The 288,358-nt window shown below is 47.1% G+C and overlaps 5 protein-coding genes and 1 pseudogene across 8 annotated transcripts; 1 reads left to right on the forward strand and 5 right to left on the reverse strand.

Annotated features, from left to right (window-relative positions):
* Positions 1-25,980: 25,980 nt before the first annotated feature.
* LOC144151654 (uncharacterized) lies at positions 25,981-49,724 on the reverse strand. 2 transcript variants are annotated; one of them, XM_077682769.1, is made up of 6 exons: positions 49,513-49,724; positions 35,868-35,947; positions 34,221-34,304; positions 30,820-30,852; positions 28,335-28,379; positions 25,981-26,069 (listed from the first exon to the last, which is right to left on the reverse strand). In XM_077682769.1, the coding sequence occupies exons 1-6, from the start codon at positions 49,652-49,654 to the stop codon at positions 26,040-26,042; spliced, it is 414 nt and encodes a 137-aa protein (XP_077538895.1). In that variant the 5' UTR covers positions 49,655-49,724; the 3' UTR covers positions 25,981-26,039. The 2 variants fall into 2 exon arrangements, with proteins under 2 accessions (XP_077538895.1, XP_077538893.1); XM_077682767.1 differs by lacking the exon at positions 49,513-49,724 and adding an exon at positions 41,508-41,736.
* A 4,831-nt stretch (positions 49,725-54,555) lies between these two features.
* LOC144151859 (uncharacterized) lies at positions 54,556-60,604 on the reverse strand. The gene is made up of 6 exons (XM_077683016.1): positions 60,133-60,604; positions 58,919-58,998; positions 57,472-57,555; positions 56,431-56,463; positions 56,317-56,355; positions 54,556-54,718 (listed from the first exon to the last, which is right to left on the reverse strand). Exons 1-6 carry the CDS (start codon positions 60,272-60,274, stop codon positions 54,692-54,694), a joined length of 405 nt encoding a protein of 134 aa, XP_077539142.1. The 5' UTR covers positions 60,275-60,604; the 3' UTR covers positions 54,556-54,691.
* A 4,423-nt stretch (positions 60,605-65,027) lies between these two features.
* LOC144153941 (uncharacterized) lies at positions 65,028-79,238 on the reverse strand. Its single transcript, XM_077685715.1, has 6 exons — positions 79,031-79,238; positions 75,518-75,597; positions 73,108-73,191; positions 66,137-66,169; positions 65,883-65,921; positions 65,028-65,119 (listed from the first exon to the last, which is right to left on the reverse strand). Exons 1-6 carry the CDS (start codon positions 79,200-79,202, stop codon positions 65,090-65,092), a joined length of 438 nt encoding a protein of 145 aa, XP_077541841.1. The 5' UTR covers positions 79,203-79,238; the 3' UTR covers positions 65,028-65,089.
* A 9,009-nt stretch (positions 79,239-88,247) lies between these two features.
* On the reverse strand, positions 88,248-102,407 carry LOC144152204 (uncharacterized). 2 transcript variants are annotated; one of them, XM_077683437.1, is made up of 6 exons: positions 102,020-102,370; positions 101,439-101,518; positions 99,353-99,436; positions 91,752-91,784; positions 90,745-90,789; positions 88,248-88,324 (listed from the first exon to the last, which is right to left on the reverse strand). In XM_077683437.1, exons 1-6 carry the CDS (start codon positions 102,156-102,158, stop codon positions 88,295-88,297), a joined length of 411 nt encoding a protein of 136 aa, XP_077539563.1. In that variant the 5' UTR covers positions 102,159-102,370; the 3' UTR covers positions 88,248-88,294. The 2 variants fall into 2 exon arrangements, with proteins under 2 accessions (XP_077539563.1, XP_077539561.1); XM_077683435.1 differs by lacking the exon at positions 88,248-88,324 and having other exon boundaries at positions 90,712-90,789; positions 102,020-102,407.
* Positions 102,408-106,150: 3,743 nt separating this feature from the next.
* LOC144152279 (aminopeptidase N-like) lies at positions 106,151-147,991 on the forward strand (annotated as a pseudogene). The gene is made up of 23 exons (XR_013319129.1): positions 106,151-106,557; positions 107,982-108,258; positions 112,175-112,330; positions 113,254-113,356; positions 113,473-113,593; positions 117,194-117,345; positions 120,436-120,549; positions 120,643-120,777; positions 120,897-120,962; positions 121,556-121,621; positions 122,089-122,229; positions 124,160-124,167; positions 125,324-125,418; positions 126,928-127,058; positions 128,197-128,252; positions 130,037-130,184; positions 131,413-131,492; positions 132,374-132,487; positions 135,175-135,351; positions 138,580-138,717; positions 144,614-144,696; positions 147,564-147,576; positions 147,755-147,991. The product of XR_013319129.1 is annotated as an aminopeptidase N-like (transcript).
* Positions 147,992-157,538: 9,547 nt separating this feature from the next.
* Positions 157,539-228,323, reverse strand: LOC144153160 (aminopeptidase N-like). The gene is made up of 21 exons (XM_077684811.1): positions 228,124-228,323; positions 223,159-223,531; positions 214,737-214,933; positions 213,110-213,265; positions 202,173-202,275; positions 200,334-200,454; positions 198,673-198,827; positions 196,314-196,427; positions 194,899-194,964; positions 189,795-189,860; positions 188,849-189,000; positions 186,933-187,027; positions 182,053-182,183; positions 174,003-174,058; positions 166,575-166,722; positions 164,683-164,762; positions 164,485-164,598; positions 163,511-163,687; positions 162,505-162,657; positions 159,275-159,353; positions 157,539-157,733 (listed from the first exon to the last, which is right to left on the reverse strand). Exons 1-21 carry the CDS (start codon positions 228,321-228,323, stop codon positions 157,545-157,547), a joined length of 2,925 nt encoding a protein of 974 aa, XP_077540937.1. The 3' UTR covers positions 157,539-157,544.
* Positions 228,324-288,358: the final 60,035 nt, after the last annotated feature.

Consider the following 288,358-nt stretch of genomic DNA (forward strand, 5'->3'; position numbering starts at 1 on the left):
ATGGTACTACAGTTAAGGTCCCTAAGTAATTTTAGGGACCTTAACTACAGTGTGCGCCGCTCTCGATAGATGGCTTATAACGCTGTGCGCTCGGAAAACTCCAGACAATGGCACGGACATCGCGAGGTCCTTCAGGGCTTCTCCCTTAAAAGACATACTGGTGCAATACGCCGGTGGTACGAGTAAAACGTTGCTAACTATATGATGTATTCAAGATGATACCGTGCCCGTTCCTATCTCGCAAGACTGCTAAGAATTTGAAACGGATGGGTAAGAGGAGCAGCACTTGTTTGCAAAAAAAAAAAAAAAAGGAAAGGCAGAGCTTTAAAACATGGAGCCTCAGACTACAGTTGTCGGCCGATGGCAGTCGCCAGCAGTTTACCTGAAGGGTCCCTGCAAGCCGTTTTTTAACTTTTTTTGAAATCTTAAATACCTGCCGAACGTCGCCACCCAACACACCCAGAACTTAGATTAGGGGGTCGCGAAGTATTTCAGTCAGAAATTACTGCTCTATGTTCATCAGATAACTTGAAAACTCGCTCAAAAGATTTTTCTCTCTTTCCCGGTCTTAACGTTCTTCGACGGCCCGAATTGCTTCACTGAGGCCATGTAGCGGCTGTTGGCCGGTTTTTCTTCAGTTGCAGCAATGAACGCTTTTCGATAGCAACTATAAAAATAAAGCCACAGAAACAAAGCAGAAACGGAAGGCGTATCTGGTGGGACCAGCAAATCACGCAGTGCCGCCCTCGTGCTGGCGATAACTGTAGCTTTCGCAGTGCTTCCAGTCGCGAACGAAAGAGTGAAAGCGTTTACCGAAAGTGTTTCAGGGTTCCTTTAAGGGCAGATCTTGAAACTGTGCTACCCTATAACACTGAGTTCAATCGAGCAAGAAGACCGAAGGCTAGGTTCTGGCAGTATGAAAATGATGAGAGAGGACACTCGCCCCGCCGTCGCAACCGGTCATGGCATTGCAAGGCGTCCCGACATAGGCTTAACTTCGTAAAATGAATATGTGGGGAAACAGGCATTAAACGATCACAGAAATCGCTGCTAAACGTGCGCTTACGAAAGCGGGAGCTTAAAGTCGAGGCATCTTGACGCAAACAGCCACTAACACCGCTTCTCTCAGTTTTTGGATATTGAGAAACCCTTGGGCTGAAATACTCTACGCAACTTGCTTCTGGTTGACATTATGCTATTTCACCCGCCGCGGTGGCTCAGTGGCTAAGGCATTGTGCTGCTGAGCACGAGGTCGCGGGTTCGATTCCCGGCCGCAGCGGCCGCTTTTCTGATGGAGGCGAAAATAAAATAAAAAAAAACGTCCGTGTGTACGAGATTTTAGTGCACGTTAAAGATCCCCAGGTGGTCTAAATTAATCCGGAGCCCTCCACTACGGCGCGCCTCATCGCCTGCGTTGCGTCGGCGCGTGAAACCCTGCAATCAATCAATCAACATTATGCTACTTCGCTTCTCGCCGCCAGGGCGCATTCTAGGGGAGTGTCCGGCTCACGGAAAATATCACTGACGAGCTTTGTACTATTAAGAATGTTTAAATGAAAATTTCGCGCTTGTACGCTGCGAATCCGCTATGTGTGGATAACTTCATAGCCGAACCTGTGAGCGTGGCAGCGGAGCGGAGGCCGCCTAATGGTGGACAACATTAAGATACTGAACATGATTGATTGTAGGGTTTAACGCGCCGACGCAACGCAGGCGATTAGGCGCGCCGTAGTGGAGGGCTCTGGATTAATTTTGACCACCTGGGGATCTTTAACGTGCGCCGAAATCTCGTGCATACGGGTGTTTTTGCTTTTCGCCTCCATCAGAAAAGCGGCCGCCGCGGCCGGGAATCGAACCCAGGATACTGAACATACTCTATTTGTAAATGACCGGTAGGCGAATATAAGCCCATCCAAACGATTAGCCCCCGGGATGCCGCAAGGTCATGAAGGAGAGAAACAGAGGAACAGCCAGCCATTACGTTGTCTCAATACTTAAATTTCGCTTTCACTGAAGAATACATGCGTGCTGTCGACACAGTCTCTCCTAGCATGTTAAAGAGAAAAATGATCTCTGGGGCACCCTTTTGTTATGACTTCCAATGACCGTCCTTTCTCATGGATCCCCAAGCCAAACGTAGCATTGGGTGGTGAGCTACCGCGGTTTAACGCAGTTGTCACACTTAACGGAAGCAACTAAATAACATTCAAATGAAGCTTATGATATCATGAAAAATTATTCTCGGGTCCTGTATAGTTCGTTTGGTTGTCCCGGGGAACAGCCTAAAAAAAAGAAGCCAGGCAGACACTCCAGTCTTCTTGCATGCTTTGAAGGTGAAAGCTCGCGTACTATTGCGGCGGGTCCCTTTTATATACACCTAGACACGTTGGCACAGCAGCAATACGATTTTAGCTGCCTTAACACATCCTAATGCATCTTATTCCCTCTTAATTCCCTTAAATACACGTTAGTACGCCTCACCGTAATCCGCATTAATCCTGCCATAATCTATTGAATCCACCATACTTCTCCTGAATCTACCTTTGTCTCACCGTAATACACCTTACTTCCACCTTAAGTCACCTCAATTAATCATAATTTGCCTTAATTCAGCTTAATCACACCTTAATAATCATTAGTATCAATCACTAATCAATATAATTGCATTATAATCCATTTTATTTACCTTAATTTATCCTAAGTTACCTTAAGTCACGTTAATCCACCTTAATCCAACCTTACCAATTCTTACTATCAAACACTGATCAATCATTCACTTTTGAAAATCATTAATCATCTCTCATAAACGGATGGCATGCTTTGGTTCGCTTCTGGCCCTCCCGGATCCGCTCAGACTTTGGCACAATTCCGGTCGACGCCGGTGTCATTTGAGGTCATCCTTCCAGTGAGACATATAAGGCTGTTGTCTCAATAATCTTGCTCACGGCTCTCGAAGGCCCCACGACCCGCATGCAGAGATTTATGCCCCGCCGAACAGCCAGCCAAGCGTAGAGCACCGCAAGCTGACACCGGCGTTGCCAACCGCAGCCAAAACATTTTGGCGGCGGTTGGCCACGCCTTTGTCTGCCTATCAAATGGCCCCACACTCAAAATACGCTCGTGCCGGCACAACTCGTGGACTTTTCTGCAATTTGAGTGCGCAGCTGCATCAGGCGGCCTAAAACATTAACGCGGCCCTGAACGGTGCTAGAAGCGAAAGCTCTTGCCGGACAGCGTTATTCGATGTACCACTGTTATTTCATGTGTGGGTGTAATACAGTGTTCAACACTCACATCATTAACAGAGAGTCCTACTTTGGGTGGTCTCATTGAGAATTTGCTGAGCCACAGTTTCAACTAACGTTGGAGGTCCTTTTGAATCATTGTAAAATGCACAGCAAGATAAATTTCCGCTCAGGACGAAGTTTCGGATAAGAAAACTGCCTATTCAGCGTGCTCACATTGAGGAAAATCCGTGGTAAAGTCTCTGTCGTTCAATTATACACGTATATGTGACAACTATACAACTATACAAGTTTTGCACTGCGATTTCAAAGAAACTGAGACACACATTAATGCCTGTATTCCCGATGATCCACGCGGCCTGGCGCACATTTTAGTCAGAAAATTAAATACCACACGTTTGTTAGCAAAACGTTTATCTATTAGCTCTGAGGCTCCCGTTTACGTCAGAAAACTGGGGGCAAGTAATAGCGTACAGCTACGCTCTCTAAAGGCACCACAAAGACATACAATTTTGCGCTATTTGAAAGTTTCGAAGGGTTCATAGCTCACCAAAATTTAGTTCGACTTGAAAGAAAGAGAAAAGGGGTTAGAGGGAGGTATGAAAGAGAGAGAGAGAGAGAGAGAGAGAGAGAGAGAGAGAGAGAGAGAGAGAGAGAGAGAGAGAGAAATGCTTTTTTGGGAGGCTGTGCCCAAAGGACTGCATGGCTTCATGGTAGGGTTGCACGTACTTAAGTAATCCCGGCGTGATGTTAGTAATGGGGACCAATAGAGCTCTTCAAACCCCTTAGGGGGTGTGCTTTAACTACAGCGGTGCTTTTACTCAGGTGGGCAGATTTAACATTACCCGGTTTCTAAATAAAATTTGACGCACCAAAAGTTATTTATTCTGTACCTGAGAGACCAGAAGTTGATCTGACTTTTGATCCACTAGAAGTCGATCTGCAGCCTACCCAGCAATTGACGCAGTCCTTTAAGATCGAATTGAAATCTGGCTGTCGCCGTTTAGCCAAGCAATACGTGTAGTAGAGCGTCCCAGCGCGTGTACAAGGTTGCAGGACCCGAAACTATGGGAAGGGACTGTACTATAGTGGTTACCTTGGCAAGGTTGCAACTAAAAGCCGCCTCCATTTGTTATTGAGCATAACGTCAGTGGGGTACTTGCGCGCGAACGCGAAACACCTATTTTCAAGAAAGTTCCGGTCGGCGCAACCAAAATAACCAAGTTTATTTTAAACAAATCCGTGTGCCGAGACTTCGGTGCACGTTAAAGGCACCCTGCAACACTTTCGATAAGCGCTTTCACTCTTTCCTTCGCGTCTGGAACCACTGATTTTCTCGTCGCACCAGATACGTCTTCCATTTATGCTTTGTTTTTGTGGCTTCATTTTTAAGTTGATATCGAAAAGCGTTTAGTTCTGCAACTGAAGGAAAACCGGCCAACAGCCGCTACATGACCTTAGTGACGTAATTCGAGCCGTCGAAGTACGTCAAGACGGGGAAAGAGAGAAAAATGTTTTGAGCGAGTTTACAAGTTCTCGGAAGGGCATAGATCAGTTCTTTGGAAAAATGCAGACTTTTATTTGAGCAGATTAGAATTATAGACCAGTAATTTTTGGCTGAGGTACTTTGCGACCCCCTAATCTAAGTACTGGGTGTGTTTGGTGACTACGTTCTGCAAGCATTTCAGATTTCAAAATGAAGTTGAAGAAAGTACTGCAGGGCACCTTTAAAGATACCCAAATGGTCAAAATTAATACGAAACTTTCCACTACGGCGCGCCTCACAGTCCAGATGTAGCTTCGGCGATGTAAACTCACAGATATTTAACGCTGCAGAAAGTAAACAGAAGTAAACCACGGATGGTTGCAGGTTAATTTAAATCCCTCGGGTGCTTTACCACCGGCCGACGCGTCGCACACGTGTTAGAAGGACGACAAGTGTATCTGGTTTGGGTGAATATTTTGGTAGACGTAGCGCGACAGAACGTGTATGCGAGAAAAAGTCAGATGACACAGCCTCGGCATTACCAAGCAAGACTTTAAAAGCATGCTCAAATGGACGCGGACAGCTGGGTGCGTGAAGCAATTTTTTTGTTTCTTCCGGCATTGTTCATAAGCATTAAGCTACTTTCCCTGTCTTGTTATTTCCTACTCGTGAGGCCAATAAGGAAATCAGAGATGCACTTATATAAATGGCAGTAGTATTTCATGAAAAAATGGCATTGTAGTGACAGCGGCTGCAGGGGGAATGCCTCAAGTGTCTCATCTTTCGATGGACGCGATGTCAGTAGCGAAATCCTTCTGCGGTTGTCGGTCGCGCCTCCGATGCCGGCTGTTCCATTGACAACAACCCGGGGAGGCGGGAATTATGGCAACAGCCTGACGTTACCATCTCGAACGACGGCTGTTTTATCGAATCTGTGTGGTGTGGAGTAGCCAGCAGTCTTCATGGTTCTAACTTCTTTTTCCGTTTGTTACTCTCTTTTGCTTTCTCGTATGACTCTACAACAGCCAATCGCGTGTTTTTGTCGCTGCTTGATTTCAATATATCGGCGCTGTTTTGTTTAAACTCGGCTACCGAAACGCTTGTCTTTGGCTTCTGTACAAAACCACCCAAGGTCTGGCGTTGAACCAATTCGCGTGAGCACTCCCACGCGTACGACGACAAAATATTTTCCGTGCCCTGTGCGCCATTGTAGATAATGTTACCTAACTTCTACGCAAAAAGCCAGGCGACGCCCTGATCTCCAACGTTACGGTGCTCACCGCCTCACAAACAGCCTGCCAACGGTTTGCAACGGGGAATATCACATGCCTTGCAGCGGTTATTCTCTATCAACGAGCAGAACTTCGACAGACCCGCATTGTATGGATCCCAGCCCTTCCATCCCTAACTGGGAATGATGTGGCGCATGCCACTGCCCGCGCCCTTACCCACCGGGCATTCCCGAAAGGGTAAGAAGACGAACCACTTAGCGGACCTCCGGTCCTGCACCCACTCTCCCAAAACAACTCCGACATCCTTAATCATTACCGGGCTTTCTGTAGGGCCCTACTGTCCCCACATCCATCCCTAGGTTTGGCCGACGCACACATTTGGTGACGACGCCAGACCCAGACTCACCACAACCACACCTTCCTCCAGTGGATTTCCCCTACCGTATACCCCCCCCCCCCCCCCAACATTTCATGCTGCCCCGGCACCCCAAATACAACAACTTGTTTAGTTTGGATGTGACGTGCCAAAGCCCCACACCGACAACACACGCCCTTGAGCAGTGGGTGAGCTTGCTGCGCAGTGGCCAGCTCGCGGATCAGGAGTTTCTTGTGACGCGCGCCCGGGCCGCCGCAGCAAAGCGTGGACTACCGGACTAGGATGTCCACCCACCACCTACGGTAGCACTCAAGGCGATAACAATAATAAAAAAACGTTTTCCATTCCATTCCATTCCATCCCGTGTTCCCGCTAACCGTACGTGGATAAGATATCGGGTCATTCCTTTTAGGCGTGAGTGTGATGTCCCCACCATGAAGCTCGGCGATAAAAGCCACGGTGGCAGGCAACGTCGTTCTGTCGGAGTGTTAAAACGAATCAGGATCACAGAGGGAAAGAATGCCGCGCGAGCAAGAAAACGCGTTGCTAGGCGACACCAAAGATAGCTGGTGTGTGCCGCTCCAGGCGGGAGCGCTCGCAGCACGTCGTCTACTGCCGTGCGTAACCATGCGGCGCTCATCCCGCTCGAGCGCTTCCGCTCGCATCAGACTTACTGAAACAACTTGGACTTCCACGCGTGAGTGTACTCGCCCTAACCTTAGACATTACCGTAGTGCGTGCACAAACAATTAAATAAACGATATTCAAATAACTAGATAAACACATACGACCGAAATGGGAGAAAGTGCGTTCACGCAAGAAACGGGTTCACTTCGTCGAACGTTCTCCTAATTCTTGTTTGCGGTAGCTGCAGAATACAGTTGCTTCTATGTTATATTCTCATTTGATAAATAGTAAGAGGCGCCACTTTTAAGGGTGAGCAGTTTTCTTTAAAAAAAAAAAAGATCCCGCACGTTTTGTTTGACCAAGTTTTATTTGGTTACTTGAATGAAGATATGGTGCCGTCCTTTGCGCCAGCTTATTCCATGCCGTCAAGGAGACATTGCTGCAGTGAATAAGGATGCACCATTATTTAGTTCCGGCTCAGTGGGAAGATGGCTGAAGTCGCAGTTTATATAAATAAAAAGGGGGAAATGGTGAGGAAGATAGCGTCAAAGTGCGTGTCATATTTAGTTGACTCCGAATCTCGAAGAGCATCTTTACGCGAAGAAGGACAATGGGTCATAAAACAAACGAGCATATGTTTTAGCAACTCTGCGTGTCAGGAGACAAATTTGCAAAAACGGAGAACTGCACCGGGCATTATCATCATCATATGCCTGTCTACGCCCACGGCAGGGCAAAGGCCTCTCCCACAGATCTCCAGTTATCCCGGTGCTGTGCTAGATGCGACCAATTTATCCCCGCAAACTTCTTGATCTCATCTGCCCACCTAATTTTCTGGCGCCCCCTGCTACGCTTGCCTTCAATGGGGATCCACTCTCTTACCCTTAATGACCAACGGTTATCTCGCCTTTACATTACATGCCCTGCCCACACCCATTTCTTCTTAATTTCTACTAATATGTTACTCGCGGAGTCATCCTCAATTGAACTTGGAGTGAGCCTCCAAGTTTCTGCCCTGTAGGTGAGTACCGGTAAGATGCAGCTGCCATACACTTTCTTCTTCAGGGTCAATGGTAGGCTGCCATTCATTATCTGAGAATGCCTGCCGAATGCACTCCACCCCATTCTTATCCTTCTAGTTATCTCTGCCTCACGGTTGGGATCCGGGGTCATTACTTGACCTAAGTAGATATATTTGCTTACCACTATTACTGCCTCGCCCACTATCTCATACCGCTGTGCTCTCCCGAGGCCTGTCTACGCCTCGGGAGAGCATTGCTTTAGTTTTCTGCATTTCAGTGCTCGGGAAAGCATTGCTTTAGCTTTTTGCTCCGGACAATTTGTAATTAAGTTATTGCAAGTGAGCTAGAATCACGTGGACATTTTTCTTACTATATTTATCAAGATACCAATTATTCAGCTGGACGTGTTCCCGCGTGAAAGTTATGTAGTAGTCCAATGTACCCCGTATTTCCCAGTTGCAATGAGGCTTGTTTCAGAACTTAGCCTTTCGACAACAGTTTTTTACAATTTGCCTGGGATTCGATTGACGAAACACGTGTGCACATTAGGTTTCTTGGTTATCCAAACACCCAAAAAACTTCACTTCCAAAAGAGTGTAAAGTTTCAGCTTCGTTCCATAAAATGTGCGAGCTATTGTGTAACAGGATAATTTTTTTTTACTTTAGATATGTCTGTTGACATGTTAAAGGTCGTGTTCTCTTTTTAACTATTCTTGACATTTGTTATAGTCGTACAGACGCTTTTGATGGCCGAACTGAAATATTTGCATTCACTTGACTCAATATTTTGAATGCACAAAAATAATAACATAATTTGTAATCGGTTTTCCGGATAATGATATTCTTTTTATGCGTGGCACTTCCGCCGTGACAGTTTCTGGACCCTAGATAATTTCTTCTGTTGTAAGAGCTGCGCTTCCTCATAATCATTAAAATGTTTCCTGGGCAAAAACGGACACAATAAAGTTTATCTCTCTGTCTCCCTCTTACTACGTTATAAAAGCCACAATCATAACATCGATCCGCCAAGAAACATTTCAAAGCTAGTGTATGACTATAATACATTAGCTTACAATGAAAGCAAAATCTGGCACACTTACGGTTGCTGTTTTAACTTGTTTCGATCCTGTCCCAAACAGGTTCTGTCGTCGCAACAGGCAGAATACCATATCGCACGGAACCAACATGCAAATAAAAAAGAAAGACAAAACGAAGAATCAGACTTATTTTTCTGTCAAGTAGCAACAGCTTCAGGAAAAGAGCCCGTTTGCTGGCCAAAGGGATGAACCAGGTCAGCTTATCGACTGCATCACTGCAGCGCGAATTCATCGCGAAAAAGTGCAATTCCCTTACCGCAACCGAATCCGAGGTTATGCAGGTTATTACCTGAAACATAGAAACAATGTGTAGTGAGACGAAACCCAACCCCTGTAATTCCAGCGACATGCTTTTACGGCTCTGTGTACCACGACGGTTGAAGGAAGCCTTAAGATAATACGAGGGGATCTTAAGTTCTAACGAATAACGTGAGCATTGTAGGGGCATTGAGAAGGGTGCCTATTGTGTATTCTTGATGTTGGATTTTTTTATTCCAGCTTGCAATCCAGCCAGTTTGTCTAAAGTGTGGACTTAATTGCATCGTGTTTTCATTATAGAGAGCCTCTTATCCGAGGGTCTTTAGAAATTAAAGTGCCAGGTGAACAGTTTGGGAGTTAAAAAGATGCAGTAAGCCGATCGGATGATGCTCTTCTAGACTTATATAGCGCTGTTTCTTTTTTAAGGCGAATGGCTGATATGTTCCATCACAAGAAACGGAGGCGGTGTTGTTGGACCGAAAGATAGCCATAAAATTCCGTCATAAAACATTTGTGGGTGTAAGAAAAGATGGAGCAATCTGCAGATTCGGCATAGGTACATAAGGACGGATTCATTTTTTGCGGTTCTGTTGAGGCTGCTCTATTTGCTGATGATGCCGCCTAATGTTATAATCATTCTAATTCGTTTGCTTTATATTTTTTTTTTGGGGGGGGGGGGGGGGGTAAGCTCCATTTGCTTGGTGCGCTTATTTCGAAACAGCTCCAAAGCATCATGCCACGCGTGCCACGTGGCATCATCCTTTTGCGCACGGCGTGCGTACGCTCCAAGGCTCGAGCACCGCCTTTGCGTCTGCATTGCGCCTCTGACGTCACGCTCACTTACTGCGCAAGCGTCATTACGGCAAACGGATCCGGCGGGTTCGAGCCTCCGAGTACATAGGCACTAAGAGTACGTTGATTGGGGGTAGTCTCACCTCCTGCATATTTCCTCCTTTTTGGCAATTCCACGGCCAGTTAGGGAAACCTTCATCATATACCTTCTTCACGCAGGGAACATTCTAAGGAACGAGAAAATTTGGCACGTTACCAAATTTTCACACTGTTTGCCGCAGCAACCAAGTTCAAAACATCAGAAGCTTCAAACTCTTTCAATTGCTCGGCTCGCCAAGCGTCGGTGACGCCGTCTGAAACAGCTCCTACCTCAAACTCGTCCCATCTTTTCTTCAGTGCGCTGAAAATTGGGGAGAGTGCGAACATCTGTCCAAAGCACTTGCTGGCAACTGCAAGAATGTTTCAAGAATTATTTCTGCAAAAAAAACAGAAAAACTGCGCAACGAAATCATGAAGCAGATGAAAAGAACAGTGCAGCAAAATTTCTTCGACATTTTTCATATAGTATTTCCATGCAGCCGGAAATGAAGACACGGCCTATGAGATAAAGCAGTTTTTTTGAATACCCATTAAAGAGAGTTCCCAGATTCATTAAATTTCCAGGTGGCAGAGCTTCCCGCCGTGACGGGAAGCTTCGAGAAGCATACTGTCATGGCGGACGGGGGTAGAGGGAACTGGGCGATTTTTCACATTTTCGTGGGGAAATATGCCACGTAACTTCTAATCCTTTCGCACTGCTCTTTCGTAAGGTTCTAGATCACCTTTGTACAAAATTTGAACTTTCTAGTACCAATAGGTTTACAGATATAAACGCTTTGTTTTTTCGGTGTCGGGGCGGCCGCCTTGAGTCCCACCTGGTGTCAAAGCAAGTAAAAAAAATGGCAGCATCTCCACTCCGTGGATGATGGTGAGGGTGCGGAGTACGGGGACTCGAAATGCCATCCAAGTTGCGCCCCAAGTGGCTACCGTCAGTCGATTTGAGCCGTTAGTTGCACATTGAACCACTGCTCCTCACGAAAATGAAACTGCAACTCACGGCTCAAATCGAATTTCGCTTGATTTTCGCTTGATGGTGGTGTGCGCACGGATGGACGCGGACGGACATTGGGAGGTCCTAAGGTACTCCGCACCGTTACAGGCGAGGGAGTAAGCCGTTTGACTCTCGGGTACTAACTCATGGTCGTAGACCAATGGGTGAGACGACTGACACTAACTCTGTCTGGTCTACCAGACACAGGCTCGAATTTTGCCGGTGCCTGTGTGATTTTGTGCGCGTGTAACTCCTATGCGAACGGACGCGGACGGACATTGTGCGGTCCTAAGGGGTTCCGCACCTAAAAACCTAGCTAACTCCCGCGGCAGGGTGGCCCCTCAAAGGCCATACTCGCGTTATCGAGGGATTGTTCCGATAGTTTGACAAGTTTTATCAGCTCGATAGGCGCATGTTTGTTAAAGTTACACCCAAAATACCAAATGCAAACAAAGCAATCACCGTAGCGCTATTCGGTGAAGCCGCCTGTGCAAAATCGCATAATAAGAAAGTAATTCACCCGGCCGGGCCTTTAGACAGTTGAAATAGGTTTTAAAAAACCCTTCGGTTACACAAGCACTTGGAAACCAGGAAAGGCGGTATAAAAACAGCGCTCGTCGAAGCGCCATATAAACAACCCGCACTAATCACAACCGTAACCGGCCCAGCTAGCGGGGTTGAATTTGAAAACAGGAAATTATTCGCTAGGCAGGCGTCAAAGATTGTTGGCAAAGCTAAAGAAGACCATCCGCAGCACCGGACACTAAGTTGCGACGGGGAAAACACTCCAAATAACTTCAACGCTACTTCAGAAACGCCGCGCCCATACTGGGCTAGAAATAGGACGACGGTTCAGAGTGACAGAGGTAATATCGCTAAAATTTGAATAACTCGACGACTCCTGGGCGCACAGAACCGTACAATCACTTGCCGTCACCACCCGAGCAAGGGCTAACTAGATATGTAAATGGTTTTTATATAGAAAATACGGAAATACGGTCTTTGCACCCCTGTCGTGGCCCCAATATTTCCGGACTTGAGAGAGCACAGGGTTACTTAACTTTTGCGCATCCCAGCCAAAAGGTCACCGCTGGGACGTAGTGCACGACAAACAATTTTTCGGCTTAGAATGATATTAAAAAGGCGAGGGAGGACTCCAATACAACTTCAGCGACCTTTTTGGCCAGCTGAGTTTCAAACTAATTTTTTTTCGTAGCTATGAGCCTGGCAGCCTGGCATTGGCTTACCTTTCCAACGGCAAGATGTCAGTGGATCTCACCATCAGCCAGTGTTTCAGCTCATTCCTTCCGAACCACGCGTATAAAAGCAAAACCGACAAACGCTGGCTGAATATCACTGCATGCGTGCACGGCAGCGTCGTTCGCGGGAAAACTCTCTCGCTCTGTCGCTGTTTTAAAGACGATAGTCTTTCTTGGGCTACTTAATCTCAGAAATTTTGGTCTGTCTGTATGTCTGTCTGTCTGTCCGTCTGTCTGTCTGTGACTCGATTCCGCCACCCGGCCAAAGTAAAATTGATATTGCGGAATAGTCTTATATACTCACAGCCACATGTAAACGTCTAAACCCGGTTTATATGTTCATACTTGTCAACTTTGTTGAACAAGAACAAGACATTACGCAAATATAGGACAGGAAATTAGTACACAAGGGATATTTACAGTGTTCCTTAATTAAAATTTCATGGATGCTTGGTTTTTCGATAGCAAATGATATTCTACATCTACTGCAGAAAACCGCCGCCTCCTGGCGGCATATGAAAAATCACCCGGCAACAGCAACGAAAGGTTCCTCTATCTTGGTTCCACGTTCAGCTTGGAACACACGTGGAGCACGGCCACGCGGCTCTGTAAAACTTCTAGTCGGCCGCCTCCATTCACGCGCGTCTCCGCGTACTGCAGCGCTGGCATCGAGGAACCCGGCCTGTAGCAGTGGAACACGGTAAATTCAAACCGACTTCCGCAAACCTTTAGTGTGTTTACCTTGGAATGAGCGCGACGGTACAGGAACAGCATGAGAGGTGAGCGGGAAAGCAAAGGAGGGCATTTCCTTGGCAAATGTCTACAAAGACTATCGTCTTTTGACGACATTTGCAATAAAAGGAGCAGACACGCGGCCAATTTTTTCGTCTGGCTCTCTGTACCCTACCCATGCAGGTATAGAGCGCTGCCTGCTTCGGAAGTAACCATCATCCCAGATAACTAAGGGGCTGCCCTACAAAGGTTGCGCCATGCTTGGAAAGCTCTTAGGGACACAAACAGAAGGGTCTGGCCACCCTGGTGTAGTAGTTGGCCACCACCTCCAATGGCTGACCAACTCAAGTCCCAGCCCCCAGATCCCAGCAGCTGTATAGAACGTGCCCACGGTGGCGGTCAAAACAGTGATACAGCCTTTGGAACTTGACCCTGGAAACGTGCAACGCACGTACCCTTTCTAGTGAGGGAAGCTTAGCTGTGCTTCCAGAGGAGCTCTCGGATATTAAGTCGGATATGACAGGGTTAAGCGAAGTTAGGACAGGACGCCTCGTTAGTTAGGACGCCTCGCATACGTAACTCCCTACACGATCCTCCAAGCAGCAGACAAACAAAAGCTCAACACCCTTATTAGCAAAGCTTATAAACAAGCCTTGGCCCTCCCACCGACAACGTTCACCGAACGTCTTGCAGCATTAGGGATACACAATACCATAGAAGAAATCGTGGAAGCCCATCTCACGGCGCAGCAACTCCGGCTCGGCCTCACGAGCACCGGTCGATCAGTTCTGACCTCTTTAAAGTTCAACGCTCTCAGGGAGACGGAAGATGCGGGCATAGTCCCTCTAGAAATCAGGACAAGACTGAAACTTCACCCCTTGCCGAGGAATATGCATCCCGAACACCATCAAGCACGAAGAGCGGCTAGGGCAAAGCTCTTCAACGGCAATACGGAGAATCCGAGGAGGTGGTATACACTGACGCCGCGGACTATGCCCGGTATAAAGTATAAGCTGCGGTAACCGCCACACCCCACTCCCTCCTCAGTAGCTTAACATTACGGAAGGCAACAACGCTGCAAGCAGAAGAGACGGCAATCACCCTCGCAATCGCCCAAACCCGAGCATCCACCATCATCACGGACTGCCAAGCCGCATACAGAAATTATGCGGCAGGAAGAATTTCCACAGTCGCTCTCGGCATCATCCTTCAACACCCACCTCGGAGAAACATAAGAATAATCTGGACCCCAGCCCACTCTCCTCTCTGCGGAAACCAGGCGGCGCACGCCTTCGCTCGAGATTTGGTCAGCCGAGCACCGCTAGAAGAAGAGGAAAGGACAATATACCCCCTTCTCACGTACAAGAACATCACACAGCATAACCGGCTTGGCCGAATGCGATACCCTCAGTTTCTGAGCAACTAACCAGGCCCCAACAGACTGCTCTTTGTCAACTCCAGACGAACACGTACCCACACCCTACGAGGCTGCACGCTATACACCCCACCCTCTATGATCCCCTGTGCAGACACTGCGGCGTCCCTGCCATGCGTTATCACATGGTATGGGAATGCCAAGTTAACCCCCACATTGACCCCATCCCAAACCCCTCCCGAGAGCAGTGGGAGAGAGAACTCGCTAGCTCTTGCCCCAGCAGACAGCTGCAGCTGATCGAACGGGCGAAGACGGCGGGTTGCTCCAATGGTGCCCTGGACTGAGGGCTCCACCCACCAGAAGGCTTTTCGAAGCAATAAAAGTTGTACTCCTCCTTCTCCTCCTCCTCCTCCTCCTCCTCCTCCTCCTCCTCACACTATGTGTACCTTTCATGTTTTTCTTCATTGCAAAAAAAGTACTGTTTTATGTATCATGCCAATGTAGTGGGCCTACGGCCCTTTCAAGGTGACTTTTTGCAGCTTTTCCGGAAGGTCTCCGTTATCATGCAAATGATGTGAAATAAAGTTGTATTCTGTTTTATTCTATTCTATTCTATTGCAGGTTCTGCGTAGCCCCATGCGCGTTGCCTCCAACTCTACGTATACTAAGGCTGCGCTAGATAAGCCGATCTATCGAGCCGTAAATTTGAATGTCTTTTTCGAGTTCGGGATGAAAGTGTACACGCACACCTTCATAGTGAAAGCACCCAAATGCACACGTACTGCCATTCAGGCATTAGTATACTTGACTACCTAGCCGCTGTTTTTACTGTAGGAATTGGATGGTGTTACAAGTGGATCCAATAGAGGGCGCCACGTAGTCAAGCCAAGTCAGGAGCTGCACAGAGATACGGCCACCGCGGGGTGAGGGGGAAACGACTCTGGCGGAGGCTTTGGGATTTGGGGCGAGGGGGAACCTCAACTTCAAGGCCATAGAGGTGACGAAGAGGCGACTGGAGGGGTGGTGGAGGAAAAGTAGGTAAGGGATGGGTACGCAGGCGGAGTAATCATACGGATGAGAATTTAGAACAGCGAGGGGAGAAAAAAGGGGGGTGGGGGCGATGAGTTTAAAACAGAAAAGAGGGAGAGATGGCAGGGAGGAAGCAAATCTATAGGTTAGCTGGGAGTAGGGCAAGTAAACGTAATAAAACAGGCAAGTCGATTGCTGACAACCGACGCCCCTATTCAAAGGGAAAGCCACTAATCATCATCATCATCATCATCAAGTGCATAGACAGCAGACCAACGCACGCGTAAAAGTGGCTGCGCTGTCCATGTGTTGAAGGAACATTAAAAGGCCACGCGCACATTGACATTGTTTAAAAACTATCGCACGTCCAGTGCGGCACCTAGTTTGCCGCACGCAGAGCGGCAGCTACGGATGTGTAGGGTGGGAAGTTTTTTTGTCGTATGCTCCGAGAGGCATAGAGTTTCATACTATATACTAGAGGGAAATCTGTGGCTGCAGTCGCGGGCCGCCGTGCGCGGCGCCATTGCCGCGAGCGACGTTCCTCGCATACTGGGCTTAGCTAGCCATATGGCTTTTTTTTTTTGTCTTGGAGCGAAAATCAACAAAAAAGGGCAAACTTTTTATCTTGTTTATCGCGCATGAAGCTTCTAAATAATCACTGACAAGTTAGTCTTTTTAGAGCTTCGATTTTATAATAAAACAAACTTGATGAATCTTCTACAGTAATATTGTTGCTTTTTTGCAGCCAGAGCCAACTTTTCAGTCTGTTCTTGAACCATGCTAAGGACAAGTGGAATGTGCCTTCCCGGTACGTGACGGAATGCTCGGCGAAGTGCGGCTCCCCTAGACCGTGGCGCCAGATTTCACTCTAGTACATATTAGTATGAAACTCTTGCCGAGAGGGCGACCAGTGGCTCCTGTGGCCGCGATGGTTCACTTAGGAATTTTTTGTTTTCCTGCTATGCCACACCGCTGTCTCACTCACTTGCGGTCACCATTTGCGTCACGCGAAACGTCATCAAATGGCGGGAAAGAAGAAATGCGTTTTTCAAATGGTCATTTCTTAGCAACTAAAGCGTATTTCACTGCCGAATAAACGTTGAGAAGGCTACGGGGCAGTTGAACTTTCGTCTGAACCAATCTTGCTAGTTGCTTTCAGTGTTCCTTCAAAATAACACGTTTAACTTCTCGCGGACGTTAAATTGCGGTTCGTGCTCAATAGTGCGGTGACCCTGATCTACCGTATGCGAAAAACAATAATATACGCACGGATAGGTAATGCATACTTTGTATTCATCAAATCATAAAAACTATAAGTACGGAGCTACGGAACATTGAAAAAACTGAAGCAAGCCCAAGTATGCTGTTTTGGATGAACGCTATTTAACTCGGGTTCTCAAATGCGGAATAAAGAGCTACGTCACCTTCCGTGCGCCGCTGATGCCGCAAATTATTAGCAATAAGCTGCGCCACATTATAATCGATAACAGGACAACCCACCTTTCTTGCACTGCTCCGAAAGTGCTAGCCCTTTCCGGACAGCGAAGATCTCCGTTTGGAAATTTTCGTAACTCTTCGCATCTCCCTCGTCCATAAAGAGAGCGCAAACCACGAGGATTGCAAATGCAGCTAATCCCTTCATATTTTCGCGCCGAAAAGGACGTCGAAGGGCAACCAAATTTGACTGGCGGAGTCGTTAGGGACCGCCGCAGCTTATATGGGGCAAAATGTCGTTTCTTCTTGTGCGTGTTAAAACGGGGGAAGGAGGAGGGGGCTAGACTCGGCACATCACAGAGGTTGATTTTGAATCACGCGAAACATTTTTGTAGTTCGTTTGTGGGGTGTTAAGTTTATTGCTTCTGTTGACACTATACTGGGCCTTTCGATTGAGGTGAAGTAGTCTGGAATGAGGGAACAGCGGCAAAAACAGTAAAATGAAGGTGGAACACAGAAGTCGCTCCTGAATAATATGACAAACCGTGCGAGTTTTGTTTGCTTTTGTTTTTTGCGCTGAAGAAAAAAAAAATTACGGCCAGGAATCCAGAGCTTGACACCTCAATACGCCAGGTCGAAGGCGAATTTTCGCTGAAACTCCGCGTTTGAATAACAAATAAGCATCCAACTTTACAAGCACGACGCTCTAAGTTTAGCCCAATAAAACGGCACACGTTGCAGAGGCGTCCATTCGGTGGATACAGTTAAAGTAGAGATGAAAATAGAAGTCGCCTCCTCCTGACGTCAGCGAACGAACTTCTGGAGGTTTTTTCGTACGGAGTTGTCGTTTGCAGCAGAGATTGACGGATACGAAAAGCTGCGAATATTGGGCTCATTGTTTTGACCCTTCGCCCCTTGCATGAACGCACCGTGGTTTGTAGGCGTAAGAAAACAATAACAGTGAACTCCTTTCTTCAGTCCGCAGATAATAAAATTGCACAGGACTGGGTAAAAGCATATTGCAGTGTGTACGTGTTTGTTCAAATGCAAAGACAATAATTTTCATTTTCACGACATCAGCTGTCAGGGCCCTTTTTCCGACAGTAGGCTGTCGTTCGTGTGCGGCAGTGAATTACCACCGTTGGCTCTAAAATGACACGTGGCCTTTCTGGGGATGGGCTGGGTGGAAAGGAATGGTTAGTTATGATGAGGATTAACCTTCCAATTACACTATCCATATTGACAATGGGGAGTCGTGAACCCTGCCACAGAATATTCCTTGTACTCGTGATGGTATCAGCATAATTGAAAAATATCATTTTCGTCACCCCTAAGAATTGACATAGAGTAAAGTGGATTAGGTAGGAGTGCCACATAATAAAATGGAAGCGAAAAGGCGATCCGTAAAATAAGCAATAAATAGGACATCGTGAAAACTACGTCGTGTACCTAACTTTTCATTTAACAGTCTGACAGTATTTTGGTTGCTTTTTTATTTATTTATTTATTTACAGTACCCTCAGGGCCATAAGGCATTGGAGAGGGGAGGGGTTAAATACAAAAAAGGAATGTCAAAAGCAGTAAAAAGAAGTAAAAAGGTTATAAAAATGGCTTCTAAACATCCAATTGTAGCTAATGCATGATAAGATAAAAACGAATATATCAGGTTGGCTTCTTAGTATACAATTTCAGCTAAGGCGTAAGGCGTGACAAAACAAAACACAAATGAACATATCATTATACAACGTTAGCTAAGGCTATTTTGAATGATTCGTGATCGATAATGGCAGCGGTTGATGCAGGAAGATGGTTCCATTCGACTGAAGTTCTGGGTATGAAAGTCTGAAAAAATGCATTTGTCCTTGACGATGGTATTCCAATTTTATTAGCGTGGTCCAAACGAGACGATATGAAATGCGGAGGCAAAATAAGCTGATGACGTAGATGTGGGTGATAGAATATCTTATGGAACAGACAGAGACGCAAATTTTTACGGCGATAAGATAGCGTTGGTAGTTGAAGGCTACATTTAATTGAAGTTATGCTAGCAGTGCGATTATAGTTAGAAAAAATGAAGTGAACAGAGTTATTTTGTACCATTTCGAGTGATTGTATTAGCGTATCATAACTTGGATCCCACACTGATGCGGCGTACTCCAGTTTAGAACGAACGAGTGTTTTGTACATTAGTAATTTGAGTGATGAAGGGGCTCTTGAAAAATTGCGTCGGAGGTATCCTAGCGTGCGGTTAGCATTGGCAATTACATACTCGGTGTGAGGGGTCCATGTTAGATCAGCTGAAATGTGAACACCAAGATATTTATAACATGATACATGATTTAAACGGGAGTTATCAATAAAATAAGTGGGTAACTGGTGAGCTGTTCTTGTAACACGTAAATATTTACAAGTTTTTGTATCATAACAGTTTGGTTAACCTACCTTTATATAAAATGGCGAACACAATTATGTTGAAAGTTTTTGTTGTGTGTTTTTTATTTGTTTTTTGCGCACTGGTGCAAAGGTCACTGTTTTGTCTCTGGTCATGTAAACACACTTGGTTTATCAATTCGTATTAAAAACTAGAGAAACTGTACAACTCTTCTACCAACTAAATTGTAATATCTAGCAATTATCCGTCTCATTTCCGCGCCGAAATAGGGTATGCGGTAGAGTAAGTTTATGCCACCATTCACGTTTGCACTGCTGACTAGCTTGAACTATGATACAAATTGCTTGAACTATGATACAAATGCTTGAACTATGATAAAATGCTTGAATTATGATACAAATTGCTTGAAATTATGATACCAACTGCTTGAACTATGATACTTGCTCGAACTATAATACAAAAAGTGGCACCATTGCACCACTTTTGCAGCAGAGTTGTATACCTCTACCCCTCAACCATTTCATCGCCGTGGGCAAAAACGATCTCCGTGGGCAAACACGCCAACGCGCCAAGGCATAAGACGCCGAATGCGTCAGGCTAATCAGGCGTACAGCATAGAGCTCAGACTTAGTTTAAGGAAACCACAAAACAAGCATCGAAACCGCATTATGGATGAAAAAGCGCATGTGAACAATGGAACCCCCCGCATGTGTTCCTGGTAAAGAATATATGTCTGCATATTATCTTTGAAGGCTACGCAGGACTAGTGTCACTAACTAGAGTAGTTCTTTCCCAAGACACCGAGCGCATGCGTCAGGCTAGGCAGGACACAGCATTTGCCGTCACAGAAGCCAAGCGTAGTGTCTGTAGATAAGGTATTAGAACACCGCCACTTAGGCACGCAAGTCAGCAACGGCGGCCATTCTGTCTTTCATCAGTGTTGCGAGATTGCCGCCTCTACGCGTCCTCACCGTTAACTTCGACCACCGGGTCGGTTGTTAATAACCCTACCGAATATGCAGTAAAATGGGTGGTTTAGACACACTTCTGCTCCTGAAATGCTGTTACACGCGTTATCTTTGATTCGCATTCGGAACGACGTCAGTCCCGCGCAGCCGCAGAGCAGGGAGGAGAAGCTAAGCCTACCAGAGTTGACCGACTAACAACCATAAGCAACAAAATGGCGGCGCCCACGAGCCGTCGCAGTGTAAACGAATGTCACATAATGCGAACTGACAAATGATCATGGTGGCGGCACGGAACAATAGGAGAAAAGGGTGTCGATACTTTGCGCCCTTATCTAGTGACACGAGCCGAGCACAGCCGACAAGCCCGCCGAGACGACGAGAACCATTTCATACCCCCCGCCATCACGATTTGTAGTGGTGTACAACAGCTTTGCTGGACATTCACTTCCGCAGTGCGGGGTGGCAACCAATTTTTTTTTATCAGTGAGTCGCTCCGTTGTGTTGGCATTTATGTGGCTTCCCAGCACCCTTTCGTTTAATATGCCGTTGTTGTTATCATGGCCGTCGGTTCTATTCATTATGTTGTCCTTAATTAACCAATTTTAGTGCGAGCGCATTAGGTTCTCGATTTCGTAAAATCGTGTTTGGCTGTGTGAAGCCTTAGAGCAATGTAGGAGGGCGGACGAAGTCCGAAAGGTCGAGAACTAAGCGTTGCTACGCAACGCCCGTTCCAAGCGCGTACTCTGCTACTGGCTGATTGATTCCATGAGAGATCGAGCATGCGTGTGCACGCGCATATTTAAGTTCCTTCTCATATTTTTATCAGTTATGCGCAAGCCGGGGTGTATCCTAAAAGCGCAATCCATTTTTCTCTTGCGTGCGCACTTCGCGAAGGAAAAAATTGCAAAGGTGGAGTATGTGGAGGGCTCTGGTTTAATTTTGACCACCTGGGGATCTTTATCGTTCGCTGAAATCTAGCCCACACGGGAGTTTTTGCTTGTCGCCTCCATCAGAAAAGCGGCCGCCGCGGACGCGAATCGAACTCGCGGCCTTGTGCTCAGCAGCGCAGCGCGTTAGTCATGAAAACAGAAATTAAACCAACACAAAAACCAATTCAAAGCAAATTTCACGCTCTGCCACGAAGAAAAAATTTAAAAGAAATCGTAAAATTGGACCAGACGATAGATTGTCGCTCTATTTGAGGCCCCAAATCTCCCTATCTGCATTAATGAGCAACTTGTAAGTGATAGGACATATCGGCCAGATATTTTTAAGCATATCTTTAAAGTATCGCTTGTCTAGGAAAATATAAATATACTCAATAGAAGATTGACTGCTGTGCTGGTTCTCAAAATGCGCAACTTTAAAAATAAAAATAAAAAAAAAATTAACCTCGATTTTCTTCAAAATTGGTGAAACGAGACTCCTCAAAACGGCCAACAACACGGCTGAAAAACATGTAGCATTATTTTGTTTGTACCGAAGTTATAAGCGGCTGAAATCACGCGTTCGAGGCTCGTCTGCGTGCCGTGCCAGGGGATCTGCTACTGTCGCTGCTTTTCTGGCTTCGTGCGTCAATAGAAAAACGACAGTTCGCATTCTACGGCCACACTAAAGAATGTTGAGCCCTTTACGTCCTTCGAACGGAGAACCTATATTTTTTATCCTTTTTTATTTGCGATGTTTCACTGAATAGGCGCTAACGGAGCTACGCCTGTTACTAGGACGCGACAAAAAGTGCGCCTTTGCGGGCGTCACTTTTCTTTTAGTAAATACAAAAAGCAGGGTAACAAAACAAATATTTTTCTTGATGTGACGACTGCAATAACTGACCCCGTGCCGGGAGGGTGCATTGATCTCCCAATACAATAAACCTGGATGTAAAGAACCTATATGTAACGAATTCCTGGATGTAACGAAGTTTTTCAATTGTCGTTGCCACCCTTATAGAAGCCCACGTGTTTGTGACCTCTATTTAACGAACGCGTTGCGGCGGTTGACCTTGACGTAACGAACTCGCCCAGCTGATCAGTCACTGTTCTTTGCGCTTTTACTGAAAAATCGACCAGAGAAACGCACTAATTTACCGAGTACTAGTCCTACTTTGAGAAGCCAGCAGCTACGAAAACATTGAAAATCGTCAAAAACAGAAGTCGGCATGATGATGAGGATGAACAGAGCGGCTAGCGCCATCCCACAGCTAACGTAGCACCAACTTTAGCCTTCGGTTGTGTAGTGTGACACCTGGTGGCAAGAGTTACTACACTTCATATGTTTTTCGCCCACAGCGCAAACTCGAACTACCACGCGTACGCTTCCCTCTAAAGTGCGGTGTCGGCTCGAGACGTAAGTTTTGAGGCGCTGCTATCTGTGCTGTAGTTCGCCAGTGATGAGATCCGCTGCCGTAAAATAAAACTTTCACTCTTTTCGAGACAAGCTAGCATTTTTAAATGCCGTCACCGCCCGTTACAATATCCAAGTTAGCACCATCAACGATTTCGGATGCGAAAAAGTGCGTCGACCAGTTAGCGAAAAGGCGCACTTTCATCGTAAGTTTTGTTTATGAAACTCGTTCGGAACCGAAAGTTGTCGAAAGGCAAAAGCGATACTTAAGTTACATTTGTGAACACGGGGGTAAGTGACAAAGCTTCTTTGGCGCGCACTGAATTGCCTAAGCTCGTGCGAAAGCAGCAGGTGCTAATCGCGCAGTTTTCCCCTGTGAAATAAATCTTCTAAAGAATTTCTAATGATGACTAGCATTCTGGTTTTGTTTTCTGCTTCATTTACGCGACCCTGAAGTCGAAATCTGCATGTAAAGAAAACCTGGATGTAACGAAAAATTGCGGACATTTGTCAATTTCGTTATATCCAGGTTTACCTGTTCTAACTATAGTGAAAAGATCACTCCCTCTCCTCGAGAGGCACATTTCTGCTGGCGAGTCTTGTTGGGCGCGCTCAAACAAAGAAATGACATCTGTCTTCAGCGAGGGTACTGATATACCGAGCATTTAAATAACCAATAGCGCAGCGAGCTTCTGTGCATAGACAGCAAGATTCCAGCAGCGGCTCCGACGTTTCCTTCCTGGGAGATTCCGCGAGCGCGTGAACTTATTGTGAGGATAGCTAAAAAGTCGGTTACAATAAAGCACTTCACCGGTTGAGCTGGCTAAAATCTGTTTTTTAGTCTTTATAAAGCAGTCCTACTATCCTTGGGTTACCTGTCACTGCAGCAAAAGAAGACCTTTAATTTGCCTCTCACGACAAGTTTATTATGCTGTGCTTTAATGTGTGAACGTCCAAGTTGTAACAAAAATGTTGTGAGGAGTTCAATTTAATTTTATGGTTACCATCATGTGTTGTGAGACGCTCAAAAAGGAAAGAAATGCTTTTGAATCTCCGTCACGCCATCCAGAACATGACCAGGTGTTCGCGTTATTTCACTTTAATAACTGCCTTCATACCAAAAAACTCATGCCTATGACTTTATCTGTTTCAGTACTTTGCTCGTGCTGTTGCCGGAACTCCGTTGTAAGTAAACTGCAGAGCGGACTTCTGCGTGCTATAGGCGTGTCCTGGTGAATGGTACAATGGTAGAAGTACAACTGGTGATACCAATTGCACTTCTAAATTTTTTATAATTTAAAAAAGTGACCTATTTTGAAATACGCGCTCCCTTTATAACCGGTGGCCGGCACGAGGTCAGTTACGGTAATCGACACAGACAAATTTCTTTATTTTGTTACGCTCGTCTTTTTTTTTTTTTTTCTAAAAGAAAATTGACGCCTGCAATGCAGGCTTTTTGTCGGGGCTTCGCCACAAACGTAGCTGTGTTATCGGTTATTGAGCGGAACATCGCAAATAAAAGGATAAAAAGGCGCATTTCTCGTTTAAAAGGAAGCAAAAGGTTGAACATTCCTTGCTGTGGCCGCAGATTGCAAACAGTCACTTTTTTATTCACGCGAGAAGCCAGAAAACCAGCCGCGCACGCGGCACGGGAACGTGTCTCTAACGCGTGAGTTCAGCCGCTTATAACTTCGGTACAAGCAAAGTAATGCAACATGTCTTTCAGGGGTGTTGTTGGCGCTCTTGAAGAGTCTCGTTTACCCAATTTTGAAGAAAATTGAGACGGTTTTTTTATTTCGATTTTTCAAGTTCCGCATTTTTAGAAAAAGCACAGCAGTCAATCTTTTTTTTCGTTCATTTATATTTTTTCTAGACAAATGATATTTTACAGATGTGTTTAGAAATATCCGGCCGATATGTCCTATCAGTTTCAGGTTGCTCATTGATGCAGACACGAAGATAGGGGGCGTCAATGTGAGCAACAATCTATTGTCTGGTCCAAATTCACAATTTTTTTCTTTTTTTTTATTGGGGTAGAGCACAAGGTTTGCCTTGAACTGTTTTTCATTTTGTTGTAGTTTTTGTTTTGAAGCAAGTTTTAGTCAGAATGATTACACTTTGGCGTGCGCGAAGCCGCAAATTTGGAAATAACTACTGCCGCCTGAAACTGCGTGTCACCCGCGCCACTTTTACAATTTTTTTTCTGGCGAAGTACGCTCGCTAGAGGGAAACGAATTGCGCTTTTGGGCTATTCCTTGACTTGTGCATAACTGATAAAAATATGAGAAAAAACAAGAAATGCGCGTGTCCACGCATGTTCGTTCTCTCGTGCAATCAGCCTGATGTTAGACGATTTCCGTAGTTGATTTTCTCTCCAGCTCAGCGACCATGTTGGGACTAGAAGCGGCTAGACCCAATCACCATGTGGCACAGCGGCTGCGGTGTGTGGCAATGGAGAGTGCTCTAGCTCCACAGGTTGAAAAAGAAGACGGGGGAATGGGGTGGATATTACAGTATACATAGCACGGTTACGGCTTATGTGGTTTCATCTCCTGGAGTCTGGGCATCATATTGTCTCCTCTATCGCATTTATGGCCTCGCAGTTGTCTTAGAGAGCGGACAGGACAAATAATCCGACCGATATCGATGCTCAGAGTCGCGCTCGTAGAGCTGTTAACAGTGTGGACGACGTCAAGGTCAACGTGCCTATACGTAGGACCCGACGTAGCACTGACTGAACTAAAAAATGGGGAAAAAAAGAAGATAACCAAAAGTAACCAAGCGGCGGTCGCCGGCCCGAGCGTGTCACTCGCAATCACCTTAGTTTTACGTAGTGTGTTTCGTGGTTCAATTTAAAGCGCTGCTTAGGTACTATTCATCTATGCCCTGAACTAAGGCCTCTCGGCACTTTCTGGACAGACAGACAGACAGACAGACAGACAGACAGACAGACAGACAGACAGACAGACAGGCAGACAGACAGACAGGCAGACAGACAGACGGACGGACGGACAGACAGACAGACAGACGGACGGACAGACAGACAGACAGACAGACAGACAGACAGACAGACAGACAGACAGACAGACAGACAGACAGACAGACAGACAGACAGACAGAGTTGGGTATACCTTTATCGCCATCAAGTAAAAGAAATTCCCACCCCGTCAAGGATGCACCCACAACTGGACTACCGAATGTCAGGCAGGTACCTGACAAAGTGTTGCTATAAAACGCACTTTTATTTTTAACTCCAAGTTTGCATGAAGTGTACCCATTAGTTTATTCGACGGAATTGTCCAACAGGCATTTCTGAAAGGAAACAAAACACATATGTAGTGAGTTTTTCCGCTACCAAATTACAATAAACACACTTCAAGGACATTACAGCAATAATTGCTACACATTTCTGCAGAGGGCCACGTTAATCCTGTGATATCCGTTTTCTTTTTTTGTCATTGTATTTTGTGTGAATACTTCTAGGAAAGGAAGTGAGCAAATGCTCGCAAAGAACCCAGAACACTTGACACCACGTTAATTAATCGCTACTGTGACGCAGTTGCTAAGGCTTTCTCCGGCGCCTACGAGCTCACACGTTCTATTTCATTCCACGGTGACCGCTGGGATTTTTGATGCAGTTTATACGAAAGACTTGGACGATTGGCCGCCGAGGGTGGCTTAGAGGATGTTAGAGTGGCTCAGAGGCTCAGAAGAGGATGAGAAATCGTTAGTCTCGTTTGAAAGAGCCACTTTATATGATATCACTAGTGTGAGCGTATTTTCACACCATGGCATCCTTGGTCCAAGCAAGTATAGACGCATGGGCAAATAGAATAAAGTCAAAGCGGGTTGATGAAGCAGCTACCCTAAAGTGCCGAGCGACGAGAGATAACCACGAGCAGCGGCGGCGTAGGCCACTTTGAATCGGCTACATCACAAACGCTAGCTCATGAGGGGAGCGGCAGCATGCGGAAGTTTCGTTCATTTTTTTTTCTTTTTTTTCCATTTCCCGCACACGGAGACCATCACCAGAGCTGTCCTGTTTGTGGGGGAAGGAATAGCCCCATAATTTAAGAAGTCCTTGTAAGTCGTCTTGACCAGTGCCCTCCAGAATGACCAATCGAAGTGGTCGTTTGTGCAAATTAGGCGAATGACGAGGCCCAGAATAAGATTTGACTAAAAGAAAATGCACATGCGCAAAGGCGACACGCAATGCTTAAATGGCGTTTAGCATTGCGAGATGGACCAGCGCATATGCCTTTTTCAGTCAAATTGAACGTTGGGTGTCGTCAATCGCCGAATTGGCACGTCTGTTCCCTTCGATTGGTCATTCTAGAGCGCTCTGAGGAAGACGGCTTGCGGGGACTGGGCTCCACCAAAAGGACTCTTGAAATCTCAATAAAAGGTGTCCTCCTCCTTCTACTTCTCCTTAGTGTGAAGATTGTCTAAACCTAAATTTCTACAGATTAACGTTCATGTACTTGCAGGACACTAGTGACCTCTACCGTTTGAGTACTTAAAGATACAGCCCTTTATTTCTACACAAGGATTTGTGTGGCAACGCCTGTATGAGCTTCCACTCCCAGGGCACGTTCAGGGACACGTTGTCAGGGACACGTTGGAAGTGAAGGCCTTGCCGAGCGCCGTGCAGTTTCTGTCACGATTAACGTTAGCCCTGCGCCGACACCTATATTCCCGTACTCTCAAGAAATTCTCTATAACGTCAACTTGTTCAACGCTTGGGCACCATAGTTCAGCAGTGGCCGAAAGGGGACGCGGTGGTTTGTCCGTACTTTACTGCCTACACCGAGTGGAACGTAACTCGAAGCGGCACACACACCGTGCGCTTCGGCGTCTTCAACTGGCGTGCTTAAACTGATTCCCATATGCTACAGGAGACTATATGGGACTATATGCACATTAAAGATACCTATGCTGGAAATAAAACACGCAAAAACCTATTATTTTTTATGCTGAGACATGGAAGTAACGTAATAAGTATATTGTGATCAGTCCAGTCGATAAACGGTAGAGCTCAATGTACGACCGAATGAAGCGGTGGAAGGGGTTGCGGTATCAAAGCTTGCAAACCAAACGGAATCTGAACGTCACTGTCGAAGTGAGCGGAACGGTTTTCAACGACCGAATCTTTCTACAGCAAGAACATCTCGGCATGGCTTGCTTCTCTCGCTCGCTCGCTCGCTGGCTCGCTCGCTCGCACGCGCTCACGCACGCGCTCACGCACGCGCTCACGCACGCACGCACGAAGGTGGGCTGCAAGCTTAAAGGGGTGTCCTTATTGCCGAAATTCGCAAGGGTTAAGAGATATGGGCACAAGATTTATGCTGCTCAAATACCAGATCAACGGGACGCATCCGAAGCAACAGTTCTTTGTGGGTCCTCTTCCCGAAGACTGGCTTGGTTTCCATTTGTGTGGACTGTTGCTGACCTGGCTGACAGGTGCCAGTCGTTTTATATTGTAGACAGAGGCTTAGGCTGTTTCTCAGTAAGGTATAACGGAAGACCTCAAGTGTGATAATATACAAGCAGCATTGTAGAATATGAAATTGTGCTCACAAATACTTCTTCCACAAGCTTGTTGTCTTTGCGTCCTGCGGCCTCCTAAAATGTAATAAAAAGCGAAACGAAAAAAAAAAAACAACAGAGAATAATGTAATAGTAGCGCGCCATCTCTGAAACGTTGTGGAAACCGCATTTACAGAAACCAAATTTTATTGTTTGTTTTGTTAAGAATAACTTTTAATTCAATGATTGATTTAAACTTTTGCGGAACATTTGGATGGAGACGCAATTAATTCTCCGGTGCAAAACAAAGTTTAACAGAAGGAATTTCGCGCTTCCAAATAAACTTAACCTAGAACGGCACGCCAGAGGATCAGTAAAACAATTTGATGTGTGCAGGTGATAGTCCAGAAATATTCCGGTTAATGCAACGGAATACACCGAACAAATGTTTCGCTTTCAAACAAGGTAGCCGTGTTCGGCCTGGAACCCGAAACCACAGCATGAACAAAACCAACTGAAGATGCTTCGTGTCAACATTCTGCAGAAAAACCGAGCTTAAGCTCTAGGAGTGTTGCGGTAATTGCAGAAATCAAGCCCCGTATACGTTAAAAACACAGAACGAGAGTGCGTTTAATCAAGAAACTCTACAGAATGGCGATCATTCCGGTCACGCGTCACGTTTGCAGGTCAACAAGACGAAAAGAAAAAGACGCACCAGATTAAGCGGGATTTTCATGCCAGTCACGCTTTTGTTGGCTCCATTGCAGATACACTTGATAAAGCGGCATATTCTTTAACTGTTATAGAAGTACTTTCTTGTTTGCTTGCATGTTGCCAGACCCTCATCCTCAATATCTGTTGGCTCAAGATGCCTCTTATCACAAGTTGCACGCGCCTCCTAAGCTCGAGCGCCTTAGGCTTCGCTGGAAAAGAATTTTCTGCCAAACTCTTTTGGGTGAGTATAGTTGGCCTCTCTTTGCTTGGTGTCTCCCCCTCCCCCCCATTTAATAACTGTCTGCATTGGGCATAATGGAAATAAACTTCGCGCTACAAGGACGGGACGATAGAAGAGGACACACCACATAGCGCAGACTAACAAACTGTGCAGATTCCACGCACATATGTACTACTATCGCGTAGACATGTGGAACCAAGAAAAGTTTAATAAATAAATAAATAAATAAATAAATAAATAAATAAATAAATAAATAAATAAATAAATAAATAAATAAATAAATAAATAAAAAACCATACCTTCACCATGACACATGCCGTCTCAACCAGATTATACACCATGAAGAAACGGGATTTCCTTGCCCAACAGCGATATTGAAGCAACACTAATGCAACTATCCCCCGCGCGCACAATTTCCCGCGGCTCCATTATCTCCCGCGTGAGCGCGTCACGGCTCCTAGCGAGCACCTTTGTTTTTTCAAAAAATGGAACACACCTGCAGTCATGGTAATGAGTGCCAAGATGCCCGCTTATCGCGTTGCTAACATTATTTTTGTGCTCACGGAGCCTATCATCAATACATCGGCCAGTTTGGCCGAAATATACCTTTTTGCAGCGCAACGGAATCAGGTACACTCCCTCCATGCAGGCAACGAACTTTGGGGCTTCGTGCGGCACCCATTCTCTTCTTTTCGAGCGGCATTGACCTGTCGACAAGGCTTTGCAAGCTTGTCGGGCGCAGAAAAAACCACATTCGTCCCTGCACGTCGAGCGATACGCTTGAGGTTGTGGCTCAGCTGGTGGATGTACGGAATCACCGCAATCTTTCGTTTGTCCTCGGGATACTCGTCACCTGCTGGCCTCGTGTCTCGCTCTGCCATCTTAGCCTCTTTGAGCACCTTCTCGGCTACTGACACAACCAGGTGTGTGGGGTAGCCGGAACTCGATAGTCGCTCAGCTTGCTGAGCCAGGCTAGCCGTCATCATGTGCGGGCATGATTTGATAAGAGATCATCAGGGCAGACCTGATGACCTCCTCCTTGTGCCCCATCCAGCTAGGAAATGGAATCCCTGGAACATTTCTTCATTTTCTACCGCCAGTTGTCTAATCCCCGGAGAATACTGCCCTGCGACGCCCAGGACTGCCATTTACTCTTCTTGTGCGTTTGTCTTTCGGCGGAACGATGCTGGGCCATCGTTATAGGGCTGTGGGCACCACCGTCCACTTATTCAATTCCGAGACGCCTGTGGGCCATGCTAGAGCTATTTCGGTTAGGCTGATCCTCTTTTTATTTTTCTATTTCCTCTCCTCCCCTTGTTTTTCTTCACCAGTCTGATTCCGTCCATCCTTCTCCTATTTTGGTCTTATCCAGTTAGATTCTCTGACTAAACAAAATTATCATTGACCAATCACCCTGAGTGGGTATGCGCCATTTTCTATGAACCACTACCACTACCACCACCCCTACCACCACCACAAACACCACCCACCCAACTACCACGACCACCATCATCATCACCATCATCAGTTCGCACTTTGTTGGCGCCAGCTATAAAAACGCCAACGAGTGATGCAACTTACCATTGCCTCGGGACTTCTCATGCATTCAATACCCTGAATAAAAAAATAAAACGGGAGTGTCACATAGTGCATGTTTGTTGCAACGCGTAGCAAAGTTACCAGTAGCCTCGTATCTGTGCTTTCGAATGACAGAGTTTCGTTAACACTCTTTAAAATTCACTTGTAATGCAGAAAGAACTCATGATTAGGAGCATACAGAAAACAAGTGAACACTCAGAATATTAGTCGACTATAGCAGGGAATTTAATTACTTGAATCATGATATAGCTTCAAGTAAACTCGTTATTACGACGTAGGTGGGACAGCTTGCTCGTTTCCTGTATACTATCTTTCTTACTGAAAACGAGACGATATTGACGATAATGTTTAGTCGTACAAATCAGTTTTATACGGTATTATTTTGGGAGTGTGTTGAGGCCTCTCCTCTTTAACGTATATGTATATAACATTGCTGAAATTCCTAAACATTTATCGTTCATGATTTACCTCTATGATAATAGCCCGTTCACTTCCCACAAGCATTCTGAGGAAGTGTTTGCAAAAAGTGCAAGCGAAACTTTAAAGGCTTTATACTTGGTCCCAATATAACGGCCTAAAATTAATTCCAGTAAGTCTAAGGCAATCTTATTAAGGACAAAACAAAGATGCTAGAGATGGTAGACAGTTGTTATCGCTGTACAATCCTAATAACATTGTTGGCCAACATAACATTATTCTAGCCGCCATTTTTTTCGGCCGATATGACGTGGCTGTATCATGCCGAGTCATTGAGCAAATTATTATCGTGAGTGGCTGGGGCACAATAACGGGGTCGACCACTCCTTTCTGAAAGGCGAAGCTGCATGTCCGAGTCGCGCAGTAACTACTGTACACTTATCTGAGGCACAACTGCAGTGAGGTATGTGCACACACTGTTGGTTCTAGAAAAAAGAGCACTCCATTATATTGGGAGTGTGTCGCAAGCGTGCTCCATACAGCTGTTATTCCATCGCCGTAAAAAATAGGTGCCAAGCATGTGCAGTACATTCGTCTATTTTTATACAGCCAGGCTGTTTACCTGCTACGCAGACGCAATGGCACAATTGTGCCTGCAAGCCGATGAAACCTGCGAGCGAAAACTGCCCCACACCGCGCTTCGTATTCCTCAAAAGCGGCTGAACAGACCGCAATCCTGCCTCTGCGGGATCTCTTGTTCCGCTTCCTCACCACGCGACATAGCTCCCCGGACGCGATATTCCGTTCCGAGATGCGTACAAACCCGTCACTTCCGGTGCGATGCAGGGCGCTAATTAAACGTGCTATTAAATGGGCCTAAACTCGCCCAGAAGATACCAAGCGTCCATTATTTATGAATAGAATGCGTACATTTGAGCCAACAAAACAATTTACAGTAAAGAAATCACGTCTCCAGAAAAAATTCAGCATTACTGAGGCTCGAACCCAGGCGCTTGCACCATAACCAGCAATTTTACCCCTGAATTACTGAAGCCGAACAGCGGAGCTCCTATGTAGCTTTAGTTGCTAAAAAGAAGAGCAGGAGTGTCGGAAGTGAACCATTGGTGCTTGGTGCGTACAAGAACCGCCTGGCTTGTACCCATCTGATAACCGAATATCGCCCCCCGGACGAGGTTTCCCGTCCTCCTTCCCTTGCGATTTTTCTGAGGTTACTCCTAATGTTACGCTTTGAGGTTCGGCGACGTCCACAGGTACCCGCTGCTCGACGTAAATTGAGTTCGACGCTGCTTGGCCCGTTGTTAGGTACGACTGTGAGTTACCAACCGTTCAGCCTATCAAGGATCATCGCACATAACCACAGGGGTGTTTTGCTTCCCGTTCACCTCGGGGAGTTCTAGTCGTGCGAGTGCAAATACTCGCGAAATTGTGCCCCCCCCCCCCCCCCCCCCCGAGTGAACAGCACATATCCCGAGAGGCAGTATCGTAGCTAAAAATATTTTTCAAGGGTGTTATGGGTCACCGGCAAGAAAAAAAATAACATTTATTGTAATGCTTTAATAATGCCTATGGATTAGCTATTTCGGCGACTGTAATACCGGCATAAAAATACAGGTGCATACAGAACTCCGAAGAACCCTGTTTTTGAAAGAAATCATCACTATTTTTATTCTTGTTTTTACATTTGAACATTTCGATGCGGTGTGTAAATAGCGTGGGCAAAAAAACAAAAAAAAGAAGAAAGAAGTGGAAGGGGAAATCCAGCGCTCAGAAAACCTCGGGGGTGTTCTGACACCCAAACATCCCCCACCTTGGCTACGCCCCTGCCGTGAGGTGCATCTCCCGAGAATTACCCACAGGTTTTCATTTTTTTTTTCATTTCGTGCGAGTTTCAAGACGGGCAAAATGTGGCCACATAGCATTAAGCATATATACTCGCTGAGGCTGGAGTGAAGAGCCAATGGCACTGACTGTGCACATGATAATCTTCATAGTTTACATCGCCCCGGGAAAACCCGATACAGAGATCGCCACCTTCATGTATGAGCAAGGACGAGACGCACCAGTGGACACCGTCAGCAAATTTTGATGTTCCAGGCGGGGAATTTTCGACCGCAATTTTGGCCAAAAGGAAAAACAGGAATCTTTAATAGGTGTAGGGAATATTAGGAGTCGTAACGTAAAAAAGGAAAATTAATGTCAGTAAACCGGGACTCGCTCATTTATTACTTTGTATTCTTTTAAACAGTTCCCTTAACACTCCGTCGGATTTATGTTCAAATATCCGCAGTCGTGTACCCGCATGCCACAAGCATCCAAGACTGCTTCCAATCCAGTTCATGAAACGGGAGGGGCATACAGGAAAGGATACTCCTTGAGAAAGAGCTGGTAAAGCGACAAGCGGTGGCGGCTGAAGGGCTGGAGCCTGTTCGCATGTTTTCCCGCGCAATATACAAAAAAATTATTTCGGGTGCGCCTTAGTTAACTTTCTGTCAACAAGATACGGTTCCAACAGTTCCACCGCTGAGCTAAAATTAAATCAATTACTCAACAATGCCTTGTTGAGTAATTGCGAAGGGGGCCCACGACGGACCGGCTTTTGATATATGGGGCCTATGGGGAGTTTCGCAACTGGTGTATATTGAACTCTGGTTTGACTCCTAGGCGCCACGTTAGGCCTAGCGTTACGAAAATCCCGGCCAAACAGGGTGGTCGGTGTCGTCCGAGTGAATGTGTCACGTGATGAAGAGGCGAAACAGAAGGTCCGGTGACCAGAGGCGGAATTGCCTGCAGTTTAGTCACCCAGCCGGAACATTATTTTTCTCACTGGCGCAGGTTTGCTCGCTGTTTTTGTCGGCGTGCGAACACGATCGCGTCATTTCGGGGCGAAGGGGTGAAGAAAGGCAACTAAAAACAGCTGAAGTGGTAAAAAAATATTTCCAGCATACCTTCCCGTAGCGCCCAGACCTGCTGCATTCTTCCGAATAGTCAGGAATTGGGCCGTCCAGAAGCTTCGCTACGCATGGTACTTGCTGCAAACAAGGAAATAAAACAGGTACGAATGTTCTAGTTCACTTACAGTCAAACGTTTAAGTGTCCCCAAGTTACACATCAAAATACTTTTACAGTTTCACTAAAAAATGCAAGAACAAACATTTTTACGAATTCGCGAGGGTACCAGGGAGTATTTTTTATTCAGGTACCCTAAGGCCCTTGCTGGCATTGCATAGGCGAAAGGGGGGATAATAAAAAGATATTACAGGCATTCAAACGCAGTTGCAAAATACACTATTTAGAACATCCTAGTAAAGGTTACAAAGCCCTCAAAACAAACAAAACAAAACAAATTAATACAAAGAAGGAGAACTTAGCCAGTACAGGTGGTACAAAACGTGTAAATGCGCTTACAATGTGGTTCAGAGACACGTCATACCAAGCCACAAGTCATACCAAGGGGGATTGCTGACCGGCCAATTGCCCCCACTTGAAATTATTGCGTTCGCATTCACAACTCATTGGAAGTGTATAGGTGTCCTTAGAGTTTTTCTCAAGTGCTTGTCCGGGGTCGCTCAAGGGTGCGGCTGCAGTGCAAAAAGACGTGCATCCAGGTGAACTTGCGTCGTCCGTAACCCCTAATCACTGGTGTTAAAGCTGCGCTCAAGCGGGTCATCGAAGCGTATACCTTTTCACGATGTGGTGCGGAATTGGAGGGCCGCTTTCGAATGCGCATCCATGGTCCATCGCCAGGACCACGTACCGAAAGCCACGCTGTTTCTTTTCCGTTTTCAAATGTATCCTGACTGTACTAAAGCGGTAAATTGAAATACGAATAATGGAGCACGTGGCTTTCAGTACATGCCGCGCATGTACTGACGAACCTTGCATGGAAAGACCGTCGAATTTCCGTCGTCCGTTGAGCGCTCAGCTCGAAATGAAAAATAAAAGAATTTAGCTGCGTGCGCTGTTTTCACTCATCGGAGCAACAAACTTAGATAACGCTTAAGCGTAAGCGGGCGCCGAACGCGGTTGGAAGAAAAGCCAAAACGCTCACACGCCGAACGATGGTATTTCCATATCAACGTTGGAAACGAACTCTCGTAATTTGTTTGCACTGCGCATGCGCGGCCTGTCGCCAGGATGCGCGGATTGTACTGAAAGCCACGCGCTCTGTTCTTCGTATTTCAATTTATCACGATTGTACGTAACAAAAAACTGCGTGTCCATCCAACGTGATCAGCTTATTTATTATGTTACAATGGTGGCTTTATCCAAACACATGAATGTCTTTTACTAGTCCGTCAGAAACAAGGGAGCCTTAATTCCCGCTATTGCATATGGTTCACCAATAATTAAGGTAATGTGTCGCACCTATTCGTCAATTTCGCACAAAAAGTAAATCAATAAATTTGCTATTCTGCTGCCTTTGTAAGTAAAGAGCTACTAAGTTGCTACATGGTTTAAAGAGGCAGCCTCTCCGAGACAATGCGACATCAGCGTTTCTGTGAGTGCGCTATACATTAATTCAGTATGTTGTCCGGCGTGTAATACTAACTGAGACGCGCTGGTGTTTAGAGTTCCTCAAACGCAACACATACGATGAATTGGTCCCAATGGCGTTCCAGGTCTTCCAGGCTGCGGACCAGGCTCAGCATTTTGGGAGCGCAAGTCTTCATAACTGCGATGACATAAGCCAGAACGGTATTATAAAGTTAACACTTTATTGTGAAATGCAGAGACGGACGTAGCCATAGGAAGGGGGGGGGGGGGGGGGGGTTGGCGTCAGACCACCCCCCGAAATTTATGCATCAGAAAAATTGCATATATTTTCCAGCCCACCGGCGCAGTCTCTGTTTGTATTTATTTTAGGGGCGAAGCACCTCAGGGGATCGGGCTGTCGGCGTCTCCTGTCACCGTCTCATGTCGTCACGGCAAATCAAGTTGTCACACGATGGTCAAAAAACAAGTGTGTAATAGATAAAACCAGTTCAAAATAAACTAACATGATTTAAACTAATTTGAAACACAAGAATAACCAGGATTTAATTGCCATTATAAGCAAAAATTTGTTAAATTTCGTCTCGAAATTGGTTTCGAACGCCAGGTTTTCTCCCGTAAAGCATACTTCTTAGCATGCTCCGGCATGTGACACGAAGATAACTTACGGCCAGTCTGTCTCATTTTTTTGTTTAAATCCGGTTCAACGCAAAAGAGGGCGCCACAGTAAGCGAAAAAATGTCGCAGTGCAAGAAAAACGTGGCGCGTTCCAAACTGCACAGTAAGGCGCCGGCGGCACCGTCACGTGCGGGAGGAAAAGCAAGCACGGAATTGGCCGCGTATCTGCTCCTTTCGGTGCAAATGCCGTCAAAAGATGATAGTCTTTATCGGCTTTTGCGAAGTAAATGCCTCCCTTCGCTTTCCCGCTCACCTCTCATGTTGTTCGTCTTGCATCGCGCTCCTCCCTAGGTAAAGACGCCAAAGGTTTGCTTAAATCATTTTAAAGTTCCCGCGTTCCACTGCTCCAAACCGGGTGTCTCGATGCGAACGCTGCCGTACGGCGAAGACGCGCGTTAATCGAGGTGACCTACTTCAACGTTTATACAACCGCGTTTCCCTACTCCACGTGCGTTTGAAGCAGAACGTGGAACCTATCTAGTGGAACCTTGCGTAACTGTTGCCGCTTGATTTCTTAAAATGGCGCCAGAAGCTATAGTGGCGCGGGCGACAGCAGGCGCCGGCGAAGTGAATTCTTTTCCTGCAGTTGATGAAGTATTTAATTTAGCAAACGTCAAGCATGTTTGATTTTTTATAAAGGAACACTGCAAATATCACTTTTGTATTGATTTGTTGTCTCATATTTGCGTAATGTCTTGTTCTTCTTCAACAATGTTGACAAGTATGAAGATTACACCGGACATAGACGGGTAGATTTAGCTGTGACTATATAGGCCTCCTGCGCTGGAGTTTTGGCGACATGCAGCGCCCCTAGCGGCCGACGCCTCTGGGTAGTACAAAAGCAGACGACCCTCGCCGCCCTCCATGTGTTTTCAATTACAAGCCAGAGTGGAAGTTGGTTGTGGCGCTTTGTGGCGTGTTTAAATGACTGCATACTGTATGAAATAGCCCTTAAAGTAGCTGCAGAGGCTAAACAAAATAATATCTGCTAAAAGAAGCCGATTTGTCGGCTTTATTTTGAGCGAGCTGTCGCGGCGGTCGCGGCGTGGGACAGTATCGCCAGATCGGGTGGTTTAACTGTTTGACGACAGTTACACTTTTTTCTTCTTGCGTGCGGTCGACAAAGGAAAGTCCACGAGTAGCATAAACACGGAATGCTGCTCATCTTACATTCTGAGGTAACTGCAAAAGGTTGCTTCATCGGGAGCATGCAAGCGAAAGCAAGAATTGCGCAGCCGACTCAGCTGACACTGCTGGTCTGGCACCGCCTTTGAAACGAGTGGTCATCAATTTCCTGACTACCTGTGCTTTTGTGCCCGGTATTTTTATTCTACCTAATGTCTTATCTTTTCTTTATATGCCGCATGGCAAAAATGCGAATTAAAAAAAAATTTGTTTCGTATTTTCGCAAACTAAATGATTCTAGCGTAATGTTTTACGTCGCACGATTTACGAAAGGCAGGGTATATGTATACTAGCGAGTAGGTGGGGCATTAGCGCCAATTAAATAAACAAATTAAGCGCTATTAAAGGACGCAAAACACGCACCAAATCACACGCCCGCTGCCTGCAGAGATGTGTACTTCTATAACATCACATAACAAAGCATAACATAACGCAGCCGCATACACGGCGCGGGGCCCCGAATATTTATATACGATCATCACTGACTGTGTTGGTTCACTATTGCAGGGGTCGTCGAATCTGAACGCCGACACGACAGTTTTGACTTCAAATGGAGTTAGACAGCGAGACAAGAACAGAGAATTGGCGTCCTCCAGTTGAATTGCCCGCTCTCCCCACCCCCCCATCTTCACACTTCGCCAGATTATTGTCAAATATTATTAGAAATTCGCTGAATTTTTTCTCATTTGCATTCAAAGCCCCGCCTCCTCCCCCCTCGATTTGCCGTCCAGCCCTCCGCCGTGTCGGCTGCATGGAACTCGGCCGTTTCTGACCCTCATTCTAGGCTATTAAGTGCAAACTGGAAATGTATGCTGCAAGAGCATCATTAAGTAAAGTGAGAGCAAACAAGGAAAGCGAGCGGCCTCTTAGTTCGCCCGACCACTTTGTTTTACGGCCAGTAATTTCGGAATCGCAAAACAGATTTCACGTTTCTGACGGTCGCGGCGTTTTATCCCTGAGACACGCAACAAAACGGCAAGCTAACGCTGCACCATGTATTCGTAACGGCGACGCAAACGAGCACTGTTTAATGAAAGTGCACGCATAGTGTGCAGGTACGCAAAAGAGCGGCGCACCGCAGCAGGCGAGTCTGCGGTCCGCCGGACTCGCTGGCAAAAGCGCGATCATCGCCAATTGCGTCACTCTTCTTTTTTGATCGGCTGTTTTTGAGAAGTCTTGGTCACCTAGATATTAGTTTAAACTAGAAATTTTACTTAAAATTTCACTTCGTACGACCATCGATCGGTGAACCTGCGAGTAGCAGACGCCGTCACGGTCCCGGCACTTTCGTCGGCGCTGTAAACGTGTTTAGCGCTGCAAAGCTTTTTCCCCTAATGCCAAGTTGATCGCTGAAATAGATCGGACGCGTCGGGGATGAGCTGGTGACCACGTCGCAAAATAAACGAGAGCGTCGAGCTCATTTTGCTTCTGTCAACACGGGATCCTATGGGACCCACGCAGCTTTGTACTACCCGGAGGTACTGCCCGGAAGCCGCTTACGCAGCGCCCCCTGGGCAGCCCAGGAGGCCTATAAGACTATTGCGCAGGCATTGTTTTGCTTTGGCCGGGTGGCTGAATCGAGTCACAGACAGACAGACGGACAGACAGACAGAGATACAGACAGACCAAAATTTCTGGGTTTAAGTAGCCCAAGAAAGACTATCGTCTTTAAAAAGAACGCAACCCCTGCTGGCACAGTTTCAGGCAGACCGTGGGCAGGGGGCACGCGAGCACTGCGAAGGCGGGAAATTGGAATTGTATTAGGCAAACCTCCGTTCCGTTCATCAAGATAGGAGTGAGACAGGGCGGCGGAGAGCGTGATGGGTGGCAGCAGTGAGCTGATAACGGCTGTACAGCCCATTTTGGCGAATCAGTGCTCTGCACTTCCGACAGCTTTTGCATTGAGTGGAACGGCTTTAATTCTTTTTTCTTTCTATTTTGTTGTGCAGTTAAACCACAACCGGGGAGAGAGAGAGAGAGAGAGAGAGAGAGAGAGAGAGAGAGAGAGAGAGAGAGAGAGAGAGAGAGAGAGAGAGAGAGAGAGAGAGAGAGAGGGGGGGGGGGGGGGGGGGCAGATATGGCTAAACGACCGGATGTATGGCTGGTACCCATCGGGCCGGCAGTTTGAGACAGCATTTTAGTGAGTGAAGGGAAGTGCAGTGGAGTGAACTGACAATGTGCGACGGATAGACACCCTGCTCGTGCGACGTCATTTCGAGAAAGGTTCGTAATATTCTGGAAGGTCGAGCGTCGCGGTCGGTTGCTGCAGCCGCCAGCACGCAGGAAAAGGATGACGGTGTCATTAGAAATGACGCCGATTAAACTGGCTTGGCGCTGCAGTAGATACCGTATATGCGCTTCGCTCGTTGCTGTGGGCGCCGCCGTTGCTTCGTTGCTTGACGCACTGCATTCGGGGTGACTGGCGCGTATTTTGCTTGAATGAAACATCACTGAACTTGAGCAGGGGGTGGTAGGACGTCAGGGAGATACTGAACATTACCAACGGTTTATACACATGTGATGACGTTATTTGTCGTTGTTGCGTACGTCACATGTGTCCTAGAGAATTGCCTAGCGGTAATGCTCCCGAAGTTTGTGTAGTTAACTCGTTTTGCTTCGACACCGTTTTATAACCCAGAACCATTCGTTGTGATTAGTTTTGACAGAGTCAATACTTTGTTCCCCCTAGTGGGTACGAGCCCAACACTTCAAGGACATCATTATCATCATTATCGCCATCAGAGCACGTGGCTAAGTTGGATTTGCGCAAAGCCTTTTGGCGTATGCCACCATCCACGGTGCAAGTCAGCCATTAGAAGCTTCGCTTAAAAAACCATTGAAAGTGTATTTTTAACGAAAATAATGCCGCTAACCACGCTTACTGACTTACTTTTTGCCTTACTTTTTACTTTTACTTTTGCCAATGGTTTCGATCGCAATAAACAATGTTTACATTCGTATCAGTGATAGTAGTTGGGAAACTGCTTCGCCTATGTATGTATTTCATCTTTATAAACAATGTTGTGGCAGAAGTCTTTTTTTTTTTTTTTTTGGCTAGGGTATGTCCCCATGGGTTGAAAGAGTCTTCAAAAAACCGGTTTCACCAATAAATTACATAAAAAGAGAGGACAGCGCGTTCAGCGAAAGGGCTCCAAAACCAACGTGACTGCAACGCATTGTTTATCCCGTACTTAGCGGAGGAAACACCAAAGGAAAGAATCGCCCCATTAGGTAACGCCTGGGAACGCGCAGAGCTGGGCGGAGAGCGGAGACTGCCGTGATGGCCGCTCCTGCTGTTTGGCGTCCAGTGGGTGCGACACGTTATCATGCACTTCGCTGTCTTCTCTCAGTGGTGCAACAGTCCCCAGTGAACCAGACCACTCTGCGAAGCAGTAGCATTGAACGCAGTCGAAATAAGTTCCGTCTATAGCCAACGGGCTAATGCAAAAGCTTTAAAAATAACCCTCTGAAATTTATTCGCACAACTCGATAACATAGCACCGCCGAAAAACGCGAGGACATTACTCAAACGCGAAATTCGCAGAAGCACTCAGCGGCATTCAAATGGGCATTAATTCTTTTACACTCACAGCGTATAACAAATGCTTAGGTGTCATAGGATTTCTAAGCGAAGCATGTGCTATCCAACGCTTCGCTGTCACGTGGGTTTAGGAGCCGTTGTGCTGCTGTAGATGCCGCCGGTACCACTTTTTTTTTTTTTTTTGCTTAATGGGCGATTTGGGGCTTTCTCATTAAAATGAGTAACGCCGATTGGAAAAAAATTGCACCAATATAACTTCAGACGATCATTTCCTTACTCAAGGTCCAAGAGAGTACGCTGCGCAAAATAACTAGTTTTACAACCTTTGGAGACGTACCTTTCTGACATTGTGGAGTTAGTTTTGTTGGGTCAAGATTGAACGCTGCTTCGCGATACTCGGCGAACGTCTTGGCCGCATCACTCACGAGAAATTGCGTGCCAACGGCAGCCACGACAAGCAAGAATGGTCCAGTTATCATCTTTGGTGCTCACACCGAAAGTTCGAGTAGGGCTGCCTCCCTCCTGTGTGAGCAGTGCTCGCTATCTGTCACCGCTTTACAATCCCGGCGGCACGAATCGAGCAAAAAGCAGGCTGCTTTTCCCTGTTTGAACACCTTCTGCTTAAGCTGATGGCGTGAATAAATCTCATCCAGCGACTCATGCCATGCGTAAGGTTGGAAACTGCACCCTGCAACGCCATTTTCTGTGCCCGAAGGCCAAACCAGGCGCAGGATGCATTTGAAAGTCAGAGTTAGGCAAAGGTATGGCTAACGGTATAGACACGGTGGCAAACAACGTGAAAGATCACATCGAGGAAAAGCACTTGCGAAGTTAAAAATCACTATAGAGGCTGCAGCCTAATGGCTTGCGTATCGCAGTATACGTATTGTCAAACGCGATTGGGCTTTCTTTCCTTCTTTGCATTCCGCCTTTCTCAACGTACACATTACTGTCTTTCTTTAGCCTTAAAATGCTGATATTAGAATTCCTGATCATTAGAGAGGAGGGGGAGGAGCTAGACATCATAAGCGCTAACTCTAAAAAACCATTATTGCTAATACGTGCGTATAAATTCACGAATTGAAACCGTGCAGCGTGAATGGGAATGCCCAGACAACCACGCTGTTTTTTCCTGGGGGTGTTGCCTTTTTGTAGCAACCTTTTTATGGCGGATACTTTTACCCCCCCCCCCCCTATAACTCCCCTGGTGCGTATGAATGCATGTCACGTGAGAATGCATGTCACGTGACAAATTCTCCGCACCTGCCATGAGGCTCACTTTATTAGCTAAGCTGTGTTCCCTTTTTCAGAGAGGAATTCGGAAAGACACTGATTCAAGATGTTCCTAAACCATCTTTCCAGCCTTGGTTCCCTCTTCGATGGGCAGTATTTTTGCTATTACCAGTCATTCCGTATTTATAAAAGACGTTATTACTGCCACGCTCGTTACTCTCCGCCGCCTTCTGACCCAGACCATTCCACCAATTTTGTCCCGGACATTCTAAAAGCCTGTCCTTGTTTTACCAGGTGCAGCAAATGTGCTTCCGTCTGCGATAGAGGGAGGTTTTTAAGCGAAGCTTTCTAAGTCTCACTAATGGCGTTCGTGCCCACCACAAACGCACTGCAGGAAAGCCAATTTTTGCTTCTCGTGATGGTGATCGTGGGTGAAGTAAAGAAAAACGCTTCCCGGGGTCGGAATCGAACTTGGCTCCCTCGCGTTATGAAACCGACGTCTACCCGATTGCATCATCCCGACACGGTCGAAGCAGTTTGGATTTGGAGAGCCGGGGCAAAATTAGGCAGCAAAATCGTGCACCCCTGCGTCTAGACGAAGATGGTTCAACGCGAAGCTTTCTTCGTGCTAAATAAACTGGCGAAAGGTCAAAGCCAAACCCACTGTGATAAAAAGTTGAAACTGCGTGCGAGACAAAGTCCAAACGATGTGGGAGTCAAAATCCAAACTCAGACGGCAACCAAGGAATCCCTCACAAGAAAGCTTCACGTTCAACCATCGTCGTCATTATACTGAGGGTTGCAGGATTACATGCTTGTGATAGAGGGATTCTGGGGGTATGCTAGCGTAGACACTCGCTATCTGGGTTTCCGCAAGTCTTATTTTGTTCAGCTGAACCAGTATTCTTCTTTTTTGAAGGTGAGAAAATTATCGGAGAATTCGCACTCACTAACTATTTTCTTGGCCATGGAAAGTCCACGAATATTCAGAGTTAAAGCGAGCGTTGGCCGTTGATCACACACTATTCTTGCAGACAAGTAGGCTTTCTTGCGTACAGTATATTCAGCAAAGCTTCAGCCTGATAGCAGTACCTGAACTATTCTTGCAGACAAGGTGGCTCTCTCGTGTACAGTATATTCAGCAAAGCTTCAGCTTGATAGAAGTACCTGAAACAGGATGCCGCAGTAGCTGACATGTGGTTGGTCGGTTCTTGAGGAGTCATCACATGCGGCTATGATTTGTCCAGCAAATTGCGAAGAAATGTATTTACAGCGCTTTTTCTCACAAGTTTCAAATGCACGAAATGAAACAAAAGAAATGGTTGCCTGCCCTTTGTGTCAAGCCAGACGGGTCCTGTCAGCGTTAAACTTACATGAAGCGTATAAGTATACGTGGTATTATTCATAATGGGGCAACAAAGGAGCTACGGAGATCAGGTTTAAGCGTTCTGTTGCCAAAATTAGCCACGTGAAAGTATCAGCTTCGCACCAATTTAAATCACATTTAAGGAAGTTTAGAAAATCGCCAGCGAACTCAAAAACGTTCCCTTAAAAGCAGTTCCGCGAGACGTGCCAAAAACATCGATCTCCATAAAACGTGGTTGTACCAAGCAAAAACGTATACGTATTGCTTTTGAAGGTATGGCTAACCGCACTATTCTACGTAAAGTCAGCGACAGATTAATCACAACCACCAAGAGACTAACCTAAAAAGAAACAATCAAGATATTTTTTGCCCTTGACCCAAACTAGTAATTTGGTTCACGTAGGTTTAGGAAGGAATTAACGCCTTTCCTTATAGTTTTATTTATACATACTGCAACCCCTAAGGGCTATGGCAGGAGTGGGGAAGAGGCCGGTAGAAAACACACATGGTGTAGTTGTAGGCAAGCCGACGGATTAGGGGCTCCTAGAATAGAAAAACGGGGACATCTTCGTGTCTCCGTTTTTATTTCTTGGTTCGCATTTAATTTCTTGATGGCTGCACATCACATTAATTTGGAAGTATTAAAGTCCCAATGACGCAAATCGCTGAAGCAAGAAACAGCATCGTCCTGGAAAGCAACATACTTATTCTGTTTGATGCGTTCGTCAATGTACCTTAGGGTATTTTTATTACAGGGAGCATAATAAATATATTTACGACAATGGAAGATTCGCCAAATTTAGGTTATATCTGGAGACCGGAACTTTAGCCAAACACCTTTTTTTCCCTTCAGTCCGTATCAAGCCTATTTAACATATAAGCACGAACTAATGGAAAGGGATCATCTTAAGCAACAGCTTATTCTTCCTATAAGCGCCTATCTTAAGTATATCGGCTTTTTAGTGCCTATTTTGACTATGTGAGCTTTTTAGCGCCTAAAAATGCAGTTTGTGTGTTATAAATGCCTTTTATTTTATTTTTTGAGTCGTTGTTTTGCGAGGTCTGTTCTCCCTTCAGAAGCCCACAACTGAGCGTTTGTCGCCCGCGGTCTGCGTGAAAAATCCGCGCGTCGTGCCAAACACGCCGAGAAGTGCTAACCGTGCTCAAGCCGCCGTGACTTCGACCTTGCCACCTCGGCCGAGCCACCAAAGGCCCGTGCGCAGCGACATGGCAGCCAAGCTCACCGACGGCCCCCTTTGGCCGCCCGAGCTCTTTTGTTTTATGTACTTCTGACGCGCTGTGTCCACGAACCAACAACAAAAATTTCTGCCTACGTGCCTATCTATTGCTAGCGCAACAAAAAACTAGCAAACAATACAAAGCCGCGCACATGCTGCTCAAGGTTAGAGATGCCTTCTGGGGGAAATCCATGTGCAAATATGAGACACCAATGTTTCAGGGTCATGCCATCAACACGTACTCTGCCAGCCGCCGATCACGGGTAGACTGCCGGCTGGCAAGAGGCAGCACTTGTACCACGAAGAAGCAACGAGAACCTCAGCTTATAGTAACTTATAGGAGTGGGGATCTCAGCACTTTACAAGTAGTCTAGTCGTGACAGCTGTCGTCTGCCGCGCCGGGTAATCTTGAAGGCCATTTGGAAGCCTAGCATTAAGGGAATTAGTTCCTAAAAATCTTGCGTGCTATCTAATTTTGATAATAGATATATAGTGCATAGTTACTGAATGGCGTTATTCCAGCAACTTCGCTACTCATCTGCTTCTGCAAGACAAAATGGCTCAATACTTTGTACAGACTTATTACTGTTACTGTACTATCTACGGGATTTATGGGTGTTGTGAAGAGCTGGGAAGGTCGTTCTGCTCCGTTAATGAATAATAAGTGGCAGTCAGAATCTTTCTTCGAAGCGCAGTTGTGTATTCATTGGGCAGTTACCGATTGTGCCTTTTCCACCAGAGCCCGTTGTTACACTTTCAGAAACACGGCTGAGGGCAGAAAACTACACCGAAAATAGTCGGGTTCTATCAACAGCTTTGCAATCGACAAAAGCGTCGCCGCCCAAAGGATTTGCACAATGTTACACTTCAACGTGACGGGGCACATTCATGTGCTTATTTTGCTTTCTTAGCAGAATGCACTTCAGCAGCTGAGAGCTTGGGGGCCACTCTGACTAAAAATGCTGAGCTGATTTGGGAAGTCGAGGGCAGATCTGCCATCATCCCCGAATGTCTGGTAGCTTAAATCTATCTGACATAAAATGCCTGTATTCCCTGTGCTGAAGTAACTGCCGAAGGTTCTGAGCAGCAAACATCCTGATATTCCAGATGGAAGCAGAGATCATGGAGAGTCCCGAAGTGCGAGAACATTCCCCCAACTTCAGAGGACGTTGAGGAGGAGGAGGATGAATAAACATTTTTTCCAAGGGAAAGGGGAAAGGAAGGGAGAGTGGGTGGGAGCCTTAATCCAGGACGCCTTCAGGCCCACCATCCGCCCGCGCCCTGGAGACCTGGTACTCCTGATCCTCGAGCTGGAAGCTGGACAGCCTATTCTCCTACTGCTCCAATGTAGGAGATGTAATTGGGTTGGGATGTTTGACGCACTCATACGAGGGGATAGAGTTTTCTTTTTCGCACACACTCATTGACTAAAAGGAGGTAAAACTTCAAGCCGACAATCATTGAGATTGGTGTAGTTTGTCATTGCTTTCAGGCCTTTATTTTGATGCCGAATCACAGCAGCTATCCCGTAAATTGTAAAATAGGAACTCTTGTGCGCCTTATTTTCACGAAGACAAATGAACGAATGAATGGATTTTTTCAGAAGGGAAAGGCCGAACTCCTCGTGCCGGGAAGGGGGGAAGGGGAGGAGAAATAAACCAGCGGGCGGATGGGGTTCAATCACATCCCACAGCACACAAATTGCCTGCTGTTTTCACTGCACGTCAAAAATGTGTCAGCCTAAAATATGCTGCTGAAGTGGATATGAATTGAGCCTATATATGCTAACTGGAACATTTGGCGCCCATATATCCCTAATTGGCACTTTTCAATGCCTATTATAGGCGCCTAAAACATTGATTTTTCGTCCCTAAAGTTCCGCTCTCTAGATATATCTAATGAATTACAGATCAAATCATTGTAGCGTGTGTGAAAGCGTGCCATTCCTTCTTTTCCTGCGTAAGGTAGCTACAAGATCAGATAACTCTTGAGTGAGATTACAGATGCTGGAAAAAATAAGCCAAAATTTTCCCTCCCAAGGGCTATAAGTACTAACCTACTCCATACCTAGTTTTATTATAAACGCTTGCGACGACACAAACACCAACATTTGCCACGCATTTATTATTCCTGCTAAAGAATTAACCTTCCCTAAATTGTGAAGACGGGCCGCACATGTATTGTTAATAAGCTTTGTTGACCGGAAGATTTATAAGATCTTAGAATTTTAAAATGTTATCCGCTCTGATGTGTGCTCCGATCGACCTTGTATTTTTGCGGCTGTTTTGTGCTACCACTCCAATATTAGGTCTAGTAAACGCTGATTTTTCGCTTTCGAACTTATGTAAATCGAGCATTGCAAGTTTGCGCACCAAAGAATAGTTTGCGTTCAGACCTCACCCGGTCAGTCATCGTTATGCAGATCATAATTTAAGTTCAAAATTGCCCCGAGCATCTCCGCCCTCCCCGCCCCTAACGCATTTGTTTAAAAATTTCCTAGTTGAGGGACTGGCTCCATATTGTTCGAAAAGCGGGTATGCGATTCACCGTAGCACTAATTACAAGCTTTCCATTTACTCATGACTAAAAGGAATTAACATGGGCGAGGGTTATGAGTGTGTTTTTGTATAATACTCGTAAAAAGAGTGCTCACAAAGCAGCAGCAAAAATCCGTATTATTCCTATTACTCCCTCTTTCTGCTCTTCTTGTACGCATCAATAAAATTCCGCTTTACAGTCCTATAACTAAGCTAGCAAATTAGATACAATTTCCCCCCGCAACGTAATCGAGAGTCTTCACTGTCGTGTGTATCCTGGCAGGATACTCTTGGCTACTGTTTATGTTAGCGCCGGAAATATTTTAACACTAATAAATTGTAATTGGCGGTAGGTAACATATAAAATATTATTTAGTGAGTATGGTGATTGAAATATTGGAATGTTCCCAACGGATACTTAATATAAGTTCAAATTTCACAGCATGGAAGCAGCTGTGCTTGCTTACTTAAACGTAATCAGTAGCACATAGATAACATATATTATATCCGGCGTCAGTTTATAACAATCGTTTCGCCTGCAAAACTCTGAACACGTTCCTCGGAAAAGCACAAGTGATCTCAGTAGCCGCCGGTTATTTAGTCGACGAATCTTCAAGCGAGTCGGGAGAAATGAATTTTGTATTTCTTTCACCCCTGAGCATACACATCAGTTGCTACCGGTCATATGGCCATGCCCATAAACGGCGTCGTCACCCAAACCATGGCTCTGTTCATTCTGCTGTCGTCGATGGTGGTGAAGGAAATAAAGAGAAGGGATATTTGCACAATCCCCAGGCTGCTTTCTTTCTGTCGTCTGGAAAAACTTCCCGCAAGATTAATGTTGCTGAGGCTGCCATTTTTAAAGGCTGCAGTAAATCACTGGTGTCACAAGTAGCGGAATCTAAATTTTTCACGTTTTGATGCAGCGCTGAAATTTTTTTGCGGTAGCCAAATGCAAGGCGCCGTTTGCAAAATCTCCGAATGCCGGAGGCCTCGCAAGAACAAAAGCAAAGACTGGGCCTGTGCCTCCTGCGTCTACATGAAAGAGAGGATTTCTGTGCGTAAGGCACTCTTTTAGTTAAATGGAACGTGGCGAAGAACAGCATGATTAGCAACTAAGTATATATCGATCTTAAGACATCCATGTGCGAAATAGGTTTTATGGCAACGGGTAATTAAAAACCGAAAGTTGCTAGGCTACACTGGTGGGAAAAATTGCTCGATTATTATTCGGGAATTTTCCACCGAAGAGCATGAACGCCAGCCATATGGTAAAAAGATAGCGAACATGACTGGGAGCGTCGACGTTGGAAAGTGCTATCGTGTGAACAAACAGTGGTATTTACCAAGGACTTCGATAGGCCCTTCGACACTTTGGGACTGTCGAGGAAGTTTACAGCTCTTTAAACAGCCATTTCCTCGTCGGACAGCATTCAGTAAGCGATACGTTAAGGACAAACAGCCTAAATAAAACAAAGGATGCCCTGATATAATATTCCAACTGTCGTTAACCAAACTGTGATGAAATGCTATGATAAAGGGGTTACATATAAAAGGAAGGAAGGACCAGTACAGAAAAGTCAGGGAGGTTAACCAGGGCACCGTCTGGTTGGCTACCGTACACATGGGGATGGTTATGCGGGAATAAAATGGAAAGAAACGACAGCGGTACATATTTCAAAAGAGAAAAAGGTGAAGAAAAGAAAAAAAAAACACAAGGCGTGGCCATGGTAAGTGCAAAGACAGTACAAACACAACGTTTACATACCAGAGTACAATTCATTGTGCTCTGACACGTAAAAGTGTTTTCAACGTCAACATGCGTTCGCCTGAACAAAAAAATCGCTCTCAGTATTAAACGAATACTTAATAATCCCTATACCCTGGATGTTATTCCCCAGACGTTAAGGCAGAATAATTGATAATTATGCCCCCCGAAAATAAATCTTGCAGTAGTTTTCGACGTACCTATTTTGCACTGGGGTTTCAGTTTAGCAGGGTTGAGGGAAAACAGTGCCTTGCGATACTGGGCGAACGTGAGGATTGCCTCAGTGCCACATGAAAGTGCGCACACCGCAGCGGTGAAAAGGGCCAGAGTGGTAGCCCTCATTTTTCTGCAGAGTTTGAAGTGCCAGCTGCTCCTACTCCGGTGCACGCTGCAGGTGTGAGGTTTCCCTTGATCTGCCACCCCTTCATATTCCCTCTTTGGCGATGCTACGAGGAGGGCGCCCTATTCTCTATCTTTGTTTGCACACCCTGTCATCGAGATGATGCCGCCAAGAGGGTCATCACACAGGCAGCATTTTTTTTTTCTTGCTGGTGGTAAGCACGCGAACTTACATTGCAGCAAGAGCAAAAATAAAGAGTGGCGCTATAAAAAAATGGCAGAATTAGGCTTCAATGCGCTTTTGAAAGGTGCATATCTTATTTCGCCGATTGTGATATCCAGGAAATGCAGTCTAACTTGAATAAATGACTGCTGCCGTTCCTGCTTCCAGGTGAGAACAGCTGGCTTTCGGCAGTTTGCCCATCTTCGCAAACACGTTAGAGCTCGTTCTTCTTTTTTTCTCTGTCAGTTATTTTTTTTTTCTAGGCAGAATTTAATTTTCGGTAGTGTGCGCTGGAAGATTTTCGAACGATGTTCATGCAAGGTGATATGGCATAGCGGGAAGTCCCTCTCACCCTGTTGTCTCTCTGTTCCTCTTCTATATTTTGGAGCGTACAATTAAAAAATTTCCCCGCATTTCCCCGAGGGGAAGAATGTGAAAGTGCGAATGCACAAGTTGAATTTGCGCGGTTCGGTAATGTTCGCGAAAGAGAGATCACACACACACACACAACTACAAAGAAAGAAAGATGCATTTATTCACAGACACCTATTTGTGTTGTCGTTGTACTAGATTGCTAGAGCGGATCTCAGCTTTGAAATTTCGTGTCAGTACTCCTTTAAGCGGGTGCATGAGCCCTTCTCACGCCCGATTCCTGGCCAATCCCCCACGTGGGTATGTGCCATGCACAGACACCTATTTGTGTTGTCGTTGTACTTGATTGCTAGAGCGGATCTCAGCTTTGAAATTTCGTGTCAGTACTCCTTTAAGCGGGTGCATTATCCCTTCTCACGCCCGATTCCTGGCCAATCCCCCACGTGGGTATGTGCCATGTCAGCGGCCAGGCAGCGCGCGCCCATCTCCCCCCGTTGCCAAAGAAGACGAGGAGATTCCTGGCCAATCCCCCACGTGGGTAAGCATTCTATAGCGCAAAGCGTTGGAAAACCAGTGTTCCGGAATGTTCTTTCAGACGCGTTTTTGCCGCGGAGATGAAACGTTCTAGCGCGAGGCGTTGCAAAACCAGTGCCCCGGTGTGTTCTTTTACTACTCGTTACGTTCTAGTGCGACGCGTTGGAAATTGTGTGTGTGTGTGTGTGTGTGTGTGTGTGTGTGTGTGTGTGTGTGTGTGTGTGTGTGTGTGTGTGTGTGTGTGTGTGTGTGTGTGTGTGTGTGTGTGTGTGAGAGAGAGAGAGAGAGAGAGAGAGAGAGAGAGAGAGAGAGAGAGAGAGAGAGAGAGAGAGAGAGAGAGAGAGAGAGAGAGAGACTTTTATGACATCTATTGATTCCGCCATCCCGGCACGGTCGAAGCAGTTTAAACTTTTATTGTTGTCGGGTGTAGGAGAGGTGGGAGTCCCCTCCCCGCCCATTCCCACTCAGTCATCAGCCACGAGTCCTTGGTCCCTGGCGACGGCTTCGGCCATCCGGACTACTCGTAGTTGCATGTCCGCTTCTGAGCTGAACAAGGCTGTCTCCCACAACTCGGGTGTTTTTATGATGAGTGTTCTGCAATCAGTCTTGCCTAAATCAGCTCTCTGCTTGCAGTGTTTGGACTTGTCGTCTTCTATGGCTGGGTTGTAATAGCTACGTAAGACTAGGTTTGCGTACGTACCAAACACCGCCGTTTTGGTTATGATCAAGTATTTCTCTATAGGTTAGCATGCGATCACGGTCTGCTAGGAGAGTGAGTGGCTCGGTGGTTTCATTGGTGCCAGCCTGGTCTGCGGGTACTCGGGCTAGCTGGTGAGCGTTCTCATTTCCGGGTAGACCAGAGTGTGCTGGGGCCCGAACTTGTCTAATGTTTCTGATGTTGGTAGTGCCGTGGCGGTCGAGTATCTTTAGTGCCATGTCAGAAATGCCCCCTTTGGCGACATTACCTATCGCCGTCTTGTAGTCGCTAACTATGAACTTAGGCGGGGTTGAAGCAATGTCTAAGAATACGGCTTCTTCTTCTCCTATCTCTGTCGTGGTGGCAAGTATTGTTCCTATCATCAGGAGTTGGCCGCTTTGATTTACAACCACTACTGTCCTCGCTGCCTGATTACCGTTATCTGCAGCGTCTGCATAAAAGACCTCGTGAAGTTTTTGGAAGCGTTGATGGAGGGCTTTGGCTCTTTACATTCTTATGTCTTGATTGTGAGTTGGGTGCATGTTACGGGGTCGCAGAGGTACATTGATTTGTGTAGGGATTTCAGGTTAAATTTCTTTCTTGGCTGTGTGTTGGGAGTCGTATCAAATATTGAGTTTTTTTTTATTATGTGTCTTCCTGTATTGCTCTTGGTAAGTCGTTGAATCTGCGATGTTTGCGGGGCCTCTGCTGGGATCAGGTGCATCGAATTTATTATTGGGTCTCATTTTGGGGATACCCAATGCTTGTAAGCTTTACGAATCGCGATATGGATCGTAGTCTTTTCATCTGTCTTTAGTGATAAGCAAGGCGTGACAGATACTACTCTGGAGAGGATGAAGGTTTGTATCAGTCTGATTAAGTTTGATTCTTGGAGTCCCTGATGTCTGTACCGTGATATCAGTCTTGTTGTTTGCAGCACACTGTTTTCGAGAGTCTTGATGGCTTCCGTATTTTAGCCGTTATCCTGAATCTTGCGTCCGAGCGCCTTGATTGTGGAGACTGCTGGTATAGGCTTGAAGTGGGTTCTGAGCTCTATCTGCGGGGCCTTGTGAGCTTTCAGTCTACCCTTGTCTGGCATGTACTGTAATGGCTCGGATTGGTCTGGGGAACATCATAGTCCTCTAGGTTCTAGATGCGATTCTACCCCAATGATGGCTCTCTGTAAGGTTTCTTGGATATGCCCAGCACTGCCCCAAGGCACCCACAGTGTGAGTTCGTGCACATAGATCGTATGGTGTAGGCTTTCGATCTTCTTAAATACTTCCAGTAGTCCTCGTCCCGGTGTTTCAGTACCGTGGCTACATGAGACGCGGACAGCATGACCCCCTAAGGTGCTTCGGCCCTAAGACGTGAAAATGCTACACGCATTTAAAGCCGAAATCGGCTCTATCTGGTACATTACGAAGGTGCAAATGCACTGGTGGCATAAACACAATTCGTTGATTGAGTAAAACACTCGCGATCAAGGTGAGTGCGGCAAATTTCTAAAAATCTGTGCATGAATGCAGCAACTTGTCGCAATCCAAGCTACGGTAGGAGCTGTCCCTGCACCCATGGAAACCTACAGGAACATTCTCAATACTTTGAGTAGGCTAATTGGTTTTCCATAGCGTTTCCTTGTGTGGGTAACTAGTTGTATTTAACGTTGCGTTGACCTAGGCTTACCTATGTTTTAATTTGGGCATGCCTCTACCAAGCGTTGCATGTAAAGAGCTCCAGGATATATTCACATGCTTTCCTATCTTGACTTTTTTTGCTGTTTTTGTTGCTTTTGATCATCCTTGTTTCATAAGGAACTTTTTTTCTATTCATTTGCGTTCACAAGGTCCAACGAAACTCCCAAGGCTTCTTTTTTTTGTGTTACTAAACTTAACGACACACCACGCCCACTACCAAAAAGAGTTTTTCTTAGCTCAATCTGCATAAGTTAACAGCAGCCTTAACATCAATAACTTGGCTAGAGCTTACCGGACTGGTGGTCCGCATTGCCTCTTTATACCGTGCCCCGCAATTCATTACGATCGGGTGATTCGGATTCTTACCATCCCCAATTTTTTTAGTCATATGATTTGCCCGTGTTTCGTGCATTTATCATGTGGTCTTACTCGTCTAGTCCTATCGTGCTATGAAGGGACCCGGGAATTCCAGACAGGGACAGTATTGCCACGAACATCAGCGTGGTATATAACCGTGGTCCTCCTGTCTCGGATAGCACCACCGGGACATTACTACGGTGCTAAAGCTAGCGCTTTATCGATGCTCTTTATTCAGTCGACGCTTTCATGCGGTACATCTGGAACCATACTCGTACGCCCCTCCAGCGTCAAGAAAATGTATTAAACTGGTAGGATAAAAAACGTGCTTATCCGAAAGGACGACATGTGAGTACAGGTAACAAGGCGTACGCGTAAAGATATGAAGACGGGAGAAAGAAAGGACTGGAGCAAATTTTGCAACATTAAACTTCTCGGCGAAGCGCTTGCAATAACAAAGGTTTCGGTAAAAAGTGCGTCAATAAAACGACGCTCGATAAAACGGTCTTCAATAAACTCTCCGGGCCCCATTTTCAAATTACTTAATATCCACAACTCAATTAACGTCGCGAGTGCCACGTTCTGCGCTCCTTATAAGAGGGCCTACGTCATGATGCCGCAGTCAACTCCTTGTAAAGCACAACAGTGAGGCCCGGAATGTTTTCCCCTTTGTTCTGCATACTTCTACATATTACTGCTAGAATTTTTGCAAATGTCTCTGTTTACTTTTATTGGATATTATTTAATGTATCCTTATTGAATCTTTTGTTGCATTTTTAACGCAACAGAGAAGTGGCGTTTCTACGCATGCACAGATGAGAGCCTCCGGTTGGATGGCATGCATGTACTGCATTTCATTGACAGTAAAATAAGTTGGTAGTTCAGCGAGTACTTGTAGTTCTGTCTCCGTCACTGTCTTTTTTGTGCTGCTATCTTTGAAGTACGTACCAACACGCCCTACTTAGTTGAAGCAGTTAATACGGGAAAGAAAAGTGAGGCAACACTGATGTTTCCAAAAGTCCACTTTTTTATTCCACTACCCCCTTTCCGGTCACTTCCTGCTGCAGAGATTACTTCACGTGACAATCAGATGTCATTTCTTGACTTTGACACCCACGTGACGTTTGCACCATCTTGAATGTTTTCTCTAAGTGCTCATATTATTTTGCATTATCGAGCAGGCATTGCTTCGAACGTTTCAATGGGCATCATGAAAAGAAACACAACGCATTTTCAGTGGAGGGTAACCTCACTGCTTGGGGGAAACCTCGACATGGTAAAAAGCGCATGAGACGGGGAGAGAAGAAAAGACAGTGACACGGGACGAGCGCTAGACCAAAAACACTGTAGCTACTGAAGAATTGTGACACATGTAGTTTGGAAGAACAGGGCCCATTGTACTAGAAAGCAAACTATTCAACGCAGAAATTTGGGATAGTTGGTGATACGACTTCGACATGGTGAAAAGCGCACAAGACGGGGACAGAAGAGACAGTGGCACGGGACGAGCGCTAGACCAAAGACGCTGTAGTTACTGAAAGGTTGTGACACATATAGTTTAGAAGAACAGGGCCCAGTGTACTAGAAAGCAAACTATTCAACGCAGAAATTTGGGCTTGTTGGTGACACGATATCGACATGGCAAAAAGAGCACAACACGGGAACAGAAGAAGAGACACTGACACGGGACGAGCGCGAGACCAAAGACGCTGAAGTTACTGAAGAATTGTGACACATATGGTTTCGAAGAACAGGGCCCATTGTATTAGAAAGCAGACTATTAAACGCAGAAATTTGGGCTAGGTGGTGATACGACTTCGATATAATAAAAAGCGCACTAGACGGGGACATAAGAACAGGCAGTGACACGGGACGAGCGCTAGACCAAAGACGCTGAAGTTACTCAAGGGTAGTTCCACATATAGTCTGGAACAAAAGGGCCCATTGTACACTGTAAAATGTACACTATAACGCCACAGTGCCGTTGCAAAAATTGGAGAGGCATCGTTTTTAGCATCGTAAAAGTCTTGCACCTAATGTCAGCCCCGGAGTACGGAATTATTTCTTTATATGTTCGTTAATGCATTGGCCTCGCTAATTCTAGCGCCTCACTCTTATCAGAATGTGTTTATTGTTCAGAGCTTCAGTATACCACACATTTCAAATCACTTCATTGCCTTGCTTCGATGGAGACTAGAGAGGCTGAGAGCACGGAAGACAGTTTCTTGTTTTGTTTTTTTTTTCTCAATTTAAAATAGCTTCAAATAACGCAGGGATCAGCTGCAGGCCTTGCCCAGTATTATTCGTCAGTCCCTTATGCGACATTGCTGGGCGTACAGGTTGTATCTGTCGGATCAAAAAAAGGCGGTGTTGGGGAGTAAATAACAAACTCGCATCAGATAAACCTGTGTACGGCTGCAAATGTCAGCGTCAGCGATGTCCCATAACGGTTGACTGAGCAATGCAGCCGAGCAAGCCAGCAAGCGAGCCAAAGCTGGCTTGCATAGCAAAGGCGCGCGGTTTCACCGTCCTTGCCCGAGCACCCGACCTGGTACGTGCCGTCTGGGTGCGGGCACGGGGAGTAGCTATGACCGATGAGCTGGCAATAACAGCGCTACTAACCACAAGCACTGTGAAATCGTTTTATCACAAATGGGGGAACTCTTCCGGGCGGAAAGAGAAGTGAAACATTCAATTTTTGGAAGGCGTTTCTAGCGGGCAAACGACGTTACAAAACAACCATGCAAAACCGCGAAGGCATGACGTTTAAGAATCGTATTCTTACCAAAGCCGGCTTCATTTTATTTTTGTCCCCGTAGACCTCCTGCAAGACAAAGAACAACCTCGTTAGAATGAGAAGTAAAATGAGCCGACCCTTTAATTTGAATACAACACGTACCAGAACTTCATCAGTCAGCTGGCAAACCACTCCCTGAAATAGGCAATGAAGGATAATTTGAAGTAGAAATTTTGCGTAGCTTTCTGCGAAAGTTCTCGTCACAATAGAACGGGGATGCATTTACACCGAATACGGAAACAATCATTTAGCACGGGTTAATCAGCAGCGCTTATCCATCCAATTCGCTCTTTCTTGTCTCCTTTCCTTTTTTTTGTTCTAACGCTGTAAAACGTCGATAGTGAATATAACCATAAACTAAGACTGTACGCAGCACTCACATCTTGCAGAAAGCACGCGTTGGACTGAAAGTTAGATCAATTCTTTCTACCAATCCTTCTACCACATCCTTCTACCAATAGCCATCGTCTTGCGAGAATAAGCGCTATCGAACTTTTTCGCACATGTTATAGGATCTTTGTATTTAGAGATTGAGAAGAAAGAAGAATTAATTTCAAATAGCCCTCCGAGCACCAAGCTGACTATCTGAATTTCTTCTCGTAGAATTTTATGTAAAGGAAACTGATTAGTGAATACGGTCCTTCCAGTTGCTTTCAGTGGTAATTTCATGAGACCATAAGACACCTGATGTGGGAGTGACCATGCCGTGGTGAGGTGCGATCGTCGGGGCACCGTTTTTGCAAGCCAACGCCAGTCGGGATTCCGCAGCCGCGATGGAGTTTATCAGCACTGGGTGACCTCCTAAATTATTCATAATTTCATACCCTCTGTTTGGTCTCTAGCCGCAAAACCCCCAAGCTATTTCTGGTGGTGCTAAATCGAGAGGCATTATATTTATTGCAGCAAACACGCTTTCAAAGCCGGACATTAATAAAAAGTTTAAAGCAAAAAGGAATTGGGGAGTTGCCATTGTTTTATGTGGCTTCTGCTGAATCTGCGGGGTTGGTAGGGACATGGCTTGTATGGTGTACTGCGGTTTTTTCAAGTACACTGGGTGGGGCAACGCTTGGCTTCAGATTTATGTCATATCAGTCATAGTACGACAGCTCTCCCAAAGATGCATGTGATTGTATTAACTCTTACTTCCCCATACTTTCCCGTTTTTGTGCAGTCTTGAGTGTAGTCCGGAAAGCCTCCGGCGAGTGCTTTTTTAATGCACGGAATGGACTGAAAAGAAAGAATACAAAAAACCCTTGAAGGTGTGTGTATAAATAAAACAAGGACTACTATGCGAGAAATTATCCGCGATTGAAGCGATAGTGTTTCGGTGTTGAAAAATCGCCCGTACACAATCTTTCTTTAATACTCTTTGCGGGATTATCATCCTTGGGCTCTTTCACCTTCGTGGTTGTTTTACCGGTCGTTATTTCATGATTATGTACGCAGTAAAAGCTTCATGAAGGCACAGCTTGACCACTCACATGTTATTATGTGCACTCGCATGAACTCACAACAATCCGTAATTTCCCCATCAAAAACGCTTTTTGCCTTGTTGTTGTGTTTTTTTTTTGTTCAGTTATAACGAGATTTTCAACGAGGTTGGTCTTGCACTCTTGATTTACCATTACGATACGTTTTTTGTTCTACTATATGGATTAGCCCTGGCGTATTCCCATTCTGGTGGCCTATGTCTTTAGGTATACCTTTATGTGCAAATTTCAGCAGCTTTATTGAGCCTATATTATTATTTGCAATTATTTTCATTCCTGCAAAAAAAGATCCCAATTAATCAATTTTTTTCGTACAAAACCAAACTTTTTACAGCGATTTTGAGAAAGAAACTCCTCCGCACACAATAGCACCGCTTAAATATATGCTTTGTTTTCAGATATTCCCCAATGTAGTTTCCGAATACTTTTCTATTATTGATTCATATTTTTACAAAGAGACTTCCTACCCTTTACGGTGACTTTGTGGCTGAGGCACTATGGTTCTATATATAAGTTAAGCGGCCACGCCTGCCTTATGTTACCAAATCAAACTGCGCAAGTGCACATCTAAAAAGAAAAATCAAAGCCCTTTTCTTAACAGAAACATGGTTAAAACGCGACGCTTTCTCCACTGCAACCTGAGTCAAAGCCAGACTAGAAAATCCAAACTGGTTCGACCATGTCGGAACGGCGCCATCGAATAGCCGTCGGATTCATACCGCAAGGGACTGAGGCTCTATTACGGCCGCGGGAAGAGTTTTTTTTTTTTTTTTTTTTTGCTTGATGCGCTTGTGTGCATTCTCTTATTATGATCATCGTTTCGTGAAGCCAATTGCGTAAAGTTGGCTTTTCGACGCAATCAGTGAGTCATAGAAGGCTTCACTTTATCATGCTTCACAAACCATCGTTTTCATACCCTCACAAACAAAAATTCGGGCGTGGATTCGCGTGGTTTTCATGCACGCTCTATAACAGGATGGCTTACAATTGTTCAATGACCTGAAATTTACATGTTCTCGTAGTTATGCCGTAAGGCGAAAAGCACAAGCAGTGGTGAACAAGTATCTCTTGGTCATCACCATCGGCGCGGTTACACTCACCTGGTATTCCTCCCAACGTTTGCTCACATTGTCCAGGACGCTGATCATGCTCACGAGTTTTGCGGCACACTTCTGAAAAACTGTAAGAAGTGCTTGAGTTAAAGGTTTTTGAGAGTTAGGACACTAGATTCTGTGCCACTGGACCGAGGGCGTTAAGTTAAACCGAACATCAAAATCAGAAATACTGAATTTTTCATTACTAAATACGTAGTCATTAATAAAGCGGGCGAGGACTCTCACTCTATTTTTACCATTTTGGGTAATGAGGAAATTAGAAAACCTAAAATAAATAAATAACTAGGTTATGAGTGAACCCGCCCCAAAATTCCCACATGCAAAGTTTAGAGCACCAAGAAAAAAAAAAACGGAATGCCACAGTGTTCGTGAGAATATCAATCTGTACAAGATGATTTTTCAAAGTTTTTAGTCTGGACGAGAAGTTCCCAAGATCCGGCTGGATGGGCGCATAAATGAAGCCCGGTGTGGCAGTTATTATGAATGAGCATGCGGGGCCGCAATTTAGTCCCGCGAATATATCTTTTTCCATAACCGCGCCATAAAATTTCTCCCGTTCAAGAAATTATGCGGAATCATTGGCATGCGCGTAAATTCGCACCTTTTACAACTTTCCGACCGAAAAATATCGACTCAATTCACCAGTAAAGAAAAAAAATGTTCGTTATTCTTCTTTCACTCATTTTTCCAATTGACCGAAACCTAAAACTGATGCGAGATTGTGAACACTGCCCTGAGGCGGCAAAATTCAACATTCTTAAAACTGTGGTCCAAATTACGTGAAACAAATGCATAGAAATAACGAAGCCTGAGTGAATTCTGCGGTTCAGCTTTACCACGATACACATAACTGACCAATTCATGCAGCCAACAATGATATTTCTGCGAATGACGGTGTCGAGCTTAAGATTTGACTCGAAAGATCGGTCTGCGCTTTGGCGTCGTACAATACGAGCATGACGTTCTGCACTGGGCAATGCCACACCACAAACGACATTTTGAGTCAAATGAATGCGCTTTTTTGTCATTCTCTAAGTTTCCTCTGTTTGGGGCGGGGGTTGGTCACTCGAGTGCATCGTAACGAAGCTGACCCACATGGTGTTCTTGGAGTGTACGATTGGGCGCTAATAATATTTCCAAGCTTCCGGAAATCTGAAATCAGAGGCAATAGGCGGTCAGAATCCCTCGCACCTACTTACCTATTCTGCACTGTGGCGTTAAGGTGAGGGGATTGACAGAAAGGAGGGCCTTCCGATACTCGTTAAAGCTGGTGGCCTCCGCTGGGTCGAGCAGGAGGCCGAAGCAGGCGAGGCAGACAAGAAGTCGGAGCGTGGTATCCATTGTGGAAACGCTTCTTGAAGACTGATTTTAGCCGCACTTGTGGAAGTGCTTTTCTAGCAAGGCCCACAGGACGCTCCAAGTCCAAAACAGAAGAAAGCACGGAAATGCAGGAAGCGTCCTTGCTCATGACACGGGCATGCGACCTCCATCTGTCGTCTTTGAGATCGCGTGAAATATTAACCTTCTAATGAACAGGATTCGGAATTCATACGGTAACGTCCAAGCTTTAGATTTCATTCATTTCATTCTGGACACATTATTTTTATCTTCTTGCTCTTCGTTTTTCGCCGTAGCATAGCTGGGTATCCTTCCCACACAACCGCCTTTGAATCAATAATGTCAGTTCCCCAGCTGTAAAGGATCTCGCCGGTAGAAAAATGGCCTGCCGCTTTCGAAACCTCCATAACAAAATAAACGTGATAGCGCCTGTGGGCTTTGTAGAGTGACGGCAGTTAAGTGTATAGTTTTAGCGTGTATGCAGTACCGGAATGCGCTGTTACCGTTGGGACAATGCGCCATCCGCCGTCTGCTGCGCAGCAAGTAGCGTCACGTGAGCTTCTGACGGCCGTTGCCATCGTCCCTCGCACACCCACCGGAGTGGGTGTGCGAGGGACGATGGCAACGCCTATATTCAGCTTTAACGTGTGGTTAAACGTATACCTATACCTATGAGGAAGGGCGTCAGACAATGAGACACAATCTATGCAATGTTATTCACGGCATGTTTACAAGAAGTATTCAGAACATTGGATTGGGAACAGGTGGGAATAAGGGTTAATGGAGAATACCTCAGTAACATCAGATTTTGCTGATGACGTTGCCTTGCTAAGTAGCTCGGGGGACGAATTGCAAAGAATGCTTAGCGCCCTGGACAAACAGAGTAGAACCGCGGGCCTGAGAATTAATATACAGAAAACTAAAGTAATGATCAATAACCTCGGGACACCACAGTGATTTGAGATAGGTGGTGAGGCAGTGGAAGTGGTAAGCGAATATATTTACTTAGGCCAAGTTGTGAACCCGGACCCCAAACATGAGGCAGAGATAATTAGAAGGATAAGAATGGGGTGGAGTGCATTCGGCAGGCATTCTCAGATAATGAATGGCAGCCTACCACTGTCCCTGAAGAAGAAAGTGCATGACAACTGCATCTTTCCGGTACTCACCTACGAGACAGAAATTTGGAGGCTCACTAAGAGGGTTCAAATTAAATTGAGGACAACTCAGCGAGAAACGGAACGGAAGATGATAGGTGTAACGTTAAGGGACAAGAAGAGAGCAGAGTAGGTCAGGAAACAAACGCGTTTTAAGGACATCTTAGTAGAAATTAAGACGAAGAAATGGGTGTGGGCAGGGCATGCAATGTTAAGGCAAGATAACCGTTGATCATTAAGGGTAACAGAGTGGATCCCTAGAGAAGGCAAGCGTGGAATGGGGCGGCAGAAAGTTAGATGGGCAGATGAGATCAAGAGGTTTGGGAGGATAAATTGGTCGCAGTTAGCACAGGACCGGTATAATTGGAGATTAATGGGAGATGCCTTTTCCCTGCAGTGGGCGTAGATAGGCTGGTGATGATGATCATGATGATGATGATGACCTTAAGGTTGCCCGTTACGACGCTCCAAGCAAAATCAAACATTGTATACGTTGAGCTGCGTGTATACCGTTTCTCGACGTTTTCAGTGTCGAAGGTCCGCAACACAAAAGTCCAGCGTTTGTCAGCCGGGGCCACGAAGCCGATGTGGCGTCGATAATGCGTGTTCGATCGCATTTAGTTGGCCGTGGGCTTAATTTTAGTACAGTCTCGAGTTTTTCTAATTTCATTTTTAACGCACTTACTTTTATTTTCTTCTCTTTTAGCCGCCGGCCATTTCAAGACACCGAACGGTGGTTTTTCCTCTAAGTGGAATATTCAAAGCTTTCACAATTATAAAGACTACATGAGGGGTCAAAGGCAAGACGCTCGAAGGATATGTCCCGAGAACGTATTGTACAGCGGAGAGCAGACACCGTTTGCAAATTTGGTTCGATTTGCGGGCAAAACAGCATTTCTGGAGGCTCAAAGCCCAGCGATTTGGCCATTTGGTTGGTTAAAAAGCAGAGTAGGAAATGTATTAAGGATCTGTAACAACTGAAAAAGGTCGGCTTTACAGAAAGGGACATGGATTGCTTACTGCTCGTGCCAGGGCAAGACACTAGTGCAAGAGGATAGAATAACTGAACTTTGGACATGACAGTATAATGTACGTAATGACCGGATTGCAGTTGGGCTAACACAGCTCTGATCCCGTAGTCTCGCCCGTCCTTGGTACGGTCTTTAGACGGGGACGTTAAGTCCAAGCTTCCCAATACATCAATTGTTGGTCACCACCGCTACATTCTATCTTGCTGCGAAGTAGGTGCAGCATCTTTGTTTCTGTTGTAGGCACTTCTCGAGGCTCCTCTTCGTCGTCCTCATCGTCTGCATCGCCCACATCTCTCTTAGCGATGCAGGCGTCGGAAAGCATTCCGGTAACGGGAACCTCGGCCCCATAAAGCGTAAATTTGCCGTTCAGGACCGCGTTCGGCGTGTAGTGGGAGCTAAGCGTTTGAACGGAGACCTCATCATCTTTTTGTAGGGTACTTTGCCTTGTGTCCTCTCTGTGAACATTTCGTGATACCCGTGGTTCCCCGAAAAAAAAGCGCTTTGAAATAAAGGGCGGCAAATACATGACGCCTATGCGAGGCAAGTGCATGGACAAAAAAAGGTTTGACAACAGATATTTTGAGATTTCCGACTTCAAGTTAACGAGGAATTGTCGCGAAATGGCGCAACAAAAGAAAAGGGTTATCTCCTCCAAACGAGAGAGACCATCATTCACTCTAATGTGGGTTTGACATTACGTAAACCGAAAGGAATGGCCATGAATACGTAAAGCCATCCTCTCTTGGTTGAAGTCATCAAGAGCCAAATGTAGACGTATGAAAACGTTTTTTCGCCTTGATCAGTTCAGTTGTTCAGAATATGGTTCCCTAGAGAAAATATGTATACACGTCTTTCTTGGTGACTTTGTTCAGACTCGAGGTTTCGACGCACGTTAAGGACCTCCAGGGGGTCATAATTAATCCGGAGTCCTCCACTAAGACGCGCCTAATAGCCCAGGTGTAGCTTCGACGCGCTAAGCCCTAAAGTCTGACATTGTTCAGATGTTGATAACAAAGGCAAAAGCGCCGCACTCCAAAAATTTTGTTAATTAGAACAACAAATGACTACCACGGATTTGAAAGTCTTTTTTGAACAAATTTAATACACTCCTTACCTAAATCATGTCTTATGTTGTTATCAATTTCTTCGAAAGAGTGCTTAATTTGATGGAAACCTTGCATGTTTAGTTATTTTTTGTTTAAAACTGACGCCTTGTAATTTCGGTCTGAACTCGTACCACCCTGTAAAACCAGGCATGGGAGATCGGCAACAAATTTCAAACCTACTCCCGATCCTCTACCCGTCTATTGAGCAGTAGATGGCTCGTCCGGCCGAACCGGACCTTGGACACCAGAAATACTTGGTAAAGAGGGCCTGAATGGCAAGTCGTCGCATGGGTATACCGGAACAGGGATACCCTCCACCGGGCGAGTGTCCTGCCGTCAGCACTTAGGCTCTGTAAATGATTATTCCCCCCCTCTCTCTCTCTACCAGTTGGGACAAATGTTCTAAAACAAGAAGCTATCCAAAAAGTTGCGTAGGTTTGTTTTGATAAGCTGTTTGTTTTCTCTTGGCAAGAAACTAAGGTTTTTGGAGCTTAGCTGAAAATTTTATCTCGATTTCTTAATGAGTGCTGGGCAAAAAGTTAACATTTTGTTCTCCTTTCTAGAATGATCAAAGGGTGCTGCCGCAATAATTTTAAATATTAAAACGTTCTGCTGTTTCTTTATTCCTAAGGGAGCTGCCATATTTAGAGACTTTAGTAGAAGTTTGGGGCGGCATCAGGAGCGAAGACCAGACATAGTTCATAGGTCAGAAGGCAAGGAGCAAGATAGCGAGGTGCAGTTCTCGAGTGAGGTGGCGAGTGCGGTTGAACTTCGCTGTGTCGGCTGGCCACGTGGAAATGTCAAATGAAATTAGTTCAGTGTAGACAAGTTTCGTTGAATTAAAATACCGTTTTGTTTCGATAACAATCACGCACTATCGGTATATTCAAACAAATAATCGAGATATTAAAAATAGAAACAATGGCGACTCCCCAATCACTTTCCAGCGATTTCTGTATGACGTCACAGAATCTTGTTCGTGGGATTGGCAGCCGTCAATCAAAGCCGCTGCCAAGAAACATGACTGCGAAATTGTTGTGGGCCTCTAATTCTGTTTGATCGTGTCACTGGAATGCTAACATACATTTAAATACTTATAACTACGTTTCCATGCTGGCCCATATTACGTCACACCTGTCAAGATTACGTGACTGCAGCGCGAAATTCAAAAATTATTCAGTATTTTTGCGTTTTTTTTTTTGTTATGAAGCGTCTCTCGTGGCCAAACTGCAGCTGAATGAGTTGCCAGAGGCCAATTTTTTTTTTCAAATTGAACGAAGCTGTATTTGGTTTTCATGTACCCTTTGGTTAAGATACTGCTCTCAACGTCTACAAGTTCACATTTGTGTGTGACGAAGATCAGTACCTTACAAGGTTGGCAAGGAACAATAAGACACCAGTAAACACGTCGAAAAATGTGTGCTGCTCAGGATGCTGAGCAAAAACAAATGGACATGTGGGATCACAGTAGATATATTTTATTCTTTTTTATAGTCATTCTCGGACGAAGCACCACTGTAAAGTTTACGGCTTGGCGTTATCGAGGAGGCATTGCTGTAAACGAGCATAAAAGTGAATAAACAATTATTCGCGGCGACATGAGTACACAATGCTTCAGTTAATATAGGTCTTGTCTGAATACATTGCAAGTTGAGCAAATCCTGCCTATTCAGATAATTGGGCATACAAGGACAGCTCCTTAATATTCGAAAATCAGCAAAAGTTGACTCCGGTTCATAAAACTTCTTCTGATTCTCGCACGTTCGTTCCGGTGTTTAGTCGCCCATACTTTGTTACACGATACAATACTTATACACACGTTTACCGTTGACATAACGCTTTGGCTAGACCATAAGGCCGTAGCAAGCGACTTTATTTATGACGTCTTCGGGCGTTACGTACTTAACGTATTTCCTGCGCAGTTTTTGTCTTGCGATTTTTAGAGCCGGAGTGTTCGAAAGTAAAGCCTGATATCAGCGAAAAATACTTACGCATTTGGTTTTGTATTACCCTGGCAGTTACGACGAAAGTTGCAGCTTCGGGTAAATTTGTGTACGAAAAAGTTTTTTTTTTTTTATCACAGATGCTAAAGTAACTAACAACCAAGCAGGCATCCCAAGTTGCCTTTCCTTCACTGTTTTGAAAGCACGACAGTCGTGAAAGTAAATGAAGCAAAATGATTGCAGAGCAACGCTCACCATCGTATAAAAGGCGATGGGCTATTTCATAAATATGGCATTCATACTTGCTTGGGCGATACTTTGAGCAAATGGGCGGGAGAAATATAACGCGTTATAAACGAAAGTATCGGTCTTACCAGTGCTGGTTTTATTTTATCCTTCTCTCCAAAAACATCCTGCAGACAAATAGAATTTGGAAGGAAGGCCAAAGATTAAAATTACGAATATGAAGGAAGTTGAGTACAAATGATAGGAGGAGGAGCAGAAAAGCGAAAGGAAAGGCCGACAGGTTATCCAGGGATAGTGCCCGCTTTGCTACTCGGCACTGGGGAACGGTTGTTCAGAGGATGAAAGAGAGGGCAAGAAAAAAATGGTCAATTTTGTAACCAACCAATATTTCCTCGGTGAGCAGGCAGTTCGCTCCCTGAAAACAAAATACAAAATGAACGTGTTTAAGCATTCTCCAGTTTCCTGCAACATAATGTTACTGCGGCCAAGCGCATTTAATGTATTTATATTTTATATCGTGATATCGGGTGGTTGAAAGTAGGGAACGATGAAATGCATTGATGAAGTATTGTTTTCTTAAGTTTGTCCCCCGAATTTTATTGTACTCTGCATTTGAAATGCATGCCGTCGGTGTGTTGGGATCATCAATGACACCAGAGAGAGAGAGAAACAACATCTTTATTTGGCCTGCGAAAAGGGTTACCTACTACCGCCGGCCTCCTGGGGGGGGAGGCGGGTTCGGCCGCTGGCGCTCGATGGCCGCTAGCGCGAGCTGAACGACCTCTCGCTGTAGATTATAGTCCGTGCTGGTTACCGCACTTTGCAGGCGCGGTGGTAGCGGATCCGCGGTTGAGTCCGTTGGTTGGCATTCCCAGAGCATGTGCTTCATGGTAGCTCGGTCGCCGCCGCACACCGCACACGCGTCTGTCTGGTATATCTCAGGGCACACGTGTTTTGCGAACACTGGCGTCCATATCGCGCGCACCTGTAGTTGGCGTATCAGCACTGCCTCTCCTCGGGTGAGATTTCGGTGCGGTGGCGGGTAGGCTCTCCTGCCCTCCCGATACCAAGCCAGCACCTCCTTGTACGTGTCGATCGGCGTCATCTCGGTGTGATCGTCCTCTTCTTCGCCTTCCGTAGGACGAGGGCTCGGGGCAGCGTCGTGGCTGGTGAGCACGCGCGCTGCTCGGTCTGCCTCCTCGTTACGGTTCGCTCCCGTTCCCACCGGGCCCATGTGTGCCGGGAACCACTTGATGGTCACTGGCATTGTTCGTTGTGGTAGGGCCCCGCACACCCTGGACGCGCACGAGGACACTCTGTTTGTGGCGTAGTTTATGATCGCACTGCGTGAGTCGCTCAGCACTGTCGCACACTTTGGGTTAGTCAGGGCAAGCGCGATGGCCAGCTCTTCCGCTTGTCTGGGGTCTTGGGCCCGCACGCTGCCCGCCGTGTACAGCTCCCCTGAGGTCGCCGCTATCACGGCCACGGCGTACGTGCCTTGGCGGTTCGGGTACGCCGCCGCGTCGACGTAGTAGGCGTTGGTGTCCGCCGCGTGCGTGGCCGTGAGGGCCTTTGCCCTGGCAAGGCGGCGTTCCCGATTCGTCTCTGGATCCATGTGCTTGGGGACTGGCGGAATCTGCATGAGGCCGAGCAGCCCGCGCGGCAGCGACAGCAGCGGCGCCCGGTCCCCCTCCCCCTGCAGCCTCGTTTGGTAGCCTACTCTCTGCAGTATCGATCTGCCGGTCCTAGTCAGTGTTAACCTCGTAAACTGCGCTGTGCGTTGTGCCTCTGCTATTTCGCTCAACGTGTTGTGAACTCCTAACTCTAAGAGCCGCTCCGTGTTGGTGTGTGTGTAAAGGCCTAGTGCCATCTTATATGCTTTGCGTATCAGAGCGTCAACCTTTCGACTCTCCGCTGCTGACCAGTCGTGGAAGGCCGCGACGTAGGCCACGTGGCTTATCGCAAACGACTGAACCAGCTTCAGGAGGTTGCCCTCTCTCATTCCTCCGTGCCTTGTTGCCACTTTCTTGATGAGTCTTACTGCCGTCATTATCTTCGTTTCGAGCTTGGTGACGGTGAGGCCGTTGTGTCCGAGTGCATCGACGTGTAGCCCGAGGATACGCAGCGTCTTCGTTCGCGGAATTGTCGTTCCGTCTCGCGTTCGGAGGTTGATGTCGGGTTCCGTCTTGTTTCCTCGACTCTTTCGTTTCGGTGGTATGATCAGTAGTTCAGACTTTGTCGGGGAGCACGTGAGGCCCGTGCCTTGCAGGTGGTCTTCGACTTCGTCGATGGCGCGTTGCAGAGACGCCTCGATCTCGCCGTCACTGCCGCCGGACACCCACAGCGTGATGTCATCTGCGTAAATGGTGTGTCCGACGTTCGGGATGCTCTGTAGTCGTTCAGCAACCCCGATCATGACTATGTTGAACAGCGTCGGCGAGATCACGGCGCCCTGCGGTGTTCCCGTGCTTCCCAGACTTTTCTTGGGTAGTTCCATGTCTCCTGCCACTATCGTCGCGGTGCGGTCCGTCAGGAAGTCTCGGATGTATGCGAAGGAACGCTCCCCCATGTTGAGGCGCGAGACCTGTTGTAAGATGGCTGAGTGGCGAACGTTATCGAACGCGCTCTTCAAGTCCAGGCCAAGTACCGCTCGATTGTCCATGGAGCTGGTCGGTCGGTCTAGGACTTCGTGCTTAATGAGCAGCATGGCGTCCTGCGTGCTGAGCTTGGCTCGGAAACCCAGCATCGTGTCCGGATATAGGCCCTCTTCTTCCAGGTACGCTTGCCATCTGTTTAGGAGGACGTGTTCTAGAACCTTCCCTACGCAGGACGTCAGGGAGATGGGTCGCAGGTTGTCGATACTCGGCGTCTTGCCTGGCTTTGGGATGAGAACCGTTCTGGCTTCTTTCCAGCTGGTGGGGAGTTTGCCCTCTCGCCAGCATTTGTTGAAGTATCCCGTCAGCGCCGTTATTGCCGCGTCACTGAGGTTGCGCAGCGCTTTGTTCGACACCCCGTCCGGCCCCGGTGCTGACTTGCAGTTGATGGTTTGAATGACTGCCCGGACCTCCCATTCCTCGATGTCGGCATCGAGCTTGGCGTTGGCCTCGCCCGCGTAACTCGGGAGGGGGGTTGGCGGAGTGGGTGGGAGGTATTTGTTGTCGATTCGCCGGCGTACCTCAGCTTCGCCGAGATCCTGCTTCGCCTTGTGTAGTGTCCGGGCAAGGACGTGATGTTGTGTCCCCTTCGTCTTGTTCTCGTCTAATAGATGGCGTAGTAGGTGCCAGGTCCGACTCTTGTGTATCTGGCCATCCGCTTCCTGACAGACCGCCTGCCATTGCTGACGGCAGAGCACCTCGCTGTGTTTCTCAATCGCGATGTTCAGCAAGGCGATGCGCTTGCGGAGCTTCCGGTTGTGGCGTTGTCGTTTCCATCTGGCCCTCATCGAGTGTCGCGCCTCCAACAGGTGCGCTAATCGGCTGTCGACTTGTGGGGTCTCTTCATCCGCTTCCACCTCTGTTGTGGCTGCTTGTGTCGCTGTGTTGAGAGCACGCGTCCATTCGTCGATGTCTTCTATGTGCTCGGTCAGGGCGTCCAGCTTCTGTCTGTACTTGGTCCAGTCCGTCATCGCTTGCTTGCGGGGGGTCGGCGCTTTGCCGTGCAGCGGCACCGCAATCTCGAGGACGCAGTGGTCGCTGCCCAGCGTTTCGCCCGTGTTTCGCCAGCGAGCCCCGGCGGCGTTGCAGAATGCCAGGTCTGGGTTAGTGTCTCGTTGCGTGGATGTGCCGTGTCTCGTGTGTGTCGATGGGTTGTTTAGTAGTTGATACTCCGCTTCCATGGCTTCCTCGTAAAGGCTTTGGCCCTTTGTCGTGGACTTCGGGTACCCCCACGCCGTGTGCGGTGCGTTGAAGTCTCCGCACACGAGCGCGGTGTTGTCCCCTGCCAACTGCTTCGTCTTGTGCATAAGAGTTCGAAACCGTTGTTGGAATTGCTTGGGATTGCTGTATGCGTTCACGATGAAGACGCTCTCCTTTCGATTGCGGCCCGTGACGACCTCGATAGCTAGGTGTTCGATGGCACTGTTTTGAAGCAGGCCGTGCTCGATGTATGTGAGTCCCTTCTTCACCAGGGTACACACCCCTTGTCCCGCACCTTTCCCAGTCGTTCTTGCACTGGGCGGGCTGGCGTAGGAGCGGTACCCCGGCAGGCCCGGGGGAGCCTCGCTGTGCGTTTCTTGTAGGAGTATTACGTCTGGCCGCCGGCCGGCTTGTCTGATGTACTGTTGTAAGAGTGCCTTCTTTTTGCGCAGGCCGTTCGCGTTCCACTGCCACACCACGAGCTCTCGCGTTATCGCTGTTCGGGCCATGTTGGACGACTCTTGCTTGGGTGCTGCTGCTGCTGCTGTTGGTGGGTTAGCTCGTCGGGTCGCGTTAGAAGTTGTTGTATTTGCGCTAGTATGCGTTCCATGTTGGTCATGCGAATGTTCATGTCTGCTGTCGTTGCCTCCAGCGCCGCTAGTCTTCGGTTGATTGCCTCCTGGTCCATTCCAAAACGGTCCATGCGCTCTTCCAATTGCTGGTGGCGTCTTTCGATCGCGTTTGTCACCGTAGCACGTCTTTTCGCCCTGGGGCCGAAGTCTTCTTCGGTTGTGTTTCCGTTCTGCGTCGTTGTTGTTGTTGTTGTTTCTTCTTCAATTGGTTCTGCGACTCGCGGTTCGGCGGCGCGTGCCTGTTCGGGTTCCTGCGTCTGCATTTGTTCTTGGTCTTGCTCTTGCTCCTGGGCTCGCGCTTGTCTCTGTGCCTGTCTGTGCGCTGTCCTTGGTGATAGATCTGGGATTTGGTGTTGCTGATGTTGCGGCTGTTGGTCGGCAAGGAGCATGTCTAGCTTCCTGCTGACCTCTTGTAGATGCCGCTCTTGTTGTGCGAGTTGTGCTTTAAGGCGCGCGTTTTCATTGCGGAGTGCAATCATCTCCGGAGTTGGTTGCGGTGGTTGTTGTTGCGGTGCATTACTCTTGAGTTCCTGCGGGTTGGCTTCCCGCTTCGGTCGTGGCTCGGTCACGGCGGCAGCCCACGTCACGCCCTCTCTCGGGCTGGGCTTGACCTGATTTCCATTGCCACTACGGCGGCTCGTTTCGCCTCCTCCGGGTGCTGCCGGAGCGCCGCCAGCCGTTGTTGTTGTTGCCGCCGCCGCTCTGTTGACGTCAGCGTTTCTATGTGGCGTCCGTTTCGCGCCATTTCCGACCGTTCGCAGCTGCGGGAAGTCGGCTAGGCCTAATGGCGGCGCTCGCCGCTGCTCCTCCGCCCGCTTGCGCTCCCATCGGCGCTGCTTGACCACGTGTGGGGTCTTGTAACGATTCTTGCATCCCGCCACCCCGGTGGGGTGCGCCCCGCCGCATAGCTTGCAGCGGGGTGTGCATTCTTGTTCGTGTGTGGGGCCCGGGTTGGGCGCTCCGCACGCAAAGCATATCTCGGTGTCCGGATAGGGACACACGTCTGCGCGGTGACCTAGTCTGCCGCAGCAGTGGCACACCTCGTAGTGTTGTCTGTATAAGGTACATCTCGTTAGCACAGCTCCGTATTTCACTACGTTAGGTACTTTCGTACCCGCGAAGGCCACTATTACCGTGGTGGTGTTTCCGATCCTGTGCGCTTCGAGCGCGAGTGGGTTCGCTTCGTTCACGATATTTTCTTGTAAGTCCTGCTTCGTATCTGATAGCGAGATGCCTCGAATGACGCCCTTTACGGTGCCGTCTGGCGCCGACGAGTACGCGCTGACCTCGTATTCCCTACCCGCGATTCTGAGCTGGCGAATGCCTGTGTACATTCGAGCCCTATGTTCGTGCGGGGTACTTATCACGATGATGTTCTGAGCATTATTGGTGCAAATAGTGTCTTTTCTAGACTCCTGTAAGGTAGTTCCCGCCGTCGCGAAAATGGCTTCCATGAGCTTAGTTGCCTCGGTGCGCGCCACGTTTAGCCCGCCACGTGGCCTAAGTATGATTTTGATCTCCTCTTTCGGCAGCGCATGCGGCATGCGTGCTGCCTTGGTGAGTCTAACCGCGACTTGCTTCGCGAAACGCGCCTGATTTATAGAGGCTGCAGGAGGAGTAGCCAAAGCAACAGGGACCGACTCACCGCTGCCGCCGCGGCCGCCATCGCCGCCGGCCGCCCCGATCGCCTGCCGCCGCATCCGCCGCCTCGCCACCTGCCATCCCTCGTCGTCTTCTTCCTCCGTCGTTGGGTCCGTGCCGGTAACTGCTACCGCCACCCGTCCGTGGTCGTGGTTCACGTGCATCGTAGGTGCTTGAGGGCTATCTTCAGGTAGAAAAGTGGTGCCGATGTCCATTGTCGTCATCTCCTCCAATGTAGCTGCCATCTCCGTCATGGCGGCCGTCGTCGACGCGCCCGGCCCGAAGTCGTGCTAGGCCTAGGTTAGGCCTAGCTGGCCGACCACGTTGGCCGATCTGTCTTCGCCAGTAAATAGATGAAAATCGATGCAGCTCACTCGAAATTGGTGTCGATCGATTCCGTAGGTCGAGCAGCGTTGCCCTATAGCAGAAGTTCGTCGATATTTCCAATTGGCTAGGCACAAATAATCATAACCGTCGGAGCCGATGTGAGACACGTCCGCTCACTGCGGCGATCGCAGCGCCTCCTCTCAATGACACCAAAAGTGCTCGATCTCGTGATATATATGCCGTGCAATCCCGTTTTGCAACCTCTTAAAATTTAGGCTTCAGTTGAAAACCCGAAATCAAGTGCAGAGGGATTAGATAGTTTACGGCCTAATGACACTGAAGACCATCCTTAATATCTATGTAGAGGTGGGCTTTAAAACCATTTTTTCTAGGGCGTTTGTGGAGCCAACAGAGCGGCTTAGTTGTGTTCATCGTAAGCTAGGCGGTTCTTACAGGTGCGCATAGCTTTGGCACTATGCGGGTTAATTATTTTCAATTCACCCGTTAGCGTTTAGTAGCTGATTCTAAAGTTAACACCGGCACTTTTTTAAAAAAGAAAGTGGGTAATAACAAACATCACGCACAAAAATCTACAAATCTTGCCTCGAGTTATAAATATCGTCGGCAAATTTCGCCAGATATATATCGGCGCATGTTGTTCCAAATTTGCTCAGCAGTCCTGTCAATAACGTATGTGTCTCATTACCCTCCGTTGTTTTATAGTGTGCGACATTTTTTTATACAAATGGGTACCTTACGCAGCTTTTCTTTGTTTGCCCATTGCATCAATTCCAGTACGTGATAACAACTGCCCCCGTGCGCCTGGTACACGGTCTTTGCTGCATGAAACTTACCGTAGGCTATGTTACGTGGCTATGCAAAGCGAACTCACAGCTTACCCGCCCATATAGGCCATCTTTTGAACAATCCTGGCTGTAGTCAGGATAGCCGTCGGCGAACAACTGCTTCATGCAGGGCGCGGACTGAAAAATCAAGGGTGTAATTTTGTAGTAGTGCGAAGAAAAAGAAGCCCGGCTTAGTAGCTGTAGGTTTCTAATCCTCGGAACGTGGTGGTTGTTACGAAATCCATTCTAACTTCTAAGAGACTACTTTGCTTACGCAAGTGGATATCGAGAACACCAGTTAGTACGAGATTTAGGCTCAGGCCGGGTTCAGGCTGTTGCCGCAACTGTTGTAATAACTTAAAAGAATGACGTTATTTCACGCCTCAGCCAAGCGAACTGCGTGAGATGCCGGTTTTTCGCGTCCATAGATAATGGCACGGCTTTTGCGTCGGTAGTCTGAACATAGCGTAACATTAAAGAATAGGGTTCAAGTGAAGCGCTTTAAATTAGTCTCCACTACGTCGCGCTTGAACGACAAGTTGCTGGGAAAAACCCGCCGCGGTGGCTCAGTGGCTAAGGCGTTGCGCTGCTGAGCACGAGGTCGCGGGTTCGATTCCCGGCCGCGGCGGCCGCTTTTCTGATGGAGGCGGAAAACAAAAACGCCCGTGTGTTCGAGATTTCGGCGCACGATAAAGATCCCCAGGTGGTCAAAATTAATCCGGAGCCCTCCACTACGGCGCGCCTCATCGCCTGCGTTGCGTCGGCGCGTTAAACCCCACAATCAAATCAAATCAAGTTGCTGGGAAAAACGTCAACTGACTTGTGCCTACGCACTTGAAGATGCACACTTTATATGGCACGTTGTGCTGATGTTTGTCACCAGATCAGCAGTGCCATTTTGCACACCCTGGTGGGTTGCGGGACGCAATTATCTGTGTGAAAAGTCCAGTGCTGAGAGATTATGCGAACCCACCGCGGTGGCTCAGTGGCTAAGCCGTTGCGCTGCTGAGCACGAGGTCGCGGGTGCGATTCCCGGCAGCGGTGGCCGCTTTTCTGATGGAGGCGAAAAGCAAAAACGCCCGTGTGTACGAGATTTCGGCGCACGTTGAAGATCCTCAGGCGGTCAAAATTCATCCGGAGCCCTCCACTACCCCGCGCTTCTTCGCCTGCGCTGCGTCGGCGCGTTAAACCCTACAATCAATCAAAGATTATGCGAAAATATCCCTAGGTGTCAGAGTAGGAAGTAATATGAAATTATATCAGTGAACCATTTTTAAACACAAGCTGACACGTTCCTTTCAAGCCCCTACAGAGTTGCGCAGAAGAAATGCAATAGCAACACGCTATGTATACGCGCTGTTTAGTTGGCGGCAGACATGGTGCCAGCATATTCGGGCTCATGACAACCTCATTTTGTAAAGATAGCGACAGTCCTGTTCCCCCCCGCATGAATAATCATTTATGAACGTCATGTGTTACCTCTATGTACCTATGAATTATCCGTGCTCCATCCGTACTTGCGAATTATCTGTACTCTATGTACTTAAGTCATTATGTGTTACACGCATGCTTGTAATATACGCACATGCGGTAGCGCGGTTTCAAAGCCGGCTTATGCTTGAATGGCATGCTGCCATTTTCATCGATGGTGCCGCGCTATAAAAACGCGTGCTCAAATAAAGCACCTAATATCATCAAGTAGGTGGACCATTTTGTTAGTATTTCCTATGCAGGGATGTAACCGAATGACAGGAGAATTTTAGGGTATAAACGCAGGGTGCACGACGTCAACACCAAATTTAAGTAACCGCACAGCAATTATACAAATGAAACGGTTTCGCCGATATTATCACGTAGCCAAAGATGACGCAGGCTTCTTCAAGGAACAAAAAGTTTAGCGAACTTGTGCTCCGCTAGGGACTCAAGGAATACACAAGCGGCGAAGGAGCAGTTAACAAAGTGACGTGCACAGGAGAGTTTCGGCAGATAGAATGACGAGCGCGTACGGCCCGGGGGCATTTATTTTTCTGCGTGCGATCGGGTCGCAAGCACTTCGATTATTCTAGTCTAGGGACGACAAGGAGTGACGCTCCCCCTATCAAATCAGATAGCCTGCGCGGCATACAAAAGAAGGGTAACATGAGGCTTTCCCCGCTTCGAACACTGATAACACAGCCGGGCGCGGACAGACACCGGACACAAAAAACATAAGTACACAAAACAAAGGCATGCTTCGTGGCAATATCTTATTACCTTTCAGACAAGCTACGCCTTGCTGCATTGGAGTACATCGGCGCCATTACGCATATAAAAACATTACAAGAAATATTCAGTTACATCCATGCTAACTAAGGCCGCACATTTAAAGCATAGTGAGGCTTTTATTCATTAAAGGGCGAGTGTTCGGTTCGTTTGCCTTGTGCGGTGTCAGAACAAGTCGCGATTGAGAGCAGCGCCAGCTTACCTCGAATTCTTTCCAGCGCTTGTTCACGTTATCCAGCACGCTGATCATACTGAAGAGCTTCGGGCCGCACTTAGAAAACACTGAAACAAGTCGCACCAGATTAGTTATCCCTAATGACGAGTCAGGGCAAGTTAAAAAGTCATGATGCGTTGTGGCAAAAGAATGTTTTCAGTGTTGTTTCATTTCATTCTTCGGGTTTATTATTTCAGGGAGGGTGAATATGACGTAATGACGCGACATACGCCCCATAACACTACAAAATTAGACAGTTTTGTCTTGCTTAACTAGTTTTACGAGGTGGAAGAACGGTGTGAAACAAACCAATACGCGGAATGCACTGTCTTATGGCCAATTGCAGCTTTACGTTGGCTAAATATAGCAATGTGGTTTCCACAAAGGAATAACGAAGGGCGCAGTTAACTAGTTAGACGATAACCGTTGAACTACGATTTGAGTGAAAACTCTTGTAAGGGATTGGCCAGCCCATCGGCGCGGGGTGCACAGCGATTCGAATCAGGGCTTCAGTTCGCATTTACTACTCTGTAGTTGATTATATTTGTATGAAGCTACTTCTCCTCCTCCAATGGCAGTAGGAAGATGGAAAAAGTTGCTTCCCCCTATAATAAGCTCACACATGCGCCGGCCATCGATTCCCTTTCGAGTGAGTGCATGGGAGGTGAGTTTATTATTAATATGGAGCTGCTTCACTGGGCGTTTTATTTTGGATCTATCACAGCTGTTTTTTGTACGTTGCAGCCTTTAACACCGTACATATATTGCCATGTGAGAAAGAATAAAATTCTGTGTAGATAGTGAGAGAGAGAGAGAGAGAGAGATGATGTTTTTAGCCAAATGGAAGAGGTCAACCCTGCAGAATGCGGTTTGTTACTTCAGATGGTTGGTGAATATGAATTTTCGGTAAAGTCTGTCAGCTCTCCTCCTGCAATTTTGTAGCTGATTATTAACGCGCCTTCCATTCCAGTTCCACTCGAAATAACAAGCCCTACACAAGTTCTCATATAAAACCCGATGCCATCCAACTTTCACAAAAATTATGAATTAAGTTAAGAAGATATCGTTGCTTCTATTAAGTAAGCGAATGTACAATAATCCCCAATAAAATTGGGTCCATGTTAGAAAATGCTTTCAAGAAATTTCGGGCATTCCTGCGAACGCACTTAATACAGGGTGATCACCAAGAAGCAACGTCCCTGATATCAATGCTTGCGATTAACAAAAAGTCAAGTGGCGGACAGGAACTCCACCTTGTTGGCATTATGAATGAATATTAATATTGTTATGAATGGAATATTACGAATGAAAATGAATATTATTATTTAAAGCATTAGCTTTATTATCTGATCAAATGGACGTAATTTTGACTTCCCAGCATTCTCCGCAGCTCGGTGCGTTCATTTTGCCTTCTACTATTATGAATTAAATAATTAAGTAAGTAATTAGGTAATCAATTAATTAATTATTACGAAATACCGCAGGTTATTAGCCCGAGAAGGAGGGCCACATATATCACATGTATATCACACACACACACACACACACACACCCACACAAAAAAAACCACAAAAGCCATCTTGTGTACATACTGCAAAATATACATGATGAGCCAATAAATAGATAATATCAGTAACTCAAAGGTACAACAAGAGGGAACAACAGTGAAGAAACGCGACGAAACGGCCAGCAAAATGAATCGTAGAAAAGCGGCTATGACGATTAAAACACGTCAGGTATCCATTTTACACACTGGGTTCAAGGCGCTCTACAGGTAGCAGGTCTTCCACAGAAGTGTTATTCCAATCGTTGACTGTTCATGGGAAGAAGGAAAATTTAAAGAAATCGGTCTGAGCGAGAAGCGGCGTGAGAGATAAAGCGTGGGAATGACGATTGCGCCGCGTTGATAGTGGGAAGGGTCAAGACCGAGCTTACGGTTAGTAAGAGGATAAGGAAACTTACAGTTAATAAACTTTTGTCGCGATTCCAAGTTTACAATCCCGTGGTTTTTCATTGTTTTAGTAACTGAGACATTTCTGCTATATAAGGAGTATATAAAGCGCACCGCACGCCTCTCAATTTTTTCAAGTGAGTTGATGTTCTTTTTTCTATGGTGTCCCAGGCAACGCACGCGCATTCCATTTTAGGGCGTATGAGTGTGTTGTACGCTAACAGCTTCACCTGGGATGGAGCTTCTCAAAGTTTATGCTTTAAAAGGCACAATTTGCGGAAAGCGGACCAAGCGACATTAGCAATGTGCGTATTCCACCTTAAATGTTTGTTAACGTTATCCCAAGATACTTATATTCATTAACTTCAATTGAGGGGTGGTTTGAAGTGGAATATTTAAACAGAATAGGCTTTTTTTTGTTTGAAATTCGAAGACTGATTTGTCCAAGTCTGTTTCCGTACCCCATTTATTGCACCACGCAAGAACATTGCTAAGCGCCGTATTTAGAGCGAGATTATTATCTTGGGATTGAATGTCAGGAAAAAGAATGCTACCGTCAGTAAAAAGGTGGATTTGGACTGGGTCACGAATAATATCCACTATATCATTACAATAAATGAAGAAAAGCATGGACCCCAGTACACTGCCCTGCGGAACTCCAGAATATACAGAAAGAAGGTCGGAAGATTGCCCATTTAATTCAACATACTGTCTACGGTATGTTAAGCAAGCCGATACCCATGCGATTAGTTAATTTGGAAGTCCGGGGAGCTGCAGTTTGTGAATCAATTTATCATGGGAATAATGGTCAAACGCCTTGCGGAAATCTAAGCCGATGACGTCAACCTGGTCAGCCTTATCAAGAACAGATGTAAAGAAATGAACGGAAACAAGTTGAGTGACGGTAGCAAACCCTTTTCTGAAACCATGCTGAAACTTTCATAAGATGTGATGTTCATCAAGAAAGTTAGTAATGCATGTTGAAATTATATGTTCCAACATTCTACAGTAGGAAAGCGTCAAAAAAGTCGGTCGATAGTTCAAAATAAGCTGAGGGTTACCCTTTTTTAAAATTGGAAAAAAACACGGCGCAGCTTCAAATGGATTGGCAAGGATGCTGATTTGATGGAACATTGAAATATCAAGACTAGAAACTTAGCCAGAGTTTCGGCATAGCGTCGCTAAAACGCATTTGGGATACAATCTGGACCAGGTGAGGATTCGACTAAAGTCGCAGGAGTGAAATGAGGACACCATTTTGGGAATTAAATTAACCTTCTGGAGGTGGAAAGCGAACTCCAGTGGTTTGGGGGCAGGTAGAAACGGAAACAACAGTACGGAAATTTTCGTTAAATTGTTCTGCAATAGCGTCCGGATTCACTATCACGCGGTCACACTTCTGATGTAAGTGTAGTAGATAGTTTTGAGGGCGCTAACCTCAAGCCTTCTGTTTCTGTTTTAGAACATTTGAACTCGGTTCCAACTTTGATCCTTGAGCAGTTTTACTCCTTTTTCGAAATAACTACTACATTTCGCATCTGCAAACCTACCTGTCTTGCATTGTGGTTTCAATGTGGCCGGATTAAAGGTGAGGAGCTCCTTCCGAAACTCGTTGAAGGTCTTAGCGTCTACGTTGGCCACAAAAAGGCCGTAAACGGCGAGCAGAAACAGGAGACCATGCCTGGCTCCCATGACTTGCTTTCGAATGACGCTGACCCGCATTGGAGTGGCCTCTCCTTTAATGCATTCACGGGGGTACATCACACTGGTGATGTACAATATAGAGCAAGAAGTATTGTTCACGGCGCATGAGGCCAGAATTTTTCCATATCCTCTCATAAAAAGGTAAATAGAAAAAGTGATTTTACAGAGAAGACCTTGCAATGAAAAACGGTCCCTCTGAAGTTGTGAGCTTACTTCTAGTATTTTCCCCCTTTTCATCCTGTGTTTTTTCTTGCACGGAGGAAAATAATTGGCCATTCCCCCCGCCAAAATTTATTACCCTCCGCAGACCGTCCAGCCTTCTAGCTCAGCTGCCGCTTACAAGGGTAAGCCAGCACTCAAGAGTATTTCTGCGCCCTTAAAATGTGGAGATGGATTTGCTGCTGAAGGGTTAGAATAAAAAAAAAACATTCTTTCGCAGAAGTCGCAGAGCCTTTTACTAATTTAAGCCGCATCGAGTCTCTCTCCCCTTCTCGCTTTCCCTTTTTCATGCGTAAGCATTCTTTGCTAAGTACTCTAGCCGCCAAAAGTGTAATGCTTTCTATCAGTAGAAAAAAAGCGATATTTGCGAGGCTAAGACAGGTAGTAATGGTTTAAATGTCAGGTCATAGTGGTCATAATGGTTTAAAGTCATAGGTCATAATGGTTTAAATGTCAATTATCGGTCAAAAGAAAACATTAAGAATGTAAATATAATATCTAAATGCAATAAAAATGAACAAACAAAACCACAAAGGTCTATCTAACCAACTGGCATTATGCGATAAAAAAAATAACAAAATTTGTCAGAAATACCAACTCTGCAACGCTTTTATATGCCAAAAAAATCATATTTGGCACAGTTAAAACGTTCAATCATCGTAATAGATAAATTTAGACCTTCGGTAAAAAGTACACTTACGTGAAATGCGTCGGGATCTTTAACCAAAAAGCGTAGATGCGGGAACAAAAATTAACGCCCACAAATACAAGGTAATTGTCTACAAAAATGGAGAGCAACGCCCATTCAAAATAGGTTGAAGTTAAAGTTGAAGTTCAAGTTTATTTCCAATAACGTACAGTGGGTGAACAGGCGGGGGGGAAAGCCGCAGTACTTGCGCCTTGACGGTACTCACACCTCTTACGATACAAACGACATACTGAACGATACAATCGACGTACCAGCAATGACATACTTCAGCAAGTCGATAGCAGTTATAACAATCTTAGGCAAATAGTTCGCGCAGATCAAAACCATGGCAAAGAATTTAGGCACAGAACTAATTTGGGCTGGGTAGAATTCGGAAAGAGTCTTGAAATGTTCGGTAGTAACCAACGTCCATCATTATAGAAACTGGTATATAACTAGTGTGTGTCCGGTTATGACATACGGGCAGTAGTTTGGGGTCTCACAAGCACGTTGAAAGAGCATTTGGATCAGCGAAGAATTCCATCCTGGCGAGATGAATGACATATAGACCGAGACTCAGAAAGAGGGTTGCGGAGCACAATCGCAGCATTGAGGAGCACTGCCATACGCTCAACCACCAGCAGTGGAATGAGCTGTGCAGTGCGGCGGACGGCCAAGATAAGAACAGCACTGCACGAACTCAACAGCAGGTCAGCCCTGCGCCCCGACCGGGTGTCGAACCGCGCCCTGAAGAATCTCGACGACCGCTCGGTGCAACAACTGGCAGACTGCATCAACTGCTGCTTGCGGCGAGGCAGCGTCCAGCGCCGTTGGAAGACCGCGAAGACGATCCCAATCCTGAAACCCGGCAAACCGCCTAGCCTCGACAACCTCCGCTCCGTATCGCTGACATCGTGCGTCATAAAAGTCATACAGCACACAGTTCTCAACCGATGGAAAGTGTATTTGGAGCAGAAAGGGATCTACCCAACGGCCATCATAGGCTTCGGCCAGCGCCTCGGCACGCAATACGACATGATTCAATTGAAACACCAAGTGTTGGACAACAGGACCAGGAGAACCAGGCGATCGATCGATCCTTGGACTCGACCTAAAAAGCGCCTTGGACAAGGTCGTGCACTCGGCGATTCTGCGGCAAATTTCGCAACGAAACCTCGGCCTGTGCACTTAAAAATTACATGAAAGACTTCCTGACGGACAGACGCGCAGTACTAGTGGCAGGAGATCTCCAGAAGAAGAGCAAACGCTGGGCAGCCGGCACCCCGCAGGGCTCGCTCATCTCGCCCGCATTCTTCAACCTGGCCACAATCGGGGTGGCAGAGAAGGTTGAAGACATCGAAGACGTCCGGCACACCATATACGCCACGACACGACTCTCTGGGTGTGCAGAGGCAGCGACGGCCACATCGAGTCCACGCTGCAGTCTGCAATCAATGGAATAGAAACCCATCTACAAGGTACGGGCCTGCGATGCTATCCCGATAAATCAGAACTCCTTCTCTACCGCCTCACACAACGGGGCAAACTCAAAGACCGAAGAAAATGCGAAAAAAATAGTCTACACACATGCGACGTCCCGGTAATCCCTATAGTCCCAAAAATCAGAGTCCTCGCCATTAAAATCGACGCCATAGGCCATTCGACGCCATTCTGGTGATGGTGGAGCCATCACCAAAATAATACATAAGGCGTCCAACGCCACGAGGCTCCTCAAGATAATCACCAGCAGAAGGAGCGGAATGCGGGAGGAGAATCTCACGTGACTCATCCACTCGTTCGTCGTCTGCCACATCGCTTATGTCGCGGCCTTTTACAGCTGGTAAAGGCAAAAAAAAAAAAAAAGACATGATCAACGTCCTCATAAGCAGGGTTTAAAAGTTCGCCTTGGGCCTGCCGGAATCCACCGTCACGGACCGCCTGTTCCAGCTGGCAATGCACAACACACTGAAATCGCAGAGGCACAGCGCACCTCGCAACTGGAGAGATTGTCCGGCATGATCCCGTGGCCGCAACAACTTTGGCATCGGATACCACGCACAGCAGGTCCATTAAGTCACCGTCCCAGACACGATCCCGCAGACACCTAGAGTCAATCCGATCCCCAGAAACGTTCACGTGAAGTACAACCGAGGCAGAAGAGAGGACCGAGCCAAGGCTCTCCTCAACACCCACGGCAACGATTTGTGGACGCCGCGGAGTACGAGTGGTGCATCCGATTTGCCCTCACGGACGGATGTGTGGCAGCCCCCTCATATGCTATAGGAATCTGGCTTTCGTGCTGCCTTACCGCCTTCGGAGGAACAATTAACCACAGGACAACATAAATAGTTACCAAACTTTCCGCTCTGCGAGCTGATTTCGCCTACATCATCGAGCAACCAGTATGTCAGTGCGCAATATTATCGGATTCACGGGAGGCGCTTCAGCACTTAACATGGTACCCGAAAAATAAGCTTGCTTCGACATTAATGCATTGCACTTACAAGCTCTAAAGGCACATTGTCATGTAGGGCTTCGGTAGATTCCTGCAAACTGCGGTATAACTGGGAACATAAAGGCGGACACTGCGACGTCGTCCGACCATGATCTGCACGGGCCAGCGATATCAGTACCGTTCTCCAGGCGAGATGCTTCTGCTCTTGCGTCCAAGGCTGCTTGGAGTTTTCAGCGATCTAGGTGGGCTGTCGGGCAGCAAAATTACGCGCCGCTTCACTCCATAGACCCGCATGAGAACTTCAGGACGCCTCATGGACTGTCCAAGAATGACGAAGTGGTTCTTCACCGCGTGCGGCTAAATGTCGCTTGCACAAGTCCTTTTTCGCTTCAAGATGAAACAGACCGCTTCGCCCCTCGGTACTCTTTGTGACGTGCGCGAGGAATTGAACCACGTATTATGTGAATATGCGTGGTATAGAGTAGGTGGGACGACTCTTTTGGTGTCCTTGGGCTATCCGCTTTTTAGAGCACTACCTCTAAATTACGTGTTAGGCCCTTGGTCTAGCTCTAAATGAGCATCTCGAGCCATAGAGTGGCCAGACTTTTCAAGCAGGACTTCATTAATGACCGCATCATCGTCATCATAGTCATGATCATAAATTCATCAATTTTTTTTTTCATACATATGGTGTCGCAAGCTAGGTGCCTTTTCCGGCCTAACCTCCCCAGCGTCATTAAAGACTTCTCGCACTCCGGTTTGCCGTGACGCCCTTCGATTCAGACGGACAACAAATATTTTAACGGGCCAGCGTATCTACGTTGACCAAGTCCTCTTTTGAGAAACAGGAGAGATAGCGCCAGCCAATAGGACGCAAACAATTCTTTCAACCTTTGTTTTTGTAGAGCCTGTGTTGCTGTTCTCATTGTCCTTGTATTTTTGTTTTCGTGTCTCTTTGCCCTTTTTTTTCTTCTCCTGGTTTTACGTTCGTTGTCATCTTACCCCCCAAACATGTAACCGACATATCCACTGTCAGAGCTGCTCCGGAACCATATGTAACACTCGGCATGACGTGTATATTTATGTGTAAATAAAGTTATTGTTTAAGTCCAAAAAAAAATCATGCGGACATGTGTAAAGTGTACTATTATGTTGTGGTGTATTATGCTTGCGATATTGTGTGTTGCGTGTACTGTGCGTTGGCAGTGTCATTAATGAAGTGTATGTCGCTGTGTTGTGCTATGTTTCTTCCCAATATGTGCCCGCCCACATGCGGCCTCTGTGATGTTGGCTGTAATAATATACGTTATCCATAAAAGAAACCAAGCAAACACCTTGAAGTAAGTGCCCACTGATGGTGATGCTTAGTAGCTACCCCTCCCCACCCCTACTTTTTTTTGCGTCATCTATCGGTCATTTTAAAACGTTTACGGTTGCTTTACTTAGAGCACGCCAGGGTGCGAGCATTGTCATCTCCTCGCTCGGACGGTTGCAATGGTTGCGACAGCGACGGATACGTTTTTCGTGTTGCCTGCATTGCCTTTGCGCTGAGATTGCAGACGATCCGCGTTTTGATGCATCGGTTGTAGCAAGGTAAGACGACTAACAACAACTGGTTGTTCTCAAACGGCCGCACTGGATGCTTGTGATCTCGAGTGCGGTGAACAGCGGGGTTACGAGCCTTTCGGAAATAAAGGCGGCATTTTGGAAGCAATCGGTATGACTACAGTCAAACCCGGTTATAGCGAACTGCAATATGCGTCACGATTAGTTCGATATATTCAATAGTTCGATATAGCCGAACCCGCCTATAACGAATTTATTGTTACGAGTTCGCAATACGCGGGAATACCCTTGCCATCACCGCATGCACAAGCGAACCAAATAAAGTATGTCAATACCATACACAAAACAATCAATTCATTGCAAATAGTAAAGCTACTTTTCGCCTTCACTCCTTAACTGCCTACTTCCAAAAAAAGCGGCGATTTTTGTTTTCACTTTGGTATTGGCAGCGTCAACTAGCACAGCATTCTTTACACGAGGCATTGTTTGCTCCATTACGACTCTGTGTCCTTGAATATTGAAGAAACATTGGCGGAGGACATCGACTGCCGAAAGGACTTCATTAAGCGTCGGATGGCTTTCATTCGCGAAGTCCTCTGCCTCCTCGGTGCTTTTCACCAGCATTACGACGGTGCTGCTGACGGTGCCCGCGTTCGAGGGGCTTACAGTGACGGCAACGTCGTCGTCGACACTCAGGAAATATTCGAAGGACACTCCTTTTGTCACAGCATCGGGAAAGTTGGCGAGCTGCCGCCTTGGTCCGGACTCACTGACTGGGCGGGTTCCGTCATGAGTTCCGCGCTTCGGAAACAGTTACGGAAAGTGTCGGGCGTCATGTCACTCCATACGAGGCGCAATGTCTCAGTCGCGGCCTTTGCTCAGACGTCGCGACCGTTCAAAATCTCAATCGCTGCTCCGAGACCACGCATTTTGGCGGCCATTCTACGCACGCTGAGTTCGATATATCAGATGTGAAGTTCGTAATAAGGAATGTGTGTCGCGTGTATTTTCGTAGCTGATTTATTTTTGTTCGATATATAGCATAATTCGCTCTATCCGGGTTCGTTATATTCGGTTTTGACTGTACTTTGTTTACGGCGGCGCGTTCGCTATGAACGCGTAGGCGGGGCGCGCAGCGAGACGAATGCAAGAAGTCGCGCGTATACGATTGGCGACATCGCTTGCTAACCGCAGTTCTGGTGCTCGGTAGGTAATTTCTTTGTTATTTTAGCGCATTTTAAGCGCACACAACCACGGTAACCTACGTATTTGTACTTCCTCGGTCCTCAAACCGATCAGCTCGCTAGGCCTTTCTCGCATGACAAGCCTTGCTTGGGTGACGCTGCCAGGGGAGGAACACTCCTTCATTAGCTCACAAAAGGGGGAAATCTTCCTTCACTCCTAGGGGCAGAAACACGCTCCTCCCTCTTAAAGGGAGAACCTTTCTACCTCTTAGGGAGAAATATATGATACATTCCTGTTCCACCCTTAAGGGAGAAACTACCACACCCTTTTTTCTTAGAGTGTACAGCACCAAGGACCGAATGACGAGCGACAACGACATCACCATGGCCTTCCGCTTGCTCCGACGGACCTTCGCTCCGCCCAGCGACAAGCCGGGCAGGTCACAGGCGGTCGCACTTAGGCAACTGCAGACGCGTACGTACCCTAGCCCGGCACACTATCACAGAATGTATCCTCGAAATAAACGCGAGGAACAAGTGTAAGGTCTGCCGCAAAGAAGTAGCCAGCTTCAACCGCATGCTCTGGGATTGTACCAAAGATCCGCACGGTGTTAACTCCGGAACACCCCCGCCTCGGATTTCCGCTGCCATGTGCAGCCCCAGCCTCGACGATCAACTATGGGCCGTCCAGCAGGCCTCTGAGGCGGTGAAGCGGCAGTATTTCGACGCCAGCGGCGACGTCCCAAGCGGGTTACTTAGGCCTGGTCAGCGGAAGCTCTGCAGGCATTCACTAAAGTTTTGACCAACCAACCAAGTCAGCGAAGTAATATAAGTACTACGGAATTGGAATCAACAGAAACTTTTATTGTACAGCGTAAAACCAAGGTTCGGGAAGCGCTTTTTGCGCTGGGTGAACAAGCACAGCGGTCGGCAGCACGATCACAGATCTCCGATGGCTTTTTTTCCTAATGAGTGCAGTCGCTAGAGAAGAGATATTTGTGGAAATTTGGGGGACCCTTACTTCACGATCACTATTCACGAAATAGTCATCTAAGCTGCTTGGGGCGCTAAAATTAAATAAAAATGCAAAGAAACCATACGATATGGGCTTTGTATTGGCGTTCCTGACAGCGCTGGCTTGTGGGCGAGTGGTCATGGACTTTTAGGTGTATTGTTCTGCAATTCGCAAGTTTCAACGCATGATAGCGCATCTTTTTTAAGTTGATTTATTTCTTATAGGGTAACGTTTTCTATAATCAAATCAGCATTTGTGCTCTGTAACGTTCGTTGCTCCACGAGCGAGTTCGCCGAACGCGTGCACACTGACACTGACGCGCTGGCGAGTTCTTGTTGGCGTAATGTTGACATAAGCACCGACTTCTTGCGGGCACAGTGCCGAATCAGGCGACTATCAGCCTGTTGCGAACACGCCTCTTACGATACAGGCACGAGCCAGGCAAGCTCTAAAGGTGGGGGAAAGCGCATTGCGTTTTAGCGTCTACGGTGACCTGGAGGGCGTTCATCCACTGCGTGCGCCTCGGCTAGTGATCGTTACCATTCCAAGTCATGCTGTCCGGCTTACCTAACGCATTTTACAGCCGACACCATGGCAGAAGCTCGGTATGCCAATTACTGAGGTATCAAGAAGGGTTTAAATTCTAATTTTGGATATGTCCAATCACACCGCATCTCGTATGCGCGCCACTGGGCGGCCGCACCAACTAACTTTTGTTGATGCGGCAGCCGCAATAGTCGCATGGTATTGTTAGTATTACTTCTTCTTTCAGGCTTTATAAATACGCAGTGTCTAGAGTGCCGTCCGGTGGCACTCTAGCTGATCGCTGCAGGCGTGGCTAGAGTGCCGTGCGAAGACATTAGAATATATGACTAGACAAGCTCCGGCCAACGCGTGTGTAGTTTTAGTGAAGAGGATCCGACTTAGCTTCCTAATCCCATGGATAGAGATTCGATACTGGCTCGACCTCAATTTTTTTTTTCATCTTTAAATTGAACTACAATTTTTATAGCTTAGGCTAGTTCTCGTGTTTTAAATGATTTTTTTGTGTGCGTTAGGTCATGCTATGTTATATTTAGGTTAGGTTGCCTGCCTTTATGTTATCTAGAGCGATATACTGCCAGACTCGGCCATTTTTTTATAAAACGCCGGTGGACGTCAATATAGCGGAATGCTTATAATACCACCGGACGGCACTTTAAACACGGCCTTGTAAATAAATACTGCTTTAACGACCGGTGGTGGTGGTGGTGGTAAAAACTTTATTTATCTAGAGCTGTTAAGAAAGAGGCACCGTCTGGGAGCACCGGCACACTACAGTCCCCTAGTCGACGGCCAGGAGCCCGTGGTACCTAGCGGCGAGTTCGGCCAGCTGAATCACACACTCGTGAACTTGTTGGTCGGGGCTGAGCAGAGTAGCCTCCCATTGTTCTACCGTGGTAAGGGGAAGAGACAGAGTAGGAAGGAGGGGGGGGGGGGGGGGGTTCGAGGGGCACACGCCCACTATGTGGTGGAGGGAAGCAAAAGGCGCGCCGCACCACGTGCACGTGTGTGGCAGTATGGCGTGGGGGAAGTGGAGGTGGCACAATGCGGGATGCGGGAAGGTGTTAGTCTGCAGTCGACGCCACTGAACAGGCTGCCTGTGTTTTAAAGTGGGAGCGGGGCCGGGGAAGTGCATACGGACCGGTTAAACGACGAAAAGCGTGTTCATTTAAGCCAATCCATGCAATGCAAACAAAAATACAAGTTTTGGCAAATTCACTTCAATTTCCCTTTAAGATGGGCTATACGCCCCTTTGCAAATAGTTTTCGCGTTTTTCTGGCAGTGAAATGTTTTTCGGCATTCACATCGAATTTGGTGAGGTCATAGCGATCGGCAACGGAAAAAAGAAAACGTGGGCTTCGAAGCGCCTTTATTCATCTCGAAGATGAGGAGTGGCGCCAGAAGGAGTTATACGCCGTGTTGTTGACGGGCTTGTCGCTTCAGGGGCTGGCGTTGTCGATGAGGCATTTCTAAAAGAAAAAAAATGAGAGGTTAGCAGGAATACTATTCAAATGTTTGTACTTTTATCCCTGCTGAGTCTTATTAACGCAGTCAAATACGTTAAGGGCAAATCCACCCATGTTGCGATTGTTCAGTTTGGCTGGAAATTAAGCAGCGCTTGCATGGTCCCTTTTTAGTTGGATGGTTGTGTGCACAGTTCAAGCGTTTGCGCTCGGAACAGGGAAAGGTTTATATATCATGATTTGTAGCGAGTCAAGAAGTAAGGAAATACTGGGGGTAAAAATACGTGGCTTTACAGCGAAAGCATTATAGCAATGGGAATATCGGTGAGCCTATGACGCCGACTGTATCTTCACTGGCCAATGCCGTGTGGAAGTACGTAGAAATTGTGGGTTGGCATGGTGGTGTCGCAGCCAAATACGAATTAGCGAATCGGCCATGAGCTTTTCGCGGCAGCTGACATCATCATTTGCAAATAAGTATGCGACGATTCGGAAGACAGTTCAGAATTCCTTACTGGGAAGCTACGGCTCTGTATTATGATAGATTCGTGGAACCAGCATACGACATGTAGAAGTAGATTATCTCCAGGGGAGGCCCAATAGCTTTCGCTTTGAAAGCACGGACGCAGACTTAGGTGTGCTTATAAAGCCATGTTCTGTGTGGCCTAGCCGTAAAATAGTGTAGTCACTTTCCGGCCACCATACGTCCCTGGGTTTGAGTCTCGTGTTGCTGCCACTGACGGCAGCCTTCATCGCCATTGACCAATCCCTTTGACTGGATGTGTAACCTGCCCGAAGATTATCCCTAACCAAATGCTGAGATGAGGTAGCTTCATAGAAGCAGCATGACACATACCCGATGTAATAGGGAAGTACAGCCAGGGGAAACCGCAACGCTTTCGCATTCAAAGCTTCTGAAAAGTGTAGCGAAGGCGTAGAGTAGTGGTTTTAGATGCGAAGCATCTCATGCTTGGGGCTGTGTCCCTCCCTCCCTTGTTGTCGTTGTTGTTCGCCGTCCGCACATTACTGCGCATGCGCGTCTCTTCAGCCCCGTCAGCGTTTGGCCTGACGTCAGCGCAGTCCACTATAACAAGAAATAGTTAGGCGGCGCCCGGTTTCGATCCCACGACTCTCTGGCCGCAACGGGAGCTACGTGGCGCTCTTCCCACTGCTCTACAAACCGAGACGGGAGCATGTGCTACGAACGCGCCTTAAGCACTTCACTCATTCAAACTACGTCAAGAAGCTACTGATGCAACGAAGGCACTCGAAGCTGAACGTCAACGGAAACGACGAACTGAAAACTTTAGAGGAGGATGTTGAATTTCCTGCGGGAAAGCTGTGGCGGCAAGCGCTACGCGCCTTGCAGCTCAATCAGAGAAGAGGGCGAAGAATGGCGGGCAGCGGGGTAGGAGCGTGAGCACGCAATAAAGAAAGACGAGAACCAGGAGTTGTTCGAAAAGGTAACGCGGGTGTCGGTTTCTTCGCTGTCTCTACATTTCTCTACATTTCTCTGTCTCTACATGGGGTTTCACACTACGTTTCCATTCGTGCTCCGATAAATGAAACAACATAACGGCAACACAATAGAACCTACACGGAACCCCCATGATGCTTCGCATCCTCCTAATGGTTCCCCACGGGAAGATGGTGTAATTTTCTTTTTTGCTTCCCGTTTATGACAGAGGACTCAACATCCAACAAACAAACAGTATTCATAGATGAAACATGTTATCATGGCACCAACAAAACAAAATAACATTTACTGATGAAACATGCTAATTGCTGCCAGCGCAGTAGTGAGCCGGCTTTGTCGTTAGGAGAGGGGTCAAAGGTTCAGCTTCTGGGAGCCCCTTAGGAACGGGATCCGTTTCTTTCTGAACTTCGACAAATTTGGATCCGCTCTCTCCGAAACAGTGTCGCGTCGGCCTCCCTGGAGCCAGGCCATTCTCGAACTCCAAATGTTATGGAGGCCAATCAATATCACCACACCAAAGAGTAGATCTACCTCATTTTCTACAGATCAAGACATTTGTATAACGCCGCACATGTCTCGGTTCAATGCCCGTTCCTGTCACAGCTTTTCTTTCTTCAGCTGAAGACACTTGGAATTTTGCGGCCACGGGCTGCTCAGAACGCGGAATTTTTCGCCCAGTGGGTCCCCTGAGGCTTTCGAATTAAAATTTTTATATGTATCGGTATGGTAACTTGTTTTGTCTTCCGTTTTTTGTAAGACCTGCAGTGAAGCATTTCTGTGTGCGTTTTATCGCTTTGAGACGCACACAAACCTGCCCGATCATCGAACACGCACACAATATGAAACGATGAACTCTCAGCCTTATTTTACACCTGCTTCGACGCCCAACAACGCCTGAAGGAACAAAAGAGACGGTCTAAGGAAGCGAAGAAGAAAATGAGATGCTTACGAACGCTGGAAGGATGTTCTCTTCATTTTTCTTTCCAGCGATGGCCTGCATTTGGAACAAACCGCATAGAATGGGCTTAATTAAAACTTTGCGGGAATAAATTATGGAGACGACAGTATGGAGGAACAGCAGTATAGCAGAGGAGGGAAGGCAACATTTTAATCAATCAAACAAAAAAGATTACATTATATATATATATATATATATATATATATATATATATATATATATATGTGTGTGTGTGTCTGTGTCTGTGTGTGTGCGTGAATGATTCACGTGATTAGGGTTAACTAGTTTTTCGGTACGCAACAATACCAACTTTGTATTAGGTATTCCAGATTAGTTCTAGGTATTCCATGGGTATCCCACAAAGTAACTCTAGGGTGAGTTTCATATCACCTTCGCTGCCTTATCAAGCCGCATAAACACGTGGCGAAAGAAGAAAAAAAATTAGTCAGATTTTGTAAGAATGTGAAGGGGAACAACCTACTAGCATCTTCTGTTAATCTTGTCTTCAAGTCCTGCGGAATTTTCTGCGAAACTCTCTGTCAAACTTTCTGTGGAAATTTGCCCGTCACGACTTGAGCAACCCTTAGGACAGCAGCTTCCGAAACTCGTTCAGCTTGCTTGCCATCGCCAGGAGCCTTCTGTTCACCCCGTCGGTACGCGCCCCTCTCAAGGCGGCTGGTATTGCCCGTTCTGCAGAGGGCAACCCTCCTTCGGCGCTGCTGCTTCCCTTTCCCAGAGCGCGCTGCGTTGCCCTTTCTCAGAACCCTCGTCCAACGCCTCTCTCACACTTCTGTTTCTTTTTCCTGGCGCGTGATCCCCGGCTCGCGCATCGCGCTATGAAAATCTGTGCGATTAGGGATTATTGGTCCGTGGCAAGGATGTTTTGTACCTCGCGCGCTTTATAAAACATAAAGATATAACGGTATCGCAAAAAAAAAAAAACGGAAAGGCTCTGCTCCTAGCTCGGCGATAATGACTGAAGTGGGTTGATTACTCACCAATGCTTCCGGTGACATCATGCATTGGACTGACTGAAATAGAAAGAAACACATTTAAAAGGACATGCGTGGGCAGGGTGCCATTTACGTGTCCGACCTCAAATGAAACAATAATTAGTTAGAGTCTGCTACATTGACAACAGCTGCGAATGCCAGAAAACGACCGCTAACCTTGTACATAGAGGTCTTGAATAGCGCTGAAGCCCATATAAATTGCTACCCCTCTTTGTGAACTGAATTACCGTTCAGAAAAGAAAAATGGAAAAAATGTAAATTTTGTCATTTTTCGAATGAAAACTACCCGACGAAAAGAGATTGCTATCGTATGAACATTTAAGAACAATGACAAATTATTCAGACGATGTGCTTGGTTAGTTATTTACAAGGCGCGCTTAAATGCAGAATCTTGGGTGCGACTTGTTTGTCTTGACTTTTCGAGCATTGCCTTCAGCCTACATCTTCCGATAAAAGTTTATTTATAAACTAAGCTGATTACTTTTTCGAACGTACTGATGGTCTTATATAATACTTTCGGTTGTAACCTCTCACAAAAAAAATTAAGGAAGCTCACACTAACGCGTAAGACTTGAAGATAGCGCAGCTGTACGCAACCTTCAAGACCATCAAGACGATCTGAGTCCACGATCGCAGCCGATTTGCTCCTTCTTCGCTGCCGCAACGATCTTTACTCCATCATTGTTGCCATAAGTGTGAGCTTCTTTCGTTTTTTTTTTTACCAGGGGCAGGCGTGGTCGACCCGAGGAAGTAGCGGGGCCGCGGCCAAAGTAGAGGCGACACCAACCGAGACGACGTCAAGGCCGCGTCGCGGCGAAGTACCCTAACAAGACCAGGGCGACAAGCCGTCTGCAGGCACTATCAATAAAGTTGTCGTACCGTACCGTACCGTACCGTACCGTACCGTTGGAAGTGACAATCATTGGACATTAACTTGGAGGGGCGTGCGCTATGACGTGTCTTTCTCGTTTCGAGCAAGTGTTGCCACAATTACGGCAAACACTGGAGTCTTTCCCGTCCCGAACAAGTGATTACACGATTAAGGCGAACGATGGAGTTGGCCAATCTCGGCCAATCTCTCTCAGTGTGTATGCTTGGCTTGACAAAGGTGCGCCGGTGACGCTGGGCAGTCACCGTGAGGCACGCGCACACTAGCGCTTGGCATTTTCTTTGTTCTTTAACTGCCGTGCGATCGCTGCAATCTTGGCGAATTTCCCTCAGTGGGTATACTTGGCTTGACGAACGGGCGCACGAGGCGCTGGGCGGTTCTCGCAAGGCACGCGCACACGAGCGCTAGACATTTTCATGGTTTTGTTAACTGCTAGGCGGTCACCGCGAGGCCCGCGCTCACGTGCGTGCGCTCGGCAATTTCTTGGTATGTTTACCTGCGGAAAACAAAAAATTAATATTTGCTGAACAGCTTCGGTTAAAACGTGTTTCGCGGCTACAAGGGTAAACGTGACACTCTTGATGAGAATCGGCGAAGCTGTGGAAATGAGCAGTTAGATAGTCCCCTCGCATGGCATGAGAGAGAGAGAGAGAGAGAGAGAGAGAGAGAGAGAGAGAGAGAGAGAAGGGGGGGGGGGGGAGAAGACCTGACCCCCGTGTCACCGCGGCATGATTTCCAGGCTACGATGGCCTTGGGTGCCCACTTTTCATTTTTACGTTTTTACCTGCGTTTTACCATATTTACTAGCGCAATGACGCACTTCTTTTGAAAAAAATTTGATGGAAATGTAGGGGTTCGTTCATTACGCGGAATAAATTTTTCGCGAAAAATTTTTGAGCTTAGAAAACGCAAGCAAGTTGTGGTTAAAAATTTTTACCATAGGTCTCATGAACATAATAAAAATAATTAATAACAACATAATAAAAACTCCGACCACCACCGGCAGCCGCTTTGCAAAGTGACGCAAAATGCAGAGTTTTTGATGAATTACGGAACGCGCCGGAAGGAGTTTGCTGCGAGGTGACAGCTGTTCGGCCAATAGGTGGCTGCCACTGTCACAATGTGGCACATCAAAACCGGCATGGCTGCCGGCACAGCAACCTGAGCGCGTTTTTTTGTTTGTATTGTGAGCACATTATGTTCACTTAGTGAGAGTTTCTTCCTCATCAATATTGAACGCATGCTTGTCGATATCGCTAATATCGGCGAGTCTGCCGCAATAACGTAGCCATGTCCGCTTTGAAAGGGAAGGAAACAGAGGTACACACGACCATCATCAGCTAGACTTGGCACACATACGACATATTGCAGAGGCTAGTTCGGGGTGCGTTTATCGCGGGGGAAATAAAAAGAATCGATCTTTGACGACATTCTTCATGGGTGCGATCATTATGCGAGTAAATACGGTAATCCAAGGAACTCAGCGACAATAATTGTTTCCCAAATGTAGTCAAATGACAGAAAGTACCACGCCACAGTTCTGTTTTGAATATGGCTTGTTTGATGTTTCCGTTTTTTTATTCGTACACACTGCCCGTCTACCTTGCGAACTTCTCGGAAACTTGAACGATCAATGCGGAAACTACAAAAAGACGAAGAAAGAAGACCAGACAATTGCACATTGTCTCGTCTTCTTTCTTCGTCTTGGTGTAGTTTGCGCATTGAACATTCAAGTATGATATACCGACTCGCCCAAACCTATACTTTGTTAACTCTCAGAAACTCTACCTGCACACTGTGCAAACAAGACAAACTTTTCGTTGTTTCTGTAAACATGGTTTAAAGATAGGTGTCAGCCCGTATTCACTACCAAATAGGCGCGGCCGGTAATAGCAACCAAATTTCATGGCTAACGTAGCGAACTAACCTCCTGAATTGAACTCTCCCAATTATTATTGCTGTCATATTTTTATTTGTCTTAATAATAGTGCTACTAGCAATATCAGCAGTGAAGCAGTAAAAGTGGAAGTAGTTGTAAGATTGGTAGTACAACTAGGAGCTCCAGTAGTATAAAGTATAGCAGTATTGGTAGCAGCAGCAATAGTGATAGTGGTAGCAGCAATAGTAAAAGTAGCAGAAGCAATAGTAGAAATAGTAATGCTAGTAGTAGTGGCAGCAGTTGTAGTAGTGTGGGGGGTAGTATTAGTAGCACTAGTAGTAGTATCAGCACTTCTAGTAGTGCGTGGGGGGGGGGGGGGGGAGTAGTAATAGTAGTAGTAGCAGCAGCAAATTTAACAGCAGCATTAGCCGGAGCAAACCGCAGAATCAGCATCTTTCATCAGTTTAAGATTATCAAATTATCAACTAATACTCTTCCTGCAATTATACGGGGATAGAAGCAATACGCTTCTAAGATTACAGCCAATCTTATAGAATGCCTTTCCTTGATTTTTGAAATTGCGTCGCGACGCGGGCCGAAGCCTTGTATTTTGAGAGTAGGTGTACTTCGCATCACGGGAATGAGGAAAAAAAAAAAAAAAACGCGCGCGAGGCCCGAAAGCACAGTTTCGCCTATCGATCATCGCTGTACGAGAAACCGGATCGGCTCAAAAGCTGTGTGCACAGACACCGAGGATTCGCGGGCTGTTTGCGCAGGTACAGCCACTTGGCAGCCTTCAGGCGCTTTCGTTCGACCTTTCTCGCGAGCTTTCCCAGCTTTTCTTTTTTCAACAGTCTCTACCGGGATCACCTCAAGCCTACGATGACCGGGTTTTTGTGCTTTCGAGGAGCCATCCAAAATAACCTGAATGATGTAGATGCTAAATAACGCGAAATTTTGCGGACGCTCACTCGTAAGGGTGTAAAACGTTAAACGTGTTTTTACGAATCCCTAAAAATATCTTAGGTTCTTAAACGGAGACTACAGGCAGTTTTTCAGTCTCATTTGTGGCCGCAACTGTGCCGTGTATTGTGTGCTATTCATTAATTGACTAATTAGAGGAAGCCTAAACATACTGTTTGGCGGCAGAAGAGAACATACTGTGCAGCGTGATTCTAAGCACTGCCTCCAACTTCAACAAAAATACTCTTTTAAGGAGCTGGACACAATATGGCATATGACATTTGATATTCAAGTCAAATCAAATAATATTTTTTCAACATCGTTCTCCGCTATTTTGGGAGCACGGACGAAAAGCCTTCACAGGATCAGCTTGACTGGGTCCATAACCCCTCAGCACACCTCCCGTCTTTAAAGGAACCCTCAAGGCAACATACGACTTTCCTTGTTCCGAAATACTGGGCAGCTGATACCTCGCTACATTTTAGTATGACGTAAGGTGATCCCGATATTACGCAGGAATTACAGTAGAACCTCGATTAGCGAAGTGGGTCGGATCGTAAAGAGAGTTCACGATATCAGTGTTTTCGCTATATCAATATACGCTTTTTCCCGCAGCTACTTGGTTTGAAATACCTTCTAGTTAAAAATAATTGGTTTTTCACTGAAATTTCCACGCAAAACCTTTTTTATTAAGGGTGGTATTCGCAGTGCAGTAGTCGGAAGTGTTGCAGGATCGTTGGTTAAGACGGATGCTGGATCAGGAGCTGTTAAAAGTGTCTCAATGCGTGCGAAGGCTTTGTAGTCACCACTACGTGTCTCTCCGCCATAACACTGTGGACTGCAAGGAAAACCCCGACCTACCCCCCTTCCAAAACCCTCTCCGCTGAGCAGTGGGAGATACTGTTAACTAGGGGTCACCTGGAGGACCAAGCACTACTTGTAACCCGGGCTACAACGCGCGGTCAACACATGATTTCCTGAACTGGGAATCCACTCCTGCCTTTACAGCTCAATAAACGTTTCATCTCTCTCTCTCTCTCTCTCTCTCTCTCTCTCTCTCTCTCTCTCTCTCTCTCTCTCTCTCTCTCTCTCTCTCTCTCTCTCTCTCTCTCTCTCTCTCTCTCACTCTCTCTCTCTCTCCCTCTCTCTCTCTCTCTCTCTCTCTCTAGAGTGTGCAGTGCTGTTCTAATGATACCAAGGGCCGATATGACTGGAGGTCTGCTTGGAGGCATCGTCACTTTTTCATCAGGTACTTTGCCTGGAGTGGTACTTGGTGGGCAATCTCGCATTGGATGGCATCGCATATTGTATTGTCCTTTAATACATGGGAGCTTGACGTCTGATTGCCACATTGCACGAACTCTTCGAAACTGCCACTGTTCTCTATGCCAACGACTGAAGTTCTTGTGCATCCCTTTCACTCGGATCCCTTTCACTGGAGCAGTTCACGGAAACGAAAACTGACGTTTGTAGGGCTTTTGGGCGGGAACAGGGAAGCGATTCTCGATCCAGAACTAGAAAATGTCTACTGCTGGTTCCCAGACAAAGCTCCGAGCCCTGCAAACCCAGACGCTCGTTTAACGGTGACACCGCTTTTGAATTTCTTACCTTAAGTATAGTGAATTCTAGATGATATATATATTTTTTATATCCGTTTCTTCACTATAACCGTCTTCACTGTATAGGGGAAAAATACCCAAAGGTCTGTGAGTGTAAAAACGGGACAGCGGTTTCCTTACACTATATTCATATCTTCGCTATATCCAGGTTCACTATATGTAGGTTCTATTGTAATGTTTTTAAAGGGGTGTATTGCAAATTAGCCGCTCACTGTGCTGTTATATGAAGCGGAGAAAGCTGTATGACGCATTTGCAGGAGTAGCCGGGAATAGGAGGTCAGAAGCTTGACTCTGCACCACCGTAAAGAAAACAGAAGTTTGCAATCAGGGATCACACCTCGCTCAAAAAATTGGCCGCGTATCTGCTGGCTTGGCTGCAAATGTCGTCGAAAGAAAAGCGTCTTCTGCCGCCCCTGCTACGCAAATGCCTCTGCTCTCTCTAACGCCCACCACTCCCTCTCTTCCCCTGTGGTCTCCCTCCTCCCCAAATAAACACGGCGGAGGATTGCTCGGGTCAATTCAATTTTCCCTCGTTCCACTGCTCGCGCGCTTCTATTTGAACCGTTCGTTACTGTTGGGCTTCTCGTAATGCCGCCGTGAGTCTAGAGTCATTTTCAAGCACCTGTTGTATCTTTGGGTCAAAACGTTGTTTTCAGCGCGAATTTTTGTTTAATTTGGTATCGCAAATAGCAAGCACACATCCATTTCCAATAAAAAAACGCTGCTAATTCACGCTATGTATTGATGTATTGCCTCAAATATGCTTATTGTTTTATTTTCGTTCAACAACGTTAAGAAGTATGAAGTGTATTTCCAGATTTAATAGTTAAGCAAAGTTTTGCCTATATAAACGCCTCGTCCGAAAATTCTTTCATGTTTTGCCCGGCTGGCTGAATCGAGGGACATACATGCAGGAAGGGAGAAAGACAGACATAGTTTAAGTAGCCGAAGAAAAACATGTTTTAAATTTGAAAGCAGGGCTTTCAAACATGTAATCTCAGCTCATAAAGGCATAGCCATGAACTGCGTTCGTGCTTAGGGCGATGAACTTTGCTAGGGCTGTACGGCGTGAACTTAGATTTACCCTCAGCGCCTCCTGAGAAAATGGCAGGAGCGATTTCTTCGTAATTTTCCCGACTTCAAAAGGTACCACGCTGTCACGGGAATCACTCGAGACAGTACAAAATTTTGGCGTAGCGGCTAGCGGTGGATCACGCTACGGTGGCAGGTTACCGGGACCCGACTGCGCAGGCGCGCGCGGGGAGGGCGAGGAGGTTGCCCCTCAGTGTAGCGAATGCGCGGGCATGGCGAAGGCCGGTCCGCGGAACCAATCCACCCTACTGGAACAAATGTGCACCTGCCTAGTCGGGCCCCGCCACCCGCCGCCGTAGCGTTAGCGGACCGAACCCGCTATGCTTAAGCTACCTATTTCGCTGCGCACCCGCCGTTCGCACAGCTGCTGGTAGCCTTTGATTTATGATTATCCTCCCGTTAAAATAAAGTAGTAATTTGTTATATCACCTTGCTGTTACATTAAAACTTTATTGCGTATTAATATATCCACAACATTCTGTGGCAATCTCACAATTAATTATTTTTACAATCGTTTTCTTCGGCCTCATCAGGCAATCACGTAAAGTAGACACGTCACGTCACGCGCCAAGTGCGAGAAAGTTGCTAGTGTGTCGCCTATTTTTCTCTATTCAAATTTGCGCAAAAATTGACATAAGTGTTGTTCTGAGAAAGCAATCTTTCGTTTAAAGCGAATTTGTTTATATATATATATATATTTTCATGATCTCACAAGTTTTACGGGTTCGGAGCAATACGGGCGTGCCTGTAGTCGATAAAATGCGGCACTAACAGTGAAGCTAGGTAAGACGGCTGGTTCTATCGAACAATTTTGTACGAATTCGCTTGCATCAAAAATCATGCACTCCTTCGTCAAATGACGACGATGGTTGAACGCGAAGCTTCCTCGTGACAGTTTCTTCGGTTGTCATCCAAGTTTTCCGAACCGTTTCGAGCACGTCGAAATGGAGCAAGCAGATAGACGCCGGCCTTACAACGCGAGGGACGCAGGTTCGAGTCTGGCGACGGCAAGCGTTTCTTTCTTTCACTTCGGCATTTTAGTGTTACACACGCCATCAGTGAGAACGCTAAAGCTTTGCTTTAAAAGCAATTGTTACTTTAAAACAGCCTTAACAAAGTAAGCGTTTTGAAGCAGTTCCCATACCTGTCCGTAGTGTCCACTCATGGAACACTCGCTGTTGAAATTCGGGAATCCAGTAGCAAGCATGTGATTGATGCAAGGTATTGCCTGTGAAGCAAAAAAAAAACATTAAAAGAAATCCATTCCAAGGTAAGATTGTAATTTCGTGGGATGCACCAGTGATGCGATATACTACACATTTATATCTTGAAGTTTTTCTACCTGGACCAAACTTGCCTGTGCATGGGTCCACATTTTGGGTCCACACAAACATTCTAAAATTTTCCCTGGATAGCATGGTGCGTGTGAATTAGCGCGCGGCGGAAGGAGGGTACTTTTATTAAAACAAGCTATCCAGCATTGCCTCATTCTGGTGGAAGAGCTGTTCGCGATTGAGTTTGAAATCGCGTTCGACGCCGAACTGAAAACCAGCCTCTTCTCAGAGTTATTTACTTCAATTCGAGTTCCACACTCATATCCATGCGCCCACGAAGCAACACGGGGAATTGGTCAGGAATAGGGCAGAGATGCATGCTACGTGATTTAAATGCCGACTTGTTCGCTTATTCAGCCACTCATTGCCCGCGCTTTTCTTCAGTCTAGGGTTACGCGAAACTTCTCGGACGCTGAGACTAACAGCTACGGCAGTCCTCCTGCCGTTCCTAAGTGGTTGAAAGTGCATGTCTTCTTCATAAATAGTCTGCGTCTTCCCATATGTTAACCACGACAATATTCAGCAGGCTGTTCCTGGTAGCCTTTGGTCTTATCTCGTCCCCACGACGCTCTGTCCTTACTGCAGACAGGCCGAAGTCGGTAGTACTTTTAAGCTTAGCGGCAGCGACATTTTGCTGCTTCTGTGGTTCGAATCAATTTGTGACGGGACAAGGAATTATAGTTAGTATTTAACGCTAAACAACTGACGACCCCTCTTTACAGTGTGCAATTGGGGCTATTTTGGCAGTGATAAAAATTATGGACCTACAGCTTGTGCGACGAGTAGGTATGCGGCCACTGAGCGAGAGAGGCGCCTGCCCATCATTAGGTGAAATAATTTACTTCAGCGGTTTGGTGAAAGCGGTCAGTTTTAACATAATGGTTAGATTGAAAAGGCCCCCAGATAATAGAATTCAGAAAATAGACAGCGTGAAAGACAAATTTTTAGATGCAAAGCATCTCTTGCTCTCGGCTCCGTCGTCCGTCATCCGTCGTCCGTCCATCCGCCGGCCCAGGAAGAACCGGCAACACTGCCGCTCTAGGAGCCCTTTAAGGGGACTCGTGCTCGTATCGTGCCGGCCCAGTAAGACACCGGTAACACTGTCGCTCCAGCATCTCATGGTCGGGGCTATGTCCCTCCCTTGTTGTGGTACCGTCCACACCCCCACTGCGCATGCTCGGCTCATCTCGCGCCTGCCCAGGAAGACACAGGTAACACTGTCACTCCAGGAGCCATTAAAGGGTAAGACACCACCGGGCGTTCAGCAAGCCGAGCATGCGCAGTGGAAGTGTGGACGACACAACAACGACAAGGGAAGGACATAGCCCCGTCGCATCTAATAAAATTACACCATCTTCCCGTAGGGGAACCCTGAGTAGTATGCGAAACAGCCATGGGCTCAACGCAATTTCCCATTTCGTAGTTCCGGTAAGTGAAAAGTGTGGTAGTTACCATGGAAACCAAAATGTAAATATAACGGTAGCTACGTACCTCAACCTAGGGGAAACGACGAACTGAAAACTAATGAGCAATTGAATCGACCCCATGGCTGATTTGCATACTGCTCAGGGTTCCCCTACGGGTAGATGGTGTAATTTTTTTTTTACATGATCAGGTACAGCCTTCGTCAAAATTTTCTAGGCCATGCCAAAGGTTTACGGACACCAAAGAATTCAAAGCAAAAGCCTAGTGTCTACTGATGACCAGAATATTTTATGATAGTAAAAAAGTGCTTTCTCCATATTTATGGCATAAAACGTGTCGCCTTGCTCGAGAGGTAAGCTTGTAGGCTGAAGTTTTTTGTGGCCTACGTGCTTTTGGCACGGTGCAGAAAATTTTGACAAGGACTGTGCGTGGTAAAAACATACGGTGGGTAACAAAATACTTAACACGTACGCTATATTCGTCCCAGCGTTGTTTCAGCACGTCAAGTATGCTCATCAGGCTAAACATCTTCACGCTGCAGTTCTTGAAAACTGAAAAAGAAAATTAGGCTAGTTATACGGTAATTTCCTTCACCTGTTGATTCGTTAATGCATACTCGTGAAATATATAATCACGTCCTCGCACGGTATAGTTCTTACGCTCTTTACATTCAACAGGTTGGCAATGACGGCTGCTTAAAACTTACGCCGCAGTGTGACCCGCTGCTTAGCTGCTTTTATATAACATACAAAAGCGAGATGAATGGTGTGTGGCGAAGGAACTACGGGCCTGTTTTCCAGCCAAACCTGCTTTCCTATATTCGCGATGTCTTGTTCTCAAGGCCAGATCAACAGTCGCGGTAGCGGAACGGGCATTTTTAACTCCAAATCTGTAATGTTGATTACACGTCGACGTGGACGTTAGATATGGAGTAAATGCGATGGTATGCCTACGCACTCAAGCACTGCTTCCACTGCAGGCTTTGAGAGTACCAGGTTGTACTCCGCATTCCAGGGTAAATTTGGGCATAACGCTCATCTCAAACGACTTACCTTTCCTGCACTGCGGCGTGAGAACTCCCGGGTTGACGCTCAAAAGATTTTTCCGGAACTCCGCGAAAGTTGTCGCACTAGCCCTCTCCACGAGCACCACCAGGAAACACGTAAGAACGAGCACGGGTATCGCCTTCATGACTGCAGGCTGATGAACTAGGTTCCGAATTACTGGCAAAATCAGCGCCTGTATGTCTAAGGGCCGTGGGCTCTCGTCCCCTTGATATATGGACGGAAGAGGGGCGGGAAAGGACAAAGGCGAGCAATCGTTGACTCCTGGACTAACAGCCCCCTTCGTACCGACCCGATGAATCAATGCCAAGGCGCTTTGTTTGAAAAAGGCGAGAACGGATCGGCTAGAAGCGAATATCGTTGCTCTAAAAAATCTCCCCTTACAGGAAAACACGTTGCGAACTTTGGAGGGGAGGTGTTGCGTCTCTTCTGTATCGTAGCAGGCTCGGATGCACATTTTCCGGCCACGCGGCGTTCGCGGAAGAAATGGAAAGGGTGGACTTGCACAACAAGGGGTTGCGTTAGCCGTTTCAAGCAAGCGTCAATCCAAGCGTGCTCAGTGGCCGAAAATGCGCCACGACTGAGTCAGTGCTAGCGAAACTTAAGAGGCCAGATCGACTGCTGACTTGGCGGTTTCTTACGTATCCTTTCGCAGCGGAAACTGCTCCTCCAGTTCTCTTGAATTTCTTTTCCTGTCACATTCCGCGCAAATCGAGAATCATGGTTCGGACCTTCCCAACATTAGAACATTATCACTTGTACGGGCTGGAATGCTTTCTTGGTATAGCAGACAAAGTAACAAACCAAGCAATCGTTTTCTTCTGTTTTCAGTTCGTCGTCACTTTCTTAACGACATCATCACCTTCTTTCTAAGAATGGTTGAAGCTATAATTAAAACAAATATGGTTAAAATATGGTTAAACACACACACACACACACACACACACACACACACGCACATGCACACGCACACGCACACGCACACGCACACACGCACACACACACACACACACGCACACACGCACACACGCACACGCACACGCACACGCACACGCACACGCACACACACACACACACACACACACACACACACACACACACACACACACACACACACACACACACACACACACACACACACACACACACACACACACACACACATTGATTGTCAGTCTTTATTTATGCCCCCTGGCAAAAACGAGGCACCCGCCTATACTTTTGCCGTTGTTGGCTGTCCGTTATAATGAATGCCAGGCTCAGTGCAAACGAGACGACGGCGGTGACAGACGAGACAGGCGCTATCTGTCTATGCTAAAAAATGAGATTTTTTAACAAGTTTTGCTAACGTGCGCACTTTACCAGAGGCCGGTTGTTTTATCTTCTCTTTCTTTTTATTTAGTGTAGAGCTGTTATATGCATACTGTAGCCCTCTTCGAAATGAAACTCTTTTTATAATAGCGCCTGCCTCGTCTGTCACCATCCTTCTTTCCTTTGCGATAGGCCTCCCATTCAGCATGAACCAAATCGCCCAAAAACATGTTTCATTGAAGTACCTTTTGTTATAATGTTCTTAGCTTTGTCTTGAAGAAGGATTCTTCGCTCTTGCTTCACCGAATGCAATTAAAGTATTTTTTTAAGCAGAAAGCCTTCAGTGTTGCTTTCTGCAAAAAAAAAAAAGAACGTCATTGTTGTCGTCGTAATGGTCGTCGTACCGTTGTTGTGGTCGTCGTTGTCGTCATTGCTGTCGTCGTTGTTGCCATTGTTGTTGTTGTCGTCATGTTGTCGTCGCCGCCGTTGTCGTCGCCGTCGTTGTTGTTGTTGTCATCGTTGTTGTTGTTGTCGTCGTTGTTTCTGTTGTTGTTGTCGTCCAAACCCGAGTATCCACAGTAGCAGCCAGATGCGCTACCAGTGCGCGTTGCGAACGGCAGAGCCTAAGTGGTCCTCGTTGTTCCTTTCTTTGTTGAACATGCTCACTTGATGGATTGGTCACGAATCGGGAGCTTTCGGAGGCGGGTGTGCCTGCTTCGCAAAATAATAATAAAAAAAACTAGGAATTTGCAACCTAAAAGCAAAGTAGTGCGTGACGCTTGACAGGTGCACGTGACGTTACGTGAGTGGTATATAGAAACCTCGTCGAAGTAGTTGCGCAAGAAGGAAAAAAACGAAAAAGAAAAAAGAGCATGAAATACGAAGTTGCAGTAAAGACGTTAATAAGTATCGTCAGTAGCATTAGTAGTAGTAGAAGTAGTAGTAGTAGTATTAGTAATAGTAGTAGTAGTAGTAGGAGGAGGAGGAGGTGGAGGAGGAGGAGGAGGAGTAATAGTATTACCAAGCTTTATTTTGTAAAAGGGGGAAGGGAAAGGGGGAGAGATCAAGGGTGGGATCAAATTTCAGAACCCCAGAAGGTATTTGGCCAGCCCCTGCCCTACTAAGCAGCGTAAGCTGCTGTGCAGTGTCCGAGCTGGACAGGACCGGTTTTATGGCTAATGTCGAACCACTAATTGGGCAATTCTAAACTGCATGGAATAAATCGGCCTTCCGGTAACATTGTTTGCAGTCTTCATTATACCTTTCTGTGAACATAAGTAAGAGCCTGGCTGTCGCCTTCAAAGCACGTAAGCAGACTTAAGTGTCCCGAGGATTTTTTTTTATTTATACGTTGGTGGCCGTTCTCTGCAACACTTTTAAAAATTTTAGTACGGTAGTAGAACTTTCAGACATTTTGCAACCCTACGCCTTTTTTCATATTTTTTCCCTGGTTTTCTTCTTCTTCCACAGATGGTGTGGCGCGCTGGTCGTGGCTCTTAGGCCCAGAAGAAGAAGAGGCAGGTGCCTGGAACCACCCACTTAGTCGTAAGTCCTTAATTCCGCAACGTTTGAGCATTAATCGGCCTTTTTTTGATGTAACGGCAATGAAGCGATTGTGCTAAAGCATGACAGCTTGCCATGGCTGTCACAAAATTTCGTCCAGTCCTCGGTCAGCTTCTCGCTCCTTTCGAGAGGTCACGTTACCCATAAATTCCTTATTTGTTCCCGCCTTTCACAAAATGCTCTCTTTGCGTTCCGTATCCTACGTTCGTTATTTTAAGAGCGCAGTATTAAATAGATTACAAAAGGCGTACGATACCACATTGGTCCGAGGTTTGCTGAAAAGACGTGATTCACATAAGCATTAGCCCAACCGGGAAGCTAAATCTACACCAGGAGATATCGGTGTCTGTATCGTGTCGAATAAAGTCAACGTGCCTGACGCGAACTTTACACCACCGCACTTGCGCTGTGTACATGGCACGCGCAAAAAAAAAAAAAAGACATAGAAAAAGCCGCGCAAATTAAACGCCTCTCCCCTCTGCTTATTTCACTAGCGCCTAGCATTCCTGATTTTCTGCCAACATTCTGTTAGCGTTTACCTTGCCACCACGAAACTGTACGATGTCAAGATATTAGAATTTTTCCAGCTCCATTGCAACTAAGGGCTTCTGTAACGTTACCCGGTTAATGAGACGTTACGTATTCGGGATTTCTTTAGCTGTCAAACGGAATGAAATTTCTTTTCGTAGTGGACCACTCAGAACCCAAGTAATGGCAATTTTCTATCGCCACAGCTTTTTTTTTTTTTTTGTAGAATCCGATGTATTTGAGGAAACCTATAGGTTCTATGCCACGCGTTGGAATCCCGTACATGCCGACGTTTGTTGCCTTTCAGCTTCATCTAAACTATTTATTTGTCATATAATGCGATGTATCCTAAGCTCCAACATAAAAATTTGTGCGACCGTAAAACGGTACGTACGACGTGACACATCATCGTAGACACCATCATGGGATCAGGATCGCACTCTTCATGACATTGAGATGCGTACACAACCGACTGCAATGTCGCTCTTCAGGACCAGTGTTATGACCAATTCCAGTTAAGGACAACAGAGTGCCACGAATAAGTTAATCACCTCTGAAGGTGAATAATCGGTAAATTGTTGCGATTTGACTGTCGCTTCAAGCTGAACACACATCTTGTGGACAAGACAGTGTGTTGAAAGGGCGCCCATCTGGTCGGGCAGTCGGAGAGGTAGTCAACGTGTATCAATACGCGAAACTCGCAGGCGAGTTTCGACTGTCGACCGCTGCAGCAATGGGTTTCATCGACCGGTTCACGAACGGCGTGGTGATCGGCTCGGTGACCACGGCGGTGGTGATCATCATGGTGATCTTCATCGTCACCGAAAGGCGCGTGATCATCCAGCACAAATTACTTCGGCCCCTCGCCACCGAGCCGGCGCCCGCGCTGCCCTTGGACGACGTGGCGCCGTCGCAGCCGTGGTCGCTGATCGACCGCCAGGCGTACCTGAGCCACAGCATCCTGGCGCCGGCGCTCGAGGGCTCCCGGCACCGGACGCGCCGCCTGGCCCACAACCTGGTGCCCACCCGCTACGAGCTCGAGATGCAACCGCAGCTCGAGGGCAAGCCCAGTCAGGTGGACACCTTCCACGGCCGCGTCACCATCCACTTCAACGTCACTTTCGGTGCGTTTGTTTGTTTGTTTGTTTATTGTTTATTGACAAAAACAATGTTCAATAGCGGTCTGTCTTGGTGCCAAGGCAAGAGGCGGCATTGAAAGCCACCTGACTGGGCCTTCGACACCAGACAGCACGCGCAGCAGACAACATGAGCGCAACATACTTCAGACCAAATACTGGATCTCAAACGCTCAAAACACACTATATCAAACATTACATCGAATAAAATATAAAATGTTCAAACGCATTGCAAATTATCAAGCGCATACAATTAAAAAAAACACATACAGAGTATCAAACACGATAGGGCAATATAGGTGAAAAAAAATGACAGAATTTGTGGTCAACACATACATCACCAACATGACACATAACCATTAAGGCCAAAGGAAGAACATGTTCTTTAGGACTGAAAAACACAATGTACAGAAAAATCATGATTGTTCGAGGAAATAGGTTTTACTCAGTTTTCGGAAGGCAAGCAAGGAGGGAGAACTGTCTTCTGTATCCAAAAATGATGGATGACAATTCAGAAGGTTCGGAATTTGCCATTTTAATAATTGCATGCCATATTTAGTTCTCGTCTTAATTTTGACAAAGCTTTTATTTCTGAAATGATGTGGTGTCTCCGTATTTGTATATGTGTCAAAGAAGAGCTCACGATTTGCTTTGAATTCAAGAAAAACCATTTCCAGCAAACGCTGTTTGTACAACATTTCTATATGAAGGATCCGGTTCTGGGAAAATTATGGGAATGTGTGATCACGACTAGATAGATTTTGAATGAATCGTATACCTTTTGTCTGCATTATATATAGTCGTTCCAAATTATACTTCGATGTAACCCCCCAGACTAATGGACAATATTGTATACGGGAATGCACTGTACTAAAATAAAGTTGCCGTTTTATTCGTATTGGCAACAACGTCCGAAATCTATTTAGCATACCAAGTGATTTAGCAATGATACCTTTTATAAAGTTCACGTGACTTGTCTACCGAAGATTTTCATGAAATAGTACCCCTAAAAACTTGTATTCTGAAGTCTGTTCTAGCGGGCATGATTTAAACGTTATAGAGGTATTAAGGTGAATTGGTTTATTAACGGCGGAGAAGACAATGTACTTGGTTTTCTTAACATTTCCACGGGAAGACCTGTCTGTCTGTCTGTCTGCCTGTCTGTCTGTCTGTCTGTCTGTCCGTCCGTCCGTCCGTCCGTCCGTCCGTCCGTCCGTCCGTCCGTCCGTCCGTCCGTCTGTCTGTCTGTCTGTCTGTCTGTCTGTCTGTCTGTCTGTCTGTCTGTCTGTCTGTCTGTCTGTCTGTCTGTCTGTCTGTCTGTCTGTCTGTCTGTCTGACATCACAATGACAAAATGGAGCGTATCCGAGCCGCGCGCTGCACTGACAAGCATCGGTTGGACGTGACCGACCAGACACGCAGATGATCACACTGCACGCCTCTCCCGACCTGGAGGTGTCTTTGGGCAACCGCAAGGGCCTGAGCATGAAGGTGCACCAGGCAGAGCCTCCCTTCAAGAAGATCAAGACCAGCTACTTACTCTTGAGGCCGGAGGACGAGTTCCTCCACGTGCGTCTCGGAGAAAAGCTGCGCGCCAACAACAGCTACACAATCACCATCAGCTTTCGAGGGAAGCTGGGAACGGATAGGGGCTTCTACAAGTACCACTACCGCGTCAACGGGACACTCAGGTAACCATTCCCGTATACGGCTGGCCTTGCGCCGTCACAAGTGCTTTCAATAACGAGTTTTGGAGTATGCTCGGTTCGAAACGGCAAATTTTGCGTGTACACCTATGCGCCCGCCATGTCTTGTATTAACCCTCATTACCATCGTTAAACAAATAACGGTGACGATGGGGCAGCTTTCTAATTGCGCAGGTCACGAGGTATATGATGAGTCATCACGAGAGAGTTTCACCCGCGCGCACACATAAACCCGAAAGTGCGTGACAAGTGGTGAACTAATGTATCCGGCTTCAAAACCCGCCTGGTTCAGACTCTGTGTTATTTTTTTGTCGAACTTATAAACAAGTAGCGTAATCTTCCCGCCACTGCAAGAACAGTGTTTCGGGGAAATGCGCAGTACAGGGGGTTTTAGCTTAAACGGTATCATCATCACTTCACGAATGCTTAATTTTAGTGAAAACCTAGAGGTTAATAACTTTTTCCAAAGATTTAGAACACATAGTCCAAAGTTCGACGAAAACTCGTCTGGCGAGGAAATAACATTGCCGCCGGTGAAGTGACACTCGCCAAAAAGGTAAAAAAATAGGTAAAAACAAAAACAAAAACAAATTCGTTTGTCTTGGTTGTTTTCTCTTGTAGTGTCCGCGTTTTTTCTTGCGCCTTTAAACCCTGTGATCATGTCGAACCAACTGGCCCACATTAAGCTATTGCTAGACGTTTCGGGGCCCGTACGGGTCCCTTGTTCACATATGAAACGAAAAGCGGCTCGGCCGTATTTATACATGTGTGGAACGTTGGAAAACTCATGCGTATGTTGTAGGGAAGGCGTATGATTGTACGTGCCAAACAACAAGGCACTTGTAGTCTCGTGCTTGTAGGCCCATGCTTACTTGTAGGCTCGTGCGGTGCACGTATTTTATTTTCAACGAGGAATTTTACAGGCAGGTGTTTGGTACTCCGATGGGGGCTTCAATTTCGGTGACGTGCGCAAACCTCGCTTTTGAAGCCGTCGAGAGGACCGCCCTAAGCTTTCTTAGTCATCGTCCAAAATTATTCGTACGCTACGTGGATGACTGTTTCTGTGTTTTAAAGCGGAAAGACGCACCAGTACTTTTTCAACACCCGAACTCCATCCAGCCAAAGATCCAGTTCACGATGGAAGAGGAGGCTGCCGGTCGTATCTCTTTCCTCGATGTGCAAGTACAGCGCAAGAATACCGGCCTCGTGACGACGGTCTACCGGAAGCCCACGCATAACGGGCTGTACCTGGACTTCGCTTCTGCGCACCCGTTCGGACGCAAGCCCTTTGTGGCCTCGGCACTCTTCACATGCGCGCAACGCCTGTTCTCTTCTACCAAAACGCGTAGAGTGGAAGAAAAGAAGATGAGAGGACCTCGCAAGCAATGGATACCCAAGTCAAATCCTACGCGCTCAGCAACGCAGATCGGCAAACCCACCCATATCACCGAGGAAGTAGCGGAAGTGTGCCGCCATTCCTTACGCTGCCGGTATAAGCGAAACGCTACTACGAATCTTCAATGACTACGACGTACAAGTTTGCCACGTGCCCACAAGTAAGCTCGGACAGCAACCTGTACACGCCAAAAATGCGCTAGAACGCGAAAGACACCCCGGGGTGGTCTATAAAATTCCTTTCCAAACTTGCGGCGCAGTCTACATTGGTGAAACTGGAAACATCAAGAGGCGACTAAAGGAGCTCAAAAACGACGTTGCTAACGGCCGCACCCAGCTAACCGCCTTGGCAGAACACCAAAAGGTAACCGGTCATGTCATCGCTTGGGACTCGGCGAGAATCATTGCCACCTAGAAAATATTATCAACGCGCCTACTCCGAGAATACTTCCACATTCAATCAACCCCGCACGCTCTTAATCGGACACGTGGGCCCTTGCCTACAACGTACGCATGCGGTTTGCGACGTTCCACACAAGAATAAATACGGCCTAGACGCTTTTCGTTTCATAAGTGAACAAGGGACCCGTACGGGACCCGAAACGTCATTTGTTTTTACCTATTGTTTTTTACCTTTTTGGCGAGTGTGAGTTCGGTACCGGCAGATTTAGAACACACGTCGATTATGATCACAATTTTTGGGTGTATGCTGACAATCCGAAACACGCGTTGTCCTCTTTAGTCTGGGTAGTCTTGTGTGCCTCCTGGACGAGCATCTGGTAGATCCCACACCGTTCACACTCACGACGAGCTGAATGTTTCATATGAGGAATGGCACCTGGCTGCTGCTTCTTCCGCTCCAGACAATAGATCCTTCCACAAACTGCCTTCAGAGCAGCGGATATTGCGGTTCTCCACAATCTACCCAAATCAGCGCGTCTAACTCAACGTGGCATTCTAAGGCGGTCTGCCATAGAAAAGTGACCAAAGGCGTTAGACCCTTGGAAGACCTTTTCCGTACCTTCACTTGGCAGGTAGAACTGAAAGGTCCGAATTCTTTTTCTTCAGCCGGCCGCCCTGCAATGTCGTGATGGGTAAGACGCGCTGTTGTGGGTGGATTGTTGAGGACAATGTACCACCCTCCACTGTGCTGCACACGGGTTGTGAAATGTGCTATAGAGTAAGCAATGCGGGGGCCGGTTATTGTCTCTTCTGAGGTCTGTGATATTGAGCCAGCTGCTGCTCCCGATAGTTCCACTGGCGAGGAGCTGGTTATGGTACTTTTGACGACGACAGAGTGTCGTGACTAGCCAGGCATTCAACACAATCAACGACCAACAAATGGCCTACCTTACTCGCACTGTCATGACGGAGGAATGCGCATTAAATCGGATGTACGAGGTGCGGCAGCAACGTTCGCCTTACCAACTGCACGCAAATCGCTTACGACAGGATTGACTTCAGCTTCCATACCGTAGCACCACCGTACCCCCGCAAGCACGGAAAAGAGGCGGGGAGTTTAGGAGATGCGTTTCGAGGCGTCAAAGTGTACGTGATAAGAGCGTGCTCTATCAACCGTTCATTGCTTCAGGACAAATTTATACAGGAAAACTTTGTCAGACACATTATGCTCTGACGGGCCTCGTTGGGTTGCAGGGAAAAAAAGGCGCTTGCTTTGCAGGTTCATCATTAGACGTATTTTTGCCAGGCCACCGAACTTGGGTCTCGTCAATCTAAGCTTTACCTGTGCGTCGTAATGGCAGAAAAAGTATGAACACGACATGTGCCGCATTGCATGCGCATCAGTGAACACTACATACGGGGCCATCTATTGTAAGCGTGAGTAAACCAGCTGCGTCGGTGATGGCATGTGAGGGCACCTCCGCGCGCGTTGAGTGGAGGTAATCTCGGAGGTCACCCGTCGGTATAAGCTGTAATTTATGACCATTTTCTAGATTATGACATTTCTGGGAAATAAAAACCGATGACCATGATGATTACCATGATGATGACGATTATGATCGAGAAGCGTGTGCCGGTAGTGTTTCGGTGCTTGACGTCTTTTTCTTCGCGAATTTTGCGCGTTACAATGAATCCCCTGAATGGGAAAGCGAGTTTTCTTCTAAATTTTAAGAGTAGCAGTACAACGTGGGGTTTTTCCCAAGTAAGTTTAGAGTCTGTTGAAAGTGTCATTATTTCAGAAGCTATGCGGTAGTTTGCGCCACTTGACGCACCTATTTTAAAGGCTAATGTATTGCACGCTTCCATTGCATTTACGGTTAGCTTTTCTTTCATGCAGAGAACAAACATATAGCGCGTTAAAAAAAGCGATGTTTTGTATTTACTGTGTAGGCTAAAGCTAGCAGCTGCCATGCATAATTGACTAGCTACAGATACCCGAGTTGCGCATGAGTTAGCGGCTAACAATTGACTATAACTCTAGACACCAACATTCTTCCCTCGCCGGAGTTTACCGGGATGCCTCTGCTGTGGATTAATCTTCCAGGCACCTGCTACTCACGTTCTTTGAGCCGACGTACGCGCGGAGAGCCTTCCCGTGTTTCGACGAGCCTGGCTACAAAGCCATCTTCTCCGTGACGATTGTGAGACCTAAGGGTTACACGGCCCTTTCAACGATGCCCGTCAAGAAGGAGGAAGAGAGGTAGACCCTATCAGCTGCTTGCTTTCATTGGTTAAAGTTGACGCTTGGGCGAGTTGGGTTCCATAACCTCGAATTCACAGCGCAAACAAGAAACAAGGACGATAGGGAAAGCACGACACATAGGGAGAGCACGACACAGTGTTACATTCTTTTCTGTACCATGAAGAGTATACCGCGTTGACTAGTGCGACAACCGCAATCACCCCATCTTTGGGTTTTCCGAAATTGAGGCGAGAGCCATGGATGCGGCGAGAAGATGAAAACAAAAAATAGTTTTGCTATGCTTCTTTTCATGGCCTCCATTTTCATGTCTCCATTAGGCCGAGGTGGTAACACGTTTTTCGCCACTAGTTATTTCAGCTTAGCTTTAAAATCGTTTACGAACTCATTGGCATTGTTAGCATCATATGTCAACCTATATACCACTATAGCTACTATAGTAACTAAACTAACATAAGTTTTCCGTGAGCTGGTGCTGCTGATGTGGTTTTTCACAGAACGCTTAGGCAGCTTCTACACACCCTTCTCCTCGTCTGGACAACGTTAACGAGCGAGGTCATACTGTGAAGCTGATTTGCTAAGAACGATGCCCAGGACGGACGTTTCTTTTCACTCGACTTTACCTCACGAACTGCTTACCCTTGTTGTATCTTTCTAGCCAGATTTTCTGTACATTCTAGGCAATGTATATACGTGGACAGCGGATGGTATGGTAAATTAAAAGTCTTTAACTCATATTTTACCTAAGCATAGTCCACTCCTTGCTTGGAGACGTAGTCTCAAAACCTTGGCCTCAATTCACTGTACACACAGCGCAGGCTCTCGGTATCGCTAAGCCATCACTGCGATTGCGCGTTTGCTCACACGTTTTCACTCTCAAATCTATTGTCTGTCGCTTATGCTTCGACTCGTACTTTTTCTAGGCCTCACGGCCTTGTGGCTGTCACTTTCCACGACACAATGCCCATGTCCACGTACACTCTGGCGTTTGCCATCCTCAACTTCACAGCTCAGACAAAAGGAAACGTAAGGAGCACTGCTTTGTCTTCCACATGTCCCACCCTCCCGGATTCTGCATTGAAAATAATGAGCAACTTCTCGCTGCAAATTAATGACCTCATTTTGAACCGTCGCTTCAACAGATCACTATTTGGTCCCTGGAGGAGCGTACCCCATACCTCCAGTACGCCTTGGATGTGGCGCCGATGCTGGTTAAGTTTTACGAAGACCTCTTGGGCACGCCGTATCCGCTTCCCAAAATCGGTTGGTATAAATAATATATTTTTACATACTCAAGCACTATATCGGCTATGACAGGAGTTGTGACATTATCAAAACAAAAATGAAACAATGGAAACCATAAGCACGCACACATTCAGTAATGTCGAGAGATGTGGAAAACACATGTAAGAAAAATATATCTTGCACCTTGAATTGACGGTGTACTTTGTTTTAGTAAAGTTTGGCACGGTTAATCGCAATTCCGGAGACTGAATAAACTAGCAAGGTCTCTTAAAGGCTCCGAAAGCGCACTGTGATAATGTCACACGCAAATAAACGGCCGGACTTTGAAAAAATAACATCACGTTTCACGAATAATTTGAATAAATTACTCAGTTGGAAAGGAGATGGTGTAAAGCCGACCTTAGGACCAATTAGAGAACGGTTGGCCACCGAGTAACAGAATTTATTGCGTACCAAGGGGTCGTTACTGGAAGTCTTTTCGCTGTGTAGTAACTCACCCCACAGTGAATGGCGGCAGTCAAGATGGCGGGCTGAAAAGCAATTTCCTGGTAGTCCTCACATAAGATTCCCTCAATATAACTTTAAGTCCAGGATGTGACGGAAGCCCGTCTGGTCGGGAGGCATTTTGACGAATAAAGACAAAAACGCCGACTACAAGTTAGTTTAGTTTAACGGCTCCCACATAAAAGCCTTGGTCACAATAATCAATTAGGTAGTGTCTATTGTCACGGCAACCGTGAGAATTACAGTCAGAAATTTCTCACGGCAGTCGCCTCTCATTGGTTAAGAACGCTATCCGGAGATTCTATGGGATAAATATTCCCTAAAAAGCTGCGTTTGCGGCTGCCCCTGCAGCGCTGTGGTATACAGTGAAACCGGGTTATAGCGAACTGTAATATGCGCCGCAGTTAGTTTGGTATATCCAATAGTTCGATATAGCGAAACCGGCCAATAACGAGCTTTGTGGAACGAGTTCGCAATACGCTGGACACGCCCCCATCCCCGCATGCGTAAACCAACACAATATGAATTATGTCGTTACCATACACAAAACAATCCATTTATTGCAAACAACAAGGCTACATTCCACCTGAACGGCCTACTTCACAAAAAACAAACGATTTTAGTGTTCACTTCCATTTTGGCGGCGTCAACTAGCACATCATTCGAGTCATTGTCCTTCAATATCGAAGCAATATCTGAGCATATCAACTGCAGAAATCAACTCTTTAAGCATTGATCGGCTTTCACTCGTGACATCCTTTGCCTCTTTGGAACTTACAACATCACCAGCTGCCATGACATCGACGACGGTGTCTGCATCAGAGGTGCTCACAGTGACGCCAACCTTGTTGTCGACGACACTCAGGAAATGCCCGAAGGAATCCTATGGTCCCGTTTTGTTGTGCACAGTTGCAGTCATGAACCACTTTCAACTGGCCGGGCTTTCCACTCTGCTTCAGTTACGAAAAGTGTCGGTCGTCACGTCGCTGCATGTGAGGTTCAACGCCTCAACCGCGACCAATCAACATCTCAATTACCGCTGTGAGACCATGCATTTCGACAGCAATTCTAGGTTCACCGAGTTTGATATATCCGATATGAACTTCGTTATAAGGAATATGTTTCGCGTGTATTTTCAGAACTGATTTATTTTTGTTCGATATATAGCATAATTCACTCTATCCGGGTTTGTTATAATCGGGTTTGACTGACAGATTTAAACGAGAAGGCTCAGGTTCGAGTCCGACATTGCGACGTTCCTTTTATATCTTTCAAAACGTTTAGGTCATCGTGATTTTGTTAATGCTTTTTTCTACTCTGGTTTTTACTATATCATGAGATCGACGCACAGGACTTTTAGAATGGGTTGAATTACGTGTCATATAGGTTCTGTTTTGTGTCGTTGGGCTGGGTTAGATTAGGTTTGTTGCAGTTGGGCTGGATTTGGGTAGGTTACGTTAGGTTGGGTGAGGTTATGGTACGTTAGGTTACGTTGGGACGTGATATTATTCAGCAAATTTTAGGCCAGACAGCTTTTATGGAAACTGCAGTGAGAACTTCCCGGAGGTAATTCTCATGGCTGCCATGAGATTATACGCAGCCAAGACCAAACCTTCCGTGTGGAAGCCGAACGTGAATTTCCTTTTAAACTCAACTAACTTTTGGTCAGCGTCCTTGTCTTTCTCGTAAATATAACTTTTAATGGCAGGCCAAACCTGAGTTTCAAGATATAAATCTGATTTTTGATTTTTGGAAACTGCGGTCCGAATAAAGCAGTTCCATTACCACTCACAAAACCGAATAATAATTTCCGCCGCCGTATTATCATAACGGTTCCCATCGCGTCGTAGCAGTGAACTATTAGAAACGCTGCCACCTCTGACTACCCACCAACTGAATAGTCAGGGGTACATGGTCTTGGAGACCTGTTTGGGCTTTACCTATGGAAGTATAAAAGCGAGGTTGCTGGTCATTCGTATACCACCTAGAGCGCTCAACGTCACTTATTACCTGGTGCGAGTGAACTCAACCTAAGAATCAACAAGGAGGGGAGGAGTCATAATGATGTGCAGGTCTCTCTCAATAAATTGTTCCAACATCCTCATATCACTTATTTTCATTGTTGTTTTTTAGCATTTCAGTACGATGCTCGGGTACGTGGAATGTTTTCAGCGAAATATAGAGGTTTTATGGTTGTAAAAATGTTCATCAAAGCAGGGAACAGACTCCAACAAAAAAGAGCATTGGACCAAAACAGCGCTACTGTAGTAGTCCTATTTGAGAATATATAGAAATGGCGTTCTCCCCTTGACTGCGACCCCAAATTATTCGACCAACTATATACATTTTTATATCGGAAAGTTATGTCTGGCAGTGAAACATACATCAGCAAGGGATAAATACTGGCACAAATAATTACTGGCACAAATTTGCTGTTCCAACGATTCTGATGTCGCAAATGACGAAAAGTGTCGCTTGCGGAAAGAAACGCGGTGGCTCAGTGGCTAAGGCGTTGCGCTGCTGAGCACGAGGTCGCGGGTTCGATTCCCGGCCGCGGCGGCCGCTTTTCTGATGGAGGCGAAATGCAAAAACGCCCGTGTGTACGAGATTTCGGCGCACGTTAAAGATCCCCAGGTGGTCAAAATTAATCGGGAGCCCTCCACTACGGCGCGCCTCATTGCCTGCGTTGCGTCGGCGCGTTAAACCCCACAATCAATCAATCAACAAATAGCTGGTCGTTTTTCTACACCGGAATGATTCAATGGCACGTCTCACTTTTTTGTATGCATTATGACAACGTTTCGATCAAATTTCGCAAATTTTCTAGGTCTATTTAATGGCTTCGTTGAAAGGTATTTTTGCATTGCTTACACCAATCGATATCTACAGCGTGCTATACCCTCACTGCATAGAAATTGAAAGTTTGCCCCACGCGGTTTTTTTAGGGTAACTCTAGGGGGGTGAGGGGGGGGGGGGCATTTTGCTGTTCCAACGATTCTGATGTCGCAAATGACGAAAAGTGTCGCTTGCGGAAAGAAACAAACTGCGGCGACAAAATGCGTGACTTGTAACTGATATCGTATCCGTGCGCTTGCTTGCTGTGCGACTTTCCAGACATGATATCACTGCCTTCCTTCTTGGCTGACGCCATGGAGAACTGGGGCCTACTCACCTTTCACGAACAATGCCTGCTGTACGACCGCCGTACGACACCGTTTAAGAAGCCGCTCATCGTAGGCCTCGTAGCCCACGAGATTGCGCACCAGGTATGGAATGCAGGGGCCTCATGCGGCATTCTCGAGTGAGGGGCGGTTCTTTTGCACATTAAACCCTTATTAGGCTGAAACGTGTAAATTTGACGCCCCTCGCCGGCTTCATGGTTGTCATGATTAGAAACAGCGCAAGAGACAGGACGAGGAAACTGACAAGGACAGGCGCTGACTGAGGACGGAATTTTATTGAAAGAAACAACCTCTGTTTAATAATCTTATTGTAACCTTTGTTTGCCTTTCTTGCTCTGCTTGTGCTCTTGCTTTTCGTATATATTTCATTGTTTCTTTCAATAAAATTCAGTCGTCAGTCAGCGCCCGTCCTTTTCAGTTTCCTCGTCTTGTCTCTTGCGCTGTTTCTAATCATGAATCCTTACTGACTCGCCCAGCTTCGCACACTTGTTCAATATGGTTCATGGTTGTCTTTTATGTACAGACAGTCACAGTTTACGCCAAGTTAAATTCGACATTAGTAAACAGCGCGAAAGGTCATAAAAGACCATAGCCGACACAGACAAAAAGTGTACCGCTTATTACAAACCTACCTTTCCCCCAAAGATCGTAATGCGCCCGCACGCATACCCTTCTTCGCCTTTTATTCTCAGCTCTTTGTAATAAAGCCCATTCGGCGCTCAAACCGTGCACATGGAGTGAATTGGTCTCGTTTAGTGGTCAGCGCTTTTCCCCCAACTTTTCCCTTCACTGTTATTAATTGGAACGCATCAAACATCCCATAGAGCGTAGAAGCCGCCATCCGGCATCTCTAGCAATCAAACGTCTCTTAAAATGGTCGAATGCACCAAACTAAAGGAAGTAATTGAGCTAAAGAGAAAATGAGGAAAATCTAGGACTAGATGAGAATCCTGCCCACAGCCTGCGGAATGCGAGTCCAGCACGCAGCCGTGAGGCCATACGCTTGATGGATTAGGTAACTATGGGTGCACCCGACACGCAATATGTTGTGGCCTTACACGCCGTTCAGCGAACAGTTGTGACGTTTTTGGGTACGTGGTTCGGCTCAACATTATGGTAGGCACTTGTTAAGAGTGCATATAGGCATGACAACGTGACCCACTCACTTCCATTGACCAGTGACCATAGCAGCTGCCGCCAGAAGCGCCCGACCGACGAACCAATTTCCATTTGGCTGCGACGTCTGCGTACCCGCTCGATGGAGAGTTCTGTGGCGTTCAATTGGTTACTAATGCTTTCGCATTTACAACGCATCAAAAGTGCTTAAGTGTCGTCGGACTTTAACAACGAAGCTGAATATCGGTGTGTATAGTCGCTTGAGCTGCATTATAAGTCGACTGAGATAAAAAAAAAAAAAAAACATGCACCCCTCCGTTTAACGACGACGATGGTTGAAGGCGAAGCTTTCTCGTGATGGGTTCTTTGGTTGGCCCATCCCACACTGCAAGGATTTGCTGCTCTGAAGGTACGCAACATTTTTCTATAATACCCACAGCGACTCCCCGGTGAGCACTCCGTAGGCGTAACGTTTGGGTTTGGGGTGTACAGCGCAAAACCGGTACCTGCTGCTTAGCGTTCGCTTCAATCGGATAGACGCCGGCTTCATAACGCGAGGGACTCCGGTTCGATTGCGGACACGGAAAGCCTTTTTTTCTTTCACTTCAACCACGATCATCCATCGTGATCGTCAGATAAAGGTGGCTTTTAAAGACGATAGTCTTTCTTGGGCTACTTAAACCCAGAAATCTTGGTCCATCTGTCTGTCCGTCTGTCTACCTGTAACTCGATTCAGCCACCCGGCCAAAGTAAAATGCTTACTGCGCAATAGTCTCATATACTCACAGCCAAATGTGAACGTCTAAGCCCGGTTTATATGTTTATACTTGTCAACTTTGTTAAACAAGAACAAGACATTACGCAAATATAAGACAGGAAATTAGTACACAAGGGATATTTACAGTGTTCCTTTATTAAAAAATTCACGAATGGTTGGGTCTTCGATAGAAAATGATATTCTACATCTACTGCAGAACAACGCGTACCGCCTGCTGTTGCCCGCGCCACCTCCGGGCGGCATATGAAAAATCACGCGGCAACAGCAACGAAAGGTTCCACTAGCTAGGTTCCACATTCTGCTTGGAACGCACGTGGAGCACGGCCACGCGGTTCTTAACCTTGTAGTCGGCCGCCTCCATTCACGCGCGTCTCCGCCGTACTGCAGCGCTGGCATCGAGGAATCTGGCCTGTAGCAGTGGAACGCGGTAAATTCAAATCGCCTTGAGCAAACCTTTAGTGTGTTTACCTTGGGATGAGTGCGACGGAACAGGAGCAGCATGAGAGGTGAGGGGGAAAGCGAAGGGGGGCATTTCCTTGGCAAATGTTTACAAAGACTATCGTCTTTTGACGACATTTGCAACGGAAGGAGCAGATAGGCGGCCAATTTCTTTTTTTCAGGGCGTATTGGCGTAGAACGGCATCAGTGAGAACAATAAAGCTTCGCTTTAACACGCCACACCATCGCTGCTCCTCCTCCTCCACAGAGTGAAGGGATGACGATTTTTAACAGCGCGGCTGTTTAAGCTTGAGCTCTGACCGTGCCGAACGTTAACAGAAAACTCCGCTCGGCAAAGTGAAGAGGGGGAAAATTCAAGACCAGGAAGTGTAAGCAAAAGTGGTTAGGAGGCAAGGACCCCACAAGCAGGTTTTGGAAGTGTGCGCCTCAAGAAAAAAAAAATGCCTCCAGCGGTCGGAGTCGAACTTGGGTACTTCGCGTCCTGAAATCGGCGTGCACACGATTGCGCTATCATCGCTTTCGGGGAACACAGCACTTGCTCTGGGTTCGCAGCGCGGAGGTTGGCTTTGGACTGCGGCTGAGTAGAAGTGGGCTTCGCCTTTGGACTGTCGCAGTTTGTATTTTGGACTTTAAGGAGGGTTGATTGTGGACTTTGATTTAAACAGGTTTGCACAGAGAAAGCTTCGCTTCTCATAAAAATGGGGCAGACCTAAGAAAAGCCAAGTTAAAGCTAGTGGAAACCACCAGCTCCGCTGTTTCCTCAGTCTTCGCCTCTCAATTTCCAAAGTGGCCGAATTTTTCTTTTCCCTCAATTTCTGTAGTGGTTCGGCAATCTGGTCACAATGGACTGGTGGAGCAACCTGTGGCTCAACGAGGGCTTCGCCACGTACATGCAGTACTCGGGAGCCGATTTCATTGAACAACACTGGCGCATGGTAAGTGCCGTCTAACAAGTTTTCGAAAACAGGAGCGTAGATCGGTGAATTGTAGCTAAAACAGGGCTGCCTTTCTGCCATTTCTCTTCAAAGATGGACCTTTTCGTCGTCAATGAGATGCAGCCTATCTTGAAAGCTGAAGCCGTCGCTCCGATGCATCCCTTGTCCGTTTCAACTAATTCGACGCACCACCTGGACGCCATCTTTGATCGAGTCATCTACAGCAAGGTGAGGGGGATAAGTAGTTGCTGTTGGTCTTCATCACGTGAGCGTAATTTGTGTCGAAATCGGGGCACATAGCTATTTAAATTACGCTGTCGTGCAAATTTACGCTCCTCAACTTTCAGGGATCGAGTGTCATCCGGATGATGGTGCACTTTCTCACTCCAAAAGTGTTCCTCAAAGGCATCAAGGTTTGTGCGCTTGATTTATTTTTTTACATGGGCCTTCCACTAAGGCTGATGCATAAAAAAAATAAAAATAAATGTTTGCTACACCTCTGCCACAAAAATCAGCATTGCGTATGTCAAAACGTATCGCATAAACAATGTCGGTTTGGTCAAAAGCGTTCCTTGTCCCGTAGATCAAAGGTTTATACTCTCCCGTATATCGAAGGGTATCGCAGAAAAGATATGCTAGTTTTGGTCAAACACTTTCCTTGTCCTTGCATTGCTCACTGCGGTTCCTTAAAAAGACGGTTGTAAGTGCGGTGCTACCTGAATTTATACTTGATTATGAATCTCTTTATTATATATTAAGATGTACGCGGCTATTAATTAAGATAGTCTCGTACGCGGCACCCGACTCCCTTTGAGAAAGCTTGCTCATTGCTACGACTTTACACGTGTGCCTCCTGCGCAACAAACTAAATTTATATGTCGACGAAGACTTCCGAAGAAAAATTCGCGCACTACTGATGCAAAAACAACTAGAAAAAATTGCGAAAACCGAACCAGGACTTCTCAGTTTACCACGCCCTTTGTGGGCCGACTACTTTCACTTCCAGTCCTACCTGCAGAAATACCGATTCAAGAACGCCGGTCTGGGAGACCTCTTCGCTGAGCTCTCCGAGGTGAGTTAAAAGTTCGTGCCCTTAAAAAATATTGCATGAGCCTTTTGAAACTGTCGCGTTTGCTTCTGAAGTGAATCCCCGAGTGACACACCTTCGTCACACAGAAAGCGAGCCGGGCAAGGTTGGCATTAATGTACTGATCGCGCGCGGCTGCCGTTAGTGGTGGATAAATGTTCAGAAAGGCCCAAAATGGTATACTTGTACGAATTCCGCCTACTTGGGCTTGGTTAAGTCGTGAGAGAAGACCCCTACTACTTAACTCAGCTGAAATAAGGACCTTAGATTCTTAGAACCACTACAGGTCTTTTTAGAACCACTACAGATTTTACTACTTCCAACCCCAACGGGGTTTAATACGGTCATCACCGCCCTCTTGTCATGTGCGCCGTAACAAAGTCTTGTTCTGCTTAAGCTCGATGCAGTGGGCAAAGCTTAGTTTGCACTAAAGGACAGATTATATGCCACAGGCTCAGACGGCTGAGCCCAAGGTCAACTTGGTGAGCGTGATGGACTCGTGGATTAAGGTTCCCGGCTACCCCTTGCTGACGGTGACTAGGAACTACACCAATGGAGCAGTGGCGCTCAAGCAGGAGCCGTACGCACCGACGGTAAACACCGAAAACCACAGGTAAGGCAACCGGGCCCGCTTACGACCCCGTGCTAACGATGGAAGGAGGGGGGCTAAGGGGGCGCCTCTTTCAAAAACGCCATAACATCGCTCTTGACGCAGCATGCGGCTTAGACGAAACGCTTCAAGGCTGTGTTATTGCTGCGGCCGAGGCTGTATTAAATCGGAGAGTCAATTTCCACTATCAGGTAATTGAAACCCCAGAACAAAAGCACCTATTCGGGTTCAAACATATTACTGTTTGAACCTTTTTGATAAAGCATTTCAAGCGCTAGCTTCGATCCTGTAACCTGACGAATAACTAAGGGTAAATAATTAACACCATGCAGAAGTAACCAACAATGAAAGTGGTTTTAAAAACTGGTTCATGCGAGAAATGGGGACCCTAAACTAGCCTTCAACTTTTGGGTTCGACATTGTTCTTATGCATGTTGCTGTATAAAATGTAAATAAAGCAAGAATCAATCAATCAATACAAAAACAGCTGTGGTAAAGAAAACACGGTGCGATGCTTTTGTTGAGGTATTTGCTAGACTTCCCGTAATGTTAAATATTTTTTTGGAATGGATACACCTAGAAAAAAAATGGCGCATTTTTTTTCTGGATTCGAGAGTAAGATATACCTTAGGCAATGAAGTGCTTTGAATTTCAAAGCATTAAGGCAATGGGAATTCCTGAATTGGGAATGAGCCTCTTGCTGGCGCTGTCGGCAATGTTGGTGAATTCCCTTGAGTGGGCATGTTTGTGACCAGTCTGACAACCATTCGGAACTCCGGACTAAGCAGCCAAAAAACGTTTGGGAGCTTCATCGAACCACCATGACACACTCGATGCAGAAGTAAAGTATGACGAGGGGAAGCCATGATTCTCTCGCATTTAAAGCACGTGAGAAGGCTTAAGTGCATTGCGAATGACGTGTTCTATGTAGCGTAAGCGTAATTTGGTAGTTAAGTCGCTTTCCTCCCACCCCACGTTCCAACCCTGGGTTCATTGATTGATTGATTGTGGGATTTAATGCACCGACGCTTCACAGGCGATGAGGCGCACCGTTGTGGAGGGCTCCGGATTCATTTTGACCACCCGGGGATCGTTAACGTGCTCCGAAATCTCGAACGCACGGGTGTTTTTGCTTTTAGACTCCATCAGAAAAGCGGCCGCCGCGGCCGGGAGGCGAACCGGCGTCCTCGTGCTTAACCGCTCCTGAGTTCAATCGCCGTTATCATAACGGCTTCCTTCAGTTGAACGCCCATGGAACTTTAGGGCCATCAGCAGCTCGCAACGCCGGGTTTCTTGCCTGAAGGGGTCAAATTGTGCTTTTGCATTGAAAGCAAATTCCGCTGTGTAGCAACACCTTCTTCTTGCCAGGAAGGGCTAGGTTCTTTTTTTGCGGCCGTCATTGGTTGGCGCCATCCGCGGAAGTAGGTACGGCGAAGACTTATGGAGTAGTGCGCTACCTATTTACGTTAATATTTTGTATAAAAAGAGGCGTAATTAGTTTTAACAGCGAAGGTGGTTAGCAAACCGTTAGAGTTTGGTGTACTCAGTTAAAAATACGAAGAAAATGCCGAGCGCACGTGAGCGCGTGTCTCGCGGCGACCGCCCAGCATCACCGGCGAACGTTTGTCAGGCCAAGAATACCTACTTTTGCAGATTGGCCAAGATTGCGGTGACCGCCAGGCAGTTAAAGAAACCAAGGAAAGGCAGAACACTCGTGTGTGCGTGCCCCACGGCGACCGCCCACTGTCCCCGGCGCACGCACGTTTGTCAAGCCAAGTATACCTACTTATGGAGATTGGCCAAGGTTGGCCAAAAAAAACCTGCAGCGTTCTCCGTAATCGCGGCAACATTTGCTCGGAACAAGAAAGACTCCAGCGTACGCCGTAATCGTGACAACACTTGCTAAAAACGAGAAAGACACGTCATGGCGTACGCCCCTCCAAGCGGATGTCCAATGATTATCCCTTCCAAAAAATAAAGGAAGGAAGCTCTAAGTTATAGCACCAATGATGGAGTAAAGGTCGTTGCGGCAGCAAGAAAGACACAAATCGTCCGCAATCGTGGACTTAAACCGTCGTGATGGTCGTGAAGGCTGCGTACAGCGTTGCTACATTCAGGTCTTACGCGTTTGTGTGAGCTTGCTTCATTTTTCATTGTATTACGCTTCGCTGCCATTGTTCTGTTTTATTGTATTTTTAATCACAAACAAACGTAGTGACCTCTTTTTTTTCAGGGCCGCGTTTGTTACATTAAATATTCAAAGCCTAGCTTGCAAACTAGTACATTATTTCTTGAAGCCACGGAAAGAAGCTATTTCGAATACTAACATAGGGCGCTTCGCTCCATGCACAGCTTAAACAACCTGTGCAACGTAGAAAGCAAAGACCATGGTGTCGTCAGGATAACGTTTTTTAAACAGTAACCAATTTACTTTCGGACGTCTAAAAAACCAAAGCCCGGCTCCATTTTCTGTAAAATGTGCTGTAATATGCTGGAATTTATTCCCTGCGTACCCTATTCTTTGTATTCCACCTGAGAGCACAGGAAAGTGCTCATTTATGGGCCGTGTCTAGCCGGAGTATATGTACAAAATTGACCGCAGATGCGGGATCAATGCGCTACTTTGTTTCTTTAAACTTCAACCTCTTTTGTTCTAGACTACAAGTTTGTGACCCAATCGAAGGGCTGTAGGTAACTTCCCATATCAACGAAAATGTGAAAGTTTATCCTTATACTTCCCATAAGTCCACGGTGCCTAATTGAAGAAGTTCTGACTTCTTTTTTTTAGTGAGGCAACTTCTATGGCATTTACCGATGTCAAATGTTTCATTGGTTTCACGTTTTCTCATGCACGCCGCGCGAAATGTCGCGGAGGTCAGTAGACAATGTTCTACGAATAACTTTTCCCTTATATGAGAATTGAAAACCGTAGTTCCGGGACCGCCCTCGTCCCGTTGCTTAAGGCCGTTTCCGCCCAAAACATCCATTTTCCTAAGTAGTAGTCTATTCCCTACTACCTTCGTACAATTGATTAGGAACGGGGAAAGTAAAATTAGATATTTCTTTTTGTTTGGCAGAGAGACGGTGTGGCACATACCGGTGACTCACACAAGCAAGTATGACAGGCACCTCCATCGAAACTCAACGTTCGAATGGTTGACTGAGAAAACAGGTGAGTGACCGTGGTGTGGACGTCAAGGTATTTCGCTGCGGAGCGGGATATGTCGAATGTGAGTTCGATGCCTACCCTGGTGCGCTCATTTCGGTCGGTACAAAATACAAAAGCACCATGAGAACGTGGAGATGCGGCCGCCTATCACGTGCACACCACAGGTCGGGGGCAAGATGCAGCACGTCTAGAACGAAGAACGGGTGAAAAGCGGAGGGTATAAAAGGGCAGCTCGCCGCATCACAGTCTGCTCCGTAGCCTGGTCATCCGCCTTGCAGAAGGGCGCACGTCAACGCCGGCTTAAAAGTTCGCTAGTCGGTCTCGCGAGGCAACGGTTTCGAAACACCCCGGCTATCCTGGGGCTATCTCAAGGGTGAAGATGTTATTTTAACAGGTCAATGGAATGGGCCCACGCGGCGTCACCAAGGCTCCCAAGGGTCGGATACAGGCTCCGCTCGTAAAATAATCCCCATCTTCGGTGCCATAACCTGTTTATCAAAACAAACATGTCATTTCAAATGAACGTAATTGGATTCACTAGCGTCATCTAAAATAAAATAAAGCTCACTTTTCGGTAGGGACTGGCGGTAAACAGTCGCGGTCTGTTGCGTTCCTGATTTCTTCGTTGTGGGCGACTCTTGAACGTTCCTGCTGCGTTTGAGTTGAGCGCATCCAGCTGGGCGTTGCCGGGTGGAAAATATATTCGAAAGCAACACTAGTCGGTTGTGGCGTGCATTTTCATAAGGGTGTGCATATTTATGGTTGCCTGTGCGCTACCTTTCCATAACGTACGATGAATGCGTGAGGCGTGTGTGTAGCATATTAGTTCGCAATGCATTCCCGCCATTCGTGTATATTCCTTTATTTAAAAAAAGTAGACTTCAAGGCACGTCACGTAATTCTTCTGCCCTGTACGAGCCCGCACTACCACGCACGAATTGCACGACCACGCACGCCAGTCATAAGTCTAACTGTTGGTTGCCGCCTATGCGCAGACTTACCACGGCGCCACCTTGGTCGCTGGCGACAGCACGCAATGTGCGAGCTTGCGTAGCTGATGAAACATCACCGGAAGAAAATTAAGTTCTCTCTCTCTCCCTCCCTCTCTCTCCCCCTTTCTCTTTCCGTATATATATATCGGCTACCTCAATTTCTCCCTTCCCTCTCCTGCTAAATCCTCGTTGCACAGCTATCTTCCAAACTGACCGACAACACATCGTCAGAAAAAAATGGTGACAGGAGTTTATTGAAATTTACATAGCTAGATTTTTAAAAATGCGAGCTGTGCTTACCAAATATATGTTATTTTATGTCACCTGTCGCATGCATACACCCTTGCATTGAGTTGGAACCGAGCTTTGAGAAGAAGTATAATGTAGGTGACAACAGGACCCAAAAGGTTCGCAAAGGAGTCTTTATTTCTGACTGCTTTCACCCTTTCCTATTTAAAAAGGGAGAAAGAACTGTCGCGTAACGGATGTGCCGAATAAAGGGTGAACTCTGATTTTGCAGGTTCGCTCAACAGAACGGTGGACAGCAAAGAATGGCTGATCGTCAATGTCCAGCGGGTCGGCTACTACCGCGTCAATTACGACCCATTCAACTGGAGACTGCTGCAGAGCCAGCTGAAAGACAATCCCCTTGTAAGATGCTCACGTTAAACTGAATGGCCCCAGAAGCAGATTCCGTTCCACTCAATGTGAAATATGTCGGAAATGCAGAGCAGTGATTCGCCATAATGGGCTGTACCTCCGTTATCCGCTCACTGCAGGTACCACCCCATGCAATTCAAATTTCCCGCCGTCGGAATGCTCGCGCGCCCCCTGCTTGAAACTGCGCCAGCGGGAATTCTGTTCTTTTTGTGCTTGCTTTAATTTCGTATGCTCTAGCTGTTTTGCGTCATTTCGAACACGCTATTTTTTTTCTTGCATGGCTGGAGCCTTTCTGCGGCATTTCTAACGCGCCATTTTCTTTCGCGTGGAGCTTTCAGCGTCATTTCGAACGCGCCATTTTTTTCTTGAGCGGCCGCTTTTTTCCCTTACTATCTTAAAACCCAACCCAAAGAGCGCTCCTAACTAAATTAAGGTGGGAGCTGCCGGTTAATCACGTATAATTTGCCTCAAATGTACCTATAGTTTTCTTTGCGCTAAAGAACGGGGAGATGTAGGACAAGCGCCAGCTGTTCACGAGTTTCGAACGCTTATGACTATATAACCCGCTTGGCTTTCGAAGCCTCCGGGGTACGCCGCGATGACAGCGCTACAACGGAACGCCCTGTTGATCAACTTGGGTACAGCGAGCGAGCTACGACGACAAAGCTAGCGCCTGAAGTGCTCTGCAATTGAAAGAAAAGTAATTTCGGCTTCCGGCAGCGTCTCGTTACTTAAAACTGTGTTTCTAACAGTGCTTCAGGACATGCCCTTAGCGCGATCAACATAGCACACGCGGAGCGCCGTAGAAGCATATTTGACTGTTCTAGACGGTTGTATAAGTTCGAAAGTGGGTCACCTGCTATAGCGCTTCTGATAACTTAGCTTTACAGAAATATCAGGAATATTCTCGTTATGAAGGGACGAAGCTATAATACGCTGTTATGTATCCGTTGTGCAGTCCTGTATTTTAAGGCACCAGGCATATGTGTGAGGTCGGAAAAGTTTACAGAGCTCACAGCTTCTTTAATAGCGTTGAAGTTTCTTTCATCACCTCACACCAACCTAACATTCTTCCATGCGAACAATATATGACAAAACCTTACCTTAGCTTCTTTTTTCATCTCCTCAGGCAATCCACGTCTTAAACCGGGCTCAACTCATCGACGACGCATTGGACCTCGCAAAGTGAGTTCTACCTTACCTATATTTTCTTTACTTGGACATCTCGTGGGAAACTTCTGCGGGGAAGAAAGAGAGGGGGGTGCATACAAAATACCGAAGACAATGCTCGAAGCCCACGCAAGTAACATGTACACCCGAGATCAAAAGTTTTTAGATGTGTACAGGTCATCCTTTTCTAACAGTTTACCGCCTTGGCAAGTTCGCCCTGTGTCGTGCGACCTTTCTTTTATGAGACTTGACAGAATTCGTGTACCACGAGCTGCAATACTGCAGAACTTTCTGTCTTTGCAGTTGAAATACACATGTGCAGAATTTTATAGTGACGCTTCTAAAACCTCCACTATGGTGTCATGCGCTGCTCAAGGTCCAAATTTCAATGCAGCCAGAACCATGAGCGTGCACACAACAATTTTTTCAGCAGAAGCGTATGGAATTTTACTGATTGTACGACACATTCTTGAAAATCAAATTCCCAATTCCATCATCTATACAGATTATTTTAGTGTTGTTCGCGCACTGTCATCGCACAAGCCCCCCAAAAACCACATAGTTAATCTTGTATTCAACACTATCAAGTCCGTATATGCACAAAAGCATGACCTGGTCCTCTGCTGGGTCCCAGGACACGCAGGGATCGCTGGGAACGAGTTGGCAGACGAGAGGGCCGCTGCTGCTGCACTCAGGAACACTGTAGACATTACAACGATACCCTACACAGACCTCAAGCCACACATAAGACAACACCTGCGCAGAACATGGCAAACACACTGGGACGAACAGACAGACAACAAACTACATGTAATAAAGCCACACTTGGGACGGTACACATCTGACTCACACAACAGACACACGGAAGTCGCCTTGGGTAGGCTACGGATAGGGCACACGCATGCAACTCACTCGTATCTGCTGGCGGGATCACCTAGACCCCAGTGCAGCAGGTGCGGAGAGGCCCTATCCGTAGTTCACATACTAATCACATGCAAGGCACTTCACACAACACGACACAAACACTTCAGAGAACTCTACAGACAACATATTCCCCTACATCCATCGCTGTTTCTGGGTGACGATGCCATGTTTTCCGTGAAACGTGTGTTTGAGTACTTGTCAGACGTGAAGTTTTTAAAGCTCATTTCCTATCACGCATAATCAAATCTGGCCCTATACACCAGCCATCACCATTGCCGTTAATTGATTTTATTGTTATTTTGGCTTTAGTAGCCACTATTTTCTTTTAAATACTTTTGTTTGGCGCTCTTTGCCCCAGCTGGCCTTGCGCCAAAAAACTCTAACCATCATCATCATCACCGAGATCAAAAGTTTACGGGCCACGAAATCCGCAATTTTTGGTTATTTCTCTGCCGCGCCACAGCCCGGGGTACTATGGGCGGTATTTTTTCATTACTCCAGTAACTACACGATAACTCGCATGCACACGGCAGTTCGTAGGGCTGCTACCGGAAGAGAAATAACCTAAAATTGCCATTTTCCTGGGACGTAAGCTTTTGCTCGTGGCTGTACCATTTGTGTGTGTATATAATATAAGATAACCGGCTGCAATTGCCGCAGGGAATGTGACATCTCTAGTATAATTATTGTTTGCTGTTCCGCTGTTTCTATAGCTTGCACTGCAGGATAATCAAATTTTTCACGCTCTTTTACTATCCCCAACAGCTTTTAAACCTTTGTGCAAGAAATAGAGGGTGGAACGCCCCGAGTTCTTCTTTTTCAGGCCTATTTCCGACTCCTCAATCGCGACCTCCACTTGTTCTCGCCTACTGCAGACACGGCTTCCTGGCATACGACGTCGCCTTGGAATTCCTGGAGCTGGTTCGGCCCGATGACGACTACATGCCCTGGAAGGCGGCTCTGGACGGCATCCACGATCTCGATTTTCTGGTCAGAAAGACCAAATTCTACAGGAAATACCAGGCACGTTACGGGAAAACTGCTTTCCCCTCTTAAACATCGCCTTTGCCGCGCGATAGTTCTTTGTTCACTAAGATCTTCCTTAACCCCAGGGTCGACCATCCACTGAATTATTAACCTAATACCTGCCCCTCATTTCGAGTTTGACGGAAAGTTGTAGCAGGTGCCGTTCAAATGAGATCGTAGAGCCGGCACCATATAACAGGAAGCGCAGCCATCTGAAATCAAAAGGGTGTACAGAAGAGCTTGTTCCTACACCCTTTGTCAAAATTTTGTGGGCCAATCCACGGCCTTCTCGATCACAAAGAATTAAAAAAATCGGCTTTACCTTTAAATGTGACAAAAATATTTTCACGCAGCGAGAAAAAAAAGGTGTTTTCTCTAGTTTTCCCTCATAAAAAGTTTCAGCCTCGCTCGGGACGTAAGCTTGCACACTGAATTTTTTGCAGCCCGCGTGTTTGCGGCTTGGCCCACAGAATTTTGACAAAGACTGTACATTATATGATTTAAAACAGCGCGGATGACGGGACTAAGAAAGGAACAGACAAAACAAGCGCTTGTGTCGCCTGCTCTTTACTTAGTCCCGTCTTCCGCGCTGTTTTTAAACCACATCTGAAATCAATGCCGCCACCCAGTGGCAGTAGGTTTGGTAATAAGCTTGCGTGGTCATACAACACCTATGACCATCGTCGAAAAGACAGCCCGCAGGAAATTAAGCGTTCATGAATTTCCTATGAATTTTTCACTTGTGTTTATTCTTCTTTAGAGTTTGCGTATGAAGACATCTTGAACAACAAAAAGCTTGATTCTGCGTATTTACAGGTTACAGATTACAGGCTACAGATTACAGGTAATACAAAGAGCGATATATACCCGTAATGTTTTCCTGCTAATGAAACAAACATTCACCACGCTCATGAGAATTGGTGCAATATTAGATAACCTGCGGTTTTTAAACTTCTTAACGTACTGGCGGACGCTTTTCAAACCCGGCCGCGTTCCGATCCTTCCTTTCAAAACGAAAAATAATCTGGCCTTGCGGCGGAACTTGCGTTTGAAAGTTCGGTCTAGCTAGATTGTAAATCTGAAACTTCGCGGTACCGTCTAGAGTATCTACGCTACAGGGATGAGGAAAAGGAACTAACAAAAACACCCGGATTAATTCTAAGAAGCGTTCATTTTGTCCTTTTTAAGCTTGTAACATGCACGCGCGACTCGGTTCCTGTCGCAGGTGTATGTGAAGTTCGTTCTGGAGAACAGGTTCGATGCGTTCACCCAAGGCAAGCGCAAAGTCGAGGTTATGGCCGACAAGTAAGGCACCCATTTCCCATTTTTCCCTCGTTACAAACGTCCACAGAAAAAAAACGGAATCTCTGGTGAATAATTTGAAAGCAGAAATGTTTGTGACTCCTCTGGTAGCGCATTTTCTTAGCATAAAAGTCGCCCGTCTGTTATTCACCGTTTGTTTCGAAAAGATAAAGTTGATCAGCTTCGATGAATGCCGTGGAGATTTAATCGCTCTGAATTTATTTCTCCGACGTTGAATGAACTCTGCAACATTTTCGATAAACGTTTCCACTCTTTCCTTCGTGTCTTGCACTGCGAAAGCTACAGTTATCGCCCGCATGGAGTGGCACTGCGTGATTTCCTCGCCGCAGCAGATACGCCATCCGTTTCTGCTTTGCATTCATGGCCTTTTTTTTAAAGTGGCTGTCAAATGTGTTCGTTGCTGCAACTGAAGGAAAGATTGCCAGTTGTCACTACACTACTGTAATGACGTAATTTAGCCCTCGAAGCACGCCAAGACCGGGAAAAAGAGAAAAATCTTTTGAGCGTGTTTCCAAGTTATCTGATGCGCATAGAGCAGTAATTTTTGGCTGAGGTACTTTGCGTCTTCCTAATCTAAGTATTGAATGTGTTGGTTTACTGCGTTCTGCAAGGATTTAGGGTTTACAAAAAAGTTGAAAAAAGTGTCGTAGGGTCATTTTAAGCGTCATTAATGGACCTGCCAGTATGTGAACGGGGGTCGAATACACGTAAAAATAGTGGCAGCCTTTTGATTCGCCATCTGAGCCTGAATGTGAACGTACTCACGGCCGGTCGGCAGAGAGAAGCTTGATATTGTTGTGTTGGCAATGTTTGTATATGCCTACAGCTTCATATGGAAATATCTTTCTTTGCCTACTTTCTAGCCTGTTCCGCAAAGCCATCGTCATGAACTCGTGTTACTTTGGGAACAACGACTGTCTGGCGTTTTCAACTAGCACGTTCCGGGGTTTCCTCAACAATTCTGCGAAAGTCGTCAGGTAAGTAACTTTTGAAACCCAATGGAGTGAAAAGCTCTTTAAAAAACAAAACGCAAGTGGGAAAAAAGATAGCTTCATGGTTAGAAGAGGTGAAGTCTAAACGAATGCGGTAGACAAATAAGTTTGTCTCCTACGAGCAACGCGCGCTTTCCAACATCTCTTTTTTTGTGTGACTCAAACAAAATGCCCGACGCTGCTATCACTATAGTTTTAAAGAAACTTTAAATGGTTACTGGTGCCCCGCACATTTTCGTTAAATGATACCGATTAGAGTTCGTGGTTGCCAAATAGCTCCAGGAAATTCGAGCATCGCGATTCTTTATGGGCTTGTGCAGTGTAAATGACCCCCCCCCCCTTTTTTTTGTATTGCAGTATAACCTCCCCTTTTTGAACTTCTGGACCAGTTGAAACGAATGCTACTGTGTCGCTTTACCAGTCAGAGGCCAAGCGCACCGAAAAAGGCAGTTACTTCGCACGCATAGTTAATTGCCGATGTCTTGAATCGCACTCCGCCATGCCTGCTTTCACAACGCAACTCTTTGAAAACGCAGCTCTGAAGCTCCTTATATTTCATTTCATTTCATTTATTGTACCTTCAAAGCCCGAAGACGTTACAGAAGGGAGTGGAGTGAATACATAATACAAATACAGGAAAATGATATTGTATTTACTATTTTCAAAGGTAGTCCTGTATATTCTTTGATCACGTGCTTCCGCGCTGTTTTACCGTTTCGCTGCTCCAGTATCCAACTCAAGAAATGTATGTTAACAAATCCTTATTTGTCATTTTTTCTAAGTGTTATACATAAAAGAAGGCTGAGCATAACATCAGTAGAGGGCCACTCAAATGGCTCAAGAAAGAGACTTCAGTAACGAACAAGGACTCGGAAAACAATATTTAGGTAGCGAAAATTATGCGGTTGCTGTCTGCTCCAATGTTTTCGGTAGCAGGTGGTTGACCTAGGCGGCGCGCTTTGGCGAATTAAGGGCTGTGAAATTTCCTCTTCCGATTTTCATAAAAATCTGTATTCAAACAGCGCTCCAATTGCACCATTTCTTGTAACGAAGTCAGAGGACAAGACATACTTACCATATAGCCTGGGTCTAGGGGCTGGCTGGCACTCTGGAGCGGGATTCTGAGAATTCTTCGGAGGCCTGCTAAGTGGCCCTGAAAAGATAATATATCGGCAATTAATTATAAAAGCCACTCTTCGGCTCGCATTATATCAGCGATTTACGTATTGAATACCGAGCTGGTTAGGCGACTGTAAACCATCACCGTTTTTAATATTGTCACGTTGGCCGGCAAGATCGACTGGCCAATGTTGCACTGGCGAGACAATTGCCTCGCTGTCGCGCATCGAGGAGAAACGGAGAAGGTAGAAGAACCTGGTGACTACTGACTGGCTCGGACTGGCTCTTTTGTCTTGCCGTACTCATTGTGCAAATAACATTACTTCATAACTCCGTATCAGTCGTATCAATATGTTTGAACAGCACGATTCTGAGCAGTAATGAGCAAGTATATCGCGCACTACAAAGTGCGTGAAAGAGGCAGACGCCGGTGGTGGTGGCCAAAGAGCACGATGAGGGGACGAAATATTATGATTAACTGTTTTTATAGAGGAAGCAAGAACGGAACAAGAAAACGACACCTTTGCTTATACAACGCATCAATGAAGTTTAAGTAAAAATACAATAGTCTGTCTTCAAGTTGACCCAACAGTAATGAATCGCACTGGGATTGTTATACCTAGCTTCACTAAATAAAGGTGTTTGGAGTATCGGCACTCTTTTCACTCATTGTTATGTGCCGCCACGATGTTCATCGGTCGGTCGGCACCAGGTGATATTTCTTTACATATGGGTGCAGACATTTTGTTTCTGGGCGCTCTCTCTCTCTCTCTCTCTCTCTCTCTCTCTCTCTCTCTCTCTCTCTCTCTCTCTCTCTCTCTCTCTCTCTCTCTCTCTCTCTCTCTCTCTGCTGCGCGGACGCTAGAGCGGCCGGTCACAACCGGCGGCGGTTTTGTTGGGAGAGATGGCAACACTGCAAGCCAGAAACAAAAATTTACACCATCTTCCCGCGAGGGGAACCATGGGGTAGAAGCAACGCATCGGGGGTTGCCGCTGCGTTTCCGTTATGTTAGCGATGTCATCGTGTGGATTGCTGTTGTTGTGTATCCTATTTACGCAGCATGTTCACCCCCGATGCGTCGCATCTACCCCATGGTTCCCCTCGCGGGAAGGTGGTGTAAATGTTTTACCGAGCGCAAGCTGCGCGCTAACGCACAGCTGGCACGGCGACGGGAGCGAGCGCAGCCTAGCGCAAGCTGCGCGCTGACCGCGCTGACGCACAGATGGCGCTGCAGTGAGAGCGGCGGAGCACGCAGCTGCCGCGGCGAGGAGAATGGGGGAGGGATGCGGACTACGCCGCGAAAACGACGCGGGACAAGGCGAGTTAAGGAGATGCGTTGCATCTAAAATGGCCCGCAAACGCTTCTCGGTGCACGAACTGGCGGTACTCTTAAGCGTAGCTTATTTAGTGACGCTAGTTATACCCATGACGCTGGTGCATATAGGACATGAGCATGGTGACTGCATCTCTAACTTCTATCTTTCTTCGGGCTTCTGACGCTTTTCTTTTCGGTGGTCACGGACTCCCGTCGGGCCACACATTGCGCGTGCAGGGCACTCCGCAAGAACCCGTGGCGCACCATGGTTGTTTTGTGCCAGGGAGTCCGGATTGACAACGGCAGCCATTGGCAGTTCGTGCTGGACAACGTGGCGGCTGCAACCACGCAGGAGGGCAAGCGCGCTGCCATGCGGGCTCTCGGGTGCATAGGCGACAAGAAACGGCTCAAAACGTACGTATTACTCCCCGATTAAAGAATTCTAAACGAACCTTCGTAGGTAGCCAATTTTTCAATAGACTTCCATAATTTAGGACTAAGCGACAGTTCTAACGAATCATTTTTTGCTCCCATTCTGGGGCTTATGTGTGTTCGCGGCATGTCCACTGATCCCAACCAGTGCCGAGAATGCCTGTGGAGGTTGTGCTTGCAGGAGCACTTGCACTGTTGCAAGGAGGGATGAACAAAATGCAACACGAGTTTTGACCGACGAAAGATAGGGACGTATTTGAGTGCGCAATTCGTACCTTTCTAAGTGCGCGTTGTTTGCCTGGGGATGAATTGTTTGGTGGAACATTTTCCCAGCATCTGCTACGTTAACACAACTTTTTCTAGGTTGGGTGCTTGACGGCGTATACTTGAATTCTTCAAAGTAGCCCATGGAGACATCAAAGGGATTATTCAAATAACATAAACAAGCTGCAAGGACCTGTCGTACAAGAAAGATGAGGTGAAGAATGTTGAGACAACAGGATTTAGGGGCGCCAAATGAATTGTGTTAGACAGTAGCAGTTGAAGGTCACACAGGAAGGAACGCCCTCCATACTTACTTACTTACTTACTTCCGTCCGTCCGTCCGTCCGTCCGTCCATCCATCCATCCATCCATCCATCCATCCATCCATCCATCCATCCATCCATCCATCCATCCATCCATCCATCCATCCATCCATCCAATCCAATCCAATCCAATCCAATCCAATCCAATCCAATCCAATCAAATCCAATCCAATCCAATCCAATCCAATCCAATCCCATTCCATTCTATTCCATCCAACCATCCAACCATCCATCCATCCATCCATCCATCCATCCATCCATCCATCCATCCATCCATCCATCCATCCATCCATCCATCCATCCATCCATCCATCCATCCATCCATCCATCCATCCATCCATCCATCCATGGAAGCCAGAAACTTCCATAATTTCTTAGGTGGACCATGAAGACAAAATACAACTTTGCTCATTTTGAAATAACACGCCTTTGGAACTTACTCAGATCCATTGCAGCTATGAAAGATGTTTCTTTAGCAAGAAAAAAGCGTAAGAAATATTTAAAAACGTTCAGATTTCGTGCTACATGTGCGTAATATGGGCAGGAGTGAGGTAATATGGGCCCCAACTGCAAACAGTATCAGTAAACGTTCAAGTGATACGATCAGACGGAACCGGACGGAACTAAATGACCCACACAATCGTCCAGTTGTGTTTAATGGCGGTGTCTGAGGTCAGCGGGCGCCAGTCGACTCCTCGGCCAGATAATTCTACCGGGGAGTCGAAATAACTTCATCTGTTTAACTTACTACATCGAATCCTTTTTTGAATTCTGCTGTTGTCATCGTTATCGGGACAAATAAGTTCTTTTTATGTATGTAACTTGTATTTTGTCTTCATGACCCCTTCACCCCTAAGATCCCTAATACCTGTACATACTCAGTCCGCAGCAGTACCATGTTCTACATTTGCGTGCTGTATGTACCATGGGTTACTAGAGATAACGAATTGCAAACTTTTTAAAGCGTGCCGAGCAGGAGCATGTTTGAAGTAACATATCTTCGATCTCAAGAATGGCGATCAGCATCATTGTGTGAGCGAACGACTTATCTGTCAAATTAAATAAAAGTTATTAGAGCAGGTCTACCTAAAATATTACAAAGCCTTTTGTCGTCCAACATACATCATTTGACGGGCAGATACCGCAAAACATGTAACTCGGATTTAGAAATTGCTGTTGACAGCTACAGTTTTGTCTATGAGTTAAAAAGGAAACAGAGGATACGAAGTAACACCTCAGCGTGTAAGTTAGCGTTTTTTCATGCGCCTAATCTTAAAGGAACACTGAAGTCAAAATACCACTCGCTGTAGATAGATACATTTGCTCTCTGAGAACACGAATATACCTCTCCCACACGTAGCTTTTTTTTAATACGTTATACAATAGCGAAAATGTGAAGACAGCTGCCGCCGCCACTGGCTGTACCTCGCAACTTGCACCGGAAGCGCTGAAATCGTCTGGCGTGCGAAGCGTCTTTCCTGGATGCCACTGGATGGGGCTACTCCAGTACTTGGGGCGGCGGTACCACTTTTCGAGGAAGCGTGTGAGCTACGCATGAGTAGTTGGTTCGACGCCAACATTCTCGTGGCCTCAAAAGAACGATAAGTTTTTCATCGACCGCGAACAGTCTAGACGTGCTCGCGAGCTAGCGCAGAGCTCACGAGCGCGTCTAGGCCGGCCGTGCTTCAACAAAGCGCCAATACTGATCACGGGTCCCATATACCAACATTTTGCTTAGTCGTACGGAGTTGCAAAGAACGTGGGAGCTCGGGAGAGCATGACTGACTTGACCGAAACTGACCAAACCGCTCGGTGTGTGGTATGATCGTATTCGGTTGCTTCTATACCGCTATACATCGCCGCTGCCCCACTTTCTTCCAGTTTATCGTGACGCAAACAGCGGCTGCTTTCGCTGTTTGCTTCACGTCGCTGTTTGCGTCACGTTCTATCAGCGTTTGCTTAGCAATTTCTCAGCAATTAAGGCTTCTTTCGGCCCCAAACAACGCTAAAATGGCTATGGGAAGGTCAGACTTTTCGTAAAATATGCTGTTGGGCTAGTTGGTGCATATCGCTAGAAGAAAAAGAGTAATAAAAACCACGACAGAAAAACGAAGAACGACGAGACAGACGCGCATCTATCTCGTCGTTCTTTGTTTTTCTATCGCGGTTTTTAGCTCTATTTTTCTTCAAGCGTCAGACTTTTCTTTGAAACCAAATTGCTGGTTGCCTTCAGCGTGCCTTTAATTAAGCAGAGCGCCAGCATTGCGGCCACCCTAAAGCTGGAAATTATGGCCTAAGGTCGTGATTAAAACGTGCGTCCTGACCGTAACCTGCCCCCCAAAGGGTGAGGTTGAGGCCCATTTGAGGTTGAGTTCTAGCAAACTTTGGGCAGTTGAAACTCAGTCCAGCGACACGAAATTGGGGGCAGATAAAAAATGTGGGCGCTGCTTCTGACCGGATTTCATTCCTACAAGGCCGCGTGAATGTGAGTCAGGATGGGTGGTGACGGACGCGTGGGTGGGATGCCTCATCACCAGACACCCAACTCAAATCGGTCATAAATTAAGAAAGCTTCGAATCTTTTGACTGGACGTTTTTAAACACTACTACAACCCTCTCGCAGGCTCGCGCGTAGTACCACCGCTAAAGCTGGACTTCCGATCAAGCTTCATTACGTATTCGAGAGCCTCATGGAGACGCCAGAGGGAGAAGAGGTTGCCTCCGAATTCCTCATGAAGAATCTCAGGACGCTCATTAATAGGTGAGGTTATAAGGTGGGGACAATGGTTTGAAGTTTGTGACACCATTTGTGCCTTAATATACAAACGACGCAATCACGACGTGATTGTTGTGCGATTCTTACCAAGCGACCTCATGAAAAACCTGAACACTTTCAAAGTAGAGTTAACGCGTATAACAATATCATCTATAAAGCTATAACGATATGTACTCGGTACAAATACATAATTTGAAATCTCGCCTTGATAAGGTGTTCTTTGCAATGAAATAAAGGGTCTGTATGCCATGTTATTGCGAACGGACGAATGTTATGGGAATGAGACGAAGTAATAAGTAAAAAAGGCTCAAAATGTTGACGCAAATTGGGTAGCTAACCACACTTCAATGTAGCTCTTCATGTTAGACATTATTAACATAAGAGTTCGCTCTGCTACGCTATCGATGCGAGTGCGATCGGTGTAATTTCACGCCTTAAAAGAGCCATAAAGACAAAATACAAGTCTGTTTCATTCGAAACATTTCGTGTTTTATAGCGTCCCGGGCACCTGCGCGGCAGCAAATGATGCCGTATTCACCGAGAAATTAATAAATTTAGGTTACAATTATGATTCTCCCGCCAAACCGTGTGTTTTGGTGACCTACACAATGAAGGCATAACGGCGCGTATACAAAAAAACTTACGCTGCGCCATTCGGCTCTGCAGCCTTGCTTGCCGTCAAACCTCCCAGATAGCGCTAGCATACTCAGCACTCCGCCGGTGCTTTGTTTTTGACCGTATTTACACCTCCCACGTTTTTGTTACGGTAGCAAGTAATCGCTTCGTGAAACATGGGGTATGCTTGACAAACAGGGTTACGTAAGCCAACGTCGCATACGCCAATCGGCCAACGTCGTATAAGACAACTCCAAAGCGTCGAACTGCTGAGCAGCTAAAACAAGCATACTGAGCCCAGTTTGTTAGCATGCGCTGCGTGTTGTTTCCAATCACTTGTTTCGTTCTTACATGCGCATTTTTATTACATCGTGTCAATACACCAACTAGCCCCTCAGATCGCTTTGAAGTACCAACGGCAGTGCGCATCGGTACTTCTATGTTTACGCGTATTTTCGTAACTTTTGTTGTTTACGCAGCATTCCTACTGCTGTAAAATGGATATGCATTGCATTTAGGCGCAAACAGCTCTTTCGGCAAGCTTATAAGCTCTGCCTAAATTGCGTTTGCTTTATCCGGCTTCAGCAAATTGCACAGCTGGGCTCATACGACATCATAGATTCTGTTGCGGGAAATGAGCTAGTGGGTCGCATGGCCATTCCCTTTTTCCCTAATTACATAGCTTTTTGAGCGAAGAGTACGTTAAAGGTGGTGTCAGTATGATTCTAACGAGGCAACCTTTCGAATGAACCGAACTTGTGTTTTGTCTTCATGGCTCCTTTAAAGAACTAATCCGGATTGATGTAAGCACAACATTGTGCGATGACAAATATGAACCTGAGTTTCATGCAAAGGAGGACGACAGTTCCAACGTCTGCGGCTTCGAAAATGCAAACACTGCAGGCCAGTATTTCCTTTTTACTAACACAGTTTTTTTCTATACCAGTGGTTCTCAAGTGCGGGTCCGCAGACTGCAGAGGCTCCGCGCGGGCATGGGAGGGATCCGAGAAGCCCTCCCTAAATCGCCCTCCCCCCCTTAATTTCTTCTTTTTGACAAACCTTGCTGGCAATTAAAACAAGGATGGTTTCGTTGTATGGCTAGTATGCGTTTAGTTTCTCCGCGTAGCAGAAATCTTAACGTTGGCTTTTCCAACAGCCTGCGCCCCATGCAAACAAGCCAACCACATAAAAGGCAGTATATATATAGATGTTTGGGTAACTTAAAGCCGCAAGAGCCAACAGTTTGATAATATTACACGCTTCAGCAATACAGTCGCACACAAGAGGCGGCCAGTAAAGTACGTGGGCGACTTTACCTACAAGGGCGAATTGTTTTACATTATCACACGGATCAACATAAAAAATCCCGGGCCCACTAACTTGAAATCTGAGGAGGGGTGAAGCATTCAGTGTATATGTGCATTCTTAGCACCTTGGTGGTTTTGCCAACGGAGATTAAATCGTTGGGGAGTAGAGTTGTAAAAGTCTCCTTTCTTTGAAGCACGAAGTGTTCTAGCGCGAGGCGCAAACGAGTGTCCTGGTGTTTTTTTAGTAAGCGTTACAAAGCGCTCCAGCGCGAGGTGGAAAGCAGTGTCCCGGCGTTTTTTCGTACGCGTTACGTTCTAGCGCGAGGCGTAAACGAGTTTCCCGGTGGTTTAGTACCGTGCCTACATGAGAGGGTGATTACGACGACGACGACGAAAACAGGAGAAGCCAACAGCTTCAGCCCCTGATGGGCTTTGCCTCTAAAAATCATCGTGGTGTGATGTTCGTTTAATGGGTTAGTTACAAAGTCATTGTTGAGAAATAAAGAAGCGCAGGCAGGGGGCGACAGTAGAAGAGGAGGAAGAGGAGGATCGGACGCGCTCACTTCCTCGCTAATCGACTCGATCACCACATCGGAAGCCAGACGCTGGTCTTCTTTCGCTACACATTTTCTGGTGCCGTGAAACCCGGGAAATGAGGCACGAGCAGACCCACGTTTGACGGCGCAGCGGCTCCGAGGCACGCGAGGCTTGAATACCTTCGCACTGCTTTATCGTGGAAGCCTTGCCCTCGACCGCCGCCCCTTTCGGCTCGTTCCCAAGCAGTCCTCGTCCCCTAGGTATTCCAAAACCCCAGCGTCTTGCTTCATCGACTGGTGCCATGGACGCTCTTCGTATTCGCCGAGATGTCCTGCGAGCAACCGTCTCCGGGACCATGACAGTCCTCGACGCCTTGCTGCGGAGTCAGGCAGCAACGGCCCTTGATAGGCAAAATGTACTCGACCTCATCTTGCATGACCAGGTGAGCCTTCACCAGCTCGACGCCAAAATTCAAGCGAACCTGACGGATGACGAATTCGAAGCGGACATTTTGAATGCGATCGACTACGATGAACGGATCTGCGCCCTGCGAACGCGCGTACGCTTTTCCGCGAGCCAAGACTTGTCCGCAAGCCCCGTCCCGCAACCTAGGGCAGCCCTGTTTTCTACCTGCAACGTGACTTCGACCCTCTGCTCGCCTCCCGAGGAGGCGCGGCCGACGGTGTCCACAAAGGTCACGGGTGACATGCCACCTGCTCGGGCGATGACTGTTGCACGGGTAGAGAAACACGACGACAAAGAGGGCGCTGCGCGTTACAACGATGTTAAAGAAGACCCTGAGGGGCTCAGCCCGCGAGAGCGGCTCCTGCGACCGCCCTACCCTGGTGTTTCCGTGATCGCCGTTATGGAGAAATCTCAGGGACCTTGCCAGGACCTCGCTGTCGCTTACGAGACTATTGTTTCCGATACGTCTGACCGGCCTTGCTGCAGCGCTGGCATCGCCGACACGGCTCTCACTTCAGAGACGTCACCACGCCCCTTCCGGAATCATGACATTGCTAATTTGACCACTGGTTTGGAGACAACCGACCGGCCCTGCAGCGTACTTAGCGTCATCGATGCAACCCCCGTTTTGGAGTCGTCCATGCGACACTGTGGCGACCTTCGCATTGACGACGTGACTACCGCTCTGGAGACGTCGGACCCGTTCTGCCATGGCCCCAGCGTAGACGATGCGGCTGTTGTTCTGGAGTCCTCCGAGCTTCCCTGTTGCGACCCTTACGTCGGCGACGCATCTCTCGTTTCGCAAGAAATTCAGCAACCCGGTTTCGAGACGAATATATTTTTATTGGGTCCAGCAACGAAAACGCGATTCGTGCAGAAGATGGACTCGCTTCAGGGAATAACGAAGCGCATGCTCCCCCGACGCTCCGTTAGCGAGCTTCGACGCCGGAAGCGAGCTTCGGCCGCACTCGTGCCAGCCCGGTGGGGAGGCATCCTCGTGGCGAAACGGAACAAATGCTTGTATGGTGACGACCCCTTCTTCAGCAAGCGCAACTCGATTGTGTACGAGCCTTTGTACCGTGTTGAGTCCAGCGAGAGCGAAATCCTATGGTTCGCAAAAAAAAACTGACACGCCGATGGAACACACATATTTATTCATGGAAGAAGTATCAGACGTGGACGTGACGGCAATGCCATACCACTCTCCTGACGCTCTCCGCAAATTTGACCATCCGCATCAGCTGTTCCCATTCGATCCCGGCGGCTGCCTTCTGGTCGAAAACCTGGAGCATGGTTTCTCTTAACGGGTGACCATAGGAACATTCGCGATATTCACTTTTAGATCCTAAGTCACTTCGATCCAGCAACCCAGCAAGCGCTCGTTGCCCGTGACGCTGGCTATAGAAATCTACCGAGATCGACGGCATCGAGGCACCCAGCCAAATGCTCCACTGAATCCCCCAGCTAGCCTACAAGCATTGCTAGTGTGAAATTATGCGCCGCCGGAAGTGGAACAACTGGTCGTAGTGAGGCCCGGACTTCTCCACTTCCCGTGCTGCTACCAGCTAGCTCCCAACCAACTGGGCGGCGGCGGGAGTGTGTTGAGAAATAAAGAAGCGCAGGCAGGGGGCGACAGTACAAGAGGAGGAAGAGGAGGATCGGACGCGCTCACTGCCTCGCTAATCACCTCGATCACCACATCGGAAGCCAGACGCTGGTCTTCTTTCGCTACAGTCATATTAAGGTGCGTCCACGCAGAGCTTGGAGGAAATGAGACACATCGTTCGGGTTGCGGGGGGGTGGGGGGGGGGGGGGGGGGGGGGGTTAATCGACGACGGGACGCCGACGGGCCAAGTGGGTCTCGGGGCCAGGAGATGGAGGCAGTGCGGGGCCGGTGGCTCGAAAGGTCTGCGCGTTGAACCCGAGGGCAGGAATGGGAGGCAGTACCGGACCGGTAGTTCGGCGAGCTCGAGCTGTAGGCCACGGTCAGGAAGTGGAGGCTGGGCAGGACCGGTAGCTCGGCGGGCTCGAGGTGTAGACCGGGGCCGGAAACTCTGGCCGCGAGCAGGCTCCTGGGAGGGGCGCGCTTTCGGATTGCTGTTACGGCTGCGTTCGAATGGCAAGACGGTCGCCCCAAGTCTAACCTCGATCACCTCCGTTGGCTCCTCTTTATTTCCTCCTCCTCCTACGTCCGAGCAGCGGCAGGGAAAAGGAGGAGAAGGGCCGACTTCAAGCGGCGGTGGACGACGCGGCTGTCTGCCCACCCGCCAAGGGTGCGTCGAGCGGAGGGAAGCCTGGCTCGCCCCGAGGCAAAAAGGAACCATGTGTCCTTAGCGAAGCGGCAGCGCGTTCCCACGGGAAAACTTCCTGCGGCCAAAGTTCTTCCATCTGGTTCAGAGTTGTCCGGGTACACACAAAACCGTCACAGTGGTGTCCCCGTCTCACTTTTTCATGCACTGGAAGGGTCCCAGGCATGGTTGAGAACCACTTGTATATACAATCCGGTATATCGCGTGCAGTGCATACGCTACCTCATGTTAAATTCCAATAAGTTGTTAGCGAAATCAGCTTCAGAACCAACTTTTTTGTTGCACCAGTAGTGTGCAGAATGAGACCTTTCAGAGAAGCTGTTGAAACTACCCTCAGTCAACTAGTGCCCAGTTTTCAGAGTCAGAAAACCGCTTAATATGACCGCTTAATGAAACCGCTTTGCATTACAAACACTAAATCGGGAGAAGATTGGGACGTACCTGGTTTGACTCGTTTGGTTTGAAAACTGAGGGTGTACATCTGGTGGGGACAGAAGGGGCGCGGCGCCTGGTAGTCTTAGCAGTTGTGCATGGCTAAGGAGCACTGGAGATGAGTATCAGCACCTCCTCCACATCCACGTTTGGGCCGTCAATTACAACACTAACGAACCGGCCACTGGAATCTTCTGGCTCCGACCTTTTTTGCAGGCACGGCACAGGGACTCAAGTGACACACGCGATACGAGCAGTTGTCGCAGGACTCCGCAGCACCGACAGATTGGCTAAGGTGCGTAAGAACAACCGCGGGGTTCGAAACAACAGACTTGGTTGTAACCAAGTCTCAAAATATGCCCTAGCTAGATTGCCCAGCAGGGGATGTGACTGAAGATGGACCGTCTACATAGTCAAATTTAGGCTACAGGTCACATTCCTACTTCGTCGACCCCCCCCCCCCCCCCCACCCTGTTCTGTTCGTTCATATGGACTCAACAAGCCCACTAAACAAGCCCTCTAAAAACAAAATAATATAAGCAGCCTTCCATCCGTCCTTCCCATTCGACCGGCCCATGCCACGCCGTGCTATGAATTTTACTAACTATAAATTCTTAAGGTAAAGTAGACTCTCGATAAAAGGAACTTCAAGGGACCGAGAAAATTAGTTCCGTTTGACAGAAGTTCCGTTTACTGAGATAGTTGTGTGAAAGTGCAAATTTGTGTGCGTACAGACTCTTAAAGGGACCCAGAAAAGCCGTTTGTAAAAGGTACAAAAGGCCTTTATTGTCGCGTAGTACCAATATAGCGATGCAATGCCGTTGGAATTATTGATCTACATTCAGTATTAGCTGCGCCAGAAGAAATTAAGTGCACCTCTCCCCCCTTGCCGATTGATTCCTCCTCCCTCTCTGCTTCTTTCAAAGCAGCTGGAAACCCTGGGAATAGCCATGTGACATCGCGACGCTCGACTTCCGCTCTGCGCTAGCTACATTCCTGCGCCTAGGCACGCGTCAATCGCTGCAGACCCGCCTTTGCCTCGGAATCGCGCAGGAAGGAGGAAGAGCAGCCGGAAGCCAATGGCAGTGACGTTGCCGGCGACCGACGATCGGCCGAATCAGGGGGGCGCCTCGCCGTTGCGTAAGCCGCGATCGCCGTTGCGTCAGCCGCGGTCGACGTTGCGTCAGGCACGGTCGGTTCGCTGCGGCGGCGCGCTCATCGGCTGAGAAAGGCGATCTTCAAAAATTGTTTACAAATTATCCGTACAACGTATGGGGCTCACACTTGGCTCAAAAATCACCCGTTATGTGTTCTACCACCTGAATGCATTTGAGTGCCACCTTCAGAAAGCTTTTCTGGGTCCCTTTAATACCATTTCATGAAACTCTTAGCACTAGAAGGTGAATGTAGCTGATAGTTTTTCAGAAAGCAAGAAAACTGCAACAGGTTTAGGCACAGCATTCACAAAGTTTATTTGGCAACAATGAGTCGCTGTGCACTACAAAATGCATGGAATATTTTTGTTTGAGTCGTTGCAGCCGCATCTTCACGGAGGCTAGAGGCCTCAACTTCGCGAGTGCTTACGAGCCACCGAATTTAGAAGACGGCAATGCGGTAATAAAGCGCGCATAGCACCACGATGGCACGAACGAGGTGGCAGGAGGTGAGCTCTGTAACCTCGGCGTCTTGAATCGAGACCGAACGACTGGAACCGGAACTGCGATGTCGCATTCGTTGCGCTTACACGGCTGACCACTAACAAGACGAGGCTTATGAGGCCTGCGAGGCTACAAAAATATATATGGAGGCAGAAAAAAAAAAAAAAAAAAACAGCCGGAACCGTAAAAAAGATTATTCTCATGCCAATGGGTTTCAAAAGAAGTTCCATTTCTGGTTCCGTTTACACGGTGACGCCAAAATTTTTGTTCCGATTACCAGGAGTTTTTTTACGTTAACTTACAGGCTAGTGTTTCGTTTAAACGGCAATTCCGTTTAAGCGATTTCCATTTATCGAGATTCTACTATAGTTTAAGATAGAACTATGAATTCGGGGTTAACACGTCTAATTTTCAGCAATTTCCCCAATTAACACGTTTCACGCTTCAGCGTTTGCAACTGAGTTACAATGCTGGTAATTAATTAGTTGTAGCTTAGTTAATTCCGCATTTCTTTCTAAGCGTAAAGATATGCTAGCAGTAAAACGAACATAAAGGATGATTTCAAGCTAAAAGGGATTTTGCCGTAGTGAACTAGGCAGGTGTAACACTGTTACATTAAGCTGAAAAAGTGAGTACTCCCCCCCCCCCCTCCCCATGTTATGCCTGCGCTGTGAGAGGAATAAAATTGAAATGCAACTGGAAATGTACACGATACGTTGGTATGTCTCGATCAGTATTCACGAACCCACAAACCAGGATACCATATCGATGAGAGCTTACTCGAAAGAGCCCGGAACATTCTGGTGGCGTAATCCGCGCGAAAGATTAGGCCGCCAGAACTTGTAGAGTTGTGTTGAGATGGGTGATTGCAAGCAAACCACGTCAGGAAGAGCAGGAAACATACAGACGAGAGCGTGCGGTGTGAATTAAATGGCAGGCAAATTAAGTAAACCAGTTAACCAGAAAGCTCGAATACGTCATCGTTTATCTCTACTGCACCGCAATTTTTCGTCCCGATTCGCCGCATCTAGCTCAGCCCGTATCTTTCAATGGTGTGTTTTCCAACGTATTTTTCTACTGGCGCTGCGCTCCCATGAAGGAGCCAAATTCCACAAATCCAAACACCAATTCGACTATGAGCCCAAGCGGGCGAAAGGCAGCCACTTCCTCAAGGGTGAAGTAAAAGTGGTAAGATTTTAAATGTGGACGCTACCTTTTCCCTCACAGGCGGTTCTGTTCAAGGCAGTGCCTACTCTATGCGCATGACCACAAGAAAATCTGTGAATAACTTCCACGTTATACTCAAGCCTCACATATAAACCGACCTAAAAGATACCAAGTCACCCTCATTTACGAAAACCATACGGTGAAAATATCCCAAGAGAATATTTTACAAAAACATAACTCGATGTTCTTAGCAAAGCAATGTAGAATTTCTGGGGCTTCAACCCGGGCCGTTAGCATCAGTACTCGGACTTCAGCCTTACCCCGCGGGGCTCTTTGAGCAGAACACTTTTAGCAGTTGCTCAACGCTGAACATTAATTATTTCATGGTCTGGTCCGCAGAATAAAGCTGAAAATTATACCCTGTGGTCTGAACTACAGAATAGGCACTGCGTCTAAGGCAACGCCTGCCCTTTGAGCACTTTCATGACTGTGCAGTCGGGCCTTTCGCGCAGATGAAGAAGTACTACAAGAGGTCGGTCCACTCGCGGCATGGCGTCTCGCACAAAGTGGACGCGGCGTTTGCGGCGGCGCTCTCTGACGCCGAAAAGGGCCTGGAGTGGGCGCAGAGGCACGGAGAAGAGGTGGAGAAATGGCTGGACGCGAAGCTCGCGAAGTACCCGTACCTCTACGAAGACTTGGTCAAGTCCATCTACTAGCCTTTCAACCCCTATCGTCAGAGTGTGTTTTTGTGTCTCGGAGAAGAATAAAAACGAGAAAATGGCGGGGAATAAGGGCCGAATACATGTCGCCTTCCTCCCAGTCCCACTGCTGTATTTGTATTGCCTGCCAACACCAATCTGGATGTCGCAGCAATATTGAGGCGAAAGCCGTAAGTGCAAATTCCGAGAAAAACTGATGTTGTTGTTGCTGCTATAGACCTTATGCAAAAGTGCCGCCATCTACCGGAAGAAAAACGAAACGAGCACGCGACGCCATGTTGGGGGATGGCGGTCGCGGGATTGATTGCTGGGTACGGACACTGTAGTACGGAGCGTGTGAGGGGCTTTCTCGGCTTGGCGATCCTTTTTGTATACAGATTTAAGCGCAGCAAAATGAGCGACGAGTGATCTGTGGACCTTTTTCTGTTGCTCACATTTGCAGGCGACTTCGTAAATACGCATTATGCATCGAAAAAGCAGTCAGGGAGGCACCGGCAGGGAAGCTGTGGAGGCTGTCGCGTTTCTTCTTTTTTTGGCTTTGAAAGTACGTTCGTGTCGGTTCGCATCCTGCGGGTTTCTCAGGAGGTCATTCCTGAAACGATTCGAAACTTGCGGGCTGTCGTGAGGTTGAAATGGGGAGGAGGGGGGGGGGGGGGTGTACTAGCGATATCGCTATACGCTAAGAAACCTGCAAACGAAAAAAAAAAAACACTTAAAACATAAATTACCTGCCTGGCATTTTTTAACAGCGGAGCTGTTGTAGCTGGCCGCAATGTGTAGGGCGTAACGTGTGCGGTGTGTAACGCGTTAAACATTGCCAATAAATTACCAATAAATTGCGAATTAATAATTAAATTACCAATAAATTGCCGGGTGCTGGTGAGCGCATGCCTCGCGGTGACCGCCGAGCGTCCCCAGCACACGTAAAGGCTTTCGCAAGAAAAAAAAAAACTGCGAAAGCCTTAAAGGAGCCATGAAGAGAAAACACAAGTTTGGTTCATTCGAAAGATTGCCTCGTTAGAACCATACTGACACCACTTTTACACAAACTTCGCTCAAATAAGCTAGATAATTAGGAAAAAAAGGAATGACCATGCGACCCACCAGCTCATTTCCCGCAACAGAACCTATGATGTCACACGAGAATGCTCTGCGATTGGCGAAGGCCGGCAAAAGCAAACGCAAGTTAGGCAGGGCTTACCAGTTTTCATAGTGAGCTACATACCCGTTAAACATACTGCACATTCCTTTTATCACACTAAGAACGCTGGAGTAAACGGTTGAAGTTCCGAATAAACACGCAAGCGTGTAAGCCAATGAGTACGAAACTACCGCCAGCCGAACTCGACATCTCGCCGTCGCCACCGTCGCGCTAACGAATTTTCGGGTTCGAGGCTCTTCGGGGCCAACGAACCGTCCCAGCACGCACAGCCGCGACCTTGCTTGGTATCGTAATCCCTTCACAGGAGGTTGGCCGTCATATCGCCAACCAGCAAAGGTAAAAATAGAAACGAGGGGAGTAAGGAACAGCAAGCAGCGACGAGATAGTGACAGTCGTCGCAGAAGTTTCGGAATGGTGTTGGCTTGCTGCTGTTGTTAGGAGCTCGTTTCCAGTTTACAACCACTGAAAACTTCAGTTTGTTCGAGTACTTTACAATGAAATCGTCGAGGGAGTGCGACATCCCCGCCGGTGAGGAGATCTCCTTTCATGTGCTGCCCAACGACGAACCTCGGCGTAGCAAGTGGCTATGTTTTGTGAACTTTGCAAACGGAGAAGAGAACTAAAGGAAGTACGAGTGTGCTCGCTTCATTTCCGAGGAAGTGATTACGGCAGGGACCCTTACGTTAGCTCACTCCTGGGAGATGCTGGCGCTCGTCGCCGACTTCGTCAAATCGCCGCCAAAGCGCTCTGACCTTGGGGGGAAAAAATATCGTACACTCCGCGCATTGACGCTCGTATCTTTCTGGTCAGAGCAGAGAGCTCGCGCAAACGGCTTTCCATACACGACACCGGCCAACTGGCATAAGCGATACTGCTACTGAAATTGAACTATTATTAACCGGAATAAAACTACAGCACATACGTACCAGTCTGTATTCGTCCGTCGCGACGTGGCTGACAAGGCAGCGGTGCCGACGGCTGGGCGTTCGTCTGTTGTGGCTATCGCGGAATGGTCGCTTTCCGGTCCATCCGCGTATCCCACAACTCCTGTCGCTCGTGCACTTAGAAGCATGAGCGTTCGAATGGTGTGAGGTTGTTAAATGCAAGCCCGAGCTTCTCGGCGAGAGTTTTGTTCTCCTGATCAGGCGAATCCATGACTAGGGCTGCGTGTGCACTAGGTTTTACTAGTATTTTTATGGCCGCTGTCTCGGTTTCGGCACGAGTTCCGGTTCCTGTTTGATTCCCGCGTGTAGGTGCTATATGGAGTCGACATACTAAGTATCTGTTTCATGGACCGGCTCGTATGACGCCATTGTTCACGTCACGAAATGTGCAATTTAGCGGGAAATTTAAAATTTTGGCTTAAATTGCCTTATTTCTCAGTGAATAAAGCATCATTTGCTTCCGGGAAAGCGCTTAGGGCACTATGAAACACCTAATCTTTCGAATAAAACAAACTTTTGTTTTCTCTTCATGGCTCCTTTAAAGCGCGAGAAAATGCCGAGCGCTCGTTAGCGCGTGCCTCGCGACGACCGCTGAGCGTTCTTTGCTTGCGCCGCGGACAACAAAACTGGCTAACAACTATACCGCTTAGAATATTCCGCTTGAAAAATTTTATCTTGGGAAAAAATGCTACGGTCGAGCAGCAGGCGACGAGCGGTATAAATGACCGATACACGGGTTACTATGTACGTTACTTGCGATACTCATGGCGCTACGTGAAGGTTGCAACTCTCGCGGATCCCTTATTTCCTGTAACGTTTGGCAAACAAAAGGATGCGTCGTATTTCCGTAAAAGCCTACCGAACGTCCAGAATAATAAGAAAATGCGGGCGCGCAAAGCACGAACGGCAGACTCAAAACTCTACCCGCACAATAAAGTACGAGCTGACCGATGCAGTGCGCCTTAACTACCAGCAGGGAGAAGTGCTCCTCGGCAAATACAGGGCTAGAAAACAGCTCTCTTTGGGACCTTTTTAGTCCTGCACATATTATTCGTTTCCTGACTATGCATGCGATCTAGCTATAATATTACTGCGCGAAGGGAAGTCGACACCCGCAAGCGACTTCACGCAGGGCTCGAGCCACGCTTTCGTTGAGAAATAATAATAAAAAAAGATGTGTATGTACGCTATTTCCGTGGTCGTCCGCGTTCATCTTTGAGCACAGCAAGTTACACGGCAGTATTTGGGCATCTTGGAAAACGATAAATGCCGACGTGCGCGTCGCTAACCCCGGGCTATCATGTATACAGCGGTATCCCGAGATCCGGGAATCCCCCAACATGGCGGAAGCGCACGCGGTTCCCGCAAGAGGGTGCCAGTTTTTGCATAAGGTCTATAAAGAGTACATAAAAAATTAGTAGTGGCTTAGCTCTGCTATGCCAGGATACACGTAGCGTGAGCTAAGGTTCGGCAATCCAGTCCAGTCCAGTCCAGTCCAGTCATTGCTCCTCGCGCATGCTCAGCACGGCTCTTCACGAGCCACGCGAAACGGCTATCAAGCGGTTCCGGTGCAGCGTCAGGCTTGGCTACTGCGCAATTGAGGCGCATACCTGGGCACGCGCCGGGGCCAGTGCGTCTGCCGCGCCTATGACGCAACACAATCCAACACAATCCACTTTAATCCAATCCAATCCAATTCAAGCCAAGCCAATCCATTCCAATGTCCCTCGCACTTGTGCAGAACGGCCCTTCACGGCACGCGCGAAACTGCACAACCTCGGCCAGTGTAGCTTACGCTACAAAATTGGCCGCGTATCTGCTCCTTTGGTTGCAAATGTCGACGAAAGACGATAATCGACTGGCGCCCCTGCCAAGTAGATGCCTCCCCTCTCGTTCCTGCTCACCCCATGTTGTTCCTCTCCCGTCTCGTTCCTCCCGAGATAACACGCTAGAGGTTTGCTCAAGTCAAATTAAATTTACCGCGTTCCACTGCTCCAAGTCGGGTTCATCGATGCCAGCGCTGCCGTATATCGGAGACGCACGTGAATCGAGGCACCCTACTACAGCGTTTTTAGAACCACGTTGCCCTACTCCACGAGTGTTCCAAGCGGAACGTGGAACCTATCTAGTAGAACCTTTCGTTGCTGTTGCCATTTATTTTTTTTTTAATGCCACCAGGTAGTGCGGGCAACAGCAGGCGGCGATTTTCTGTAGTTGTAATTTATTTGCTATCGCAAAAAACAAGCATCCGTGAATTTTTAATAAAGGAACACTGCAAATAGCCCTGATGTATTGATTTTCTGCCTTATATTTGCGGAATTTCCTGTTCCTGTTAAACAATGTTGACAAGTATGAACACTGACACCGGACTCGGACGTTTAGATTTCGCTGTGAGTATATAAGGCTATTGCGCAGCATCCGTTTTACTTTGGCCGGGTGGCTGAATCAAGTCAGCCTCTTTATAGTGCCCGCTTTAAAATCATTAACGTGTATGCTCCTGCACGCTACGCTGGGTTTTTTAATTTTTCGCGGCAAAACCGTAACAGACCGATTGCAGTAAACATCACGGAGGTTTTCGCATTTGACTGGTGCGGTGTTTGCCCGTCAGAGGGCTACATCACAACTTTGAAGATGGCGGCGCCCATCTCAAGCGACACGGCCGAACTTGTTACGGCCGTTCTTCGAAAAACAAAGGTAAAAAGATTGTTCTTTCGCTTCCCTTGCCTACGAGAACATCTGCAGATACTGTGGAGTTGCTTTCGCTTGGTTTCTCTACTTACAATTGTTGTAGTGGGAACACGTTTTTCAGCGTATCAAATGTGATACTGTGGGCATTCGTGGCACCTCTCGCCGGCCGTATCACATATGCTACGAATATTTGTTTCGTATGGATAGAAGTATGAGTACTTCTTTTTTTTTAATTTTTGCAGCTCCGAGTGTCCGGAACATCGTGTGCTCCATGCCAACGGGCGATCACAGTGACTACGGGGACCTGAGTGATGACAGCGACGAATATGTTCCCAACACTGCCCAGACGCTTGGTGCAGACGAGAGCGAACAGCTGTCTGAAGAGGACGAAGACGGTGTCAGCAGCTCACACTGCGGCACAGGATCTGTTGATAGGGGTCATTGGAAGAAGTGCCTGATGGATTGTTCCCTACCAACATATACTGACTCATATAGACATCCTACAGAGGTTGGATCTTTTCTGTCTTATTTCAGGCGTTTCATAAGCCCATCCATGATAAAAAACTCTAGTTCAGGAAACGAACCTGTACAGCGTCCAAACAACATGAGCGTCTCTAAATGTGACAGAGAGTGAGATTGACCAATTTATAGGTGTGTACCTGTTGATGGGGCTGATACAGATGCCCAGCGTTCGAAGTTATTGGGAGAATGAAACCCGCTTTGCCCCCATTGCTGACATAATTCCTCGTAACAGGTTCGAAAAAATCATGCGTCTCCTGCATTTTACAGACAATAGTAACGCCAGTGATGAAGTCAAGCTTGACAAAGTTTGGAAAATCCGCCCATGGTTGAATTTACTTCAAGAGAACTTCTTTACTGTACAACCCGAGGAACTCAACAGCGTCGACGAAATAATCGTTTCGTTTGCAGGGCGATGCCCCATCAAGCAATACTTGACTGCAAAACCGAACCTTTGGGGCATCAAGCTTTGGGCACGTACTGGTTCGTCTGTATTTTTATACCAGTTCGACGTCTACAAAGGACAAGCAAAGCAACGTCACAAATTCTCGGTGGCGACGTAACCCTGAAGATTTGCCAGGCCCTTCCAGAACACAAAGGCTACAAAGTGTCGGCTGACAACTATTTTACCTCTCTTGACCTGGCTGCTGAGCGCGGAGGAGTACTCGGAGATTCTGCGGGCTGGCGCGTCGCGTCCGTGCGTGCTTCACGCGAGGACCCTCGCCGAGAAGCGCGTGAACGCGTTCAACGCGTGGATCGGAAGGGTTCTCGACTCCAACATGGACCTGCAGATCATCCCCGACCACTACGCGTGCGCGGCGTACGTCGTGGACTACGTCAACAAGGCCGACCGCGGCATCTCGTTCTCGTAACGCGGGGTCCGCCGCTCGCCGCTGACGTTTCGAAGCCGTGTCTCGCTCTCGATTCGATGGATCCGCAGCTCGACACGCTGACGACTGGCGGCGGCCTCTCGTTCTCGACGCTCGGGATCGGCCGCTCGACGCTGACGCTTCGCCGCTGCCTTAGCGCGCGCAGTAGAGGGAGAGGAGGTAGCACCTGCTGCTGCAACGCCTCTTTCAGCGCCGGAGCACGCGCATGCGCGCCCGCACCTGTTGTTGAGAGCGAGGAGGAGCGGGGGAGGGGCGCACGTGCTGTCTGGCTGCGGACACCGATCGCCAACGGACGGGTGACATTGTGAGTTAAAGAAATGCTCTGCATTTAAAAATAATTTTCTTTTTGTTGCGGCAACATGTAGGCATTACAGGGTTAAAACACAGGTGTGATCCGATGGGATTTCTACCTGGGTGTTCACAGTAGCAGCTCAATGTGCTGCAACTGTGTGCTGCGAATTATGTTGTTCCTTTCTTCGTGATGCATACCGAATTGGGGGATTGGCCAGGAATCGGGAGCTTTGGCGGGCTAATAAGCCACCTCTCAAAAATTTGTCGCAGAACTCTGAATTGGAAACGCAAAATGCAGAATTTGCGTTCCTCGTGCTGTAAGAAAAAAAAAACGGAAGCGTTGAAAAAAGCGTAAACTTAGTGGAGCATAAAAAAAGCAGAAGTAACTCGCGCCAAATGACAAAAAAAAAAAGAACAAAAGCTACGAAAGAGGAATAGATAACTTTGTCTGGTTTGGTGTGTTGGTGACAGGCCGCCGCAACCTACGAAAGCCGCGAGTGAGCAAGAGAGCGAGTGAGAGAGAGAGAGAGAGAGAACTTTATTTCAAAGGTCTGGTTAAGTGAGTTGGATAACTGGCAACTGCAGCATGCCAGAGTCTCAAATACAAAAAAGTCCCTTTTATTAATTATGACTTGACACATACCCGCATGGATATCGCTAAACAAACAGGAAATGTAGGGTTAACATACCTAGCTACTCGTTCAATTGCTAGTTTCGAATGCCACAACGCTTCCACTAGGTTCACCTTCGTACGATAGCTTCGCGGAACTGGGGTAACTTGGGGTATGCGTGCCAGTCGCGTATACCGGTGGTCGCTGGGTTGAATCCCACCCAGACTAAAATTTGTCCAAATTTACTTTCAACTCAATTAACTTTTCAGTTTTTGAGCCATCGGCTATTTTGTGTGGCGTCTGTGATCCGGACACGCTATATTTTCGGCATAACATATTAATGCTTTCGCATTTAAAGTCACTGTCACTATCACCATCACTGCTCTCGGCGCAAGGGATTAGGCAAGCCGCAGTAATGGTCCCTACTGCGTGCATCTGCGCTCTGTCAACAGCTATGCATTAAGCTCATTGTTGTGATTACAAGGAAAGCTGATCTTATTCAGTATCAGCCTATGCAAACGTAGGTAGCTTGCAGGTTTCGTAGCTTGCAAGTCTCTGACTGGTACTGTTTGGCGCATCATCCGAAAAGCCACGCTTTCGAATCAGGTGTTTCAGCCCTCGTCTGGGTGTAGTGACTGTAGAACCTGATGGAACTTTATACGGCCCGAAAAAGGCGCCCGCTCCCTCTACACGCATACAAAGCATTTTTTTCTGCTACAGGCATTGTGACGGTACTGCATGAATTCAGCCCGGCTTTTGCCTCTACGTAGACGATTGGTTCCGTCGAACATCAAGCTGATTCATGTCGAAAAGCTAACGTTTCCTGCGTTCTTTGGCAGGGTTTCACCAGGCTGGCCGTGCCTCTCCTCTCACACGCACAAAAACCAAGAACTTCGCTCAAAAGAAAAAACGAAAGAAACAAAAAAAAACAATTTTGGCTCAGGGGAATGAATACTCATATTTCTGCCGCTTCCCCACGTTTGAAAATAAGTGTTTCCACATGCCGCTGTGGCCCAGTGAGTGGTGCTGGTGGGCCCAAGGACGCGGGTTCGACCCCCCGGCCGCGGTGGCTGCATTTCAAATGGAGGCGAGTTGCTAGAACGCCCGCGTGTCGGGATTTCGGCGCATGCTGAAGATCCCCAGGTGGTATAAATTAAAGGAGCCATGAAGACAAAACAAGTTTGATTCATTCAAAAGACGGCCTCGTTAGAATCATACTGACACCAGTTTTAACGTAAACTTCGCTCAAATAACCTGTATAATTATGAAAACAAAAAAGGAACGGCCATGCGACCCACTCGCTCATTTCCCGCAACAGAACCTATGATATCATACCAGCCTGGTCTGCGATTGGCGGAGGCCGGCAAAAGCAAACGCAAATTAGGCTGAGCTTATAAGTTTGCAGAACGAGTTATTTGTGCTTAAATTTAGGGCACGTTCTTTTTAAAGCAATAAGAATGGTAGGACAAGCAGTGGAAGTTATGAAAGCACACGTAAACATAGAAGTACTGGTGTGTAGTGCAGTTGGCACTGCGCGCAATATGCTTGGTTTAGCTGCACAGCACTGCGGTGCTTTGGCGTTTTCTCAGACGACACTCGCCGATTGACGCAAGCAACGGTGTCTTACGTGACCATATTTGTCGAGCGAGCACTATGTTTCACGAAACGATTATTTTCTCCCAGAACAAAAACAGGCCAAAGGCAGAAAACGGCTTGCCACGGTATGGTGGCGCCATCTAGGTTCAGTAATGTAAACAAACGACCGTCCGCAGTCGGCTTCAGTAGAGTACCAGGATGCCAGCGCCGCCGTACAGGGTGGAGACACCCTTTGAACGGTCCCGTGCCGCTGCAATTGGGTCAACGTGCTCAACGCGCTGTTCTTTTCGATTCCCATGAGGCCCAGCAACGCGAAACAGATAAAATGATTTGTACAACGCCAGTAAACAGGGTTGCGGCAAAACTTTAGCGCGTTTTTGACATAATGACTTGCTTCGGCGGCGAGCGACCGACCCAAAATGGCGGCGCCAGCGTATACGTGTCTCCACCCTGTACGGCGGGTGCGTGAATCAAGGCATCCTAGGCTGCAGAGCGGGCGGTTTCTGTGATGTCATTGCACACCACGAAAACACGCGATTTAGCGAGAAAGTCAGAATTTTAACATAAATTGATTAATGTCTCAGTGAATGAAACATCGTTTGTATCCGGAAAAGCGCTGGGGGCACTATAAAACACATATTATTTCGAATAAAACAAACTTGTATTTTCTCTTCCTGACTCCTCTTAATCCTAGCCTCCCACTATGGCGCGACCCCTAGCACAGGTGCAGCTTCGGCGTCTTAGACACCACGATCTGAATGAATCGAACAAGTGTTTCTCTTCAATACAAGTACAATTTTAAGTTCAATTTTATCTGTTGATTCTTTTCGGATGATCGTTGTCCATACAACCGCAGCCGCTTGGGCACGCCACACGCGGCATCAACGTGAGCCGCCGGTCCGTCACGCAGCGGCGACACTGGGCATGTCGGATTTGGCAAGTTTGGAGTCCAGCCACTTCTCGATGACGTGGCCGTTCTTTAGAACCCAGTTGATGTTGGACCTAGCGAGGTCCAGCGCTGTCTGAAAGGTGCGCGTGAGCTTCTTCGGCGCTTTCTTGCTCTGGACGTTGTCTGCGAAGAAGTGCTCCATCTGCACAGCACGTACGCCGCAATGTGGACTCTATTATTCCCTCCATTATATTATTCCCTGCAGCAAGGACATACGCCTGATGACTGAAGAATCCCGTTAAGCTTCCTGAACAACGTTTCTTTTGATTTGACCAAATTAAGGTACCGCCTTCACTGGCTGCTGTGGCAAAACTCTTTCTTTATCACTGCTCCATCTGAGGGACCGGAAGTGAAGATAGTCGTGCAAGCCTTTACGGCCGACAGGTGTCAGGAGTTCTAAAAATAAAATATCTTGCCCCGTCATGCTTCCTCTGTGCCGTTGTGAATTTAGCTCGCTTTAATTTTTGGGAACAAGTAAGCACCATCTTGCTCAGGAATGTGTTTTACTGAAGGTCTTAACGTGCATAAGCAAAACGAGAGCACGGCGGGTTTTGCTGTGCAGACAACCCGAGCAAATGGAAAGCAAAAAAAAAAAAAAGCATTTTGCGGAAATGCGTCATGGGCTTAGCATCCAAATGTGCCGTGTTCGGAGCATATGAAGTCTGGAAACCAGTGTACACAAGAACATGAATATTAAAATTTGCCATCCCTTCCTAGAAAAGTGGAGAGACGCCTGAACGCTAACAGTGCTATGTACCTCCCCCAAGAGTCAAATGCACGGTCTTATTTATAAGAAAAGAGTACGGTCAATTTAAGCTAAAGAACAGCTGAACGGAGTGTCTATAGGTCGTCATGCGTATTTCCGAAGGAAAGAGCCATAAAGTAACGGAAAAAAGAGTAGAGGAGGGGGGCATAAAAGTATGGTACAGAAATAATAACGCTGATATTTTACACCATGGTTCTCTTGCTTGGACTTTTCTGTGCCTGTTTCTTGTGCGCGGTTAGCCCCAACCTTGAATAAATACGAAAGTTAGAAACGGAGCCATGTTGCTGTCAGTTTATCACGTAGGAGGAGTGTGAAGGAAAACACTACACTTAAAGGTAGGCCTACTAGCGTGCGCCAGGCAGAGAAGTGCATTGAGCTTATCTCTAATTACCGCATATTTACGCCCCACACAATACGTACCACATAGAAGGTAGCCAGGTACTTCAAGGCAGGCATCTCTATACCTATTACGGTTTGCATTAGCACGTCGTTATACATTAGCACTAAACAATACCTGAACTTTTCCTACAGTCGAATGACCCACATGTGATGTAACTTAAATTCCCTTCCCACCACTGAAAAATAGCCTGAAGGCAGCAGGAGCGACAAAGAGACGAATTTACCGGGAGTTAAAGCTGCAGCGTGTATCGCTTCATCCGCCAACTTGGTCTTGATCAATAACCCACTCGGTGCTATGTCGTTTCCGAACAACCAATTGTTGCGGGCTCCGGTCAAGCGTTCATGAGCTGGGAAACGCTCTTTACCGTTAACCTAATAGTTTTACGGATACTGCATGGCCCGAAGAAGCATGAGAAGATCCATGCCAGGGTGGCGCTTCATCTCTGCACTCTTAGCAGTCTCGCGAGAGTTGTTTTCGGGGTTTAAGACGTGATAAACAAATCACCAGTTTAACGTACCCGTTTGATATCTTCACTTTTCCGGATTCCTTGAATTGCAAACCATATGGTGTCCCTTAGAGACGGACTCTTCCCGTACCTAATAATAAAAAGGAGAACAAGTCATCAAGCAAACATTATGCCCGCATGTTAATAAAGATATCTGTATAAATTATACCCTAACTCAGCGATTGATTTCTGGAAACATAAAAGAAAAAAAATTGGCTCAAATTCACGCTGTGAAGGTGGTTGGAAAGCAAAGCTTTAAACAACGCCCACAACAATTGCTCATGCGACGCACTCGAATTCACACACGTGGCTCTACAAAGAAAGAAACCAGAGATTCTTCCAGCCGTTACCTGGAATTCGCGGGGGCGGCGTCCCGAACGCAGGAGCGTCGGCCACCGCCCGTCTAGAGCGGCGGCCTACGCCGCCGCTGTAGCCCGGCCGTGCGTCGGCAGAAAACGGAGAGCAGCGTCTTTCGAAGGGTGAGACAGCGGAACCTAGCCATTCTGATGTGCTAGCTAGGGGCAACACAACCGGGCGATACAAGCGCAGAGATCCAAACAACTCGGCATGTGAGCTTAGGGATTCCTATATATACCAATTTAAACTAGTTACTTTGGTAAGTTTGGAATTGCGAGAAAGCTGAGGGAACGTTTATAATCGCTATTTATGAGTACCAGTTGCTCCTTTCGCCTTTTGTAATACCTCTTAAAGCACAACCGAATTAGTATTCACCAATTTAGAAAACGGTCCCATTCGTGGCAAGCAGTGCGCAAAAGGTCGCGTTTCTCTAGCGGCCACATGTCTGTTATGTTGTCCCTACATTTTGTTTTCGCACTCTGCAAACCAATCCTTAACGTATGTTTGCCGTACGACCACTGAATTCCTTCGAGTCCGGGTTTCCCGGGAGGTGCTGTCGAACATGTTAATCAAGCCATGCGAAGGAAGGCCGCGATGGACGCGAACCACGCCAGAACAGGTCAAAAACCACCGTCGCTAAAGCAGACGAGAAAGCCGTGCCTACAACGCGCCCGCAGGTGCGAGCAGGGAGCTGCGCGCGGGCAACGCTCGGTAATAGCGTCCTATCGCCGCGCCATCGACACTGTGTTCAGGGAGTGAAAACCGCCCTCGCCCTTCCCATCCGTGTTCGGAGTTCCTTGTCGCGCACGCCACGAAGGCATCGTTGGCTGGTAAAGGTAGAAAGCTTTGCTTTAAAACCAAACGCAAGCCGCATCTCGGAATAAAATATTCAGTGCCGTTCCAGTCTTTGAATTTCGATAACCAGCGGAGCTGTTTGTGCGTTAGTGGTTGACCACAAATTCCCGCTGAAACCGCGTGCCCTGGTGCCGGGGAAGCGTTCAGCAGTATCGTGAGTAGGCTTCACTGCGCAACGCAGAATGTGAGAAAGCCAGCTTATAAAGAACAAGCTTACACCGACCTTCTTAATGTTGGCTTCACTTCTGAGCGCAAATGCATCGCCAAAAAACAGTCTTCCTAGGGCAGTATACGCCATTTTGTATCAGAAAAATAGTAGCAGTAGCTTAACCCGGCTATGCCAAGATATACGTAGCGTGAGCTAAGGTTCAGCTGGTTATTCTTAGCTTTCCTGGTTGTCTAGGATTAGCTTGATTATCATGCTTACTGCTCCTTCAATGACACACACACACGGTATACGCGTTATGTGACATGTATATTTATCAAGCGGCCTCGGCGCAGCGTCACCAATCGCTCCAGGGCTAAGATGGTTTCACAGGCGCACACCGGTGTTGCTGCGGCGCACGAGCCATCAGTTCTACACCCGGCCACCCCTCGCATGATCATCGTGAACCGGGCCGCCACGTGCGGAACGGAGGTCGGCGAAGACGCTGGGCGCGTGAGGTGTGTGAGAGACACCGGGCAGCGAACAACGTTCTGTGCGCCTTGTGACGTCACTGCTCCTCGCGCATGCGCAGCACGGCTCTCCAGGAGCCATGCGAAACTGCTCAACCTCGGCCAGTGTAGCTCACGCTACAAAAAACTACCACCTCCTCTCGCGGGAACCCCTGTGTAGATGCGACGCATAGGGGGTTCACGTTGCAACGTTGGACAGCGGAGGAACGGCGCTGGAACGATGGAGCGGAGCGGCGCAGGCGCCGCGTTTTATTGCAAGCATAACGGTGAGGGGACGCGCCGGCGCCATTGCGTCTGCCGCGGCTATGACGCAACACAATCCAACACAATCCACTTTAATCCACTTTAATCCAATCCAAGCCAAGCCAATCCAATCGAATCCAATCCAATGCCCCTCGCGAGAGTTTGTTCGCTATCGGAGAGGAGAGGGGGTGAGCGGCGGAGAGCGCAGCTGGCGCGGCGAGGAGAATGAGGGAGGGGCGGACGCCGACGACGCCGGATGCAGGGACAAGGCGGGTGAATGAGATGCGGTGGCATCTAATATGTAGCACCGGAGGCAAACCGGCGGAGAAAGGGAGAGGGTGTGCTGAAGTGAAGATTACGGGAGCGGCTTTTCTCGTCTTACGGACGCCGACAAAAAAAGGGGGTGAGTTAGCTTATAACAGCTCTGCTCTATAGAGTCTGCCATGATTTGCTATTCTTTTTTTTACCTTACAAAGTTCCGAATCTCCTTCAGATGCGTTTGAGGAATGACGATGTCTTCGCTGACAGGCGGTACGCTAAGCAAAAAAAAAGTGATATTCTACGTCCGACCTGTGTGACCACCTTACATATCCTAGTTTTATATATTGAGTAAAACTATCTCAATAAAGACAGCCTGCTTTGGCAAAAATAATTTCGAGTAAGCTAACACCAATTTTACGCATCGGTGAGGTGCGCCATGGTGTCAAAAACTGCTGTTTGCACCAATGAAGCGCTTGGCACTGCAAATGACACTGGGAAGAAAAAGCAACCGGACAAATTCGCCTGTTTTTCGCAAGAATCGCTGTTGTGAGAAGTAAAAGCCTAAAAAAATATCAAGCTGACGAAAAAAAAAAAAAACGCCAGGCCTGATACAATTAACGCAGGCAAATAATTATAGGCAATTACAAATATATGCAATACACTCGGGCTAACCGGTGAATTGTAAAGCTACCAAACCAGCCATGAACTGCGGCACTAAATAAGACATGCCCCGTCTTACGTCTTATACTTTGCGCAGTCCAACACGTTTTATTCACATGTGTCATTAGTTTCAAGCGCGAAATAACAAACCACTGCAGAAGCAGCAGAAGCAGCAGCCGCGCGTGTCTTACTTGTCGAGCAAAGTTTTCCAGTTGTCCATGAAGAACTGCAGGGTGATGTCGCTTCCCTTGTTCGAATAGGCGGCGCGCTCGAAGAAGTACCCGATATCATCGCCCATGTTCTTGTTGATGGCTGTCATGTTGCGCATGGAGAACGACAGCAGCCTGCGACCGGGAACATCCGACTCAAAGACGCAATGATCAAAAAAGCGGTGCCAGGCATTTTAAGCACGCTAACTCAAATGCGCAGCCATAGTATCACTTTGGTCTTTGTTAGCCAGTAACACTCGATGGTATGAGCATCTCAGTAACGAAGATCGAAAAGGCAATTTCATAAGCACACAAAGGGAACAGTTAAAGCTCTCGGGACACCTTTCTGCTCGTAGACGTATTGCATAAAGAGGAGGGACGAATACAATCTGTGACTATTCTCACGCTGCGTCTACAATTATGCATCACCAACAAGCCAAACTACCACTCTCCTCACCTTTTTACTGCCGCACGCGCTAATAGGGCTTTTAATGTGTTTTGTTCTCTCGACTTTAAGACTTGGTCTTTAAACAGCTGTTAGCACTCGTTCCATGGAGTCATGAACCTGCACTTCCTTATGTTGTGCTTCCGGGTGGAAATGCCTTCCAGGACTGACACGATGTTACCACGAAGGCCCAATTTCAGTTTTGAAGTCAGTGAAGTAGCCATGCCTGTTTTATCTGGACGCCTGATTCCAAAGGATTAACCTCTTGTCATTTTAGTGAGTTTCGGATATGGGTTATTTGCACGCAGTAATTCCATCTAGACGTGACACGATGTTAGCACGACGGCATAATTTCTGTTTTAAGTTCAGTGAAGTCATGCCTGCTTTGTGTAGAAGACGGATTCTAATGGACATAACCTTTGTCATCTTGATGATTCCGGGCATTTCTTCTCCGCTATTCGTTGCATATACGGCTTTATCGAGTCTGCCTATTTACGCGTGACGAATGACGGGCAACACGATCGAATCCGGTGGACGGCATACTTCCGAAGGTTGTTGGTCTCTTTAGTGCACCCGTGGGCGCTAACAATGACGTTAGCCTGTTCGCTGTTACTGGCATCCCGGATGTGGTCCACAAGAAAGCGCCAGTCCGTGTTGTCCCCCAGCCGGATGCCATGACACAACGTCACCAGGGTTCCGGTGAGATCCCGCTGAAGTGACCTGCGCATACGGCATTTCCATTTTAGTTGCACAAAGTTAACGCGAAAGGCAACCGCACAGTCGATGAATAGAATCTCAGTAACGGACGTATTTAGGAAACATTCAGGGATGCCGACAACTGTTCATTTGCACGCGATATCTTCTCTACCATAGCGTTTCCCTAATCGTATAACAAAATGTGCATACGATATAGTCGCGAACAGTTGGATCAATGTTTTAAACGTTGCTTCATATTGTTTTAGCGGTGATTACAATTACAGCTTATTTTTTTCGTGAAATACAGCTCTACTGTAAGCAAGGATAGATAATAGTGCCCGTATGTAACATCGTAATGTAGCATTTGTTGTCTTTTCTGTTGTTTTAAGATATTTTTACGTTACATTCCTTATACACGCTTAACATTGTATGTGCTAGAATTTACTTCAAGGTTAGTGCTTGTTGGGGTTCAGGGAGCTAACCAGAGCCCACGGCTAGCATTTCGTTGCCGCTATTTTAGATTCTCTGACTGATAATCAGAGCCAGGCACTCATATCTGTAGATTACTGTTCGAGCATGTTGCGTTATTAGCACCGTCCAAGAGCGAACATTATTAGCAGCGTTGAGAAGAACAAACCTAAAGTTCCCTAATCTGGTCCTTTAGCACGGAAGCGCATTGAAGAAGGACCTTTTACTTATCTGCGAGATGTCTGAACAAACTTATTTCTGGGAATCGTGAAAACTTCTTTTCCGATAAAGTTATCATTGCAATGCACGCTTTCAACGACAGCATAAAAAGAAAACACTTCATGGCCACTTACCTTTTAAGGCTTTGCGAATTGTTCATGAAATCCTGGAACGTCCGCACACAATTGTCTAAGCACGGCTGGTAGTTAAACTGGCAGGCCCAGAAAACAACGTCCTTCCTGATCAACCTGCGGGAGTTAGTTGCACTCTCTTCAGAGATCAAATCACCGCATCGCGGGGTTCGAGCATCGAAAATATGCGTGCAAGCTTACTTCTGGGGCATGCTTTCATTCGTGTCGTCTTCCCAGTGAAGGCGATCGTAGTGAACTTGCAGTTGGTTCTTCATGTACGCCTGATTGTGAATGAATAAACACAAAGGCAAGTAGGCTACGCATAAAAACCACTCGTAATTTCCTGTCATTATTAAGAAGAGTATTGACAAAGCTTTAGCGCTTAAAAACAGCGCAGAAGACGGGACTAAGGAAGGAACAGACGACGAACACCTGTGCGGATTTTATATTGGGTAGAAAAATTTACATGAAACGTGAAGGGAAAAGAAGAAGAAGGGAAGAAAAGCGAAATAAAAAGTAATATAAAGAGATTTGTTAATATGACAACAACATTTTTGTCCCCGCGTGGCTGTGTCCTATGTCCCTTGCTTAGTCACGTATTCTGCGCTGTTTTTAAACGCTGAAATGTACTGACAAGCCCTTTAGTACACTCTTTTAACAAAGAGGACTCCATAGAATAACTTCGGCAGCGGAAATGTAGAAAGGTATTTGTAGTATTATGAATGCAGTCGTTTGTGGCAATAAAACTACCTTTCTAGTTCTGCTTATTGTCATCAGCTAAAATGCTTTGTTACTATGAGAGGAGCTTTGTTGTTATGTGTGGAAGATGCTGAAGTGTGCGCCTGTATGTTCACATATTTCTAGTATTCACTTTTCACCTACGGTTACTGCATATCGGCCTTGTACGTAACGCATTACAATTAATGAAATAGTTGTGAAAAATCACATTTTACAATTTTATTGCGGCTCTTTAAAGATTCTGTTACTTCCTTTAGGCATTAACGCTCTTTGCAATCCAATTACTTTTTCCGTGTAGTCGATTAACATAACCCATTAAATATTTCTAGCCTCCTTTTTTTTGCAAGACGTGTTAGATGTGCCAGAGACACTAAACTCCTGGCAAAACGTTCAATGCTTTTATTTTTTTCTTTTATCGAAACCTCTCTCCCTCTCTGCCAATCTTCCAAGCCAAACCAAGCCTGGCAGCAAAGCAAAGCAGCAGCTACGTACGCTTGAATTTTTCTCGTAAGACGCGTTTTAAAGTCGGCTCCTCCCGCAACACAGCAGTCGTGGTAAACAGCGAGACACGCCAAAGGGCCCGCATATGAAATCGAGGATTCGACGGACGTAAACATATAAATAGGTATATAAGCGACTTTAGCTACAAGAGCAAAATGTTTTTTGGATGCGAAGGCATCTCATTCAGCCGCCTCGTCCCTGCATCGGGCGTCGGCGTCGGCGTCGTCGTCGTTGTTGTCGGCGTCCACCCCTCCCCCATTCTCCTCGCCGCGTCAGCTTCCTCTCCGCCGCTCACCCCCTCTTCTCTCCGATAGCGAACACACTCTCGCGAGGGGCATTCGATTGCATTCGATTGGCTTGGCTTGGCTTGGCTTGGCTTGGCTTGGCTTGGATTGGATTGGATTAAAGTGGATTGTGTTGGATTGTGTTGCGGCATAGCCGCGGCAGACGCACTGCCACTGGCGCCGGCGCGTCCCCTCACCGTTATGCGCGCTATAAAACACGGTGCCTGCGCGGCTCCGCTCCATCGTTCCAGCGCCGTTCCTCCGCTGTCCAACGCTGCAACGTGACCCCCTATGCGTCGCATCTACACAGGGGTTCCCGCGAGGGGAGGTGGGAGTTTTTTTTTCAATATGGTGGGGTCTACATAATTACAGGTGGCGTCCCCCAGCACTTTAGCAAGTCCACAAGGGATCCCCCGCATACTCGTGGTTGAGGACCACTGCTTTAGGGTCTTTTTTGTTACTTTTTTGAGGAGGTAATTGTAAAGCAATCGGTTACAGTTCTTCTCTAACGTGCACAAGTCTGCTGTATACGCATTGGTTGCCGGCATCTGAGAGAGTTCAAGCGCGTACCTGCCACTTGGCATAGAAGTCGGTGGCGCGAAGGCGCGTGTCGAGCTCGTCCACCGTGTTGAGAGACGACTTGAGCGGCGCGTACGCAGTCTCACGTCGCACGTAGTCTAGGATGTCCATCGCCACGGAGTAGCTCAGGTCTCCAGAACTGCAAGTTCAGGCGCACTTCGTGAATGGCTGAAGTGGCCCTCTGGCAAGAACATTTCGTCACCTTTGATGAATTTGCAAAACCTCTGAAGTTATGCACTGACGAGGCCATGTTCCTATTAGACAAATCGAAGGTAGAGACTAAGAAACGCGTGTATAAATGACGAGCTTGGTAGATCCAGCTTCTAATTTCACTATTCCTTTTACCGTAACTTTGTATTTGCAGAGTAAATCTACTCATCGCGCCTTTCTGTGAAAAGGACGGTTGGTTGTTTGGCAGGCCATAGATCAAGTGAGTCACCTAAAGATAATCAGGTTTTTGAATCTTGATGGTCCATGGAGTCTGCCGCGGTCCACTTTTAATAAATTTTACTTTAGCATCTCTCCCGGTATACAAAATATGGGGACATTCATGAGCGTCCATTGCACGAAGCAGGATATAATGTAGTGTCGGCAGCCGTAACACCCCATCTCGGAGGATAATGGGAGCTTTGTGTGAGGGCAGCTGGCAGCTTTTTATCCAGTTACGACGCCGCCCTTACGTCGCTATTGGCACGTTTCCTATGCCAAGGCGGCGATTCGGAAATTGCAAATAGTGTTTTCCAGAGCTGAACTGCAAACAAGCAAAAAAAAAAAAAAAAAAGGAACTGATAGCAGGCATGCTAGGTTAAGCAAGAAGAAATCCAGGCAGTGTCACGCTTAGCCGCTTGGTTTTGCCGCGAAATACAAGAGGTACTAGGCATAGAAAAACACGCTGAAAGCTCTTAGGTTGTCCCGAGGTTTGGTGAAGACAGTTCTGCAAGACATCTCTAGTTGTCGATTCAGTCAGTCGCTAGTTGTATCACAGCTCGCATGAAAGCACGTGGGAATATGGTACGTCACTCGGAAACAACGTAAGTGAATAGTGTAATCGTCTGTAAGAAATCTAACGCTCAGCACCTGTCTAAGCAAGGCGCACACAGAGGCCGCAGTCAACAGCACCCGTAAAGTGAAAGGACCCACTTTTTGAAGTTGTACTGTATTGTATGGAATGGCATTTTCCGACATGATGCAGCACGTCTTAATCTCTGAACAATTTTGTTTAATTTTATTTCAATTTTATTTAAATATCTGTCCGCACGCGCGTACGTACGTATGCCGCAAAATTCCTTCCCCAACCTTGTCCCGTTCACTACGTGAGTCCGAAAGCTATAGTAAACTGTTGAGTTGTTACGATGCTGAACAAAAGGTCACGGATTCAATTCCGGTCACGGAGGATACATTTTTCTCATTTCTCCAATGTCAGTTTGAAACGAAACTCTGATTCTCCTACCACTGTGGATAGCTTGAGCGAAGTGTCTTGTGTTAATGCCTCTTAGGAAGCTGATCCTACTTTTTCGCCAATTAGGGTTCCCACCAGGATGCTGATTAAGATTTCCTTCTGCGTTTTAGTCAAGGTTGCGTACATATTCGGCATCGTGCTTGTAAATCACGGTACTCCAGCGGTACTCTAACTGTTGCAAGGGCAAATGTAAATAGAAAACTAATTAACACGGACTTCTATAGCAAATACTATTGTATAGTGAGGATTTGTTCGATCTGGAAGCTATGCCGAACAATTTCTGCATTAATCATTTTCCAGCACAGTAAAATACAAGAAAGAAATGGTGCGTATGTATGAATGCGACGACCCAGTTTTTATTTCGAGCGGAAATATCAGAATAAAGCTCGCACAGATGTGTTTTTATTAAGCCTACCTAACATAAGCTCCACGTCCTAGAATTCCAAGAAAGAGCGAAAGTTACTTTTTTACCGTCAGATAATTAATACGGCAAATTTCGGCACACATGTTCCAGAGAGCATCCCATTTCCGGACAGCTTTGTTGCCAAGGATGAAATGCACGAGCTTGTTTTCTAATCCTGTGGAAGATTTTAGGAGTGACTTTACGTGCCATTCGGCGGCAGTGCACAAGGGACGCCAGCCTAAACTACGCTTGCCACCTCTTGCAGCACTGGTTTCCTGCGCATCCTGACTGGGCAGGAGAAGGGACGCGGATCGTCGCAATCTCGGATTCACCGTCGGTGGTGGCTACTTCGGTCGTCACCTTTCACCGGAATCTACGACGTGCGCTTCAACACGTGACGGCGACGACTGCGCTCCTAGGCCTGCTGCAATATAAAAGGCAGTGAAAAGGACGCACCCCTCAATTCGGCGGCAGTGCACAAGGGACGCCAGCCTAAACTACGCTTGCCACCTTTTGCAGGTGAGTAATTTAGTATCAAGTCAACTACCCCACTGGTCGTATTTGATTGCACTCCTGCCGAACTCACTCCGGTGTTGTCAGTTTTTGGATGGGGAAAGACGGCACAAGGGGAGCCAGTAGCAAGGTTCCTGAAAAAGATGTTACAGACACGAAAGACATGCGTGAGCTATTATCAGCGTTTGACGAGTTCACACGTGATCTAAGGGCGGAATTTGATGAACTGAAAAAGTCTATTTCGTTCTGCACTGACGTCTGAAATGGCGTAAAGAGGGCAACTGAAGAAATAAAAAAACTGAGACAAGAAATGAATGAACTTGTCAAGCAAAACAGGGACCTAAAAGCTGAGAATGACAGGCTGGCGAACAAGTGCGAGGACCTAGAACGATACCAACGCCTTAATAATCTTGAGATCAAAGGCGTGCCAACTGACAACGACCCTCTCACCGTCATCCAGCATATAGGCAAGAGCGTTGGCATCAAAGTTGATAGCACGGACATCGACACGTGTCACTGGGTGCCCACAAAGAACTCGGATGCACAAAACATTATTGTACGGTTTGTTCACCGCAGCAAGCGAGACAGCATATTGACAAAATGCCGGAAGAGTAGAGTAGACACCTCTGTTCTGGGCATTGAAGCGAAAGATGCAATCTATGTAAACGAGCACCTGACTCAGGCAACTAAGGTTTTGCTTTCTGCGGCGATCAAAAAGAAAAAAGAAGTGGGATGGAAATTTGTTTGGACGGCTTCTTGCAAAGTGCTAGCACGCAAAGACGAAAAAGCAAAAAGCGTCCAAATTTCGACCCATGCTGACATGGACAAAATCGCGTAAAGGAAAAAAAAAACAAAAAACAAAAAAAACGGGACTTCAACGGGATGATAGCTACGCTGTAGCGATATGGCGACGAACTCGGACGTTAGTGGTAACTACTACAGCACAGAAGAATTCAATCGTGAATTCTGTAGTCCTGGAACTTCATTTTCAGTCATTCATATGAATATCAGAAGTACAAAAAACAAAATGGATGAACTTACCCTCTCTCTGGAATCCTTTAATGAGCGCTACGACATCCTCGCCTTTTCAGAGACTTGGGTTACAAACCCTGATAATGCGCCGCGTTTGAATGGTTATCGTTCCGAGCACTTATGTCGCAAAACCAAAAGAGGCGGTGGCCTAGCCGTTTATTTCAAAGAAGAACTGACTTCTGAAGTATTACATGATTTTTCCTTTATCTCGGCAGATGTGGAATGTTTGGCTCTTCGGCTATCGAAACTGGTAGTGCTACTATTATACCGACCCCCGCAAGGGCGAAAACGCAACTTTTTAGAATTTTTCGAGATGTTCTTGTCCTCTTCAATATATGAAAAGCATTCTTATGTTGTCTTGGGAGACATTAATATTGACCTGTGTTGTAATGATAACTATGCGAAAGAACTGAATGCTCTATTATGTACTTATGATGCTGCAAATCTTATCCATGTGCCCACACGATTAACTACGCACAGTGCTACTTTACTAGACATATGCGCGACCTGAGCGACTGAGCGATCATGCGACCTGAGCGACCATTTACCAATATTTTTTCTACTACCTTCTTTTGCTACAAACAAACACGTAAATAACGAACGGGTACATTTTCGGCGAAAAATTACTAACGAAGCTTTAGGAATATTCCTACGCTCGATTGAATCGGCGGACTGCAACCCTCTTTACCTGCAATGTCACGCCGAGAACGCCTACGATGTTTTTGAGGGCTTATTAAAGGATTGTCACTACGCTGCTTTTCCCCTAGAAAAATGTACCTCCAAGCAAACAAAGAAATTTCGCAAACCGTGGATGAGCTCAATCCTATACGCCAGAATAAAAACAAAGAACAAATTATATCATGAGTATCTTAAAAAGAGCGATGGTGAATTGTTTAGAAAATATAAAAAATACCGAAATATGTTGACATCCGATCTTAAGAAAGCGAAGGAACAATATTTCCACAATAAGTTTGAATATATACAGGGAAACCCCAGAAAGGTGTGGGACGAGGTCAACAGGCTTACCGGGAAAACGAAAACACATTTCAAAATGACCACAATTACACTAGACGGTAGGAGCATATGTGGGGAGGCCGTAGCTGATGCTATGAACGCGCATTTTGTGAACGCAGGTTCATACAACATCTGGAATGATAGCGATGATGCTGAAACTACGACATCTGCCACATGTATTTCCGAGTAAATTTTTTTAAGGCCTACTGATTCTATGGAGGTAGAATTGCTAATAAGAAAGCTTAAACTAAACGTCGCAGCAGGAATTGATGACATCGGGCCGTCCGAGATAAAGTCAATTGCACCGTTTATCTCCGAAGTTCTAGCATATATAATAAACCTTACCTTGAGCACTTGTGTCTTCCCAAAAAAGTTAAAAGTTGCAATAGTCACTCCCATATTCAAGAGCGGTGATCCAGAAAACCCATCAAATTACCGCCCTATCTCCGTGCTAACAACACTATCTAAAATTTTTGAGGGTGTTATTTTGGACAGACTCGTTTCTTTCTTTGATATACACGGTATAATAACAGACAGCCAATACGGTTTTCGGAAAGGGCGTTCGACTGAGCAGGCGTTACTTCTTATCAAGGACGCAATATTAGCTAACATGGAAAATCGAAAATACACGCTTGGACTGTTCTTAGACATTAAGAAAGCCTTTGACTCCATACAGTATGACCTGCTGCTTAATAAGTTGTTCATTTATGGTGTACGTGGAATTGCCCAAGATCTTATTAAGTCATATTTGCAGGACCGTTACCAAACTGTGAATGTTGATGGCACAATGTCTTCAAAATTAATGTTGAAACAGGGTGTCCCACAGGGCTCGATTTTAGGACCGTTCCTCTTCCTTGGATATATAAATGATATTGTTTCGATACCCCATTCACCACAACTCATAATGTATGCAGATGACACTAATATCTTTTTTTACGTCTAATAATCTTGCGTCACTTGAAAGCAGCGTTAACGATTACATGCGACGCCTGTCAAACTGGCTGAAAATCAACAGGTTACAATTGAATGCCAAAAAAACTACGTACACCATATTTCGCCCTATAAATAAACCGTTATGCACCACTTTTAAAGTTATGTTCAATAACCAGCTCCTTGAAAGGGTTAGAGAGCAAAAATTCCTTGGCGTTTGGTTTCAGGAGGAATTATCATGGAAAGCACACGTTGAACACTTATGGATAAAATTGGCTCGAACTGTTGGCACCCTGTACAAGTTAGCAACATTAATTCCGCTTTGGCTAAAAAAACTGCTTTACCGCTCTTTGTTCTATTCGAAGCTCTGTTATAGATTATTAGTCTGGGGAACAACGACGTCCGGCAATTATAGTAAAATAATTGTGCTACAGAAGAAAGTGCTTAGATGTTTTGAAAACTATCACGGAAACTACCAGAGTCTGCCGACATCTCCCCTGTTTTTGAAACACGATATATTGAAAGCAGATCAGCTTTACTATTTTAAGCTGCTACAGTACATACAACAAAATAACCTTTGCAGGCCAGGCGTAGATCACGATTCAGGTTATTCAATACGACCAAAAAAGAGGAGAATGCCGAAAACCAGGACAAATTATGGCAAACACACAACTGAATATCAAACACTTTTTATACATAATAAATTAAATGGTAAAATAGATTTCACGCGTTCGGTAAGTGCGTTTAAACAGCACATTAAGAATGCATTGCAGTCACTCGGTCTCCACTATAGCAATTGATATTGCCTGCCATTTTTGTTCACGCAATCTAGCTGAAATTTTCTGGTTTGTTTTCTTGCTTTCTTTATTTTTGTTAATGGCGTTACCGTGCTTAGCGAAATATTATACACATGTGTATAGTTATTCACTGTGTCATGAGAAATGCATGTACTATTGTTGTAACAATTTGTTCAGTTGTAAGCGTTTTTTTTTGTTAATTATTATTATTATTATTTTTCTGGTATCGGCTGTATCAACTGCTTTATATTATGTTGTGAACTTGCTCGTATATAATTTGGATTTAGTTATTTCGTTGGTGTTCTTTTACTAGACAAGTTGCTTTAGATTTTTTTTTTGTGGCAAACTTTTCTCTGTACAGATACCCAAATTGTCAATATCCTTTGCGTAAAATGTACACGCAACGTTGTTGCACTGCAGAGGGACAGAGTCCTCGTCAGGCGATTTAGCCTTTAGTCTCTGTCCCTGTAGCACACGATGTATTTTGGTTTCTTCCAATAAAGGATTGATTGATTGATTGATTGATTGATTGATTGATTGATTGATTGATTGATTGATTGATTGATTGATTGATTGATTGATTGATAATTCCTTGAAATTGTGGATTTAAAGGGGAATACAAGAAGCAAGAGTAGCTAGCATCTAAAAGTCACTTTGAGGGTGCCCAGCCGTATGTATGTTTGGAAACAAGAATTTGCAAATTAATGTATGTATTCAGACAAAAAAGGTTTATTAGACAGGTAATTTATAGCGCCGGGACAACTAGTTCCTTTAAATAGTAGCCGTTTTTTTTTTTTGCTATTTCATGACAGAAGCCGTCTGTCTCCCTTTAGTTGTAATAATATTTTCTTGTTGTTGAGAACTACCCTGCCAGCATGTTTCTTAAATAGACAAAAATATTGTGCTTATTTAGTAAACATAAATTCCGGTTTCAAACGTATCTCCGCTTTTCTGAAGTTTTTGGTGATAAACTTTGCGCCTTTTGGCCTTATGTCTTTCTAGCATATAAACTGTCCCGAAATACTTTTTTGATGTGGTGTTCTGTGTTTTGGATTAATACACGACTAAGCAGCCCCCTGACCGAACTTCCAGCCGAGAAGACGAAGCTCCGCAAAATAATAATCTTCCCGTATCGACTGAGGAAAAGTCATGGCGCGGGCCGACTAGCAGGTGATGGATGCTTTCTGAACCCGTTCGTACTGCAAACATTCACGGCGACCCCGAACCGGATGACAGATGGGGCGCGCTGCGAATAACTGCGACACACTCACTGGGCCAAGGCGTTCACGTCTCGAATCAGCTGCGCCCTGTTCAGCTCTGGGATGGCCTGCAAAAAATATTTTTCGCTTGTCACGGTCGCACACTGTCTGTTTTCCGTACGCGCATTCTTGTGCACAAATTTGAGGCACGTGCGTTCAGGGGCATCGCTTATTTACCCTTGTTGGAACGTACAAGTGTGGGACGAAGCACTTGTCCTTCATTTCAAGGATAACCTACATCACGCCGTACCTCTTACTAAACAAAAGCGACATAAATCTCCTAAATATACTCATACGGAAGTCAGTCAAGCATGCCATAGGACTACCCATGAGCGCGTCCACAGACAAGCTGCTCAGGATGGGCATACACAACACCGCAGAAGAATTGATCGAAGGTCATCTATCAAGTCAAAAGGCTAGACTCAGCCGAACTAAAGATGGACGAAAAATCCTCCTCAACATAGGGTGGGCGGCCCTCGACGCGATCCCGCAGGTACAGATACCAACCTCCTGGCGCCAGTCTTTAATTATTCACCCACTGCCAAGAAACATGCACCCCACCCATCACGAGCCGAGAAGAGCAGCGAGAGCTCGAGCGCTCAACACGAGCTTTGGAAAAGACCCCGGAGTCGTATACACGGACGCCTCCCGTTGTAGAGGCAAGCCATACGCAACAATAGTGGTATCGACCAAGAACAGTCTCCTGGTAAGCGCAACAGTCAAGACCACGGACATCACTGAAGCGGAGGAGACGGCAATTGCTCTGGCCCTCACACAGACGCCGGCACAAACAATTGTCACCGACTCGCAGCAAGCATATCGGAACTACCAATCAGGATGGGTGTCACCAGTTACCCTTAGATTGCTGCAGAACAAAATAGCAAATAGAAAAATCAAATTGGTGTGGACGCCTGCTCACGCCTCCATGGAGGGTAACGAGTTTGCCCACCAACAAGCCTGCGCACTCACACCCCAGGCTACGGAGGAAGGCGTGGAGTACTGCCCGCTTATCACTTTCAGAGAAGTCACGCAGCACTACCGGCTAGAAAGACAGACACTCCCTCCACCTCATCCTAGCCTCTCTAAGGAGCAGCAGACAGTCTTTCGCCTCATTCAATCTGGATCCTTCCCCCACCCAACAAGGCTACACCTCATGTTCCCGGAACAGTACTCGGCCGAATGCAAATTTTGTAAAAAACCAGGATCACTCCGCCACATAATTGGGGAGTGCGACTTCAGCTCAGAAAATCCACCCCTCCTCCATCCCCCCACCCCCTCTTTTAGAGAGCAATGGGAGATTTTGATGTCCAGCTCCTCACTCGCGACCCAGCTAGCGCTGGTCGACCGGGCGCAGGCGGCCATGACATCATATGGGCTCCAGTGAATAAGGAACCACTCCCAATTTAGACGCTCAATAAATGTATTCTCTCTCTCTCTCTCTCCTTGTATCTCTCCTCCTATGTTCTCTTTGCTGCGCTTAACAAAGTTATAATGGATTACCAACTCACTCGTACCCACACGTTGCTGAACGAGTGAGCTCGCCGTCTGTTTAAACAGCCCCAGTAAAAACATTCAGTATTGATTTCCAAGGCGCCGCTGTTTTACAGGTTAGCGTTATGCACCGAACATAAGGTTAACTTACTTGTACTTGTAGTGTACCAACTGGCCCGCCTTCAATCTGTGTTGCAGTCATAAGGTTAAGCCTAAGGCTAGGGTTCGCCCATGGTTGGTTTGTTTACGCACAGAACTAATTAATTCGTTCAAAATATTTGTCACTATAAGAGCACACCTGTCAAGGTCTCGTGGAAAAATAGCATGCAAAGCCAGACGGGCATCAGTGAAAAGGTAGGTAGCTGTTACCCCTAGGGTGGTTGTGAATTTCATCTCTGAATTGTCGGTCGGTGCAGCAGTTAGCAGTGTAACGTGAGGTGGTATTGTTTGTATTGCAATAACTAATCTCGACTATCTCCACCAGGGCGTGGTAATTCTACAGGCTTTAGTGGTGCGACAGAGTAGACAGAAAGTGATAAAACAGCGGAGAGTACCTGCTTTAGCAATAGTCAGGACATTGATTGTCCTAAAAGAGCTTATGTTGGAGGAGAGGGTGCATCCAGCGATATCGTTAAACGGCTGTGGATATTGTCAATTATCATTATCATATTTACCATTGCCCCGCAGTAAGTCAGGCAAAAATGAAGGGATTTCGATTGATGTGCTAGCGTTGCTGGAAACGAAAACAATGGTGTTGTTGACGATGATGATGATTGCTATTGGTTTCCCCTTTGTAGCGGGGTGATGACATGCAATCTTACCAAAAAGAACTAATATACCCATGTTTTACACTCTCGGTTTAATACTAGCGCTGCTTCGGGCATGCACAAAAAGCTTATTAGGCACAAAATACTTTTTTTCCTGTTACAGGTGGTAACTGTCCTAGGCAATATTCCCCTCTCTGCTTTTCGTCCACAAGCATTCTAATCTTCTTTTCGTCCCCTCGACAGCCTTGAAGTTAACTTACTCTGTGATACCCTTAAATTCTAGGGCTTCTGGAAGCCGAATATTCCCTTCATGTAGATTTGGATGGATATCCTCAAATTCTAACACTATGTTCCACATAGTTTCTGTTTCTTTTCCGCAGACCACGCATACCCCATCATTTTGGGAATACTTCCCCACAAAACTCTTAGTTCACAGGCAACCTGCTTTAGCCTCAAAAAGCAAAGCACTGCCTTGGGAATTATCGTAGAAATTTTCCTTTCTGATGTTCAATTTCTCAGCCCTGTACATCTCTAACGACGTTTTAGCTTTCATTCTTTCCCTCCATTTATTCGTTTCAATCAGCCTTGCCTTTTTTTTTTTTTTTGGTTAACTTCGCTGTTTTGGATTCTCCACTGCTCTTTCCGCATTTCGTCGTTAGCTTTCTGGTCTTTCTTAACCACTGCGTGCCTACACTTTTGAAGTACAGGTACCTAAAAACCTTAGCAGACCACCTTCGTTGATCCATTGCTCTCAGCCTCATTTCAAAGCATATTTTACTCTGTGCTTCTCTAACTTCAAAGGACGCCCAGCCCGTATCTCTCTGAACTGCTTCGATAGTTGTTTTTCCATGCGCGCCTAAGGCCAAACGTCCTACCGTTATCTGGTTTACTTCAAGACCTGATAGAACGTCTGATTTTCAGCAGAGTACAGCATTCGCGAACGTGAGACCCGGAACCATTACTCCTTTCCACATTCCGCTTACTACTTCATTTTTTGTTATACCCCCGCAGAGTTCTATGCTTCATCATAGCTGCGTTTCGCTTTCCTTTAACCTTAAGTTGCTCCTCGTGAGTTCTTAAGTAGTTATCCCCTTTGTTTATCCACACTCCCAAATATTTATATTCCTTCACGCTGGTAATTTGCTTTGCTGGATAGACACTACATCAGTGGTAGCGCCATTGAAAACCATTATTCCAGATTTTTCTGCACTAAAATTTAACCCGAACTCGGTGGCTTCCTGGTCGCAAATATTTATTAGCCGTTGCATATCGGTTTGGTTATCAGCTAAAAGAACAATGTCGTCTGCGTATAACATTCCCGGAATATGCTGTTGTACCACTTCGCCTTGCAGCATATGGGTTAGGCTAAACCCTACTTGACTTTCTTCCAATTTCTTTTCTAACCCTGCCGTGTAAAGCATGAACAGTATTGGGCTCAAAGGGCATCTCTGTTTCATTCCCCGATGAATGTTGACCTGCTGGGCGTATTTCTGTCCTTCCCAAGTAAGTAGCACTCTATTGTCTTTATAGATTGCCATATAGATTGCCAAGAGTACGCTGTTGTTGTTCTTCACTTTCGCAGCATCTGACATGAAGTGAAGGAAAAAAAACTGTTAAGTTACAGCCTCCTCTCGAATAGATATTTTACACATGTATTTTACAGAAAGCGAGGGTTGAGAAACCCGCCAGAATTTGTGTTGAAATATGAAAGGCTAATCGTTTTTTTATACTCGTGAACCGCTGCTTCAGCCATAGTCTGCTACCGTTGGAGCCGGCATACTCCACTGCGTAATATCCACGGTTACACAACCCTTGATACCATCCCTGAAATGTGCCAAAGCACTGCCCCTACATACGTATGTTGGTTTGCTGTCCAAGTGCTTATCACTTGAGCAAGAGGTAATACTTCATGAAGGACCTTTCCTCTCACTGAAATGTAAAGGTCGAATTCATTACCTTTCCTGCAGTAAGCGAAAGAAGGCTACTTGGACCCAGTGTTGTACGGAACGGCGTTACAAGGAACGGCGTTCCTGGAACTAGTTCCTTTTTTTGAGGAACGGAGGAACGCCACCGTTCCATTAAGGGTCGGTGAAATTGTAACTGTAACTCGTTAGGGTTATAAAGGAACGGCAGGAACGGCGTTCCTGCCGTTACATCGCTAGGATTTGGCTGTTTTTGATGCCAAGGCTCGAGTACAAAAATCCACAAGTCGCTACTGCGTTTCTCTTCCTATAAGCTGGTCACTTTTCCCGCCATTTAGCCGTAAGTGCTTCCTCGAAGGTCAAAGGCAGAAGAATAACCACGCAGCAGGCCGCAGCTTAGTCTTGCTCTCATGCTGGTTGAACTTACGCGGCGTTCGACGGGTGAATAGCGTAGCCGCGAGAATACTTTTCTCCTTTCATCGTTTGCCTGGGGAGGCCAGGACGCGCGTCTGGCCGATAGAATTGGTCCCTGGCGGGGAAAGATTGTCTAATACGGGATCCGGAGATTTCGGTGTCGGACATTTAGGTGCAGGACGTTTCGGTGCGGACATTTCTGTGCACAGACATTTTGGTGCACGACGTCTTGGCCCAGACATTTTGAGTCATGGGATGTCCCAGGCATTCTTTGAACATAGCTTTAATATTGTAATTTCGTGACCAATTGATACGATTTTACGTTCGAGACTTGTGCTTGCGCCGCCGTGTGTGGAAACGAACGCTAAACCCTGGCGGAGCATTGCCACGTAAAACCCAATTTCTGTAGTAGATGGTAAAAATTAACGTTGTTAATTTGCATCCGTTCAACCTTTTTTTTTTAACATTCATGGGAACAACCCTACTACTTTAAGTGTTACCAAAGCGCTTTGGTTTCACTTCACCCAACGGTGCAAGACGCTGCTGCTTTTAGTCCATACTCCTGTTCTCCCCCTCACAGCAAAACATCCGAGAAAAAAACAACAGAAAAACGAGGTAGATTAAGCGCATGTGCATTCCGTTCTAATTATTTTCTCAATCAATCTCGTATATTCGTTGCATTCGGTGTCGGTTCTACTTAAAACTAACCAATCAACGATCGCACTTATGGTGGCGTTACTTAGGGGAGGGGAAGGCTGAGCTCCGCCGCCTACCAGCCTCTTTGGTAGAGAGACAGGGGTGTCACTTGTGCATGGTTCACCACTGCGTCAACTGGACTTCGAAAACTTGAATACGACTGTTGCCACTCTCGTCACACTAGCCTATTCAATTTTTTCGCTCCTTATAATGGGAGAAAGCAATGTATGCCTGGGGTGTCCATGATATGCGCGACTTGAAGAGTTAATTCCCAAGGGGGGACTGAAGGCGAAGAAAGAGCGATTCCTGGAGTGGGGGCACCATCGGTATGACCGCGACGCGCGGAAGGGCGTAGCCAGCAAACGATTGTGGCCATTGTGTTCTCAGCGGCTTTTTGGGTGGCTTTTTGTTGCACATTATAGAGGTTTCGTGAGCTCCTGGTGAATGTCAAGCTTTTTCCTGTATCACTGCGGTGAGGCTTAGGAGACCATGAACTCCGCCACGCCTGTAGGATTTTCAGGGGAAACCGAAAATAATATGACTGAAAAAGAAATCTGGTTGAGATTCGAGTGTGCAGGCGAAAAGGGGCGGGGGGGGGGGGGCGCTAGGACAAAGAATTAAAAAATTAAAATGTGGTGAATATAGGTATGTAAACATAAAACGAAGGTTGGTTCTCCCGGACAGGATGGGTGCAATTTGTATGCACAACCCGTACGCGCTTCTTCAGCATTTAGGACATTAGAAGCTGCGGCTGTTTTCAAAAAGGCCCGTTCTTCCTCCGCGACCATATCCTAGACCAGTGTTCGCAAATTCATTTTAGCAAGGCAGCCCAGCCTACGTAATACCCCTCATAAGGTTTTCTGCATTCTGGTGTGCTAGCTTATGTTTGTTACGTTTTGGATATTGAGAGTGTGCATGTAATTTATGTAATTTGAGGTTGTAAAATATTTAAAAAATACAAAAAAGGCGTCGGAACATAGTAAACACCAATTATTTGTCTTGGCTAAAAAAGAGCGAATATAAATTAACAACCTATCGTAAATGACAAAAAACGTGTGCTAAAGAAATTCAGTAGGCTGCATAACAGGTGTCCCCAGGAATAGATATTAAACAAAAATATATAAATGCAGAATTTCTTAAAAAATCAACAAATTAATTCACTGCTCCAGATTGTTGTCCATACGCCATGTTAAGCGGAAATAAAAATACAATGGCTGTCGCAAACAGGCAAGCACCGGATAATTTGGTTGCCGAAAAGTTTGCGCACCGAAATGTCCGTACACCGAAATGTCCGCACTGCACACCGAAATTTCCGCACCGAAACATCCTGCACCGAAATGTCCTAGAGCCGTCTGGAGTTTGTCCGGTGCTCCCTGAAAAAATTCGCCTAGGAGATTTTCTTTTGATTATTTTTATCTCCAGATAATCTGCTACCGGCGGTGTTAACATTCGTATAATATACGTAGTTCGATGTGAGTTTTAAATTTCTCACTTAATTTTGCCCCAGGATTATCCGACACTATATTTTAATTTGAAAACCTAATTGTAACGTTAATGTAACGACACGTGCCAATTTTCAAAGTGAAACTGAACGTGTTCCTTTCGCAATAAAGGAACTTGTAACGGGAACTCGTTTAAAATTGGGAAGGAACGAGGAACGAGCTTTCGTTCCTATTTTAGAGGAACGTGTAAAACACTGCTTGGACCCTTCTAAATACATCTCTATCGGTTCCGGTTTGCTGCCTGAGCGAGCAATCATTCAGTAAGTTGGGGTCCCGTTTCTTACCAACCACACAAGGTTTACACGTTAAAAAGTAAGATAAAAAAACACACAAGCAGTGTAAGACATCGCCTAATCACCACCTCCAAAGAAGCTTGTCCGAGATAAGCCATGACGATCTCCGCGAAATTATTCACAGCGCTTCTACAGAGTATTTACAGTTTGATTCGGGATATTAAAGGGACCCTCCAACACTTTCGATAAACGCTTTCACTCTTTCCTTCACGTCTGGAAGCACTGCGAAGACTATATTTATCGCCAGCACGGAGCGGCACTGTGTGATTTGCTTGTCGCACAAGTACGCCTTCAGTTTCTTCTTTGTTTTTGTGGCTTTATTTTTAAAGTTGCTATCGAAAAGCGTTCATTGGTGCAACTGAAGGAAAACCGGCCAACAGCCGTTACATGGCCTATGTGACGTAATTCGGGCCGTCGAAGAACGTCAAGACCGGGAAAGAGAGAAAAATCTTTTGAGCGAGTTTGCAAGTTATCTGATGGGCAGAGCAGTAATTTCTGGCTGAGGTACTTTGTGACCCCTTAATTGAAGTACTGCGTGTGTTGGGTGACAAGTTCTGCAAGCATTTAAGATTTCAAAAAAAAAAAAAAAGTTGAGAACAGTGTTGCAGGGTCCCTTTAAGGGATAGAGATAAACGGTCAGTAATAAACCCACCACAGGTTTGTGGGTGACATAGCCCTGTCTAGCGAGTGCGAATAACCGGATAGGATTTCCGAAGAATGGTAAAATCTCCACACAGATAAAATAACCGAAGAATCTAGACCATCTGTGTCCGCGTATCAGCGCCCGCATGCATGAAGAATTGAATATAGGTTATTAACCTACAAATGCGTTTTGTGCCTCTAACGACAAGGTGAAAAATTTGCAGTGCAGATTAATAAATCGGTAATATTAAGACGAAAAAGAAGTATGCGCCACGGAAAATTTAGAGCGTGCGGTGACTAAAGACCACAGGATGCCGTAGCGAATGCTGTCTCACCTGAAGATCTGTCATTAACTGACTTTTTAGGAGAGCCCAGTTCTCTGTATCGTAGTTTACTATGTAGTAACCAGAGGACTGAAGGTTCAGAATGACCCAACTCTTGTTGTCGGGAAGATTTTGCAACGTCGCTGAAATAAAAAAAAAACGTTCAGTTGAATTCAGTTCAGACTGAGTTCATCTGTTCACAACACAGCTGCGAATATAAATAGGCTACCAATTAAAAAGAGTTTCTGGGAGCCTTCATAGACATCCAAATGCTTTGAGTAACCGAAAACAAATCTAGCTTTCCGCCACATGCTCATTAACGCTGAAGTGCCCATTCGGGCTTGTGCATAAGCCGTTTTTCGAATCAGGATAATTTCGTAAAAACTCCGGTCCCGTGGAACCCTTTACTCAGGTGCTCAGGTGTATTTTCAAAATTTTTCCTATCTTTTCTTGACAAGATAAGCGAGATAAGAAGTTCACAAAATAAGGAATTCTGCGGTTCGGTGCGTTTTGCGATGCTAGTTAGCAGTAGCTTGTTAGCTACTGTTAGCACCCTGAACAAAATTCGAAAAATAACCCAATCATTATTATGCTAAAGTCTAAGATGAGCTGTTAGTGCGCATTATTTTAAGCGACAAGTACATTTAAGATTGCTGCTTCTTTTGCACCATCTTTTTCACTGATTTTGCGGACGACGCATGCGACGACCCACTAGAAAGTCTCCACGGCATCGGTTGATGAATATAGTAACCGGTAAAAACTGTTCGGCAGCAAATAAATATTCGAAGTTAACCAATGAAAAGACGCACATTAAGGCCTTGAAGACTCAGATGATATAAAACCACCATGCAAAATAGTGTGATGTTATGATGATCGTCCCTGAGGCGATTACGAATGGTTCATAAGCTATCGCTTCTGCTTAGATTAAAGAGACCCGGCAACACTTTTTGGACTTTTTGTATTGTAAATGCTTCCAGATAGTAGTCAACAAACACGCTCAGTACTTAAAATAAGGGGCCACCAAGCACATCAGCCAAATATTGCTGCTGTATGCCCATCAGAAAAATTAGAAACTTGCTCCCAAGAATTTGCTCCCTTTTCCGAGTGTTGGCGTTCTTCAAGCCCCCGAATTGCGTCATTACAGTGGTGTAGCGGCTATTGGCCGGCTTTGTTTCAGATACAACCGTAAAGGCAATCGACAGCCACTTTTAAAAAATGCCACAAAAGTAAAGCATAATCGGAAGGCGGATGTGCTGCGGCGATCAAATCACTCAGAGCCGCTCTGGGTTGGCCATAACTGTAGCTTTCGCAGTGCTTCCAGACGTGAGGAAAGGGCGAAAGCACTTACGGCGTTCTTGCAGAGTTCATTTAAAGCAGAAAATTATGCTCAAGACTTGTGGTGGATAGTGAAAGGTACTCTGGAACAGCTTCCGATAAACGCTTTCACTCTTTTCTTCGCGCCTGGAAGCACTGCGAAAGCTCTGCGTGATTTGATCGTCGCAGCAGATGCGCTTTCCGATTATGCTTTACTTTTGTGCCAGTTTTTAAAAGTGGCTGTCAATTGCCTTTATTGCTGCAACTGAAAGGAAACCGGCCAATAGCCGCTACACCGCTGTAATGACGTAATTCGAGAGCTCGAAGAATTCCGAGGCCGTGAAAGAGAGAAAATTCTTGTGACCAAGTTTCCATGCTATCTGACAGGCACAGAGCCGTACGTTTTGGCTGAGATACTTCGTGAACCCTTATACGTAGTACTGAGCGTGTTTGTTGACTACGTTCCGAAAGCATTTAGGATAAAAAGATAGTCGGAAAAAGGGTTGCAGGGCCCTTGAAAAAAAGGGGGTTTAAAGCCTCAAAAAAGTCCTAACATTTACTTCGGTATAACTTTTTGCTGGCTGTGTTGGTTACGGTCTAAGAACAAGATAAGTATCGCAAATAAACGGCACACGACGAAGAGGACACGGACAGTAGCGCCTGTCCGTGGCCTCTTTCTGGTGTGTTGTTTATTTTCGCTACTTATCATGTTCGTATATTTACAACTGGTAGCGAAGCTTCCATAGAAGCCCATACGTTCAGAAAATGGCGGCTCTTAAGCTGCTCATGGGGCTTAGCGCCATCTGTGTGAGGAGGGAACACTTCCGGCGGAACAAAAAATAAGCAGGATGTGACGCAAGATCCGGTCAGAAAGTGACGTCATTTTGGTGGCATTAGCGGGAAAATTTGACTTCAAAATAGCCTTAGCAGGCCTCTGATCGCTGAGGGCTAATGTCGTCGCCATCTGACGCAAGTTGGCGAGCCCTTGGCGTGTGTGCTTTAAGTCAACGCCAGCTTATACTCGTGACTAGAGAAACGTACTTTAGCATACTGTCGTATGATTCGCTTCAGTGGTTATAAAAACATATTGCATCTTCTCTCAACCTTTATTCTGTATTCATGCCTTCCACTGCTGTATAAAAGCAACCAGTTGTTTATTTAATAGCAGTGGGTGGCAAACATACCCCCCCCCCTTAACAGGATTTTTTTTTTCTGCCTTGGGATACAGAGCACAAAATGACACTTGACCACACTCCCCGGCCCCCCTTTCATATAAAAAACGTGCCTACTCCTTACCCCGATACCAATTTCTACCAACGCCACTGCTGGGTTTAATTGCGTCGCACATACGCAGGTTGCGTGCGTGCCTTAAGTATTGATCAAGGTTATATAATGCTTGCTCAGTTGGTGTACTGAGAAATAACGCATAGTCACGCTATAATCAAGACATTTGAATTTTATTCCAGGATAAACATAAAACAAATTTACCACACTGCACAAAATCAGCACGCATACAATAAGTACAAAATGTTCGTGGGCACTACATGAATTATGATTTTCCTTACGCGCCGAAAAATTGACTTTACCCGTAACACAAAGCATTATGAGCAATGAAAGCGTCAACAGCAGAACTACTTCGAAACAAGAGAAAAGAACTTGGCACTGCATCTTGACGCAGAAAACCGGGCCGCAGGATTGCTGATTCACGAAAGTGCGGCGAGCACACCGTAGCTGTCCCGGCGTCTTATCAAGTAGACATGGGTTTCTACAGAACTTCACTCAGCATTCACGCCTGCAATTTCCTGGTTGCATTGTTTAGGCAAGTGTCGCAACAGATAAGTAAAAAGAGGAAAAATGGATCAATGCAAAAGAAAGCGATGGCAGTAAGTAAAAGCACATAGCAGGAAAGATCTGGCAGCAGCGCAGCACGAAGCAGCACAACACCGTACTGCTATGGAAATAATGTTTGCGCATACAAGTGCGGGAAGCAACGAGCACTACAAGCGTTGTAATGCGATATAGAAGACACTGAGATAGACAATCAAAGCGAATCGTTTAAATTAGAGGGGTACTACGTTGAGAAGTCCGAGAGTATTTGACACCACTTGCTCCGAGCCAGCCTGAGGTGAAATCAAGAGACAACTGCGACATAACAAAGCTTTAGACCCATTTTTTTTTTCGAAGCACCACCACGTCCCTTTACACAACCCCCGTGCACGTATTAACAGTACTATAGTTTCGCGTTACCTGTGGAAATGAGAGGAAAATGGTGCAGTAAAACGCCAGGCGTACGGAAGTTGCTGTTGAAACCTTGTAAAGCACATCGTATCCGTAGGTACCGAGGAAAGCGCCCCGCTCCAACCATTGGCAGCATCGTCCCGTAGTTCACCGTGCCCGCCGGGCACGGTACTAAACGTGCTCACCGACGATACAACGCAGCTCGCAACTCCACGCACAGCAAAAATGAAGTGCACACCAAATTAACCAGGAAAAACGAATGCAAATGCGCACCACCAAAACACGCGAGGGGCGTTTCCTAGAAGACGAACTTTAGGAGCGCCTTTCCGAACACTACAAGGACTGCATCACAGAGCAATGGCATGTGCCATTCTTAAGAGGGCGCTACAAAAAAGGTTCTTAAGAATGAGCAGCGTTTTCATAAATTATTTACACAGTGTGCCTAAATAAATGTGATTCAGAAATAAATATCGTTCGTAAAACAAATGTTTTATTGTTGAACAAAACTTGGTTTTTTGTTACTAGTGTTTGTTCCCTCCTCACATAGTCGCGCTTCAATCGCCACTCCCATAAGCCCCCATGCTGATGTCGCCGGCAATAGGTTCTGAACCGCTTTTCGCCCGAAGCTTCGCTAGCATTTATATTTACCTTGTATTTACTTCCGCGTTCCTTTACGTTGCAGAAAACGAACGAAAAAAAAATAGCGTCCGAAGTGTTTTTTTCGCTAACTTTATTCTTCAGACCCATTTAAATTGTTTGCGTTTACGTGACACATTTGCTCGGTCACGACGTGAGAGGCCACGTCCCCTAACAGCCGGTGTCTAATAAAGTTGTTTCTCTCTCTCTCTCTGGTGGTCCGTACCCGCCGCGGTGGCTCAGTGGTTAAGGCGTTCTGCTGATGATCGTGGGTCGCTGGTTCGATTCCCGGCCGCGGCTGCCGCTTTGCTGATGGAGGCGGAAAGCAAAAACGCCCGTGTGTGCGAGATTTTGGCGCACGTTAAAGATCCTCAGGTGATCTAAATTAATCCGGAGCCCTCCACTACGGCGCGCCTCATCGCCTGTGAAGCGTCGGCACGTTAAACCCCACGGTCAATCAATCACATTGTATTTTGTTCTCTGTGTTCTAATACCTACTTTTATGTTAATGGAGATGCAATCGCGTTGTTACTTCAAAAGCGCTGATGTTATGTCAATGCAAAACAACCTGTTTTTTACGAGTGCTTTCTCTTTCACTTGTATTATTTTTCTATGCCCTTCCAGCAAAAATACTGCGCAGGAATTGGCAGCATTTTGAGAAGATAAACTAAAATATTGACTATTCTTCATGATTTGCGTCTTACCTTCCCTGCTTTTCATCCACAGTACGTTGCTAGTGTCATTGAAGTTCCTATTCCTGGCGTCTGTGTACGTTACCGGAATAATCCAGATCCTTGCTCTGAAGAGAAGGAAAGCACAGGTAAATTTGCATGCGAAGGAAAACATGCGGGCGAGGCTATGAGCTTAATTTAGGTAGGCAATAGCAAGGCGTCATTGACTAGTAATACAAATAGGGCATTTTCATTTAAATTGTATGGCTTACTGTGTATTTGTCCCTGTCCTCAACTGGTTCTTCGTTTATTGGGCTATTGTATATTTAGCACCGTTTCTCGTTTTAACGGTTGGCTGGCTTGCTGGCAGTGGTAGCGAAAAAAATGTGCACAACATCAAAGCCATTGTGCGACATGAGGAACTGAGAAAGGTGTATTGCAGAGGTAAATTGGTCTAACTCATATCACCCCGTAGAAGAGCGTTCCTTCCAAACACCGTACCTGAGTCTGTACGTCGTTATGAGGAAGGTTGGCCGGCCAGAGACTGCACACCATCAGTAGGCCAGTTTCTCGCTACTACGTAACTAATCCCCGTCGTTGGTTCCACGTGCGTCCAATTACGTCTCTGCCTTGTTTTAGATGCGACGCATCTCATTCACTCGCCTTGTCCCTGCAGCCGTACGGCGTTGTTGTCGGCGTTGTCGGCGTCCACCCCTCCCCCATTCTACTCGCCGCGCCAGCTGCGCTCTCCGCCGCTCACCCCTTCTCCTCTCCGATTGCGAACACTCTCTCGCGAGGGGCATTGGATTGGATTGGCTTGGCTTGGCTTGGCTTGGCTTGAATTGTCTTGGATTGGATTGGGTTGGGTTGGGTTGGATTGGATTGGATTAGATTGGATTGGATTGGATTGGATTGGAACTCTGCTATGCTTCGCATCACCTCAGGGTTCCCCTCGGGAAGATGGTGTAATTTTTTCATCTGATATTTCTCCCTCCCTACCTCCCTCACCCACCCTCTCTCTCTCTCTCTCTCTCTCTCTCTCTCTGTGCTTGTGCGTTGTGTGTAACCGTACGTAAGTTTGTGTGCCATCAAGGTAGCTGCAGCGTGATCATCACTAAATTTGTCCATACGGCTAGGCCAATATCATCTCCAAGTACGTAAACATCGCTTAATGAAGTAAACAAATGCAGTAGTTAACGTTTAAATAATTTTATGGCACATGGTAATGCTGGAAAATAAGAAGAATGCAGTTAACAAAACAATTAAGACCTACCAAAACACCCGTAATCTGGTTTCAGGTTAGGGATGTGCGATCACACCCTTTGAATTACAGGAAATTTAATAGATTGACGTTCGGTTCGCGTATTTCCAAACGCCTCGCTGCACGGAGCACCCACGTGACATGTCTGTTCGCGCGACGGAGAACGGTAATTAAACATGGTCATTGGCAGCGCCCCATGCCTAAAGTGACCCAAAACATAGCAAGTCATCATTATTAACAAAAAAAAAAAACGCGTAGATCTGAGTTTGGAAAAAAATAATATAAAAGAAAATTTTTGAAATAAATAAAAAACTAACAAATAATCCAGCCTGGTCTCGAACCCAAGCCCTCAGCGTCAGTACTCAGTATTCCACATCGAGGCTGCACAGCCGAAACAGTGAGTTCATTTTAGAAGGCGCTCAAGAGAATAGCGTGCGCAGTGACATCACACATGTCACGTGGGTGCTCTGCGCAGCGAAGCATTTGGAAACACGCTTCCGTGTCATATGCATCATACAGGGATGAAAATCCGTACTTAAGCCGAACAACACCCTGGGATCTGGAAAGCAAAAAGCTAGACGTAGTGAAAGCTAAGCCCCCTTTAGAAAAAATCACTCTCCTAAACCAGCAGTTGACAAAGCGGTGGGATCTACGTATGGTCTACAGACGTTAGAGTACGGCGGCCTACTGATCGGGTCTGACGCAGTGGTGGCGCTGGGTGATCGAGGCGGTCCTCTCCTCGTAGTTCCTGACGACGTCGATGACGGGGTAGCCTGCCTGCTTGGTCCACGTATCCATCACCTCCTTCACATTCACGGTGTTCGTGCCTTCGGGCTGTGCCTGAATAGCAAAGTGAAGCTGTCGACAACCGAGCTCCCCCAGCATAATATAAAACACCGCCAGGCTTGATAACCTAGACTATGTTATATAAATCATGGAAATACTGCGCTTCAAGAACTATTTTACCTGCGCGCTTGACATCGCCCAGCGTGTCCTGCGGTGCAGGTGCTTTTCATGCATTTCTGCAAATGTGGCATTCTGGGTGCCTCCCAATTTCCCTCCTAGACGGCTTCGTTGCCGTCTTCGCGAAGAGCCCGCCATGTTAAGCACCGTTCCAATTCGAACGAAGCAGTCAACAAAGACTGCTTCGAGGAGACGGCATCAAAGTCAGCAACGATACAGGCTACCTCCCTGTCTAAAGCGTTTAAACACAAAAGTGACGTCAGTGATACCTTTTTCCATAATAATGTTGGAACAAAAGCATTTGTTCTTTTATTAAAATATTTAGTATGATTTACTATTGGTGAAGATGACTTTGTTTATTTTTAAATCACGTAATGTTTGTAATAATAACGGTAATATTATTTACGAAACTTGTGGCTTGCGTTACTCCACATGTCTGCTACGAGGCTGTTGTCTGCTTTGGTGTTGCGGTTGGAACCGCGGCGGCGATCCAATTTTATTCCTTCGGACGTCTAGTTAGACTGCTTCGTAAGTTGTCTACCAAGCTGCCCGCGAATTGGAACGCAGCCTCTGTCATCACGTTGCGTCACATTTTTGTCGTTTGTGCCACAGGGTTGTCTCGCTTCTAAGAAATATTTGGGCACTGGGGTACGAACAAATGGAATGATTACCTTTGTAAGCTCTTCAAAGAGTTCGTCCTGATTGGCATTGCCGAAGCTGTACTTTTTGAGGTACGCCTGAAAAAGGAGCACGTTCGGCCCATAAATGTACGTTTCCCTTGAAAGCATTCGGAGTCAGCCGTACTTATCATCCCATTTAAGCATCACACATTCTCTATCGGGCTCGACTCAAACCTGTTTTTCGCGGCCGTTTTTTTTTCTTTGCTTTGACAGAAGATCGTCACTGCGACCCGACCATGCCGTGATTTTAGCCCGAACGAATTGCAACTAATAAATAAAGCAAACGTATTCAATATAGGGATCCAAGCACGGTTAGATTAGTTAGGGTCGTCGCCACAATTGGTGCATATGCTAACACAGGAATACCTTGATGTTCTAAACCTTCGACTGAAGCACGAGTCCTCACGGTCGTGCACCCCGCTGTGGTGGCTCAGTAATAAAACGCTGAACCATTAAGCCTTAGGACACATTCTAGAATCCCGGTCCCAACTGCTTTTGTGAAGGTTTGGTGAAAAAACTGAAGTACGCGTAAGCTTCGGCTATCGCGATAGCACCATCATACTCAGCGGTGAGGAAGACTAGCGCGCGTGGCACGGATGCATGGTGCAATAGCGCTATAGGGCGTATTACGGGCACCTAATAGTACGGCGCAGCGCGGCGGTAGTGTTCGGCGAACTCCCGTTGGCCACGTCACGTTGGAACAAAAACTGACTCCTTTATACTTTACCGGGTTGAACGCTTCGTACCTCATCACATTGATGCGCGCGCAAATTCAGCTTCCTGCATGACCCGCAACAGCGAGCTAGCCGAAGCCTGCAGCGGGCATGATGTCGAGGAGCGAACGCAGCGCGCTCTGGGTGATGAGGCTGACGTCGCCGGCGCGAAATGCAGCATGCCGCATCTCGCGCAGGATGCCGCCGGAACGCACCGACGGACGCGTTACGTCGGTCACGCCGAGGCGTCGAACTATAGAACGCTGCACTTTCGCCGACACAACATCGAATGTTTATTGATTATGACGTTTAACTCGTAGACGCAACGGAGGCGATGACGCGCGTAGCAGTGCAGGGCTCCGATTGATTTTGACCACCTGGGGATCTTTAACGTGCGCTGAAATCTCGAACATACGGGCGTCTTTGCTTTTCGCCTCCACCAGAAAAGCGGCCGCCGCGGCCGGGAATCCTTGGGGCCAGCAGCACGCCGCCTTTGCCACTGAGCCACATCGGCGGGTACATCATCGAACGTGCCGCGCGCGCGCGCACACACGCGGACGTCAACGTGGTCGGATTATACGCCTCGAGCGCGGCCTGTAGGGGCGCCACTGAAATCCCCCTAGCGGCCCGTTTGGAACGCAGCCGCGGGAGTCCGCGTCCCGCTCCCCTCAGTCGCCGCTGCTTTTGCGGCACGTTTACAACCGAGATTAACCGTTTGCGGGCGTTTGAAATCCATGTTTATGTGGAGCAGTCACTCTGTTCGCAAATGGGGTGTATTTACGAGTAAGTGTTTCTGACGCGATCTTAGTGTGGTATATTCGGTCTGTATAAGCGCCAGGTGTGTGTCACAGGCCAGCGTCGCGGAACCGGCGTATGATGGCGCCGATTGTAGTTACACTGCCCTGAATTTACTAGCAGTGTCTCCGTAACCACCGGTTCCTCAGATGTTCATGCTACGGCTATACACTACGATGTAAATCAGTTTTGTGCGCTTACATAATCAGCGGAGCCCTCATACCTGACAGCACGCCAGTTACGCTTGCCAATATTATACCTCTGATATTAATCACCACCATTTACAAGCCAATCTGTGTTAATTACGGGAATATTCAACAAAAGTATGATGGGAAATGCATAATTATACTCGGGGATCAGCACACGACAGAGTCGTCTTGTCGTGAGGTGAGCGCCAGCAAACATTCATCTGCTACATATATCCTCTGCGAGCAGCGCGGTGACGGGCTTAGAATATAATGCGCGTCCGCGACTAAATGCTTCTTCGAAATATCGTCATATGACACAGGGAGCCTGTAGAATAAAGCAGAAACGGAGATCAGAGGGCCTTATCACATGCCACACTCTTCCAACGACCCCTTTCATCGCTTGTTGAACTACCCATGTGCACCCTGTATACTTCCAAAAATGCGTCCGTCGTACGATCAGCTGTTCGTTGAAGTCGAAAAACAAAAGGACAGCGAACGCGAGATTTGTGTGTGTGATTACTAAAACGTTCATTTCTTGATTCCTCTCCGCATTTGTACACAGCGTCCCCCTGCCCTACCCCCCCCCCCCCCCTATGTTTCGCGAAATAGCAGCGCATTTCGCGTATAGTTGGTCTGGTGAACCCTACCTGGATTAAGTTTCGACGAACGTATTTAGCATGTTAGAAGCTGAACTGTTTTTAGATGCAGAGCATCTGATTCACTCGCCTTGTCCCTCCGGCGTCGTCGTCGTCGTCGTCGTCGTCGGCGTTGTCCACCCCTCCCCCATTCTCATCGCCGCGCCAGCTGCGCTCTCCGCCGCTCACCCCCTCTCCTCTCCGATAGCGAACACTCTCTCGCGAGGGGCATTGGATTGGATTCGATTGGATTGGCTTGAATTGGATTGGATTGGATTGGATTGGTTTGGATTGGCTTGGCTTGGATTGGATTGGATTGGATTTGGGTTGGATTGGATTGGATTGGATTAAAGTAGATTGTGTTGCGTCATCGCCGCGGCACGTTGCGTCATAGCCGCGGCACGTTGCGTCATAGCCGCGGCAGACGCGCTGGGGCCGGCGCATGTGCAGTACTCTCTCTTCCGCGGTTTCCTCTCCTTCGGGCGCGCTGCGCATATAACCGGTGTGCTGTTCTCCGGCGAAGCAACATCCCCGCTTGGCTCAAACACGTAGAGTCCACGCCGCTTTACAAGTACGCCAACGTCGTCATCCACTGGGACCGGCTTACGCAGTCCACTCAACGTTATGCGCGCTATAAAACGCGGTCCCTTCGCCGCTCCTCCTATGCGTTGCATCTACACAGGGGTTCCCGCGAGGGGAGGTAGGAGTTTTTAAAGACGATAGTCTTTCTTGGGCTACTTAAACCAAGAAATTTTGGTCTGTCTGTATGTCTGTGTGTCTGTATGTCTGTCCGTCTGTCTGTCTGTGACTCGATTCAGCCACCCGGCCAAAGCAAAACGATGCCTGCGCAATAGTCTTATATAGTCACAGCTAAATCTACCCGTCTTGGTCCGGTGTAATGTTTATACTTGTCAACATTGTTGAAGAAGAACAAGACATTACGCTAATATGAGACAACAAATCAATACAGAAGTGATATTTGCAGTGTTCCTTTATAAAAATTCAAGTATGCTTGAGTTTTGTTAAAATAAATACTTCATCAACTGCAGAAAAAGAATTCACTCCGCCGTCGCCTGCTGTCACCAGCGCCACTATAGCTTCTGGCGCCATTTTAAGAAATCAACCGGCAACAGTTACGCAAGGTTCCACTAGATAGGTTCCACGTTCTGCTTGCAACGCACGTGGAGTAGGGAAACGCGGTTCTATAAACGCTGAAGTAGGGCGCTTCGATTAACGCGCGTCTTCGCCGTACGGCAGCGTTCGCATCGAGACACCCGGTTTGGAGCAGTGGAACGCGGGAAATTTAAAATGATTTAAGCAAACCTTTGGTGTATTTACCTTGGGAGGAGCGCGACGCAAGAGGAACAACATGAGAGGTGAGCGGTGAAGCGAAGGGATGAATTTACTTGGCAAAAGTCGATAAAGACTATCGTCTTTTGACGACATTTGCAACGAAAGGAGCAGATACGCGGCCAATTTTTTTTTTTCATTCCCATTAGAGCTAGTATGTTTCTTCCGCACTTGCACAGCATTTATTTTTACGTGGTTTCCTTAACTTGCCTTGGTTGTTGCTATAAGGCGCGTGTGGGCAAATATTTAACGACGCACAGGCTTGGAATATACTTAACATTTTCGCATGGTTTATATTCTTATAAAAGGCATAAGTTATTGTCCGGGATTGGGTAATCACATCTCCGAAACACATTTTCCTGCGACGTATATATTCGAAACGAAGCCGCATTCGTTTCCCACGCTGCAAAATGAAGCCAACCTCTCACTGCGCCAGTATCAGGTCTAAACGAGGCGAAAGTAGAATTCATTTATGCTTGACGTATTTGGAGGTGACAGTGGTGATATACTGCTACCGTCGCCGACGCCCGGAAGAGCGGCGACGAAGTTCGCAGAACCGCGTCCCCGGGTAGCTCTTGCAGGCGATCGCGTACTTTACGAAGACGCAGCTGCTTTTTAAGTGACATAAACGTACTCTTTGCTTATAGACGTCACCATAACAAGTTTTTTTAGGGGGCGGAAAGGCGAAAAGAAGCGAAACAGATCCAAAACACTGCACGAGCCCCTATCAGCCAAGCAGCGCTAATCCCGTCAACGCCTCGGAGAAGCGGCGGCAGGCGGCGCAGCGATCGCGAAGCTCGAGGCGTATAAGGTCGTGTTTACGACCTGGCCCTCACGTCATCGTACCTCCTAGTGGCGCTCGGGAGGGGTAATAACTTTTCGCTCCTGCTCACACGTCATCTTTTGGGGCAGAATCTTACTATTCCGGGGGTTTCAGTTGGTGCCGCACGGTGGCGCTCGCAGCTTTCATTCACGTTTCATTCCAGTTCCATTCCAGTTCCATTTCATTCACGTTTCTATTCCTTTTCGCGAGGTGATTGTACAGTGGCGTTGCGACTAAGGCCGCTGTGCAACGCCACCCCGTTACAAAGAGGAAGCCGCTAAGCAGCATCACCATCATCATCTTCTTCTTCTTCTTCTTCTTCTTCATCATCATCATGGTGAACTCCGGCGACAACGCGGGCTTTTGTGCGCCACAACGCCTTAACTCTCCGCGTTAAAACAAAAACTCCCTTGTTTTCAGTACGCACATAATTTATCTATACTACCACGTGATCTAAATTTCTCTGTAAATCACTACACGGTGCACCTCTTACCATAAGTCTAGCTTCACCGCGTAAACCCAAATTTGATCTTGAACAATCGCACAAGGCACGGTGAAACAAGACACGTCTTAAACAAGTGTTCCACATACCCTGATTCCTTTGATGAATACCGGCGGGGTCAGGAAGTAAGACATCATCCGCACAATGGCAGCACCCTGGGAAAATGGGATGACATGACTGATACGCGGATAAAGGCCTCGTTACTGGGAGCGGTGCAACCGTACGTGGCTGTAGAGGTTTCAGAGAGAGCTGCTTTTACCTTCTGGTAAACGATCCTGTCGAAGAGCGAGTCCAGTTCTGTAGGGAAGTTATTGTCGACAGACAACGGATGACTGTCCCTTGTGTACTCGTCGCTCATAATGCGCGTCATGTCCTGGACTGGGAAATTGTCCATCTGTTGCGGAGCAATATAAAGTGGGCGTCGGTTCAGAAACATTACTTGCACATCTAAATGGTGGAAGAGTACAAGGGGGTGTAAGATCGTAAAGGATTTTTGTATCTCCTGTGAGTAGCATTGATTTGTTTGTAGCTGAAGTTCTTAAATGAGAGATACATAAGATGCTAAACTACACATTTTTGTATCCACTGTGAGCAGCATTGCTTTGTTTGGTGTTGGAGTTTCTAAATTAAATTTCGGGTGATTGTGTGTATTGCGGGAGAGGATGAGCGGAAAAGGTTGAATGTGTCTTTTCATTAGACAAAAATGCTGCTGAGGCGACCTGCGTGGTCGCATTTTGATAGCATGTCTATAACTTAGTAAGAGTTCAAAGCAAGAAGCCATCGCGAATGTTTTTTTTCCCCTTTAAGACCGTTCTCTGCACTATGCAATTCCACAGAGACATCCTGATGCACACCCGGAAGGCCACTATAACAAGTGTTTTTTCAAAGCGAGGCTTCACATGGGTGTTCCCTGCCATATATAGTATATTTTGTTCCCTGCATTGTCTGTCTGCGTGTGCACAAGCGACTTGCGGCGAAGCCAACTTCACCGCAAATGTTCAGCTGAAAACGGCGGTGACTCTTGTTTCATCAAAACTTTTCCAAAAACAACTATTTTACAATTGACCGCTAAGAAGACTACATAGTCTACTTATTGGCCAATTGTAAAATAGTTGTAAAATAGTAAGCGAAATTTGGAGTAATCAAATTTCGTTTACTTGTCATAATTAGTTGACAGCGAAGTTGCAAACACCACAGAATTCGCGGTTGCCGTAAAAACTATATTCAGCACAAGATGTCAAGAAAAATAAATACGTGTACATTTGCTAACCATGTATGTGATGTGAATATTATTCAGTTTCGCTGGTCAAACACTATGACAGCATAGAATGGCTCCTAAATTTTTGTCAGAAGCACTCGCGCGTTTTGTGAAATTCGATTCTTCCCTTATTTTCACGTAAAATATTCTTTTAATGAGAGGATAGACAACTAATCAGTCACACTGAAATTGGCCCGTTTACGGCCCTGCATGATTCGTTGTGATTAGCATGTAGTTTTAACTTACAATTTTCCACTCCGAATATACGGCATCCACTCCAAGGTATTGCATATACGTTGCGAATCCCTTGTTGAGCCAAAGGTCGTTCCACCATCGCATGGTGACCAGGTTGCCGAACCACTGCATGCAGCGAGCGTCAGTTTACAGATTTAAAAGTAACTTGCGATTAAGTTAGAACTGTGCGCGAGAGAAAAGAAAACAGGCTGTCGTGGCTGTTTTTGGTAAAAGCAGGTTATAACTTTACTTGTTGAGTGATTCAGTAGATATATACTGCTTAAAATTAAACAGTGTTAAGAATATGGAGACTAAATAAGTTATGTAACAACTTCTCTTCCGTATAAGCAGCTTTATGTGTGTCTGCAAAGCTGTTTAATCTTAGTTACACGGGAGTGGGCACACGATCGTCCGTTTCTCTTCACGATGTGCCGAACGGTTAGTGAAAGAAAAGTAACATTAAGTGTCGTGGAATACCTATAACCTAATCGTTTAACAGGGAAAGGAGGGAGGGGGTCCAATAAAGCAAAACTAATAAATAACTTCGCCCCATCAACTCTCCCTCTGCAGTCCCCCCCCCCCCCCCCCCCCGCCCCAGATTGTGGCTGTACAGGGGGGACTAAAAGAAATACGAACAACGGAACGCACAGTCTCCGACGCATGGTGCACCGTCTGGCCGCAAAGTCAGTAAACTGCGCGCATGCGCACTTCTTCCAGAGCGTTTGCTAGTGTGGCCTACTGTTCATGGAAATACTTCATCAAGAAGAGACGCCGGTCCTTTATTTTGAGTTGCCTTTTCACGCAGCGTCGCCACTGAGCAGGATAATCGGTGAAGGGCAGCATGCCAGCTGCAATCAGCCTGCTGCACGCTCGGCTCCCGCATGGAGTAGATAACAGGTTGCTCAGTGGCGACAGATCGTAAAAAGACCATAAAATAAATTACCGGCCTTGCTCTCCTTTATCAAGCATTTCCCCTAAGAGTAGGCCGCACTCTCAAACGCCCGGAAAGAACTACGCATGCGCGCAGCTTACTGACAGGACAGCCAGACGGTGCGACATGCGTCGGAGGCTGTGTTCTCCGTTGTTCGTACTTCTTTTAATGCACCATACGCTCGTAATAAAGAACTGGTCCCACGTGCTAGTGGCAAGATTCCGTTCCCTTGTCGGTAGAAGGCCGGTACGTCATGTGCGCATTCAGCACCCTCTACTGCTTTGGTTGAAGCCCTCCTTCCATTATTTTGCAGCTGATAAATTATCTCCGCCGTTGTGCCTCAGCAGCCCAGGGGTAGAATCGATTGATTGATTAATTGATTGTAGGGTTTAACGCGCCGACGCAACGCAGGCGATGAGGCGCGCCGTAGTGGAAGGCTCCGGATTAATTTGGACCACCTGGGGAACGTGCGCCGAAATCTCGTACACACGGGCGTTTTTGCTTTTCGCCTCCATCAGAAAAGCGGCCGCCGCGGTCGGGAATCGAACCCGCGACCTCGTGCTCAGCAGCGCAACGCCTTAGCCACTGAGCCACCGCGGCGGGTACAGGGGTAGAATCGCGGATTTTGGGAACCAAGCCCCGGGTTCAAGCCACAGCAATGCGGATTTTTCCTCAAAAACGGGCGTTGTTTTTTATTGTAAAGTGTTCTCTTCACGCTCGGCCTTTTGCATTAGTTTCGGAAATAGGAGTGAGTTGGCATCTTTTAGATCGGTTTAGAGGTGAGGCGCGGCATATCAATTTTAAATAACGGTTTGCGGCGCCCCAGATGTGCCGGACTTGTACAAAGAGGGGAACAGCGCAACACAGACGAAACACATGAAGATAGTGACACCCACGAGCGCTGACTGACAACTGAAATTTATTTTTCGGCATGGACCCATATATTCTCTGACATTGAAAAAATACAAGAAAGCGGAAATAACATGAAGGCTGGTGGTAACCCAGGCAATCGTCAAACTGCACCAACGCCATGTTCCACAAACACGTGCTGACCTATCTGTGGGACAGAAAATTAATCTCTTTTTGAGATTAATTTTCAACCTATTCAGATAGTTCAGCACGTGTTTGTGGCACGTGGCGTTGGTGCAGTGTGACGATGGCCTGGGTTACCACCAGAGTTCATGTTATTTCCGCTTTCTTGTATTTTTTTACTGTCCGCGAATACATATGACATGCCGAAAAATAAATTTCAGTTACAAGTCAGCGCTCGTGGGTGTCACTTTCTTCGTGCGTTTCGTCTGTGTCGCGCTGTTCCCCTCATTGTAATTATGCACCAACTCGCCCAAGCCTTCACCACTGCCGGGCTTGTACCCATCTTGAAACGGAATATCGCGCGCCAGTGGGGTTTTGCATAGCTGCTGCACCGCTGCGCTACTGTACCTGGTGCGCAAGCTCGTGCGCGATAACTGTGGCAATGGCGATCTTGTCCGACGCGCCGTTGCTTTCCTCGTCGAAGAGGAGGCTGTTCTGGTGAAAGGTAACCAGGCCCCAGTTTTCCTTGGCGCCTACCAGGAACGACGGCAGAGCCACCAGGTCTGGGGCCGCAGAAGAGAAACGCCGTGAGCTAGGTTAAACTCGAGCTTGAGAAATCTTCGTGTTTTCTGCCGCGAACTATTTTCATCACGGAGCAGCTTAAATGAGGAAGGAATGGCTTACGGGAGAGCTGTAACTTCATTTTGTTTTTTCAATTTACCGTATTTACTCGCGTAATGATCGCACTTTTTTCTCAAAATGCTCGAACCAAATTTAGGGGTGCGTTCATTAGGCGGGATAAAGTTTTCGCGAAAACTTTTTTGAGCACAGAAAACGCAAGCAAGCTCTGGGTCGAATTATCTACGGTAGGTCTCATGAACATAATAAAAATAATGAAAAAAACATAACAAAAACTACGGACACCACCGCCAGCCGCTCTGAAAATTGATGCAAAATGCAGTGTTTTCATAAATTACCGAATACACCGGAACGAGTTTGCTGCGAGGTGACAAGAGTTCGACCAATAAGTGGCTCCCACTGTCACAGTGCGAGACATCAAAACAGACACGGCTGCCGACACGCAGCAACCTGAACGACGCGTTTTTTCTTTGTCTCGTGAAAACATTACGTGCATTTAGTGACAGTTTCTTCTTCATCAATATTTAACGCATGCTCGCCGATACCGCTAACATCGGCAAGTCGGCCACAATACCGTAGCCATGTCAACTTTGAAAGGTAAGAACAGAGAGGTACGCACGACCATCATCAGCTAGAATTGGCACACATACGACATATTGCTGCGGCTAGTCATCGCCTCCTGTATTTTTACAATGCCAAACGCATCAGCCCGGACCGGCCAACCAAGCCCTCTCCTTCTACTCCGGCCACTTTCCCCCAATCGGTAGCCTTCCCACCGCTTCAATCATGTGACCAGTTCAGCTTGGGGCGACGCGTGGTGGAGAGCGCAACGTTGGCAAAACATGCTCCGCCGCGGCTCTGAGCTTTCTAGCGCTGGCGCGAGCACGGTTTCTTTGACAATCTGAAACATCGGTTGCCTTGGCAACCCGGCACAAGCCGCTCTCGAAGTCAATTACGGTTGCGTGATCCCGGTTCAGCTCGGGGCCCAACCTCGCGAAAAATACAGGAGGCGATGGGCTAGTTGAGAGTGCGTTCATTGCGCGGGAAATAAAAAAAAATCGAACTTTGACGACAAACTTCAGGGGTGCGATCATTATGCGAGTGCGATCATTGGGCGAGTGAATATGGTACATACGGGGACAAAACTCATGTGCTGAAAAGGATTCCCGAGTCAATGCCATTCTCGTCGCCCCGTAGTTCCTTCTGACAGGAGAACGCTTCGGCACCCTAACGACGTGCCAGTATTTCACACAACTTAGACAAACCCAGCATTTATATGACGTGCTTAATTGTCTGTACGAGCGTACGCGGTAGGTTGTTAAATCTTGCATTTTTCCTGTTCAAGGATTAATCTTGAAACAAACAAGCCCTATTCACGTGCCTGTGTGTGTCGCTCGCCTCGCCTATCAAATGCCTCAAAGAAGACTTGCCGATTTTGGGCAGGGCGTACGGTACGTCCAAGAGCTGTTCGAAGTACTCGATCATCAAGGGTGTTATCTCCGCGGCGTAATTGGCGTATCGAGCCTCGTCCGGGCGGGTCCAAACCGATACCTGCAAACAGAGACAGTCGGCTTTTGTCACAGGGTGAACGCTGCATTTGTCTTATAATATTGCTTTTTGAAAGAGATACAAAAAGAAATGATGTTTGGGGCTTAAATTGGGTTGGCTAGCACGCACAAATGGACGAAGGTCTTGCATTTTTATGCAGGCCTTAGGTTACGTAATTCTGTTTTGCTTCCGAATACCCCGATCCCCCGATGTATTTTTGTTTAATTCAGCGCTGTTTCCTTGTCGCACTCTCCCACCCCCAAACAAAAAAGAAACACAGAATCTTGTAACAGCAAAAGGACCCAAAGTCAGAGACTATAACAGGACTCCTAAGAAATCCCACGTAAGAAATGTCACATGCGGAAATTCCGCTCCTTATTCCGCTCGTGACGCTCGTGTGTGGTGCAATGAAGTGAATGGCTATGCAGCATTTCCCCCGTGTGTAGCCATAATGATTACAGCAATAAAAAGATCTGCAGTTTTTTTTTTTAAAGAAGGTGAGCCTCTGCGTTAGCCTTATTTTTTGTTTAAACTCGACAGTTCTCCCCAGGACACAACAGAAAGCCGTCTAGGTGTATTTTCTTCTTTGAGCTGCTATAGTAAGCATACCTTAGAGGGGTGATTGGTTTAAGTATGTCTGCGTGTGGTGCCTGCCTTTTTGGGACAAGGTCTGAGGACTTAACACGAGTTTATGCGCCAGCGGCAACCTGATATCCCTACCCCGCAAGGCAGTTTTGCATTTTTTTTTCTTTTAATGACCAAAGCCATCCTTAGGGACGGTTCTTGACGTTGAAGGTTGATGTTTCTGTTGGAGAAAAAGGGCAGATCAGTCGCTCCGATGGTTGCAGAGCTCCGATGGTTGCAGAAGAGCTTGGCAATCGTGCCTTCGTGACTGCTCGCGCATCCCAGGGGGCGCAGGAGGCCTTTAAAGTTCGAAATAAGCGTCGTCGGGATGGCGGACACGTTAGAATTGTGGTGGCGAATAAGAGACGCCACGATAGAATGCAGCGAGCCTCACGCTATGAATGTGCACCGTAAATGGCTACCAGGACGCTAGCAGACACTAGGCCTAGCAGTGCACAAGTAACACGTGGCGTCATGCTGTTCAAACAGCCGCTCAATACGCCGCTCGCTTGGAAAGTGTTCACTTAGGGGTGCATCGTAGATTCCAAAACAGCACGGAAAATAAAAACTCGGAGCTCCGCGTAACGTTGGTTATACTGTACAAGTTATTTGGCGCTGCGACTGGACTGGTTGCTTGGGGTTGTATTACTCGCAATGGATTCTCTAAAAACATATTGAGAGCGTTCACACGCATCTCCCTTCCTGTTCAGTGATATTTCGAGCTTGCTGCAATAACGATAACCCGCAGTAGCTCGGCATGACAGGGGACCCTGTCAGGTTTCCTCATTGCACACCACTGAGGTAGGGCCATGACAAGCGGTGATTTTTCTCCATTTGTTGAATCCTTCAGAGAGTCTGTGCTGCTTCAAGTTGTGACTAAAAGTTGAGCACGAGACTCTATTCCGCCTGTCATGTGACAATGTTTCATGTTTTTAAGCTAAAATGTACTTCACGTAAAAAACGTGCCAGGCATGGGAACCGAAATGAAGTATGGGTAAGCTGCTTTAGTTAACGCTTACTGACTTCGTGTAAAACAGCCTATAGTAAAGCGAAGATAAAAATATTCCGAAAACGTAAGTTTTTTTTTTCGAACTTACCTTGCCATTTCTTGTACTGCTGTAGTTACTAATCATAAATGCCAGCGTGTAAGTGGACATCTTGGGGGTTGTCATGAAATGGTCAGCCACAGATCCGTCGGGTCTGTAACAAGAGGGGAGACGATTTTATCCGGAATCCATTGTAGGTACTTTCGCTGTTTGCAAACTAAAACCGACAATAAAGCAGATTTCTCATGCCTAAATGTCGACTGCGATCATAAAACGTTGTGCTAACTGGTTCTTCAGCCGCGCAATTCGCATCCTGATAGTTTTTGATGCGGAAGACGGCCTGAAAATAAATTTAAGGCGTACTTCAAAATCCTAATCTAAAAGTTTGCTGAGATAACTATATGAAAGAGAAGTGAAACTGTCTATGCCGACTAAACAGATTCATCATCATCCCTACCACCACTATCATCATCATCACAACAGTTATTAGCGCAATATATTTAAAACTCTATTCTCGGCTGCACAAATTCCTGGGGAATTGTGAAATTTGCCGGAAGTCTTTTTTGATTTGCTTTCAGTTTTGGTCACGTGCTTGCGGTTTACAGAGCGGTTGTGTGTGGTTTCGTGATTTTGACGTTTCATGACGTACTGTCAACAGTTCTAAAGTTGGCCTTATTTCTCTTTACTGAGAGCGCATAATTCTTGGCCGGCAATGAAAAACTAGACTAAATGCACCGGACATGACAACGTAGGCCTGTCTTTGGTATTCAACAGCAATAATTCTTATAATACCCCTCCTCTCTGTGATTGGCTGAGAAGGCGTGAAGTAATTTAAACAGTTCGCGGGAACGATCATGTCACACATAGGCAACTTCAGCCTGCGTAAAGGTGACGTAATGTTACGTAACAGCTTGAAAATGGCGGCTGCCTTCGTCGCGAAATAGGGCAGAAAATTTAGCCGACCTTCGGCGCCGCGAAATGTCCGCGAATTTGTAGCGGGCGCAGTTTCCCATGACGCGCGGTTTAAAGCAAGTTTTCTACCGAAAGAAATAATAGTTTCGGCTGTTTCCAAGTCAGTGATCACGGAGGATACAAATGACGTGCAGTATATTGCTTTTATGTTTGGCAATAAAATAAAAAGCATTTGATTTGCGTAACCGCAACGTAAGAGGGCAGTACAAGCCTCTCCATGACAAAGAGAACCCAACGCAAGGCATTTGTCCACAAGCTTCTCCTAGTAGGCTGCTAGGTCACATGATCGAACTCAAGAGAAAAATAACAAAGAAAACTGAGTCTTTTATATATTACAGCGCTGATTGAAGTCGAGCTTGACGAATGAGTGAATCGGCGACATCGGTACGCCCCGCGGTTATCAGGCGTAGCGCTTCTCTGCTCTTATGTGTCATACAAGCGATGGTCGCGGCCATCGTTTTCTGTGATCACGCCATAACTTGTAACATTGAAGCTGACGGTAGCGTGGCGGCGGTGGTGGCCGGGAAGGTGATAACGCAACAAAGCTTGCATTAAAGCAGAGAGCCCAACTACGTTACTAAAAGCGATTGAAATAAATAAATAAATAGGGTAAAAATGTGGTTGATCCCTCTTTCATAGGAATCGGCAAAACACGAAAGTGAAAGAGGCCTTCCCATTGTTAAAGGAATTTCCTTCTTGTGTGAAGGGTTCGCGAGCCTGACCCCGCCAGACGAAGTGACACCGACACGCAAGAAACAAAAAACAAGGGTAGGTGCCTCAACTTGCGCGCGTCCCCCGTACACGAAGGCGCCGGTATCGAGGCGCCAACTGTCGGCGCTTATTAGCGTCATGATGCGCTACTTTGCTTCGCTTCTTCTAGACTGCGCGCGCCGCCTGCCTGAGTCATAGGAAAGGGTATAAGGCGCGTTCGCAGCATATGCTCACGTCTCGGTTCGTAGCGCAGTGGGAAGAGCGCCACGTGCCTCCCGTTGGGGCTAGAGAGTCGTGGGATCGAAACCGGGCACCGCCGCGTCGATTGCGTGTTTTCTGGCGGCGTTACTTCCGTGACGGATATCACGTCACTAAAATCTTTGTGTAGCGTGGCATAAAACACTTCCGTGTTAAAAAAATGTCTGATGTTTTTTAGCTCAACATCTGCCTTTCGGTCGCTTTTGGATCAACGTTACTCGATCGCCTTGTACGGCAAGCAGAAATTCAAAACTCTACTGCACAAGACCAAAGAAGCCGCTGCACAAGCAGGCAGGGACACAGGAGGAGATGCGGCAGCAATAATCTGCGGCGACTTCAACGCCCAACACACGGAACTCGGATACACTCACACGACCGCCAAAGGCAGGAGCCTCTTGGACGACGCAAGTGAAGCCGAATACACACTACTAACGATCCCGACACAACCGTCACGCATCGGTACGTCGACGGCCCGTGATACCAACCCAGACTTGGCCTTTGCTGTACTACCTCCGGGAGGCACGGCCAAATGGAAGAACACGGGGATCAACCTCTGAAGCGACCACTTCATAATCGAACTTACGATACCTCTTGGTCACGAAAGAAATGAAAGACCGGGAGGTAGAACAATATCGCACAAACTGGTCGACTGGAACAAATTTCGAAACACAGACGTCGGAGAAGTCGAGAACATCGAGGAATGGACAGCCAAAATATACACGACTGCCGAAGAGGCAACCGAATCGATCGAAACATCGGAAGACATAGAGCGTATGGACCCTCGACTCGCTCACTTACTCGAGGCGAGATGGTCGATACAACAACGATGGCGTAAGCAGAGACACAACCGCACTCTGCGCAAGAAAGTGGCGAACCTCGGTCGAGAGATCGAGAAATATAGCCGACAACTTTGCGCACAACAATGGTTCGCCCTATGCAACCAAGCAGACGGGCAACTACATCGGGGCGGCACCTGGAAACTACTCAGGCAACTCATGGGCGAGAGCAAAAGCCGAGAGTTCCAGAGTAGTCGCATGGCACAAATACTGCACGTTACTGCCAAACAGATGGGAGAGAAGGAGATGCACAAGCGTCTAAACGAAAAGTACCTTCCCCTCAACGACCACGAAGACCACCCGGAATACACCGGCCCACAGAACCCAGAGCTCGATCGAGACATCGAAGAATGGGAAGTCCGCCAAGCAACACAAGATCTGAACTGCCGGTCGGCGGCCGGGCCAGACAGAGTGAACAACAAAACCCTTCGCAACCTAAGCGACGCGGCCATCGCAGCCCTGACCCGATACTACAACGTATGCTGGAGACAGGGTCAACTACCAAAAGCATGGAAGACCGCCAAAACGGTCCTACTACCGAAACCCAACAAGCCACCGGGCATCGAGGGACTAAGACCCATCTCGCTCACGTCATGCGTGGGCAAGGCGCTGGAACACGTCCTGAACACCCGATGGAGCCGCTACCTGGAGACGCACGGACTCTACCCCGACGCCATGCTAGGGTTCCGAGCCAAGCTCGGCACCCAAGACGCCATGATATTACTGCAACGAGAAATCCTGGACCCCCCCGGAGGTGCGCCCAAGAACGACAACAGAGCGATCCTGGGCCTGGATTTGCAGAGCGCATTCGATAAAGTCAAGCACTCGGCGATCCTGGCTCAGGTATCGAAGCTTGGTCTAGGAAGAAGATCCTACGATTACATAAGATCGTTTCTCACGCGCCGCACGGCTCGGCTGGAAGTCGGAGGCGAGAAGCTGGAGGAGCGCACGCTGGGCAGTGTGGGCACGCCACAAGGCTCAGTGATATCTCCACTCCTCTTCAACCTGGTAATGATCGAGGTTGCGAGAGGATTGGAGAAGCTCGACTCCAACACCAAACATTGCATCTACGCCGACGACATCACCATTTGGGTGACGGGCGGAAGCGACAGCAACATCGAAGCCAGCCTCCAAGCAGCGGTGGACACCGTGGAGACCGCGCTCTCGGGCACGGGACTCCGGTGTTCGCCGCAGAAATCCCAGCTCCTGATCATGCCGCCAACCGGAAGGCATCGAAAGAAGGCCGCGGAAGAAGCAGCCAAGAACATCGTCGTCCACACAAGCGACGGGAAACCCATTCCGCACGTACCGGGGCTGAGAGTCCTCGGCATGTTCGTGGACGGGGTGCAAACCAACGGTACAGCAACGAAGCACATCGTCACAAAGATGGGCATCGCCACGAGACTCGTGAAGCGGATATCCTCCCGAACACGAGGAATGAAAGAAGGAAGTCTCCTGCGTCTGCTGCAGGCATTCGTGATCAGCCACGCAGCATACGAGGGGGCTTTCCACCGATGGACAAATGCGGAGAGGCAGAAGATAGACACCGCCATCCGCAAGGCATATGCGGGAGCCCTCGGGCTGCTGCACGGCACCAAAACAACGGCCTTGCTGGCTCTGGGAGCACACAACACGCTCTCAGAGATCAGCGAGGCGCAACGAACGTCTCAACTGACGCGATTGGGCAGCACGGTAGTGGGCAGAAGGGTGCTCGCGAGAGCGGGCCTGAAACCCCCTGGCGAAACCCAGGAGCCTACGAACACGATCCACAACGGACCAGGAGACGCCGACCTCATGCCGCTACGGGACGAAGTGGTCAGGCGACTCGTCGTCTACCCCCTGCCCAAGAACACCGACCCGGAAAAGGACCTGGGCAGAAGGGCGGCGCGCGCTCTAGCGCTTGCCCGGCAGTACAAAGAAGACGCCAACGCGATCTTCGTGGACGCGGCCAAGTGTCGCGGAAAGCGAGACGCCTTCACGACGGTGGCCATTCGAGCATCCACCGGGGAACTGCTAACCGCCAGTACGGTCCGCACCCGGGCGGCAAGCCGAGCGGAAGAGGCTGCAATTTCAGCAGCCCTCCGCATCCCGGGAACGACCACAATCCTCAGCGACTCGAAGACCGCCATCCGCAACTTCGCCCGCGGCGTGGTGTGGAAGACATCGGCCAAGATCGCAGAAACAGGGACGGCACCCATCCGGTCCACCGTAGCCCTGAAATGTTTCCCGGCCCACGCAGGCAGGGAGCTGGCAACCAACATCGGCAATCGCAACGAAGAGGCGGATGCCGCGGCTCGCGAACTCGCAAAGTGCCGAGCCGTGGCGGAAGCCCCGTCGGACCCCAGCGAACAAGACCACAACGAGGAAGAAGACGCAGAACCCATCACCGACTACGGCGAGGTCCTGCGATGGTACCGCGACCATAGGCAAGCCTTTCCGCCCCCGCACAGGGAACTATCCAGGGCGGAGGCAGTCAGGTTTCGACAACTGCAGACGGAAACCGTGCTGACACCGGCGCTGGCGCGCCACATGTGCCCGGACCTGTTCGAGGACGCTACGTGTAGTGTGTGCAAACGCGAGACAGCGACGCTATCCCATCTCATGTGGGGGTGTGAAAGTGAAGTGCGCGACGGGGGGGGGGACAATGTGCAGTGCTCGAGAGACACGTACCCACTGGATGTGCGCGAGTGTGTGTGTTCGACGGACATCAACCACCAAAGAAGGGTCATCCAGCGGCTCGAAGCGGCCTTAGCCAAGCAAAGGCGAAAGAGCGACCCAAACACGACCGACCCCAGACAGGGGAGGAAGTGGACGGGGAGCTCAAGTAGCCCGAGCAAGGCGGGCACGAAGCCTCGAGGTCTACACCCGGACTTATAGAAATCTATAAGTTAGACTAGGGAGCAGCTACGAGCCCTGCGCGGTCGAGCCGGCTCCTAACACGCAGGATGTGTTTCAATAAAGTCTTTTCTCTCTCTCTCTCTCGATCGCCTTGTGGTGTTGACGCCAATTTTGACCTGCAGAAATGTGTTTCTCCTGCGAGCCTCAGCTACCGCCTTAATTTTTATAGTACGTACCAAGTGTTTTTATATCTTTTATGCGCAAAATTAGATACCGTAGTAGCGATCTTTATGAGTGAAGCGTTAAATTACGCTGCGTGTCGTCATAGCTATATGTGAATCACGTCACTGATTTCTTACGCCATGCTTACGCAAAAAAAAACATGGTGAATCACCTGGGAATTTATGCAGTCGAGAATACAGCCCTTCGTTCTGTTGTCACGCAGGGAAAATGGGGTGAAAGACGAGAGGGGATCTCAGGTGTGACGGGCGCTGAAGCAGCATACCGTTAAAGGGGCCACGAAGACAAAATATAACTTCGTTCCACTTGACCTAGCCTTAGTGCTCAGTGGGTTAACGAACTCACTAGCCACCAACGATATTTCAGCCACCAGCCACCGATTCCAGCCACCAAAGATATTTTAACCCGAAAGTGTTTTATGCCCGCGTACACAAAGATCTCTCACGTCATTTCCGTCACGGAAGTGGCGTCGCCAGAAAAAAATTACACCATCTTCCCGAAGGGAACTATGTGGTGATGCAAAGCAGAATTGTTGGCGTCCATTCAGCTCATCGGACGGTGCAGCGTGTCTCAGCCGAAGCAGCAACTGAGGAAGCGGCGCGCGGACCGGGTTTATTATATAGAGAAGATGGAGTGGAGAGGAGGAGATGAGAGAGGAGACGCGCATGCGCGCTTATCGCGCAGCTGGCGTGTTGCCGTTATGTTGAGTGATCTGGTGTTTAGTAGCGCCAGAGGGAATTCCACGTCCCGGGTCCACACCGTCGCAAAGGCACGCAAGTACTGTTGTGTTACGGTGAGTAGGCGGTGGTGCTCGAGGCGCCGAAACTCGTCCATCATGTTCTTGTCGATGTTGTCGTCTCTGTGGTAGAATCGGTCGTCTCCGTCAACGTTGGTGAGGTAAAGGTTGTTGACGTTGGTGCACCGGCTGAGAGCAACGTACACGCCCTCGCCTTCGCAGCTTTGTTGTTGTTGTTGTTGTTGTTGTTGATCCTGATAATTAATGGCGCATACCCAATCAGGGGATCGGCCAATCAACAGAGGATTGTAAAAAATGAATGGTATTCTTATCAAATCACGAGACGTCTAGGAAAGAATTTAGATCAGTTGGTTTTGAGAAAAAAAAAACTGGACAATCAAAGCGAGGATGACCAATCTCAATCATAAAGAGAATCGTTTGGAATTTTCAATGTAGCGCAGGAGACCAGAGCATACATCCCGGCGGCAGAACCCCGTTTCGGATGCCCCGAACGATAGTATAGCCGGCCCTGTTAGGGATATCCCCAAACTGCAAAGCGGCACCTCCAGGGACTGACGTCTCAGTCGGGAAAAACGTCGGCATGTCAACAGGTAGTGTTCGACAGGCTCGTCTTCGTTGCAATAGCTCCACAGAGCTGTTGGCGCCAGACGAGACCTGTGCAAGTACCTATTTAACTGGGGTAGTCGACAACGTAAGGTTGTAATAACTACCTCTAAGTTGCGTGAAGGGCACCATTCAGGTTTCCATGAGAATTTAAGATGATTAAAGTCACTTAATGACAGTAAAACCTTTTCTTGCTGTTCTCGGAGTTTCAGCATCCTACGGTACCTAGCTGCTGTTATTAAAAGTGTCGGCTCTACGACGTCTACTACAGGACCAGAAAGTGCTATCCTTGCTAGAGAGTCGGCTGTCTCGTTGAATGTGATCCCCGCATGACCAGAAACCCAAAGAAGGTCAATTTCAGTGAAGTGAGGTGGCAGGAGTGACCGAAACGTCCGCAGCTTTGTCTTCTTCTCCTTCTTCTTCTTCAGCGGTTCCCCTACGGGAAGATGACGACGGTGGTTGAACGCGAAGCTATCTCGTGATGGATTCTATGGTTGGCCAATCCCTAGGGGCATCCCGCCAAAATCATCATCAGAAGCGCTGCGGACGGGGCGAGAGCAACGTACACGCCCTCCTCTTCGCAGCTTTGTCTTCTTCTCCTTCTTCGTCTTCAGCGGTTCCCCTACGGGAAGATGACGACGGTGGTTGAACGCGAAGCTATCTCGTGATGGATTCTTTGGTTGGCCAGTCCCTAGGGGCATCCTGCCACAATAATCATCAGAGGCGCTACGGACGGGGCACGGACACGGGACATCCCCCCGAGCAAAAGACGCTAACATCCTCCTATAAAGTTTTCAGTTCGTTGTTCCTATTGACGTTCAGCTTCGCGTGCCTTCGTTCTATCAGTAGCTTCTTAAGTAGTTTGAATGAGTCAAGGACATAAGGCGCGTTCGTAGCACTTGCTCCTGTCTCGGTATTGTAACGCAGTGGGAAGATCACCGCGTACCTCCCGTTGCGGCCAGAGAGTCGTGGGATTGAAACCGGGCGCCGCTAACTATTTCTTTCTTTTGTTATAGTGTAGGGGGAGAGGTGCGGACAACGAACGGACGCCGAACATAGCCCCGACCAAGAGATGCTTTGCATCTAAAAGTGCCATTGACGCTGCGCGCCGGGTTTCGAGCCCATGCCCTGTCGCCGCAACGGGAGGTACGTGGCGCTGTACCGACCGCGCTATGAGCGGAGACGTGAGCAGCACTACGAACGCGCCTTATGTCATTCCCTATGGCTCATTCAGATGGTGCTGCCATCTAGGAGAGGCGAAGCGACGTAGCGCATTATGGCTCTAATGAGCGCCGACACTTGGTGTCTCGATGCCAGCGCCTTTGTGTACGGGCGACGCGCGTGAATTGAGGCAAGGCTCCGCTGTGGCGTTGTTCCCATGACCGTTGTGTTTCAAGCAGCTGTTTCTGTGCATGTAATTTTTGGTTTTGTTGTCCCGGAATAAACATGTTATTTTTTTGTTGTTGTTTCTTGCGTGTCGGTGCCACTTCGTCTGGCGGTGTCAGGCTCGCGAACCCTTCGCATATGAGGAGTTTCCTTTAACATTAAACTGCTCCGGTGAAGGCACCTTTCACTTTCGTGTTTTACCGATTCCTTTGAAAGAGGGACCAACTACAATTTTTTAAATTGGAAAACACTCGAAATATCAAAAAGCTTTCAAATTTCGCGCTGCAGTGACGTAATATGTGCAGGAGTGTCGTGACATTGGATAGCACTAAAAACGTAGTTATCAGTTTGTTGACTGCATGTTACCATTCAAGTGGTGAGATCAAATGGAAACTGGAGGGCCCACTACAACTGCCCAGCCATGTTTATCAGCGTCGGCTTAGGTCCGCGGAATCCAATGGCGCAAACAACAATCTGTGACGTCACAGTGACGTCACCAAAAAGTGGCTGGAGAGTCGCCGCTTTTTTTATTACCTAGATTGTTTCTCTGAAGTTTGCGATAAAATTGATACCGTTGTTATCGAGACAAGGAGGTGTGAATGAATCAAACTTGTTTTTTGTCTTCATCGGCATTGCGAACGCGCTTCTGCGTCAATCTTTTCAATCTACCCAGGAATATGCCACAAATTTTCGTAGCTCGAGAAAAATTTGAAGATCAGAATTAATGTAAAGGCAAGTTCCAAATATATTTGCGAGAACACGCATCTTTAGGACTCGCGTATCACTCGATTACAACGTGCCAGTCTAGCCACCCTTGATAGTCGTGCAAAGATTTTTCAGCTTGAACTTTTTTACCTACTTCTACACAAATCTTTCCGCATGAACCCAGATGTTTACTTGAACTTTTGAGACACCACACCGACGAGGAGAAGGCATGCATGGGAACTCGAAGAATTTCATTCAGCAATAATACCTTTTGTTATTCGTTCTTTCCACGCGCAATTCGAGAACAGAACACACTGGATGCAGTAATTGCACAGCAGCCAACATTAGACAAATTTATGAAACTAATTGAAGGTACTGATTTATCCTAAACGAGTTGGCATGTAAATTCATTAGGTGTTTTGTTCACGCAGCCCCTCCCGGTTGAATGGTCATAACAAAACACTTGTCTACAGATAATAATGGTTTTCGTGGTTGCTTGATAATAACAACCGAATTGTTGTTTCCGCTCGGCGTTTTCTTCTTTTTTGACCTCTTTTCTGCTCGACCTCGGCTTCTTTGCCGGTGAATTCATACTTGTGTTATGGTACAAATAACTATATATGATTGTACTATTCCGTACTGCTATGTCCACAGTGATTGTGCGTTCTTTCTTATTCTGATTTTTTGAGCTGCATACGTCAAATGTTGTGGCAGCGATGCTCACCCCTGTAATAATCCTCATGGGGGATTGACAGTATTCTGTAAACAAACAAACAAACAAACAAACAAACAAACGAACGAACGAACGAACGAACCAACGAACGAACGAACCAACGAACGAACGAACAAACAAACAAACAAACAAACAAACCAACAAACAAACAAACAAACAAACAAACAAACAAACAAACAAACAAATAAATAAATAAAATGAAGCAGCATTCTCAATGACAAAAAAACAATAATAAAAAGACAATGAAGCTTTCAAATCTTGCCTGACGACGCTAGAGTTAATCGTTGAAGTAATGGTACAAGGTGATAGGTTTCGCGGTGTTCCCATAAATTTAAGTAGTATCCAATTTAACCATTTGTGTTATCTTGAGCTTCCTTTGTTCTTGTGACGAACACATAATAGCACGTACTTCAATCGCAATAGCAGTGTTTTTGTGCATATGTGGCCACTAAGGAATGAAAATGCACTGTTTTATAGCTCTAGAAAAATTCCAAGGAACTGGTTATTCTATTTCATTATTCCAACAGCGATAGAAAGAGCGTGAATGAAAATTAGTGTGTAGAGATGCCCTGGTGGTCTAGAACACCTTGTCGGGTTCGCTCCATAATGCATCTCCCAGATTTAAAGTCGTTACGAAGACAACATACACCCTAGTTATACTTAAACTAACCTCTAATTGCGTGTTCGACTCTGGACCACTCAGACCACTGCTTTCAAACATAAAAAATCGATCCAAAAGAATAAGAGGTACCACTGCTGTGACGTGTGCATCTGGCGGCCGCATTTGTGTTGTCGGGTGGAATGCAAGAAGGTGGCTAGACTGATTGAGTGGAGTTTGGGTTAGGAATGACGTGATTATTGAAGTGGTATGACGCTATTTCGTATGAATAAAAGTGTATTTTTTTTTCATGGCTCCTTTAACAAAGCCAAGTAGCGAAAGAAATCTCACCTGTCTTCGGACCAATCCAGGGGCATTGCTGATAAGGAATGGTAAGACCGCGGCCTTACCACGACCACGGTGAAGGTGGCCTTCATGTCCGGCTCGTCGAAGCAAGGAATGGCTTCCCTGGCGAATGTTGGCTCGAAGAAAGTCACCAGCAGATGCCTGCGAATCGGGTGTTTGAAGGGAAACGAACAAGGACAAAAAAGCTCGATACGATGTTGACACTTTTGCTGTGCTATTGTTTGCATGCTTCTATGCTTACGATGAGCTCAACAGAAAAATTACGTGTTTTCATTTTAACACAAAAGTTTCGATGGCGTCATATCCGTCACGGAAATGACTCCAGTACAACGGAGCAAGCGCCCTGTAAAGGGTGCACCCCTGCACACAGTGTCTTATTGCGGGGAAGCAACCTTTAGCTACTAAGGAGCACGCTATTCTTAGGGTTGTTCGTTTTCGGGGTTTATATTTTAACACGAAAGTGTTTTATGCCGGTATACACCAAGATTTCACTGACGTGATATCCGTCATGGAAATGACGCCAGTACACCTTTGCCGAAGCGACCCGCCAGCAGGGCGTGGGTCGCCAAGCACACCCCTGCACATTTCACTTTCTTGTTTTACCGATTCCTATGACAGAAAAATCAACCACAGTTTTTTTTAAGGTTCTTGTACATGTTTTCTTAATACGATGTATTTTTTATTAATAACTCAGCTTACACTACCTCAGAAGGAAGAAGTGTACAAAAAAAGGGAGGAAAGAAAGACTGAAATAGAGAGAAAAATACACGTAAACGTTCACCCGCCCTACGTCCTTTCTTCATCTTTCAAATAGATTTACTTCTACAGTTATTTAATTTATATATGAATAAACTACTGTATTTCTCCGACGCTTTTTTGACCCCAATGCGAGTGAATGCTTGTCCCCTTTCGCCGAAATTGGGTTTTAAGTGCAGAGCACTTTAGGCGCTCGCCTTGTCGTCGTTTCTCGCTCGCTGGACCCAGGTAGAGCAACAGGCTGTCTAGTAATAACGCTGTCGTTCGCGGCGTGCTCCAGACATAGAGAAAGAAATACTATTTTTTTATTTCTCTATACCCCAGAGGCTTCGAAAGCCAAGCGATTTATATAGTCATAAGCGTTCGAAACTCGTGGACAACTGGCGCTTGTCCTACATCTCCCCGTTGTTTAGCGCAAAGACAGCTATAGTTACATTTGAGGCAAAATATACGCAATTAACCGGGAGGGCCCGCGTTCATTTAGTTAGGAACGCTCGTTGAGTTGGTTTTTACGATAGTAAGCGACAAAAGCGGCCGCTCAAGAAAGAAATGTCACGTTCGAAATGACGCAGAAAGGCTCCAGCTACGCAAGAAAAAAATGGCGCGTTCGGGATGACGCAAAACAGCTCCAGCATGCGAAATTAAAGCAAGCACAAAACGAACAGAACTCCCGCAGGCACAGTTTCAGGCAGGGGGCGCGCGAGCACTGCGAGGGCGGGAAATTTGAATTGCATTGGGTGGTAGCAGTGAGCGGATAACGGCAGTACAGCCCATTATGGCAAATCACTGCTCTACACTTCCGACAGCTTTCACATTGAGTGGTACGGCTTTAATTTTTTTGAATAAGAGGTCTCACTGCTTGAGGTTGCCGAGTTTGTAGTGGTACTTGTAGAAGCCCCTGGTGTCACCAAGTCGCCCGGCGAACTTTATTTGGATGACGTACCTGTTCCCCCTCTCCAGCTCCTTGCCGGGCCTGATAATCAGCGTATCATTGTTACCTTTTTCCACAATCGTCACCGGAATGCCGAGCAGCGGTGTGGCTGCGTCCCACACCTGCACCCGAAAGGACGAGAGAGAGAGAGAGAGAGAGAGAGAGAGAGAGAGAGAGAGAGAGAGAGAGAGAGAGAGAGAGAGAGAGAGAGAGAAAATAAACTGCATTTAGCGACTTATTGTCCGGAGGAGAGCCTGCGCATCGTATCTGGCCAGTTAGGGCTGAAGTGCTGCCAAGACAAGTTTTAGTGCTTTCAGAAATTGCCGCAGTTACCCTCACGTGCACCGAAGAACGCTTTCCCCCTGTAATAATTTGAAGCGAAGCTTTCTATGTCTCATTGATGGCGTCGTTCGTCGTGGAAAATGCACTGCAGGAAAATCAACTGTACGCATCGGATTAAACAAAACTATGATGATGATAAGCGAAGGCGTTTCAAACACCTAAATAAACGTTCCCGTGGGAGTAATCGAACCCGGGTCCCTCGCGCTATGAAGCCGACGTCTCTCTGGCCGCCATTCGGACACAGTCGAAGCAGTTTGAATTTCGATTCGAACTATGACTGAGATTGTATGAGGAAAGTCTTCGCGTTTTAGCCATAGTCCTTTTACGGAAGGAGTTTTTATTTTTAGTGGTGTACTGTGCGCGGATTAAGTAGCACCGCTGTCATAAATGCGATACCATTATTTCAAACCTCTAATGTCCCTGCTACCAGCCGCGGTGGCTTAGTGGTTAAGGCGTTGTGCTGCTGAGCACAAGTACGCGGGTTTGATTCCCGGCCGCAGTGGCCGCTTTTTTGATGGAGGGAAAAGTAAAAATGCCTGTGTGTACGAGATTTTGGCGCACACTAAAGATCCTCAGGTGGCCAAAATTAATCTGGAGCCCTCCATTACGGCGCACCTCATCGCCTGCGTTGCGTTGGCGCGTTGAACCCTACAATCAATCAATCAATCAATCAATCAATCAATCAATCAATCAATCAATCAATCAATCAATCAATCAATCAATCAATCAATCAATCTTGTCCCTGCTCTTGAGGGCTGTCAGCTGGCGGTATGCATGCCGTGAAACGTAAGTTTCCATGCCCTCTAATGTGTGGGAATCCTGCAGGGGGTTTAGTTTCAAGCATTGTGTATTGTACACCCATGAACAAACAGAAGCGTCAAGTGTGGACTTCATTGCCGGCAACCACATTCGGGGACAAGTTCTTGATATAAACTAGAGTGCTAAGACATTTGAGGACTAACTTTGCGGACGCACATTTGCGACTGGATAAGAAAGGGAAAAGCATTGGCGCATTCATTCTGTGGAAATGGATCACCAGCGGAGCTGTTGGCGTGTTGTTGGTTGGCCACTAGCTCCCGTCGCGCCGGTGAAGTGATCGCCGGGATTGTGGGTAGCCTTCACTGTGCCACATATCATGCGGGAAGACCAGCCCAGAAAAAAATTAGCAGTGACCATGCTCGGCTATGCCAGGATATACGTAGCGTGAGCTGAGGTTAAGCTTGTTATTATTAGGTTTCCTGTTTGTCTAAGATTAGCTGATTATTATGCTTACTGCTGCTAAAACGATTTCCAATCCAATCCAATCCAATCCAGTCCAGTCCAATCCCATCCAATTCAATCCAGTCCAGTCCAGTCCAGTCCAGTCCAGTCGCTGCTCCTCGCACATGCGCAGCACGGCTCTCCAGGAGCCACGTGAAACGGCTATCAAGCGGCTCCGGCGTAGTGTCAGACTTGGTACTGCGCAACGGAGGCGCGCAGCTGGGCACGCGCCGGCGCCAGTGCGTCTGCCGCGGCTATGACGTCACTCCTCTGGAATGCGCAAACTGGCGAATGTGCAGAATTCTCTACACACCCGTGCTCCAATTGAATTGGATTTTCAATCCAATCCAATACAATTTAATGTAATCATTTCCAATCCAATCCAATCCAATCCAATGCTCCTCGCGCTTGCGCAGCACGGCCCTTCAAGGTCCACGCGAAACGGGACGCTCTGTCCGGCCAACAACAGATCGAGGTCGTGACGTCACAGCCAAAAGTCATGTGATAAAGACATTTTCGTCACTTCTTGGACCGTGGGCTTTTCTTTTTTTTACTTTTATCGCGAAGGCACTGCGCATAGCTTCAAGAAGATATGCATTGCGGTAAGGTGTTTTTTTATCACTTTTGCGCAGGTACGTACGCCCATCCGCAGCGGTAGGTTCGCTTTGGCGTTTGTTTGATGCCCGAGTTTGTGTCAACGTAGCAGCGGGTCAACGTCGTGGACGGCTGCTTACATGATTGTCAAGTGGAGCGTCGAGCTGTTGGTTGATGTTCTTGAATGATTTACACTGCCTGACCTTTTAAATAAAGCCAAGATGTAGGTTGCATACATAGTACGGCTGGGCGTCGGTTAAAGGTTTTAGTCCGATTAGCTGGCTAGCTTTATTCTGTTAATTAATCAATTAATCGTAGTGTTGGTTTCGAAAGAAAAATGACCAAAAATAATATTTTAATGGAATCCATACAACAATAATAACAATAATAAAATGCTTCTCCGTCGCAACAGTTTTAGTTGCTATCATCTCTGAGCATACTTGCATTGTTTTCTGTTGTAACGTCAGGCAGGTTATTTGAACGCAAATATGGTCCTCGGCATGCACACACTTTCAACGCGGTACTCCTGTTTCGGTTTTCTCACGTGACTTCGACCGACTAAAAAATTAATCGCAACTAAAGCATTAATCGGAAAGTTGATCGATCAATCGTCCACCCCTAATACATAGTCCACTCAAAAGCACCACATAAAATTCAACGAGCCGCAGTTTGTGCCTTTTGTAATTTGCAGTGGGGACAAAAATTAAAATTTGCCGCAATGTGCTGCAAACCCCTCAAACACGTCAGACACAGGAATGTAGAAGGGATCACCAGCACTTTCTTTTCAGTGCAAAAGCCTCACATAACATTCAACGAGCCGCAATTTGTGCCTTTTGTAATTTGCAGTGGGGACAAAAATTAAAATTTGCCACAATGTGCTGCAAACACCTCAAACACGTCAGACACAGGAATGTAAAAGGGATCACCAGCACTTTCTTTTCAGCGGGTGTGTTGGTAATAGCTGAAGTGTTTTTGTACCACCTTCAGCAGTTATAAGGGGACAGTGCATTCCCATTAGGTGACGCAGAAGCCACTGAATGAAGATATTTGCTTTCTCTAAGGGCACTGCATGCAGTTTTTCTCTTCTAATAAAGCCTTTGCACTTTATTGAGTATAGGAGCCACACCACCATGCATGATAGTTTTGATATACAGTGCCGTTACCTAACTCTGTGCTTGTGATGTCGGCTAAGAAAAAACTTCACTGAAACAATTGCATTCAATTGCATTCAACTTCACTGAATTCAATTGCAATAAAAAGTTGTGCCCAAACAGCCTCGCATCTTTTTAATTTCTTTTGTGCATTATACTACTCGCTTTTTCTCCATAGATGTTAACTCTGGATGGCTAGTGTTAGTCTTACTTGCAACTTACGGCCTAATTATTAGGTGAAGCCATGCATACTTTTAGTGGGTGATGTACTGGATCTCTCATGCAGCTGACCGACGTGAACTTTTGGGCGACTTCACACGTGTAAAGTGCAAAATTTGGATGAGACAAAGAAGGATGACGTGACCAAGTGCTACTTCCAACTAGGATTTATTGGCAAGATACACTCGCATATATACAGGCAAAATTTTGACAAGAGACAAAGGATGACAGGAACAAGTGCAACTAAGTATTACAGGTAAAGTACAATCTTGTATATACAGAAACCATGCGAACATCAGTAAAAAAAGCAAATTCCAGCACACAAAACCGTTATGCACAGGCACATGATAATATTTGTGACGCAGCTGATGTACAAAGTATAACTAGAGATCGGAACTTTAGGCAAAATTCCCATTTTTTTCCTGGAGTCCCTGTAAACTTTGTTCAACATGTAAGCACGAACTACAAGAATTAAATTAATCAACTGTTGATAGTGCCTAAAAGGGCCTATTTTTAGATTCGTGTCTATATTGGCTTTTTTGCCCTAAAAATGCTTTTTTAGGCTTGCTGAGTCCATTTTACGTAACGTGTTGCCCCAAAACATACCATCAGAGTCAACTTTTCAGAACCTATACCTGCTATGAATGTGCAAAGCCATGGAAATTCACATCTTAGTGACTCATGCAACCGGATTTCAGTGGAGTGGGGATTTCATGTGTCCAGATTGAAAAAGGGTGAGGGCCACTCCAACTAGAAGCCTTTGGAGAGAACTTCCTCCTCTCGGAAACAGCGCAAGGAAGGGCGCAGATGCATCTGCAACTTTGAGGGCAGAGATTGTTTAGTCTTAAGAAAGCAGAAGGACCTGAAGGCAGTAATTTGGCAAGGAGTCTGGTATGGTGAGGGGAAAATGTGGTCGGCAAAGTGGTTAGAAGCATTCAGGCTGTGTCTTTGCAATCACCGGATAGAAATATTGAATAGTGACCATGAATATGCTGGAAGAGTCAAAGCATCTTCCTGTCCCAGTGCTTTACTGCGCTGATTGAGCTAGTGTACATGTGTGTTCCTGCGTTGAGCATTTGCAGTTTTGAAAGCGCAATGCACAGCTGAGAGTTCCAAAGGCGATTGGAGTGACAATAGCATGAGTACAGCTGACTATTGACATCTTGATGGGGAAGGCTTGCACAGGTGACTCTTCCTTCTCTCAGTGGAATGGCTGCTTCTATGGGCAACCCAAAGTGGGTCTCTGAAATAGTAGTCATGAGTGTATAACGCCATGGGAAAAGGTGTTTTGGTCAGGGAAGGCTCCCCATTAAAATAAGAATACAGCGCTATGACCACTCACGGTTGGATGAACTTCGCTTTGCTCTGATTTATTAAGTTTGTGATGATACTGAGCTGGGTGTGTTCCTGCGCTAAGAAAACAGAGGGACAATACAATACCACGACACTGCAAATGGCTTATCTGTTAATATTCTCGTCTTGTACCATCACTCGGTGCAATTAGGCCAGGTAAGACAGTTATAGACGGTACTCGTTGAAAAGTTTAGCGGTCAATTTCTTCGCTTAGCAACACTGGAAACGACCACAGACATGGCCGATGCGCCACGGACACGGCGAAGCATGGAGGAAAGAAAAGGTTAGGAGAGGCCTTGACGTCACATTTGTGAAGCCGAGTCCCGCCATGACTTGAGCCCACGGAGCCCAGCACTCTATCCCATCATCCTTTGCTGTCTCCGGTTTGATTTGACTAACATGGCGTCGCCCTGCCCTCCCGCTTCGAAGCGAAAACAGCTTCGTCGCTAATTCCTCGGTGCGATGTCATCTTCTAAGCTGTTGATTTCGCTTTCAATTTGCCCATTCTAACCCTCACATCAAGTTTCAATCGAAAAACGGCCTTCGTTTTTGAGATAGAAGGACGATTTTTCAGAAAGTAGCGTTTGTCGTCGTCATAGCAACAGGCTCACGGGATGGCGAACGCAGACGCCTCCGATGGCAGAGTTTTCAAACTGGCCTAATTTGAAAACGTTTGTCGTAGCGACTGCGTTGGTTTGCAAGCGTAGCGAGGCAGCCACATACCAAGCGCCTTAAAAGTTTGTCCGTTCTATTCGCCCAAATTTGGCCGCCGCAGTTGTAAGCAACATTGTCCATGGGCTCAAGAAAATTCACTTCCTCCACACTTTTCGCAATGCATTGGGGTGCTAGGGGCCTCTCCTGAGTATTCTTTCCTCCATGCGGCGAAGCCTGGGCCACTGCGGCCGCACGCCGAAGAAAAAAAAGACACCGGCGTGCGTCACCTGCTCCGTTCCAATCCAATTCTAAACTGTGGCGCCAACAGAGATGTTATTAATCGCACTCATAGTGAACTAGACGCAATACTTTGTGTTCGGCAAAGAGTTCGTAACGTGAAACACAGTCATGTGTTTCACAGTCGTGCTTAGCACGGACAAGTGCCGCCATCCCGCGGAGCCCGACGTAACGTGTGACGGCGCACCGTGGCCTTCGCGATCGGCTACTGGCGGCGCGCCGCCGACAGCAAATCGCGGAGGCCATGGGCGCACTCATAGAGTTTCTCACTCGCTTATGGGCGCACTCACACGGTTGCATGGAGGAGAAGAGGGGTGCCTGATCAGCGGGCCGTGCTCGCAACGTCGCCTAGCAACAGACGCTTGGCCACAGATATGGCGGCGCACGCTTGGTTGCCTGCATACATTTCACGCCATTGAATACCGAGGATAACTGCAGGAGGTGCATATAAGACAGGCTCACCACTTGCTGTAGCTATAAGGCCTGCGACATGCAGTTATCAAACTTTACATGCCTTCATCTTCCCGCTGATTTACGATTTAAAGTTTGCTCTTTTCACCAGTTAGGCAATGTAAAATAGTATGTATGCAATATGTAATAGTATGTATGTAAGGCACTTGTATTTGGAAGCCCGCATCATACAGCTGCCTGCAAAAAATTGCTGCCCGTACAAGCATCGCACTCAGTCATCAAGAGCGCAGGCATCAAGGGCGATAGCAAGCTAAGTGCAATGGCTAATCTCGCCTTTACCATAAAACAAATTCTCCGTGAGTGGGACTGACCTATTCAGCTTTCATTAAAGGGTTTCTCTCTCTCTCTCTCTGTCACCGTGGAATTCGTAGATGCACCGGAACACAGTGAGCTCCACCACGTCTCGTTTGCGTCACCTGTCACCGCAATAACAAGCCGAATGTGGTACGTCCAGCGTGGCACCCCAATGCACACAATCATTTCCTCATCACTGAATTCGCTGCATCACAGCACGGCATATCCTCGCTTGGTGAACTCTTTTGCTGCATGTTGTTGCTGACGGCAACGTGACTTGTTTTCTTGTAGAATATGGGGGCGCACAACTACTGGTGTCACACTTCGTCCTCGATTGTTAGGGAAAAGATCAGTGTCGTCGTGTTGTCGCTGTTTCACCGGCGAGGGCTCAAGGTGACGGCTTCATTCGTGAGCTGGCTCAGAGAAACAGACAACGCGACACCGAGGGACACTTCGACGATACACTTACTGGATTTAAGTAACCGGCCACGACAACGTATCACGCGGGTATCATCTAAGGGGAAAGAAACCAACTCGGGCACAGAACAAATTCCCAGGGGCAAAATGACGCAATAACAACAATAAGAAAAACCGACGTACCTTTAGACACATCGTAAAAAAAAAAAACGGCGAAGCGACCGTAGCGCTCACACACAATGCCTATGGCAATCACATCCACATGCTTTGGCTGAAGCCTTGGGTGAAACTCCTTACCGCAGTGCATGGCTTCTTGATGCTATGCGCAGTGCCTTTGTGATAAAAGTAAAAACAAAAAAAAAAAGCCCTCGGCCCAGGAAGTGACGAAAACATCTTTGCCTCGTGACTTTTGACTGTGACGTCAAAACCTCAATCTGTTGTTGGCCGGACAGAGCGTCCCACGCGAAACTGCTCAACCTCGGCCAGTGCAGCTTGCGCTACAAAACCAAGCTTACACCATTTTCTTGAAGTCGGCTTCATTTCTAAACACAAATACGTTGCTGGGAAGACATTGTTAGGGTGAATCTCAAAATACAAACTCCGAGCAAATTAACGGGGACAAGAACACATGAAGACAGCACAAGCGCATGTGTTCTTGTCCCCGTTGATTTGCGCGCAGTTTGTTTTTTGAGATGCATCATTACCAACTCGCCCAACTTGAAACCCATTGTTAGGGTGCAATATACGCCATCTAATAACAAGGTATGAAGCAAGGTATGAAGGGAGAGCGTGTTGCGAAGTAAGCAGGAGGGGGGCGGCTTTTCTCGGTCTACGCCGGCAGAAACAGGGCGTTAGACTATAACAGCACCGCTGTAAAACACGCGGCTGAGAGGAACCCGAATTTACACCCTTTGTATAATGCGTCTGATGATGCTTTACAATTTAGCTATTCGGGGTGGCTACATTCCCCTTGGCTTTCTGGTGTATTTATAAAAATAATGTGTGCCGTACCCTGAGGAGTGACAGCCAGTTGCATTGGCTACTTCGCTATCACATTCCTATACGCCTGCACCGTCTGTCCTCACAAGGTGGGAGGGTGTGGGGCTGTCACTTTGTGAGCCGTCCTGTTACGTTTTCGATAATATACCTTAGGCTGCAGCGCAATTGATGTGTCCACCCCCAGTACAAGCTGTCCCAACCAAACTAAACTCGTAATGTAAACAGGTTCACGTGATTTGTTAACGTGTCACGTCCACGCTGCCTTTTACCAATAGGCTAGTGCTTGGGGCCATTACCTGCACCGCTGATTCTGGGCGCTTGCAAGTTCCGTTGGTGTAGTTGAACATTCCAGCGTGCATGACGACAAGGTCAGTGTCTTCGACGCAGAGCACTCTCACGGTCACGGTGGCCGAAAACGTGTTGACGTCGTCGGCCGTAGAGGCACCCGCCGTGTCCCCGGCTCCTAGATCAGAGGGCCTTCGCATCTTCGTGTTGTCGTCCATGGTCTCGACAAAGAGCGGCCGGATCTCGATGTCGTAGTGCTCTGGCAGTAGCTTTCGCGGCAGTCGGTTGTTATAGAGCACCATGTGCGACGAGGTGCGGTGCCGGGAGCGGAAGAACTCCAGCGTGTCGTCGAGGAGAACCGAGGTGTGGGCCAGAGGACCGGGCCTGGGGGGCAAAGTCGAAGTGCACGTTAGCCGCAATGCATTTTAAAACATGTTTCACTTTTAACAAAAAAAAGACATCCCCCTCGCGAGGGGCACGATCAAATGCAGAGCATTTCCGAGGGGGTGCGCCGGCAAGTCGTATCTCTCGATCGCGGGACCCGTGTCGCCATCTTTTGGAGGCGCGGGACAACTTGTGGCGCTTTCGAAACAAACGAGAAATGAGTGATGGATATAAGGCGCGTTCGGTGCATCGAAATCTGTGTCGGTTTCGTGGCTCGGTCGGTAGTGCGCCGGGCACCTTGCGCTCCGCCCGCGGCGTCATGGGTTCGAAACCGGGCGCCGGAAACTGTTATTTCTTTCATAGTGTAGTGGCCTGGCTGCGGACTACGACAAGGCGCGCATGCGGACTACGACAAGGCACGCCAACGCCGCGTGACATTGTGAGTTACTAAAATGCTATGCATTTAAAATGCCAGAAAAAATGTAGTGACGGGTTGTATTTACTATGTCTTTACGAATTTTACTACCCCCAGAACGGTACGTAGGGTTATGACTTACTGGCGCCATATTTGCGCGGGTCAGTCGCCCGCCGGTCGACCACCCCACCGCTTGTCGACGGAAACGAAAGGAGGCCGACACGACGCTGCGGCGGCCACTGATTGACAGCGGCTTTTGAGCGGCGTTGAGTGTTGTTGCCCCAAAAGGGATTAAGGAGCCGCCGGTATTCCCCCCGCCTGAGCAACTGAACGCGTGTGCGCGTGAAAGCCCAGTCAGCGACGACCGGACAATGGGACCCCGTGGCGGCGGCAGCACAGCGAAGAAGGCAGTGGCAATGGTCAAGCCATTAACCCTTCCCGGAGTGATTCCACGAACCTTGTTAATCTGTGCTGTTAGGCTCCCTGGGAACGCAGCGCGCGGCAGCCACCAAAAGAATACGCGGCGCCCGCGCGTCTTCCGTTCTTCCCCTCTGCTACAGGCTCCTGACGAGTGGGAAGGGTGTGTGTGTGTGCGTGTGCTGTGCATCTGCCGACATACCTGAAAGGCGTGTCCCTACCCGAGGGCGGTGCTTCACAGCGAGGAACGTACACATCACCATTGGTCCGCATTGTTTTGTATGGGGATCCCTAACCTAGGGAACTAGGGATCGGGGGTCAACAAAAAGGGCGTGCTGCGGCCCGCCAAGATCTGTCTTCTGTCTTCTGTCTTCATCTCGACAACTCACTGTAAAAATGTAAATAAACCCGTTGAGTTTGCTCTAAGCTCTCCCCTAGTCCTGGCTCGACGGAGCGACGGCGACCGGCCCCGCTACCAGCAGACTGCGGTCGCTACAACTCGCTACAAGACGCAACAGTAGGTCCTGCCAGTAAGTATGGACCCTGAATGCTATCGTTACTAGTCTAGACCGTGCACCTCGTAACTGCTGCTTGTTTGATGCTCACATTCACTGGTAGAACAAAATTCTATAAATTACTGAACATAATAACTACACCACTTTTTCCACTCCGAATCCCGATTAAAAGCTTATGCAAATCCACATGCTGACTTGTATATGCTCACATTAAAATGCATAATTCTAAAATTGTCGCCAATGTATTTGATTTTTGTGACAAGCAGACTGACTCTAGGACTTTCCGCTGCTGGCTATAAAACCAAGAAGAAGCAGATGCATTTCTAAGGTAACTAAGTTATACTCTCTCTCCTCGTGCATCCCCTTGGTCTTCTTGCTCGATTTATTTGTTTTTGAATTGTGACACGTGCTTGTTTAATGTGTCTGTGTCGTGGTCCGCGCTCAGCGGATCCGCAGTGTCACGCGCAGATTCTTTTACTATGCTATGCATGGCCAGTTATTAAAAGCACTAAGCAGCTACTGAATACTGTGACAAGTAACAGGTTACTGTTCCGTTACAAAGTTCCACGACCATTTTTAAGAGTGCTTTTGTTTTGTGAGCGAAAATTAAACTTTGCTACCAACAGACTTAACAAGTGCACTCGGACTCTGCCATGAGGCTGTTGCGTTTAACGTTGAAACAAACTTGATTTTCTAAGCAAATGAATATCCTCGAGTCCAGTTTTAAGAGGAATTACAGTAAAGTACAGGCGGAGGAACCCGCGTGTTTGGTGCGCTGCCCTGCAAATAGACAAGCAAAATTTGTTTTCACCTACGTAGCTCTACCGACAAACGTTTGTAACTGATTGCATACAATAAAAAACGCAAGGCAACTTTCATGACAACAAAACTCACATGCGTAAAACTGCCAGATACGGGAACACGTATCTATGCGCCAGGGAAGGTAAGCGTGAGAGACGAGTACATGTAAAGCACGCAAAGACACATGAACCTGGCTTGCGGAGATCCGCATATGTCTGTTATCCTATCGCTGGCATTGCGAAGCATACTGCAGGCTTAAAACTTGTTCCATCACATGTTCATACTCAGTCCAGCGCAAAGTTTTAATTAACTGTCAGGATTTAATCGAAAGTTTTTTAATTTAAAGTTTAAAGTATTTCAAAGTCGAGATTTAAAGTTTTAATTAACCGTACATCGGGCTAATTTAATCTCCCAAGTGGGAACGCGTGTTCAACGGGATGCTTTTGTAAACCACGGCAAGGGTGCAGCACTCTTATTTATGAAGCTCGCCCAACGGGTAACAGCCGGTTCTCCTTTGTGAAATGAATGCTGAACAACCACTTTTACCGCATGCCGGGGTTTTTATTGAAGTTGCACTTTGACGCCCATGCGCACACACTCCTTCACATATGCACACTATTCCCCTACGTGGACACCTTTACTCCTTTGGACGAAGACGGCGTGACCGGCCGACTGGCGCAGAAGGACCAGGCAGTATAATAATTACGCAAATTGTTAAGCAATTTTGAGTGAGACGTGCAAGGTTAGGCTATGCGTTGCTGCATCTTGCTGCTTTTCATTTTGCATTTTGCTGCGCTACGCCTAACGTTATGCCTGTAAGAACCGCACCGAGCGCGTGTTTTAATAGCTTAGTAGGGCACTCGCCTCTTGCCTTTGCCACCACCATTAGAACTGAGCATTTCACGAGGCCTCCCAGAAGATTTCATAAAATTGTAGAACATCAGTCGCCCCTACAGCATTTGTTTCACTCCTGTCTGCTTTTCCTTCCCAGAGGTTGCAGCAGCATCAGCGTGTGTCACTGTGCCACTGGCACAGTGGCACACGCTATGCCACTGGCACAAAATGCTGTGCCACTGGCCCAAAATTCTGAGAGAGTAGCCTATAAGAATGTTTTAATTTAAAAATTTGAGTGCAATATAAATACTTATTAAGGGCTCTGAATGCGAATGAGTCGCTTTGTTTCCGTCCCGCGTTCTCGAAGGGCTTTATGCTGTTGGCGCTTGAGACGATTTGCTTGGCTACATGCTTTCGCCTTACCCTTTCGAATGGCTTCGATTTGTCTCCCACGCGTTGCGACACCGCTCGTTTCTGACGCCATTTACGGGGACAGTTGACGTCGATGGTGGATTTCCCTGCATGTCGCGTCACTCGCTTGGCTGCGTTTTTCCGCTCTCTTTATCGCTACTGCCGAGTTCAAGCGCTATGTACCACTTAAGGGCTATGGACCACTTGACGCTATAGAAAGCTTTCAAGACACGGCGTCTAGGAGCCGTTTCGCTGTCACAGAGGCTGACACTAACGCCAACACCGGCTTTTTCGCTCACTGAGCAATTTAATGCTTTCGCATTAAAAAGCTTTACACCCCCCCCCCCCTCCCCTCTACCGCTAAGAGTCATTTCAGCGCCGCCTTGGGCGATACAACCCTTACGAGGGCCTGACGACCTCTCGCAATCAATCGTGTAATCGGGGTCTCAAATGGAAGTAACCAGAGAACGCTTTTACCGCTGGGGACTATTGGCGGAATAATGGAAGTATTCAGTAGAGGTAACCACTGCGGCAAAAAGATCAAGAAAAAAACAAACAAATATCCATACCAGTCGTCGGATGGTAGTAGAGAAAAACTCTACCACAAGGAGCTATTCCCTTTACCACGAAAGAAAAATAACGTTTTCCGTCCTCCGACCCAGCTTCATTCTCATTACAGACTAACTAGAATTCCATCCTAAAAGATCACGCATCATTGGCTTCCAGTGAAATGTGTACGCGCTTCCTTGTGCGTAATTCCAAACACTCCGTAATCGTCATGACCCGCTCTTCGGTTACCGCGAGGATGGCGTGAGGAGCGAACAATCAGCCCGAACACGATCTTACATATTGGCGATTGCAACGGATGAGTAGACAGCTGCGTACGACGACAGGCTCTTTTCATGCTTGCTGTGTGCGATCCAGATTCAATACCTCGTAAAAGATATTGATGTGTCTTTCACAATAAATGACGGATGGTTCAGTGTCATCCACTCCTCGCGTGGCTAAGGAGCGGATTCAGCTGAATGGCGTGTGTTTTTGCGCCCACGAATACATCCACCCACCATGATGATCATATTCTGCGCCATTGACAGCTCCTTCCGGAAGGAGATTAAGCTCGAATATTTTTTTCACGCGTGACCAATGTCAGAGGTGATTTAGGGCACCGGAAATTTCGAGCTGGGCCAAGCGCTACCTACCTGCGTACGACGGCCAGTTGCGAGGACGCGGGAAGCCATCCGGGAAGACCGGCTTCGAACGAACCCAGTTCGAGGGTCTTCTGCTTGGACGGAGCAGCGCGGAACCACGCCGCCCCCACGGTCGTCAGCAGCACTGCCACGGCCAGCCCCGACCCGTAGATGGCGCGGAGGCGGCGGCTCACCGCACCTTCCTTGTCCATCGACACGCTGTGAGAGGAGCAAGTTCGTGATTAGAGTTCTGAACAACATAAAGTATTTTTAACTGGTTTGTTCAAGTAAGTTAATATTCCATGACGAGCCACCGCTAAGCCCGAAAGAATTTTCCAGTCGAAGGAAGAAACGCCAGGATAGGCGCTAAGTTTGCACCTTCCAACCGGTAAAGGGCCGGAAAGTTGTGCTGTCCAAGTAGCCTTTACCCCACAGCACTCGCGAGCCATGAGCACTATCCTAAGCTGCGAGTACTGGGCACGGCGAAGTGGACATTCACATAGAGGTCTAAGGAACGCTTATAACGTAGTGAGTATTTTAAAAGACAGCTTATAACGCGAAATGAAGAAGAGGAGGTTGATGAGAGTGACGAGGAAGAATTAAGAGGAAAAATAAAGGATAGATGGTTTGATTTATTGATTGTATGGTTTAGCGCGCCGACGCAACGCAGGCGATGCGGCGCGCTGTAGTGGATTGTGGAGGGCTCCGGATTAATTTTGACCACCTGGTCCTTAACATGCGACAAAATCACGTACACACGGGCGTTTTTGCTTTTCGCCTCTATCAGAAAAGCGGCCGCGGCGGCCAGGAATCAAACCCGCGACCTAGTGCTCAGCAGCACAACACCTTATCCACTGAGCCACCGCGGTGCGTAAGCAACATTTGGGGGGCTACAACTGAAAAAATTATTGAGAGATGCAAAGGAAAGTCAAGTTATGGACAAAGAGGTGGACAGATACGTGGTCCGGAATGAAATATTGACGGCTGGAATGTACGCGTCATCTCACAAAAATTGCCCCTCTTGACCGCATTGTCGCGGCAAATACGACGAGCAATTTATTAGAAAGCGCAAGTTAAACTTTACAATTAGTTGTGTACCGCCACTTTGTGCCAATTTCGCGAGTGCCAGGATTGATGAAAGGCACATTGAATCAATGAACAAGTCCTGGTGACATATCCTAAATATACTACAGGGCGCGACGTACTGTCTCGCTCATCAACCGTGATTCGGCTGCTATTGTAAACACGAAAAATTTGGCTAGTGAAGCCGAGTTATTTTGTTAGTGCAAACTTCTCGTGGCACTTCCATTCTTATCTTCCACGTAGTATTCAACAATGCAGTATCCTAAATTAAGGATTTTTAACAATTCTCTTCCAGCGATGGGGAATTCTTAACAATGCACACGAAAACATCCTGTGGCGAATATTGCGCAGCGTCGTGTAGAAAATGGTCTTGTCAAGACAAAATACACAGGCCTTAACACCATCCAAAATTGAGACGAAATTTCATATTGAGCGGAGAACATTAGTTATTTACTTGATACCATACCCCAGAGAATTGAAGGTCCAGGACAGACCATTGAAAACAATGCATCGATTACCATGCCAATCAAGCCAATAAATTGGAGGCACTGGTATTTGTTGGGCCAGGCAAACATGAAAGACAAAATTAGAGCGAGGGCAATCCACATTTACGTTTAAATTTATAGGTGAGATGGTTACTTTGTACATAGCAAGTGCAAACGCGGCAGCGTACACTCATTTGCACAATTTCACGGCTTCGGTGATTTCACTAGGGAGCAACAATCCAACATGCCCAAGGAGAACTTCATTTTGCGTCGTTCCGAAATACCTCAAATATTGTATTTGCTCTCTTAACTGCGAAAGACGTGTTGTGACTTACCTTGGCGACGCGTCCGAAGGAGAATTGGACGCGTAGCTGGTGATGGTGGTGGCCCAAAAAGTGGCGCATACCCACTTAAGGGGATTGGCAAAGAAGAGTTATGTTACAATAAATTATGCGAGGCAAAATAATGGAGCAGAAGAAAGAATTTGGTCTAGGTTAATGGGTGAGAGAGAAAAAACGCGAAAAAAAGAAAACTATAGATGGAAGAGTCGTAAAACTATAGTAAAAATTGGCCGCGTATCTGCTCCTTTCGTTGCAAATGCCGCCAAAAGACGATGGTCTTTATCCGCTTTTGTGAAGTAAATGCCTCCCTTCATTTTCCCGCTCACCTCTCATGTTGTTCCTCTTGCGTCGCGCTTCTCCCATTGTAAAGACGCCAAAGGTTTGCTTATATCATTTTAAATTTCCCGCGTTCCACTGCTCCAAACCGGGTGTCTCGATGCGAACGCTGCCGTACGGCGAAGACGCGCGTTAATCGAGGCGCCCTACTTCAACGTTTATAGAACCGCGTTTCCCTACTCCACGTGCGTTGCAAGCAGAACGTGGAACCTATCTAGTTGAGCCTTGCGTAACTGTTGCCGGTTGATTTCTTAAAATGGCGCCAGAAGCTATAGTGGCGCGGGCGACAGCAGGCGACGGCGGAGTAATTCTTTTTCTGCAGTTGATGAAGTATTTAATTTCACAAAATTCAAGCATGTTTGATTTTTTTATAAAGGAACACTGCAAATATCACTTCTGTATTGATTTGTTGTCTCATATTTGCGTAATGTCTTGTTCTTCTTCAACAATGTTGACAAGTGTGAACATTACACCGGACATAGACGGGTAGTTTTAGCTGTGACTATATAAGACTATTGTGCAGGCATTGTTTTGCTTTGGCCGGGTGGCTGAATCGAGTCACAGACAGACAGACGGACAGACATACAGACAGACCAAAATTTCTGGGTTTAAGTAGCCCAACAAAGACTATCGTCTTCAAAAGTCAGCCTAATCGGAATGTTTTTAACACTGCAGACGAGCTGTCTCCGAAATGAAGGAGTGGATTGCGTTTCACACGTCCTTGTGGCATCGACCCAGCCTAGTTCCCCCAAAACGACAAAAGCACCCGTGCCGTCAAAGGCAGTCCAAGACGTAGTAGGGGAATCTCCAGCAGCCTTCTCTTATGGTTAGAAAATCGGCGGCAAAAAAGAAAGAAACGCTCTTCGGATTCAATTTTTTTGGCAAAAGTGGCACAAGGGGGAGGTTATGGCGGCAGAGACCTCGACGACCGGTTCTTCTTCGTTCTCTTTCACCCTACGCGCATTTCCAATTAATGGTATGGCTCACGCCCCACGTGGGTTAACTACGGGCGTCTTCCTCCTTCACGTTTTTTAGGGGCGAAGAACCTTAAGGCCGAGGCTTGTGCGGCGTCCGGCGTTCGTGCTCACGGCACAGCACGGTGTAAATCGAAACACCCTCCTTTCAGCAGTGGGTGGAGATGCTGGCCAGTTCTCACCTCTCCGACCAGCAAACGTTGGTGGAGAGAGCAAAGAAGAAGTCCTGGACTGAGGACTCCTCTCACCGGGCAGGTGCCCCTGACACCAGTTCCTCCTACTCTGTGAACAAAAGTTTCACAAAAGGTTAACAAGAACAAAATAAAAGGTTCACAAAAGTTTAGAGAGAGAGAGAGCGAGAGAGGCGCTCCTGGAGAGCCGTGCTGCGCATGCGCGAGGAGAATTGGATTGGATTGGATTTGGATTGGATTGGATTGGATTAAGCGGAATTGTATTGTATTGGATGGGATTGGAAATCGTTTTAGCAGCAGTAAGCACTCTCACGGGTGATTTACGGTAAGAACGGTCCCCAGGGCTTCGCCCACTCATCATGATTCCCTTCGTGGTGGTGCGTGAATTTTTTTTCGCTTACTAGAAACAACGAAATGCAGCGTCAGTTGTGATTTTCGAAGGAGTTCAGTTCTGCTTCACTATAGTAATACGAATCGTTTCTGTAAATTGAAATGAACATAACTATTTCTGAGACTATTGTTTTAGTTCTTGTATGACACTGCCGTTATGACACACTGCATGTTACAAATAGAAACTAAGGAACGGGTAATATGGCAGCGACTGCCCTTAGCGAAGTTAATAGTCAATTTAATCAGGAATTGTTTTTTTTTTTTCAAATACTGAGTTACACGTAGGTACGCTTTTCTTATTTTGTGAAGAGTGCTCGGAGAGCCAGCAGCTGCCAGGGCGTCCCGGGGCAGCGATGTATGCTTTCCACCAAACGGCTCCCGAAACTCCACAGCTTGACGATTAATCACCTATCCAATTGATCGTTATGCCCTTGAAACTTTCAGAACGAACACAGTCCCCTAGCAACGCTCTAATGCCCTCACGGGTCAATGCCACTGTAGCGGGGGAATAATCATCTACTTGCAGTGTCACCATCATCATCATGAACAGCAACTACGGCGCAGTTTTTTTATCCATAATTGTCGCTTCTAATATTCTCCTTCCAGGGTCCATTTGGCTTGAGCTTCCTTTTAATGTACCTAGTAAGAACCTAAGTGTCCGCTAAGCTTGCCGTATCCGGATGTAAGCATCTGTTTTATTACCTGAGAGAGGGTGTGTTAAATGGTAAAGGCGTTTTATTGCCCGCAAACCTGCTATAGGCAAGCAGGAGTAGGTTTTCTTTCCAATTTCTTCATGTTTATTTTTTATGATGCAGCATGGAATTAAATGGTTGATGGTTAATTACGGCCCGTCTGTCTATTCAAAACTACACATTTAATAACAAGGGCGCAATGCAGCCCAATAGTTATTTCTGCGTGCGCGTTGCAGCTATTTCCTTTTCTCTTCTGATTTCGGTGCCGGTGCGTAAAAAGAGTCCCAATTTTCGCTATGACGGTTAAAGGGCACGCCTGCCGCAGCTAATATGACGCTACAACCCTCTTCTGGATCACTGCCCGCAATAAAAGCAATCCATCCTTCCTGGGCAGTAAATTGACCAGCTTAAACTAATTTTTAAAGCCGTACCGAGTTCTAGCTAATACTTACCCAGTTACAATGAACTCACGATAATGTAACATTGCATGTTTTAAGGGACCCTCAACACTTTTTTCATCATGTTTTTTTTTAAATCTTAAATGCTTCCAGAACGTAGTCACCCAACACATCCAGTACTTAGATTAGGGGATCGCAGATTACCTCAGTCAAAAATTACTGCTCTATGCCCATCTGATAACTTGTAAACTCGCCCAAGCCCAGAAGATTTTTTTCTCGTTCCCTCTCTTGACGTTCTTCGACGGCTCGAATTACGTCCCTAAGGCCATGTAGCGGCTGTTGGCCGGTTTTTCTTCAGTTGCAGCAGTGAACGCGTTTCGATAGCAACTTAAAAAAAAAGCCACAAAAACAAAGCAGGAATAGAAGGCGTATCTGGTGCGACGAGCAAATCACGCTGTGCCGCTTCAAGCTGGCGATAACTATAGCTTTCGCAGTGGTCTTAGACGCGCAGGGAATAATAATAATCAATCAGTCAATCATTTATTTAACGTGCCCAGGAACAACCGAGAGGTCTTGATGCTGGCGCACAAAAAAAAAAGAAACAAAAAAAACAAACTAAGAATAACACAATAGAACAAGATGACTGTTCAGAAGAAAACTATCAGAGACACAATGCGCACCGAAATATTAGGACGACAGGACAGAAGTAGATTAACACAGTGTGAGAAATAGCTAATGATAATGACGAAAAGTCAGATAATATACATACATACATACATACATACATACATACATACATACATACATACATACATACATACATACATACATACATACATACATACATACATACATACATACATACATACACAACAATGCGCCAGATAAACTAAAAGAGAAGGATAGAACAAATTGCACATGTGATGTTATCTTATAACGGTAGAAACCTTGGAGGAAAACGATAACTGTGACCCATCAAAAACATCGAGGTCAAGAAAATAAAAATTATAAAGACTTTGTATCCTGTTGAGGGTTGAGTGCTGAGAGAGGCGGGTAGTTACAAGAAACGGCCTGCTCTCTCTTGTTTGCTTCCGCGGAATCCGAATATTAATACTATTGAGCAGTATACGCCTCGAGCTTCGCGATCGCTACGCCGCCTGCCGCCGCTTCTCCGCGGCGTTGACGGGATTTGCGCTGCGTGACTGATACGGGCTCGTGCAGTGTTTTGGTTCTATTTCACTTCTTTTCGCCTTTCCGCGCCCTAAAAAAACTTGTTATGGTGACAACTATAGGCAAAGAGTACGTTTACGGCACTTAACAAGCAGCTGCGTCTTCGTAGAGTACGGGATCGCCTGCAAGAGCTACCCGGGGACGCGGTTCTGCGCGCTTCGTCGCCGCTCTTCCGGGCGTCGGCGACGGCAGCCACATATCACCCATGACACCTCCAAAACATCAGGCACAAATGAATTCTACTGACGCCTCGTTTAGACCTGATACTGGCACAATGAGAGGTTGGCTTCATTTTGCAGCGTGGACAGCGAATGCGGCTTCGCTTCGCATACATACGCCGCAGAAAAATATGTTTCGGGGATGTGATTACCCAATCCCGGACAATAACTTATGCATTTTATAAGAATATAAACCATGTGAAAATGTAAAGTATATTCCAAGCCTGTGCGTCGTTAATTATGTGCCCACACACGCCATATAGCAAGAACCAAGGAAATGAAACCACAGAAAAATAAATGCTGTGCCAATGCGGAGTTTAGAAACATAATAGCTCTAACGGAAATGAAAAAAAAAAAAAAAAAAAAAAAAAAACCAGTGCAGCTTCTGGCATGCTAAAGACGTTCGTCTAAACTTAAGCCAGGTAGGTTTCACTAGACCAACTATACGCGAAATGCACTGCTATTTCGCGAGAAATCGGTGGGGGGGGGGGGGGGGGGGGGACGTTGTGTACAAATGCGGAGCAGAATCAAGCAATGAACGCTTTAGTAATCCCACACATAAATCTCGCGTTCACTTTCCTTTTGTTTCTCTACTTCAACGAAGGGCTGATCGTACGCCGGGTGCATTTTTGGAAGTATACAGGGTAGGGTGTTCAACTAGCGATGAAATGTGTCGTTGGAAGAGGGGTATGGTAAGGTGATAAGGCCCTCTGATTTGAGTTTCTGGTTTATTCTGCAGGCTCCCTGTGCCATATGACGATATTTCGAAGAAGCATTTAGTCGCGGACGCGGATTATATTGTAAGCCCGTCTCCGCGCTGCTCGCAGAGGATATATGTAGCAAATGAATGCCTGCGGGCGCGCACCTCACGACAAGACGACTGTGTCGTGTGCTGATCCCCGAGTATAATTATGCATTGTCCATCGTACTTTTGTTGAATATTTCCGAAATTAACACAGACTGGCTTGTAAATGGTGGTGATCAATATCTGAGGTATAATATTGGCAAACTTAACTGGTGTGCCGTCAGCTATGAGTGCTCCGCTGATTATGTAAGCGCACAAAACCGATTTAAATCGTAGTGTATAGCCGTAGCATGAACATCTGAGGAACCGGTGGTTACGCAGACACGGCTAGTAAATTCAGGTCAGTGTAACTACAATCGGCTCTATCATACGCCGGTTCCGCGACGCTGGCCTGTGACACACACCTGGCGCTTATACAGACCAAAAATACCACACTAAGATCGCGTCGGAAACATTTACACTCTTGTAAACACACCCCATTTGCGAACAGAGTGACTGCTCCACACAAACATGAATTTCAAACGCCCACAAACGGTAAATCTCAGTCGTGAACGTGCCGCAAAAGCAGCGGCGGCACTGGGGAGCGGGGCGCGGACTCCCGCGCCTGCTTTCGAAACGGGCCGCTAGGGGGATTTCAGTGGCGCCCCTACAGGCCGCGCTCGAAGCGTATAGGCAGGATATAGTACCGTGAACGAGCTTGAAAAGAAAGAAGAGATCGGCGCGATTTCGCCGGCAGCGAAGTGAAGGCAGTCACAATAGTTCAACAATGTTAGAACACGAGCCAGAGTCATTTTTAGCGAAGCGATGGTTGTAAACGCTTAGAATTTTTTTCTGGACACGCTCAACTACGTTACTTAAGGAATTAGAGATGCCATTCCAGATAACAGATGCATACTCAAGTTGAGGAAGACATATTGCGGTGTACAATTTGCGGAGTGGCATAGGAGAATTGAATTATCTCGATATTCTACAAACACAGCCGAGAGAACGAAGACCCCGCATAGCAACACGCTTAGTATGAGCTGAAAAATGCAAGGTGCTATCAAAGAGAACGCCGAGATCATTGATCTCACAAACCCTACATAAAGACACAGAATTGACAGAGTATAAAAAAGATACGCTAGATGATTTGCGATTGAAACTCATGACTTTTGTCTTTGAAATATTGAGACAAAGGTTATTGTTTTTACACCATTCTGAAAAAGAACACAAATCAGACTGCAACAAGCGACAGTCGTTAAATGAATGAATTTCCCTAAATATCTTTATATCATCTGCATACAAAAGGAAAGAAGAATTGCGAATGGCAGAAGAAACGTCGTTAACATACATTAAAAAGAGGAGTGGGCCTAATACCGAACCCTGAGGTACACCACTGGTCACTTTGTGAAAGGAGGACGTTTGGCCATTGACTGCAACATAACATGATCTGTCACGAAGGTAGCTATGCAATAGATTCACAACCGCGGTGTCAACATAAAAATGAGCAAGTTTAACCATAAGCATTGAGTGACTGACTACATCGAACGCTTTGCTGAGGTCACAGTAAATGGTGTCGACCTGTCCTCTCTGGAATACAGCTGTAGATATTTGCGTCATGAAATTGGCAAGATTAGTGACGGTTGAGCGGCCAGGGACAAATCCATGTTGATTATTATTCAATGAGTTTTTCACATTAAAAGACAGTATGTGGTGAAGGGCCAGCTCAAAAATCTTTGACATGGCACAGAGAAGAGAAATCGGTCGATAATTCGAGACATCAGTTTTAGAGCCAGACTTAAATACTGGAAAAACACGAGCAATTTTCCACATGCTAGGAAATGTGGAAGTAATCAGACAGTTATTAAATATGCTAGTCAGTACTGGGACCAATATACTGCTATAAGCTTTTAGTATGGCTGAGGGGATACCATCTGGACCACATGATAAGGATGGTTTCAAGCGCTTAATGCATTCGCTTATGAGATTTTCATCTAGCGACAGAGCACTGGGTGTGTTGATTTCCAAATGTTGTTCGATAGTAGTGCTAGAGTCAGAGGCTTTATAAACGGAAGAGAACTGCGTGTCAAAACAGTCAGCGACGGCTTGTAGTTCTGTTCCATTGGAGTCCAGTAGTATTAAAGGCTCTTCACTTTTGTTAGACCGTTTGCGTACATACTTCCAGAACTCAGCCGGCCTGTCAGAGGCGCTTTTTTCTAAATGTGCAATATATGAACTGTGATCCCGTTTATATAGGCGTTTACAGAGAGTTCGAAAGCATCGGAAATCTTCCTTACGCTCGAGAGATGGAGTGCTTTTAAGCTTTCTGTGTGCGCGATCTTTATGCTTTAGAGCACTTATAAGTTCAGACGAGAACCAGGGGGGATATTTATGGAGTTTAGGAGTATATTGTGGAATATATTTGCGCATACTGCCTAAGATAAGTTCCGTAAGCTGATCTACTTGGTCATCAACATTGGTTTTTTCAGTTACCATAGACCAGTCAATGGAGGATAAGTCACGGTGTAAGCCAACGTAGTCACCTTTTTTGAAAGCAAATCTGGGCGATTTGTTAATGTTATTTTGAAAGCTCTGTTTTTCCCCTGACAGAGGGAGTGTTAGTTTAAGTGGTGGGTGAAATTTATCGGGACGAACAAGAAAAACGTCAGAGAGTGACACTTCAATAGGCTGATTGTTCGAAATACACAGATCTAATATGTTACCGCAAGGATTGGCAATAGAATTATGTTGTTGAAGGGTATTAAAAGCATGAAAATCTAATAGCAGGCCGCACTTATTCTCTATGTATTGATGATAATGAGAATATTTAGGTGTTCTCCAGTCGATACCAGGGGTATTAAAATCACCAATAACAACAATCATGTGCTTCCTATGTGAAGCTATGACATTTTCAATGGAAGAGATGATGTCATTAAAAGAGATTGGGGTAATGCTAGGCGGCACATAGAAGGAGAATAATAATCAATCAATCAATCAATCAACCTTTATTATAGTGCCCAGGAACAGCCGAAGCCTTGGTGCTGGCGCACTAAGAGAAAAAAAAAAGAAAAAATGCCGCATTGAAATACATCAGCGGCTGACACATATAAAACCAGGAAAAAATGTGGGTGAATGAAATACCACAGAGAAAAAATTAAAAGTGGCATCCAAACTACATTATACGAAGTTATGGATTGCACAAACACAGCGTACAATGACCATAGCAATCGGCTGAAGCATCAATTACACAAAAACGTATGAAACAAAGTACAGGAAATGTTTGGAACTATTCACATAAACTGATAAGTTATAGAAACATTTGTTTCTATAACATTTGGTTCGCCCGGGCCACTTAAACATATGTATGAAGAGTTGACTACACAAGTGTAGCATAGTACATACAACGATTGCGCCCGCAGCACTAACATATATGAACATATGAACAACATATGAACAACATATGAACACTAACATATATGAACATATATGAACAAGATATATGAACAAATGAGAACAGACTCTGTGAAAACAACATACACATGCGGAAAATAACTGAAGAACACGAGAACTGTCGAAATGAAGTTAGTGCGCCACGGCTAACAGCCCGGACAAAAACCCCCCAAGGGGACGGCAAAAAATATCAAGTTCCCCTGAGTGAAGGTTATATAGGCGTTGCAGTCTATCAAGAGGAGAACATCTGCTAAGTTGAGCAGCTGTGTGGAAAGGGTGGTTAAGCCTTGTTGCTTTTTTCGGAACACGAAACCCGAATGCTGCAAGCAGTTCCGGGCATGAAACTGTACCATGAAGCAGTTTATATAAGAAAACAAGATCTGAACGGGTTCGCCGGTAACTTAAAGAGACAGTTATCGGGAGGGGCTCAGAGGGAAAACGATGCATAAATATGGATAAAAATTTGGTTTGTACACGCTCTACACGTTGACAATTAGATGTGCAGGTTCCATTCCAAATGACAGAGGCATATTCAAGTTGAGGAATACAAAGTGCCATAAAAAGTTTTAGGAACGAATGAGGAGACTGGAAGTCTCTTGAAAACCTACACACAGCACCAAGCGAGCGGAGCGCCCGCCGAGTCAGTTGAGTGACATGAGGCGAGAAAGTTAAGGCGCTGTCGAAGAGCAGTCCGAGGTCTTTGATCTCGTCGACTCTAGACAGAAAACCGTCATCAATACTGTAGCGAAAGAAAATGGGGTTCGTTTTTCGGGTATAAGACATGACCTTTGTTTTCGCCGGGTTAAGATTTAGTCTGTTATCTGAGCACCAGTTAGCAAAGGAGAATATCTTGCTGCAGGGCATCACAGTCTTCGATGGACTTTATACGTCTGAAAATTTTGATGTCGTCAGCATAGAGAAGAAAAGAAGACTTTCTAATTGCGACTGACACGTCATTCACAAAAATGGAGAACAAGAGAGGGCCCAACACGGAGCCTTGGGGCACACCGCTTGTTGATCTATACATAGAGGATGTCTGCCCATTAACACTAACGAAACTGAACCGATTGCTTAGATAGCTACCCAGCAACACCACGAGTGGTGTATCAATGCCCGACTGCAAAAGCTTATCAAGTAACAACGCGTGGCAGACAACATCAAATGCTTTGCTCAGGTCACAGTAGACGACGTCCAACTGGCCTCGCTCAGAAAGTGCAGCGGAGGCCTGCTCCATGAAGCAGGCGAGATTAGTCGTTGTCGACCTTCCTGACATAAAACCATGCTGTTTACTTGTGAGAAACTGCTGTACAGAACTTGACAATACCTTGTGCATCGCTGTCTCAAAAAGCTTGGAGGCAGCACAAAGTAGAGAAACTGCCCTATAGTTTTTTGCATCAGATTTGGTGCCCGATTTGAAGATGGGGCGCACTCGAGAAATTTTCCACTTACGAGGAAATGTGTTTGTGTTTAGACAGTGATTGAATACCGCAGTTAAAACAGGAACAAAAATGCTACTGAATGTTTTTAGAATAGCGGGAGGTATTCCGTCAGGGCCACACGAAAGCGACGGTTTCATGCGCCTTAGACTCTGGAGCACCAACTGCTCGTCCAATTGTACTAAGCTAGGACCCTGTACATTATTTAACATTAGGTTTGTTTCGCTGTCATCGCGCTGGCCATATGTAGTACTAAATTGCTGAGCAAAATGGTTTGCAACATCAAGAACTTCTTCCCCAGAGGAATCAACGAGACGGATTTGCTCATGAGAGTTATTTTTACGGGATCGAATATATTTCCAGAATGTTGCAGGCTGGGAATTAACGCTGCTCTCTACAGAATCGAGATAAGAGCGCTGGTCCCGCTCATAAAGACTTTTACACGTTTTACGGTAGGAGCGGAAGTCCTCTTTCCATTCATCAAGCCCGGTTTTCTTATATTTTCTGTGGCTGCGGTCTTTTGACTTAAGGGCGGTACGAAGTTCATTAGAGAACCAAAAGGGGTGTTTGGAACGGCATGGTTTACACTTGGGTATAAACTGATTCATGCCACTTTTGACTATTTCAGTGAACCGCTCGACCTGGGCATCGCAATCTGGGAGTTCTTGAATTTGCAACCAATCGAACGAAGAAAAAAAGTTATACAAACCAATGTAATCACCACGGGCATAACAGTAGGGAGCGAATTCATTATTCTTCAGTGTAGCACTGCAACGCTGAATCGAGACGTGAGCAGACACTAGAAAAGGAGGATGATGCTTGTCGGGATTGACAAAAGAGATGTCAGACAACGATACACGCGCGCTTTGAATGTCTGAAAAGCAAAGATCCAAGATATGTTGAGAGCTGTTTTCGATATTATTAAGTTGCACCAAGGATGTGAAATCCACGAAGTCTAAAATCATGCTGGATTTTTGCTGTACGTAATAATTGTAGTGTTGATGGGTAAGATGTTCCCATTGTACACCCGGTGTATTGAAGTCGCCCAGAATGATATGCTGGTGATTCGGGTGTGATGAGCAGACTTCTTCTACAGATGTAAGGAGCTTTTTAAACGACATCAGGTGGAATGTAAAACGCCCATAATAAAAGCTTCTCACCGCCAGTCAGACGAATGTCCAGCCATACAGACTCGGTGTCGCCTTCCAGTTCATGACGCCGCATTGATAGAAACGCGCTATCGACCGCAACTAACACCCCCCCTCCCTTTTGTTTCACCCCAGAAAAGTCTCTATCTTTACGGAAAACTTGGTAATTTTTTGGAAAATAATCGTGAGAGCTAATGTCATCAGAAAGCCAGGTTTCAGTAATAACAATAATCGGAAAATTTGAAGAAATCGCATTTGAAAAGAATTCAGTCGCTTTAGTGCGAAGGCCGCGCGCATTCTGATAATAGATTTCCACCCTTTCGCATCTTTTAGTCGTCATTTCGAACATCGGTGGGACAGAACATGTCGGCATGCAGCTTGCCACGGAAGGGTTTGTAAAGACAGCCCTTGGGCCACAAGAAAGGATCACGGAGACGCTGGAAGGTGACCTCGTCGACAGTCACACAGAAAGAGGAGTACGAGGTATACTTAGTTTTAAGCCGCTGGCAAGCCAGGGGTACGACATCCACTGTTGACAGGTGCTCCGTCAGTTGCTCTGAGGTGGTTGGTGCAAGGGGACAGTTTTGATACAAAGATGCGCCGAGGGCGTTTCGAGCGCTCGACCACAGAGATGCGACACGAATCAGACGCACCCACACACGCCGCACGTCCGCTCCCTTTGTTGGTCAGGGCCGAGGCGTCGCAAAGTTCCTCGGGAGACACAGCAGAGGTTGCCGGTGCTGAGGTCAGCTGCTCCGGCGTTGAAGGTGTTCCATCTGATTTCACCACAGCAGCGGCGAACGATGCATGCAGCCCAAGATGCGGGGTAGGTGTCGGCGGCGCCCCGTCAAGCTCAGGTGTCGGAGGGGAGGCAGGCGGCAGGTGGCCGGCGGGGGGAAGGCGGAGGGGACGACGATCGGGAGAATAGGTCTCGGCTCGTGGTAGCCGGTCCCCTCGAAGTCTGCGAACTTCCGTCCGCAGCGAAGCAATTACGCCTGCCTGCTGGGCGAGTGAAGGCCGCCACGATTCTGAGCAACGAGATTGAACAAAACACAGCTCGCAATGATAACGACAAGACGTAATAACAGCTACCGCATATGGCAGTGGAACTGTAGGGGGTACAGATCTAAAAGGGGAGTATTGCACCAGTACCTAAATTTCCTGTATCATAATTCACAGCCAACGCCCGATGTAATCGCCCTACAAGAAACAGAAGTTCCGGCCAAACTCTCAGGGTATAAAGCGTATCACTCTACCGCAGCTGACACAGACGCCCCACAGAAGCAGAGGGTAACAACATTGCTGCACAGAAACATCCCCGCCAAACAACTGTATGTCAACAGCCCTGGCCCTGAATAAGTATTTTTAGAAATTCTTCCTACGTCTGCCCGGCACGTCCAGAGATTGTACATTTTAAATGTGTACAGCGCACCCAAACAGTCGCGCAACCTCACGCAGCTACTACACCAAGCCCTCCACACGTCCCGTGGACACCCGTTGGCTATTTTGGGCGACTTCAATGCTCCACACCCCGCATGGGGCTACACAAGGCCAACTAAAAAAGGGCAGAAAGTCTGGGAAGCCATACAACAACTCAATTTGACACTTCTGACGGATCCGGCACACCCAACGAGGTGAGGCAACAGTGTCCAACGAGACACCACCCCTGATCTCACACTCGTATATAATGCTCCAAGCGCTACGTGGACAAACACCTTTAAAGACTTGGGTAGTGACCACTTCATCTTGGAGACTACGCTTACAGCAGGACCGTCTAAACCCACCGGCCGGAAGCACAAAATAGTAAACTGGAACTCGTTCCGTAAACTAAGGCGGGTGCCGGACACAGAAGAGGACCCTACCATCGAGGACTTGGACACATGGGTGCAAAGTTTACAAAATGACGTTGACCTGTCCACACACGTAGTACCGGAAGAGGCTAGTCTTGAAAATATAGACTCACGACTTCTGCACATGGGGGAGGCCAAAGACAGTATACAGAAGAGGCTCCGCACGCAGCGGCATAACCGCTCCTTGCGCAGAAGGCTCGCTAGACTAAACAAGGAAATCGAAAAACACGCCGCGTACCTCAGCAACCAACAATGGAACACTTTGTGTGATCGGATGGAGGTGCAGATGAATACCCCCAAAACATGGCACACCATCCGCTGCCTATTAAACCCAGAGGGAAGACGCGTCACTCAGCGTAACAACCTACTGAGTATTCTACACGAGCATCAAGGAGATGAAACCGCATTACTGCAAAAGCTGCGGGACCTCTACATTCAGACTGCCCCCTCAGAACCAGCTAGGCCATATGCCGGTAAACCCAACCTCGAGCTGGACAGACCTATCACCAAAGCAGTAGTGTATGAGGCTATCTCTCATCTCAACACGCGATCTGCACCAGGCCCTGATGGTATTACCAATCGTGTAATCACCAACCTTGATGACTCGTCCATACAGGCTCTTACCGCCTACATGAACAAGGTGTGGAACACGGGAAACCTTCCACTCACGTGGAAAAGCGCCCTGATTAAGCTCATTCCCAAACCTGGAAAGGCTCTAAAGTTAGAGAACTTGAGGCCTATTTCACTCACCTCTTGCCTCGGGAAGCTAATGGAGCACGTGGTTTTGACCCGTCTCAACCACCACATGGACACGCATCACCTTTTCCCGCACACCATGGTGGGTTTCCGGTCTTCCCTATCGACCCAAGACGTGATGTTACAACTTCAACATCAAATAATTGACAACCCGGGTGTGTCCCCACTTGATTCTCGAGTCATAATGGGGCTTGACTTGACTAAAGCCTTTGACTGTGTGGCCCACAGTGCCATCCTTCATAATCTCAGTGACTTAAACGTGGGAAACAAGGCGTACAACTACATAGCCGACTTTCTGACCCAAAGGACCGCCCGAATAACGGTACAGGACCTCAAATCTGACCTTATAAGTCTGGGTAGCCGTGGCACCCCACAGGGGTCGGTCTTATCACCATTTCTATTTAATGTGGCCATGATTAAGTTACCTCTCCTACTACAGCGAATTCCTGACGTGCATCACAGTCTCTACGCTGATGATATAACAATCTGGACCGCAGGAGGCAGGGACGGAGACATTCAAGAAAGACTACAAGAGGCTGCCACGATTGTTGAAAACTACGTCTCCTCACGCGGACTCGCGTGTTCGCCTCAGAAGTCGGAGATCCTCTTCTTCAGACCCACCGCAGCCGGTCGAAGGCCGAGAAATGATCCGGATATACAGGTTCAGTTACAGGGAAGATGCATTCCTCGAACAGAGTGTATGCGCATTCTCGGTCTCCGCATACAGGAAACGGGTACCAATACGGTCACAATACGGGCCCTGCAAAACACGGCTACTCAAATTAGTAGGCTAATTGCAAGAATAGCCAACAGACACCATGGGCTCAAAGAGGGCAACATCCTACGTCTCGTGCATGCTTTCATTATAAGCAGAATTACCTACGTCACCCCGTACCTCAAGCTCACTCGAACAGATAAAGAAAAAATTGAGCGTATTATACGCAAAGCCATCAAGTTGGCAGTGGGCATCCCATTCTCAGCCTCTAACGAACGACTGATGGAGATGGGCATACACAACACCCTAGACGAACTCGTCGAAGCCCAGCGCACAGCACAGTACAACAGACTAGCCGCAAGTGCCACCGGAAGAGCCATCTTAGATCTTCTCCGCATCTCCTATGCAGACCAACACGGAACAAAAATTTTGCTTGGGGACGAGTTACGCGCGCACCTCAGTGTGGCCCCTTTACCTAAAAATATGCATCCGGAGCATCATCAAGAGAGACGGCTGGCCCGAGCCACGGCACTTCACAAGCAGTACCACTCCAACTCAGAAGTCTGCTACGTTGACGCGGCGGACTACCCCAGACGAAGAGCGGCAGTGGCTGTTGTAGTAAACCAGCAGGGCAATACAGTCGCATCATGCTCCGTCACAGAGGCTAATCCCGAAATTGGGGAAGAAGTAGCCATCGCTCTGGCCGTTGCGGGCACGTCGGCCACGATCATTATCTCCGACTCCAAGACCGCAGTGCGAAATTATTTACGAGGGAGAATATCCAAAGCTGCAGCCAAGATAATTCAAAGCAAACCAATCCTGCCCTCACGACATATCCGTTTGATATGGACACCAGCACACTCGTCTCTCCCGGGAAACGAGATGGCACACGAAGCGGCCCGAGGATTCAGCTACCAGGCCGACTTCGAAGATAACGTGCCGTCATCGACGAAGGGGAGGGACAGGCTGGCTACATATCAAGAAATTACCCAGCATTATAGATTAGGCCGACGTACACTTCCAGCCGCTCATCGTACACTTAGCAGAAGGCAATCGGTTGCATGGCGCAGGGTACAATCGAACACCTTCCCACACCCCGCCCTGTGCCACCGAAACTTTCCAGAAATATACACAGATAAGTGCAAGTGGTGCGGTGCCGCAGCCGCCACGCTCCAACACATGGTTTGGGCGTGTCCCAGTAAACCGGAGACACCACATGTACGCATTACGAGGAACGAGCAATGGGAGGCCGCGCTGCTTAGCTCCCAACCCGACGTCCAAACAGCAGTCGTCCAGCTGGCGGAAGACGCCGCCAGGGCCCATGGGTTCCTGACCGCCGTCTGAAGGGACGAGGACACTGCCACTCCGAAGCAGTGACTCCGTCTTAACAGAGACGACTATAATAAAGTTTTTTTCATCATCTTCATCAAAGCACGTGCGTTCTCCCTACACAGGTGGTCGTTGGCCTCTCTCAACTTGGCTACCTCGTCGGTCAAGAAAGATAGTCCCTCGAGGGCGTTGAAAAGCATTTCTTGGAGTTCGGCTGCGTCTCCGACAAGGTCGCCCGGTCGGGGAGCGCCGTCCTGGGAAATGCGCTGGCTCTCCGGCACGGACTCGTCGCTAGGACTAACCACAGCCTCCGTCGCCGAGGACGCGCAGAAGTTGCACAGAAAGGGCCGCTCACCCGTCTTCAAAGCTTGCAGCTCCGTGTCGGGCAGCTGAATACATTTCGAGTGCGCACGTTTTTTGCACGACGTGCAGCGAAAAAACTCCTGTCTGCCGTAAAAAACGGCGGAGCACAGCACACAGACATCTGCACTGGGCGCCATCTTGTGCAGCAAGATAATAATAATAATAATAATAATCAATCAATCAATCAATCAATCATTGTTTATTAGAGTGCCCAGGAACAGCCGAGGCCTTGGTTCTGGCGCACTGAGGAAGACAAAATGCGGCACTAATATACAGCAGAAACTCACAATATAAACAGTCAACAAGAAGAACGAGCGAAAAAAAAAAAGAGCAGTAAAAACCCTAAGGATAATAAAAAGGTATTCCAAACACAATTAGACGATTAAGAAACTCTAATGGTGGATCAATGGCAAAAGTATATGGAACAATGGTCACAGCAGTTGGGTGAAGTAAGCAGACATAAAAACATATTCGCAGATATAGGCGAAAACACAAAGCTTCAATTAAACATGAATGTATGAAACAAAAAACAGGAACTGATTTATGAAAAACAGCAACAGAAGATGGAAAGTACCAGACACATCACAATAAATCGGGTGCGATGGAAAGCAAGTAGCATACCGTAATATATGACAAGTCGATGAAGCAGTTACAGCCACAAAGTCACGAATATGTTGGACTTACAAACCAGAAACAAGAACTATGAAGACATTTCATACATAAAAACCATATAAAAAACTAAAAAAAAAAGTGCCGAAAAGAAGAGTAATTATTGTATCACAGCTAACAACCCAGTCAAAAACTCCCGAAGGGGACGTTGAAATATATCAAGTTTCCCAGAGTGACAGTTATAGAGACGCTGCACTCTTTGGAGGGGGGAATGGGTGTTGAGTGCTGTAGCATTATGGAAAGGGGGGGTAAACCTTGTTGTTTTTTGCGAAACACGAAGGCTGACTTGTGCAAGTAGTTCCTGGCATGTGATAATACCATGAAGCAGTAATAATAATAATAATAATAATAATAATAATCAATCAATCAATCATGTTTATTTACGTGCCCAGGAACAGCCAGAGGCCTGAGTGCTGGCGCACGGGTAGTTACATGAAAACAAAATACAAGAAACATATAACAAAAAACAAACAAGCGACAAGACACACACACAAATTGAAGTAGTGAAGATGACAGAAATAAAGCACAGGCGGAGCCTGGGTACAGGTAAAAAATAAAAAAAGAAGATGCCTATGTTGCTCTGCCTGTCGTAAAGGCCACACGACAGGCAGAGCAACAAAGTTTGACAGTAATACAACAAAAACAACGGAGTGTAGAGACAAATGATAATACGAACAAATGACAGTAATAATAATAATAATAATAATAATAATAATAATAATAATAATAATAATAATAATAATAATAATAATAATAATAATAATAATAATAATCAATCATGTTTATTTACGTGCCCAGGAACAGCCAGAGGCCTGAGTGCTGGCGGCGCACGGATAGTCACATAAAAATAAAATACAAGAAACATATAGCAAGAAACAAACAAACGACAAGACACACAAATTGAAGTATTGAAAATGACAGAAATAAACCACAGGCGGAGCCTGGGTACAGGTAAAAAAACAAAAAAAGAAGATGCCTATGTTGCTCTGCCTGTCATAAAGGCCACACGACAGGCAGAGCAACAAAGTTTGACAGTAATACAACAAAAACAACAGCAAGAGTGTAGAGACAAATGATAAGACGAACGCATGACAGTAAACAGTTTCAAAAATAGGCAACTATCAGTTGGATAGAAACAACAGCAGAGAAACCAAATTCCAGAAAGAAAAAGAACGACAGACATATCATAGATGTATAACATACTGTATTCAACAGCGCTGTACTGTAAATTGTAAAGGATTTCTGAAAGATGCCAAGGCGTCCAAAGTAATCAATCAATCAATCAATCAATCAATCAATCAATCAATCAATCAATCAATCAATCAATCAATCAATCGTGTATATTTATTGTGCCCAGGAACAGCCGTGAGGCCTTGGTGCTGGTACACAGATGGATACAGGTAAAAAAAAAGGAAAACAAAAATTGAAAGGAAAGAACGCTTTGACAGCGTATAAAATAAAAGAGGAGAAAAAAATAAGTTTTAGAATGTATATTACAAAGTATACCGTACAAATCACTACAAAACGTAGATAGCGTATACACTACATGCAATGAACACAAACAAAACTGACAGGATACAACAGAATTGGTAATTACATCGTACCGATGAAACAGAACATCTGCACACTACAGATAATCGTGTAACCTTATAACAGCAATCCACAAAATGGAAAACAACAAAAGAGTCATATAAAGAGCATACTCTCTATACAGTAAGGCAAGCAGGTAAAAGAAGTTACTATAACTAGAACAAGATCCATTCAGTATGACTGAGCAAAGAAATATTCCATATAGTTCCATGTAAGAGAATAAGAGGGAGCATATTAGCGAATGAGAATTCTGGAAGTGTCTGAACTGAACTGATTGAGGGAGCTGTTAAAAATATTTACGGCTGCAGAGTAGAAGTTACACGTGCTCTGCAGCCTGAACAGCGGGCAATGTCGGTTACAGGAGCTGAGAGTACGAAAAAGATGACATTTTCTTGTGGTTTTAATATGCACTCTTAGCTGGAGCTCCGAAAGCAGTTGCGCACTGCTAATTTGTCCATGTATGAACCTAAAAAGAAATAAGAGGTCAGCTGTATCGCGCCTAGCCTTTTTAGCTCAGGCAGCACTTGCAAGTACCGTGGTCCAGAGTCAAGACGGTGATACTCGTGGCGATGTCCAAGTATGGACAGCAGCTTATTCTGCACTTTATCAATGTCCCTGCTGTTAGATTTGCATGTACCATTCCAGACAACCGAGGCATATTCCAGCACGGAGACAGTGGAGTACAGTTTCAGGAAGGACTTTGCACTACGGAATTCTCTAGACATCCGGCAGATTATGCCCAAGCGGCGGAGAGCTCGCTGTTTGATGGATCGAACGTGCGGTGTAAAAGTCAGCTGGTTATCAAAGAGCACGCCAAGATCAGTTGTCGTCGAGATTCGAGGCAAAGTAACATCATGAACTGAGTTGTGATAAAGCAGGCAGCCTGTTTTACGCGTGTACGACAACACTTTGGTTATCGCTGCGTTCACCATTAGTTCGTTCTCTTTACACCAGAGTGTAAATGCATCCATGTCTCTTTGCAAATGCCCGCAGTCGCTAAGACAGGAAACTTCCTTAAAAATCTTGATGTCATCAGCATAAAGTAAAAAAAGAATGCCTTATAGCAGCGGAAACATGATTGACAAATAAAAACAAAAACAAAAGAGGGCCTAGAACAGGGCACATCACTTGAAACGCAATAACGATAGGATTGCTGGCCGTTAACATTTACGTAGCAGGTCCGCCCACGCAAGAAACTAATTAGGAGGTCAAGAATCTAATTATCTATGTTCAAGAGTGACAGTTTAGAAATTAACAATGGGTGACTGACCACATCAAAAGCCTTGCTCAGGTCAAAATACACAGTATCGAGCTGCCTCCTATGATGAACCGCTTCGGACGCTCGCTGCATGAAAGAAACGAGGTTAGTGGTTGTGGAACGTCCGGACATAAACCCGTGCTGTTCGGAAATTAGTATGCCCTTAACACTGGAAGTTAAAACATCGTGCAACACAGTCTCAAAAAGCTTAGACGCCGCACACAGAAGCTAAATAGGCCGATAGTTTCTAGCACTATCTTTGGCACCAGTTTTGAAGACAGGGACCAAGCGTGCTAACTTCCAGGCTGCTGGAAAAGTAGCAGATTGAATTGAATGATTAAATATAGGCCCGACTGCACTAAGCCGCATCCTCGGCCACGGCAGAGCTTTTGGGGGTCCAACTGGGCCTGGACCTGCTGCTGGAGCTGCAGCCCGCACCCGAGCGCTGCGCCCTGCTGTGCGACTCCCGGGTGGCTCTGCTGCGCATCCGGGAGGGCGACCCGCACTCCCCTCTGGTTCGGGGCGTGCGCGAGAAGGAGGAGCGGCTGGCAGACAGGGGTGCCCGGCTGCGGCTGCAGTGGGTGCCCGGCCACATCGGGCTCGAGGGCAACGAGCGTGCGGACGAGCTGGCCGCCGAGGCCCACGAGCTGACGCCCTCGGCCACGGATGCCCAGGCAGTGGCGGACGACTCCCGCCTGCTTATACAGCGGCACGTGCGGGCACAGCACCCGGACCCACGGCTGGCTGCTGGAGAGGCCCCACCACCTGTGCGGGCCGCACGGCTGTCCCGACAGCAGCTTTCGGCAATCCTGCGACTCCGCGTGGGGGCTGTGTGGACGGCGGAACGAAAGCGCCGCCTGGGGCTGGCCGACAGCCCTGCCTGCCGACACTGCCACGCACCTGTCCAGTCCCTGCCGCACCTGCTCTTCGAGTGCTCCGAGTATGCGGCAGGGAGGCCGGAACTGCTGGCCGCCCTGGGGGGAAGGGCTCGGCCGCTAGACGAGCTGCTATGGCTGCCGGGCAACACCAGGGAGAGGGACAGCGTCCACGAGGCGCTGGGCGGCTACCTGGATGCCTCAGGGCTCCGCCTGGCACTTGCCTCCCTGACCCAGTGACTATGTGAACTTTTACGGGTTCCTTTTTTTTCCCTGGGCCAGGCTTTGTGTGGGTATGTGAGTGTGTGTTAACTTGCAAAGATGCCCCTCTCTTCCCTGTGTTCTGTAAATATCTCACCTCTATCATCTGTCTCTCCTCTCTCTGAATCTGTCATCCTCTGCCCCAACTCCCACACCAGCAGGCGTTCCGGTGTCCACCCCTAAGTGTGACAATTTACGCCTGCTGGTGGTCTTTCCTTTCCTTTTTCTTGACAATAAATTCATTCATTCATTCATATAAAAGCCAAGCTTAGAACGCTTTTTCGAGTTGGCTTCACCTTTACGACTGAAGCAATGTTCGGAAGACATCTCTCTGGGGGAATTATAAGCCGTCGTGTATTAAAATACGAAGGCACAGGACTTCTTTTTAAATTTTTATGAGTTTTTCCAGAAGCTGCGGGTGTGCCGCATAAGATTACAATACCGGGGTTTGAGTGGGCCCCACAATGTGGCGCTCTGCCCGCGTGCGATTCTGTTCTAGATCACTCTGTTGCCGATCTGCTGGATCCCAGCCATGGACAGCTTCGCAACTTTTTGCTGTAAAGCATTTCGTTTGCAGGCGTAAGGCGCCCACTGCTCGTTGTTTCTCTTTGCTGATATTTTACTTCAGCAAGGGAGGAAAGGTGATGTGAAAAATACAGAAAAATACTGTAGTTGCCGACATTTGTGTCGGCCTTTAGTGCCCGATTCTGCGAAAAACCATCGTTCCTGAAGCAGTTGTCCGTTCAGGAAAATGGCCGATACCGTAAAGATTACATAAAAGTCGCATGTGTGATCCGACAGGATTTTAACTTCAGCCTAGCAGTAGCAGTCCAATGCTCGACTACTGAGTTATCTCCGCATTTTTTTTTTCTTTATAACGTGAAAACCAACCCCTCAAAGATTTAATAACACAGGCTATTTGCCATTATTGCCCATTTACTAACATACGTTAACACCACTAGGTTCACCTGCACATATTTTTAAAAGTCAATCATGCCCACAGACACACTTGGAGGAGGTGCATCCAGTCTGGCGGTTGTAGTTGAGCGCCTATGCACTGCACAAGCGCGCATGGTTCGCGGAAAATTGACTTCATGTCCCGATATTCCTGCGTATTGCTCTCAATCATGCGGCACTTCCAGAGACTGAATATTCCAATCGGCACGAAAAGATCGCATGGCACAGAACAGTTCTAGGTCATTGGCAAGAATCGAATACTATATGGGATGATCTGATAGCTTTGTTAAGAGTTCACTGGACAGATCGTGCCCCCACCCCTCCCCCTCCCAAAAAAACCCAGCGTCCCGGCACAAAACAAAGCAGTGGTCAATTGTGTCCGGTTTGTTGCACAAGTGGCAATTAACATACGAAAGAACAAATATACTTTTACAATTAGGTGACGTTTTGACAGGCAATGTAGACGTATGTAATTTTTAAAAGTAGTTTTAGCAGAAGCCTGTATGGACATGCGGTTCCCACGCTGCAACACACTCCTGTCTAAAAACTTGATATATCTTTGACGACAAATGGGTACAGGAGATAAACATCAAAGCAATACACGCGTCAAGAAGTACATTGCAGACTACAGCTATCTTCGGACTCACATAACATCTTTGCGTATGCCACACCAGCGTAAGAGGAGCTTCGCTCACACAATTTCCGTAGTTTTTACGGATGAAAAAGGCTTCTATCAACTCGCGGGCGACTCGTTTCCGGCTTCTGCTCAGCGTTTTCGTTTCGTTCAACAGCGGCTGACGTGGTTTGTATTCGCATTCGAAACAATTGTGTAGAAGATGAGACCCTGTTTTGTTTTTCATTCACGGCTGGTGGTCCCTCAAATCACCATTGACACAACGGCCAGTCTGTCCCACGTATACCTTCGCACATGAGAGCGGCATAGAGTATAGAACTGCAGTAGCGCATTGCATAAACTGTGTAGCATGCTTCTTTAGGCATGCGCTGGCCTTGTTTGATCCTTTGAGGATCTTGGGGCACAAGCTAGAAACTTGCGAGGCGCAGAAAACACTACCGAAACTCCGTGCCCGTTGGCTACATTCTTCATGTTGTGCCCCACTCTTGGGACATAAGGTAATAACACTGGGTTTTTATGCTTAGGGGCGTCACCCTCACGGGTTCCGCAGCACTTGGTCTATTGCAACAACGACTCAGCCACCGCTATCAAGACCATCAACGGAATACATGCAGTCACGACCCTATACAACTCGGCGATGAAATTTTTATGAACCTTGAAATGGCAGGAGTTCATAAGCGGCTCCGTGATGACAGGCTTTGGCAACCGCTCTTTGAACCGTCTTTGAGTGCGCCAACTCGTAAGGCAACAAACCATTGCGTACCCTTGGCATGTAAAACCAGCAAACACGGCCCGATAAAAACGCAAGCTTAAGATTTAAAAACTGCAGGCAGTCATCGCTTGGCATTTCATGCGTAAAACAGGGCCTTTGCCCGCTCGTCGGAATACTTCTAAAATCTTGTTAGCAATGGCAATGTGGTTAGAAACAACGGGTGAAGTTAACAACGAAATAGCTTTTAAAAAAATCAAGAAGTCGTCAACATATCTAAAAACTTTCAGTACTTTCCCTTCCTGCTCCCAGTACTTTTCATTCCCTTCCTTCCCGCTTACGCAGTCACGGCTGATGGCGCACAGCCGTTCAACTGTGACTGCACTATGTACACCCGCCCAATTTTTTACGAATATCACGGTAGCGTCGACTGTTCAGTCGATCAGCGCCGTATGGTGGACTGATATGGCAAACTCGGCGAGAGTAGCCGCATGCGCACTAAGCAAAGGCCGCTGCTGGCGTCGCCGGCTAGGCTGTTCCAAGAGCAGACGGCCACCCCAGATTTTTATTATTTGCTTATCACACTGCCTGGCATACTCGAAATGTTTCTTCAAAACCAGGCACATGGCGCCAACTGAAAAGCGCGTAATCAGCGTTGCCGAATGAACCTTGCGCAATCTCTCTCTCTCTCTCTCTCTCTCTCTCTCTCTCTCTCTCTCTCTCTCTCTCTCTCTCTCTCTCTCTCTCTCTCTCTCTCTCTCTCTCTCTCTCTCTCTCTCTCTCTCCTTTCTCTTTTGTTGTTGTTGCTGTTATAACGTAGGCATAGCGGGACAGCATGCATGTTCTCCGTTTCCGAAACATCTTCCGCTCCTTCTCACAGTTTTCTGCAGAGCTATATAAGAAATGTGTTCCAAATGTTTGTGACAGCAAAATCATGTAACCTTACTCTGATGAAGGCAAGTCCCATTGCCGCTACGTAAGTAAACATTGTTTGTTATTGTTCTTGCTGTGTATCCGACTCTTTACTTACACTATATATATATATATATATATATATATATATATATATATATATATATATATATATATATATATATATATAGATATATATATATAATCTTTTGTAAGTGTCCACAGAACCCCTTCCCCTCTCAGAGGGAGCAGGCTCTGGGCAATTTTGACTTGGCAACCCAAGGAACCGTCACGACCTGAGCCCTGCACGATGTGGGGGCCCTTTCGGTCTCCGCAACTCCTTTACCCTCAACCAAATGTTAAATGATGTGGCTACTACAACAACTAGTACTACTACTATCTTTTTACTCCCGTAATGATACATGTGCTTCGGTTCTCGAGTGAGGTGCATATTTCACGTGTTTGAATTTATAATGCATTATTGCGATGTTACCGTGATGTATCTTCGGTAAAATTTTTAGTGTGTCCTTTTAAGCAAATTTGACAGGCTGTATTTTGTTTACCTTCCTTTTTTTTCCTTTATTTTTCTTACTTTCTCTTTTCTTTGTTTCCTTGCATGCTACAACTCTTGTGTACAGGTGGATGGAGCTTCGTCAAGCTGCGAAAGTGCTGTTTTTTCTTCGGCCACATTTTAGATGCGCAGCATATCATGGTCGGGGCTATGTCTCTCCCTTGTTGTTGTTGCGCCGTCCACACCCCCACTGCGCATGCTCGGGTTGCTGAACACCCGGTAATATCTTACCCTTTAATGGCTCCTGTAGCAACACTGTTGCCGGTGTCTTCCTGGGCCGGCACGAGACGAGCCCGTTTCCCATTTAAGGGCTCCTGGAGCGACAGTGTTGCCGGTGTCTTCCTGGGCCGGAAAGAAACGAGGACGGTTCACGCGCCTTCGACGTTCCATCGTCGTCGTCGGCGGCGTGCGTCGGCCAGTCTCAGCGGTCCGTGATTATAAGCAGCCCACAACCATCCCGGGGACGTGCATCGACATCATCTTCAGCAACTTTAGGTTTCATCCACCAGAACAGCCCCTGACTTTACATTTCACAGACCATAAGGCGCTCATAACCAAAGCTGAACGCCAACCACAGCTCGACGTCAACTACGTTGAACATGATGATGATAATGCCTAAAAAAGGCAAACTCATACTACGTACAATCTCTCTCTCCCTCTTTAATGTCTGTCCACTCTAACACCCCCCTTCAATAAAATTACACCATCTTCCCGTAGGATGCTTATGGTCGAGCCTGTTCCCTCCCTTGTTGTTGCGCCGTCCACACCTCCACTGCGCATGCGCGTCTCTCCTCCATTCTGCTCCTCACAGCTGTATAACGCACTGCGCACTACTCCACTGCGCATGCGCGTCTCTCCTCCCTTCTCCTCCTCACCCTACCCCCCGTCTCCTTACTCTAACACCACACACCAACTCTACTCACACTACTTACTTCAACTCTACTTACACACCAACCAACCCACCCCCTGCTGCTTCGCATCCTCCCCAGGGTTCCCCTACGGGAAGATGGTGAAATGTTTTAGATGCGACGCTGAAAGGAGCATTTCTTGCCGGCGGCCCTGTCCTGCGTGCGTCCGTCGTCCGCGTCCGCACAGCTGCGTCTATCCTCCGCTCGCCTCCTCTCCTCTCTCCGATAGCGAACACTCTCTGCCAACATCTACGGTCGCGCAGCGCGCGGCGCCGCGCGCAGCTGCGCACTGTGCGCATGTGCAGTACTCTCTCTCTCCGCGGTCTCCTCTCCTTCGGGCGCTCCCCCCGATCTCAATCGACGGTCGTCCGCGCTTGCGCTTGCGCTTGCTCTCTTGCCGTACCCGACAATTGCTTGATGCGACCGTACCTCCTAAACAACGCCTAAACTACTTTCATTTGCATGTATGCATGGTGAAAAGTGAAAATTACGCCCACCTCCCCTCGCGGGAACCCAACGATGTGATGGAAACGCAATGGGCGTTCACTACGCGTTTCCCGCAATTCGGCTAATCGACCCAACGGAAACGCCAATGGAACCCCCTTCAGCGTCGCATCACACCAGGGTTCCCGCGAGGGTAGGTGGGCGTAATTTTTTTCGCTGTACATATATACGGCGAGAAATAAACTTCATTGATTGATTGATTGATTGATTGATTGATTGATTGATTGATTGATTGATTGATTGATTGATTGATTGATTGATTGATTGATCGATCGATCGATTGATTGATTGATTGATTGATTGATTGATTGATTGATTGATTGATTGATTGATTGATTGAACGTATCGCCAAGATTTCGCCCTGAAAGCACAGACCCAGATACGAAAGCCACGAAGAATTTGTTCCTCGATTCCCTACACAACCAATTACGAAATTCTGATGAGATTGATTTCTTGGCTATCTCGAAAGGCTGAGCCAGAAAAGCTTGTTCCTTAGCCGATCCACTCAACCAGTCAGCCCTTTAATTCAACTGCGCCACATGAGGGCCCTCCGGTATTACCCAGGACGACCGCCTGAGCTTCGCCGCTGGACGCGCGGTCCCTAACACCGGCCCCTCGTGAAGACGAGCTCCCAGCCAGGAAGCGTAGGCCCCACTCAATAGAAGACAGGAACGACTACAACCGGCGCGGTTGAAGGGAACAAGTAATTTAATGCAGTTCAGTGATGTCAGAAAATATTAACTGGTTCGGAAGACGACGACGTAGAAACAGAGGTGAGCAGCGACTGCGCGGGAACCTACGCGCGAGACCTCATCATCATCTTCCGAATTCCGCTGCCCTTTCGAAGGTCGCCTACCAACTGGTGCTCGCCTAGCCTGCGTCTGCTTCCTGATCCTCAACAGGTGATGGCCAGCGGCACCCCTGGGACCGAATCTCCTTCTACGAGCAGAAAGCACCCTTCGGGAAAGCCGAGCTCCGGTTGCAAAGGAAGCAGTGTGACTGGGACTCGCCCGTCGCAACCCGAACAGGGCTGCGTCGTCGCCACGAACAAGAAGCTTTCAAGGGCTCCAACCGCCTCCACCCTCAAGGAGAAAGACCTGTCAAGGAGCCCTGCTGCACTCGCTAATGTCGGCAAGACCACAAGCAGCGCACAGGCTAAGGCGCAGAGTCTGCCTGGAGTTTCCACTCCCCCCAGTGAAGTCGGTGCCCCCGCTAGAACTGACGGCGCCACCGCTGGGACCCATGCGGCAACCGTGGCGTTGTTACGTACCCCATCGCTCAATCTCGCGCTGGGCGAGATGGAGTTAGAGCAAAGGCGAAACAACCGGCGCGTCATCGTCGGTTCAGTGGTGTCGCTGTTCTTTATAGCTCTGGTCATTGTGGTGATGTGGATGCTAATGCCGAACGAGAGGTCTGCCCAGCCGACCACGAGGGGACAGAGGGAGCTGATCAAGAGAGAGCACCCCCCGACCAGGGAGCTTCCATGAGACGCTCTCGGGCGCCACCAACGGCAAATGCGATGACTCCGGCGAGGACTTGCGGGACTTCTGGTGACTGGGAGGGGGAGCTGGACATGTTTCACGTGCAAAGCCAGTGCAGCCGCAGTGGCTGTAGATAGGAGAGCTCTGTTCGAGGGTAATGTACCTGAATACTGTAAATTAGACAAATGACTCCGTCTGTTTTTTGGCTTTTGACGCAATAGACACGCAAGCCCACTGGAATGTATGTAAGTCGTGCAGAACCCAAACTGGTTATGTCATGAGAATGTTGTAGAATCTGTTCAATCTTTAAATGTGAAATAGAACCAAAACGCGCGCATGCCTAATTGAAAGGAATCGGTTACCTACTTCTCTATATGTTTTAGATCTGGTGATGCTTCTCATTGGTAAGCTCTAAGGAGTAAAGCGGAGAAAATTGGCCTGTTTTTGCAAGTTATTTTGTGGCAGTATTACAGAAAAACGTTTTATTGTTGTCCAGTTAAGCTTGATTACCTTCATTACATCACAGGGTTTTTAAATATTACTCGCTATACAGTATACACTTGTTGTTGCCCACCTCACATAGGTTCTATGTCGCGTTGCACTGCCACTTTTTATCGCTTGCTATCGTTAAAACAAACCCAAGGAGCGCTCCTAACTAAATGAACGCGGGCACTGCCGGCTAAACATTTTGCTTCAAACGTACCTAGAGTTCCTACAAAAGTAAAGTTCCTACAAAAGTAAAGCTCCTAAGGCCTCCAAATTTTTATATCAGGTGGCTTATTCTGCCTCCTGAAAAATTCTTTCAACAACGCAGTGTTTAACGTAGAAGCCGACTTTTAAATGGGTGGTGTAGGCTTGGATTTCGAAAGCTGGCTTTCCCACCTATTGGGTTGCGCGAAGAAGTATGCACATCTATGGAGGGACTAAGGTTACAGCCCCAATTCATACTCTTCTCCAATTCCGCCGTTTATTTACCAAGTCGTGCATACCTCTCACCAAGCGCGGAGTCTCTCTCCCCCTTGATACTGCGCAATGCCGCGCGCACTTCGGTGGTCACCTGTGCGGCGCGGTACATTTGAATCAAATTTCAAGAACAGGAACGAATCACTGCGAATAAAGCGAGATTCTGAACAAAATCTCACTTTATTCGAAGTGCTTGATGGTTCCCAGTGCACTGCACGATAATGGAGTCGTACTCGCTTTTAACAGATTGTCGCTTACAACGAATTCAATTACCCTTCCCGACGGCACGTTACAACGATGGTTATGTCTATAAATGTATTTTTTGACGTATCAAAACGCAGCAAAGACGAGGACAGGAACACAGAAGATGACACACGAAGGGTTATCTTCCAACTTTAATGACAGAAAAACATCAACCACCACATATATAGTGCTATTATTAGCCAACACGCCTCATTTGAACAAACTTGGATGTATTCAATATCCCATGTGGTGGTTGGGGTTTTTGTGTCATTAAAGTTGGAAGTTAGCGCTCTTTGTGTAGTCTTCTGTGTTCCTCTCCTCGTCTTTGCTGCGCTTCGATAATTCGCTATGTACCCACTCGCCCAAACCAATACTCTCCTGTATTTTTTGCTTGCCAAATGTCACTTCACGGCATTCATCTGTCTACTGCTATGACGCCTGCCCTGATTAGCGTGGCGCTTCCATTAAAGATGATGCATTTCTCCATTTTTTGCTCTTTCTCTGAGCCTAAATAGCCAATACCGGGCCCTTTTATTCATGTTTTTGTAGTTGTACATAATTAACTTCAAGGCACAAGTTACCATTCAGCAACGTGCACCATCTCTCAATTTAAGCGAGTAAATTTAAGTGGGATAGCGTGCACCGCCTATGTAGCTGTATTCCATACGGTACGGGTGTGGCGTGAGTTAAACTCCTTTCAGCATGCGTTGTGAAGTTACGTTACTCGCCCATTAGATAACGAGAAGACGATGACGCCCTTTCGGCCCATTTTCTACCATTCATGTTTACGAAGACCCGAAAAAAGAATGAAGAAATGCGGCCAAATTTAATACAAATTGTGGCATTAAATGAGGCGATCGAGCGTAGCTATTATAATCAAAAATCAGTTGGCGAACATTGCGGCGACGCCATTACGGAGTGCCAGTCAACGTCCGAACGCCTCAAGCAGTAAAACGAGGAAATGGCTTTCACGCGACGTGGGGCAAACGTCGTTCAGCAAGGCGGATTTCCAGGCCTCGGTCCGTGACTAGACAACAGCGGTTACGTTGGCCGGTGCGGGAGGCCAAGAAGTCACAACGGTGGTGAACAGCGGGACGGCCTGGTGTGGCGATGATCCGGCGCGCATTTTGGCGAGGATGGTGCCCGAGAGCATGAATGCGACTGCCGACCCGACAACGAGCATGACGAACGCGAAGCAGATCAGCGTCCGGCGCTTGTACTGGGTCCGGTCCCGCTGCAGCGCTTCCAGCACTTGGGACACGCTCGTTCCCCTCGGTGGATGCCGGATGCGGGCGTCATAGGCGGTGTCTTGAGGAGGCCGCAGACCTTCGAGGTCGTGCATCTTGTTGGCTTGCGACCGCAGAACTGGCACGTATGTACCGCCGTGAGGGTATACAGGGGGCCGTCGCTTTCTGTTGATCTTCTCCTTCTCTTCAAGAGTGGTGGCACATGCGCCCAGGGGAAGATTGGCCGGGTCTTAAGTGCGGGATATTTCGATAGGAATACATTGATAAGAACGGAAAAAAAATTCCTTGATATATTTAATACAGGGTACTTGTGGGATTGTGATAGCATGAGGTTTTATTTGAGACTTTGCAATCCTCTTTGTTTAAGTAGGTCGGACGAGATGATGTGCTCTTCTGTTCCATGCGACAATATCTTCCTTAAAAGGGGGACATACATTTAGCGCGCAAACTTCATGTCGTAACGGTTGCTGTCATGCCATGATTGTCGTTACAGTGCAGGTATCACTTGCCTCTTTGCTCGCGGGTAGCGCTTCTGCGTTGCCTTGCGTCATCTTGAGAGGCTTGTTTTGGGTTTGAGACAGCACATCACAGTTGCTGCTGAAGTGGCTATGCGCGCGTGGTCGGGGGAGGAGCATCGTCGAGGAGCAGTTCAAGGGTACGACCCAGAGCTTCCACGGATGCAGCCTCTTAGGCCGCAACTGGTTCGATCCACTTGGCATAAGCATCCATGGCCAATAGGCCCAGAGGCACAAAGCCAGAGCTTCTTTGCCTGCTTGGATACACCGATCACGCCTTTAGCAGAGGCTACATTTGGATTTTGGTGGACCACTCGAGGGTCGAATGTTCTTGGTCATCGTAGACGCATACACCAAATGGTTGGAAGTGAGGTACGTCCCATGCGCTACTTCGGCAATGGTCAACCTGGAGCTTCTTCCACTGTTTTCTACTTTTGGAATTCCGGGGAAGCTCGTCACCGACAACGCTTCTGCGTTCGTTGTAGCTGAAATGACCACCTTTCTTCAAATGAACGCAGTTCAGAAAATCACAAGTGCTCTGTACCATCCGGCAACTCATGGCCAAGCGGAACGCTTGTCTATGAACTTAAAGGGGCCCTGAAAGGCGTATTGCGCACACTAAATGAACTAGCGCAATCATTAGATTGGGTCGATAACGTCATCTGTGCCAAGTATTACTCTTTTACGCGCAGCAGAAAGCTCACAGTCTCGTTGCAAAGTTTGTTGCTTTTTTCTCACCCTTCCCTTCGTGTTTTTGGACGCCGCGATCTTCACATGTCTACATCATCGATTCGCAGATGTTCGTCATCAGCTAGACATCCTGCTATTGGGCGACTTTTTCACGCACTTCCGCCAAAGAGATGAGTCGTCTGCTCAGCGTCGGCTCGCTGGCTCATCTGCCAGCGTGGTGCCGGAGTGCTTGGACATTTTACGACAAACGAAACAAGTGTAAACAAACGCTTAAACGTTTCTATTGAATGCAACACGGCCATAACACGACATGCATATTCTCTTACCTGAGTACGTTCCATAAAGAAAGCGTTGAATCCCCGTGGCACTTCTTTCGTGCAATCGTAGAGAACGCCCTGAGCCGAATTCCCATGTTTGACGCACACACTTTATTCAACTTCAAAACAATCCAGAGATGCGTTTCGAACGAACACAACGTCACAACATGCGTTGCAAGTCTGAACCGCGATTGAGAGACGATGGGTTGCCTCCTTCTGCCCGTCGTAAATTCGGCCCGCAGTTTGCGGGGACGAACAGCAAGTCACTTAACTCTGGCGCACAAGCCGAGATGGCTTTTAGACACGCACACTGCACATACCCCATGCCAGGTTGAGTCGTACGTCGCTCAAGAGAGATACTCCAGACCATGGGAAGCACTATCCACCCGCAGAAGCACACGTCGCATTGCATCGCGAAACAAAGGCGTCCACAACACACACACCATCGCCTCCTGTAATGCCAAACGCATCTCGCACTTCCCAAAGGGAGTGAGTGGTACGCCTGCAGTGCCCACATGTCGCGAGGTGGGGCCTTGAGCTGAACCGGGATCACGAAACCGTAACTGACTTCTAGAGCGGTTTGTGCCTTGTTGCCAAGGCAACCGATGTTTGAGATTGTCAAAGAAATGGCGCTCGCTCCAGCGCTAGAAAGCTCAGAGCCGCGCCGCAGCATGCTTTGCCAACGTTGCCGCTCTCACCACGCGTCTCCCCAAGCTGAACTGGTCACATGATTGAGGAGTTTTGTGCACGGGTTCTGTATCGGTTAGAAATGTATTTTTCACATGGCGCCCGCACGAATTACCACCGCCGCAAAATAAGAGCCGGCACCAGCGGGGCAACATCTGATACGGCGCTTTTTGGATAAACAGTGCGCGGTGCATCAAAGAGAACGAGCGCACGATCCTCCCCGTGCGGCTGCGAGTTCGCCGCCGATAAAAAAGTCACGTGCCGCTGATAGCAACTGCAGCGACGTACACCGCGAAAGGGCAAAGGCCAGGCCGCCGCACACATGCGGCCAGATTTTTCGTTCGCTTTTCCAGCATTGAGCGGAGTGCGGGATTCATGGTGTCAACAAAGCTAGCCGATAGCAGACGATAGTCTGAGCAGCGCAATAGCGGAAGTACGTCACCGCTGCGGAGCGCAGCATCATGTGAGGGAAGGCTGGCCGCCGTCAACAGCGGAGAGCAAGTTGAAAGGAGGAGGAAACGCGACGCGACGATAATGCGTGGTTTTTGATTTACGATTTCTCAGCTGATACTCATCGCTTTAACAAAATTCTTGCAGGAGGAGATTGCTAATACATGGCTTTATTTGGTTACATGTACATCCATGCATCGGCGGAAGGTATTTCAGGAAAGGGGTCCTGAAATACCTTCCGCCGATGCATGGATGTACATGTAACCAAATAAAGCAATGTACAGTTGAACACGGATATATCGAATTATTGTATATATCGAACAGTGCAAGCATCCCCTTGAAAATCCCATGCAAAAGTATAGGGCTGTTGTGCGCGTGTATCGAACTCCTGATCACGGGCAAATTCGATATATCGAATTCCGCGCCGAAGGTGTCCCTGAAAGTTTGCTTCCTCCGATGGGGTGGAGTTCATGATAATGTTGACTCATCGCAAGAGCTGCCTGGCTTGGTGAGACAGAGGCGGCGTCCGCGGCATTATGTCGCTTCGATGGCCTTCAACAGCTGTTTTCACGCTAGCACGAGGGGCAGCTCCATGATAGCTAGAACGCGGATAGTGGTTGGAGCGAAAGGACATAAAGGAGCAAAAGAAATTGACCGGAGGCACTCTTTTTCTGTGATTGAGCGGTTTGGTGGCTCGTGCAGGGGGACCGATGCGGCGTTGTATGTTTTTTTTTTTTGTTCAAGGCATTTATTTCGGAGCAACGAAGGCGGGAATTCGTCGGGTGCAGGCTGCTGAAAAGATGTTGGTTGAAAAGGCGTTCGGAATTCCTCGCAGTAGTTTTAAGGGCGATGCACGCATCAACGTTGACGTAAAGGAGAATGCAGCATGGAGGGAGAAACTTTTCTTTCCTCCATGGAATGCAGCACAACCCGCCCCGGCTATTCCGCAGCGTGTCGGGCGCAAAGCGACCTCGTTGCACGCCTCCAGATGGGGGAGGTGTTCGGTTCGGATACTGAAGATAACGGCACTCAGCGCCTGACAACGTTCCCAACCGCCTACTGCAGCCGAGGTTACATCAGCGTTATTCGCCTCTGTTGTGGCATAGTGTACAGCGTTGATTTTCTCATTTGTGCGTGTTTGTAATCTTGAAGACAATTTGGCGAACTTTACGACGCAGGAGAAAAAAACAAGCGAAGCTCAAAGACATTTCAATGATAAATAAAGTGCGGTGCTCATCACGCTGCGGTTCGGATTTTCCGTGCTTTGAGGGTCAAAACGGTAAACTACCGTTTTCCACGACTTCAGAAAACTCTCAGTGATGTGCGGAGTTGTCAGATAATCTTCAGGTAGGCGTATTTTATATATCGAATTATCGATATATCGAATTCTTTCGCGATCCCCTTGGAGTTCGATATATCCGTGTTCGACTGTATTAGCAATCTCCTCCCGCAAGAATTTTGTTAAAGCGATGAGTATTATACTCGGTTACAACTCAACAACGGCACCACCTCATGTAGTGTATCACTCCGCGAAAACGCCGGACCCATGATGTCAGTGCGCGCGCGTTTTGAAAGGGGTTTGCTATGAATGCGTGATATCGTCTGCCTTGTCTCACGCAGTTTGTTTGTCGTCACTGGAGCCGTTTATAAGCATATTAAGTCCGAAAAATCACGGGAACGGCTCACGCCATGTTCAAAATATTCCCAGTAACGCCCTACTTGCGCCGCGCGGAGAAACATCCGGCTGCGGTGATAAGGCAGAGCGGAAACTTCCGGTGCCGTTCTTAAGTTGTCACCGAGTATAGCTGAGAAATCGTAAATCGAAAACCGCGCATTATCGCCGCGCCGCGTTTCCTCCTCCTTTCAACTTATTCTTCGCTGTTGACGGCGCGTAAGCACTCCCTCCCATGATGCTGCGCTCCTCAGAGGTGACGTACTTCCGCTATTACGCTCCTCCGACTGCCGTCTATTACGGACAAGCTTTGTTGACACCATGAATCGCACACTCCGCTCAAGGCTGGAAAAGCAAACGAAAAATCTGACCGCATGTGTGCGGTGGCCTGGCCTTGCCCTTTCGCAGTGTACGTTGCTGCAGTTGCTATCGGCTGCACGTGACTATTTATCGGCGGCGAACTCGCAGCCGCACGGGGCATAGAATTTCTTCTAGGAAACTCTATGGCACGGGGAGGATCGTGCGCTCGTTCCCTTTGATGCACTGACACTGTTTATCCAAAAAGCGGCGTATCAGATGTGGTCCCGCTAGTGCCAGGTCTTATTTTGCGGCGGTGGTAATTGCTGCCGGCGGCATGCGAAAAAGACATTTTAAACCTATACAGAACCCGTGCAGAAAACGTTTCAATCATGTTACCACTTCAGCTTGGGGCGACGCGTGGTGGAGAGCGGCAACGTTGGCAAAACATGCTCCGCCGCGGCTATGAGCTTTCTAGCGCTGGAGCGAGCGCCATTTCTTTGACAATCTCAAACATCGGTTGCCTTGGCAACAAGGCACAAACCGCCCCAGAAGTCAGTTACGGTTGCGTGATCCCGGTTCAGCTCGGGGCCCGACCTCGCGACATGTGAGCACTGCAGGCGTACCACTCATTCCCATTTGGAAGTGCGAGATGCGTTTGGCATTACAGGAGGCGATGGTGTGTGTGTTGTGGACGCCTTTGTTTCGCGATGCAATGCGACATTGTGCTTCTGCGGGTGGATAGTGCTTCCCATGGTCTGGATTATCTTTCTCGCACAACGTACGACTCAACCTGGCGTGGGGTATGTGCAGTGTGCGTGGCTAAAAGTCATCTCGGCTTGTGCGCCAGAGTTAAGAGACTTGCCGTTCGTCCCCCCAAACAGGGCGCGAGGTGAGTACCGAATTTACGAGAGACAGGAGGAGGCAACCCATCGTCTGTCAATCGCAGTTCAGACTAGCAACGCATGTTTTGACGTTGTGTTCGTTCGAAACGCATCTCTGGATTGTTTTGAAGTTGAATAAAATGTGTGCGTCAAACCCGGACATTCGGCTCATGCCGTTCTCTGTGATTCCGCGAAAGAAGTGCCACGAGGCTTCAACGCTTTCTTTATGGAATGTACTCAGGTAAGAGGATATTCATGTCGTGTTATGGCCGTGTTGCATTCAATACAAACGGTTAAGCGTTTGTTTACACTTGTTTCCTTTGTCGTAAAATGTCGAAGCATTCCGGCACTCCGCTGGCAGATCAGCCGGCGAGCCGACGTTGAGCAGATGACTCATCTCTTTGCCAGAAGTGTGTGGCAAAGCCGCCCAATAGCAGGAAGTCTAGCTCATAACGAACATATGGGAATCGATGACGTAGACATGTGAAGATGGCGGCGTCCAAAAACACGAAGGGAAGGGTGAGAAAAAAACAACAAACTTTGCGACGAGACTGTGAGCGAGCTTTCCGCTGCGCGTAAAAGAGTAATACTTGCACACATGACGTTGACGGCCCAATCTAACGATCGCGCTAGTTCATTTAGTGTGCTCAAAACGCCTTTCAGGGCCCCTTTAAGCTGGCTCTAGTGAGAGAGAAAGGTACGGACATCAACCTGCGCTTGGCCAGATTCTTTTATGAAGAGCACGGCACTAGCTGTTAGCTCGTCAATAGCGAAAAGCCCAGCAGAACGGATGTCTGGTAGGGAATTCAGGAAAAACCTACAGTTGCTAGTGCCGACTACGCCCAATCGCCATGCAGAACAATCCGACACTTTGAGAAAGGATCGGCAGCCAAAACAGAATGTTTTCACTACAAACTTCGGCAATGGGCCTCGATGGATTCCTGGCGTGCTCCTCCAGAGGAAAGGGTGTCGCGCGTGATCAGTCCAGATGTATACTGGAGAGCTTCGCAAACATCTGAACCATTTACGCGTAAGGCGGGCGGATTACCCAGATCAGCCGTCGTCTTTACCAATGCAGTTATCCCTGGACACATCGGTTCAGGAGCTAACACGGAACGGGAGACTTGATGATGAAGATAGCACACCCGCTGGGAGCAGTTCTGGACAAAAGCTACCGGCCAATGCGGTTGTCGACGCGGAAGAAGGCGCGTTTCCTCAGCCAGCATTGCAACGGCACACAAATTCACCGACGAATAGAAGCAGCCCTAAAAGATATTGGGCCCCAAACTAGCAGCAAGGAGAAATGTTGCATACCGCTATGTACCGGGCTAAGGGCTCACGCGCTCACGTCGCTGGAGCGAAAGCGGGCTGGTAGTTACGAAGCCCTCACCGGAATTTCGCCGCAGCCAGCGGCTGGACTCTGACTCGCGTCCACAATAAAAGGCATAGAGACTTGACTTATTGTTTATTCCCTGTGTATCCCCCTTACGCAATGCTCCGTAATAGAGCCTGTAAGGTACTTTTAAATAAATAAATTGGTTACCTTGTTGTTGCGCACGCCAACTTGTATTACGTATGCCAATATCTCTGACACTCGATATCTTGAATCCCACCCAGTCATTCCGCAGTTATCGCACATCGTGTTGATTTTATTCTGTTTTGGTTGTCGTTTCTAATTGTTTCCGTCAGCCTTTCAAGATCGTTGATAGCGAGTAAAGTTCCATGGTGATGCATATCCACATACATCGGCTTTTTTTATCTTTTCATCATTTTTAGGATTGTGCTGGGTGTAAGACTAGACACACTGGAAAGGGCACATACACTTCACCTAAAGGCTGCGCTGATCTTTTCCATCTGATTAATATAATTACAAACGCATGCCTCGACACTCTCTTCCTTTCAAAATTGTACGTGGGCTGCGTCAGTGCTTTCTTTTTGCGCGCTTTACCTCATATATAACAAAACTGTATGCTTCAATAATGATTCCTTTGCAATGGTTGGCTTTTTCTCAGTACCACAAAGCGCTGTAAGGAAGCCACACACGAGGAGTTTACGGGTTCAGGCACCACATGGAATTATGTTGACATCTGGTAGTTCCTGCGTGAAGCAAGAAAATCGCGCGGTTCGGGACGTCTTTTAAATTGTCCATTCGATCACTCTGTGTGATGCTCCTTGTGAATACTATGAACGAGTCCGTAATGCCTGATAGATATTTGAATTCAAAATATATGACTCACAGTGAGAGGAATATGAACTGTAACTGTCGCCAGGAACGAAAACAGTCAGAGGCGTATTTTGTGCAAATCCCCGGCAATTTCTAAGCGAGCCCTTTCCTGCTGATGACATACTAAGTTATCATCATAATAAGGATGAGAACAAAGACCTTAAACTTCATATTTAGTTTTAAAACATATCTTTAGGCAATAAAATTTTGTTTTTGAATACATGGTGGACGCTAGGTGCATCTGGAAGTACTAGTTGCAGATCTGAAAGTGTGTCGAAGCCGGGTTGTCAAGGTAGCTCTAACCCTGTATTTTCTGCAGGCGCACATGTTAAAGTCAAAACAGCAAATGCTTTATTTTCAAATCAGTAAACGCGCCTGCAGTTCGCAATAAGTACCTGAAAGTGAAAGGAGGACGAATTTGCAATCCGGAAGCGTTGAATTATAAGTTTATCAGTTCTACATCAGCTCAACGTGTTTCAAACGTGAATATCCGATCTCTTGCCCACGTGGTTTGATGAGAGGGACATGACTACTAATACTGAAAATCTGATGGCTTGTATGAGTGACATTCCGTACCGAGATAGTACAACAGTTACAGTTTCTGCATACACTTTCACTAATTTACTCGTTCTCTATGCACACTCCAGCTTTTTTCTGGAGTGACTGCTGATGACATACGAAGTGAACCTTAGAATGAGGGTGAGGACAATGCCTATAAACTTCATCTTCAGAGTTAAAACGCTCCTCAAGGCACCCTGGGTATCCTCGAGTACCTGCTATGGTGCTTGAGGCGTTTATTGTTTGCTTTTTTTTTATTAGATATTTCAGGTTTTTCATAAACATTTTTCATTGGTCCCTTCAATTATGGCCTCAGCCGGAATTTTTACTTCAAGCTGCAATTACTCGTACCTTGGTCGATCTCCTTTATTTGGTATGTGCCATTTCCTCGTTCTCATGATTATCACCATCGTGATTGTCTCCTAATCGCTTTAGGCCAGCCAGGCGTTCTGAGGGCACAAATGGCTCAGAAGCGTAGCGCTAAGGGCCTTCCCGAGTCAACAAGCACCAGCCATGGAACAAAGGAAAGCAAAGAAGCTGGAACCACAAGCACCGCCAAAAGCAAAGTCCTTCGGGAGAGCTCAACCCTGACGAAGACGGTAAGAAGCTCCGTTGGAAGCAAAGGCCCGACTGGAAGCAAAGAGCTGGGAGCGAAGTCAAGCTCCGCCGACACAAAAACAGTTATTACCGGAACTCGCACCGCACAACTTCGATCAAGTGTCTCCACCCCAACGAAAACCGAGAGCATAATGGCTCGATACGGAATCACGTCCAAGGGAAAGCCCCCTACGAGGAGCTCAGCTTCTCCGTTGACTAAATTAAGTGCAGGAGCCACGAGCAAGCCGAAGCCAGGAGCTACCAGTCCCGCGAACAAAGTCCGTGCTCCGGTTGGGACAAGAGACACGACCCCCTCGTCCGTTCCGCCAGCCCCTGTCTCTTCACGTTTGCCGTCTGCCCGTCACGTTCGGGAGGAGGTACATCCACAGCAGACGGGAGGCAATCGGCGCGTCATGATCGGCTCGGCGGTGTCGCTCTTTCTTTTGTCCCTGGTCCTCCTTGCGCTTGGGTGGATGCTACTCTCGCCCGACGCGAATACCAAGCCAATCACGAAGCGGCCGATGGAGCTTGCCATGGAGGGCCGCCGCTTGACAAGTCACCTCAATGCGAAAAGTCGGGTTGCCACCGAAGACGATCACGATGACAGCGTCTACGACGTGTGGGACTTCCGACGCCGAGCAGAGGAAAGGGCACAGGACTAGATGGCGATGCCGTAGTGATTGCCACTGTGGTAGAACTGAGCTCCTCTTTGGCGGGTGAAAGGGCCCTTAATCTCTTCCTCCAATTTCGGCGCAAAGGAGGCTGAAACAAGAGGGATTGATGACGGCGATAACCTTTAGTCGCTCTGGCTAGCTAAGCTTCGAAAGTGATTATAAATATGCTTGAAATTCCAATAAAAAACTGCCCAATATGTCCCAACGCCGTACGCGAATGAGACTATTACTTTTTGAGCGAACGATAAAGGTATTGTGCTGTTTTGCGGAAACTGAGACATGGTGTTCGAGGATTTTGCTTTACGAATGTCCGGAAGGTTTTTTTTTTTTTTTTTTTGAGGAATAATCAATAAAACAATATCAACTCTCAGCATATTTCAATGTTCCACATGTTGGATTAGAACTTTTACCCTCTTGAGTACGCATGGCAATAGGGTTGTCTGCACGTGCAGAAAAATGGGTTTTCCACTCAATTCTTTCCCACGTCATTGTTTGTCTGGCTGCACGTCCAGGCTGCAACGTACCCATGAAAAAAGCAGCCGTTGATTATCCCAGGGAGAGCAACAAAACCTCGAGATGGGTAGATCGTTTAGGTGTGTATAACATCAGCTAAAGGAAAAAAAGAAAATGCTTCTATTCTTTGAACTAATGCAAAATACAATTTATTCTCGCGCAAACTTTGGAGGGTAGAACAATATAATAACAAAGAAAGAATTTACCTTAAAAACTTTAAATGGAAATATTGCTAGCCATACCTGTTTTTGCAACTGTTTAATACGTTAACTGGCATCAGCAATCAAAACCAACAAGACTACCCAGTTCTGTCGTATTTAAATTTTATAGCATGCACAAACTCAGCAGGTTATCTGCAGTCATGACTGATTGGGGGCCAGGATAACCGTTAGCTTGTCATTAGCAGGGTATTTCAAATTCCGCCCACTTTCGCCCACCAAAACAAGTAACAGAAAACGAATTCACGAATTCTGATGAAATTTAATTGATGGGAAGAAAGGATGTGGGGAGCGCGAGCATAGCTGTTATAAAGTCAAATGAAATCGTATAAGGGGCCGGCGCCTGCAGCCACGACACAATGGCACGTGCGACGAATAGAAATATGAGAACCCCAAGTAGTAAACCCCGCAGCCATTTTCCGTGCGGCGTGGGAGGATCGTTCACCTAGGAAGAGTTGCAGGTCTTGATCCGGGGGCGTCGGCCTCCACGGGAGCAGTCGAGGTCGCAACGCTTCTGAACGGCGGGAGGCGCCGGTGTGATTATGATCGGGGGCGTATTTCGGCGGGGATCATTCGCGAGAGGATGATCCCGATGGAGAGGGAGCTCGACGGCCACGAAGCAGATCAGCGTCTATCGCTTACACGGAATCCAGTCTCGGTGCAGTTCCTAAAACACTTGGGACACGCTCATTCCCCTTGATTGCCGGAAGCGGATCGTCCAGACGGCTGGGTATGAAAGCGGACCTGCTCCGGAGACGTACATCTTGTTCTCTTGCTACCTGAGGAAACAAAGGCACGTTTGAACCACAGTAAAGCTTTGGTGATGAGGATGATGGTATCTGGGAACAAGTGGCTTCCTTTTCTGTCTTCTCAAACTTGTTCACGTTAATGTAGTGGCTTGTACCCGAAGAAGGGATTGACCACGGCTTCAGAACTGCTGTTTTGTCTAGTAATGCAGTGATAAACATAGGAGTCAAAAAACCAAAATTAACAGTTGCTTAACTCGGCTATGCCAGCATATACGTAGCGTGAACTAAGGTTCAGCAATCCGATCCAATCCAATCAAATGCAGTCCAGTCCAGTCCGGTTAAGTCAACTCCAGTCACTGCTTCTCGCGCATGCACAGCACGGCCCTCCAGGAGCCCCGCGAAACGGCTATCAAGCGGCTCCGGCACAGCATCAGACTTGGCTACTGCGCAATGGAGGCGCACAGCTGGGCAGGTGCCGGCGCCAGTGCGTCTGCCGCGGCTATGATGTCACTCATCTGGAATGCGCAGGCCGGAGAATGTGCAGACCCAATTCTCTACACACACGTACTCCAATTGGATTGGAATGCAATGCAATTTAATCCAATCCAATCCAATGCTCATCATGCTTGCGCAGCACGACCCTTCAGGGTCCACGGGAAACTGCTCAACCTCGGCCAGTGTAGCTTACGCTACAAAATGACCCGAGATCACTCCGTAGATGCGTGGGAGTCTGTCGCATCAGAGTGGTGCGGGCTCCTTCGTGACGGTTGTTTGGGTTCCTAAAAAAAAAAAGCACGTACTCTTGCAGCAAATTGTCCAAGCCGGTAGAAGTATGAAGCATAAAATGAGTGAGTTATTTCAGACATAAAAAACGAAATATAAAGGAGGAAAACCATGAGCCATTACACTCCGTGAAGATGGATGACCCGCGTGGCTAAGGTGACACTGAATTATGAACGAAGGCACGACCTCATTTATACTGTCGTGATCGCCTGTCATCGGGCGAAAGGTACGGCCACACATTTATTGTCTTGTTCTTGTTATTTTATAGACACTCGCGCGAACAACAAGCGCCGCAGACTAGCGCCCCCCCCCCCCCCACCTCCCCACCCCCCGCCTACCGCCACGACGGCGATGACAAAAATGAGCGGACAGAAATGACATTAGAAAAGCAAGTGTTTGGAACGACGACAGAGGGAGGAGGGAGGGGGGAGAGGGGAGGGGGACGAGCGCAGACATAGCCGGCGTCGATTGCACAGCGGCAAATCTTTAAGAAACCTTTTTAGGTAAATCAAGCGTGCATCCAATAAAGCAAGCAGCAAGTCCACATACATTCTGACATGCAAACAAACACATAAATAAACGTACACACGGAGGCATTCAGCTATGAAATTCCCCGCGCTTGATAGACCTGTCAGCATTGATTCTTGCGTGTTTGATTGCACTGAATTGCCTGGTTTGTCGCTTAACTATAAATAAATTACATCTTATGCGTACGCTACACGAAAACTTTCCATTGACACTTGAACGCTTACTTACAAATGCCGCTAATTGTTAGTCAATGAGCCAATCGATAGACAATTGGTTCGAAGGGTTTTGGAAGGCCCTTGAAATGGCCGAGTAGCACAGGTACTATTCGACTGTTTATGTGGACTATGGATTGCAACATTTATTTGATAACCAGTATTATCAAACTTTGGCTAAAATTTCTGTGCGGACCCCTGCTACTCATTGTGTGCATATAAGTACACTTGTTGCTAAGCCGCACATTCATGATACAGAATGCCATGGGCAAGGCTGTTTAAATTGTCAGTTAGAACCGTGTAAACTGAGAGCTATCTAGTGGTAAGCTCTGAACATTAACGATATTTAAATTCAAATTTTTGACGCTTTACGTACCGAAGGGACACCTTGGCTATGAGCCCACCGCCTGGAAATCAAACAGATGCGGACGACAGAAATGTCCAAGGCCGAACTGTGCTCGAAGCGGGTATCGTAGCAGCGCACCGTGTTTCCACTCAACTTTTAAGTACGCCTGTAAGGAATTATATACACGCTTGCGGACGAAAAAGGGGAGCGTACAAATATGCCCTCCTTCAGTGACTAACGTTCATCTGCCACACCTACCTATTACCTTAGGTCGGCAGAACAGCTGACCCCACCCCATCTGAGAGAATAAAACTAGCGGAGTTTTCGAAGATGATCAATAAGCGTAAGACAGCTGACATACGGGAGTATAATACAGAGAGGATTGAGCATGCTGCAAAGAACGGAGGCAGCCTAAAGCAGTGAAGAGGCGTCTACGCATGGAGTAAATCAGATGTATGCACTAAAGACAAGTAATGCAATGCCATCACAAATATGAATAAAATTGTTATAGTAGCCGGGGAGGTCTATATACATCTGTACAGTAGCCGCGAAATCCAGGATAATACCGAACGGAAAAATAGTACAGAAGAGGTAGATTTCCCCGCCAGTAACGGCAGAAGAAGTAAAGCAAGCTTTGAAAGAAGTGCAAGGGTGCGAAACACCTGGTGAGGATCAGGTAACAGGAGACCTCTTGAAGGATGGCGGGCAAATTGTACTAGAAAGACTCGCAATCCTGTGTACGCAATGCCTAATTACCGCGAGTGTATCGGAATCTTGGAAGATCGCGAACATCATCCAAATCTATAAGAAAGGGACATGAAGGACTTGAAGAATTACTGGCCGATCAGCTTCCTGTCAGTCGTCTACAAGGTACTTACTAAGGTCATCGCTAGGAGTATTTCTGCCACCTTAGATTTTAGTCAGCCTAATGAACAAGCAGTGTTTCGTAAAGGCTATTCAACAACAGACCGTATTCAAACGATCAATCAGGTCATAGAGAAGTGTGCGGAGTATACTCAACCCCTCCATATAACCTTCATAGATTATGATAAGGAATTTCACTCGATCAACACCTCGGCAGTCATGCAAGCATTGCGGGATCATGGTATAGACGAGCATTCCGTAAGAATACTAGAGGATATATACAATGGACCCACAACTATCGTAGTCCTCCATGAAATACCATGAAATAGCAGCAGTGAAATACCTATAAGGAAGGGCGTCAGACAAGAAGACACAATCTCTCCAATGGTATTGACCTCATGGTTACTAGATGCATTCATAACATTGTATTGAAAACAGTTGGGCGTAAGGGTTAATGGAGAGAGAGGACAGCGGCGCCACGCCTCGTTTCGTGTATTTCTGTTAAGTGCCCGGGAAAACCCCACAGGTGCCTCACTGAAACCGCGAATTTTCGTATGCATGTCTGTGTGTATGTGTGTGGGGGAGAAAGGGGGCATCTCTCGCACTCGAGGGCTGCAGTGCACCCAGTTGCTGCATCTGTTTGGCAGCCGTGGCAGGATTGTCCCAGTGATCGGTCGTGCTTCTTGCTTGCACACAACAAAAAAGTTCGCCCACATGTTTTTCGGAGGCGTGATAGCTTGCACTTACGTCACTGTAGCTGCCGTGTTGTTTCGCTGCTTGCGCGGTAGAAATTTGAAGCTCAAATCTGTACGATGGACCAAAAAAGGTGGGGGTGTCGTCATGTGGAAGCCTCATATTTTTTAGACGTTCCAAGACCCGAGCTTCCGCGAAAAACCCCTATAGCATCGGCGTCCATACTATAAAAACAGCCCCTTCACTAGACTTTCCATAGTGCGAGTTTAAACTCGGCAATAGCGGCTTGGGTAGAGGGAAGGGGGTCGCCCTCTCCAGCATATCGCAGAGGGGAAGAAAAAGCAGTGGATATTTCCGTCACCGTCAACTGTGTCATTGCACAGCGGCAGAAACTAACAGCTGCGCAGCACGTAGGAGACAGATCGAAGCCTTTCGAAAGCGAAGCGCTGCTTCAGCGACAAGATGGCAAAGCTCCTCGCCAATGCGAGGCGAAAAAGGGCGTCGAAAGCGTACAGCTGGCATCATGCCTTCGGGCTCACAACATACAGACGTGCTTAGGTGTTGTCGAACATTTCTTTTCATTGGAGCAAAACATTTCGCCGCCGCGGGTGCACGGTGGTGCTATATGTTCACTCGGAAAAGACACTGCACGAGAACATTGTCCCAGCGTATCTTAATCAGGTGTGTCTATACTGGAGCCTATTAAAACCACATGAGCGAACGCACGCCAGCAAAACTATTCCTTGAATGCGCACAACGGAACGGAGCGGAGAATTTCGGTGGCACAAACTATGCCGCCTACTTAACGCGAATCGCGTAAATTAATCGCGACCGTTTACATGAGCGGTTCCACTCACAAAACGACTACACGACGCGCTTCTACAAAAACTGCTGAAGACGAGAAAGAGCGGCTTCAGCGCGTTTAGTGCATGCACTGTAAACCGCCTCCCCCGCCTCTCACCTGTCATATTTGAACGGAGAAAGCGCAATGGAGCCACCCACGCTTCCCCAAACAGCGTATTGTTGGGACTGGGCATCCCACCGCTGCCACCACTGTTGCGACTGGACATACGAGCACAGTCCCCGGTGTAGCGACGCTACCTTGATCCGTTTGCTATCGACACGGCGCAGAGTAGAGCGATGAAGTTTTCGAGCCGATGAAAAGTTTTAGCAACATTTATATACAGTATGTACAAAGGCTAGAAAGGCGTTACATGACTCGCACAAAGGCGACAGCACCTCTCCACTCGGTGCCTTTTAAACGCGCCAAGAAGACCACTGCTACCGCCACGACGTCAAACCAAGGCACCGGCCAACCCCAGGTACACAACGCGCCGACTCCCAAGCCCTCACCCCGGGAGCCTCCGCCCCGTCTACCGCCTACCAACTACACGATCATCTTCCTCCCACGAGCCGGCTTCAACGTTGCTACCCTGACACCGCTGCACTGACCGAAGCTCTGTCAACCAAATGTGAGCTGCCGCTTCCGACTTTCTACCGAGCCGTCACTCTCTTGGTACAACCAGAGTCCTTGAAGGACTCTGGTACAACCTACTCCCAATGTACTCGTCGCAAGAACCGCGGATCCCGAGCTGGCCGTAAGGCTGAGCGAGATACAGCAACTGCAAATTTCAACTTCGACCTACGAGTTTTCTACGTAGATGAAGCCACCACCGGGAACTTGTCGCGGGGTCATCCATGGCCTTGACTCTTCGATAAAAAAGTAGAACCTAGGCGCCTACGTTCAAGGCAACTACCCCACCCTCCTCCACGCGCGCATCATGGGCAATACCCGCTCCGCGCTTCTCACATTCCAAGGGACTCGCGTGCCGTTCTACGTAAAGGGGGGAAGTATGCTTCTCCGCTGCCGGCTTTTTCGCCGCTCCATGCAAGCGTGCCGCGTCTGCGGTGAATTGGGGCACGGCATGGACGTGTGCCCTAACCCTGACAGCCCAAAATGCCTCCACTGCGGACAACCGACTCCGTCAGCAGACCATGTGTGTATCGCTAAATGCCGATTGTGCTCCCAACCCCATACCAGAGCGGGTAAAGACTGTCCATGCCGCTTCATCCCCAACTCGCCGACCAGCAAGACGTCCACGCAAGCCGCCGACAAGGTAAGCTGGTCTGCTCATGCCTCTCGCACTCCCACTGCTCGACTCCCTCTTCAACGCGACACACAAAACTATCCCCCCCCCCTATCCCCACTCACGCCACTCCCTGCTACCATATCCCTCGCACTCCTCGAACTGATCGAAAATCTGCAGCAACAACAAAATGCCTTCCTCCTACTCCGGGTCGAAGCCCTTGAAGCAGAGCGAGCCCTCCAGTCCCAACCACCCCCGCCCGTCCCGGTGGTTACCCCTCCCCTCACACGAGCCGACGTAGAGGAAATCATCGACGCACAATTTACGGCCGGCAGCATCCCACAAGTTGAGCAGCAGGTACAGCAGTCTACAGAATACCTAAGCAAAATGATAACCGACTCCGCCAAAAGTATCTTCGATCTGCTTTCAGTACGCATTTCCTTGCTTGAACGCGCCCTACTCCCGGACAACCCACCTCAAGACAAAAAGTATAAACCTGATTACCAATAGACCCGCAATGCAAGTGCCTCTTACCATCTACCAATGGAATTGCCGATCGTTTAAAAGCAAAAAAGCATCTCTCGAACTATACGTTTCCCCAAACCCGCCGGGTGTCATTGTTTTGCAAGAAACTGACCCCCCATGCCCCAGCCTTCGCGGTTATGATACTTACACCAATTCCCCTCACCAGCGCACGGCCATCGTTATCGCCCGGTCACTGACAGCCCAGGTAATACCGATTACGTCACCCATCGACCACGCCCTCGTTGAAATCCTTCCTCATAAGCCACAAGCACCAAGCCTCTACATACTGGACGTATACAGCCCGCCAACACAACCCCTATCCGCAATCGAAGCCCTCCTCAGCGCGACGGTGCGGCACACTCGCAACAACCCATGCTTATTCACTCTTGAGTTTGAGTACAAATGAGTACAAATGAGTACAAATGAGTGTACTCACGAGTGATTATGCCGAACTATGCTAGTAGGTTCGTGGATCGCGATGTGGATAACTTGTGGGAAAATAAGAGCAAACTATTAATAGTCTTTCATTCGTCACCGATAACCATCAGCGATATAAGTTGCCCCGTGACGTAGAATTTCTACTTGTTTACATAATCAAAATGAAAACAACCGTATAATATATAGGAAAAAATATTCACTTCCTTTGTCAAGCACGATGACCCGCGATGAAGTTCAAAATAGCATTTGTGTACATGCACGCAGTTTTTGTTCCGATGTTTTCCGACAGCTTATCCCGACAGTTTTTCTCATTGTATTTCTTTTCTCATCTTGTAAGAAAATCACAGCTACATATAATTTCTCAGCAGACATGCCACTACACCATTTAATGTTTTTTGTTGTTCAGGATAACATTTGTGCAGCGTATTACATTGGCAAAGGCGTCCCCGTACCGATCTTCGCCGCCTCCGCCATGTAGTGGCGGCGTGGTAAACGAGCGACGAGCAGGAGAGCTGCCTCGGTGTTGACAAAGAGCTAAGAAACTGGTGTACTGCATGGCGACAGATGTACAGGGACGATACAGGAGCAGCATGGCAGTCGACAGGGAGAGCAACGGTCTCACTCCAGCTATCAAAGCAAACTGATACGATTAATTAATTGATCGATCGATTGATTGATTGATTGATTGATTGATTGATTGATTGATTGATTGATTGATTGATTGATTGATTGATTGATTGATTGATTGATTGATTGATTGTAGGGTTTAAGTCGCCGACGCAACGCAGGGGATTTGGCGCGCCGTAATGGAGGGCTCCGGGTTAACTTTGACCACCTGGGGATCTTTAACGTGCGCCGAAATGCACACGGGCGTTTTTTGCTTTTCGCCTCCATCAGAAAAGCTGCCGGCGCGGCCGGGAAACGAGACTGATACGAGCCATCGAAAGGGCGGAATTTATACACAAAAGTGTCAACACACGAACAGGCTTTCCAGCGCATTGCGCACACACAAAAAATTGGCCGCGTGTCTTCTTGCTTCGCTGCAAATGTCCTCAAAATAGGGTAGTCTGACAGACAGACAGACAGACAGACAGACAGACAGACAGACAGACAGACAGACAGACAGACCAAAATTTATCGTTGCATGGTCACTGAAGGTGAAAAACATTTCACCATCTTCCCGTAGGGGAACGCTAAGTAGTATACGAAGCAGCCATGGGGTCGACTCAAGTTCCCATTAGTTTTCACTTCGATCGCGGCGTTGCGGGAGGAAAATGAGGGGAGCGGAACGCGCGCGCGCGTCCTTTATACCGTGGAGCTACAGTGGCGCCCCCAGCGGAGTATTCAGGGGCTACCGTCGCGTCTTTAACCCTAAGCTGCTTCGCATTATCGCGCGCGGAGCCGCACGTGTGGCCATTCGTTGCGCAATACCGGAGAGGAGCTGCGTATAGGAGAGGAGGAATCCTGGAGAGGAAAGGAGCGTCGCCGAGGAGAGGAGGAATGCCTCGCATTCTACTCAGGGTTCCCCTACGGGAAGGTGACGACGGTGGTTGAACGCGAAGCTATCTCGTGATGGATTCTTTGGTTGGCCAATCCTTAGGGTCATCCTGCCACAGTCATCATCAGCGGTGCCTGGCCAGGCATGCGCAGTGGGGGTGGACGAAACGGGCTCGACCATAAGCTGCTTCGCATCTAAAATCGACGATTCGCGCGTCACGCGCCTGGTGTGCGTCGTATTGTTTCCGTATGCGCTTCGCCTTACGGTCGTTCGATAGCCACTCGGCACGTTGCTCGGTCGTTTCCTGGACCCGCGTGAGATGATGGACGTCGGCACGCCAGCGCTACTTTGCCGCAATGTCCTGCTCGGTTTGAAGATAGTACTGGTGACGCAGGCTGCGGCAGCTGGCAGTTGCCCTGGCAAACACACGAACGCACGCACCCAGGGCCACTGACAGTTGGCGCCATGGCGGTTCATTTTCTTGGTCAGGTATTTTTCATTTGCCATTGCAAAATAAAGCACCTATGCATTATTGAATACAAGAACTCTGTAAATATCACTTATGCAATGATGCTTGCTCTCAGATGTACGTAATGTCTTGTTTTTGCTCAACAAAGTTCAGAGGTACAAACACTGCCGCCACATTTAGATGTTTTGAAATGGCTTTGCGTAAATAAACGTCTCGTTCCCCGTCTCCGTTAACTTTGGCCGGGCGGCTGAAACGAGGGACAGACAGACAGACAGACAGACAGACAGACAGACAGACAGACCCATATTTTCCGCGTGTAAGCAGCCCAAGAAAGACTATCGTATTTCAAAAAGTACAAATACGCAAGAACAGCCTCCACCGGTCTCATGATAACCGGCGCACGTTGAGTCGGAGACAGGGGAAAAGGAGATCTCAGCGGGTGGAGTCGGTTCGCAGAGTCAAGTCTGAACAGGACGCCGCTAGAGCCAGCTGGTTTTGGATTTTGCAACTGCCACGATCCTGAGTCCACGATCCTGAACAAGGACCCGCGCACGGAGCAAGAATATATAGGAGAGTAAACGCCCATTGCGGCCGGCGCGATCGACCGACCAGATAATGTCACAATGATAACTACGGCGACCTAAGGAGCTCCGCAGCTGCGGCGGCGAACAATTTTACAGCGACACCTGGTTGAATGTATTAGAGGCAATACTGTTGCTTTGCAGCATTCGCCACAAGGCGTGATCGCCATGCGATCGAGCTGCTGCGCGACGCGGGAACGGAACGCGCGTTTACTCGGACGTAGCGTGCGCGCGTCATCGTCTCGCAACGTCGGTGATGCTGGCACTTCGTCTCTTTTAACACGGAATTGTTTGTTATGCCGGGGTCCACCATGATCTTACTGATATGATATCCGTCACGGAAATGACATAGCCAGAAAAACTACGCCTGGTTGCGGCGGGATTTGAACCACCGACACTTTCGCCGCAATGCAAGGTGCGCAACGCGCTCCCGACTGCGCTATGAATGAATGCCTGGAAAGGGCGACAAACGCGCCTTATATCCTTCCCTTCAAATGGTGCTGCCAGCGCCTACGTGTACGGGAACGCGCAGCGTAACCTGCGGAGAAACCTGTAAAGGGGTATTCATACGACCTGCCCTTCAGGGGAGGAATTATCGCGGATGTGACGTCACGTTTGCTCGCGGTTCAAGTAGTCGTGTTGGACTTTTGGTGTCGACGCAAGAACTCGTGAAGTGTCGATGGTTGTCACCCTGTCAACCGTCGTTCAACAGCTCCAGCGTCTTCAGGCTCCGCGGCTTTGCAGTTAGCTGTGGGCGTTCAACTGTCCACCATCGGCCGACTCAGGTGAGCACTCCTTTTTGGCGGGTTTGCAATCAGTTCGCATATCTCCTACTGAAAAGCTTGATTTCTGCTCGCGGCAGTTATATTAGCGACGTTTACGAAATTCGTAACGGCGCGTTCTCACCGTCTTGCATTATTGTCGCTGTTTATGCTGCTCTGTTCGCGTCTGTCGGCGATCGCGAGCTGTTGACGGTTTGTTGCACGGCGCGGAAACTCGCTCGCATGCAAAGCCGTCTCGCCCATGGCGTTTCCTTGTCTCTTCTTTAATGCGGCGTCATTAACATCACTTGTTATCCTCGATGCTTCTTCTAGACAACGTGCCTTGTGCTAACCGATCTTAATATTGTAACAAAAATGAACTTGCAGTACGATCTGTTGGTGAAGTTAGGAGCGTGACAGGACGCTGTTGGCAAGGTTTTCGTGTGTGCGTGTGGTTCGTGAGGGCGTTGTAACACGCTCCTTTAGCCTGTTGCACTCGTTGCTGCATTCAGCACTTTTGCTTGCCAGGAGTGCCTGCCAAGGGATGCTTACTTCGTTATGTATTTTCATCTTTAATAGTGGGGCCAATCATCGCTCAATAACCGATGGAAATTTAGCGGGAACGACCCGGATAACGCAGGGCGGCCAAGAGCACTGCTTCTGTGGTCTTCGCTGTCGTTTGCCCTTTTTTTAGTCATCCTAGATTGTTTATTTACTGCTGCCTCAACGGTGTTTCATTCCTCATGTTCCATGTCTTTCTCTTGCAGCATCTCCTGACTGCAGTCACGGTACCCCTAGCCTGCCTGCAGCACTCATCCTGCCATTCTAGTGGGGACTGATGTTTGCAGGCCACTTGTCACAACCAAACGGGTTCCCGACTTTGCCTGGCTTGTTATTGATGGTGTTGCGACCGGTTGGGCCGACCCGAGCCGAACTCCGTCGCCTCCGGCATACGTGTGGTAGCGTGGAGTGAGCGAGCGGCCAGCCGCTGTTGCAGCCGTGAAGAAGTCCAGAGCTGTAGGCTAACGTAACTGTTTACTTCATAGCGAGAGGTGAGCCGAAGCCAAAGAACAATGCCCCAACGGGCTAGGTTACAAATCAGAACTCGGGCAGAGCGACTGCATGGATTCTCTGCTCAAACAGGAATGGGTTACAGCGCTTGGGCAGCTTCTATTTATACCCAAAAGCGGTAACGTTCGAAACAGCCGTCCCTCTGCATTTGCACACGCTACGAATCATCACAGACACACACAACACTCTTCCCAGAGTTCGTGAGCAGTCGGTAGCGTCGGCGCACGTTGAGTCCGAGAGAGGGAACAGAGGAGGACTCCGCTCCGATCGCGGGGCTCTCTGTGTCCTTGGGCGCGTTGCGACTGGCCTCGCCGGGCCGGCAACCGTCGGAGCTTGAAGCGCGTTGATACCGAGGTGTCTGACCCAAGCTTTTCCAAACTTGAAAGTATGAGTCACCGAAATGGTGGCGCCTGACTGCTGAAAGGCGCACGCAGTGGCTTCGCCGCACAGCCGAGGAGTGATGTGGGAAAGCACGACGGGCCCATTCGTAACAATGGTATACTTTAGATACAACGCTGCGTTCTCTCTGTGCATACATTTAAAGCGAGTGTTTACACTAACGTGGCAGTGGATAGCCATGAAGACAGTAGCGTGTGTACTGGAAATGCCAGTGAAAACAAAACCAAACGATCTACGGATCTATGCCAGCTTTACCGTTACAAGTCTTTCACCGAGTATCAAAGCAGTGGACAGCTGGGGTTATCTCGTGTGCTAAATTGTGTTCTTCCTTCTGTTTGTTTTCTATTTGCTGGTATAAATTTACGAATTGATAGTATGGGTAAGGTAGACAGAGAACAAAGTGATTGCTTTGCTGTTGGAAATGCCTAACACGAAATAAAACTGCTTCCTGCGAGTTCACACTGCTCAGTGCGGGAAAAATGTTCCGTATAACAAATAATTTGATGCACCCAAACCCATCTGTGATGAACATATGTCATGCATGGATTATTTAAGGGCATGTTATTTAAGTTGGCAAAATAAGAAGGTGACCCCTTTGTTGTGCAGAGCAGAAAACTAGTTTAGTAGTTGGCTTTTGTCTGTCCAGTGTCAACAGGAATAGTAGCCTTGACGCACGAATTTGCGGACACTTTCCTGTCACCTTCCTTCAATGTCAACACAGTGGTGGTGAAGATGCCTGGGCAATTGAAATCACATAATGACAGGCAGTTACATTCTACCATGAGGAGCACCCTCCACAAGCCGTGTGGCCTTGCTCCGTTTTCATCTGGGGCTCTTTTCGTTGCCAAGTGCCTTGATCTTTTTGGGTAAAGCTCCCAAAACAAGGTGGTCTTGTCCCTGTTGGAATTGTCATGTTGATCATACTTTTCACCCACAGCTTTCCAGTTCATTTCACTTGTCTAACCCAATTCTAATGTTATTAGTGTAGGGAGATCTGGTGTCGAGCAGCTTGCATTTCAAAGGGAATAGATGTAGCAACTACATCAAGCACTAGCTGATTCTGATGCTTAGTGGACTTCGCTGTGAGCCGTCCAAGGCACCACGAGGGGAAGCAGTGCTGGTCTTATGTAGTGTACTACTTGGGAGCTCGTTTATGTCGTTATCTAGGGAGCCTCAATTTTTTATGCTGCAGTGGAAATCATGCGAATGCATGTTTGTAAACGTCCATTCCACCAACAAATTTACGGCATGCCTTGACAGTAGGCGCAGTTTTATGCATCTGGATAATCACCTGTACCCATTTATCACGGGCCTGCAATTTGCACATGGTCCGATTTAAGCACCTTAAATGTAGCAACTGTAACCAACCGTAACACACAATCTTGAAAACTCTACCTTATCAACGCGAAAGCAATATGTGGCCCATTGACTAAGAAGCCACTATCCGCTGTCTGTACTAGCACAACAGCTCCTAAATTGGCCGGCAGTGCAAAGAGAACAAAGACTGAATTGTGTTCAAAACAACTTTGGGAAGAGTGAAACCAATGGGAATCAAACCCAGGACCTCCCTAGTGCACGTCCAGCACCCCATCCTTGACACCACTATAGCTCAGTGGGTCTAGCTGACTAAAGGTGGGCACAGGGAGCGCATTATGACCTTAAACTGAAAACACGTCCACAGGTACAGTCTTTGTCAAAATTTTGTGGGCCACGGCGACCGTGGCCAGAGCAGACGCGCGGCCGAGCAGGGGTTCTGCGCCTGCTGCTGTCGGCTGGTTACGCGGCTAAAGAGAGTGAGGGGAACTTTCACGCTTCCTTTCGTAGTAATGCTATCGAGATAAGTGCTGCGGGGCCGGTTTCTCAGAGAAGGCGCACTTCGCTGCAGCGCAGGCACTTTGCGCAGCACTTTTCGCGCCGGACACACTACAAAAGCAAGAGCAAATGTTCCCCTCGCTCTCTTTAGCCGCGCAACCAGCCGGCAGCGGAAAGCCCAGCACCCCTGTCCGGCCGCGCGACTGCTCCGGCCGCGGTCTCCGTGGCCCACAAAATTTTGACAAAGACTGTACAAGCAACCCGACATACAGTGAGTTTGAAATTTCTTGGCAATTCATTAGGCCACACGCTCAAGCTACAACACATAGCCATAACATCCCCACTCAGGTGAATTGGCTAGTCACGATGATAGCTGCTGTCAGAAGCTCATGGCTGTTTCACCAATTCTCATTTGTCTTAAAACAATGCTGTTTAAATTACGCACTGGCCAACTGCACCTCGTCGAGTATATTTTACACTCCTGGCATTCTGCAGTGGCCTACGTATTTGAACTACGTATTTGATCACATGTGAAGACTGCCATTTCTGTTAGAGAGCATTTTGTGCTTTCAACGTGAATTGGTTGACTCTCGTCAATTCAACACTGGCTGCACACTTTGATTGTGGTGTAATAAACAGAAAACCTGGATAGAGTAAAAATACTGGAGTAAATTATACTAGGCTTATGCATTGCGCAGCGCAGCTGTAAACATCAAAATTCGACTTTTTAGGTTTCACGTGGCAAAGCTCGGCATAGCTCGGGCCAGCTATGAGGGGTACTGCAGTGGAGGGCTATAGGTTAAGTCAGAACACCTATAAACCTTTGACGTTCAGGCATTTTTTTTTGTTCTACCTAAACCAATACTTTGGACTTCGGCCAAAATGTTTTGTACTGGTTAAACTGAGCAATGCAATTACAATTAAGAATTGAACCAACTTACTGAACCAACCAACCAACCAACCAACCAACCAATCAACCAACCAACCAATTGAACCAGCCAACTGAACCAACTTCCCTTCGAGAATCCAGTGCTTCCCTAATATCGAAAATTGCATCCAGCAATCGATTCAAGAAATGTACTTGTATGTCCAAGGGACAAGCTCGAATAAAAAGTTACCTTACTTCAACTGCATTCCTTGCATATTTATTTATTTGAAAATTTTTAGCACGAAAACAACAAAACAGTACAAACAGGCAGTGCTGTCACTTTTCGTGCTCTCTATCTCTTTCGTGGTTTGTTTTTGCACCGTTTATTATTTTTAACAATATGCCACATTTGCCATTTTAGTTGGTTTTATTTGTTTTGATGTTGTGCTGTGTTGCCAAGGAAACTGTAAACGTCACCTCCAAGAAAAAAACTCCCCCCACCTCCCCGAAGGGGATCGTGCGGAAATGCGAATGTATTGGGTGCACCGATGAGTGCGCTGCGGCAAGCAGTAACGGAGAGAGGCGTGCGCTCCACTGCAGTTATATACATTTTCCGGGCGCAGCGAGCGGAGAGAGGGTACGCGGAGAGGAGAGAGACCCGCGCAACACGCCCGCCCCGCGCGCGAGCTCTCTCTCCCGCCGAGCTCCGCGATGCGAGCGCCCTCACACGCCCGAGCGCGCTCCTCCTCTCCACTCACTCTCCGCTACTCCGCCCGAGCTCCGCGATGCGAGCGGTCCCTTGCCCTCCGCTACTCCCGCCCGAGCTACCACCTGCTCCGGTTGCTAGGCGCGCCACAGCTGTTGCTAGGGGCGAGGAGGAGCGCGGAGAGATAACACCTGCGGGCGCACGCCGACGGAGCACGACAACCCCCGCCTAAGAAATGCATTCGATGCTCACAGAAGATGGGGCAGTGTAGCGGTGTCTATTGTTACAGTGGCGACGCGGTCAATCCCGCTAATGGTAGCGCGAGACTGGACTGGACGAAGAGAAGGACGAAGGTCTCTTGCTGGTGCTCTTGCTGTAGCGGCGCGGGTCCGCCGCGCCGAGACGACGATGACGACGACGAAGGCAGAACTACGAGGCGCGCGCTCACGTGCGCTCGCGCTGGAGGAATGCAGGCGCACGCCGACGGAGCACGACAACCCCCGACTAAGAAATGCATTCGCATTTAAAATAATACCTAGCATTTGTAAGTGTATGCTTCTTGATGGATAGGAACTCTCACTATGTGAAAGTGAAGCCAAGAAAACACGAAAGTCGTCACAAACACTGAAGAATGTTTATTGACATGGCATCACATCACTTGCTGGACAAGCAACAAGGCACCATAATGCTGCTCACACAAGAGTGCGAAGCATGCTCCGTGCCTAAACAACTTGATAAAAATACAAACAGGCACTTATCTGCTGCTCCGTGGCTAAACAACCTGATAAAAATACAAACAAGCACTTATCTGCCCCAAGGTGACCCTGAATGAAAATGTGACATGCGCAACACTGGAAATCAAAAATTATTGGGTCAGGGATAAGTGAAAAGTGCGGACAAAGTCGAGGGCACTTTCATGTGTTGGATGACGATACTGCTGGCACAAGACAGGAAGGATCGAAGGGTGCTAACTCAGTATTGTATGGTTACAAATACGTTCAGATTGCTACTCACTGGACCAAAAGTGCTTGAAGACCCCTGATTTTAAAGCAAAACTTTCTATGTCTCACCAGTGGAATATGCCATGCCCAAAAGGCATTGCAGAAAAGCCAACTTTCTTTGACAATGATAATGATCGTGGGTAAAGAAGTGCAGAAAAAAAAACGCTTCCTGCAGTCAGAAACAAATCAGGACCCTCGCGGTGTGAAACCATCTATTCCGTGACACCATTACAACATGGTCGAAGCAGTTTGAATCTGGATAGCAGTGCATCGACATGCAAAATTAGACAAAAATAGTGCACCTCACAATCTAATAACGACGACAGTTGAACGCGAAGCTTTCGTCATGCAAAGTCAAGCGGCGAAGTTTCAAAGCCACTGCCATCAAAAGTCCAAATTGCGTGCAAGTAAAAGTGATAGCTCAACGAGGCAACGTCCAAGCTCAGATGACAATCAAGCAAGGAATCCCTTATGAGAAAACTTTGAGTTTAACTGAAAGACAGGTTCTCCTAGACACCCTTCCCACTAACTTACAACAAATTCCTTAAATGATCTCCTGCGTCCCTCCTACCCACCTAATTTAGCGAAGGCAGAGTGGGACACTCTCCTGCATTTCATATCCCAACCCACTATTTTTCCCTTGCTATTTCCCACCCATACCAGTTGTGAGCCTTAACTTATCGCTACCCCTAAGGGGGTCTGATGCACTAGCAAGAGACCCCCGGGTGTTTTTTCTACATTTCAATAAACGTTAAAGACAAAAAAGCCATTATTGTCATAAGACAACAGGGTGCACATTTTTTTCCTTGTAATTATACCAATTAATGAGCAAAAGTTGCTCATTGCTATCCCTGGTTGCTATCCCTAATAATAATAATAAATAATAAAGTTAATAAATAAAAGTTAATAAATAAAGTTAAATAAATAATAAAGTTGCTATCCCTACCTCTTCATTCACGCTGGAAGCCTACGCTTCTAACGCTTTACTATGCTTTTATTTACAGCCATATAAAATATTGCATTTCATCCTGGGGTTTAACTTACGATATTCATTTAATTCCTTTGAAGCGCATTCAAAACCAAGCCATTCGAATCATGACGTTTAGCTCTTTCAACTCCCATGTCACTTCTTTATATCGGCACCTAGATCTCCTCCCATTGGATAACCTTATTTTATATAATCTTGAAATGACCGCCCATAGATTTGTTACTGATAAGAGTGTGCTTTTTATAATCGGTAGAACTGATCTGACTAACCACAACATAACGCGATTTGCATCACAACATAATTTCTAACTCCCAAAAGTTAGAACAAAATATCGTAAACAGACAGTTGAATTTGCCACCATTAAATTATGGAATAACTTGCCTGTTAATGCTAAAAATCAATTAGGTCGCTCATCTTACAAACAATCAATTCTTCAATTTATCTTCGAAGACCCCCACTTCTCACTTGATTAGATTGCACGACTTCGATCTTTTTTTTATGCTCACTTTTTTTTCTTTTCTAATTCTCACCATTTTTTTGCCTCTTTTGTCTTTGCACTTTTTTGTATAACTGAGACGAGTGCTTGCTTTGTAAACAAAGTTATTCTGTGTCAGTGTTGTG

Source organism: Haemaphysalis longicornis, unplaced genomic scaffold, assembly GCF_048455015.1.
Source record: "Haemaphysalis longicornis isolate Haplotype H1 unplaced genomic scaffold, Haemaphysalis longicornis Haplotype H1 scaffold_9, whole genome shotgun sequence".
NCBI lineage: Eukaryota > Metazoa > Arthropoda > Arachnida > Ixodida > Ixodidae > Haemaphysalis > Haemaphysalis longicornis.

Bases quoted from the DNA above. Each gene is read 5' to 3' on its own strand.
- LOC144151654 (XM_077682769.1), bottom strand. From the start codon at position 49,654: ATGAGGGCTACCACTCTGGCCCTTTTCACCGCTGCGGTGTGCGCACTT. The intron at 35,948-49,512 runs GTACGTCGAAAA...ATGTCATCGCAG, and splicing joins GAAACCCCAGTGCAAAATAG to TTATGAAGACTTGCGCTCCC. The intron at 26,070-28,334 runs GTGAGCACAATT...GTTTCCTTTCAG, and splicing joins AGCTTGTGGAAGAAGTATTT to AAATGCCTGTTGGACAATTC.
- LOC144151859 (XM_077683016.1), bottom strand. From the start codon at position 60,274: ATGGATACCACGCTCCGACTTCTTGTCTGCCTCGCCTGCTTCGGCCTC. The intron at 57,556-58,918 runs GTGAGTGTAACC...CTTTCTTTTCAG, and splicing joins AACGTTGGGAGGAATACCAG to TCCATTCCGTGCATTAAAAA. The intron at 56,464-57,471 runs GTAAGAGTTAAT...TGCCTATTTCAG, and splicing joins AAACGGGAAAGTATGGGGAA to GGAGTGGTTTGCCAGCTGAC.
- LOC144153941 (XM_077685715.1), bottom strand. From the start codon at position 79,202: ATGCGGGTCAGCGTCATTCGAAAGCAAGTCATGGGAGCCAGGCATGGT. The intron at 73,192-75,517 runs GTAAGCTGGCGC...TTGATTTTTCAG, and splicing joins AGCGCTGGAAAGAATTCGAG to TCCGCGCCCTGCATGAAGCA. The intron at 65,922-66,136 runs GTTGGTTACAAA...ATTTGTCTGCAG, and splicing joins TGCTCACCGAGGAAATATTG to GATGTTTTTGGAGAGAAGGA.
- LOC144152204 (XM_077683435.1), bottom strand. From the start codon at position 102,158: ATGAAGGCGATACCCGTGCTCGTTCTTACGTGTTTCCTGGTGGTGCTC. The intron at 99,437-101,438 runs GTACGTGTTAAG...TTTGCTTCACAG, and splicing joins AACGCTGGGACGAATATAGC to GCAATACCTTGCATCAATCA. The intron at 90,790-91,751 runs GTGAGTAATCAA...TTCCAAATGCAG, and splicing joins TGATGTCACCGGAAGCATTG to GCCATCGCTGGAAAGAAAAA.
- LOC144153160 (XM_077684811.1), bottom strand. From the start codon at position 228,323: ATGGACAAGGAAGGTGCGGTGAGCCGCCGCCTCCGCGCCATCTACGGG. The intron at 166,723-174,002 runs GTGAGTGTGTCG...CTGAACTTGCAG, and splicing joins GACGTGAACGCCTTGGCCCA to TTCTGGAGACCTGAGCTACT. The intron at 159,354-162,504 runs GTAAGACACGCG...TTTTATTATTAG, and splicing joins TGGAAAACTTTGCTCGACAA to GTACGGGAAGAGTCCGTCTC.